Here is a 288,358-nt window from a genome sequence, read left to right as displayed (position 1 = left end):
AGGGCCTTGCATCAACAACCCAAATTGGAAAGCCAGCTCAACTATTTATGGGCTGTGTGATCTTGAACAATTTATTTAACTTATCAGAGCCTTGATTCATCATCTGCAAAGATGCTGATGACTCTTACCTTCCTGGATTGCCATGAAGAATAAACAAAATGATTTAGAATTTGAGATCACACCCACAGGTGCCTCAGGGTCAAGGAACTGGGACTCAGAGCCTGTTCCCTTCAAACTGATTGCATAAATAAGGTCAGGATGCTTTTACCCTTTATGTCTCTGCTTCTTCCATATATAATGGAGTTAAAAGCACCTAAAAATTAAAGGCTGTAAAGCACTTCTCAGTTTAGCACAATGCAGAGGCTCCCGACATGGTGAAGAAAAGATAAGTAATGTAACAGATACTCAGTAAATTATAATGTTTTGTTATTTCTGGTGACTACAATATTACACAAGCAGGTTCTGACAGTCCTGGGTGATCATCTTGAGGACAAAATCAGGTTACTCATTTCATTCTCACTACAATTTGGAATAGCCAAATGGCCAAACTTTCATATTGCCCAGATGCAGGTTTGAGGAAGCACATCTTTCAAACTCTCTACAACTCCTCTTTCTGTGTCACTGAGGATGGGGATGTTTGGGATAAATGTTCCTAAATTGGCTGCCCATCATAAGGAGCCCCAAAAAGTATTTATGGAGATCTTTGCCGGAATTTCTTTAAAAACAATACAGTCTCAAGTCTTCTTATGTAGAGCTCCTACTATATGAAATCTTTCTACTGAATATTGAGATAGAGATCTTAACAACAACAACAACAAAAAGATAAAACACATAAAATATATGGCTATAGCCCCTGGAGAACACCATCTATTGAAGGAGAAAGAATCAATACAAATGCAAAATACTTAGGAACATATATATTAAAAGACCCAAAACTGAGGATTATGGACACAAGATATTAATGATTGAGAAAAGTGGAATAAAAAAAAAATGATGTTCTACTTACATTGGATTTAGGGACACTTTCAATATCCCTGGTTAAAGGATTTGATTAAAGACTTGGGCCAAAATCTCTCTGCCTGGCATTAGAACTCAGTCTCTGAAACATGGGACATTGAAGCTATGTCAGTGAAATTCTCCATTCTAAATTTATCCATGGCATCTTACACTGCTGACCCCTTCCTTCCTCTACAAATTCTCCATTCTATGAATTCTGTAATACCATTCATACACACTTAACTGCCACACTTTGCTGGAGATCTCGTCTTAATATCTGGTTCGTCTTTCTCTGCTTATTCCCTTAATGCTGGTGTTCCTCACAGTCCCATACTTGACAACGATCTCTTCTCAATCTACATGCTCTTTCAGGGAGAGAATCTTTCAACCAACATCAATGCTGGTGACCCCACCCTTACATTACTGACCTGATTCTCTCACCCACACTCCAGATCCTGTCTTTTTGTCCAGTTGACATCTCCAACTGAAGTCACAAGGTATCTAAACTCAACTTGTCCATGACAGAATGAATCATTCATCATTTTTCCCCAAGCCTATCTTCCCGTTTTAGGGTCTTGATTATTGACTTCATCTTCCACACAGTCATATAAACCAGAATCTTCAGAGTCACTGAAGATTTCTCCCTCCTCTGTACCCTCCATAACTAACAGCCAGCACATCCTATTACTTCCTATCAATTGTTGCCATCAATGTGTTCCTCTCCAGAGTCATTGCCAATGCTTTCTTTCAGGAACTTGTTGCTTCTCTTAAAATGCAATTACTTTTTAAGTGCACCTTCTTCTATGGAGTGCCTGGGTGACTCAGTCAGTTAAATATCGGACTTCAGCTCAGGTCATGATCTCACATCTCATGGGCGTGAACCCCACATTGGGCTCTGTGCTGACAGGTCAGAGCCTAGAGCCTGCTTCGGATTCTGTGTCTCCCTTTATGTCTCTGCCCCTCCCCCACTTGTCTGTTCTCTCTCTCTCTCGAAAATAAATAAACATTAAAAAAAATTAAATGCACCTTCCTCTCTATTCTCTCTCAAAATATTCTCTTTCTTCCTCCTCACACACTGGCAAAAGTAATATTTGTAAAATCCAAAGTTAATCAGTCCATCCCTAATTTATCCCTACAGAGCATTCTTCAATGGTTCCTCTTCATGCCCAAGATAAAAATCCAAACCCCCTGTAGTGACCTGGAAGGTCCTTTACTATCTCAACAGTTCAGCCTTCCATCAGACTCTCCACCATGCTCCCTCACACCACGGACCCTTTAGAACTACAAAACTTGTACTAAGAGTCCCCAAAGCTAATTTGTTTTCTCAGTCTGCAATGCCTTTCCTGCCTTTTGCCTCCTCCCCAACCCCCTCTGTCATCTACCTGGCTAATTCTGAATGCTTTTTTCCCCCAAGTCATCTCAGTTGCCATGTCCCCTGCGGAGCCTTTTGTAACCACTCCAGATTGAGTTCAAAGTCCCTTCTTTGAATAAAGAAAAAAAGGCCACCGCTAAACCATGTTCATTTGTGAAGACTACAACAGCACTGTCCAACAGAATTTTCTGCTATGATGAAAGTGTTCTATACCTACCCTATCTAAAACAATAGCCACTAACCCCATGTGGCTATTAAGCACTTGAAATGCAACCAGTGTGACTAAATCAGAATTTTAACTTAATTTAATTTGATTAACTTACATTTAAATAGCCACTTGTGTTAGTACAGGTCTATTTTTTTTAAGCCTATTTCTTTATTTTGAGAAAGAGAGAGAGAGAGAATGAGAGAGAGCATGAGTGAGGGAGGGGCAGAGCAAGAGGGAGAGAGAGAATCCCAAGCAGGCTCTGTGCTGTCAGTTCAACCCGATGTGGGGCTGGAGCCCAGAAACTGTGAGATCATGACCTGAGCCCAAACCAAGAGTCAGGCACTTAACCGACTGAGCCACCCAGGCTCTAGATCTAGAGGTTAATTAGGTACTTGTAGTCTATATGCAACCTCAGATACTTTCATAAAGGCTTCAGCCACACATTCTTGGATCAACATTTTCTTGTTGTTTAGGCCTCTCAGAAAAACTTCTCAGAGGAGCAGATATGATATTTGAATGACAGCCCCTTGCACCACGGTTCCATCTTATGGACTTCCATTGTTGTGATCTCAACTTTGGACTCTTCCTGAGAGTGTTCACGCTTGGGAAACACTTCAGACCCCGGATGGTAGGTTGGAAAAACTATGTAGTTACCATCTAGTTCAACATTCTTATTTAACTGCCAAGAAGCTGGGCCTTGAATTCTTGTCCTCATGCCCCTTTAAGTGGCTTGAAATCTTCTAAACTTCATGCAAAAAGTTGGCAAGTCCTCCAGGGGACAGGCTGCCCGGGATCTGAAGACACTGGGGAAGACTGGTGAGGCCAGTTGCAGACGGGCCACAAGAGGCATCCTGGGGGATGGCTGGAGACCACCTGCATCCTGTCTCTAGGCCTCAGCATCCTCAAAACACAAGCGCATAACATCATATCACATTTGAGGTTTCCTCTACTTCTAAAACTTGACCGATACCTGGGCTCCAACCCCGTGTGCAGTTACGCTGAATTTTCTCTTTTACTCAAAGTGAACCCCCTTTCCGGATGTGCTGTGCACTGGAAAGAACAGAAGGTCTGGGAGCAGAAAGATCTAAGTTTGACTCCTACTCTCCTCTTCCTAGGTGTCTGCTATTTGCTAAGTTCCTAGCTTCATTTGCTTTGTCTAGAGCACAGGATAAAAACATTGTTGTAGAAAACAAAGGACACATGGCATACACCATCCATAGTGTAGGAGGAGACACACAAGAAGCACTAAATAAATACAGTTAATTATAATTAGTGCTGTGAGCAAACCATCTAAGAATACCCTCCTGCTACAGTAAGTCCTAGTTTTCTTCTGCCATGTCTTTAATACGTAAAAAATCTAATACAAATTAGATTATCACTTTGATTCCAATTTCAAGAGGTCCTACCTCTGTGGACTTAAAGGAGAAATGAAGCTGACCTCTACCTATTAATCACAAGCCGACAGGTACCTGGAGTATACAACCAACACCCCGGAGCCGTTACCTTTAATTACCCGGCTCACCAGCAGGGAACTTCATTCAGAATGGCCCCTCTAGCATGACCTTAAATTCCATTCACACTTCTTCCAGCACCTGTCATTCTCAGCACTGCTGGTGGTCCAGACCAACTTGCCAATTGTCCTTCAAGGGTGAACAAGGGCATTTACAAAACAGGGACAGACCTTGGAGAAGGACGTTGAAAAGGGCTGCCTGTCTTCCCCTTCTGAGAAAATGTGGGTCAACTCCTTGCTTCCTGTATCCTAATATCACAAGTCATGGTCAACCTCGACATTTAATTCTTATCCTGAACTAAGTGCAGCAGAACACTCGAGAATGAGACCTGGGTCACATCAGCAAACCAGAAGAGGGTCAGAGAATGACAGAGTATGACAGAAACAGTAATGACAAATGAGAAGGCATGGGTTGCAAAGCATCAGGCCTGGACATCCCCACAGGACATTCAGGAGAATTCTCTCACTTTCCCCCTAACAAGGCTAAAAGCAAGATACTATCAAAACCCAAGATGGTAGTCTCTGTTCACCTGTCATGATTCTTCCAAATTGGTGTGTTCTCCCCAAAGAAGTTAGCTTCTAATAAACAGAAGCCTGGGACTCTGGGAAAATGAGCCTCACGTCTCTGGCAGGCCACTCGAGAGACTGGAGGTACAGGAACTCTACCAAGAGAACAGGCACAGTCAGTGCTCCTGGGTGGAGGATGATTGCAACATCGTGGAGTGAAACAGGGTGGTCTTTGCACCTAGGACTAAATGAGCCATGGAAACCCGGGCTACATCCAGGTTAAAGATGCTAACTTGCTCCCACCCAGTGTCCAGACAACACAGTCTCTGTGTGACTGGCTTCTGATGGAGATTTTCAGGAAGATTTTCATCCGCGGCCTCCCTGACCCTAAAGTCCCTGGTCCCACCTGTCCCAGCTCTAACCCATACCTACAAGTGATGGCATCAGTGGCTCAAGGACTGCCAGGAGACCTAACTCACACTGACTCCTAACGTCCCCTCCAGGCCTTTGTCTGAGTCCGGCAGTAGGCTCATCCCTCCTGAATCTCAGTTTGCTGTCCTGGTACCACCTCACAGCCCAAGAGATAAAGGTTCAAAGCCAAGATTTCTTCTGCCATTGAATTCAGATAAAGCAAAAGGCATTAATTAGATCATATTCCAAACAACAGTTTTAATACTTTGTGATAGATTTAGTACTCCTGGAAATGAGAAGCTAACAACAATAACAGCAGGTCAGGCCAAGGAGAACCATCCCTGAGGATGGACTCCTGCCCACTGGCCCTGCCAACAGCGTTAGCACACAACACCCTTGACCCCTCTACCTCATTTCCCAAGATGTCTATCTCAGTCCTGACCCTCAACACATCTGGCTGTGGTCCGACTGCCCTGGGCTTTCTGAGAACAGCGATCAGAAGAAGGGAACACGTCGTCCAATAGTTCCATGGCAGGCAAGGATTTTTGCCTTTGGCGACTTTCTTGGATGGTTGAAAGATTTAAAGATTTTTCAACCCAAGTGTACCGCTCTGACTTTCCCACTTTCTTGGAACCCCTGATCTCAGCAGCCTCATCTCTGGTTTCCATCCCCCAACACTCCAACAACACTGCTCTTTCCAAGGTTGTCAACAACCTCTCTGAAGAAATCTCAGGGCAATTCCTCTGTTCTCATCCTCCTTCACCACACCCTTGTTCTTAAGTCTCTCTTGTCTTCCCTTTCAGATTATGAGCTCTATTCTCTTGACTTGACACCTTTCTGCCAACATTTTTGTCTTTATTCCTTCCTTTTTCTCTGATATTTCTGTGCTGTGGTTGTCCCCCTGAGTGTTAACTCCCTCTTCCTCGTCTTCCTCTTATTCCTTCTCCCCCTTCCCCTCTCTCTTCTCCTTCAACTCCTCCTCCTCCTCCTCCTCCTCCTCCCTCTCCTTCTTCTCCTTCTCCTTCTCCTTCTTCTTTTCTGTACTTTCACACCCTCAGCATCACTTCTGCTGCAAGACCACTTAGAACTCCCTAGGGGAACTTTCCTCCTCAGCCATCCACAGCTCTCGGCAGTGGTAGAGCCCTCTCCACATTGGCCACCAAGACCACCAATCCTGGCCTTCCCACACTTAGGACAGGGCAAACCTTGAGAAAGAGAAAATGCCTTTGTTTGCAGTCAGTGATTGTACCTCTGCAATGCTGCCTCTTCATACCTAAAAATCACTGTTTGGCTTTAAAATGAAGTTCAGAGCCTGGTTCACTTGAAATTTACTTCCTATCCTCTAGTTCCCACAGCTAAGATTGATGCTGATCTTGCTCTGTTTCCATCCAAGCCTCTTCCAAATTTCTGGCCTCAGTCCTTTTTCCTTCTACTTCTTCTTAACTTCAAATATGGCACCTCCCCTTTGACTTGGCAGTACTCATGCCCTCTTCCCACACAGTTGACCACTTTCATTCAGTCATCCCCCAGGGGCAAAAGGCATCTGAACCAGCCTTTGTTCTCATGGAAGGGGCAAGGTCAAGAATTCACAAGTTTATGTAGAATTACAGACTGTGACTGGGATTATGAAGGATGCTACGTGAGGGAGCAAAAGGGTAATCTGATCACATGTGGAGATTCAGGGAAGAGAGTATTTGTAAGTCGACAATGGAAAGATGAGAAGAAGTTAACTATTATGGAAGCCAGTGGGAAGAGTGTTGCAGGAGGCAAACATGGAACAGGTCAAGGTCCTGTGACAAGAGGAACCATCATGCGTTTGAGGATCTGAAGAACAGGCCATCATGACTGGGTTGCAGACGACGGATTTAGCAGATCCCAGGAGGTGAGACTGGAACCAAATAAGGGGTCTTATAGACCATGTTGCGAATATCGACCTCTACCCCCGAAAGAACAGGATATTATTAAATTACTTTAATGTCGACGTGACCAGAGTTGCCATGTACGCAGAACAAATTGGAGGCTGGGGGGAGGCGCAGAGAAATCAGTTAGGAGGCGACAGATGCATCAAGCACAATGGCTAGTTTTAAGGCGCTCAGAGGAAGTGGGAGAAATTATTACAAATTAGTCAAGCAAGACTTTGTACCTCCTTCCCCTCACAGGGAAAGATGAAAGGACTTCTAATGATGGGAATCAAGACCTCCAACTTTAGCTCTCTTGTGTATTTTCCCATCTTGTAGATTTTCCCATCTGTAGAGCGGAAAGAACTTCTTCCTTAAGATTCATACCTAAATACCGAAACGTAATTACGCAATAACCATAAAAGAAAAGGCTGCCCAAATGTATGACATGGCTGCTGCCTGAGTTGGCATTTCAAAATGCAGCCTCTACCGGTGGGGGTGGGGGATGGGGGCGGGGAGTGGCATATTTAGGGAAACTGTGTACAAAAGCAGGCTGGAAACTATTGTGCCTGTGTTCTCAGAAAACGCAAACACAACAACAGTCCTAAAGGTCTCTGAATGCCACACCTGAAAAAGAAATGTGGGGAAATAGCCAAATTGGCCAGGAAGCCAAGTGGAGAGGGTGTACAGTCAGTTCACCCAAGGCTCTGGAAGATGGGCTCCTGGCCGATCACAGCCTCAAAGTTGTATGTGTTGCTTCAGACTCCGGCAAGCTCAGTACAGTCACAGGCAGCAAACAGCAAAGGCAGAAGGACTCAGTGACTCTGCTGTCTGCATGGGTGTTGGCCCTATAGCAGAGTCTAGAAGATGCCAACTGGCACTCCAGCTGCAACTCCTATCTTAAAGAGAAACAAACTCTGCCTTTACACAGATCCAAATTTCCCCTTCTGGTTTAACCCTTCCTGGAAAACCATCCTTGGCTTTGCAAACATATGTACAAACACAGCCCCCACCCCCATCTTTCCTGCCCTCTCCAATGTGCATCTGCAAATCCCGACTAGGCATACATGCAAAAGAGTTGCCAGTTGCCCTTTTTAGGATTTGTAGGGCAACAAGCCAATTGGCTGCTGGCAGGTTATTCACACTGCAATAGGAAACAAATTTCTTGCTGCAATTATCCTTAAATTTCTACTGTTTACCCCAGGAATAAACTAATTGCTGCTGTAAAACACCCTTTCCCACACTGTCCAGCACGCATCTGTAAATTCCAAGAGGGATAGGGGTGAGCTACTTGCCAGTTGGCTTCTGGAAAAGAATGGCGACTGGCCAACTGGAAGTCAGTTTATTATTCATGGTGGAATACAACTTGAACTTCTTATTGCAAATACCCCTGCATGCTTCAGTGCTTACCTTTTAAGTACACAACTTGGACCTCAATCTGTAACAATCCCATGTCTATTACTGGCTGTGGACTAGTGGTGGAGGAGTAAAAAGGGGAAGACGATATCATATCTCAAATATTTATTGAGTACCTATTGAATGCCAGGTGGCGTGTTGAATGTTAACCATTGTACGTGGGAGTTTTATACCATTCAAGGAATTCATAGAAGTAGTATAAAATAGACTTTTTGCCATCACTATCAACTGTGCGACCTGTCAGTGGAGCTTAGTTTCAAATATCCTCTCAACTTCTCTTCATTATGTCCCCATCACCAAGATTTGTGGTCGTACCAAGGCTTCCTATGGTGTTTGCTGAGAGCATCTTCTGAACAGTTCACCCTCAGAAAGTTTATGCTCTGGTGCTTTTGAAGAAACTACTGTTTCTGCCTGAAACCTTTTTCTCCTGCTTCTGATTTTGAAAAGCATACAACCAAAGTATGGGAGACAGGGAGAGAGACAAGAATCCCGTAAGGATACAGCAGACAATCTCACATGTAAAGGGTCATGAGTCCTACTGAAATGACAGGCGTGGTCGCTAATGCCATGGTATACTGTTTCCCAGATATGGCTGATTCATCCAGGGTGGGTCACCTGACCTAAGGAGAGCCAGTCTACTCTAGACTAGAAATATATTAGATCCTTTCTTGAGTATTTAAGGAACACAGAGAGTGTAGTCACTGATGGACAGGTTCACGGAAGGTTTGTGAGCAACACAACAAAGCAGTCTGTTATGTAACTTAACACACTTCTGTGGTCACTAATGGATGTGTCTGTCTCCCCCAAACACACTCTGATCCATTAAGCTATTCATGCCCCCCTGGGTCCCTATGTAATGTTCCTTATGTTATCACTAGGCATAGTCTTTGGCAAATAGACTTTCAATCAATGTTGAGAAAGCTTTTTAAAAATACAAATTGGATTATGTCACTCCCTTGCTTAAATACTTCAGTGGCTTTCCATCGTAACTAAAATCTAAATTTTTTTCATGATCTAATAGGTCTAGTGGAACTGGCCCCTTCCTACCTCTCCAAATTAACCAGATGCCTCTCAATTCCTTCACCTCTTCTTTCTTGGTGCCCAGCCACACAGATTCTTTTTTCTTTCATTTCCTCTAACACATCAAAATCTTTCCAGGCTTAGGACCTCAACAAATACAGCTCCCTCTGTCTGTAGTGTTCTCTTGTCCTTCTCCTTGCTGTTTCCTCCTCACTCGTGCTTCAGGATGCAGCTCAAAGTTTACCCTGTCAGAGAAGCCTTTCCTGACCAATCCCCCTTTCCAACAATATCCTCAATCACTCCACTCCGTTGGGTTTGTTCAGGGTTTTTATCAGTTTTAGGTTATTAATTACATGGTTTATTTAGCTATTGACTTCTTTATCCCAGGTGAGGATAAAACCTCCACAATGTCAGGAACATATCTTCTGTGTTCTCTCCCATATATGAATGGAGCCTAACATAGTGCCTGGCACTGAATAAATACTTGTTGATGGATGAATGTATCAGATGATAATGACTCCAGTTCTGGCTTGGTCACGGACAGTGATCTTGGACAGAGTGCTTCTCCTTTCTAAACTTCAAGTTTCCTCTTCTGCAAAATCAGAAGACTCCAGGGCTGGTACAGTGATTATTCCTATTCACTTATTAATGGCTCAAGGCTCCCTTTCTGAGATGCTTTCCCTAACTAACCTGTCTCACTCTGGATCACTGAATGCCAATGCTGAAATATTACTTTTACAGTCTTTTTCTTGGGTATTGTAGGGAACCAGTGGCTCTCAGAGAAGGAGATAAGCCTGGATCACATGGAATTTTTGAGAATCCTGAAGTATTTTATAAGAATGAAGAAATTCCCAAAAATGTTGACAAAAATATGATATTATGCCTATATTGAACATTCATGTTTTCAACATGGAAAGGTGCAATGCAATATAGCTATGCTGTGTATACAGAACAGTCAACACTTCCTTCAATAAAAATAGTATCCGGGTGGTTACTGAATGTCAATTATGTACCTTAAAAGTCATTATCTATCTATTATATCCCTAACAGATGGATAATTCATGTGATGAAGGCTGCATAAAAGACTGATTTTAGGGATCCCAGTGAACCATGTCTCCTAATGTTCATTCACATCCTTGTGATCATCTTTGACCAACAGGACATTAGAAAGAGTAAAGCAGTGGAAGCTTGATATACGCTTGCACATCGGGACTTGTCCTCTTGGACTCCTCCTCCATGGAGCCCGGCCACCAAGCTTCAAGAAAACTCAAGTAGTCACATAAAGAGGCCTGTATGAGGACAATCTAAGGCCCTGGTCCAGCCGAGCTCCCAAGAAGTAGTGAATGACAACTGCCAGCCACATGAGTGAAGAATTTTGGACCTTCCATACATTCCATAGCGACACCCCATGAAGCAGAACGACCCAGTCCACTGATAGAATCACGAGAAAAAATGGATTTATGGTTGTTGTAAGCCACCAAACAATTCCATGGTTTGTTACTCAGCAACAAATAACAATAATGCTCTGAGTAGTAAGTATAATCTTATTTGTGCATAGGAAAAACAAGCTCAGAGATGGCAAATGACCAGACTCACATCACTGTTGTAATTCTGACTTATACTCACTGCCTTCCTTGGAGAATAGTGCATCAGCCTTCAAAATAAACAGCTAATGTGTCTACAACCAACTGAAAAGGAGGTTCAGGGCACCTGGATGGCTCAGTCAGTTACGTGCCTGGCTCTTGATTTTGGCTCAGGTCATGATCTCATGGTCTGTGCGTTTGAGCCCAGCACTGGTCTCCAGGAAGACTGCAGAGCCTGCTTGGGATCTTCTCTCTCTGCCCCTCCCCAACTCATGCTTGCGCTCTCTCTCTCTCTTTCTCTCTCTCTCACAAATTAAGTAAATAAACTTAAAAAAAAGAAGAAGAGGGTCTGTGTGGATCACATGACTCTGTTCCCTCCACCCCAAAACCACAAATGATTGAAAGTGATTGGCTACTGACTCAAAAATAACCAAATCATTAACTGACCTGCAACGAACAGCATTGCTTGGGATGGCATTAAAAAGTCAGAATAAATCCATCAGATTCCCTTCTCAAGAATTTTACTTAAGATTACTACATGACCATGGCAGCTTAGCAGTAGAAACTGAAAGCAACGTGATATCATGAGGTAGTCATGGGTTAAGATAGATCACAGCCCACAAAGCTATGAGAACGCATCAAATGTGATGGCATGAACAAGCAGAAGTTGTAAGGCAGAAAAAGTAACAGAATGAGTTCAGGTAAATAACATGTTGCTGATTTTCAGAAGCAGGAGGGAGCAGAGAAAGCAATACAAAGAAGCAGAAAGAGGGTAACATGCTCTCTTGTGGAGCCTCCAGACGCCCCTTATAGCTGCCTGGCTTCCTGATGGTTTCCCAGTTGTGGATTTAAGAGGCTAGGGTCTTTTCAGAAACAAATCTTCTCTTAAAGTAATTTGAGTAATTTTCTAATCCCTGCAGCCTGGACAGTCACATCAAGACAAATTTCAAACAGGAAATCATTCCCACTGTGGAAAATTCACCTAAGAATGATTATGATCTTTCTAGTTCCTCTTAGCAAGTGTTTAATTTCCAATAAGCAGCTTCCCAGGCTTACTGGGTGGAAGCAATAAAGGGAGGAAAGCCTGGGAAAATTTTGTTTCCCGTGACAATATTCTACCCAGGATGACTTTATGCTGGACCAAGTAATGTGAGTTATCTTCATTATTAGGTTGTCAAAATACTGGGTTTAGAGTTTATGAGCCCAGTGCTTTCTTTACACTCTTGCATCCAATAACTTTCCATTTGACCCAATTTTCTTTGCGCATGCATGCACTAAAACTCATTACCAGAAATTTTCATCTCCCATGAGTAGTTGTATCAAACCTTGTAAGTCTAGAAAGGAAATGGGGGCACCTGGGTGGCTCAGTCAGTTAGGCATCTGACTCTTGATTTAGGCTCAGTCATGACCTCATGGTTCATGAGACCGAGCCCCATGATGACAAGGGGGGGCATGGGATTCTCTCTCTCCCTCTCTGTGCCCCTCCTCCCCCATCTCTCTTTCTCAAAATAAATAAATAAGCTTTAAAAAAAATAGAAAAGAAACAAATGAACTTGTCAAGGGGAGATGGGAGAGATCTGTACTACAAGAAAGGTTAATCCTACAAATAAATTTTTATTTTAAATCTGACTTTGATTAGAGGATTTGAACCCTTAGAATAATTCACTTTGGTTTTCCTTTGTCAGGTTTATGAAGTTCTCCCCTTAAAAAATGTGTATACTGCTGAAAGATTGTAAAATTTAATAGCAAACAGATTACACACTTAGGAATAGACTAAGCACAATTAGCACTCACATTCCTCTCACTCCTATAAATAACTCAGTTTCTTTTCCATGTCTGCAAATTTCATTAGAATGGCGGGAAAAAGTGGGGGGAGAAGAAAAAGGAAAAAAGAAAAGCCTTCTGACTCTTGCATTGAAAAGTATAGATTCAATCATTCAATAATGGGCTTGGTGTTGCTTAGGAGGGGGTGGGGGGGTGCAGGGAGGGGCAGAACTGAAATAACTCCCTCCACTCCCTGTCATGCACCCCTAGTTTTGGAAAGAAACTTATGGGTTTGTAATTCAGCTGCTACATATATAAGCATATATTTAAATATATATACAATACATATATTGTATAATTATATGTAATATACAAATATATAACATTTATATGTATATACATATAATATATACGCTATATAGGTAACATATATATAAACAAATATGCTATTCCAGCAAGCAACTTGCTTCACAAGCTCTTCCACAATGAGCTTCAGTGACCTGAGAACAAAGGTTTTGTATAATTTTAAGCTGTATATACTTTGGAGCTGCTAGATAACTTAGCACATACTTAATCATGTCTGTGAAAAGAAAAAGAAAAAAAACATCTCTAACTTCTCATTTATAAGAAGCAAAAACCAATGTTGAAGAGTGAGAGTCTAGAAGCATGGAATATACAAGTCCTTACAGTCTCTTGAGTCCCCTCTAATCCCCTCTAGAGACAGGTCTATGCCTAGGCATATCTGGTCACCCTCGGGTTTATGTTTAGTTCTTGGAAGAGGTCTGTTTGTGTACATGAGGTGAAGAATTTGGCCCATTTTTTGTAGTGTGCAGGAAAAAAAATTCTTTTAGCATTATCTAGATATTTCAAAGCACTCTTAGGTTAAAGTTATTGATCTAAAATTGAGTGTGAACCTGGACTTAATCTTAAAATTCCAAGCTGGCTAATAGGGTCACCCCAAAAAACCAACCCAACCTATAATAAAAGCTTTAAAGATCAATCTTATGGAATGAGCATTTGTTTTAATCAATAGATGAAAACACAAAAGACTAAGAGGTGAAGTAAAGAACAAGAATTGCCTGATGCTTTCATGTCTTAATCAAAGATATTTTGCTTACAAGGAATAGAAACCCATTTAAACAAGCTCAAGTAAAGGAAGTCATTGAAAACATTTATATGGTAAGGGATTAACATCCAGAATATATAAAGAACTCCTACAACTCAACAACAATACAACAAACAACCTGAATTTGAAACCAAAAAGATGCCAATGGGGCACCTGGGTGACTCAGTCATTTGAGCATCCGACTCTTGATTTCAGCTCAGGTCATGATCCCAGGGTCCTGGAATCAAGCCCCTCATTGGGCCCCATGCTGAGCTGCTGAGTGTGGAGCCTGCTTAAAATTCTCTCTCTCTCCCACTGCCCCTCTCCCCAACACACACTCTCTCTCTCTCTCTCTCTCTCTGTCTCTGTCTCTGTCTCTCTTTCAAATAAAATTTTTAAAGGCTAGTTATAATGACAGTGTGTTACTGATATATAGAAAAATAGATCACTATAACAGAATACAAGGAGAACCGATTTGCTACAAAGCAAAAATGTAAAGGTATTTCAGAAGAGAAGAGATTGTCCTTTCAATAAATGATGCTTGAAAAATTGCTTATCCATAGGTGGGAAAATAACAGGATCTATCCTGTGAATTATATAAAATAATTACTCGAAATAGACCACAGACCTAAATGTAAAATCAAAAATTATAAAGTTTCTAAAATAAAACCTTTGAGGAAAAAAATGGGCAAAAAGGCTTGAATATATATTTCTCCAACAAAGATATACAAATGGCCAAGAAGTACATGAAAAGACGCTCAACATCACTAATCATTTGGGAGATGCAAATCGAAAGCACCATTTCACTCTCATTAAAATGGCTAGTATCAAAAAACAGGAAATAACAAGTGTTGGCAAGGACATGGAGAAATCAGAATCCACGTGCATCGTCAGTTAGAATGTAAAACGGTACAGCTATTATAGGAAACAGTACAGTATTTCTTCAAGAAAAACAAAAATAGAATTACCATATCATCTGGTAATCCCACTTCTGGATATATTACCAAAAGAACTGAAAGCAAGATCTCAAAGAGATGGCTGTACATCCATGTTCATAGCAGCCCTAGTGTTCACTGGGGAATGAATGGATAAAGAAAATGTGGTATATGCATACAGTGGAATAGGATCCAACCTTAAAAAAGAACACAATCTTGAATGCTACAACACAGACACACCTGGAGGACATTATACTAAATGAAATAAGCCCATCACAAGAAGCTAAACATTGTATGATTCCACTTATATGAGGCATCTAGAAAAACCAAATTCTTAGAGACAGGAAGTAGCAGGGCAGGTGCCAACGGCTAAGGGAAGGGGAGAACGGGAAGATATTGTTTACTGCATACAGAGTTTCACTTCTGTAAGATAAAAAGAGTTCTGGAGATGGATGGTAGTGATGGTTATGTAACAATATGAATGCCATGCATTTAACACTGCTGAATAGTACATGTAGAAATGATTAAAATGATGAGTTTTAAGTGTATTTTATCATAATTCAAACTTAAAGTTTTAGAAGAGGTCATTATTGTAATACTAATGGGAGAATCTTGATATGACCCCATTACTAAGTAGAGCCAGACCCCTGGTGAGAACCAAAGAAGTTATCAGGTGGCTCCTTCTCCTCCTCCTTCCTTTCTCTCTTGCAATCTCTCACCATTCTCTTCTTGGATTTTGTTTCTGCTCCATGGCAGACAACTCTAAAATGGCGCTCAATGATCCATCTTCTCACTCATGCCCTTGACTAAGTCCCTGCCCTTGCGAGTGGGCAGGACCCATCATTTACTCCTAACCAACAGAATACTGCAAAATGGTGTGTTCTTTTGCGATTACATTATATTATGATTTGTGTCTTGCTAGCAGACTCCCTCACTGGCTTGGATGTAGCGAGCTGCCGTGTTGTAAGCCGGCCCATGGAGAGACCCACATGGCAAGGAAGGGAGGCCCAGAGGCAGTGGCGAGCTAAGAAATGAATTCTGCCATCAACTATGTAAGTGAGCTTGGAGGTGGAGCCTTTCCAGAGGACTTGTCAGATGAGACCTCAGTGCCAGGTTACACCTTGAATATGGTCTTGTGAGAGACCCTGACTAAGAATCAAAGAACACAATTAAACCATGCCCAGATACCTGATCCACAGACAAGGTCAGATAATGTGGGTGCACTGTTTTAAGCCACTAAGTTTATAATAATCGGTTAAGAGCAAATACATAGCTAACATATACTTCTGTCCTCTTCTCTAGACCAGCCTCCTCTACAAGGATTTTAACTTTGATGCAGACCTAAATGTGATTTGCCTATGAGAGCTCTAATACTAGGTTGTCTGTGAGAAGCTCCAATATTGCCCCTAACTGGTCTCTGGGTCTCGGTTCCTAGTTGCTAAGAGCATCTGACTAGCCCAGCTAGGATTGAATCCATTCACTGTGGCAAATGGGCACCTTCTGCTAACAGGTCTATACCTTCACCAGTTATCAGGACTGTAGTTGAAGACAGACTTTTTATTTTGTTGTTTAATGTTTATTTATTTTTTCAGAGAGTGAGAGAGCACAGGGAGGGGCAGAGAGAGAGGGAGAGAGAGAATCCCAAGCAGGCTCCACGCTGCCAGTGCAGAGCCCAATGTGGGGCTCGAACTCACAAACCGTGAGATCCCGACCTGAGCTGAAATCAAGAGTCGGACGCTTGACCAACTGAGTCACCCAGGAGCCCCAAGACAGACTTTTTTAAAAGGGAGTTTGGCCAAAAGGCCATGACCAGTGTCTTCAGTACATTATACCTGTCCTCTCCCTGTTTTCTCCTTTCTTTCTTTTGAAATGATGTTGAAGGTCACATTATTATTGAAGTTGTCCTGAAATTCCAGAATTCCATACGGATGGAAGAAATAGCATACAAAATAATAATGTTCACATTATCTGAGCTTTGCAACAAAATAAATAAACCAGGTAAACAAGATCTACATTATCTAATCTTGTAATTAAAACCCAACATTTCTGATGTTTACATCTTAAGGTGGAACTCACAGGTGCCCAGGATTAAATTAGCACCCAAAACAGACTCAGCAGGTACATGCTGAGTGAAGTAAGTTAGACCAAGAAAGACAAATACCATATGATTTCACTCATAAGTGAAATCTAAAAAAAAAAAAACCAATAACAACAAGTAAATAAACAAACAAAAGGCAGAATCAGACCTACAAATGAAAACAGAGAGCAAATATGGTTGCCGGGGGGGAGAGGGTGAGGGGCTGGGCAGAATAGGTGAAAGTTAGTGGGAATTGCAGGCTACCAGTTACAAAATAAGTAAGTCACGGGAAGAAAAGGCACAGCGTAAGGAATACCGTCAATGGTAATGGCAACGTAGCAGGACAGAAGGTAGCTACATTGGTGAACACAGCATAACGTACAAACTTGCTGAATCACTTTGTCCGACACCTAAAACTAATGTAATATTGTGTGTCAACTATACTCAAATAAATAAATAAATAAATAAGCGTCCAGAGTAAGTTTTCTTGTTTAAAAAAAAAAAAAAAAGATTACCAAATGGTGAAATAGTCTCAGTATGGTCAGTTCAGCTTTAATTAGAGTGACTTTGTAACATTTACCCAACACCTTATTTTCTTAGGCATATATACTAAAATACCATCCCCGGAACCCTGTTATCACTAAATTCTTCTTTTCTATGTATTTTGGCTAACTGCCTAAAATACTTTTTTGCAACAAGGCTGTATTTATAAAATAAAAGGACAAAAGGGCTCCTCTTTCTCCAAAGGCCTGTTTGTTTGGCAATCCCCAAAACTGAGGGAGACATTTTGGAGGTATAACCAACGGAGAGGCAGAATTGAAATGCTTGGGACCTTAGGCTTGGCTTAAGGAAATGCTTTTAAGCTAAGAACCAGGAGCCATACATTAGCATATGGGTGTGTTTTGCTTAAACCAGGAAGGAAATTGTTAAATTCTCTGGCATTTCCAAACACGGAGCAGACTTCTACCTCTTCTCCAAAAAAGTTGCATAATTAATGAAATTCATATCATTGAACCAATTCTTTGCTCTTTTTGCTTGCAAAAGTCAAAGTTTATTTTCCTGTTCTCCCTTTGAAGAAAGACACTTGTGATAGATGGTGGATGACAGTCCAGGAATTTGACCAAAATGACAGTACACGCCCTATACGCAGCTGTGGGTTGGCCACGGTTCCGTCTTTTGTGCACATCTAGTGCAATGTAGCCAATGGAAAGAAACAGTCACATTTGCGTGTGCCATTAATCCAAAGGGCATTGGCACTTGCTGTCAAATACACACAAATGCAGCTGCTAGAGGTCGTTCCAGCTCACCGAAATAGGGAAACAGGTGGAAAACCTTTGACAGATCACGGTTCAAAACTTCTCTGCGAATACGCTATGTCTGATTCCAACTATTTAGATGTGGCGCCATCAAGGCAGGCTCTGGAGTAAGGTATGGGAGGATAGGGCCGGCTGGAACACGGAATTCAGGTGAAAATCCATACGACGTATGTCGTAGTCAGTATGACAGTCACCACTGTCCCCACCTCTTGTGTCCCAGTGGCTTGGCTTGCCCAGCTGCCCTGGCTATACCAGCATCCTCACTCAGTCTGCCTAGGGTGACAGGAGGGGCAATGTCTTACAGTCTGAGATTACAGAGAATCTCAAATTGGAAGGGTGCCACCTAGGATCCCATTGCCGGAAATTTACATATAATGCAGTGAATTCACACACCATGCCTACAACCTGGAGCTTCCTGGTTAGATCTCTATGTATCCGTAACATTCAGCTAAGTCCCCGGGTTTTGCTTTCTCCTCCTAAAGAACTGATATAACATCAAAATGGACATAACATGGAAACACCGGCTCTGTCTGAGGAAAGATGAAATCCCATCTTTTTTGTCCCCATAACTTAATATTTTTTTATGGAATAAATCTGATGCATAACACTGTATAAGTTTAAAGTATTTAATTCATTACTTTGACGCATTTATATGTTGTAATGTGATTGCTGATACTTACCACATTTCAGAATGCTTATCACATTACAGAATTACCTAATCAAAGTACAGTATTATTGTCTTTATTCATTACAATATGCATGGAATCTCTACAGCTTAATTACCACTCATTACAAGTTTGCACCCTCAACACTATCACTCACATCACTCCCCGCCCCCAGCACCCCCCGGTTAACCACCATTTTACTTTGTTTTCTTACAGGTTTAACTAATTTTTTCAATTGAAGTATAACTGACATACAATGTTGAGACATCCTCTTATTAATATTCCTGGAACAGTGACTTTAGCACCAGATCAGAATCGTTTGGGGTACTTTTTAAAAAATGCCGATTCCTGGCCCCATCTCAGGATTCTGATTCGATCAGGAGGTGAAGCCCAGAAATCTGTATGTAATCGAATGCCCTCAGGTGATTCCAAAATATACAATCCATGGCTTCACGTCACGGAATCAGCAATTTCGAACCACTCCCAAACCCCTGGCTTATTACAGAAATAGAATATTCTGGACTTCTGGAAGTGGGTGGTTTGGGAGAGACCCCCTGTTAATCATGTCCCGGTTCTACTAAGGCTCCTGGAAAAACTTGACATCTATGCATGCCTCTTCCCTATTAGCCTTTCTCTTTTCTCTTTTCCTTCACATTCCCTTTCTCTCTACTTATATTCTTCTTCTTCCCCTTATTTCTTCTTTTTTAAAAAATGATTTCTAATCTATTATCCACATTTCAGCCATGGGACCGTGTGGGCTTTTCTGAAATAGTTACTCGAAGAGTCACTGACTGCTGCCTACCTTCTCACCAGGAAGTACATTCCCAGAAGCTCAGAGATTCACGGCCCCGGAAGGCTACAGTGGGGCACTGAAATGGCTAGCAGTGGGCGCTCTTGCATTTCCCAAGGGGTCAGCCCCTCAGGTGAACTCAGCTGAAATCTGGAAATTCCTCAAACTGCTGACCCACAGGATTATGCTGCCGGTGGCCCTGGCAAGCAGAACTTCCCAACAGCAAAGACGCCGGGACAAGAATCCGGTCTAAAACAGTCCACTTCCATCAAAAGCAGCATTCCAAAGCAAGTAATTATTGGGTGACAGTCAAACATCTACTGGAAGTTGTGGACAACTGGGCCGTAAGGGGCAACTGTGATTGAGATCATACTGGTACACTGAGCCTGCCACGTCCAGGAAGATGCGAGGGAAGGGGAAGGAGAGAACGGCCGGTTGACCCCCGCTATGTGTCAAGCATTGTGCCATGGATTTGTACACAGATCATAGCAAGCGACCTTCATGAGAGACCTGTGAGGGTGAGTGGCATTGCCCTACTTTATAGATGAGGAGACTGAGAATCAAAAAACTGAATTCTCCCAGCGTCACACGTTTACTCAGCAGAATCAACGGAGTCCGAATTCAGAGCTCTTCCTTTTTCATGGCACTGTCCTTTACATCATGTCTCAAAAGTTCTGGTCTTGTGGGGGCACCTGAGTGGCTCAACCGGTTGAGTGCGTGACTCTGGCTCAGGTCACGATCTCATGGTTCGTTGAGTTCAAGCCCCATATTGGTGTCTGTGCTGACAGCTCGGAGCCCGCTTTGGTTCCTCTGGCATCCTCTTCTCTGCCCCTCCCCCACTCATATTCTCTCTCTCTCTCTCTCTCTCTCTCTCTCTCAAAAATAAATAAACACGGGTGCCTGGGTGGCTCAGTCGGTTGAGCATCCGACTTCGGCTCAGGTCATGATCTCACGGTCCGTGGGTTCGAGCCCCGCGTCGGGCTCTGTGCTGAATCTCGGAGCCTGGGGCCTGTTTCGGATTCTGTGTCTCCCTCTCTCTCTGCCCCTCCCCTATTCATGCTCTGTCTCTGTCTCAAAAATAAATAAAACATTAAAAAAAAATTTTTTTTATTTAAAAAAATAATAAATAAATAAATAAATAAACAAACAAACAAACAAACATAAAAAACCTAAGTTCTGGACTTGTGGTTTAGCATCAAGTATTAAAAGAAGGGTGCAGAGAACTATCTTGCTCAAATCCCCAGCTCTGTGAATATGTTTAAGATTCTTCCCACATCACAAAATTTCGGAGCTAAGAGGGATGTTAGAGGTCATCTAGTTAATAGCCTCATGTTTCAGATGAGGAAGCAGAGACCCAAAGTGCATGCCCAAAGTCACATGATCACCAACGGAGCCAAGAGTATATAGAACCCAGCTCTTCAGTATTTTTCTGTTGCAGTAGTGTTTTCCAAAAAAATGATCATATTCATTTAAAATATATATCAAAACTTAATATTGGCCATGTAAATTCTTACTCCAAGTTCTTATCCAAGGCCCAGCATGAAACTAGCTTAGACCTCCTGAAACATATACTCCTGAATTTCTTGATGTTAAACTACATGACTCTGTTTGTAGATATATCTGTGGCAGCTGGAACCACCTAAAATTGCTACAAATTCTGTTAGTCCCTTCAAGGGTCTGGCCACAGAGCTGCTCCCCACCAAACCTCAGCCTCTAAAATTATCAAGAGATTAGTCATAGGAACCTCCAACTTTAAAGAAATCCCGTGCCTACTTTATGTGAATGTTGCTGAGGTCCATAAAATAGCAACTCTATGGAGTGATACCTGCAACCCATATTTCACAAATTCCAAGGTAAAAGATGACAGAGTGGGGACTACATGATTCTTGGTACTCGCTGTTCCCCACTCAGTCCATGGCCTCTGCAGGGAAAATGCCTGTGTGTGTGTGTGTGTGTGTGTGTGTGTGTGTGTACATTAAGCCCTCCTGTCTCTATATCAGATAACTCCTAAAGTTAATCTTTTCTTACCCTCTTTTCTATATTATATGAGCAGGACTATGGTCTGTAAGTTCATAGCCCAATGGCATCCAGACAGCTGAAGAGGTTTCTGCAGCTGACCATAAGAGATGTGCAGATCCCTGGGATCTGGACAGAAACTCCTACATAACAGTGACAGCTTTACCTCTGACTTGTAGCCCAGTGTATGCATTTTACTTTCCCACCTGTCCTCCCAGGTAACAATGTACTTGATGACTGGATGTCTATGTTCCTTAGTGTTTGATTGGTACCATGAGGACAGGAACCTACCCACCTGACGTTTCAATAGCCATATCCCATTACCTAGAACAGTGTCTGGGACACAGGAGGTAGTTAATACATTTTGAATGAATGAATAAATGGCATGATAGAACACTGCATAGCAAAATCATTCGACTACTCCTACACATGCCTGGGGCGGGGGGTCTCAAAATCTGGACTGTGTTTTCCCAATTCATCCCATGGTCAGTGAGTAAAAATTAGTAAAATTAGAAAAAAAAAACCAGTAAAATCAGTGAGTAAAACTAAGTTAACACCACTATTTATTGCTAAGTCATGTCAGATCTAAGAACATCATAACTTCCTTACAGAAAATTAACCAAGTATCTCTAAGGTTAAACATCAGGCACAGGGACACCTGGGTAGCTCAGCTGGTTAAGCAGCCAACTCTTGGTCTCATCTCAGGTCGTGATCTCGCAGTTGGTGAGTGCAAGCCCCACACTGAACCCTGCATCGGGCTCTGCGCTGACAGCACAGAGCCTGCTTGGGAGTCTTCGTCTCTCCCTCTCTCTCTACCCCTGCCCTGCTCACACATTCTATCTCTCTCAAAATAAATAAGTAAACTTAAAAAAACAATTAAAGATAAAAAGATCCGGCAGTATATAATAAATAAGCTAGAAACAAAGGGGAAATTTCCAACATGTGGCTGAAATTCAGCAAGCTGACTGTAGGAAAGAGAAAGGAATATTATTTGTTTTAAACATGCTGGAAAAATGGTTGTGTATGCCATGGTCACATGAAATGTTTCCTCTCTCAACATTTTGTATTTCAAGTTTTCTACAATGACCATTTGTTACCTAGGATGGGAAAAGAGTGAAGTTTTAAAAAATAAATAAGTAAAGGAGAGAGAAAAGGAGGAGAGATGGAGAAGAGTTGGGGAGAGAAAAAGAGAAAAGGGGGAGGGAGGAAAGCCACCTCATAAAATGTAAAAAGACCAGTTATTTCTCCATGGCTCTAAACCACTGATTGAAAATGGATGAAAGTCAAATCAACCCATTGTTTTGTCTCCATGACACGAAACACTACCGGTGTTACTTTTTCAAAAAATATCTTGAACTGATTAGTTATTTTGGCATCATGCAGACATACCACCATGTGAACACGGACAACATATGAGCAAGTGGCGGGGGGGGGGGGGCCACGGGCCATGTGGAATGATGTTCAGTGACTTAAGGGGACCAAGGCACAGCTCACTGGTGCATCCGCGACTTCAGAAAGTAACAGCTTTTAAAAATCTCTCCAGAGAGCCAATATGCTCCAGTCAATGGAAAATATCTGAGACTCAATCTGAATCCCTGGGTTCTGTTCCCCTTTCAACAAATAGATCTGAGAACTCAAGCAGGTCATTCAAACGCTCTTCCGATAATCATTTGCATAATAATTTCGGTCCTATTCATACTCAGCGTTATTTATTGTAGGTAGGAAAATGTTTACAGAATTGCATTTTCTAAATTAGTGAAAAGCGGTATTATTAGTATCTCCATGTCACTTCAAGAGAAGGTAAAGAGTGGAGACGGTGTACAAGAATCAGAATTCAACCAGTGTTCAAGAATCAGAATAACCTGAGTTTTAGTGATACTATGATCTAGTTAGTGTCAGAGCTTAAAGCAACATCCAAGGACCTAGAGCATCCGAGAGCCTCGAAACTGCATCTCCCTACTCCACTGGACAAATTCTCTGCCAATAGCATAGATATTAACTGCATGCCAATTAACCTTTGATACAAATTACTTTCTATTACCGAGTCAGCTTAAAGAATTGACATCACATATGAATAGGGTAACATAAGATAATTAGCTAGTTATGACATAATCACATGCACTCAATTGAGTAAATGAACATGTTGTTTCAAATCTTCATGAGAGGATAACGTGAGAGCCTTTGTAATTATACGTTAACATTTGTTTCACAGAGAAATGGTGGTGGAATTGAGTACTGCAGCTGTATGGTACGCCTTACTTGTTAAATGAAGAATATTTCAGGGGCGCCTGGGTGGCTCAGTCGGTTAAGTGTCTGACTCTTGATTTCAGCTCAGGTCATAATCACATGGTTCGTGAGTTCGAGCCCCACACTGGGCTCTGCACTGTCAGCTGGGAGCCGGCTTGGGATTCTTTCTCCCTCTCTCTCTGCCCCTCCCCCGGTCGCTCTCTCTCTCTCTCTCTCTCAAAATAAATAAACATTAAAAATTTTTTAAATAAATAAATGAAGAATATTGCAGGCAAGCATGAATAGAGTATGCTCTACAAGATCAGCCACGTATGATCAGTTTCTGAAGCATATACTGTGCGCTTACACTTGTTTATATCCCTTACATGTAGCATGTCTTTGGTATAGTAGGTACTGAATTTTTTTGTCGCTTAGTGACATTTAAAATCTCTCAATTAAAGAAAAGGGATGGGGTTAACACAGCCAGTCTCTATATCAGCATTTTCTTTTTTAAAAAAATTGTTTAAATATAATTCATTGTCAAGTTAGCTAACATACATTGTATACAGTGTAGTCTTGGCTTTGGGAGTAGATTCCCACGATTCATCGCTTACATACAACACCCAGTGCTTATACGAGCATTTTCAAAAAGGTCCTTCATCTGAGGACAATGATGCAAGGCAGGTGGCACTTTAGTGAGCTGCGCTCCATGGAGACTAAGAAGGACAGGCCTTCCCTGCCACATCTAACCCTGATCGAACAACAGGATCTCTTTCAAGTCAGTTCTAGAGCCCCATGGTTACTCATGAACCACAGGAGTCATCGGCATCGTCTCGGAGCCGTCTTCGCAAATGTGTTTGTTCTTCAGGCTCCTCCGTTATCCAACAGAAACGGACGCCCACGACTAACCAGACGCAGCAGCAAGCACCCCTGCTTTCCACGGGATTCTGTAAAATGCTGATGGAGCAGGAAATAGCTATAAAAGTTCCCCTGAAATCCTCTAGAGATGTCCTGTAACATTTTCCATGGAAATGTCATAAAATATTCCATGCAATTAGCTTCACTTAAAGAAGCATTTGTCAACTTGTTTTACCTTCTTAAAGGTGACATTTTTTTTCTCTAAATATGTGTCATTTGTAAAAATATTTTTGTCTTTTAACAAAATACAAAGACAGTATTGTCACCATGGGATCCTGACTGGCTGAAAGCTAATAATTGCAAGATTAACTTCAAGTAAAGCCAAAGCAAAATATATAAATGAGGAGCAGAGGTGGGGGTGGTGGAACTTAGAACGTGCATGAAAAATTTAAGATTTTTTTTTTTTAGGAAAATCAAAGCCCTGCATGTTCATGGGTCCATTTCCCAGTTTCAGAAAATATGAAATTTCCTAAGACTAGAAAGAGTCACTGTTATCCATGTAACCCCAGAGAATTCACATGAGTTGAAATTAACTCCCAGCCCCTAATCCGATGCCAAGAAAATATGCTGCAAATCAACCTATATTTTCCAAAGCAGGGAGTTATGTTACCACATAGTCACCACATGCTGAGGATGGAAAACAGGTGTGTGAGTGAGGCTTCCTGACTGTGGCAACACACACTCAATCCCCAGGTGGCTTATCTATACCCTGCTCCAGACATAGGTCACTCACAACTTGGTGCACAGTGATTTTCCACTGGGAACCCCAGGGCTTTCGTGGTGACTGTTGAAGTGTAGGATTATCACATAACACTTTCCCTCCCTGAAGCCATGCATGACACCTTCGTGTTCCTTCCATTTCTTCTGAAAGTCTCTGCCACCTGCACAGCCTCATGACCTTTCCCAGTTCTGCCCACCACTCACCTGAAACTGAAAATTGCCTTGTCTGGATTTATTGGGTTATTTTATCAGGTTTCTGCTTAAATTCCTTCATTTCATTGGTTTCTCAAAATTCCTGTTGCTGCTCCTTGGTTGGACTCCACATTGTAAGGGGGTGATGGGACGGAGAAGATTTATCCAGCTTTGAAAGGCATTTTTTGAAGTTAGATAGACCGGAGTGACAGATAGCAAGGGAGAGGTGGAGAGCACGGAGGAAGTACCAAGGACAGGAGTCTTAGACTCAGTGCATACGGTCATCAGGAGTCAGTGCTGAGGCAGGTACAGAAAAGCTGAAAATATAGACACAGAACCAAGGTCAGAAGACATGACCAAAGGACATATGTCAAAATCTAATTTGTAAAGCAAAAGCAGATTTAAGCATGTGACCAACCAGGAGATACCCCCCCCCCGACACCCCTCCCCAGGGACAAGCAAAGGAAGCATCAAGAAAGCACAGAGAAAGGTAAAATGTGTTAAAAGAATGAGCTCGAAAGTCATGATGGGTATATGGTCTTTCTAGACAAATGTCCATGAACAGTGAGTTAACTGCATCCAACAGGAAAAAGCCTGGGCGTGTGTGTTCACTCTTCCAGTTGTAGCCTTCAGAGTCCTGTGTTGTGATAAGATCTAACTTAGGGGTCAGGAATGAAACAAAACGCATGATACAAGGACTCAAAGATGGGAGAGGACAAACCAAACGTCCAGGCTGATCCTGGAATGCTCAGGGTCCCAAGTCAGGTCAAGACGACACTCAGAGCATGGTAGGTCATCTCCGATTGTACCAGGGCCTGAGGCCACGACCCCCGGAGGCCACGACCCCCGTCCCAGGTCCTTCTCTTAGAGCCGATGCACTTCATCTAGCCACCTGCCTATGCATAAGACCCAAATTTCAGTTTATTAACTTACGTTAGAAAAAGAAATGGTCTCTCTGAAACTGAATTATCTACTTGTGAAGGGATTGTATGAACTATCCACATTCAAAGATGATCAGCAAATTTAGCCAAGAATCAGATTCATCCGGCTGACTGACTGGCAAGCATAGAATATTAACAGGGACAGTTAATAAGTCTGAATGCTTCATGAATTCGGTCTAAGAAAACACAACACAGCCTTCTCAAACACAGGTGGGTCAAGAATACTTAAAGTCCGTCCACTAAAGCTTTGTCTCCCCTGGATAGCATTTGATTCTTCCAGTGCTTGCCTCTGTGATTCTTCTGTTTGTGTTGCTTACATATGCGACTGACCTATGTTTTCCTAATACATTTCATCAGGCTGCAATTCTGCTTTGAGGCTAAAGAATCTTTCCTTCTCAACTTGTCCTTACTCTGTGGTGATCTACGTACTAATATACTGATTTCAAGGCTCAATTCCTAGACCTCGGTCTCACGGCTCCATTTTCCAGTTCTTAGGGAGAAAGAGGACAAGTTACTTCATTATCGTCCTCCGATACTGAAGCACGGGTGAGTGGCTTTCCTTCTCATTTAAAAATTTAATGGGATTTTTTAAAAAGTCAATCATTGCACTTTCTCATTTCTATGTTCCTATCAACAGGCCCCGAATCACTTTAGTCCTCCCAGGATGCGGGACACAGAAAGTTCTTTTTATCAAAGTCATTAACGAATTCACACTAACAAAGGAGCTTTATCTGTGTTACATTCAATATTTGCAGAGGCAAAATTGTGAGCTTCTCTAGAGACACCCTGGCAAGAGATCATCACAAGTATCGAGGAAACAAATGAAAACAGGAGATAAGTCATACAAATCACAATCGTATTTTAGAAAGCCCAAGTTAAAAGAGTAAGACAGATCTGAGGCAAACTCAGAACCGTACAATGGAAAAATACTGCATGGAAGATTAAAGGCCCGCCTGCTAAATAGATAATGCCAAATTTGATGAGAAAATACATTACATTTCCTTTCCTTTGAAACCTTAGTTGATATTTTCCACTTTTACTGGAAAGAAATAAGCTCTAAGATGTCACTCAACACTTGGAGAGAGGGGCCTCCCTTTCCAGATGCAAAAACATGGAGGAAGTGTCTGAATGTTTTTTCTACAAAGCCCAAGCCCCTAGAAAGTTCAAGACCAGCTCACAGACTGTGAAAAATCTCCTTTGGGTCTTTTGTTGTTTGGCTGTGAACATTGGTCTCTCTAATGCTCTTGCATCTGTACTCACCTTTGACCTGGGCTTTAATTTCCCACTAGGTAACCTCTGACCTTGGTCTAACTTGCGTGGATCAGGGAATCTGCATACCAACTTAGCCAAAATAGCACCAGGACACCTGAGACCTGTTCTCACCACTCACCCCTTACCCGTTTCTGGCCCGTGGGCTCTTTGCTTGCTTCCTCCAAGTTCTGCCCCAGGCTGAGCTAGCTCCTAGTTCTCTCTTACTTCTCAAAGATTAACCTGCCAGTTTCCAAGTGCATGCTCTGTGCCCCAGGCCGAAGGTCAGCTTCCTGTCCGGGCTACCCACACTGTCCCACACGTCCCCTCTCTTAAAGGGGCTCTGCTGTTACCGTACTGGAATTCTTCACTGTTTTTGAGCGAGGAGCCCCACATTTTGTTTGTGCCAGGTCCTGTGAATTACGTAGCCGGTCCCATTCTTGACGACCTTTCCCCGCCTGAAAAGGAAAATCTCAATTGCATTCCTGACCTGACCTGACCAAACCTCAGTCTAATGGGGCAGATCACACACTGCTGGTTGAGAAAGCACCAAAATTAAAAAACTAAGCGCAGCCAGCTGCGACCGCACACGCTTGTCACATTTGTCAAATATTCAAGAGCGTGCATTCATTTGCTTGGTCACCGCTCTAAGCAAAATAAAGGCCTCCAGCCCTGTCACATGCTAACATGGAGGAGAACCAGAGACCGTGATTTGCATTAATTGAAAAGTCGTGTCCGGATCTCGGCCCTTGCTCCCAGAAGAGTTCAGGGCAAAACTCATGAATTCCAGGAATGTGAGGAAAAAGAACCAGAGAGCAAAATTGGATTTCTACCTAAGTTTAGAAATCAAAGGCTACTGATCTAATGCTTGAACTGAAATCCTTTATTGGAAATGGCAAGAAAACCTGGTTCATCAACTAGAACACAGGACGTGTTTTATTCCTTTACATAATCATTTCTTAGCTTCATGTTGACAAGAACATCGTGAATAGTATTATTTCCTGGCTCAGAATAAAAATACCTCCTTATTTCTGCTGGGAAAAGATTTGCACCCCCTTCCCCCTTTCCTCTGTGTGTGTGTGTGTGTCTCTCTCTCTCCCCTTCCCTTTTCTCAGATACCCATAATTTGAGATAAGGAGCTGAAATATACACCTTTCCCCATGTCCTTTACTTTTTAAGATTTAAATATTTTCTTTAAGTTTATTTATTCACTTTGAGACAGAGACAGAGAGAGAGAGAGAAAGAGAGAGAGAATCCCAAGCAGTCTCCACATTGTCAGTGCTAACCCCGGACATGGGGCTCTAACTCACGAACTGTGAGATCATGACCTGAGCTGAAGTCAAGACGCTTAACCGACTGAGCCACCCAGGCACCCCCTTTCCTTTACTTTTTATACCTATAAAGCATGTTAAATGCCGAAGAGAACTATAACAGTTGCTTGCTCTTGGAGGCTTCCACAGAGCAATAGCTTATATATTTGAGTAGATTTCCACTTAAAGAATTTTTGACAGAAGAAATGGTACAGGGCAAATTTTCCAGAGTGGACCAAATACACACACCAGCCTTATCACACATCTGTATCTCAAACTTCCGGTGCAGACTTGTGTTAAAATGCTACCCCCACCATCAGGGAAATCCAGAAACTGCCTGGACATTTGATGGTATTAAGGAGTTATTATTTTAATTGGGTTGTGTTGTGATTATATTTTTCGTAAGTATTTCTCTTTGAGAAATACACCTTGAAAAGTGGTAACTGGATTTTTTTTCCGAAATATCCCAGGTGGGGAGGGGGACCCAAGTTGGTATATATGGATGAACAGGATTGGCTTTGAACTGACCATTTTTGAAACTTGGTGGGTTCAGAACGGTACATGGTAATATGCTTTCAACTCCTCTACGTGTATGACATCTTCTGTAATAAAGACTTTTTTTCTTTTTTTTAATGTATTTTTATGTACTATGTATTTATTTTGGTACTGACTCTACCATTTCTTGGCTGTGTAACGTTAGGCAAAGTGCTCTCTGAGCCTGTCTCGTATGTAAAGGTTTCATAGTATTACCCGTGCCCTCGGAGTTGTGAGAAATGGATGAGCCGGGGCAGAGAAAGTGACCAGTATACGGTAGATATGAAGGAAAGGGGTTCATTCATTGCGGCCCAACTGCTTCTTCCACCTCAGGGCATCTTTGAAGCAGAATCCGCTACTGGCCCGCCACCGAGTGGATTCCTTTCTTTTGTCTGCATGTCAGCCAGAGTCTAGACAGACCCCAACTTCTGCTTACTTTATGAAATCAGATAGGGCTTTAAGAATTCAGCTTGCTGAGTGGGAAGCGAGAGTCTTAATCTCCCACGTGACCTCCCTGCCAACTCCCACCCCTTTCGAAAGAACACAAATATACATTTGGATTTTCCATAAACAAGAACGCGTGCCAAGCAGGTTTGTGAGACTGCAGAAAAAATGTTCCTTTGATTCAGTTCCTGAAAATACATCACCGAATGGTTGCACTTAAGAGACAGCCTCAACCAGGGCTCTCTTACCAAAGTGGTTGGAAATTGCAGCTGCTTAGAAAGAACTAATGAAACAGACAAGGCTGCAGAGGGAATCAGTGAATATTCTAATAGTACTGGCCTTCTGAACATTTTTTAATCAATACGCCTTTTTCATCCAACATGGAGCTGGATCATCCTGTTAATGGTGTAAACAAAAGAGAACCAGAACCTGATAGTATTTACCTGGTGGACCCTCTACAATGCCAAACTTCCTTAGGAGAGGTAGACCAGTGTAAGTAAATACCACACTCTTCCAAAAGAGTTGATAGAAAGGATTGTAAATGGGAGACTTTCTCAATTTAAGTTATAGAGAAAAGGTATTTGCTGGGTTTTTTCATATAACTTCACTGTCTCCCCCACTTTCTACTGTTTCTGTGGACATTCACTCCAGCCCCAGAGACTACCTTCTGGGAGAAGACAGCCTCTGTTTGGGAATCCTTCTCATCACAGACATCCTTTGAAAATAGCCTTTACAAATCAAGAATGTTTTCTTTTGTGCAAGAAATACGAAATTTAGGAATGGCAGCACAGTCTACAGTGGCCAATGATTGAAAACAAAGAGAAGGTCTATCAACAACCGTTGGATAAACTGCGTTATATTCATATCATGGAATATGGGGCAGTCATAGAAAATGACTCGGAGCCGGTGCACCTGGGTGGCTCAGTCTGTTAAGCATCCGACTTGGCCTCAGGTCATGATCTCACAGTTGGTGGGTTTGAGACTCGCCTCGGGCTGTCTTCTGTCAGCCCAAAGCCCACTTCAGATCCTCTGTCTCCCTCTCTCTCTCTGCCCTTCTCCCACTCATGCTCTGTTTCTCAAAAATAAACATTGAAAAAAAATTTTAAGAAAAAACAGAAAATGGTCTGATGGATTTTCCTGAGTCAGGATTTCACAGAGTAAGAAAAGCAAAATTGCAAAAGAGTGTGTCATATGACCCCATTTTTATAAAACACAGAATGACAAAAGATATCCTATATTGGGAATGCCTCAGATTCCTAGATTGGAATACGCCTAAGATCACCTGAGTCCAAAAAAAAATATTAAAGGACAAACATTAGGGTGTTATCATGGCTACCCAGTTGGGGTGTGGATAGAATTGGAATGAGAGGTATTGATTCTGGGAAGAAAGACGAAGTGTCCATGATAAAAAAGCAAAGTGCCATGCATGGTATAATCCCATATAAATGAAACTTGGCATGCACGCATGTGTGCGTGTGTGTGTGTGTGTGTGTGTGCACGTGTATTGTGCATACATAAAGAGATTCGTGAGAAAATGAACGCCTACGTACTCATAGTGGTTATCACAAGGTAGCAGGATTCCACGTGACCTTTGCTTTCTTTATTTTCTATATATTGTTAGATTTCTGTATGTGAAGCATTATAGCATTTATATAATGAAGGAAAAATAAAGCCTAATTGATCATGGGGACAAAAATGATTCATTCAGGCTCAATTCAACGTATACTCGCTGAACATGCTATCATATTTCTGTTGCTTTCACATTGCTTGCCCCATGGTCCCCTACCCCATCCTCAAGGCCAGGAATGGAGCACGTCTCTGACGCTGACATATGACACATATGTTTCTCTGACTCTCTTCTGTCTCCCTTTTCTACTTTTAAGGATCCTTATGATGACACTGAGCCCAACCAGATAATCTAATATAATCTTCCTACTTTAAGGTCGACCGAGTAGCAATCTTAATTCTGTCTGCAACTTTAGTCCCCCTTTGCCAATACTACCTAACATATTCGCAGATTTGGGGATCAGGAAGTTGACATCTTTAGGGGAGGAGATGTTATTTTGCCTAGCACAAGCATCTCCTCTCTATGTGTTGGCACTGTGCTGAGTATCGAAAGTTTTTCAGGGCAAGCAACCGGAATACTCACTGGAAAGAAAAATTACACTACCAGCCAACACTCCCTAAGGATTGAGTGTGTGATTAGAAGTATGAAGGCAAACAAACAGAATACTCACTTGGAAGAAAAGTTACACCGATAACCCACATTCACTAAGGGTTGAGTGCGTTCCAGCTATTGTTCAAAACACTACCTGCCCACTCACTCAGCAAACGTCAAGCGTGCACTATAGTCAGGCAGTGTTTGGGCGCTGGGCATGCCACAGGATACAGCATGTACAGAAACCTCTGCCCTCATGAAGCAGGCAGTGAACAAAATGAGTTTCCTTGTCAAGAGGAATAATACGAGATGGGTACTTTATAACTCCCATTTACAGATGAAGAAACTGAGGCACAGGGACGCTCAGTCATTCCCTTAATATTCCAGCAAGTGGGAAAGCTGGACTCTGAATCCAAGCAGCCTCTCTCGAGAGCCCAAAGTCCTTACTCTTCTGTTATGATGCCTCCTCTAAGCTCGATTTTGCCCCGCAAAAAAATGGCCCCAGCTAGACGGGTCCCAGTGGGACCCTGCCACCCGGAAAACGTGCTGCAGAGACCCACTTGGAAAAATCGCTAGATTGATCAACTGGGAGACATATTTAGAAGGCAGGATTTGGTATATTCAAGCCTAGCCTGGCTACTCCACTCATTGACCCAAGCCAACCTCACCCACTTGAACTTCCTTCCCCACTGCCCTTCCTTTCCTTCTAGTTGTTGTTATCGGAGAATGGTAAACCCTGAGGGTTGGAAGGAATTTGAGATAATTCCAAATCCCTTTAAACTGAAAACGAGCTGGAGTCCGCAGTTGGCATCTTGGTTCCCTAACTCAAACTTAAACCTGTAAGCCGCATATCACATTTCTAATTCTTTTCCTCTTTAACCTTTCCATCATTCCTATCTCTTAACCCCAAATCACAATCCGCAAGACAGCCCTGGGCCTTGAAATTTCCATCAACTTCTTACGAGACATAGGCTTTGCAATACCAAGATTGCAAGGGCAATTAACTTCGGCAAAATAAGGTTCATACCTCATTTCCTGAGAAACTCATAAACTTTATTGTAATCTGAAATAATTGGACCCCTATCAAAGGGGTTCCTATCATAATTCCCTTGAGAGATCATTACAATCTACCAGTTTGATTAATTCCCCAGAAATATAAAGCTCAGCTTCATCAGCTTAGTCCTCACCCTGCTGTGCAAAGAAAAGCCTGAGCTGCTGGCAGCCTTTCAAGATACTCTTCAGGTTCTACTTGCCCAGGGGAAATTCTTTTCACACCTTTAGAGTCTTTTCCCTTGACTTTGGCCCCAAAAGAATCTCAGTCGGTATAGACGCAGAATCTCTACAATTACTTCCCTTCACTGAGAGAGCTCAAACTTTACCTTCAAATGATACCCACCTACTTGGTATCTCCAATGTTGTGAAAGAATGCCTTTGGGTATAAACACATGGTTTTTTCTTGTGGGTTCTGTTAAAAGCCACAAAAACATCATCCATACCGTGGTAAAAGAAACATGCCAGTTGAGGGCTCTGTTGTGAGAAAAAGGAATAGACGCGGGTCCAGAACTGGTAACAGAGACAAGGGTATTCTTCACTTGCCTCTCACCTTCCTGGTAGATCAGAGGGAAGAACTGACCATATTCCAGGTCTTTATCAAATGGTCTCAACATGAGCTCAAACAATTAGAAACCTCTCTCCTGTTTAGCAATGCATTTTTGTTTGACTATTTCGGTGGTACTGGAAGGAGATGTGCATGTTTATACCTTTCAGCTGTTACACCAACCCCACCATAATACATTTCTTCGTCAAACAATTTGAACTGATATTAGGAAGGAAATTTGGGGGTATCAGCCCTTTTTACCAGGACCAGTCCTTAAAATCAAAAGCAAAAAGTCTCGTATTCCTTTGTCTTGCTTGTCTCTCAGTCTGACAAATTATCTGTTGTTTTTCCCAAGGGCTATCAGAAATTCTTTTTAGTTTGCATACAAGGACCCTTCTCAAAAAGCAGTGATGCTAGTTTCCTGGCCACCAGATCTGACATTTGCCAATAGACATCGGTTTTCCACACTATATTTTAAAGAAATTATTATATCATTACCCATGATTTATTTCACTCAAAGGGGCCTCCCAGGCATTGTTAAGTGAAACTTGCCTGAGCCAACTTTTAAAAGTCATAACACCCTTCCAGTATTTACTCAGGGACATTTCATCTATTCTTTCCCTGAAACAAGATCACATTGCTTTCCTTTCATGCTTAATAGCCCAACACAAATCACTAACCAGTGTTAAGGCTAACAAGCCCAGCAAAGGTCATGCATTCAACAGCCAGACTCAGCCAAGGTACATCTGCCACAGCAAAAAGAAAAAAAGGGCGTCGGGGGGGGGGGGGGTTCAGAATTGAAAACATCTGCTGGTCCCAACCAGATCATACTTTGAAATGAATGATGCAAACCACTTCATCAACTATAGGTACTAGAGATGATATTTATAGGTATATTATCACTTCTGTATGGCTTAATTAAATGTCTTGATTCCACTGAACAGGTGCCTAGACCTGGGATACTAATGATGTATCATATCCCTAGATACTTAAGCACTGCTAACATTCAAACAAAAGGTTAAACATTCTTTTTCAATGATGCTGAAAAGGAAACAGCAGGTAACTGGTTAGTGGGTAAGAAAAGAAAATAGAAGATTATTACGTATTGATAGATTGCTTACAAACACATGAGGGCTTTTTCCTTGTTTCAGTTTTACAATACACAGATCTGTTGCTTTGGGTGTAATTGATGATACTTTGGACAAGTTAACAGCCTGCTTGTGTTGTCGGCTTTTGCTTTGATGCACCTCTCAATTGACTCATTGATTTCTGGACTCAAGTGCAGGCAGCAACACGCTAGGAAAATACCAAGGTTGGTAGCGTTAGATAAATTAGTCGATGACTCTCTATGGCGGCCACCAGGACTCTGAACAAAACTGCATCAGTACAAGTTTGGGTTTCTGATTTCAGTTTGTTTCTTCAACCAGTCTCCCAGCAGAAGCACATAAATATTCGAGGCATGACAGCTCTTTGTCCAGACCCTACAACTGCAGGACGCTCGGTATCCATTGCTCCAGACGTCAAACGACAGGATGCCCCGACCCCACACATGTGCGCACACACCCGCCCATCTCCAAACTCCTAAATACCCTGGGCTTTCTGCTGTCTTGAAGCTTGTCCACAGTACCCACTGGAAGTACTCCATTCTCCCAGAGTTTTCCTCTCTCGTCCATGCCCCTTCACCTCAAAAAATACCTAAATACCAGTAAGATGCCTCAGGGAAAATAGTTCAATATAGCCTTTGTTGAATTAAGGATTAATAACTGTTCTCATCCTGGCCATTGGTAAAGGTAAGAGCAATTTAATGATCCAAAGTCTCGGTGACTAATAGACTTAATCTTTTTAGGGGCAATTGTACTCAAAGAAGGAAAAATATCCCCACCCGTTGTCTCTCCCCACACCGTCCCTCATACACAGTAGTCATGAACTCAAGACTCCATTTACAAGAGATTGAGGACCCCGCACAGGTACACTGGAAACCTCTGAGGACTCTCTGACAAAGAAAAATAAAAAACCATAGCAATCTTGTCCCTCCCGTGTCATGAGAAAACCGAAGGCAGACCGGTGACATTATTTTCCCATTCTTAAAGAACAAGGCAAAGTCAAAACTAAGGGAGAAGAAATGTCAGGTTGTTCTTAAAAATCCTGGGTCTTTCTCACTTTCCTTGAGACAAGCTAACCAGAATCCCAGGACAACACACCTTTTCTTGCAAATGTCCTGAGGTTCGATTTTATTAGGTGGCTGAAGAAAAATATCATTTTATTCAAGTTTTATTAAATGCAGTCCCTCCTCCCATAAAAATTATAATAAAGTTCAAAGCCCAAGGATATAGCAAATAATATTGCCCATGGGAACCAGAACATAAAGTTTTGAAGGGGGAAAAAAAAAGGTTTGACTTTGATTTTATAAAAAGCAATGGTCAGGGCTTTCCCCTTGTGAAACTGCATTGCTGTCTTCAGTATTACTTGACAAATAGTCAGAGAAAACATTAGGGCTTTCAAGATGATTTGAATTATCTTTTTTTTTTTTTTCCCCATTGGAGGGTCTCGGTACGATCGTTAAGATGCACAATTTCGTTGCAAATAAAGAAACCCAGTATGTTCTCCAAGTGACTTCCCATCTGTCCCTTAGCATAGGCATTTTGCCTGGATGTCACTAACAGTCCATGAGTGCAAAGAGAGACTGTAGTCAAATGAAACCACGACCAGAAGTATGGACTCCCGTATTGTTTCTCTTGTAGGTGTCATTCATTCTGGTGTCATTTATCCTGCACTCTTGGGTAAGCAGCCATCTAAAGAGTAAAGCCCTAGGGCACAAGAACAGAAGGCAGATTATGCTACTCTCCCTGAGAAACTTGCTCCAGAAAGAAGTATCACAGCTCCCTCTTGGAGCTGGTCCATGATACAAACCCATTCATACTTAATGGAAGCCCTAGGACTCGACCCTTTGAGGAAAAAAAAAAATCCATCTTAAAGTTTAGTGCTATCCTTGAAAACACTTTTGTAAAAATTACTTCATTTAATCATTTATCCCTCTAAATTTGGCAATTTTGTCTTATAACTGGGAGACTTCTCTCAATCATCCATTGCACATGGAAATTACGGTTCACCAGCTAATTAAAATGTGACCTACCAGAGCTTTAGCATAGACAGTGAGTAAATGTCTATGTTAACACATTAGAATTGGCTCCTTGTTATTGTTTTCCATGAATAGATGTGTACACCTGTGTGTGGAAGAGAAATTTTTCATTTCTCTTTGTTTTTTATCATATTGTAAAAAGCCACAAAAAAGAAGACATGGAATCAATTTCTCATTTTCCTATGTATACCCTAAGCCATCAAGTCCTATGTTTTAAAATGATTTAAAATATAATATGTCTATTTCCTGCACATGGGTGGCTCAGCTGGTTAAGCGTCCAACTCTTGATTTCGGCTCAGGTCATGGTCTCACAGTCGTGGGATCGAGCCCCACGTCGGGCTCTGCACTGACAGCACACAGCCTGCTTGGGATTTTCTGTCTCCTTCTCTCTCTGCCTGTCCCCTGCTTATGCTCACTTTCTCTCTCTCTCTCAATCTCTCTCTCTCTCTCAAAACAAATAAACATTTTTAAATAAACAAATAAGACGTTTTAAAATATATCTCACGTCAAGTTAGAAATACCAAAAAAGTATCAATAATTATATGATGAGCACGAAAGTATCCACCACCCAGCCTGAGAAATAAGGCAGTGTCAGCAGAGCTGAAGCCCCAAGGATCCTCTTGCGAAGCACAGACACAGATAGTGAGTGAACATCTACGCAACATATTAGAATTCTCTCCTTGTTATTATTTTCCATGAATACATGTGCCCAGAAGTTAACCACCATCCTAAATTTGGTATTTATTATTCCAATGTATTTCTTTCACTTTTCATATCCATGTTACTCAGGCGTGTCTCTGAACTACATGCATGTGCGAAACTAGAGTGTATCATGCTGAGTCCGAGAAAGACAAGCATCATTGCGATTTCACTCATATGTGGAATTTAAGAAACAAAACAGACGAGCATAGGAGAAGGGAAGGAAAAAAACAAGATAAAAAGAGAGAGGGAGGCAACCCGTAGAGGCTCTTAAATACAGAGAACAAAGTGAGGGGTGCCTGAAGGGAGGCAGGTGGGGATGGGCTAGATGGGTGATGGGTTCTAAGGAGGGCACTGGTGGGGATGAGCACTGGCTGTTATACCGAAGTGATGAATCACTGGGTTCTACTCCCGAAACCAATACTACACTGTATGTTAACTAACTTGAATTTAAATGAACCAATTAAAGAAACAGAACAAAAACCAAACTACATGTATGTGGCCTGTCTTTACCTTCATGCGGCAGTGTGCCATAGGTTTTTCTCCTCCTTGTCTTCGGATGCTCTATGCTGTATGGTAAGCTCTATCCTGGTATCTTCTTGCCATGGAATAATACATAATAGCGAAAGACAAAGAAGTATAAACGATTCGTACATTTGTCATTCCTCTGCAGGCTCATCCTCACTGCCTTATTTTAGCCTCTCTGCACTTTGTGCTTGGATCATTATCACAGTCTTCCCCTGGCCTTCCTGCTTCTGATAACTCCCAACACCAAAAAGTGTTCATTATCCCACCAGACACGCACCTTGAAGCATCCAGATGCTACTCTTCAGGGGATCCCTGTTCTCTACCACATCAGGTCCAAGCTCCCTTGTCTAACTTTTAAAACGGCCATATCCTTCAGACCACTGTGGGCAGTTCTCACACACACAGATGGTTTCCTGCTTCACCTGTCTGCAACCCTTTTTCCCAGAAGGCTCTGGCCACAGGTACAAGCTCAGAACATAGAAGGTCTGGCCAGAAGTGCCAGGGAGCTGTTACTACTCCAGGGCAATAGGAGGGACAGAAGCTAGTGGATAAACACCTGTCTTTCTTACCCAACAGGAAGTGATTCAGAGATATGTCCTGCATATGGCAGAACGGTGCCCCAGTGGTCCACAGTGACCCATTCACTAACCTACCCTTTATTGGCTCTCCTCCCTTGCGACCTCACCCAACCACTCTCCACAAGTGCCTGCTGGGTTCACCTCCCACATAAGTTACTGGCACTGGAGCCCTTGCCATAGAGTCTGCGTTTTAGACAAGTGCTATAAGAATTGGCCCTAGATGGTGATCTGTAGGATGAGATTCTGGAACGGGATCATTTGCCAGTCAAGGGCGAGAAGATCTTATTGCTGATGGTAAGTGGGTAGTGATCATGTTGGCCAGCTGCTGCCTCACAATTATTAAAATGTTCATCTGTGTGGATTGGGGCCAGGCCATAGGGAAAGCACTGGCTTACGCGTTTTCTCTAATACTGGAAAGATGTGAGGGCAGTAATAATTATAAAGAGTTGGGTAGCTTCTGTTAAACGCTCTGGAAGCCTCAAAAAAAAAGACAATTACATGCTGGGACAGCCAGCCATCAATGCAGGGCAAGCTGTTGGAGCCAGAGAGCCTATGGGCTTTGGAGAGGCCTACATACCCTGCAGCCAACAAGCAAACTGTGCTGAAAATCAGGTCCGAGCTTTGATCTTAATAGTGGCAGAGTTACAAAGGAGCCTGAATTCACAGTTCAAATGTCTCCTATGTAAAAGCTAGAGCCCAAAAAAGGTAGCAGAAAGATCCTGAGACATGGGACAGGGAATTTGGGGTGGTTGATACCTTTAGAAATGTTGAATTTCCTAGGTCCTATGAACTGTCAGCCTCTTTCTCTGGCTAGTAAAGAACAGCATGCTGTGTCCCAAAAACTGTCATCTAAGAAAGATGTCATGCAAGATGATGTTTGGCCACTCAAGATGCTTCCCAGGCCCCTAATTGTTTCTAGACCAATAACTAGGGTCACTTCTCAGCATAGCCCAAGCAGGAGAAGTAATGGGAGGAAATGGATTATCACCAAAATAGTTGAAGAATATGGCTTCTCTTGCAGTAACCAGAAATAACTGTCTGGAAATAGATGTTGACGACCTAGGACTCAGGGGGTGGAAGTATATAGCCAAACTACAAGCGTGGCTAAGAAAGAATTTACCACTAAAGGGACACTCTCCCACATCTTAAGATTTAACATCTTGATGGATACTTGGAACATGTCCTAATACATTGCTGGAATGTCCCTTTGAAGCTTAAAAAAGATGAATGCCTATAGTAAATCAGGTGGATATGCCAACCTGTCTTGGCAAAGTACCAAGAAAGGGCTCCAAAGGCCTGGTTTTAGCATCAGCTTAAACCTGACACCCTGAGTGTTGGGGCATTAGCCTTCAAAATGTGGTATATACACTAATATTATTATATAATATATATTAGTAAATGGTGTTATGTCCCTGGTAGCTGGAAGACTGAAGTGGAACCAAAGCTTTTGCTTACAATATTAGGAAATTAAAACTGAGAAATGTATAAAATATTTCTTGATTCGTTAAAACTAAACCCATCCTGCGACTCCTGGGTGGTTCAATCCGTTAAGCGTCCGACTCTTGATTTTGGCTCAGGTCATGAAATCGTGGTTCACGAGTTTGAGCTCAGGCTCTGTGCTGCTTGCATTCTCTTTCCCCTGCGCGCTCTCTCTCTCTCTCTCTCTCTCTCTCTCTCTCTCTCTCAAATAAATAAATTAAAAAAAAAATTAAACCCATTCTATGTTAGCGTAAACAATGTATTTTATCAATAACAACTGTATTTCCCCAAAGAAATTTTAGTGAAAAGAGTGGAAGTATTTTACATTTTATAAATTCTTTTGGTGTCTTGCATTATTAAAGACCTCTGGGTTCTCATAGCTACTTCTGCTTTTATATCTCTGTTATGACATGTTGTTTTGGTTGAAGTAGTTTTAAAAACGGAGCCTCACACAGATGTGTAGTTGGAAAAGGAGTATTTTTTAATGTTTTTTTTTTTTATTTATTTTTGAGAGAGAGAGAGAGAAACAGCATGAGCGAGGGAGGGGCAGAGAGAGGGAGGGAGAGGGAGACACAGAATCCGAAAGAGGCTCCAGGCTCTGAGCTGTCAGCACAGACCTCCACCTGGGGCTCGAACTCATAAACCTTGAAATCATGACCTGAGCTGAAGTCAGTAGCTTAACCAACTGAGCCCCCCAGGTACCCCGAAATAGGAGTATTTTAGTGGCCTTTTCACATCATTGTGCAAATACGTCTTCAACACTACACCAAAGCTCAGTAAGTAGCAGTTTCTTAAAATTAGTTGCAATGTGATATCTGAAACCATATCAACGAACTCTTTGTACTTCGCTTCATTAAAATTCATCAGTCTACCTTTCACAATGAATGGACGTTTCACCCAATGTATAATTTGCCACCACCAAGCATTGGTCATTTGGAAAACATTAGTTCACTAAATACTGCAGATCTCCCAAATACTCACATATTTTCATTATGCAACATCAAAAATCACATTTGTTAATATCACTTCCAATCTCATCAGAAAAGTCTTTATTTATTGAAAAACAATTAGGGTCATGGTAACACATACTTGTCTTCCAGAGATTCAAAGTTTTGCATGAGGCTCAAGTTTTTACCAGCCAGAAAGTACTGTCAGTTGGTTACCTTATCATTGACAGGCTGGCTTCATTTATCATCAAAAAAGTACCCGTCTAATCTTTGACAAAGCAGGAAAGAATATCCAATGGAAAAAAGACAGTCTCTTTAACAAATGGTGCCGGGAGAACTGGACAGCAACACGCAGAAGATTGAAACTAGACCTCTTTCTTACACCATTCACAAAAATAAACTCAAAATGGATGAAGGACCTGAATGTGAGACAGGAAACCATCAAAACCCTAGAGGAGAAAGCAGGAGAAAACCTCTCTCACCTCAGCTGCAGAAGTTTCTTACTTGACACATTCCCAAAGGCAAAGGAATTAAAAGCAAAAATGAACTATTGGGACCTCATGAAGATAAAAAGCTTCTGCACTGCAAAGGAAACAACCAACAAAACTAAAAGGCAAGTGACAGAATGGGAAAAGATATTTGCAAATGACATATCAGACAAAGGGCTAGCATCCAAAATCTATAAAGAACTCACCAAACTCCACAAGCGAAAAACAAATAATCCAGTGAAGAAATGGGCAGAAAACATGAATAGACACTTCTCTACAGAAGACATCCAGTTGGCCAACAGGCACGTGAAAAGATGCTCAACGTCGCTCCTCATCAGGGAACTACAAATCAAAACCCCACTGAGATATCACCTCACACCAGTCACAGTGGCCAAAATGAACAAATCAGGAGACCATAGATGCTGGTGAGGATGTGGAGAAATGGGAACCCTCTTGCACTGTTGGTGGGAATGCAAACTGGTGCAGCCACTCTGGGAAACAGTGTGGAGGTTCCTCAAAAAATTAAAAATAGATCTACCCTATGACCCAGCAATAGCACTGCTAGGAATTTACCCAAGGGATACAGGACTGCTGATGCATAGGGGCACTTGTACCTCAATGTTTATAGCGGCACTTTCAACAATAGCCAAATTATGGAAAAAGCCTCAATGTCCATCAACTGATGAATGGATAAAGAAATTGTGGTTTATATACACAATGGAACACTATTTGGCAATGAGAAAGAATGAAATATGGCCTTTTGTAGCAATGGAGATGGAACTGGAGAGGGTCATGCTAAGTGAAATAAGTCATACAGAGAAAGACAGATACCATAGTTTTCACTCTTGTGTGGATCCTGAGAAACTTAGCAGAAGACCATGGAGGAGGGGAAGGAAACAAACAAACAAAAAAGTTACAGAGAGGAAAGGAGGCAAACCATAAGAGACTCTTAAAAACTGAGAATAAACTGAGGGTTGATGGGGGGTGGGAGGGAGGGGAAAGTGGGTGACGGGCATTGAGGAGGGCACTGTTGGGATGAGCGCTGGGTGTTGTATGGAAACCAATGTGACAATAAATTTCATATTAAAAAAAATAGCCAAGATATGGAACCAAAAAAAAAAAAAAAAAAAAAGTACCCGTCCAAAACCCAAACATAAATACCTATAGTTTGTCTGCACCTCATGAAAAAAGCAACTAGTTCATTTTGCAACTCAGTCGTGGAAGGGTTTTTCCCTCAAGATGGTCATCAGGCTTCGGTGGGCAGCAGAATGCTTTGTGGGAACTTTTCACTTCATCACATAGTACATCAAAAAGACATGTTCTGGCTGCCTTGGTTTATGCCCAGGCACCAGTAGTTTTCCACCCCTGCTTTTGTCCCATCAGCACAAATGTCAACACAGTAAAAAAAAAAAAGACAAACAATGTCTGAGGATTATTATGAAAATAGCTTTGACCTCATGAACCCCTGAAAGGGTCTTAGGGGACCTCTAAGGGTTCACAGACCACAGTTTGAAAACTGCTTCTCTATTAAAATGAAACAAGTAAAAAGAAGGAGAAAAGATTCCATGGCAGTGATTCCACAGTGGAAAGATGTAAGAGAAGGGTTTTCAGAACCGTAATCACAAAACACTAGACTGGGGTCACATTTGGGTCCACTGCTGGCCACAATTATCAGCTGAGTAACCTTGGGATGTAAGCTCTCTCCTCTTCAACGGAGACAACCATACCTTCTCTACGGGTGGCAAAAATATACCGTATGACAGGGGCACCTGGGTGGCTCAGTTGGTTAGGCGTCCAACTCTTGATATCGGCTCAGGTCATAATCTCATGGTTGTGAGATCGAGACCTGCATCAGGCTCTGCACTTAACATGCAGCCTGCTTGGGAGTCTCCCTCGTGTGCTCTCTCTCTGGCCCACCCCCACTTGCATTCTCTCTCTCTCTGAAAATAAATAAATATATACTAAAATGTGTGTGTGTGTGTGTGCGCGCGCGCGTGTTTGTGTGTGTGTGAGACAGCCCTGTTGATAGCAGGAGAAAGACATTTACAGTATACTTCAAAATGTCAAAGGGTATAAGGCGACAAAATTGAGATTCCAAGAACTCAGTTCATGGCTGTTTCCTTCCATCCAAGAAAAGGAGAATGATTTCAAATTCTCACACAGCCCTATACTTAGAAGTACTCAAATGCCTTTTAAGGTTGTCCGAGTTTGGCCATTACTATCAGAGAAGACTGGCTAAAAGTGGTGTCACAGGAAAAAAAAAAGGGAAAAAAAAAAAAAGCTCAATTTATTTTGGCCACATGCCGCACAATAACCACATTGTTGGTGCCATTGCCAATCACAGCAAGCCGCTTTCTGCCCCATAACACAGTCCCTGATTTTAACTTTTTCACAGACCCTTCTAATTTATCAGTAATATCATTACTTTGTTTCAGGATCCAGTAAAAGATCTCTAAAAAGGATTCTTAGATTTCTTTTAGGCCAAATAAAGAATACAAATATCAGAATTTAAATACATGTTATATGAAAATAGTGAAAACAAACAAAAGATTTTTCATTTTCCTATCAGTTTTTTAAATGTTTATTTACTTTTGAGAGAGCGAGCGAGCAGGGGAGGGACAGAGAGAGATGAAGACATAGAGTGAGCCTAGGTGGCTCGGTCATTTGGACGGCCCACTTGGGCTCAGGACATCTCAAGGTTCGTGAGTTTGAGCCCCACGTCAGGCTCTGTGCTGACAGCTCAGAGCCTGGAGCCTGTTTCAGATCCTGTGTCTCCATCTCTCTCTGTCCCTCCCCTGGTCATGTTCTGTCTCTCTCTCTCTCTCAAAAATAAATATTAATAATAATAATAAAGAAAAAAGTAAAAGAAAAAACACTTACGGCGTATTTTGCCAAACACTCTCAGGACATACAAGTTTTTTCAGGAATACTGATCTTCAATGGAACATAGTCTTACGAACAATGTTCCGGAAAATCCATGTGCTGTAAATCGAATACTTGATGCCTATTCAAGCTTCTCACCTTCCCTTAGAGCCTGCTGAGAAGACACCAATAGGGCTCTTTCTCTGGGCTTTGAACTTGGACTGGGAAGTTCAAGCTGGAAAACCAACAAGACAACTCAGGAAAACCTAGAAGCTGCACTGCTCAGAACATCAGCACCATCCTGAGGTTTGCAACATTCTCCCTGAGAACAGCCACCTCCCACCAAGTCCAAGGTCTCAATTGGAGGCATCATAAATTGAAAACAGAGAAATGGTTCCCTCTTCTCTCTAATCCTCAAAACTTGTCCCCTGGGAAGTCTCTGGGGCTGAAGAGAGAAGCCCCACTGGATATATGTGAATTTAGTGTTTCTTAGGAACCAAGATTACATGTTTCAGTAGTGTCCAGGCAAGCTGATGCCCTGCTGGGAAAGAAAATCGAAATAATTTTTTTCTCCATGATCCATGACAGTCTCTCTCCTCTGAACATCCCATTCTTTATAGAAAAGGAGACAGAAGTAAGAAGAGGACGGAGAATGAAATGAAGACGGAAGTGAAAACGACTAGGAAAACGGATGGGGGAGAAAGGGGAGAGATGTGAAGTGCTATCGAAGACAAGGAAGGTGTAGGAAGCATGGAGGGTTGCCTGCCAGTGTTCATGTCTCCCCTTTCCCTGGTTGTCCAGGGATCTAACTGTTCTCATCCCCATCTCCTCCGTGATTCGAAAGAGGGTCAGCTGTCCCAGCTGAGGAGTCAGTCGTAGTGGTACCATTTTCCTTGTCGATGACAAAATTTCAAGGTGAGCCTGTGACCCATTTCCGCTCAGGGAGGCACCAGAAGAGGTCTCTGCCACGGAGCTCCTGCAAAATGTGTCTGGACATGAGATGGCCCCTTTTCTGCCTCTGGCTATCATCACATCTGGAGCTGATGCTCGCAGCTGCCACCGCCATTCTCCAACCACAAGGGAAACTCACTTTAGAAAGCAGCCCCCCCCCCACCCCCGGCAGGGACAGGAATGGAGAGATGGAAGGACACTGGGTTCTAAAATTAGTCATCTTTTCCTGTGGCGATAAACAACTCCAATGTGTTAGCGGCTTAAAAGCAACACATATTTATCTCCCTTTGTCATATGAGGGCTGTGGGACTTCTGGTCACCCCCAAGTGTCTTCTTGTTCCAGACCCAGGCTAAGGAGTAGCTGCTCTTGAGACCTGCTGTTCTCCTGGCACGAAGCGGGAACCTGCAAAGGAAACGGTAGTCGGGCTACTTCTTGACGGTTTCTGCATGGGTGTGCCACGCCTGTTCTCTCACCACTGGCCAGAGCATGTTATGGGCTGAGCCCAAAGTCAGGAAGAAGCGGTGTGGTCGGAGGGGGGTGGGGGGGGGGGGAAGGGGGTGTGGAGCATCTTCTACCCACAGGAGTGGAGGGCGAGTCACGTGAACATGGGCAGGGAATGGATGTTTGGGAACAAAAACCCAAATCAGCCAAAATCCTTGGTGACATTACTGAGTCACTAATGAAAAGGCTCCCAGGACCCTATTTTCTGGATTTCCACTACTGTGAGATAATATACTCCATTATGGCTTGAGTCTGAATTTTCTAGGACTTCTCCATTTTAGGAAAGGGCATCTTGACCAGTATAGAGACAATTCCCAATGATTTTCTCCAATTCACAAGGCCATCCCTGTAGGCACTGACTGTCCTTCCTAAACAGATTAACACTCTTCTCTCCAACTGTGGAAAGTAGGACACAGCTTCCTATAATATCAGAATAGCTCTGAGCCTAGATGGTCAAGGACAAATACTACCAAGAGTTGCAAACAGTGTGACAAAGGTTTGCTTGAGTTTCTATAGGTTTTGTTCTCATTTTTGTTATATACATGTATGCAAGCCAACGAGTCTGAAAAAGAAAGGAACTCAAACCGATACTATTTTTCTTTACCAGTACAATCAGATAGATCGTACAAGAAGAAAAAGAAAATGTTGTGTATTCACATCCTAAGCTTATTCTTTTATTTCAGTTCCAATGTGCTCCAATATGGTCGGTCTGCCAGACCAAAAAAATTAATAATTAAAAAAATATATATATATAGTACTATACATATTTGTACATATATATACACATCAAAGATGATAAGCTTTAGGGTCTATTTCATTGATAAAATATAACCTATAATAGGGAGTTTAGGAACAGACGCAGACCTAAACGAGTCCCATAAGCCTCTGCTACAACCTAGGATGACCTTGTAAGAACTTTTACTGAACTCAGTGAAAGAAAAAAAATTAATGAAAACCTTCAAACTGTACAAGAGAACAGAATGGAGGGAGTCACAACAATCATCTTTTGTTTTGTTTTATTATTTTTTTTTCCTTTCCTTTCCTTTTCCTCTGTAACCACAGAGGTGACTAGACAATCCACCACCCTCCTGAAGCAATATCCAAACAGAAAATTTTCCAATACATATCCTAAAATCACAGAGCATGTAACTCCACATTAGCTCCAGGAAAGCAGCATCTTTGCTTAGGATATGGAAATTTGGAAGCTCATTGCTATAATCTGTGGTTATGATTTTCAGCTCCCCCAGTGATGCCGGGAATCAAACCACAGACTCCTAGCGCTAGGAGCCTTTATTGTAATCCAATAAAACCTTAACAACCAGTCTTCTTTTTTATGATAAATTAAGGGCCTCATTTGCTTTGAAGCAGCCCCTCTGCCCTAGAGTTTACCTCCTTGTGGAAACAGTCCTAGAGAAACACTGAATTCAGATGGGGTGAAGATGGGGAGGGAAAAAGCCCATAGTCCCCTACCTTGGTTTCATGGATTCAGAAACTTCAAAACAAACAGAAAGTTCTCTGTTTCAAAACAACCAATCTTTGAGGATGAGCCTCTGCTTGAGAGCTCTGACAACATTTTACAAACCAGGACCTCTGAACTTTGCGCCTTGGTCACAGAATGTCGCCTTGAACTCAGAAATATGCCACCTGGGGCTGAGGCCATGTGTGGTATCACCCACTTTATGTTTGCTAATTTGAAATTTTACTCATAATCTCAAATTCTGCCCAAACTGCCAGTATGTGTGTGTGTATGTGTATGTATATATATATATATATATATATGTGTGTGTGTGTATATATATATATGTATATATATATGTGTATATATATATACGTATATATATGTGTATATATATATACGTATATATATATATGTGTATATATATATATGTATATATATATATATTTTTTTTTTTTTTGCTATGCCACCTTTGTGAACTCGTTTGTTAGGGAACAACCTCCAAATTCAAAACAAACTTAAAGCAAAGGCCATATTTATCTCTCGGCCATAATTCCTTGCTAAGATCCCAAAGCTGCATGATATCAAACTGCCTCAATGCCTACATGTGTGTTTTTCAAGGATTGCAGAGGCTAGCCCAGAAGGGAAAATTTCAAACCTAGCAGTGGCCCTAAAATTAAACATCCATTTCCAGAGTGTTGATTGTAATATGCCTAATGATATGGAAATGAAGGCCAAAGGACAGGGAAGGAAGAGCCAGAAAAACGGGGCATCCTGGCTAGCACGGAACTCAATCTTCTATGTTCAAATATCAGGAAAGGCCAGTGAGAAAGCCAGCTCTTGGGATACACTGAAAATTAAGACTACAGCCCCCAAATGGAGATGCTTATGCTAAGTCCCATATCACCAAACAGAGACTCCATTGCTGTTTCGGTTCACCCAGATGGGATCTTAGACCAGCCCATCAGGAAACACCCAATCACCAGTAGTTAGGTCATCTGTCTGGGCGACCCCTGCCATCACCCTAAAGGAAAGTAATTTTGCAACAACATTTTCCTTTGCCTAGTATAATTTCCTTGTTCCCGCTCCCTTCTGCCTATAAAAGTCTCATTCTGTACAACGCCTCAGAGCTTCTATCTGCTAGATCGGATGCTGTCTAATTTGAATCAATTTTTCCTCAGATTAATTCTTAAAAATTTTTCATATGCCTCAGTTTATCTTCTAACAGAACCAATCCAATCCATACTGCCCTTATTTGTAGATAGAAATTATATGTGTATATATATATATATATATATATATATATATATATATATATTTAAAACCCCAGAAACTCTTGTATGTGTGTGTAGATTTTCCATGCCTAATTTATTCTCAGTTTCATCGTGACTTTCAAGAAATGGGAAAAGGAGCAATGAGGGGAAAAAATGGATTTACCCAAGCTGTAAAATTTTAGATACAAAATGCTTAAAAAATTAGTGGTTTAAAGGAGGTTTATATTGGTTTGTATTTTTTTCTTTCCCAGTATTCCCCCCACACACCCTGCCCCCAAATCCCAAAGATAATAATGACATTGTGCATTCCGAGGGGATAGCATTTGAAGGTAGTTGATGACTTCAGCCAAAGATTTCCCCCTCTCCAAAGGAAATAATGGGTTTTGTAATTCCAGATGTTCGTTTTACACGCTTCAGCAGTCATATGATTTCTCAGTGAGTAGTAAGTTGGCCATTAATACTGATTCTTTGGCAAATTGGAGGTGTTAATGTATTAACCCAGAGCACCGTATTTTCACTTTTAAGATGTATTTACAATTAACAGCTTTTCATGCTCTCCCTGGAGTTCTAATTTAATTAGCAGTTGACACATCAAGAGCTCATTTCATTTAAATAGGAATTCCATTTGGAAATAGCAAATTTTCTTGGTTTTATCAACCCATCAATATTTGCTCAACTGAGACACCATCTGATTCCAGTATGATCTGTCCTAGCCATTTTTTGAACGCTTGTTAATGTTGTTGATATGGATAATAAATTATGGTCATCTCATCTTTTCGCCCTTCCCACATCTGATCCTGGTCCTTCCTTCTCTTTCAGAAATGTAATTTATCAGTGCCATACATTCATGTAGCTTAACAAGCCAATAATGCCATAGAATTTATTTTAAAAATTAACAGTCTTCATCTCCTACACACCCTACTCCCCTTCCCCAGAAGTGACTACCCTCCACTCTCTTAGAGGATTCTTTTGGCATTTCCATTCCAATCTCTAAGTAACAAATACTACCGTTTCTTCATTGTTCAGGTTTAGAATAGCACCTGTAGACTTCCTGTCATGGAACTTGAGGATCTAACTCTTACACCACCCCCCTAAACCTTCTCTCCACACACTCTTACCCTCTCTGCAGTCTCCAAGTGTAATTACAGCAAATGTGTTAGAGTAGTTCTTACTACTGTCATTGTTACAATGCAAATATTATTAGAAACTGAGCCATGCCATATAGTTTGGACACATCCTCTTTCCTGTGCAACTTTTGCTTATCATGGAGCCAATACTTATTTCGTTTGACTTGTTTTTGTTTTTATTGCTGGTGCCTATTTCTCTTTCTATCCATCACCATTTCATACCCAAGTTCTCAATCAGCCTTGATTTACCTATCTTACTTTAAACTTTAAGAGCAGGAATTTTATTCTGACACATTAAGTAGCTTCTTTAATGTTGAAAGAAAGAAAGAAAGAAAGAAAGAAAGAAAGAAAGAAAGAAAGAAAGAAAGAAAGATAGATGTTCTAGGTCAATCCACAGCAGTAGATTTAGGGATGGCTGAAAGAGTAAATCCAATCTATTGTAGCCAGTCCACACAACTCCAATGTGAAAAGCAAGTTCTAAATAGGAATCTGTGGGGTGCCCGGATGGCTTAGTCAGTTAAGTTTCCAACTCTTTTTTTTTTAATGTTTATTTATTTTTGAGAGAGAGAGACATAGCATGAGTGAGGGAGGGGCAGAGAAAGAGAGGGAGACACAGAATCCGAAACAGGCTCCAGGCTCTAAGCTGTCAGCAGAGAACCCAGTGGGCTCGACCTTGGAAACAGCGAGATCATGACCTACGCTAAAGTCAGACGCTCAACCAACTGAACCACCCAGGCACCCCAAGCTTCCAACTCTTGATTTAGACTCAGGTCATGATCTCACGGTTCGGTTCATGAGTTTGAACCTGCACTGACAGCGCAGATCATGTTTGGAATTCTCTCTCCCCCTCTCTCTGCCCCTCCCCTGCTCATGTGCACATGCTCTCTCTCTGTCTCTCTCTCTCTCTCTCTCTCAAAAACAAATAAATAAACCTTAATAAATAAATAGGAGTCTTTGATATTGATGGAATAATGTTCACAAGCAACAACAAAAACCCAGACCCATTGTGTTTTACTTTCCATCATAGCTAATTAATTGTCTTACTGAAGATGCAGAAACAGCCAGAAGAGCAGATTTTGTTTTGGAAAGTTGTGCCTGAACATCCATTCTTAATCATAAAACCATGAAACATGATCCAGAAAATAAATGGGAAGAAAAGAACCCACAACTGTTGTTCTCATTGAGTAGCTTCTTTGACGAGACCAGTTATGAATGCAACCACAGGTATCAAAAAATGTGATTATAAATCACTCATTATTAAACAAACACAATTACGCTTCAAGTCAAGCCATATCTCTTGTATGGATACAATGTCTTATATAAAAGGAAGTCTTAGCATCGATGTTAAACTTGACCATTAACACTAGAGTTAAAACGAGCATCTTATGGGGGCACCTGGATGGCTCAGTTGGCTGAGCATCCGACTCTTGATTTTGGTTCAGGTCATGATCCCAGTGTGTAGTAGGATTGAGCCCCATGTCTGGCTCCATGGTCACTGTACTTAGGATTCTCTCTCTCCCTCTGCCCCTCTCCCCTGATTTCTCTCTCTCTCTCTCTCTCTCTCTCTCTCTCTCTCTCTCTCAAAATATGTATATATATTTTCTATGCTTATATATCATTTCTGATTATGAAAAATCATATTGGTATAATTTTTCCTATACATCAGTGCAGATGTTCATTCGATCTAATTTATAAAGTTATGCAAACCCAAAATAAATACTCTCAGATTTTTCTTTAGAACCAGACTTTATAAGCTGATTATTAAGGTTATTGAGAAACGCAAATATGCAAGAATAATAAAGAATGCCATGAAAAAGGAAAGTGATGAGGTAGTGAGGGCAGAAAGTTAGCCCCACCAATATTAAAACATATCACGAAGGCTCTAGAATTGAAACAGTATAGTTATGGTACATAAATTGTCAGAGAACAATGGAACATATTAAAAAATCCAAAAATGGACCCAATCACAGATGCAGAATTAATACACAATAAAAGCAGCATATCACATCACTGGGTAAAAGACAGACTTTTTAATAAGTTATATTGGTCTAACTAGTTAGCATATGGAAAAAATAAAGTGGATTCCTCCCTCACATCATACTCTAGAATCAATTCCAGATGAAAGATACTTACATGTAAAAATTTAGATCTGTAATCCGAGGACTGAATTCCTCTACAACCTGAAAGTGGGGGATTCCTAACTATGACTCAAGTTTAAAAGCAGTAAAGAATTAGATACATAAACATGATAACATAAAAATTTAGATAAAACTTTTGCGTGACAAAAGATTACCAAAGTAAACAAAAAGAAAAATGACCAATTAGAAAAACAGCCTCATTTTTATCATAAAGTTTAAAAATCTCTAACATGTGAAGAATTTCTAGATACAGAGAAGTAAACCGCTAACTGCCCAATAGAAAAACGGGTAAGACTAATGAAAAGAAAGTTCACAGAAAGAGAAATGCAAAGATCTCTTAACCATCATGAAAGAAACACAAACCCAAGCTAAACAGAGCCATCTTTTCTCACGTTTTTTTTTTTTTCAAAAGCTAAAAGTTTGAGAACACACTCTAGGGACAAGTTACGAGGATAAACACGGTCTCTATGTTGCTCGAGAGGATGGAAAATGGGGGGGGGGGGGTGGCAATTTGGCAACATATAACAAAATTTTATATACATGTATCATGTCACCCATGGATCCCACCTCTTGGATTCTATCACAAAGCTACATTTAAACAGTCCAAACGGTATATGCACCAAGCTGTATACTCCAATACTTTGTAGCAGTGGGAGCATCAAAACACAAGTAACAGTCCATAGGTCCATTAGAAGTCTGGCTGACTAACCTATTAGACACCCACACAATGGAGAACTATTCTTTCCAAAAAGGGAGGAGGAATCTCTCTCTATTATACTATGGCATGACCCTGAGAATATATAATACATACACTATGAAATAAAAAAAAGTGAGATGAAGATTCACTATTATGGTATTTTTATGGTACCACCATTCATCAAAGAGAGGTAGAATAGAAATACATGTAAGTATCTGCTTATATTTTAAAACAAAAAGTAACATAATAAGCTTCAATATTTTTTAAAACCTATACATAGTGACAGAGAAGGAAGAGGAAGGAATTAGGGGGATGGACCGAGGAGAGAAGTTAGCCTTGCCTGAGACCACTTCATCCTGGATATTTGAAACTATGTAGATGTTTTACATAATCATAAAACCTCACCATTGTGTGTTTTTAATTCAGTGTCAAAAATTAAAATTAAGTGAATGGTCCTAAATATGCATTTATAATTGGTGACACAGCCATACAGAGTGGAACTAAATAATCCTTTGCAATTTTCAAACACAGTAATATGTCTGCACATTCCTGAACGGTGCAGAAAAAAACAGATACTCAAATATGCTAAGAACAAACAAAACTACCTCCCAAAAGTCATATACTCTTTTCTATAATCATATGGTCAGCAGTTTTGGTATTGTTACTCTCAGACTGTTGGGAGTACATTAAGGCATAAAGAGTTGAGTATTTACGTGATACTCTAATTCTGTAATTCCTACTGTTATTGAGACTTGGAATTCCTGGAATAGGAGAAAGAAGATAGAGATGTGATATCAAAGTAGGTTAAGTAAGAACCTTAAGTGGTCCTGCATTTGAATGAAAACTATCAAGAAAATACAGCATTTTTTTACCTTTATAAACTTGTCAATAGACTTGTCAGTATCATCCCAGTAGCAGTGATGACCCTTACAGACTAGACTGTGGTGTCCAAATGTTTTTTCCCACTAGTAAGAATCAGCGTTTCTCATAGAAACGGCTGTTTACAGATGAAATAAGAAATGGTGGGGCGCCTGGGTGGCGCAGTCGGTTAGGCGTCCGACTTCAGCCAGGTCACGATCTCGCAGCCCGTGAGTTCGAGCCCCGCGTCAGGCTCTGGGCTGATGGCTCAGAACCTGGAGCCTGTTTCCGATTCTGTGTCTCCCTCTCTCTCTGCCCCTCCCCCGTTCATGCTCTGTCTCTCTCTGTCCCAAAAATAAATAAATGTTGAAAAAAATTTAAAAAAAAAAGAAATGGAGAGACGAGGCTGGGGTCCTACCATCCGACACAGACCCTACAAAAGACTAGAAAAGTCTTAGAAAAGAAGTGAGGAGCCAATCGGAATACGCTCCCATTGGTTAACGTGGGATAATTTGGACATTACTGGACTAAAGGAGTATGTTTCACGTATATATGCGTGTATGTTTATATGTAGGCATGCATAGTCTATGATACCAAAATGACCTCCCCCAAAAGAATCACACAAAAGGATCGCTGTTGGAGGATGCTTACCAGCTCATTATTTTTAAAAACTAGTAGATACATAGGGGAAAGCATGTGTCTTGATTTTCTTATACAAACTGTACCATTTGGGAGAAAAGTCATAAATAAGGAGGCGTTTCTCGTTATTGAAGTTACTAGCTAATACATGAAAAAAGTTGTTAAAATGAGACCATAACAGTTTGAGAAAGCTTAATTAATGGATCTAGGTTGCTAAAGAAAGCTTCTGCAGACATCACAAAAAGAGAGAAGACAGGCTTCCTTATGGAAGAAACTCAACCATCCGCAAACCTTCTTTGCCCCGCCCACAATTACCTGTCAGATTTATCTTCTCAAGCCTCCAAGTATACCTGCCAGTTTCTTTTTTTTTTAATTTTTAATGTTTATTTTTGAGAGAGAGAGACAAAGTGTGAGTGGGGGAGGGGCACAGAGAGGAAGACAGAATCAGGAGCAGGCTCCAGGCTCTGAGTTGTCAGCACAGAGCCCGATGTGGGGCTTGAACCCATGAACTGTGAGATCATGACCTGAGCCGAAGTCGGATGCTAAACCAACTGAGCCACCCAGGCGCCCCTATACCTGCCAGTTTCTAGGACACTCAGAGGGCAGAGCCACATAGGATGTAGTTAGCAAAATCCAGACTCTGGACAAATAACCCAGTTTATTCAGTGAATAGATTGCAACAGGTGAGAGACAGCAAGTGAAAATGAGAAAGAGAGATGATCTATAAAAGTTATATGTAATATGTGAAATTATTTGGATTGCCATTCAGATAAATAATATTTTTTAAAAATTAAAAATATGCACAAACAAGGGTACCTGCATGGCCCAGTCGGTTGAGCATCCGACTCTTGATTTTGGCTCAGGTCATGATCCCAGGATTGTGGGATTGAGCCCCACGTCAGGCTCTGTGCTGACAGCGTGGAGCCTGCTTGGGATTCTCTCCCTTTCTCTCTCTCTCTCTGTGTCTCTCTCTCTCTCTCCCTGTGCCCCTCTCCCTTGCTCGCTCGCTCTCTCTCTGAAAGAAAAAAGGAAAAAAAAATTGTTCCTGTGTTAAAATTCTGTGATTCTAAAAACACATCTTCTAAAAAACATGCACATAAACACACACATAACTTTTATGAGACACTTGGAAAGTTGAACACATTTTTATGAATATTTTATAATACGAAGGTATTTATGATAGTAAGAAACTGTTGTATTATTTGCAAGCACCCTAATGGCATTGTGATTTTATTTCCTTAAGAGTTCTTATTGTTTACAGATGCATACGGAAATATTATTGATAAAATAATATGACATCTAGGATTACTTTCAAAACAGCATGAGGGGGGCGCCTGGGTGGCGCAGTCGGTTAAGCGTCCGACTTCAGCCAGGTCACGATCTCGCGGTCCGTGAGTTCGAGCCCTGCGTCGGGCTCTGGGCTGATGGCTCGGAGCCTGGAGCCTGTTTCCGATTCTGTGTCTCCCTCTCTCTCTGCCCCTCCCCCGTTCGTGCTCTGTCTCTCTCTGTCCCAAAAATAAAATAAACATTGAAAAAAAAAAACAGCATGAGGGAGGGGAATCTGTGGGAATATAGATAAAACAAGTGTGGCCATCATCGTTTACTGTTGAAGCTGGGAAATGAATCCTGGGCAGATCCCTACACTGGTCTGTTCCTTTTACATATGTTTAGAATGACCCATAATTAGAAATGGGGAGGGAGGACGTTTGCATATAAAACAATTGGACAGCATCCAACACATAGGAAGCATTCAATTAGTCGTGAGTAATTAGCTGCTAGAATTATCTTGTTACTTTATAGCTTAGACTTCACAAGGCTAGTTTTCTCAGAGATGTTTATTTTCTTTTTAAGTAATATATACATATACGTGGATATATATCATTACTATTATTTTTTTAAGGTTGCTTATTTATTTTGAGAGAGAAAGTGCACACACGAGCAAGGGTGGGGCAGAGAGAGAGGGAGAGAAAGAGAATCCCAAGCAGGCTCCACGCTGTCAGCACAGAGCCCAATGCAGGGCTCAGTCCCACAAACTGTGAGATCATGACCTGAGCTAAAATCAAGAGTCAGAGGCTTGCTCACTGAAAAAAAGGCTTCCCTTTGTGAAAATACATTTTAGAATTTATGTACCAAAACATTCCATATTTTTAGAAATACTACAATGAAAAGTGACGGACCAATTTCATTATTTCTTTAGAGTAAACTAACTCTATACTTCTTTTAATGCTTATTTATTTTGAGAGAGAGAGCAAGAGCATGAGCGGGGTCAGGGAAGAGAGAGAAAGAGAAAGAGAATCCCAAGCAGGCCCCGTGTTGTCAGAGCAGAGCTCAACACGGGCACCATCTCATTAACCTTGAGATCATGACATGACCCCAGATCAAGAGTCAGATGGTCAACCTACTGAGCCACCCCAGGCACCCCTAACTCCATATATTTAAAATTCACAAGTCAGGGCACCTAGGTGGCTCAGTCGGTTAAGCATCTGACTTCAACTCAGGTCATGATCTCACAGCTTGTGAATTCAAGCCCCGAGTCAGGCTTTGTACTGACAGCTCAGACTCTGAAGCCTACTTCAGATCCTGTGTCTTTGTCTCTCTCTCTCTCTCTGTCCCTCCCCAGCTCGGGCTCTGTCTGTCTGTCTCTCTCTCAAAAATAAATAAACATTTAAAAAAACATTTTTTTTAATCACACCATAAGAAATAGAAATGCTATCATTTGTTGTTCAATGATGTAACCACTTCTTGATCTAGCTTTCGTTTGTCCAAATTCAGCCAAAAATAAACAAGGTCAGGCCCATGCAGAGGCGTAATGTCTCGTTTCCCTTTTAGGTTCCCAACGCGCCCCTTCCTATGCTTGTTTTCCCACTGTCCAGGGTGATAATGTGTCTCTCAGTCACCTAACAGCCTCCTCCTACCTTCAGACCAGACACTATCGAAACCGACAAAATTTAAGTGTCTTTTACTTCAGGATTCGCTATACCTTGATTCACACTAAACACACCAAAAATCGTGCTTTCGTCTGGTATTTACCTTAAAAAATTTTTTTTCTACTCTTGTAGCAGAATAAATTAAAGTGCTTCTCTCCTTTTAAGAAGGGGCGATTGGCGATCAGGAAAGATCTACTCAAGCCTGGCACCCTCTGCCGCAGATAGCACAAAGCTCATCTCGAAGTCAACATACATATCGATGGTAAGTGTGGAAAGGTACCAGCGGAGCTGACGTTCTAGGCAGAGAAACGCAGACATACGCAAACACTCACCTGCAGAATGACAGTGCGTGACTTCATCTTGAACAAGCCCAATGCCTTGCTCGTCAGGAACGCATCTTCCTGCGGCAGTGTTCACACACTATCAGTACGGTCACCTCTCCAGGTTTCTACTGTGGAGATGTCCCCACATTCAGTATTTGAAGACCATTTTAGTCAAAGACAGTGAAATCGGTATGTGCCACAGAAACACTCTTGGAATTAAACGTAAACACTTGGAATTAAACGTAAACCTCGGAAACCATCCACAGTTAAGGACTTGGCCCTATATTAATCCGAGCCTGCAATTTCTATTTTCAGACTTCTTGGGTTTCTTTTCTGCCAAAAAGCTAAAATGAAGGAGTAATAGAATGGGGGGGGGGGGGCAGGGTGAAGAGTAGGGAGACATTTTCTCGAACAATTCTCAAATGAAAATTGTGAATCAAGTTTCGAAAACTTCTGTATGTCCTAAAGAAACTGAGAGGTGACATCCCGTTTCAGACTGCTTCTAATCTTCAATCCCTTTATCCCAAATATTCAAATTTCATTAAAAAGAACAATTCCAAAATCCCAGATTCTCCAATTAATGTGTGCTTTAAATTATTAGATAATAGGAACCTTGAATATAGACTCTTTTCTCATTAAATTTTCTCAGCTTTTGTACTCCCTTTCACAGTGTGTAATTTGAATTTATAATTTCTATGGAAAAGTTAATATTCTACTGAGATAAAAACTCATCTAATTTTTGCAGGCAAGGACATTAAGGCAAGCACTTACATTCTGGTGAAAAGAAATAAAGCTCTTACAATAGTCATTAGAGGAACACAGTGAAAAACCAGCTGCATGAAACTAATCCCACCTACTCTAGAAAGATTAAGGACAACCGGAGTTTGGTATAGGAATCACAAGGAAACAAGGTCAGGCCAAATTTATGACAGCGATCATTTTTAAGGGAATTCTTGGAATCTTTTGGTTGTATTAGAAGAGTATTGCTTGTCTGGTCTTCTTTGTCCAGGATGGAAATCCACAGACCCCGCGGTCTAGGGATCTTTATACTGACACAACACTCTTCCCTGTACCTGTCTCCACCCCACACCAATTCGCAGTGTTTCTAGGCTTCCAACCCAGCCAGATTCTGTATCATCCCAGCCTCCCAGTTATTCAAGGGAAGTGAGAAACTCTGAACTCCTATTGTCTCACTGCCCCACACAGCAGCCTAGCTTCCTTCTCTCTCCCAGAAAACGATCATGCGTGGGCAGTTTGAGGACAGAGGTCTCCTGCATCTGGAGGAATGTCACTCACATTTCCTTGGTGGCAGCTCCCCACCATTCAGGGTTCCTAGGTCAGTCAATAGTGGGCATGACGCCACATGACTTTCTCAAACTGTCTCTAGAAGCAGTGCCTGCTAATTCCCTGCTGAGGTTTCTACTGGCAGGGGCTTACTCCAAAGCCCCTGCCCTGTTCAAAGCCCTGCAAAAATTCCACGGTATTCTATCGCCCTTCCACCTGCACTTACCGTTCCTTGAGGTAAAAGTACATTTCCATGACCCTCCTGTTGAACTCTCAGACTTCTTCATGAGGTCCTCACAGAGAGCTGCAACATGAGGGTCGTCACCAGGAGTGACGTCGTCAATATGGCGGCACAGGTGGTTGCCAACTCAGTCTCACTCACAAGAAGACGGACGTGCAACTGTCCACAGATGTGACACCGCTGTGAAAATCCCAGAGCCAGAGCGTGAGGCTGAAGCCCTGCCCCCGGACCACAGAGACGGAGAGGACCATGTTATAAGCATAAGAGGAGTACGCTTGTACTCCATACCTCTCCCTTAGGCTAGCCGAGCATGGCCCTGGCAAGGACTCCCCGGAGCCTGCCATTTCTCCAGTGGGAAAAAGAGAAAGGAAGGTGGATACCCAGCTCCCCCAGGATTTCAGGATGCCACCCACGAGGCTCCCTCAGGTCCAACCTCATGGGGATCACCGGGGGAATCTGCAGAGCCCGACCACTAAGGATCAGATAAAGACAGAGAAGGGGGCACGGGGCTCACGGCAACCAGTGCTCAGATCCTGGCAGACTGTCCTCCTGCTTGCAACAGTACCTGAGAAGTTTTTTAATTACTACTAACTTGAGTGGGAAGTGTTCATACCACCCCAAGCCATTTATAGAGTCAACAATCCCTACTGAAATACCGAAGGCATCTTTCACATAAACAGAAAAGACGATCCTAAAATTCGTATGGAACCACAAAAGACCCCAAGTAGCCAAAGCAATCCTGTGAGAGAAGAACAAAGCTGGAGGCATCCCACTTCCTGATTTCAAGCTATACTACGTAAAAACAAAAAAACATCAAAACAGTATGGTATTGGCATCAAAACGGACACGTAGACCAATGGAACAAACAGACAGCCCAGAAATAAATCCCTGCATGTGTGGTCAATTAATGTGGGATGAAGGAGCCAAGAATATACATCGGCAAATGAATAAGCTTTTCAATAAATGATGTTGGGAAGGGGCGCCTGGGTGGCTCGGTCAATTAAGCATCTGACTTTGGCTCAGGTCATGATCTCACGGTTCATGGGTTCGAGCCCCGCATCGGGCTCTGTGCTGATGGCTCAGAGCCTGGAGCCTGTTTCCGATTCTGTGTCTCCCTCTCTCTCTGTCCCTCCCCCACTCGTGCTCTGTCTCTCTCCACATCTCAAAAATGAATAAACATTAAAGAAAATGTTTTAAATAAATAAATATAAAAAATGATGTTGGGAAAACTGGACAGCCACTTGCAAAAGAGTGAAACTAGATCCCTAGCTTACACCATACATAAAATCAACTCAAAATAGATTAAAGACTTAACCTTAAGACTTCTAGAAAAAAAAAATGGGAGGTAAGCTCCTAACACTGCTCTTGGCATTGATTTTTTGGATTTGACAACATAAGCCGAGGAAACAAAAACAAAAATTTACAAACGGGACGATATCAAACTGAAAATTTCTCCACACAAAAGAAACAATCAACAAAAGAGACAGGCAACCTCGGGAATGTGAGAAGATATTTGCAAAGCATATATGTGATAAGGGGTTAGTGTCTAAAATATAGAAGGAACGCATACAACTCAGTAGCAAAAACTAAAAATAAGAAAGGATACAATTTAAAAATGGACAAACAACCTGAATAGACATTTTTTTCCAAAGAAGATCTACAAATGGCCAACAGGCGTGTGAAAAATTGCTCATCATCACTAACGATCAGGGATAGAAAAATCAAAACCAAAATGAGATATCACTCCAAACCTGTTGGCATTATCTATTATCAAATTACTGACAAGAGGTAAAAAGTGTTGGTGAGGATGTTGAGAAAAGAAATCCTCGTGCACAGCTGGTGGAAACGTAAGTTGGTGCAGCCAGTTTGGAAAACAGAATGGAGGTTTCTCAAAAAATTAAAAATAGGGCCACCAGATGATCAGGCAATTTCACTTCTGGGTATTTATCTGCAGGAAGTGAAAACAGTACTTGAAAAGGTATCTGCTGTTCACCGCAGCATTATTTACAATAGCCACAGCATGGAAACCACCTTAGTGACTGTCAGCGGGTGAACGGATAAAGAAATCATGCCACGTGCACACATACGCACACACACCCGCACACGCACACGTATGCATGCTGGAATAGTACTCAGCCACGAAAAAGAGGGAGATCCGGCCCTTTGCAACAACATGGAGGAAGCTTGAGGGCATCATGCTACATAAAAAAGGCCAGATAGAAAGTCAAATACTGTATGGTCTCACTTACATGTGCAGTCTAAAAAAACTGAACTCAGAGAAACAGAAGAGACTGGTGGCTGCCAGGGGTGGGAGGGGAGGGAAATGGGTGACAGTCATCAAAGGGCACGAACTTGCAGTTAGAGAGGAAGACGTCCTGGGGATGCAATGTATGCCCTGTGACCGTAGTTAGCAACACTGTGTTGCATACTGGAAGGTGCTAGAAGAGTAGATCTTAGAAGATTTCATGACAAGTAAAAAATGATGATTATATGAGGTGAGGGCCGCATCAACTAACCTTGCTGTGGTAATCATTTCACAATCTAAACATTCATCAGACCATCACAGTACACACCTTAAACTTACACAATATTATATTCAAGTCACATATCAATAAATCTGGGGTGGGGCGCCTGGGTGGCTCACCAGTTGAGCGTCTGCCTTCGGCTCAGGTCATGATCTCGAGGTTCACGGGTTCGAGCCCCGTGTCGGGCTCTGCGCTGACGGCTCAGAGCCTGGAGCCTGCTTCCGATTCTGTGTCTTCCTCTCTCTGCCCCCCCCCCCCACTCATGCTTTGTCTCCCTCTTCCTCTCAAAAAGAAACGTTAAAAAACGTTTTTAATAAATCTGGAGAAATAAACATTTATCCCTTCCGCCTCTCAGGATGAATGCCGCATTCTAGCCCCTTGCTATTTGAAGTGTGCTCAGAGGACCAGCCACACTGACATCAGTTGGGGTGGGGGGGGGGAGAGTAATTAGAAATGCAGAATCCCATTCTCAACCCCAGCCCAGCCAAATCAGAATATCTGCATTTTATCAAGATCCTCAGGTGACTTGTATGCACACAAGGTTTAAGAAACACTGGTCAAGGTGCTTCAGCAAGTGAATTTTTGTTTCTATGTACCCTACTCGCTCACCTGTGAGACAAAGGAGTATATGTCTCTCTTTGGAAATAGCCCTTGCTTTTATCTAGTAAATTGCCCAAGAGAAATGCACAATAAAGGATTTTTAACATCCCTGAGTTACACGTAAATGAAGTATCCCTTGGCATTAATAAACAGCTTTCCAAGCAAACATGGAAGGCAATGGCATTTGATGTCAGCTGATTTAACTTGCAAGTCACATCATATTTATGCAAATAATGACAAACAGGCTTCCTGTCTTTTCCGTCACAACTAACTTCGTGTCATAACATGATTTCTGTCCCAATCTCCTGAAAAATCTCATAACAGCCCTTTTGTAAAACCGTTCCTAGCAAGAGAAAGAAAAATCCAAAATGGACTTTCAGGTGCACCTGGGTGGCTCAGTCGGTTAACCATCTGACTTCAGCTCAGGTCATGATCTCACGGTTCATGGGTTCGAGCCCCATGTCGGGCTCTGTCCCGACATCTCAGAGCCTGGAGCCTGCTTCGGATTCTGTGACTCCCCTCTCTCTCTGCCCCTCTCTCGCCCGCATTGTCTCTCTCTCTCTGCCTCTCTCTCTCTCTCAAAAATAATACATAAATAAATAAATACATAAATATTAAAACAAAAATGACTTTTAAAATCTGCTTTGGGAACCATTTGTAGCTTTGCAATAGTTGTTCAATAAAAGCCAGAAAAATCTGTAAAGTTGATCCTACCCCAGTATCTCCCACTACAATCATCTATGATAAGAATAAACCAGCCTATAAACACCCCACCTTCTCCTCAACCAGGCATCTTTAGGGAATGGGCCTGAAAAGCTGTAAGTGTAATAAGGACCGTGTGTGATTCTTAGCAACAAGGAATCTTGAGAAACTTGGCAAGCTATTCTGACACTTTAGAGAGCGTCAGGATGCACTTTGGTTAAAAAGGGCAGGTTTTTGGATCCTAGCCTAAGATCCTGATTCAGGGAATTGGTGGAGGAGCAAAGGACCTCATATTAAACAAATCGTCCAGGTGATGCTAGTAAAATGTTCCAGGACGCACCCCGTGAGGGCACTGCACGGGGACACTACACGACTGCAGATCTGGCCCCATCCCGGGCCCTGGGACCAAAGCTGTTTCCAGGCCGTTGTACCAGATCACATTTCCGATGGTTACGGTTCAGACCTTTACAGCCCAATTTAACACAAAATGTGTTCTTGCCTCAATGACGTTGCCAACTAGTTCCCTGTAATTTTCCTATCAACAATTGAACTCCCTACCAGTACTTTAATTCCTCGGCAGTTAAGGTTCCTGTCCTCAAAGCCCAAATTACCCTTGATAGGTAATGGAAAAATTCTTCATGCTCTGTCTAATGCCAGCTTCTGGAGCAGATCTTTGCTGTCTACCTGCCCCCTGTCCCAGGGATCCCGGTCAATTTCAGGGGTCTTTTCTTTGTCTAACGGATCTGCAGTTTTCATAATTAATTTTTAGCCATGAAACCCTTCCTTTCAGGACAAATCTTAGAACTCCAACAAAATGCTAATAAAACAAAGCCTCTGTGACAGATGGTGGGGAGAAAGGGAAGGCAGAACCCAACTAGCCAGCATTCCCACTGTCCAACACACACACACACACACACACACACACACACATGCGTGTGCATTCACTCATACAACACGTTCATTCATTTGAATACACAAAGCCATTCACTCACCCTCCTGTGTACACCTCTGATTATTCACATTTACACACACTCACATGCAGACCCCCCTTCATACACATGTACCCACAGGCACACGTCCCATTCACCACATTTTACATACACACACAGACAGGCAAGACTCTTGACCGTGAGGCAGCTCTACAAAACCAAGTGGCTCGTTGTAAGACACTCTGAAAATCTCTGCCCTTGGTCATGGGTTCCATTTTTTTGGCTATAGCATTGGGGACTGCCTTCCTAGGCTTCAATGCCTAGCCTTAACTCTACCTTCAAGAGTCCCAGATTGCCTCTTCATAAAAAAGAATTATTACAAGTAGCTCCCCTTTAAACATCTCCAACACTAACTTCATCTACGGGTTTGGTTAAAATTCCTGTCCAGACGTTTTTTCGTCAGTCTACTCGTGCACATATCAAGCTTGCGTTTCTATGTTCCCTGAAAAAATTAATTAACAAATGAGCATTAGAAGTCATTAGATGCCACCAAAATACCTAAGTATTTCACGTTTTAGTACTATGGTCAATGATACTGTTTTTAAATTTATAATTTTTCAACGCTAGTATATTGAAATATAATTGATTTTTGCATATTGGCTTCAGGTTCTGCAAACTTGCTAAGCTTATTACTTTCAGTAACTTATTGGAGAGTCACTGGAGATTTCTAAATAGTCAATCATGTTATCTTCAAATATTAACACCCTTTTTTCATTTCTTCCTTTCATTTCATTCTTTCCTTTCATTTTTCTTCATTTCTTCCACCAAAATACCTAAGTATTTCATGGTTTAGTACTATGGTCAATGATACTGTTTTGTTTTGTTTTGTTTTTTTTGAAATTTATTGTCAAATTGGTTTCCATACAACACCCCGTGCTCATCTCAAAAGGTGCCCTCCTCAATACCCATCACCCACCTTCCCCTCCCTAATGATACTGTTTTTAAATTTATAATTTTTCAATGCTAGTATATTGGAATATAATTGATTTTTGCAGACAGCTTCGTGTTCTGCAAACTTGCTAAGCTTATTACTTTCAGTAACTTGTTGGAGAGTCACTGGAGTTTTCTAAATAGGCAATCATGTGATCTTCAAATGTTAACACATTTTCTTCCTTCCTTCCTTCCTTCCTTCCTTCCTTCCTTCCTTCCTTCAAAACAAATGAATAAAATACATGCCTTTTATTTCTTGGGCTTGCATAATCACACTGGCCACAATCTCTAGTAGAATGTGTAGTAGGAGCAGTGATGGTAGACCTCCTGACCTTGTCCCCAGTCTTAGTGGGAAAGCTGTCGCTCTTCATTCAGTATGATGTGGACTGGAGGTCTTTTTGTAGATGCTCATTATTAGGTTAAAGAAGCCCCCATTTTTTCCCCAATTTATGGGAGTTTTTATCATTGAATAGTTGCCGAATGTTACCAAAAAAGATCATTTTTTTCTTCTTTAGTCTGTCGATATGGTAAATTTCACTGGTCAACTTTTGAAGAGAGTTTATTTATTTATTTATTTTCAACGTTTACTTATTTTTGGGACAGAGAGAGAGACAGAGCATGAACAGGGGAGGGGCAGAGAGAGAGGGAGACACAGAATCGGAAACAGGCTCCAGGCTCTGAGCCGTCAGCCCAGAGCCTGACGCGGGGCTCGAACTCACGGACCAGGAGATCGTGACCTGGCTGAAGTCGGACGCTTAACCGACTGCGCCACCCAGGCGCCCCTGAAGAGAGTTTAAATCTTAGTTTGGTTCTCAAAGCCTTTGCTACGTGGCCTTGGGTCTATGTCACAAACGTGCTGCTCAGAAGTGAGCCTTGGACTTCAGTGCATTCAGACCACAAACTGGGGGGCCCTCTGCTCCAAGTGTCTTCTCTCTGGGGTGCCCCCACAATCTCACACACTCACAGGCCTCTTTTCCAGGTTGCTGTGGCCAGAAACACAGGGCTTCCCTCTGAGTTTTAGCTGCACTAGGAGTATCATGCTTCTGTGTGACTGAGGCTTGACCTCAAAGCAAGACAAAAGGGAAGAAGAAGAAAGAACATGAAGACTCTCCACATGACTAAGATTACAGGGGCACCTTTCTTTCAGTCCCTTTGAGTAGATACACAGGGTCGCTCCTGGAATTTTCACCTCCCCCGCCACTGCAGGGCAGTTTGGGGCCATAACAGGAAAGAATAAAAACTAGAAAACACAATTCCTATGGATCAGCTCTCCGGTGTTTCACTTGATTCCACAACCTCTTTGTTTTTGCTTACTTTGAAGTGACTTCAAGTACTTGGTTGTTATTTTAACCCAAATATTTTCAAATGTAACCGGCAGGGGAGACAGGTTTACACTATTCCATTTTGGACAGAACCAGAAGCCAGAAGAATCTATATACAAAACTTAGTAAACATAGTCATGCATGAAGTACCAGGTAATTATCTGCCTTAATCAACGCATTTCTAGAGCTAAATAATGATGACCCTGGACCACAATATTTTTAAATGCTTTTAACGTGATGGGTATTAGATATAAGTTTCGGAAGACAATACAAAAATTTACTAGAAGATATTTCCAGCACGATTTTGGTAATGCTCAAACATCTCAAACAATTTTTCATAAGGTTTCTGGGGTGGGGGACAACATAAAATGGACTATGCCTTGAGTCCTCTCTTATATCCGAATTTCACAATTTGTGTGTGTTTTGAAGGAAACCAAATCCATCTACATCTAATCCGTTAAACTTCTGTCAACCCAATTTTGCTTTTTAGAGCCATTTGATATTTCAGACCTTGGCGGAGGGTTTTTTTTCCCCCTGTAAAAACAGGAAGTGGTCATCTGCCAAATGTAAACTAACTTGAAAATCTTAAAAGGGTCATGTCAAGTTCATAACTTCAAATGCAAAAGTTCATGGGTACATTCTAAACTTGGCAACACTTGTTTATTTGCTTTCTTCAGTCCTAAAGATCACCTGGCATGAAATGTGTTCACAGAAATGAGAATTCTTCCATTTTGAAGATATTCCTACATATCATTTTTCATAAAAGAAAGGGATCAGGGACTAGGCACAGAGTATAAAGCATAGGAAATTCTGTTAAATGTAAAAAGTGGAATAATTTGAGCAAAATAAATCATATGACATTGGATTATAACACAACATTTAAAATAAATAACCATGAGTCCATACGGATATAAATTAAGTTGTTGAATAGGTAACTAACAAGTAAATAGGGGATAATAGACCAATCTCCCATGCAGAAGAATTACAAATATTTTATGTGAATATTTTCCCCTCAAGGAGATGGAGTATAACCCTCCACCCCATAAATATGAAATATACATAGGGACTTCTTCTTTCCAAAAAGAATAGGATAAAAAGTAGGGGGGGGGGTGAGGAAGGAAGAGTAAGTTTACAATGGAAAAACATGACAAACACCACCTCAGCCAGGTGACCAAGTTGAGCAGAAATAATGATAATTCAGTGCCTGGGTGGCTCAGTTGGTTAAGCATCTGAATTCAGCTCAGGTCATGATCTCACGATTTCATGAGTTCAAGCCCCACATCAGTCTCCATACTGACAATGCAGAGCTTGCTTAAGATCCTCCCTCTGTCTCTCTCTCTCTCTCTCTCTCTCTCTCTCTGCCTTCCCCCACTCATGCTGTCTCTGTCTCTCTCAAAAAGATAACTCTTTAAAAAAAAGAGTGATAGAAATAGTGATAAGTCATGTTGAGAGCATATACCCTCAATATGATGTGATGAGAATGACCCTTTACCTCTGTGGTCCTCCTCTCCAAAATAATGCAATATAGTAGATGCTACAATACGCCTCCCTCGAAATAATCCTCAAAACTGTCAATGACATCAAAAACAAAGAAAGCCTAAAAACTGTCACAGTCGAAAGGAGCCCAAGGGGACAGGCCAACTAAATGTAATGCGATGTCCTGGGGGATTCTAAAAAGGACTATACATTAAAATGAGAGAAATCTGAAAAACGTATGGGTTTTAGTGAGTAATAATGTGTGAGTACTGGCTCACTAGTTGTGGTAAATGTACCATACTAATGTAAGCTGTTACTAATAGGGGAAACTGGATATGGGAGATGTGGGAACCCTCTGGACTATCTTCATAATTTTTTTTCTTTAATTTTTAAAAATTTATTTATTTTGAGAGAGAGAGCATGCATGTGTAAGTGTGTGAGCAAGGGAGGGGCAGAGAGAGAGGGAGAGAGAATCCCAAGGAGGCCCCACACAGTCAGCACAGAGCCCGGCGCGGGGCTTGAACTCACGAACCATGACATCGTGACCTGAACTGAAATCAAGAGTTGGATGCTTCACTGACTGAACCACCCAGGTTCCCCCCAAACCCTATTCTAAAATAAAAAGTTACTTCAAAAAAAAAAAACATTCAAGGCTGAGTCCTCTTCTCTAACCACCTACTCCTCATCCAAAGTAAGAAATGTGTCAACCCATTTTGAACAGTTAAAGAGCAAACTGAAAACAACACTTCCAAAACATCCCTTTTAATCAGTATAAAATTGGCATATGGAAGGCTGATTGATTGTGATACAAACATGTGTTTTGTTTATTCTGTATTTCTCTCTACAAGAAAATAGTCCAACTTTAGTGTTCCCTCGTCTGGATAGAATTTGTGTCGCAGGGGAAAAATGCGAAGATGTCTGAAGATGACATCACTTCCTGGCTTACGTTTTCAAAATTCTGAGTCTGGGTATATTATAGTAGGCAATCCTCACACAGGGGGAGAGAAGTGAAAGGGTCTTTGGAGAAGATGGGGTATAGGAGTAGAAAGAGATAAAAGCATGGTTCCCCAAATTCAGGTAGAAGCCAGAGACCTTCTCAGTGCCCATTTCACAAAGTATATGAAATCATATTGTACAAAAATATTAACAGTAAGTTCAATGCAACATTTAACAGATAACAGAAGAAAAAAAAAAAAAAAAAGACTGGCATCTGACACTCTAAGATCAACAAAAGATAACTAATGCTCCCAAAAACTTATCAAGGGGATTTAAACACAGGATTATGATCTGAGCAGATCTATGTCAGCTATCTAAGAAAGAAAAAAAAAAAGAATACAGAGACCTCAGCATCCTATGAATATTAGGGACTCTAAACCTGTTTCCTCTTAGCTTCCTGGAAAATTGCCAGGCCTCGGCAGACAAAATGAATGGCCGGACCCAAAACACTAGAGACCCAGCTCTTGGCAAAGATGTGGATGCCCAATCTAACAAGAAGCTGCCATATCCCCCTGCCTATCCTCCACTCCCACAAGGGCCCATGTCCAGGTTAGCCCCTCAATAATCTGTACTGCCTAAAGCCAGTACAGATCATTCAACCTCCAAGGAACCCCACTTTTACTTGAGATCCAATTTCCTGCTAAACCAGCCAAGCTAGAAACTGGACAAACTTCTTCAAAATTTGAAAATCACATGTACTTCAGGAACTGGGCATAATGAAGCTGTTACCTAAAGAATATCAATGCCCACTCTCTGAGGGGAGGAAGCAAAAGTTGCTCATAAATATCGTACCAGGCAGAAGAAAGAGAAAGCGTCCTTGAAAGATGCTCTCAGCACATACAAATAATAATAAATGTCCCTAATAAAAATAACATTTATTGAATCATTAAATGGGTGTTGGTTATATCCCAGAAATATGCCAGTATCTTACATACATGATCTCAATTTTGTCTACTGGACAGAAGGAGGGAGGTATGATTGGTCTGTCCGTTGTGGGAAATGAGTCTCCAAGAGGAAAAGGAGTTTTCCCAGGATGACAACTGGCAGAACTAGACCCAACCCCCAGCTACAGAGACGGGGCACATTCTAAGCCTGCCCTCTCTTGAATATCGAGCTTCAGAGTTCTCTTCAACTTTCCCCGTGTCTGCCATTTCATCCTGGGATTGTCTTTCCTTGTAAGATTTGCCAACCTGGGCAAGATTGTCTTTGTATTGGTTGTATCTCTCTTGGATGAAAGCAAAACTTAGGCCACAAGAAATTCGCTTTCATTTTAAAAATCAGAATTAGGGGCGCCTGGGTGGTTCAGCTGGTTAAATGTCCAACTCTTGATTTTGGCTCAGGTCATGATCTAGTGGTTTGTGGGATCGAGCCTAGCATCGGACTCTGTGCTGATAGCATGGAGCCTGCTTGGGATTCTCTCTCTCCTACTCTCTCTGCCCCTCTCCCCTGCTCATTCTAAATCAATCAATCAATCAATCAATGAATAAACATTTTTTTTTTAAAAATCAGAATCAGTTCATGGAAAAATTAAATCGCTACACAAACTATTCCACACACCACAAAGTGTTCACCCATAAGTGACCACTGAGCCACCCAGAAGATACGCCTTTGTGCATATTCAGGCTATACCTCTTTCCTTGGCTATAGAACACTTGGTTTGGGCTTCAGAACCCATGAATACCAAGCTGCTATTACAGACATCAGACATTTTGGGTCAGACCAAATAGCACAGAAACTTTCGTGTGCCACAGATACCTATACACCCAAGCCAGGGGAGAAACAATCACTGTCCGCATTTATCCCCTAAACAGCCCCTAAGGAGAGGACACATAACATCAACACCTTCTTCTACCGAAATGCAGGCTCTACCAATACACAAGCACCCCATAAACTGAAAAGTTTTTTAATGTAAAATGTCTCTTTTAAAAATGATCATATAAATGAAGCTTCTTAGAGATGACGACCTTACATAAGTGACATTATTAGAACCACTGCAGATGTTTAGTGAAAGTGTTTTTTTTTTTCTACTTCTTCCTGTTGATTTTTCTTTTTATCCTTCGCTGCCAAGAAAGTTTACTCCATTTTTTTTCATTATTTTCCTTGTGTAAAGTGGAACTTTTTCATCCAAATTTCACTGCTCGGGCCCATATGTCTCTTCTTTCTTCTTTTTTCTATTTTTTTTTTAAGATACCACATAACAAAAATGTTTCTCTTATATTAATTTTGTTACTCAGGCAAAGTAAACCATCACTCCTCGGTATGTCATATAAAAGCCAGAAGAGTAGTGACTCACTCATGCAGAGATTTTATTTAAAACATTTGCTCTGTGGTCAGAGTAGATTAAAGACAGATCAGGTTGCCCTCGCTGTGCTGGGTTAGTGAGAGTGAGAGATGTTGCCACTTGGTAGATAAACCACATACAGCTCCTATGACAATAACTTCCCTTGGTCCCTGTCTCCCCTCCCATAAGATTCGAACACCTGCATTCAGCAGATCCAGGTTTTCTGACCTAGAGAGTGGGAAGGGTACTTAGGAGGGTCAGACATTTTCATTTGGTGACCAGAACTAAGATGGCTGGCAGAAGAAAGCTTGGGTGTCTCTAAGAGATCCATGCGACATGCAGAAAGGAAAGGAGCAAACTGGTAGAGATGAAAAGGGAAAATAAAAAGGAAGAAAGAAACCAAGGGAGAGCCTTATGACAAGTTTCCATTGTTCTTTTCCCGTGCCAGAGAGAGTCTGGAATTTTAAATGATTGCAAATTGAGCGGCTCACGGGTAATCGATTTGGTCTCCACCAGTAGGGGTCAGAAACCCCATGACATGCAAATAATATTTATACAATTGAAACAAGGAACAGATGAAGTCCATGGAAGAGAATGAATCTCTGCTTTTTGGTTTTTATAGAAAAACACAAATTCCAACATCTGAGACAGACTCAGTGAAAAAAAATGGCACATGGAGGAAGCTTACGTGTGGATGAATACCCGTAACTGTCAGTGCTTGCCAGTCTATGTGATGTTTAGTGAACATCTACTTCCTAAATTAACTCATAAAGATCAAATAGTTAACTGACTTCCTGTGTGTTCGAGGATCTGTTCTTGAATTTACACTCGCGCCAGAAGCACCTCTCTTCTTCCAACCTTCCACTCTTTTTAACTCTTCCTTCAAAAAATCTCAAAGCAAATCACTGATTTCTTGAAGGCAGAAACTGTCAATGAGATCACAGAATCCGCAGGTCCCAAGAAATCCCAGTGGTCATTGAGTCGGACCTCTGACTCAGGGCAGGAATCTTTTCCCTAATACCTGTTCACATATTTATGTTCACCAAAAAAAGCGTGCGTGTGTGTTTCCATTGATAAGGGAACCACTGTTTCCTGGAGCACTCAGTTCCACTGTTCATGTATCCAGGCATTAAATACATAGTTTTCAAACAAGAGTTTGGAATAAAGTAATGAACAGGAAAATCCCAAGATAGTAATAACAGCAATTCGAGGCATTTAGTTAGAATAATGTAAGAATGACTTCTTGGCTCCTAAAGATTGGATGATCAAGGATGACCTCTCCTAGGAGATAACATTGGGGTTCAGAGGGAAGGGTGTTCTAAGCAGAAGGACCAGATCAAATGAGGGTCTAAGGGGGTAATCGGCATGGCCTAGCAAAAGAAGAAGGGAAATAAATAATGTACCAGGAAATTAGGGGAGCCAGATCAAGGGTGCTGGAAGACATAATTGGAATGGTGGGCAGAGTCCATTCAATGTTGGACTTTGCAGGCCATGACAAGGATTGTGGGTTCTATTCTAAGCGCAATGTGAAGCTGGTGTTTAAATTTTTAAATTAAGCAATTTTAAACAGGGGACTTTAAAACATTGCCCATGTATAGGGGCACCTGGGTGGTTCAGTCCATTAAGGAGCCAACTCTTAATTCGGCTCAGGTTGTGATCTCGTGGGTTCATGAATTTGAGCCCTGTGTCACTGTGAGTGCACGACCTGCTTGGGATTCTCTTCCCCACCCCCCCCCCCATGTCCCTCCTTGCTCACACTCTATCTCTCGCATAAATAAATAAATAAATAAATAAATAAATAAATAAATTTTATTTTAAGTTTTTCTGATGTTTTTGTTTATTTTTGAGAGAGAGAGACAGAGTATGAGCAGGGGAGGGCAGAGAGAGAGAGAGACACGGAATCTGAAGCAGACTCCAGGCTCTGAGCTGTCAGCACAAGAAAAAAAAAAAAAGCCTGGGGTGCCCAGGTGGCTCAGTCAGCTGAGCGTCTGACTTTGGCTCAGGTCATGATCTCACGGTTCGTGAGTTCGAGTCCCGCGTCGGGCTCTGTGCTGACAGCTCAGAGCCTGGAGCCTGCTTCAGATTCCGTGTCTCCCTCTCTCTCTGTCCCTCCCTTGCTCACGTTCTGTCTCTCCCTCTCAAAAATAAATAAACATTAATTTTTTTTTTAAAAAAAGCCTTAAAAAATTAAAAAAAAAAAAAACTGTTCTCATGTACAGAGAATGGAGTCCACAGCAGCAAAAGCAGACGCAGGGCAACCAATTGCAAGACTATTGTGGTCAATCAGAAAGATTTTGCTAGCTCAGATTGTGCTGGTAATCCTGGAGGTAGTAAAAAGTGTATCGATTTGGAGTATATTGCGGGGTTGGGGTAAATACGGCTAGCTAGATTGTGTGGCTCAGGGCTGGGGGGAGTAAGAGAAAGAAGAAGAAGAATCACGTACAACCCCAAGATATTTGATGTGAACAACTGAGCAGGTGGTAGCACCATTTACTGATATGTGAGGGGGAAAAACAACAACAACAACTGAGGGCTGACCAGGTTTGCAGGCAGCATAGGTAACCCAAGAAGTGTGCCTGGACCACACGTTCAGGTCAAAATTCCGGAGTCCTCAGAAGAAGTCAGATTTTTGAGGCAACTGCATTTTGTAAGACAACTGAATTATCAGTCGGCTACTCCTAATATTGAAACAGAATGTTCTCCCCTGTAACTACTACCTATTGGTCTTTATTCTGTCTTGAGGTTGGGGTTCAAGGAGAGCTAATTACTTGCATGATAACCTTCCAAACACTTGAAAGAACAAACACCGCTATCCCCTACACGTCTGGTCTATGCCAAGTACTTGCGTGTAATTTCTTATTTGGACATTACAGGATGTATCAGGACATGTATTCATGCCCCAACTTTAAAGAAAAGGAAACCGGAGCACAGAGAGCACCTCATTCAAGGTCACAGAGTTACAAAGTAGAAGAACTGAGCATAGATTCAGGTCTGTGTCATTCCAAAGCTCATTATTACACTCTACCTCCCAGCCCCAGATAAATAAACACTAGTGCCCTCAAGTGTTCCTCACTTCCAGAACATTTTACCATTCTGAAAGTCCTCTGGTAGCTTCCGACTTCAGCAAGATTTCTCATTAAATTTTGGTCCTTCCAATGAACACATTTGATCTGACCGAGGAGGAGTACACCCATCTTATGGTCAGATCCCTTCTTTGAATGATGCTGGACATTGCATTAGAGCGAACCACATCACACTGTTGGCTCGTGTAAAATCTGTGGTCAACTACTGTCTAGCCAGGGCGCCCACATCCTATACTTGTGCTGTAATTTTTTTTTTGCCTAAATTAAAAAATGTCGAGATAGTTGAAACCTGAGTCTTTTAACGAGCACATTAGTTTATTCCTTCCACTTTTGTTGCACATACATGTAGGTCTGAGAAGTGAGCCTTTTGTCTGTGTCCCGTTCGCTGACTGAAGTGACATCTAAACTACAGAATCAAAAGTTTTTATATCGTACAAATAATAGCTAAGATTTCTTGCTTTGGAAATTACTCCCAGTCTCGGTTTCCCCATCCGGAAGATGGAAATCACAATAGTAACAAGGAGTAAAGGACACATTGCCTGTGAAAGTCTTAGCTGTGAGGTCATAATTCTCTATTGCTCAAAATCTTGGAAGAGCATCTTATTTTAGGATGATGTTCACCCTTTGATATTAAGCCACTCTCTGATCTAACCACGGGACATTGTGTTGAGAAAGTATACAGAAACCAACATTAAGATACTAAAATCAGTTTTTCCATTAAAAAAAAAAAACAAGAAGCAAAAGGACTTCAATGTATCATGGAGAGTTGCAAGTGCCACATACTTGCCTACTGGTAGTCTGGAGTAAGTCACCACTAACGCACCTCCAGTCTACCCTCACCAAGAAAAAGAGTTATCTTAGGAGCCCACGGGGAGATGAGCCTGAGGAAGAAGAGCAACCGTAGAAAGGCTCTAAAACTCCCCGACTCCACCCATCCCCACAGCTCCAACTTATTGGCACGCTGGACACAGCCTATCCTTCTGTCTTAGCTAGAATTCCCCAGAAGCAGATCATGAGATGAAGACTCAAGTGCAAGCTGTTTCTTTGGGAGATGGTAGGAAACAGCAGGAAAATGGAGACGTGAGCCAGAGAAAGAAAAGAAAGAAAGGGATATTAAATTAGTTACCACTGAGTGTGAACAGCCTGGTCCCTGTTGGGGAACTCTGGGGTCCAGTGTTGCATTTGTGCCTCAGAGCCACGTCACCCCAGTTAGTTCGTTGTATCACTAACTCCCACCAGTCTCTGGATGAGCGTTGCTGGGACAGGAGATTATATCCCAAGCTACTTCCAGAATGCACCAGAGAAAGCTGCTAGAGTCTTGGAAGGAAACTGTAATACAATACACGGTGAGGCCTAGAGGGATATAGATGAACCGTAACCTATTGAAGGTTTCTCAAGGTTCCCAAGCTCTTTAATAATCTAGATGACCAGGGGCGCCTGGGTGGCACAGTCGCTTAGGCGTCCGACTTCAGCCAGGTCACGATCTCGCGGCCCGTGAGTTCGAGCCCCGCGTCAGGCTCTGGGCTGATGGCTCGGAGCCTGGAGCCTGTTTCCGATTCTGTGTCTTCCTCTCTCTCTGCCCCTCCCCCGTTCATGCTCTGTCTCTCTCTGTCCCAAAAATAAATAAAAAACGTTGAAAAAAAAATTTAAAAAAATAAATAAATAATAATCTAGATGACCAGATGCATGTTTCCCTGACAGGATGCATGGCCAACAAGAAGCAGCTAACACGAAAAAGGTAAACTCTGAACCACACAACAGCAAAAAACAAACAAAACAAACAGAACAAGCATAGGATTTGAACAGACTTTTCTCTGAAGAAGATAAGCACACGAAAAGATGCTCAACATCTGGGGCGCCTGGGTGGCTCCGTCGGTTAAGTGACCAACTTTTGGACATGAGCTCGTGGTGAGTGAGGGCGACCCCACATCAGGCTCCACGTCTGCTGACAGTGAAGAGCCTGCTTGGGATTCTCTCTCTCTCTTTCTCTCTCGCAAAAATAAATACACTCAAAAAAAAAAAAAAAGATGCTCAACATCTTAAGTTATTTGGAACATGCAAATCAAAGGTGAGATACCGAGATACCACTTCATGCCCAGTAGGATGGTTATCACCCCCCCCCAAAAAAATGGTGGGAGACAATAACAAGTGTTGGTGAGGGTGTGGAAAAATTGCTAGCCCTCATGCATTGCTGGTTGGGATGTAAAAAGTCAACCACTGCTGTAAACAGGAAGTTTCTCAAAAAGTGAACACAGAGTTACAGTATAATCCAGCACTTTTCACTCCTCGGTACAGGTAGACCCAAAAGAGCTGAAATCAGGGATTCCCACATACTTGTCTACCGATGGTAGAAACAACCCAAGTGTCAACAAATGATGAGATTTCACAAATGTGGTATATATATTCAATGAAACATTGCTCCAAAAAAAGAAGGAAGTTCTGACACCCGCTACAGCATGGATAAATCTTGAAAACATTATGCGAAGAGAAATACACCAGACACAAAAGGACAGATATTGTATTTGTGCCTCTTACATGAGGTACCTAGAATAGGAAAATTCACAGAGGCAAAAAAACAGAACACAAGTTACCAGAGTGTGGGGGAGGAGGGAATGGGGAGTTATTGTTTAAAGGGTACAGAGTTTCTATCTGGGATGACAAAAATATCCTGGACACGGACAGTAGTGAGGGTTACCCGATATTGTGAATGCACTTAACCCCACTGAATTTATACTTAGGAATGATTAAAATGGTAAATTTTGTCATATACATTTTGCCATAATAAAAATGGTTAAAACAAGCCATTTTTTTAAATTAAAAGTTAAAGAATAATTTTAGGGGCACCTGGGTGGCTCAGTCAGTTAAGCATCTGACTTTGGCTCAGGCCATGATCTGGCAGTTCGTGAGTTCGAGCCCCACGTCGGGCTCTGTACTCACAGCTCGGAGCCTGGAGCCTGCTTCGGATTCTGTGTCTCCCTCTCTCTCTGCCCCTCCCCTGCTCATGCTCTGTCTCTCTCTGTCTCTCAATAATAAATAAATGTTTTAAAAAAATTTTTTTTAAGAATAATTTTTAATTGTTTTAACTTTATTTATTTATTTATTTATTGAGAGAGAGAGCGCGCGCGCACACACACACACACACACACACACACACACATATGAGCTAGTGGGGGAGGGGCAGAGAGAAAGGGAGAGAGTATCTCAAGCAGGCTCAGTGCTATCAGTGCAGAGCCTGACACGGGGCTCAAAATCCCAAACTATGAGATCACGACCCAGGCCGAAATCAAGAGTCAGATGTTCAACCGAGCCACCCAGGCACCCCAAAGAATAAACCCATAAACACAGCCCATGACACCTAGGTGCCCACACCAAAGGCCATGTTATCTGAACACCAGAAGCTTCAATGAATAAAAGCATGAGTTTGCAAAACATAGCATTTCAAATGCATGAACATGTAAATTTTAATAAACCAACAACTCCTAAGCCAGATTTCTCCTTCATTGTTATTATGAACCTGATAATAATACAGCCATATTCTCTCAACGTTCTGTCACTATTACATCACTGGATTATTCTTGCTCAAAATCAGCATGGACTCAAGTCCAGAGTAGCTATTGACCTTTATTTCTTGCTAAACTATTTTTAATATGAATCTATTTCCAAAATATTACCTACTATTCAACTTTCTATTTGCCCTCATCCCTCTCTCTTATCCTTTTTTTTTAATGTTTGTTTGTTTTTGAGAGAGTGAGTGAGGGGAGCAGGGGGGACAGAGGATTCGAAGCAGGCTCCTTGCTAAGAGTGCAGAGCCCAATGCAGGGCTCAAACTCACAAACCGTGAGATTCACAAACTGTGAGATCATGAACCAGGAGATCATGACCTAAGCCAAAGTCAGACACTTAACTGACTGAGCCACCCAGGCACCCCTCTTACCCTTAAATAAAACTGTGTAAGTAGATCTTGTCCATTTTTTCTTTAGTTGAATATATCTTGCAATGAGCATAGGCTTTTTCCACAAAGATGTTTCAATGGCAAAGTGTGTCCTTTACTCTTTGTTCCCAGTAGCATAAGCTTCTACTTGCCAACCCTTCTTTCTTTTTTCTTTTTTTTAGTGTTAATTTATTTATTTTGGAAGAGACACAGAACGAGAGAGAGACGAGAATGTGAGTGGGAGAGGAGCAGAGAGAAAGAGAATCCCATGGGGCTCGATCTCACCAACCAAACTGTGAGATCATGACCTGAGCCAAAATCAAGAATCGGATGCTTAACCGACCGAGCCACCAAAGCACCCCTACATGCTAACTCTTCTGACGTGGGCCTGAGTGCTCCTGCCAAGAGGCACAGACACTTTCATTGATAGCAAACAGAAATCTATATTTGAAAGCCATCCTGTATTTGGAAAACACTAGCTATGGGATAGCTATTCATATTAACAAATGCTTTTATGCTTACAAAAAGATGTTATCTAGGAAACAAAGTGGATCTATAAATGCTTATTTGAAAAGATACAGCGAGTGACAAAGATGAGAAAGCCCCCATGCCTTGATCTGCCTGCCTTCTTATAAATATAGCACCTCTGTTATAGAGACAATACAGATTTATGCTAAAAATTCAAGCGGTATATAGAGGTGTATGGTGAAAAGTAATCTTCCCTTCCATCTCTCAGACTCTCATTTTCAGTCCCCAGAGATAATCACAAATTGTAGTTCCTGTGTATATCATTTCAGACATTTCATACACATAGAGAAAGATATGCATTAGTCATATTTTTCATGCACCATAAATGCTGATTTGAAAAGGTTCTGAGTGTGGGAAAAAATTATATGAGTACGTATACTATAATCTCATTTGTATAAAACATGATGTACATCTCCAAATGCATATTTTATATTGATATGTAAAATGCCTGAAAGGAGATATATAAAATTCACATGTTGGAATCCCAAGGTGATGGTGTTAAAGAGGTGGGGCCTTTGGGAGGTGGTTAGGTCATGAGGCGGAGCCCCTATGAATGGGATTGGCATCCTGATAAAAGAGACCCCAGAGAGCTTCCCTGCCCCTTCCACCCTGTGAGGACACAGCACGAAGTCTGTGACTGGGAAGAGGGCTCTCACCAGCCCCGTCCATGCTGGCATCTCAGACTCCCAGCCTCCAGAACTGTCAGCAATCAGTTTCTGTTGTTTATAAGCCACTTGGCCTGTGGTATATTGTGAGAGCAGCTCTAACGAACTAAAATACGGGGTTAGGAGTCAAACACACAGGCCAGAAGGGGTTTTCCAGGGAGCAGGGCAAAAGAAGAAAGCGTAATAACCAGAATGCACCAGAACAAGTATCATGGGCCACAAGATGCACTAACTTCAAATTAGTTCGCCCCATATTTTCTCTTTGTTCATCCCAGCAAGGCAGCTTGAGCCATTTGGGTCCCTCTTACCAGCAGGTATTTCCTGCCTGGCTCTTCCTTTTCTGGAATCCTTGATGAGATTATGCTAGAAATCCTTCATCCGGTGGGAACAGAGACAGAAGGCTGTGTGATTAAGCCCAGAGAAGGGAAACTCACCCAAACTGAACAAAAGTCTAGTTTTCTTAGTCCAGTAAGTGGATGGACTTGGCCACAGCTAGTCACACGGCAGGACCTCGGGGGGACTGAGTGTGAATGTTTTAGGAATATTAGACGCAAGGCAGCATCTCCCAGCCTTGGCAAGGATGCCAGTGCCCCCAAAGTGGCACAGAAGTAGCAGAGGACAAGCTCTGAGGGGACCAAAAAGGCTGAGGTATATTGGGGGTTAACCAGTATTGACTGATGGTGGGAAAGAACTGTCCGCTTCGCTTCCCCAGGTCAACTGGATGCTGTGACCTTAGGATCTTCGTGCAACCCCAGTGAATTGAGTGATGGGGGCAGGAGAAGGAAGAAGAGAGCAGGAAAGACAGAGGGGGCATCTCCATAATCACCGAGATATAATTTTCCTTAGGCAAGGAGAAGGAAGAGGTCCAGAGTCATAGTTAAGTTGGTTTAAGGAAAATATTTCAATCTGAAATATCATGTACACTTGGATTTTTTTTTCATACTGGACTAATGCGAAGTGATTAAGTACTAAAGACTAGAGAAAAGAGAAGGTACAAATATAGTAAAACCTTCAGGTGTGAGCATAATGCGTTCTAGAAGCATGCCTGCAATCCAAAGCACTTGTATATCAAAGTGAAGTTCAAGAACCACTGGCTCAGTTGTGATCATGTGACATTCGGCATCACATACTACTCATACTGCAAGACGTGGCTCATCTATCAAGTTAAACTTTATTAGAAATGTTCGCTCGTCTTGTGGGACACTCGCAGAACAAGTTACTCGCAATCCAAGGTTTTACTATATACGAAAAGCTTGAAAAAGAGAGAATTTTAAAATATATGACACACTTCTGTTCATATTATCATTGGGTAGTGATGATATTACTTTCCAGAGTGCCAGTCCTTTTAATATGTATGTTACTACAACATACATATTGCTTTAGCTTGTCATTCATTGGTATTAAAAAAAATTTAATTCATTTGAATTAAAATATTCCCTTCTTTAAATTATAACTTAGCAAACAAACCTTAATTTTATCTAAGGTTTTATCTAAATTGCTGTAAGTAATTTTATCTAGATAATTTTTATCTCTAATTATCAATTTTACCACCCAACTTGAATTAACCTTAGAAATTCCCTGTTCTCAAATCTTGCCCAGTACAAGTTTCCCCTCCTCAAACCCCGTTAAACAAATAAATGATCAGTTTTCAAACACTAATTGTGCAAGCCAAAACACATTTTTTTAATGGATATAGCGATTCTCATTAACAAGCTCCCTGTTCATTGCACGAGCTGTATAAAAAGGTCAACAATATAGACCCCATGTAGGAAATTTAGAATTAAATTAGAAACACATGATTAGCAGGAATGACTTAAGAAGAAAAACAGAATGAATGATGGCAGAAAGAGAAAAGAAGTAGCTAAGAGACCCAGGATTCTTCAAATCCAGTTTGTAAGTAAAGAATGATAAGGCAAATAGCCATCTGAATCTTTTGGGGCTAGGAAGGATTTTTGTAAGAAGCATTTGGAGATGAGGTGCAAAGTTCTGTTACACACTCATGCATGGTGATCCTAGCTCAACATATACCCTCTTTCCTTGGAAGTGGCTTCAGCCATGCTGGGTGCCTAAATCTGAACTTCCTGCCTTAATGTCAGAAATCTAGGATCAAACCTGTATGATGGTCAATGTCACATGTCAGCGTGGCTAGGCTAGGCGACCCAGGTGCTTAGTCAACCACAAACCTAGATGTCGCTGGGAAGGTGTGTTTTAGATGGGCTTAACCTGTAAATCAGAGGAGTCTGAGTAAAGCCATTTACCCTCCATAAGGTTGATGATGGGCCTCATCCAATCAGTTAGAGATCTTAAGGGAAAAGACTGAGATTCTAGAAGGGGAAGGGATTCTGCCTCCAGACTTCCTTTGGACTAAAGACTATTCTATCAACTGTTCCCTGGGTCTCCAGCTTGGTAACCTACAGATTTTGAACTTGCCAGCCCCCAAACTCTTAAGATAAAAATCTCTTCGTACCTATCTATTGATTGACACTATTAACTCTTTTCCTCTGGAGAATCCTGACTAATACAAACTGCTTCAGAGTTGAGCAGTACTATAGCATTGAATAGCATTTTCTTCCTTATCACTTATCAAAGACAGCCACCCCAGGATAACTTGAATTCCCTTTGTCTTAGACTGCCTCTTGCCAATGGTGGCTATGTCCAATCTGTGTAGTTTTAAGTATCTGAACACTGCCTAATTGATGCTAGACACAGAGGCAATTTCCCAAAGCTCAAATGTGCAGATGAGTGTCACTAGACACTGAAGGCTCACAGTATACTATGGAAAGGCCCCACCCAAGTAAAGATTTCCGAGTTTAGGACCAAGGTAGCAGAGACGGGCTAACATCTTCCAAAACCCTTTTTGTACTGAGTGATGGGAGGTAGCTACAGTTATAAAATATTACAGTAAGAAAGGCTTGTCTCTTTCTTGCATTAATCTTGTCCATCTATTTCATTTTTAGAGACAGTGTTGCATTCAGCCAACTATCATGCAATCAATTAAATCCCCAAAGATTATATGAGCAGGATTGCACTTTGACTGCTTCATTTCAATTACCCAGGGCCCTAAATGTCCGTGACTAATGAGAAAGGGGATCTTGTTACCAAAGTTCCTATCTCAAGGAAATGAAAATGATTACTGGCTTGCATGCCTGTGGGTATTGCCCTATAGTAAAGCCAAGAATTTCAATTCCAAGTGGTCAAGTTATTCTGTATGCTTCAAAGTTATGGTTTCTACATGGGATAAAAAAAAAAAAAAATAGAGGACAATCCATCCAAGATTACAATTGCTAATCCCTAAATAAACAGTTCAAATGGATGCTATGGTGCCGACTCAAAACAGTGAATGCATCGAAGGATATCTTGGGCTTTAGGTTGGAATATGGAAGAAGGATATGGCTGATCTCAACAAATGAATGTAATCAATGCAATCAACAAAGCACAGAGATGTGACCATAAATAGACCACGGATGATCAGGAATGAAATATGCCAGTTTGATTTAAATAGGAAGACATGGAAGAAAAGAATAAAAGGTAAAAATGTAGGGTCTCAAATGCCCAACTTAGGGTCACAGGTTTTATTTTGTGGGAGTAGTAGGACAATTAAAGTTTGTGATCAGTTCATTGCCGTGTGTTGGTCAACTGGGAGTCTTGTTGCCAGTACTTACTTCCTCCTTATAATAAAGTTATGTGTCCACATCCCTTTCCACATAACTGTGTGGTGCCTCCTAGCAGAGAAGGCAATATATTCCTGTCTGCCACTTTTACTTTGGGCTTGGCCATTAACTACTCTGACACCTACAGAGATGTGAAATGTGCCCGCCGGGATGGGTTTGTTTGCATGTCTTTCCACAGCCATGAGAAGAACATATGCAAGGTAGCAGCTGATCCCAAATAATGAGCTACGTGGACAGGACCTGAATTCAACACCTGTATAAAGTCAAGTATAGGCAATCCTAGCTGAGCCCAGCAAAAGCACCCCTGCTCCACAGACCTGTGAGTACAAAACACATGTTTGTCATCGTAAGCCCCAGTGGCTTAGGGCTATTTGTTACACAGCATTACTACAGCAGCTACTGTCTAATAAAAGTGAAAAATGCAATTCTGTAAAAGTCAGTACATAATGAGGACAATGAATAAACTGAAAACAAGAAGACAACTTAGAGAATTATTACAGACCCTCCAGAGATATTTTTGCTCCTCTGACAGAATAATCTATGATGTTAAGGATGCAGCTGTTCCAAATGCCTGGCTTCTAGGGTGACAGGAAACAGAGAAAATCCCCTATCGAATCCATACTGTGCACATGGTACGAGCAAGAAATAAATCTTTACTCTTATAAGCAACTAAGATTTAGGGCCTGCTTGTTTTCTCGGCACAACTGAGACAATCCCAATACTGGAAAGAAGTTCCAGGATTAATTCAGCAGCTTCCCAATGTCACGGACTTTTGTTCTTTCCCTCTTCCCATTTTTCCCCTGTCTGCAGACAGGGATATCTCCTTCTAAATTTTTTTTTAATGTTTATTCACTTTTGAGAGAGAGAAAGAGAATGAGCAGAGGAGGGGCAGACCGAGGAGGGGAGACACAGAAGGGGAAGCAGGCTCCAGGCTCTGAGCTGCCAGCACAGAGCCCGACATGGAGCTCGAGCTCACAAACTGTGAGATCACGACCTGAACCGAAGTCAGTCACTTAACCAACTGAGCCGCCCAGGCACCCCTACAGTATCTCCTTTTAAAGTTTCAAGGTGCCTAGAGCAGGTCAACGCCAGGATCGAGTCATAGTCCCACGTCTGGGCTGTAAGAGAAGGCAGAAAAGCAAGAATATTGGTTTTCTCAATACCTGTGGTGGGAGACTGGTCCTGCCAGCCATGAAGAAGGTAGGGGGAAGGGCTCTGTCCTCTGACCGCAGGAGGAGATACCACCTGCATTTTGGATCTCATCCTATTGTTTACAGGGCACTCACTCTCTGTCAGCTTCTTTTCATAGTCTATCGCTGTTATCTCCTCCCATTGTACCCATGGGGAGCTTTGGACTCAGGGCAGCTGACGGAGGATCGAGGATCACAAAGCAAAAGCCACATGCCTAAGTCAACCGAGAGTAGGTTACAGAACACAGGTCTGAACCCACTCAGGCCCGCCTGTCTGCATCTGACCCCCTTTATCCAAACACCCTTCATGTCAAGGTTTCTGCCTCCCCCCCTCCATTCTTCAGTACTTCCAGACAGCCACTGATTGTGCTGCGTGATGTCTCTGTACTACAAAAGAGGCGTAGGACACAGACACAACAACAAAGTCCCTCCCTGGGGGTCTGAACTAGCCAAAAAAAAAAAAAAAAAAAAAAAAAAAAGGCAGATGATGATTTTTTTTTTTTTTAAGTGCCAAAGTCGGTTCCAGTGAAGCGAGCGCCTGCTGTCCCATGACTTCTAACAGTAAGTGATGCTCAGATTCTGTTGGGCTCCTGAGTAAGCATGCCAGGTCTGTTTGTAATTTTGCAGCTCGCAGCAGGCTCGTCAGAGGCTTTCCATTCATTTTCCCTGACGCTTGCTTCTCTGGCCTTTTGAAGGCTTTGCTGCTCTGAGAGCCAAGAGTCCCGGCCCCAGATTCCCAGAGGCTGGCTGCCCTCCCCGCTGCACTGCCCATCTCCCGTCTCTCCCTTCGCTTTCTCCAGAGAAAGGAGATCTCGCGAGGACTCGCGAGGCCGCAAGCAGAAACACGCAGGGAGGCTGGGCAGTAAGCCTCCTCGGTTGCTCATCCCCCCGAACATTATTTCCCCCTTAATCACCAGCATCCTGGGCTCCCGCTCTCGGGACGGCGGTCTGTCTCGATCTCTCTGGGAGAGGCAACAGGGCAGCTGTGGTAGAACATGATGCCGTGTTCATGGCATTGCACTCTCTCCTCGGATTCCCACGTGGATGTGCTCCCTCCTGGGTGGCCTGCCCTGCAGAGTGAAGTCGCCCCTCTTCCCAGAAAGGCGAGCTGCGCTTCCCAGCCTGTGGCCTCTTGAGGAGGTGAAACGCGTCCCCTTCGCGGCAGAAATCCTCTTCTACTTTCCCACTCTGGAGGCTGGTTCTCAGAGAGGAGAGACCAGGATTCTTCCCGCCCTGGGAATGCTGTTGCCGTTACTGTCAGGTCAACGGACGGTTCACCCCTATGCCTTCTTCCCTCCCAGCCGGCCGAGTTCTGGAAAGAGAGAGTCAGAGATCTCCAACAGAAGGAGGCAGCAGGGGCTTCATGCCTGTGCGGTGGCCGGAATTCTAAGACTGAGCTTCGGTGACCCTCACTCTTGTATAAAACCCCTCCGCTGCTGTGGACAGAACTCAGGAACATGATGAGATACCATAGTTATGTCAGGTTATATGGCCAGAGGGAGATTCTCCTGGTGGGCCTAGACTGATCGCTGTGGAAAGGGCAGAACTTTTTCTCTTGCGGATGGCGGAAGAGAAGTCAGAGAAGTTCGAAGCTCAAGGAGGATTCTGTGAGAAATCCTCTTACTAACCTTGAGGGGGTAAGCTGCGACGTTTGTTGTAAAGGGACCAGGGGAAAGCCCATGGCACAGAGCTGCAAGAGACCTCTAGGAGCTGAGAAAGGCCCCAGGCTGACAGCCAGCAAGGCAATGGGGACCCCCGTGCGAGAGCGGCAAGGGGGTGGATTCTGCCAACCTGAATGAGTCTGGAAGTGGATTCTCCCCTAGTCTCCAGATAAGAGCCCAAGCCAGCCTTGCATTCGATCTTGTGAGATTCTGAGCACAGAACCCAGTCAGGCCCACCCAACCTTCCAACCTACAGAACTGTAAGCTGATAGATGGGTGTCGTTTCATACCGTAAGGCTGTAGTCGAAGAAAACTAATACTGCCTGTTTTACCCATTTCGCACAAATTGCGCCTTTCCGTGAGCACCAGATTGCAATTTCGTGAGTGTGAGCTCTAGAATGTGTAGCTTTTGTTCATCGTGTTATCTCTAGTATCCGTTATGCGTCACAGGTACGAAGTGAATATTTGTTGACTGAATAAGGCTATGCTTAAGAACAGTCTTTCGAGGAAGATTGCCTAACAGCATCATGATCTTGAGTGAGTCTTTTAAGCTCTCCCAGGCTTAGTAGATACCTCATTTATAAAAAGGGGTTAAGAATGGTACCTGCCCTATCTTGTTTGACTACTACTGCTACTTTCTCCTTTTAGAAATCCTCTGGTTCATTTGACACCTACTACATTTGGATCACCCCCCTACCTCCCAAGCCATTTCTTCTCTGTCTCTTTTTGGGCATCTTCCTCCTCCATCTATTCCTTAAATACTTGAGTTCTTCAGGGGTTGGCTCAAATGCCTTATAGCCATCTCCTTCTTTTCCTTCTTATAAGATTAGTGCATAAATTTCCATGGCTCCAAACACCATATACTATCACTTTTATCAAGATTTCATCCATGGGGGTGCCTGGGTGGCTCAGTCGGTCAAGCAACCGACTCTCGATTTTGGTTCAGGTCATGATCTCATGATACATGGTTCATAAGGTCGAGCCCGGCATCGGGCTCCAGGCTGACAGAGTCAAATGGTCAAATAAGATAGGGCAGGTATCATTCTTAACTCCTTTTTGTAAATTATATACTGTATAATTTAAAATATAAATTATATCTTTGTAATAATATAAAATCCTCTGTGCTGCTTAGGATTCTCTTTCTCTCTCCCTCTCTCTCTCCCTCTCTCTCTCTCTCTCTCTCTCAGCCCCTTCCCCACTTTTGTTCTCTCTCAAAATAAATAAATAAATATTAAAAAAAAAGATTATAGTTCTAAATCAGCTCTCTATACCATGGCCCAAGCCCCAAATTCATATGTCTAACTATACAAGAGCTCCATTGGTGTCTTTTGGTTTCTCAAACTAAAAACAGACCCATACTCAATTCATGACCTTCCCTTCCCCAAATTACTCCTCCTCTAATGTTTTCAATCTCCAAAATGCCTTTGCCACTCACTCCTACTAGAAATCTGGGAGGTGTCACTGAAAATTCCCTTTCTGTCATTCACACTGAATCCAACATGGAAGTTTGTCAATCGTACTCCCGAAGAATGTTCCTCATCTGTTCCCTTCTCTCCACCTCCACTGCTGTTATCATCTGAATCACCATATTTTGCTTGAACTACAACAACAGCATGTAAACTGTGTCCCACCTTCACTCTCGTTTCTCTAAAATCCACTCGCCATGTTGGGTCCATGTGATCTTCACAAAAGCAAATCTGAACATGTCACTGCGCAAATTAAAATTTCTAAAGCTCTACTGCCTTTAAGATAAATCGTTACTAAAATTCATAATTAAGACATATTATAGAATACGTTTATTATGTTAACAATCATCAGTGATTTTTCTTTACTTTCCACATAAAAATAAATAGTTACAGAAACCACACAACCCATGCCCTTGTGTTTGGAAGTGACTCTATAAACATAGCTGAAAAAGTAGCTTCACTTTTCTACCTATAAATCCTGTAGCTCTGGCCAGTGACCAGATGAAAGATTGAGAGAGAGAGAGAGAGAGAGAGAGAGAGAGAGAGAGAGAGAGAGAGGGAGAAAATGAGAGGGGAGAAGGGAGAGAGAGAAATGTCTGACATCTTAAAAGTCTGACATCTTAATAGTTCCCTATGAGGCCAGTAGAACTTCCCACAGTTGGGTTTCATGAATTTCTCTTGGTTCCTTACAATTAATTTCCTTTTGGTTAACATGGGCTTGTTTTTCTTGTAACCAAATAGCCCCTAAACAGAAATAAAAGTAGCCTTTTGCCTTTCCTTGTCTACACAATCTGCTACTTGCACACAAATTTTCATTTGCAAAATCATCATATTTGAAAGGCACTAGATTGCCCAAGTCAAGGGATTCATTTACTGAATTCTTCACAAGCAAGCAGTCCCTTGTCAAGGGAAACAAAAATTTCCCAGATCAATGATATATATTTTTAACTTTTTATTTGGAAGTAACTCCAAATGCACAGATCAATTGTAAAACTAAAAATAATAATATAAAATGCCCTTACGTCTGTTACTCAGATTCATCTTTCTAACATGTTACCCCCATTGGCTCTACCTTTGGTTCTATTTACGGGTGTATCTTGCTATCTAGCTATAGCTCATTTTTTCCCGGACCATTTGATGGTAAATTAAATAGATCATGGCCTTGACCCATAAATAATTCAATGTGTATTCTCTAAGAATGAGAATATTCTGATACATAACCATAGTACAGTTGTCAACTTAGTCAAATTTAATATCAGCAAATGTTTTCATCTAATCTACCACTTGTATTCCACTCTTGGGATTTGGCCTACCAGTGTTACATACAGCATTGCCTCCTTCGCCCCCCTCCACTACAGGACCCAGTCTAGGGTCAGGCATTGCATTTACTTATGTCTCTAACTTCTAATCTGAAACATTTCTATAGCCATATGTCTATCTTGCATGATACTGACATTTTGGAAAAATACAGTCCCTCTTTTGTTTAACAGAAAGTTCCTCTTTAGGAATTTGTCTGATACTTCCTCATGATTTGACTATGGCTCTGCCTTCTCAGATGAATGCTGCATAGGTGATATGATGTCCTTCTGGAAATGTCACCCCTGGACTTATACACAATGTCCATCCGTTCTCCATGAGTGATGGTTACTTTGAGCACCAGTCAAGGTATGAAGTGTGAGCTTATTCCTCACTGAATAATTACTGGGTTTTTGATCTCCGCAACAAAGAGATAAGTAATCTGGGAGAGACACTCCAAGTCCATACAAATATTCTGTTCCTCATCAACATTTTTTCCTACATTTAGATCCACTATAGTGCACGATGGATGCAAAATGAGGTTGCTAAGCCCAATGCCCCACTCTCCCCCCATTTACCAGTTGGTCCTTGTCACTCAACTATTAGCAAGGGCCCTCCCTTTTATGTATGTATGTATGTATGTATGTATGGTATGAACTCATAATTTCCTATTTTTTCAATGCTTTATGACTCATTACTGTACTTGATTATTTGATGTTCACATTGTCCTAGATTGGGCCAGTAGTAGCCCTGCAAGCTGAATCTTGTGTTCCTAGGACAGGGCCCTATATATACAGGGCTTTCCTATTCTATGTTTCGGGATCATCTTGTACCTAGCCTGCCCCAGACTTAGGATCAGCCATTTCTCCCGATTATATTTTAAGTGTGAACTATCGTAAACTGAATTTTCTTAAAACGAGGCACATTTATGTCTGCCCATTCTTTGTTATCAGAAACTTTTAGGCATATGTAAGAGCAAACTAAAGATGTTCCAGTGGAAAATTCTCATGGTTCATCTCTCCTCATTTCCTTGGTTGTGAAGATAGACTACAATATGGGTTGAATTCTAATTATTGGAAATCGATGTATTATTATCCTAATCTTCTAGAGCCAATGCTTGGCCGACTTCCTCAGATTTTATTGTGAGTTACAATGCTGGTGATCAACTAATCCAATAAATTGCTCAGTTCTTCCAGTTCACTAAGACCAAATATGATTGCTCTTTAAAAAATGTTGGAATCCATCTCTTCATCTACAAGTATAATGATTTTGACTAATTTTACACAAAAATATTGCCATGTGTGGGCTCCATAAATCTGTCTTATTTTGTTACTTGCTACTCTCCCCAGCTGCTTTGAATTTAGCAGAAAATTGCCAAATCAAAAACTAAGCTGTCATGTGTGCTAATACCCTCTTCGTGGGCATTTTGAGTTTTTGTCATTGTATATCTTACGCGTAGAAATAGATTGTTTTCGAATGTATTAAACACGTCTGATCCTATGCTTGAGAAACAATTACTGCTACTTTTAAAAACAGAACTGAGCATTCCGGGGCAAGAGATGGTAAAACTTGAGCTTTCTCTTACGAGAGTCTAAGTGACAAGTGCTAGCATCCCGTCTAATTACATTTGTTACAGTACTCATCTTTAGGAACAAAATGTTAATGAGACTCAAAACACTGAAATGACAAAGAATGGATTCTTTTTCTGGCCTTTATATTCACGCTGGATGGAACTCTCCAGTTCTTTGAATGATAGGCAGTTAGGTTGTTGTGGTAGTATCTGTGGTATTGTCAGATACCTTCAACAGGATGTAATATAATTAAGAAACGTGGAATGGAATGCCAATAGCTAAACGTTTAAGTTGGTCAAAAGTTAAAAATAATTAAAATTAAAATTAAAATCAGTTGGTCAAGGTTGGCTCACAGGCACCTATGACATAGTCCAGACTACTGCTTATTTTAGTCAATTTCAAGATTTGGAAGAAATGAAATAGTTTGTTCTTTAAGTTTACTTATTCATTTTTGAGAAAGAGAGAGTGAGCTGGAGCTGGGGAGGGGCAGAGAGAGAGGGAGACACAGAATCCGAAGCAGGCTCCAGGCTCCAAGCACAGAGCCCGACACGGGGCTCGAACCCACGAATCATGAAATCATGACCTGAGCTGAAGCTGGACACTCAACCGACTGAGCCACCCAGGCGCCCTGGGGGAGAGTTTGTTTTTTTTAATAACAGCTTTTTTGTAATATAATTCACATACCATAAAGGTCACCTCTTCAGGGTGTATAATTCAGTGTTTTTTGTATATTCACAAAGTTGTGCATTGATCACCACTAATTGCAGGACATTTTCCTCACCCCAGGAAGAAACCCCGGAGTCACTAACAGTCACTCATCTTTCCTCCCTCCCCTCCACCCCAGCCACTACGAATCTACCTTCTCTCTGTGTCTATGTGCCTATTCTGGACAATTCATATAAATGCAATTATAGAATATGTGATGTCTTGTGTCTGGATCCTTTCACTCAGCACAATGTTTTCAAGGTTCGCTGATGTCATAGCATGTATCAACGTTTCGTTTTTTTAATGGCCAAATAATATTCTAGTGTTAATCTACATTATAAACACCTATTTATCTATATCTATACATTGTTGATAGATACTCGTTTTCACATTCAGGCTACAATGAATATTCACGTTCAAGTTTTTGTGCAGATAAATGTCCAAATGTTTTCAATTCTGTCAGGTATGTGCCTAGGTGTGGAATTGCCAAATCCTACGCTAACTCCGTGTCTAACTTTTAAAGGAACTGCCAACCCGTTTATTTACCAAAGCAGCTGTACCAGCTTACATTCCCACCACCAAGGTGTAAGAACCCAATTTCTCTCTGTACTCACCAATACTTTTTATTGTCTGTTTTTTTTTTTCTTTATAGCTATCCTAGTAAATGTGAAATGGTATCTCGTTGTGGTTCTGATTTACGTTTCCTTAATGACTAATGATGTTGAGGATCTTTTCATGTGTTTATTGACCTTCCCTATATCTTATTTATTATCCATTCAAATCCTTTGCCTGCTAAATTGAGTTATTTGTCTTTTTTTTTAATTGAGTTGTTTTAAGAGTTTTTAATGTATTTTTATGCAAGTCCTTTATCAGATATATGAGTTGCAAATATTTTCTCTCCATCTGCGGACTGTCTTTTCACTGATGTCCTTTGCAGCACAAAAGCTTTTAATTTTGATGAAGTCAAATTAATCTTATTACTTCTGCCTTGGGTGTCCTAAGAAACCATGATCTAATCCAAGGTCACAATGATTTATTCCTCTGTTTTCTTCTAAGAGTAGTATAGTTGTAGCTCTCTTATATTTAGGTTTTGATGCATTTTGAGTTCATTTTTGCAGTATGAGATAGGGGTCTAACTTCATTCTATTACATTCAGTTGTCTCAGCCCCATTTATTCAAGAGACTATTCTTTTATCATTAAATCATCAAAGCACCTTTGTGATAAACTAGAGTCTTGACTGCATTTGTCTCCCACAAAGCTGTAAAAGACCTTTAAAATTCCCTTTAGGGGTGCCTGTGTGGCTCAGTCAGTCAAGTGTCCAGCTCTTGACTTTGGCTCAGGTCATGATCTCACAGTTTATGAGTTCAAGCTCCGTGTTGGGCTCTGCACTGACAACCTGCTTGGGATTCTCTCTCTCTCTCTCCCTCTCTCTCTCTCTCTCTCTCTCTCTCTCTCTCTCTGCCCCTCCCTCTGCTTGCACGCACTGTATAAATAAATACACATTAAAAAAAAAATAAGATTCCCTTTAGATCCACAGTAACAAGGCCCTGGGTTTCAGAGAATAACAACCATGTACTTTTCCATTAACAAAAATGGATCTTCTTTATTGAATGTCTTCAACAGACCATCAGTGTATATAAGACCTTATCTCAGTCATTGCTACTCTTTGACCACTGAAGACCATGAAAAAAACTTGTCCAACCATAGAATGTATATTTCCACACTTACCCAAGGTTCCAGAAACACAAGAAATACCTTTATTATTGAACCATTTGATATGATTTGCAAAAAGCAGAGCCATCACGGAAAAACACGATAAAAAAATTTCAAATCTGTAATCAAATGTCCACAAATGTGGACAACACACTGAGAAGTCCTACCTTCTACCTTAACCAATACTTCACCTGAAAGGGTCAGGTGGGATTGCAGCTAACTTCCATCCAGAAAGCCCACTGCAGAAGGTGGTTCAGAAAGGTAAATCTGAGTCTGAATAAATTATTCCATTTCCTTATCGATCTAAGTGATTTCATAACCTACCTCATCTATCTCATGTTAAGCCCTACACGAGCAATGTCCCTTCCAATTCTTTCTTTGAAAGAGAGCATCATATCTCTAGCAAATCACTTTTGTAGCACGAAAACAGCCAGCAGCAGGTCCTGCCTCCTGGTATTCGTTCTCTTGTGTAATCTCCCCACGCCCCCATTGTGGGTGGGCTGATCTCAGTGCTTTCATGCCAACTGACAAAAGTGATGGGACGTTGCTTCTAAAATTAGGTTATAAAAGACGGTGACTGCCATTTTGCTGGCATTCTCTCACTCTTTCTCACTTGCTCATTTTGATAAATCCAGCTACCGTGTTATGAGATTTTTGGAAAGGCCAAGTGGTAAGGAACGGAGACCCTTAGTCCTACAGCCTGCCAAAAACTGAATTCTGCCAACAGCATGGCGACCGACCTTGGAAGCAGATACTGCCCCACTTAAGCCTTAAGGTGACTGCAGCCTGGACAGATACTTTGATTAAAGCCTTGTGAAAATCCGGGAGCTACAGGACCCAGCTAAACCATTCTCAGATTCCACATAAACTGTAAGATAAAATAGCTCCTTGTTTTTAAGCCGGTAATCTTTGGGTGATTTGTTACATAGCAGTAGATAACTAAAACCCAGAATAGTTTGGTTTTCTGTCGTCTTATATTGTGCTATAGTTTCTCAAAAAACTGAAAGTGATGTCAAAGAAATAGTGCTTATATCCTGGGTTTTCAAATCCACTCTCGTAGCTGTTATCTTTCCAATTATATGGAAAGACAGTGCTCCTGTATTCAGCTGATACAGTATTCAATTGATGCAGTAACCATTTCTAGACCATTCCAGCCCCACCCACTACTCCACAGTCTCACTACATCATCTCAAAGTTCATTATCTGAATAATTGTATCTTTTTACTCACCAACTCCTTCAACGTCCACCAACACCAAGCTTTTTAAAAACCACATCAAAGCCCTCTTCAATAAAGGAATCTCCTACTTCAATGCCCACCCCATTCCAGCAGCCTGCTTTGTATCTTTATATCTGCTGTTACTGGTGATAGGAAATCGGGCAAGTTGAGGTGAACCCTCAAGGCTTCCACCTCTTCGTTTCTTAAATGGGAGTCATCGTACGTAGAATGGTCAGAAAATTGGTGAAATTAGGTGAAGATGCTGGCGGTGCTTATCATTCAGTGATACCAGTTTTCATTTCCTGATAGCCTTTCCTTATCCATTTATTCAACAGTTTCTTGTTGAATATTTATATGGTCCTGGTTTTGAACCACATCCTGGTGATACAAAGATGAATGAGTCTTCAAGGTACTCGCAGTCTGCCAGGGGAGATAGTATTTATCACACACTTACAGTAATTATTGGTCAGTCCATGATAAATGCTCATACTCTGGGAACACAGAAAGGGGGGGACTTCATTATCCTGACAACTCATCTTCGGTAATTCATGCCTCTTACTTACATCTGCCTCCTTCTTTCCTCTTTGCTACCGTCTGCAAAATTCTAAGACATCCTCCAGCCCTCACCCTCCAACTTCTGGTCAGAGGTTTTCTTTCCACTCTTCTCTGACCATCACCCCCTAATACAAGCAGCTATTATATTGACGATCATACTAATATCTTGGTCTCACAATTCCCAGGAACTTTTCAAATCATCCTGATTTTAGGGCTTCTGACTTTCAGAACTTGGAGGCAATAAATTTGTATTGTTCTCTGTCACTAATCGGGCAGCAAATTGGTTACAACGGTCATAGGAAACTCACAGAGTACTCCCTCAAGAACTGTCTACACCACTTCTTCTGGCTTCCAGGCTGATAACTAAGATTGAATCTCAACATAACACTTCTGGAGGCATGCTGGGTCTTATAAAGGTAGAGACAGACCATGAACTTAAAAACCTACGGACCTAAGAACTGGTAGAAGCTCGTGGGGGGGAGGGGCTCTCCTATGATGTGATTTTGAGGGTGCTTGATCAGGGGGCTGGAGTGTGAGACTGGATAAGCAAGGTGTCACTGAGTTAGGGATCTTTTATCTAATGGTAGTTAACATCTCAGCAAGAATCCAGGAAATTGGACAAACTTGTTACTGCCATCGCTCTCAGAAGCCTGAAAAAAACCAAAACCAAAAACAAAAACAAACCACCGATGGTCCACTCTTAGCAATGCAGAAACGCCTGGTTGTCCCTGGCAGGTGGTAAAGGAATAAATAAAGAAGCAGAGGAGCAGTGTGGACATGCCGGAATGGACAAATTCTGTGATTCTAGAAGACCCACCGGAGGAACACATTCCACGGGTGGCCCGGAGAACAGTGACATCTTTCACCAAGGCCATCAGGAACGCACTGATGAGAAGACACCAGCCTCACTAAAAAGTTCAGAGGTGGCTCCCCCTGCAGGCCAGTGGTGTCAGGAAAAGAGGTGGTCACAGAGTCAGGCTCTACAGCACCCATGGGGAGGGGGAGGCTGTGTAGACAACTGTGTCAGTCACATTCCGCAGCAAGACTGAGGGTCCTCTACTTCACTATTCTTAAGCAATTCATCACTTCAGTAAAATCTCTGTAACACGTTCCACAGCCACTGGGAGGCTCAGAAACGTTTGTGAAACAAAATGCTGGAACCACAAATAAAATTTTAAATGGTCTCTTTAAATAGAAAATAACATATCTGGAAATATTTCATGTAACTACATACTTTAATCAGCCTTTTCTTTGCTAGGCATTATGTGTTTAAGTAGCAAACGACAGACAGATACTTTAATTAATCTTTGGCAGTCAAACATTTTGCTCTGTAGCCAGGGTGTAATCAATACGTGCAAATTTCTTGGCACTTACAGAGCACGTGATCATAACACACTGGGGTGATATTTCATATCTCCTCAAAGAGGATGACTCCCTACAACATTCTCCTCCCCACAAGAGGTGCACATGATGGACGCTTCATCTTGTCCAGGGGCATCAGGGCATGATGGAAAAGAATGGGTTTTGGAGTCCACGCTACGTAATCATAACGTCAACTCTGCTGCGTCCCGGTTTTTCTGCCCTGGACACATTTAACTTCTCTCCCCTCAGATCACTCGTCTATAAATAGGAAATAAACATAGGTGTCTCATCGGCAATGTATGAGATGATATCAACTGACAGTGGTCAACAAGTGTTGGCTCTGTTCCAACCCCCATCCTTCCTCCTAGGATTTTCTTCCCTTGTCCATTTCCACACCTTCAGTGCTCCAGGCTTACAGTGAGGGACCGTGAGGACATAGCCCGGCATTGATCTAAAAGACCCACAGCCACCCCACCCCACCCACTCCCATCTTTCTTAACTCATTTCCATTCACTCTGGTCAAAAAAGCCTGCAGAACAAGATAAAACAAAACACCACCACCAAAAACAAGACAAAACCAAAGCCACAAACAAACCAAAAACCTGACCTCTCTACTCTCTTACCTAAAGTTTCATTTTTAATATTTTTTGTTTATTTTAGAGAAAGAGAGAGTGGGGGAGGGGCAGAGGGAGAGAGAGAGAGAATCCCAAGCAGGCTCCATGCTCAACAGGGTCCCATGACCCTGGGATCACGACCTGAATCGAAATCAAGAGTCAGATGCTCAACCGACTGAGCCACCCAGGCGCCCCCTAAAGTTTTATTTTTTAAGTGAGAGAGGAACATTCCGTGGTACCTCTGAAAAGGGAACCAAGATCACCTTTGGGGGCGGAAAAAGAAAAATCCTCAGAGATCACCTATCAAACTCATAAATATTTATTTCTGAAATTTTTACACTATTCAAAGGGTAGCTGATACGGCTTTATTCCTACTTTGCCAATGGTACTTCCACTGGCATCTGCCTTGGCCTCCTGTTTTCAATCTGTAATTTGATTTCTTCGCATCCTTGCCACTCCCTACTCACAGCAGTAAATAACAGAGAAAAAAAAATCCATTTACAAGAGTTTACTTCTGCCTTGTCCAGGCAATAACAAGCAACCTCAGGAGCAAGTAGGGGCAGCAGAATGGAATTCTGGTCCAGAAGATGCCCCTACAAGTCCAGTCGTCCACACAAATCTGCGGCAAGCCCACTCACATAACCCTCCACCCAGAGAACTCTCTAGAAGCTCTGCATCTAGTCTCTGTTGGTAACATCTGCCTTAAGTAAGAGTAGGAGAACAGAGTTATTGGGGAAGTTGGTAGGTAGTTCAAGGCATCTTCTTGGTCAAGGAATAGCTTGTGAGAATCTACAACAGGTAGTGTTCCCTGCCCAGGCACCTCTAGATATTGCCCATATCTGCAGACATTTTTTTTCTTTTTTTTTTTCTTTTTTTTCTTTTTTTTTTTGCAAAGAGAGAGTGTTCCAATGGCATCTAGTATCAGGGGCCAGGGATTCTACTAAACATCCTACAATGCACAGGACAACCTCCATTAAAAAAAAAAAAAAAAATCTGGTCCCAGATGTCAATACTACTCTGGTCACTCCATAATTTAGAATTTAGCCATGAATACATTTATCCTGAAAAAGAAAAAAACAAACAAACAAAAACAAAAAACAAACAAACAAACAAAAACTATAACATGGTTTCAAAAAAGGAGATCCAAAAGGAATGACATGACGTTTATCCTAGAATAAAACTTCTGACATTGGAATGAGGAGAAAAAAGCCCTTGAAACACAATGAAAGAACTTGCTTTAATATCAGATGCATTTTAAACGAGTCACTAAAACTAAGTCAAAAGATAGCATAACAGTTCCCTGAATGTGCCTAGCATGCCCTTGTGACTATGGCCTCATGGGCTCATGGACACCACTCTAGGAACACAGAACTAGATTTATTTAATCCTTAACTTCCTTTGAGCCCTGGCAACAGATGATGAGCTGTAGGGGCCAAGTCCTGCTCACAGAAAGGCCGTGGGTGTTGTGCACAGTTATCCCAGAGCACAGATTGGCTTTGTGGTCTCTTGTGTGGCATTTGGCTAGCTTAACTAGATTAGAGATGGAAACACAGCTAGATTTCAAGGCAGGTGGATGATAGACAATGTGCTGTAACATCTTTCGAATGTGTAATTATGTACTTATAGGTAACCTCTTAGGGGACATGGGTTAATATATCATCGTTTGCCGTCCATAGCTTCCGATGCACTTCCGCATATAGTTGGTCCTCAGTACCATCGGTTTAGTATTTGATAAACCATCTCAGACCAAGGTGATAGATCCTCGTATCTCTGGAACATGGAAACAGACACCGAAAAGCAACTCATCTAAGGAGCACTTAACTGTCTGCTAAGTGCTAATCTGACGCCAGAAATACACTGATAAACAAAACGAATGACTTGTCCGCCACTTTCGAGCCTATTTTCTCCTCTCTGAGTTTATGGCGGCCGTTTCTTTCTGGATGGGGCTGACATCCATTTCCATTACAGGAATAAAGTTTAACATCTTAACTCCTTTCTTCTTCCACAAAGCTCTCCATCACTACCATACCTCCCAGGTCAGAACAAGAGTTTATAAATGTGTGCCTGGTTAGGCAGGGGAGGGGAAACTGTGGAAGAGGGATTAAAAGGAATGGTGTTCTTTTTCAGGAGAAGAAATTCTGTCCAACAGTCTCCTTTCATGAAGTGTGTGTGTGGGGGGGGAGGGTTGGCGAGGGTAGAGGGGGAGGCACCGAACAGAAGTAGAAATACTAACCTGGACCTTCTGTTGGAAGAAAGATTCCAGCAGCTCTGAGGCAATGAAAAAATAAAAAAATAAAAATAAATAAAATTTTTTAAAAAAGCTTATGACCCCCTCTGCCAGCCTGTAAGTCTGTTTCCACTTGGGGATTAATTAGCATCAACATTTTACCAGCCAATATGTCAAAAAAAATATCAACAGCATGCTCTGCTTTTTCTTGTGCAACAAACCCTTCATGATTACAGACCTATGTACAGTATGCCCTGTATCTTTCAGTACAGTTGGAAATGTTAACTAAAGGCATATTCTTGATGACTTTTGCATTTCAGTGTCATTGTATTATTTTCAATAAATGGTATTTATTAAGGGTATATCTAAACGTGATTTGCTATTTCCGTAAAACACTTTCCACATGCATTCGCAAAGCAGACGATTTTATCAGATTTGTTACATCCCCCCGTGCCGAGGCTCAGTGACTCTTCAGGAGTTGACTGGGTCAGCAGATGTGACCAGAAATTCATAAAAGTTCTACTTTTATTAAACCTGCCTCTCTGACACAGCCCACCTCTGTTCTGGTCCCTTCCGCAGGACTTCAGAGGCTGGTTCGACAGTCCCGTGTTCTCAGCTATGATTTTGGTCTTTCCACCAAAAGCACTTTTATTCCCTGACAGGCACCGCTGTTTATGGAAGCCAATGATATTGGGGAAAATATTCCAAACGCACAGGTTATGTGGTCGGAGGGAAGAAAACAGGCATTAATGGAAAAGGGACCGAAAGCAAGTTCTCTTCCGATTGCTATTTTGGAACATCTGGTTTTCCTGTGGAACTCCTGGTCAGTGGTGATTGCAAAATGAAAAAGAGCAACCCGAGTATCAGACATGCAAATCACCAGGAGTCTATGCAGAAGACACATACGTGCAGACTTTGAAGTCGGAGGGAATGGGTAATGTTCAGGAGTGGGTAAGGTTGCACAGTCTGAGAGCAATGCAGCGGGCTTTCTGTACTTCTCTGTCTCACGTCGGGCTCCCTGTATCTCCAACCAGACTCCTCAGAAAGGTTCCACAGCTGTGCCCTTAGGACACCGGGCATGTTCTGACATGTACAAGGTTAGCTTATGCACTCTGTAGCAGCCAGCGCCACCTAGCTTCCACATTTCCTCAAGTCGACGATTTTCCAGACTGTTAAAAAGTCTTGCTGAGGGGCTGGGTATCAGTCTCACAGCCTTCTGAATGATGGAAGTCAGGACGGGAGAGGAGCTGCCAAATTGCTCTGAATAGTTCTCAGGTGGGAAGACACGTTCTCCAAATCTGTGGAACTTTATGTGGGATTTACACGGTTTCTCAGTGCCTTGACTGGTCAGAGCCTGCCTTTCATCTGACAAATCGCCGCGTGCCAAGCCATCAGGTAACATGCACGGAGACCTGACTTCTGGATTTTAACCACTAAGTCCTGAATTAGGGAGGATTTCTAACAAGAGAGTCTTTGCGAGGCTCACGCGCAGGGACTACTGCCTTATAACCAGAGAACAAAAATTGATTGCTAGCAATGAAAAAAGTTAGAAAGTCCGGGGAAAACGGCAGGAGGTGATTTGCTGTATCTCAGCATTCTCAACCTTTATGATGTCAACCTTACCTTTTTACATACTTTTTTTTTTAAGTTCATTCATTCATTCATTCATTTTTAGTAATCTCTACACCCAGCATGAGGCTCAAACTCAAGACCCTGAGATTAAGACTGATTAAGATTGCTCTTCTGACTGAGCCAGCCAGCCACCCCGATTCTCACCTTTTTAAAAAGAAGACAAAGATCTCATCCAGGACATTATACTCTTCTGCTTTCATGATAGCTAATTATAATTATCATGTGAGAAACACAGGACACAGAATCAAAGCCCACGCTGGATCTATACTGTTGAGATCAATTGTGTGGGAGCATGATTTGATACCCGTGAGAGGTCACGGGTGTTTTATTTTTTTTCTTATGTTTTAAAGTTTATTTTTGAGAGAGAGAGAGAGAGAGAGAGAGAGAGAGAGAGAGAGAGAGCATGCAAGCAGGGGAGGGGCAGAGGGAGAAGGAGAGAGAGAATCCTAAGTAGGCTGTCAGTGCAGAGACCGAAGCAGGGTTCAAACTCATGGTCATGACCTGAGCTGAAACCAAGAGCAGAACGTTTAACCAGCTGAGCCACCCAGGTGCCCCATGGGTGTTTTAAATATGTAATGAATATGTAATGAATCAACACAGAGAGAAAAAGAGCAAGCAGAAGAATATCCCACTTGGATTTCTTGGAAGGCATTTCTTCTTGTTTTGTTTTGGAGGTCAGGATAATATGATCACCAGCCATTAATTCAATGAGGGAATTTTCCAGATAGTATCAATGATGATGATGAAGATTATGAAGCTAATGATGAGGAAGAAGAAATGGCAAAGTGTTCGATACTCACAGGGAGACTTTCATAGAACAGATTCCCCGCCTCTTCTTGTAGACTTAGACTTTTTTAAGGTAACATCAAAAATTACTACAGTTCCCAGTGGTAGCAATGAAGGAAGGCAGAAGGGTCTCCTTCTGCCTAGAAGCCTAAAAGCTCCTTCCGTTCCAACAAGAAAGCAGCTTAAACCTGTCCAAGTTCTTGTATGTTACCTCGGCAGGTAAAATTCTATCGTTCTATGGACTGGGTGATTACTCCCCCCAACAGGCTTTCATTAAGAATAGAAATCTCATTTCAAAGAAAAGATAACTGGGGTCTAGCAACTATCTCAAGTTCCAAGACAGTCATGCTTTACTAACTATTCTTAACAAAAGAAGTAAAGCGAAAAGTTCAATATAAAGCCCATGGAATTTCCATTACTGTTTCTTTGAATTGAGTTTGTAGTCTTTGGAATCCCCAAAGTAAGCCACACAAAGATCTCAGATGTTGGTGCACTTTTTGATTTTCCTCATATGAGGAAGGGCGATGGGTTTCACACCAGCATTTGCTGATGGTGAAATACAACGAAAACATTTATTTCAAATAATGCAGACCACATTCTAACTGCCATGTAATGTAACCACGCTCTATTTCTTAATATTTAAATTCAGCATAGTCAGTCACAGGACCAGTTATGCTATGATGTGAACCTTTTGAGTCCTGCCTGAGAAAGTCTGCTAAGGTACTGCTCAGGAGAGAGACCCAACCAAAGTCACATTTAGAATTAAACATCTTAGAAGGTCAAACTTCTTGAAGGTTACAAACGATTGGGCTTTTCAAACGAACATCTATTCTTGCATATAAATCATTAGCAAAGGGAAATTTTGGCTTTTCATCTGTAGCGGGTTGAATGGTGACCCTTCGCCCAAGAGATGTGTCCACCCAGTGAGGGTGTCCTTATTTGGAAAAAGGGTTTTTGCCAATGTAATTAAGCTAAGGATCTTGAGATGCCATCATCCGGGATTAGGGCAGGTCCGAAATGCCATGACGATGGCTTTACAAGAGGAGAGAAGACACGGGCACAGAGAATAAAGCCATGAGAAGACATATCAGTTATGCTGCAACAAGCCAGGGACCAACCACCTGGAGCCAGCAAGGAAGGACCGGGACAAGCAAGGAAGGACTCTCTCCAGAGGCGTCAGAGAGAGCGTGGCCCTGCCAGCACCTCCATTTCAGATTTCTGGCCTCCAGAACTGGGACAGAATCCAGTTCTTTTGTTTTCAGCTCCTGGATTTGTGGCAATTTGTTACAGCAGCCTGGAAAACTAGCACGCTCTCTAATGCCACACAAAAAAGAATCAGTTAAGAGGAACAAATGTTTAAAGAGCAAACCCTTCTCCTTCTCTACTGCTCACTTCCTTCTATCCGTCCTCTACCTTCACCAGCATGGACGCTGCAGTGAGAAAATTTAGAGGTTCTGGAATATTTAAGTATTAGAAGTATAAGAATCAAAGAAACTACAGAAAGTGCTATTAATTTGCTTATTTTGAGAGAGATGGAGAAAGAGCGAGAGAGCAGGAGAGGGGTAGAGAGACAGAGGGAGACAGAGCATCCCAAGCAGGTTTCACACTCAGTGCAGAGCCCAACGTGGGGCTCCAATTTGACAACCCTGGGATCGTGACCTGAAACCAAGAGTCAGATGCTTAACTGACTGAGCCACCCAGGCACCCCCAGCATGCCCTTTCTACCTAAGAAATCCCACTAGGCTTCCAGATGCAAGACAAGTGTCGCCACCTTTTCCACTCCCTACCTCAACCCCCCTACATACACACAAGATCACTCTCTATTATGGCCTTGTACAGCATCTCTTACTTGCCTCTATTACAACACAGATTACGATGCTTTGCGGTTTGCGGTTTTATAGAGCTATCTCCCCCACCAGACCGTGATGTTTGTAAGCACAATGATATGACCTATTTATTCCCAACCTCACTACATATGGTCTCCAATCCTTCAGTGGCCTAGCCTGGACTTCCTTACAGCATTATGGTTGGGTTCCAAGTTCTAAGATACAGAAGCGGCCAGTTTTCCAAAGGCCTAGACTCTGAAGTCCCAGAATATTCTTTTTTTTTTTTTTAATTTTATTTTAATTTTTTTTTTATTTTTGGGACAGAGAGAGACAGAGCATGAACAGGGGAGGGTCAGAGAGAGGGAGACACAGAATCGGAAACAGGCTCCAGGCTCTGAGCCATCAGCCCAGAGCCCGACGCGAGGCTCGAACTCACGGACCGCGAGATCGTGACCTGGCTGAAGCCGGACGCTTAACCGACTGCGCCACCCAGGCGCCCCTAAAGTCCCAGAATATTCTATTAGTCAAAGCAAGTCATAAAGCATCCTCAACTCAAGAAGTAAGGAAATGGACCCCACCTCTTGATCTAAGGAATACAAGCATCCACAGAGATGGGAAGAATTGTTGGTGGCCATAAGTGGAGACTACTTACTCTACCTGAGTTCTCATCCTGCCTGTTTCTTACTAGTATTACGACCTTGGCCACAGACACAGAACCTCTGTGATTCAACATCCAGGCCTTTAATATTAGGATAACACTGTTTACTTACAAAACTGTTAGAAAGAGTAAAAGAGATGTTGCAATTCACTTAGTGTGGTTCTTTGCACATAGTAACCTTCTGACTAATGATATCTACTTTCCTCTTCCGATAAAAGGGGGACACATGAGAAAACAGGAAGTTACTATGTGGCTCAAAGGAGGAAATGCAAAGGGAGACCTTCCTGGAAAAAAAAAAAAAAAAGGCAAAAGGATGATAAATACAACCTTTATCAACTTCAATTCTGCCAAGGGTTAATCTTATTACGTAATATCCAGCAACCATAATTGAAATAACCAAAACTCTAAAAGAAATATTGTGGGTGTTGAACAGCTTAGTGTACTCCCATCTAGGAAACCTCACAGTTCAGCTTCAGGGTATAGACTATAGCTTTGCAGGGTTTATGAAAATGTATAGCTTTATAAAATAATTTTTTATTTCTAATTATTAAAGCAATATACACATGGAGAACTTTTTCAGTATTATAGAAAGTAGTCGAAAGAAAATAATCATCTATAATGCTATCACAAAAGATGACTGGTGTAAATAGCTCAACATACTTCCCTGCAGTTCTTCTGTTACTAAAATACGCATGTAGGTCTGGTGTCATGGGTATACAATCTGTGCAGTAACACAGGGCCCCACGCTAAGAGAAATCCCGTTTTTGGTTTAATTCTCTGCTGTCACCGTCTTAAAATTCTTAATTTTTGTACAAGAGGCCTCGAAATTTCTCTTTGCTCGGAGCCCTACAATTACATAGTCACCCCTGCTTACACGTGTACATGTGTGTGTGTATCTGTGTATACATAGATGGATGTAGCTACATATATATACACGTATGTGAATACTTCTGGCATATTTACAATTACATTTATATCAGATTTTAATGTAACACATTGTTATAAGTATTTTCTCCCACATTATTAAGCCTATTTTGTAAACATTATTTTAATGGGTGCATATATTTCACCCATGGACCTCTCATATTGCAATTAACTGTTCCATTCCTATTAACCTTTCAGGTTATTTACATGTCTACTTATTCAACTTATTTTGCAGCATATATCTTTGTCCATACATTTTTCCTAAATCTTGTGTTTATTCCCATATGAGGGATCCTGAAAAATGGAGATACTGGATCAGAGTATAAATACTTTAGATGTTAAAATACATTTTCAAACTGATTTATTCTTAGCAAAACCATTCAGAAGGATAGTCCAAAGGGCAGTGAGAGTGCCTTAGGTATATTTCATAAAAGACCAGTAGTGAAGACAATCCATTTATACAGGGAAGATGCACAGTGCTTAAGAGACTGGGGTTTGAATTCATTTTTAATATTATCCCTGCGGTTGATTGGCGATAGCTATGTGATTTTGCACAACCTCTGTATGCCCTCAATTTCCTTACGTAAGTCACTGAGACTAGTCATAGCCACTGTACGGAGGTGCAGTGAAGGTAAGTGTACATCATTCAGCAAGTGTGAGTCCAATACCTCCTCTGGGTCAGGAGTTCTGTCAGGCCCGTGGGATGCAGCAGTGAACAGGGCAGACCAGTCCTTGCCTCCTGGAGTTCACAGTTGGGCAGGGAAGGTAGCCATGAAGCAGGAAATGGTATAAAGTGTAATGGGCATTATGAGAAGGAGAGGAGAGGAGAGGAGAGGAGAGGAGAGGAGAGGAGAGGAGAGGAGAGGAGAGGAGAGGAGAGGAGAGGAGAGGAGAGGAAAGGAAAGGAAAGGAAAGGAAAGGAAAGGAAAGGAAAGGAAAGGAAAGGAAAGGAAAGGAAGCAAGAAAGAAAGCTTTTTAAGGGTATATAGTAGTGTCCAGGATTGGTGTGGCTTTAAGATCTGAAAAATGAAGGCGTAGGGGACCCAAGGGAAAGCTGAACAAGAAGGAATGTTGAAGACAGAGGAGAACATATGGGGCAAAGGTCCAGAAATATCTGTCAAGTTCAAAGAAACCAAAAGAAGTCCCATATGGCTGGGGTGACCAGAAGTCCAAGGTTACCTAGACAGCCCATGTTTATATCAACTGTTTTGACATAATAATTAATAGTGTTCCCACATCATCTCAAAAATGTCCTGGTTTAGAAGATAAATAATGCCATCAAGCTACAGAAAAAAAAAAAAAAAAAAGAACAGGAGCAGGGAGAGTGGTAAGAAATTAGGTAAGGGTAGACTTTGGAGGATCTGTATCATGTAAAGAAGTTTCCTCTTTATCTTAAGTACTTAAGAGGCATTAAAGGATTTCATGAAGACAATTACATCATCTGATTTGCATCAGAATGAGAGATTTTTGCTGAGCTGAAGATTAGCACTCACAGAATTTAGGGACACTTTGCAATGTCTAAAAATGACAAGGAATGGCTACCTGGATTTGCGGAGAAATTCTTAGAAATCAGCAATGAAAAACAAATTAAGAAATTCGACAGGCAAAGATTTGAACAAGCATTCCCTGGAATAAGAAACCCAAACAGGTAACAAGTACATATGGAGAGACACTTGCCCTCAAAAGTTCATTATCAGGAGGATGCAAGTAAGAACAATGAGATGCCACCTTACACTCATCAGGCAAACATAGAAAGTACAATGACACTGTTGCTGGAGATTCCTCATTCACACATGCAACAAGTATTTGCTAAGAGCCCATCAAATGCCAAGCACTATGATAGACACAGCAAGGAAAACAAACAAACACACAAAAAAACCCAAACAGGCAAAATCTCTGTGACAGTCGGAAAGAGGGCAAGCAATAAACCAAACAAATAAGGGTATGTGATGGCATGTTCGCTGGCAATAAGTCACCATCAGATGAAAAAGGAATGAGAATGTTAGGAGAGAGGGGTCGTGATTTTAAATATGGTGCTCAGAGAAGCCTCACGAAGGGGGGTGGCACCTGACCAAGAACGTAAAAAGAGTAAAGGAGAAACCTCTCCAGGTTCCTGGAGGCAAATATCACAGGTCGAGGAAACAACAAAAGCAACGATCCTGGCTAAGGAGGTAGTGGGGTGCACTCAAGAAAAAATAAATCTGTGGAAGTTGGCTGGGGATGGCATAATGTAATGGAATAGTCTGGCTGCCTTTGCCTAAGAAGTTTATGGGATCAGGTATGAAAGAAAGATGGGGGACACTGTAATTATATAAATATATCATTTTTAAAAAGATGGGAGAAATATAAATTACGTAATTTATAACTATAATATAAGTAACACAAAAGGAATCTTCCTAACAACTCAGGTCTGTAGAGTTGATGTCAAGCAACAACACAAAGGGTAAAACCAGAGCCAAGGTTACCTAGGGTACTGGGAAATGAAGTGTGGAAACTACTAAGCCAAGAGAGAGCGCACAGAGAGAAATTAGTCACATTCAAAGGACTAGAGGTCACAGTGAGACCAAAGGACAGGTGTAACAGAGTTCCCGTAGGAGTCATCCAGAGGGTAAGTGATGAGAGCCAGAGACGGAACTCCGACTCTCTAAGCTGGGACAACACTGGGTGACATGGCCCAAGATATAAGCCTTGCAAGTAGTGACAGAGAGTCATTGTAATGAGGAATCATCAGAATTAACCAGCAGTGGGGTGCGTGGGTGGCTCAGTCAGTTAAGCATCCGACTCGACTTCAGCTCAGGGGTTTGTGAGTTTGAACCCCGTGTCGGGCTCTGTGCTGACAGCGCGGAGCCTGCTTGGGATTCTCTGTCTCCCTCTCTGCCCCTCCCCTGCTGGCACATGTGCGCTCTCTCTCTCTCTCAAAATAAATAAATGAACTTAAAAAAAAAAAAAAAAAGAATTAACCAGCAGCAATGGACTGGTTAGCCACAAGCAGCTGACATTAAACTTGGCCAGGATAATAGCACATTTATTCCAGATACTTAACACTGTGCAGAATATATGTAAGAACTCAGCAATCAGGAATGTTGTTATTATTATCATCACTGTTATAAATCATCACAGTATTCTTAAGGACTAAAAGAAATACAGACAGATCTATGTAGAAGGGTCTTAAGGTCTTAGAAAGCAACTAGATATTATCTTACAAAAGTGATACCATCCGACTGCTGTTTCCAAATGCTAGTTTATGTTCCAATCTATAGTGTTTGAAAGAATAGAGAAAACAAGATGTCAGACACATCACTGATTATATATGTTTTTCATCTTCACTGATTTAAATTTATTTTTTAATGTTTATTTTTGAGAGAGACAGAGAGAGAGCAAAAGGAGGGAGGGGCAGAGAGAGAAGGAGACAGAGGATCCGAAGTAAGCCTCGCGATGGCAACAGAAAGCCCGATGTGGGGCTCGAACTCACAAATTGTGAGATCATGCCCTGAGCCGAAGTCGGACACTTAACCGACTGAGCCACCCAGGCGCCCCCATCTTCACTGATTTATACCGCAGATGCTTCTTTATCCTTAACTATGCATTTGTTGCTGATGTTTTTTAATGAGATGATTTCAGAAAAGAAAATATGACCAAAAGGAAAGAGAGAGAGAGAGAGAGAGAGAGAGAGACAATGCATATGGAAAAGGGGGGAGAGAAGAATGATGAAGGACACCTCAGATGGAAGACAGCTACCCAGCCTGTGTAAGACCATCACATAGATGCCCGGGGCCACCTAGACACCTAATATAAATTAAAAGGGATTCGCTTTCCATTCTTCCCCATTTAAACCACTTCTACCTTATTTCACCCAAAGCAAACTAGTCAGATAAACTGAAAAACCACCAAAAAGGCCTTTATTCAGCGCAACTTTCTATCACAACATAACATATAACACACATGACACCTAACACAACATAACACCATTGGGCACATGTATCGCCAAATATCTGAAATTTTCTTAAATGCTTAAACTTTTGGTAGAGGCATTCAGAACTCCAGTTTTTCTCCTTGAATTGGATCCTATTCTTCTGAAAGTTCTTGGGGATGAAAAGCATAAATAGCCTCTAAACTTCATTAAATCACAGCATATCTTTCTCTTTGCTGAACCAGTGGATCCCATGGCCTACCCCTGGAGGAGACAGGAGAGGTGGAACCAAAATGTTTATTTTTTTAAGTCTATTTATTTATTTTGAGAGAGAGGGAGTGCAAGCGGGGAAGGGGCGGGGGCGGGGGGGGGGGGGAAACAGAATCCCAAGAAGGCTCTGCCTGTCAGGGCAGAGCCTGACACAGGGCTCAAAAACTCACGAACCATGAGATCATGACTTGAGCCGACATCTAGAGTCAGACACTTGACCGACTGAGCCACCCAGGGGCCCCGGGAACCAAAATATTTAAAATGCATTCTCTGGATCCACCTTAAGGTGTGTTTAATACAAGCTAAAAAAGGTATAGCCCAGGAGCGGGGGGAGGGAAATTCAGCCACGGATATAGTGCAGGCCAGGGAGAGCATCCACAAGTGACAAAGGATTTGGTGCGGCCACCAAAACAAGGAGGCTGGGAGGCTGGGTGTGATCCAGTTACTAACTCTCCACCTTGGGAAACGACAGGGTCTTATGAGTAAGCCCTGCCCAAGGTAATGAAAGTTTAGACATGTATTTACACAATACTCATTGAAGTTGAGTGTTTTTTCATCTTGTTTTCTAGTCTCCTGGCTAAACAGGAAGTTTTCTGCAGGATGCTCCGATATCCTCTGTTCAGAGTAACAACTTAGCACTTTGCTTTCCTTTTCTCCCACGACACACTTAATGTTTTCCGCTCTGGGTCCTGGATTCAGTCACAGATTTCCTGCAGGAAGCTGAGGCTCCTTAACTCTTTGCAAGGATCAGTCATACCCCCCTTGTGTAAAAATAATCACCAAGACTTTTTTGTAGATAGATTCCACTCACTGACGTGCCCCAGGGAAGGTCAGAGCTGGTGAGTTAACCTTGCAAAATATGACCGGCCATCTATGTCGATCCCCCACAGCATTCCCTGAATATCAGGTCCTTAAAATAATTCCTGATCTTAGTGAAAAGGATAAATGATTCACTGGGGTTAGCTATGAAAGGAAGCTCTTCCTCCAGGCCTTATCTTGGCACCTGGAAATAATTAGAAGGGCTAAACGCTGTTGTCATCTAAAGAGGATGATGAAAATAAAATTAATATTAGCTCCAATATGCAGCTAGCCATATTGCATTAATAGCCATCGTGGTTACACCAACAGCTGTGAATCTCTTTTTGAACCAATCTCTTATTCATCTGGTCATGTTTTAATTTCAGTTCTGCCTGTCTGGTTCAGTACTGCATGGTGACTGAGAGTGTGGCCTTGGAGTTGGGCCCTGGGTCTGGCTCCCAGCTCCAACACTTATTTGGGTAAAGTGGAGGAAACCTGTCTATCCGGGGGGGGGGGGGGGGGGGGGGGGGGGGGGGGGGGGGGGGGGGGGGGGGGGGGGGGGGGGGGGGGGGGGGGGGGGGGGGGGGGGGGGCAGGAGCCCTTCTCTTTTTCTTCATCTTTAAAATGGGAATCATAATTGCATTTGGTTGAACCATAAAATTACTCACTTTTTTTAGGTGAAAGCCTACACAAAAATTTTTTTGGAAAGGGTTAAGTAGTTAACACATGTAAAACGCCCGGCACATGGCAAAGGCCTGTTAAATCTAATAAAGCAATCCTATTTTTATTATTGTCATTGAGCATCATTAGTCATTTCAGTCTATCATTGCTGGGTATTTATAACATGGAGACCACTTAATAACATGGTAGAGCCTGAGATTCTAGGGCACGGTGTTTGTTCACTGCCGTATCTGACCACAGAACAATGCCGGGTGTGTGTTCAATAAATATTTGCTGTATGAATGAGTATATTAATAACATAAAGATAACTGTAATGAGATAGGGCTTACCACTAGCTTGAAAAATCTTGAGCTATTTTCTCCAATGTCTTGCCAGTGAAATGAGTTATTTGCTGAAAAGGCAGCTTTTTCTAATTGGCGCAGGCAGGTGGGCGCATTTTCAAGATGGCGGGACAGATCTGCTTCTAAAAGCCTTAATCCCTAGAGATTTCACATCTCCTCAGAAATGTCAGTAGCCATCCAAGTGAAGCAGCAGCTGAAGCTGTGGAGAGGGCGGGGAAGGCCTCTGCTTTAAATCACAGGAACCAGCAAGAACGGCCACCACGGTACTTCTTATAAAACCAATGATAGCTCTGCCTATTCAGGGGCAAGAATGGTTCACCTTATTTTGACACTTTCCTTCTCAACTTGTCTTCTTCCTGGTTTCTTTCCCTAAACAAAGAGAGGACAGGCAAGTCCTAAGATAGAGATGATATTTTTCTTGACAATCACATAAAAGCACTGATGCGAGGCCATCAGAACAGTGGCACCTGCTAGAAGAAATTGGCTTTGGTGGGAAATTTCACTGGGATTTTGAATCTACGACTGGAGAGAGACTGATACTTTTTTCATTATTTTAGAGACAGAATGCGCAAGAGCCAGGGAGAAGGGCAGACGGAGAGAGAGAGAATCTCAAGCAGGCTCCGTGCTCAGTCCAGAGCCCAATTCGGGGCTCAATCCCACAATTCTGGGATTATGACCTGAGCTGAAATCAAAATTCAGACACTCAACCGACCGAGCCACCCAGTCACCCTGAGACTGATCATTTTACCAAACAAAATTAACGGAGTGATCGCGAATTTTCATTTGCTGATCACAGGGTTTTTATAGAAGAGTGTGGACGTCATGCAACGCCTACTGAAAAGTAAGGATAGTACAGACAGGCAAAGAACATAAGGCACAAGAGACACACTGCCTGGGTTCCAGTCCTGGATCCACCGCTTACTGGCCGCGAGGCATTGGGAGAGTCACGTCCCCTCTCTGTGCAGAAGTTGCTCCATTTATTAAGTGAGGTAATACACAGGGAGCACTCTGCCCAAGGCCTGGAATGGGGAACTTGAAAAACGTCATCGTTTGCCGTTAATATGGTGTTTGGTGAAGACAGCATCTGCTTCAAAGGAGATGCTGTCGGAAAGATAAGGTCATGAAAACCCTTTCTTCTTTTTGCTTTGTTCCAATTTACATCATTTCCCTTAAAAGAGTGTCAGTCCTGAAGTATTTACGTTTTTATTCAGCTAAAGACAAGTTCAACAGTGTAGAAATGAGACAGTTGGGTCATACCCACGCACGCACACGCGCACGTAAAAATAAAAGGGCAACAATAAGACGTGTTTACGATGTCCACTGGAAATCTTGAAACTTTGTTTCATCTCTAGATCATCTTCCTGTTTCAATAAAGACTCTCATGAGAGCCTTGAAAAACTAGAGTCCGGCAGACTTGGGTGTGAGCTGTCTGCTCACTTGTGTCGGGAGGATGTTGTTTATGTTTTAGATCCTGTTTTCTTCCTGGTCAAAGTGCCGTGGGCTACCAGGTGCTACTTCTGCTGTTATTGTCCCCTCCTTGGGGCTCGGGCTGCTGGAGGCAGCTTCCTGCAGCCCCCCATGTGAGTCTGGCTGCTAAAGGCAGGCGAGAGCCTGTCAAAGGTTATCTCCCACCCGGGTCGTGGCTTCAAAGGGTCATCACGATCCCGTACAGGCATTTATATGATGTGCCACAGACCACATGGGGGAGGCAGAGCTGTTGCTGGAGGGGAGTTGAGAAGGAAAAAATAAGGCCAAGAACACAAAGATGGGCGGGGCGGGGAGGTGGGCAGTGGAGATGCTGAAGGAAAAAAGAACCCCAACGGCCACACGCCGGAGGCAACAGGTAAAGTACAACCGCTTACCCTCCCGGGAAAGGCAATGAATGCACGTCACCCCACCCATGACTTCTAGGTTGCTTTGCACAATCTGATGCTCATGCTGCTCCCAGGAACAACTTCGATTTTGCTATCCAGAGAGAAGGACTCTTTGGATCCTCCTTCAAAGAAAGAAGCATCGTTCCCTCCTCAGATAATTAGTCTCTAGAACTGAGACACCATGGACCAATTTTACTCCTAAAGGCAATACATGAGCTGATCAGAAAGCAAGGATGCTCCATTAGGCCCTTAAACTTACAGTTTCGGCTCTGCTGTGCCTTAGAACCAAAGGCAAGACTGACCTTTGCTCAATTCTGCCTGCCAGACTGGGGAGGGTAGCAGGTAAAGAGAGGCTTACAGAGATACAAAAAATGATCCCACGAAAGCAGGCAGACAGTTCAATGCCTGCCAGCAAACAAGCCAGCATGCCTGTAGAAGCCACTTACTTAAGGAAATGAATTACTCAGGTTGTATCCTCTGAGTTATCCAGTTATTGACGGGAAAAGCTAAGACTTGACTTAGGAAGAAGGAAAATATCACTCGCTACACTTCCTCTAACTGAGTCTCAGCTATTTCCCTTAACTACTCGTGGCTTCTTTCCAGACACAGGCTCAAGCAACAGTCCTGTAATTCCAAAACAAGCCCATTCAACCCACCCAAAGGCAAATCACCAATGGTAACCATAACAGCAAACTCCAGAGCGCGATCAGTAATTTTTCCACTTGCTGGCAAATTAGGGACGAAAATGGGGCAGAAGAGAGGTGCTGGTAGGTGAGGGGTTGTGATTTCTTAGAACAATCATTGGGATTCATTTGTATAGATTTCAGGAAAACAGAGATTTGAAAATACACAGAACTGCTTTTCCTTTCAATCTTTTTTTCTCGATTCGGGTGAAAACCTTTCCTAAGCCCTAGGGATAATCACTTTACAGTAGTGGGATAAAACTAAGCAGTTTCTAGACCACACGGGAATTCAGAACTCTTCCCACTGAATTAGAAACGAGAAGTGTCTAGGGGAAGCCATGTGTCCTACAAGGAGATTTTAGAGTCTCAAAAATAAGCGAGAAAACTTAATTTTAAAAAATAAGTCTCACTACTCTTAAAACATTAATCAAAAAAGAAAAAAATTATCACCATTTCCACTCAAGCTGGCTATAGTACTTGAAGGATACTGAAGTGTTTCTCCAAAATATGTCTCCTCCAAGCCTATGACAATGTCGAACACGCCACATTTAGGGATTTGTCCAGTTGAGTTAGGACCTGAGCTTACTGAGTGCCTAATTATTTCTAGGCACTACAGAGTCGCTGCATAGACACGGTGCCTGACCGATAGTAGTTCAAACTGTTCCGTAATGAACAATTGTTTAAAGAAAAAAAGGAGTCCTTGGGGCACCTGGGTGGCTCAGTCGGTTAAGCGTCCAACTTCAGCTCAGGTCACGGTCTCGCGGTCCGTGAGTTCGAGCCCCGCGTCGGGCTCTGGGCTGACGGCTCAGAGCCCGGAGCCTGCTTCCGATTCTGTGTCTCCCTCTCTCTCTGCCCCTCCCCTGTTCATGCTGTCTCTCTCTGTCTCAAAAATAAATAAACGTTAAAAAAAAATGTTTTTAAAAAAGAGTCCTAAAACACTTTCAGCACCAAAATAAACAATAATAGTAACAGATTATAAACCACAAAATAAAAAATCCACAAATCCATACTGATAAATAAATAAATAAATAGAAAGAAAGAAAGAAAGAAAGAAAGAAAGAAAGAAAGAAAGAAAGAAAAGGTTTTTTTTCTATTAACAGAATTCACACTGATACATATAGAGGAATAAAGGAATTTTAAAAAATTCACCACTTTAAAATGGCTATTTGGTAACCACCATAGTAATCACTGTCACAGATATGGATTACCAATGGATGTTAAAACTACTGTGTAAAGGTTTGATAAGAGAAAAAAGAATACTTACATAGATTCAACGTACCCTCCCATTACATACTTATTGAATATAAAGGGAGACATTAATTCTAAAAGCGGAGACAATCTAACAGATAGCACCTTAACCAAAAGGATCAAAATTAACATCACCAATAATGGGAAAAATAAACATCAAGTGTCTCCTGTTAGGCTGCACTGAGAAAGAGAGAACATGACACCTGGAGTACTCATGGCAAAAATATATAACACGAATCTACTAATAATGCAACTTCAGATAAACCCAAATCGAAGCGTGGTCTACCAAATAAAAGGCTTCATATTTATCAAAAATGTAGAGGTTGCGAACAATAAAAAAGGACAAAAGAAATGTTTTAGAGTGAAGGAGAATCAAGAGACGTAACAACTAAATACAAGACATCATCATGGATAGGATACCAAGCTAGAAAAAAAATTGTACTTTTTCTTTTACAATAAAAAACATTGTGGGCAAATGATAAAATTTAATCAAATCTATCAACCACATTAGGGGCCAAAAATTTTTTTCCCTAGAAGGTCAGATAGTAAATACCTTCAGCTCTGCAGACCACATTGGCTCTGACACAACTATTCAAATCTACTGTATTGGGAAGAAAGCAGCCATAAACAAATGATAAGCAAATGGATGCGACTGTGTCCCAGTAAAGCTTTATTTACAAACATAGACAGCAGGCCACATTTGCCAACTGCTGGACTATATAATAGCATTAGATCAATGTTAATTTCATAATTATCAAAATTTTAATAATTTTGATGATTATTCTGTAGTTCTACAAGAGAATCTTTGTTTTTAGGGAACGTACACTGAATTACATTGAAGTAAAACACATCACACTTGCTTGTGACTTACTCCCAAAAAGATAAGAGAAAGAAAGGGAGGAAGAGTCGTAAATGCGGCAAAATATTAATATTTGGGGAAGCTGATAAAGGATACATGGGAACTCTTTGTACTATTTTAGCCAATTCTCTCTAACTCTGAAATTATTTCCAAATTAACAATTACAAGGAAAAACAGGAACAAACATCCAGGAGACAGGGTAACTGCTTGGGACACACCTCCATCACTGGCACCATAACCCCATCATGGCTCTGCCACCAGCCACACAGAAGCTGCTCAGTTAATGTCTGATAACAAATTAATTAGTATTGGTTAATTAATAAATTAATACGAATTAATTAATTAATTAATTAGAATTCACTGGAGGAATGACACATAGGACAACTAGATTTTAAAAAGTTGAGAAACAGGAGGGGTGCCTGTGTGGCTCAGTCAGTTGAGCATCCGACTTCGGCTCGGGTCATGATCTCACAGTTCATGAGTTTGAGCCCCGAGCTGGGCTCTGTTGCAACAGCTCAGAGCCTGGAGCCTGCTTCGGATTCTGTGTCTCCCTCTCTCTCTGCCCCTCCCCCCCCCTCTCAAAACTGAATACACATTTTGAAAATTATTAAAAAAGAAGTTGAGAAAAGAAATGAAGGAGGAAGGGCAGCCTATGTGGGAAAATGCCATGTACACACAGAGAGAGGGGTAGAATGTGACAGAGAGTACAGAACAAGACAAAAATAACAGCTGGACAGATCATTGGGACAAAATTTCTCCGGGACTGACTTCCACAGACCCACCTGAACTAAACTGATACTCACTTTCTTACCAGCCGTGATTTTAAATGAGGCCCCTCGGGCACAATATTCGTAAATGTTCCTCCTACCCTGTATCGCGAGCAAGATGCGTTAACTCGGAAGGGAAACTGCTTCTACACCTCCTTTCTTCTCAGCTCTCACATTGCTGGGGTTGTCTGGGCATTTCGGAATCCACAGGAATACTCTGCATAACACACAGAGCTGCCAAACATTGCAACCAAAGCTTTTCCAGATATATGTCTAAATTAGTGGGATAAGAATTATAAGGTTGTGGAAATAAAATCTGTACATCTAGGATCGTTTCCAAGGCGATATTTGGAACCACGCTAAAAATTTGGATAATCATTCCAATATTAAATACATGTGAAAAATATCGAATAGGCTCACTTACGGTATGATGAAGTCATGAGGAAATATGATACATAAAACACGGATGGCTGACCTCAGCAAAGGATCATTTCTTGCTCACAGGTGCCATGCCGAATTTTCTCTGAGAAGTCCCGGCCACTGCTCCTTCCATGTTGGGTGCAACCATTTTGGCTCCCAGGGCCCCTAGAGCATGGGAGGAGAGAACTGAATGGTCACAGAAACTTTTCTGGCCAGGCATGAAAGGAACAGAGATCACTTCTGCTCACATCCCATTCCCTAAAAGCGGTCAATGGCTCCAACTTAAATACACACGGGGCTCGGAATTGGAAGCAGGGCAGCACTGATATTCTGTGAGCACAAAACTCCTCTGCCACCAATTCCCTTGTGGCTTGTGTTGCATAAAAACCCATAACCTTCTGTCAAGATTGCCATTTAATAGGCAATGGAACACATCAAGTTTACTCCATGACAGAGTGACTGAACCACAGTTTGAGAAGTGACTTCCCTGTTCCTGCCCTAAAGCAAACCCTACAAATGTCACGTGCACTTTGGTGTTAAACGTCTAGCCTTTCAGAAGGCACGAGTAGAATTTCTCTGTGACTGAACTGGCTGCAGAAGTGATTCTGTCGTTCTCGGTGTGACAGGTGGTAGAAAAGCACTGGGGACTTGGGTGGCTTCTTATTTCTATTGTAACTGAGTTTGGAAAACTACTCAGCAGCAAGTAAGCAGATCACCACTGTCACCATCATAATAATGCAAGAGAAAAACATCTCAGGGAGAAAGAAATTAATAAATTTCTGACATTCCAAGGTGTGAAAGGAAACAACATGACGTCTGGAAGCCGGAAAAAACAGTTTCTTGGCCCATGTTTCTCACACACACCAAGGTCACCTCGAGAGTTACCAACAGTCAAAAATGGATGAAATTAACAGTCTATTTGAAATGAGACCTTCTACCGGGAAACCACAAACAAGCAAGTTGAGACCTGAACGTTTTCTCTCCCCTGTGTGAAAGTCCTCAGAAAGACTTCATTATACGAAGATGGTTATTCACCAGACCAAACGCTAGAATTAGAGAATAATTCCCAAACGTACTGCCCACCATATGTCATGGCAACCATAAGAGGCAAAGCCTGAGAATGTTTACTCCAAGATCCAAAAATGATGGAAAGGCATTACTCAAAAAAACTAGATTAATGGAGAAGAAAATCCTTACCACAACTAACGTCACAGGGAAGCAAAGGAAGTAAAACAAGGTTTGCCTTGAAACTCCAACACTCCTGTGGCATAAAAACTACATCTCTGGGGAAGATTGTAGTTTTAAGATGTTAAACATTTACCAATAAAAGTCCTTCTTATGACTTAAAGAGTCAAAAAAAAAAAATAGACTTCCTTGCATTAGCAAAGAATATGCCACCATTGGGCTTTTTTTTTTTTAATTAAACTTCATCTTCACAGGCAGGTCCTCTCTCTCTCTCTCTCTCTCTCTCTCTGTCTCACACACACACAAGCACACACCCTCATTGGAATAATATCTTACGTCACTGCTGAGTTATCAGCTGAAATAATTTTAATATATACTTAGTGTGGTGAATGGGAAAGGTGGTGATATGAATCAACCAAAATGGAGAGATACTGAGGGGAAAAAAAAGAAGAAAACAGAAAATGGTGGAAAGTTCCAACACACCGATTTGTTGTATCCTGCTTCTGCCATTCCTTAATACTGTGATCAGAAATAAATTACATTACTGGGGCGCCTACGTGGCTCAGTTGGTTGAACATCCGACTTCGGCCCAGGTCGTGATCTCGCAGTTCATGAGTTCGAGCCTGCGTCGGGCTCTGTGCTGATAGCTCAGAGCCTGAAGCCTCCTTCGGATTCTGTGTCCCTCTCTCACTCTGCCCCTCCCTCACTCATGTGCGCGCTCGCTCTCTCTCTCTCTCTCTCTCTCTCTGTCTCAAGGATAAATAAAACATCAAAAAAATTTTTTTGTTTAATTACATTACTTCACCAAGCCTCTGGCTGATCTTCTGCAACACCGGAAAGACAGCGTGGAGTCTGCAACATACACGGACGGACTAAATGACAGGACACCTGTAAAACGATACAGGGCCGGCCACAGATTTTCTCACTCTTCTTCCATCGAGGCTATATCGTCAATATCACTGCGAAACCCTTCTAACCACCCACATGTGTGTTAAACAACCAACCGAAATGGAGTAACGACAAGCATACGTAGAACTGAATTGTCACTAGCTGATAAAGACGTAAAGACAGACAGAGAAACGAGATGACAAGAAGATGGCGTTGGCACCTAGCAAGATAGACTGATCTGTAGCTGCTCAACAGGATATTCGGGTACTGCTCCAACCCACCCTTTCCCCTCACTTTACCTTCAGCTCATAAAGTAGAAACCAGCTGAAAAGTATTTGCTTGCGTGTGGTTTCAAATGACCCTTAGAAACTATCACAAATGTAGTCACTTAACGGACTTGTGACGTTGGCGAGTGATTCAACTCTTCTGAGTCTTGCTTTCTTCATAGATAGAGTGGTGATGGTTATTGTAAACATGGACCATAGTGCAGTACCTAGCAGAATTTCCTTTGATTCTACCTGTTTCCTTACCTCATACATCCAATCCAAGAGTGAGTCTGAGGCCAGTACCTTCAACACATGCCAAAGCCCTCCATTTCTTCCCATCCTCACTTTGGCTTTTTAGGCCTTGCCTTACAATCTGATAGTCACATAGTACATTAGTCAGGGTTCTCCAGAGAAACAGAACCAATAGGATGTGTGTGGGAATATACACAAATGGAGAGAGAGAGAAAGATTTATTTTAAGGAACTGGCTCATATGATGAGGAGGCTGCCAAGACCAAAGTCTGAGGGGTCCAGCAGGATGAAGACCCAAGAAAAAGCTGATGTTGTAGCTCCGGCCCACAGACAGTCTGGAGGCAGAATTTCCTCTTCCTGGGAGTACACTGCCTTTTCTTCTCTCTTCAAGCCTTCAATCGATTAGATCAGGTCCACCCCCATAATGGGAGCTAGCATGCTTTACTGTCAGTTGGCTTAACGTCTACTGATGCTCAAATAATATCTGATTGTTATTTTTATTAATAATTAATTTTCATCCTTTATCATGACGATGATTTACATTCTAGTCTTTTACAACCAAATCCATACTCTCTCTCTCTCTCTCTGGATTCCCTTTTAATAAGAGATACTAAATTTATCCTTAATCCCACTGTCATGATGACTTTGTGAAATCTCAATTCTATTATAGGAGGAGAAGAAGGATTATTAAGGAATTAGAAACAAGACTTATCTTGCAAAGCGTAATATTCCACATATTATCTTATCTCATTGTGGATATAAAGAACAGAGCCCCAAAATAGAGTATGCCTACACACACAGAATGAGTTAGAAATGACTCAATAACCCTGTGTCATTCAGGCTGAAATAACCATGTCAATTGTAGATATTCTGGTAAGTAAAGCAAAGATGGGTTCCTGTTTCTTGGATTACCTCGGTAATTGGCTTTATTCCTTCCATCGTTTGTGCATGCAGACACTGAAGAGCGCTCTGAAATTTGTATTTGGCAGAGAAAATGAGCCTCCTTGGAAATTCACTTTCTTTAGAAGGATATAAAAGTTCTAACTTCACTGTTCACTGGGGAAATGGGACACATGAAGGTAGATACTGGGAAGTGAAATGAAGTAAAGCCCTGAATGGACTACCATTTCCATAGTCTATTCTGTTTATATCATATTCGGTTAAAGCTCTGAACCTGCTAATAAATACGACTTTGTGGCAGAGGAATGATAGTCTTTTTTTTTTTTTTTTTTTTTTTTTTTTTTTTTTAACGATCAGGTCTTTTCATTAGCACAAAGGTAACCCTAGAAAGGAGAAACTGGTAGAAAATTCTCAGAGACGTTTCTTCTAGTGAGAGTTCTGGGGGACTTCTTCCCAAGAACCTCCTCAGCATCTCAGTGTCCTTCTTTTTCTCTCTTTAGCCTGAAACCTTCACAGAAGCACACACATTCACCCATTTCTGTTTTTAACCTATGAGGACAGTTTCATCTTGTCATAAAATTATTCTTTCCAAAATGTATAATTTGATGAAGACACAGGGACAATATTACCTATTTCTTTTTTTTTTTTAATTTTTTTTCAACGTTTTTTATTTATTTTGGGGACAGAGAGAGACAGAGCATGAACAGGGGAGGGGCAGAGAGAGAGGGAGACACAGAATCGGAAACAGGCTCCAGGCTCCGAGCCATCAGCCCAGAGCCTGATGCAGGGCTCGAACTCACGGACCGCGAGATCGTGACCTGGCTGAAGTCGGATGCTTAACCGACTGCGCCACCCAGGCACCCCAATATTACCTATTTCTTTTTCAGAAAAAGATGTTAAGCCAGAAAACAGATTGGCCATTCCTTAGCACCCATAACACATCTTGAGAGCCACTTCCTTGTGGGGCATTTATTAATTGGAAGCAAGGCCAGCGAAAGAGAACTTCTCCACCTGGCCATTCTCTTCTTTAGAGAAGCCAGAACGACTCAGTATCCAGTTCATTTTGGAGATGAAAACGAGAAAGGAAATACAACCTTTCCATACTTTTGGTGAGCCCACTGCTGAGCCCCAAACCCCTAAACCCACTTTATCTCCTTGAACGGTGCTGTGAAATAGGTATTATTCTTATTTACAAACTCGGGCAAATACTTTAACCTTCTCCAAGTCTCAGCCATATGAGACAGAGGAGAAGATTAATATTGTTCTGTCTAGCTCCAAAACCTGCACAGGAGCAAGCTTTACATCCAGTGACAAAAAAAAAAAAAAAAAAAAAAAAAAAAAAAAGCCATCCAGTAGAAAACACACACACAAAAACAGAAACCATACTGAAAAGACAGGTGCAGCTACTTAAAAAAAAAAAATGGTTTTCGTACGTGTGGAAACAAATAAAAGACATCCTAAGACTCAAGACAAACTAGGAAGATATTGGTATATCTAAGAGAAAAAATTAATATCTAATGGAAAAATGATTCTTATGACTCAATTAGGAAAACCTAACAATCTCATGGGGAAAAGTGGAAAATGATAAAAATTAATCCATTAAAGACAAGATATAAATAACTAATAAACACATGTAAGGTTACTCAAGCTACCCAATAACAAAGATGGTCAGAGTGACAAAGATTAGAATGAACAAAAACTCTATTGGCAGGAGTTTGAGGAAACGGAAATTCTCATATACTGCTCGAGATATTCGAAGTGGGTCCAGTCTTCTGGGGGATGGTATGTCAATGTAAAGCAAAACTTTTCTTTTTTTTTTTTTAACATTTTTTAAGTTTATGTATTTACTTAGAGAGAGAAAGCATATGCACAAGCAGGGGAGGGGCAGAGAGAGAAGGGAGAGAGAATCCATGCAGAGCCTAACATGGGGCTCCATCCCACGAACCATGAGATCATGACCTGAACCGAAATCAAGAGTCAGACGTTTTCCTGACTGAGCCACCCAGGCGCCCCGACGTAGAGCAAAACTTTAAATGTGTATGATTTTTGAGTCAGTAATTTCACATGTAGAATTTAATCTGAAGAAAAATGATTTAAAAAATTCACTTAAATAAAAGTATTAAAAAAATAAGTTGCAGTAGTATTGATAAGAGTCCCCAACAAGTTCATCAAAAAGCAACTGGTTGATTGGATGTAAATAAAAAAAAAAAACAGCTGCATCTTAAACTCACCAAGTTGTGCACATTAAATATGTATAGCTTTCTGTATGTCAATCATTCATCAATAAAGTGGTTTAGAAAAGAAAAAAGAGGGGCGCCTGGGTGGCGCAGTCGGTTAAGTGTCCGACTTCGGCTCAGGTCATGATCTCACTGTGAGTTTGAGCCCCGAGTCGGGCTCTGTGCTGACAGCTCAGAGCCTGGAACCTGTTTTGGACTCTGTGTCTCCCTCTCTCTGTGCCCCACCCCCACCGATGCTCTGTCTCTCTGTCTCAGAAATAAACAAACACTAAAAAAAATTTTTTAAATAGAAAAAAAAAGCAATTGGTTGAATTGTAATAGCCCTGAAATGGATGTCAGCACTGAAAAGAATGTGCTGTGCTCATCCATTTTTCAATTTCATCTTTATATCTTTGCATTCTCTCTGAATTGTCTACATACATATATATATACTCACTCTTTTAATTGTCTCTCTCTCTCTCTCTCTCTCTCTCTCTCTATATATATATATATATATACTCACTTCAAACTCAGGGTTAACAAACTATAATTTTCAAGCCCTTTAATACACCTGGCACTTTACAATTTACAAAGCGCTTTCCCATATTTTATTCCACAGTAAAAACTAGGTCTCCTATCCAGTGAAACTATAGTTTCACATGGCTTCATGCCAAAGGCACTCGTTTCTCTTCAGCTGCGAATTTCTTTTAATTACTTCAAAAACAGGAAGTAGACAGCCTGCTCAAATTCACCCAGATGTTTGAGCTCAGCAGCCGTGATCCAAAGGAGAGGAAAATGTGCTCTTCTCTCTTCTTTTATTTCACTCCCCTTGAGCATCTTCAAGACCCTCCGAACGGACACCTGCCTCTTCCGGGCAACGGCTCGGCTTGTGCCCCGGGAGATGAGAGGTACCCGTGACGAGCGGTCCTGTTTGCAGGACCCAGGCAGCTGAACTTGTCCGTGTCTTCCCCGGGCTCTGCGGGGTTGGCCTTTCATGTGAGCAGGAAGGAAATGGCTGACAACTTTCTCGTCTTTATGGAAGGCGGACTTTATTTCCAGCTCTCAGGTCAAAAGGTGGCGGAAAGAAAACAAAACCACCAAGAGATAAAGGCTAAAAATAATGTCCCGTAGGGTGAATCAACACAGTTTGGGACCCTGAAGACAGCAACAAGGCAAGGATGTGCGTAGGGCTAAATCTGCGTCATCCTTAACAGGTGGTCGTGACCAGAATCGGAATGCCTGGACAGGAGAGGAAGAGGCTCTACAAACAGGTGTGCAGGGGGGAAGGCGTGGGGCGGGAAGAGGAAAAAGCCATCTAAACAGGCCTGGGCTTGGAGCCCAGACACTTTCCCAGCAGTCTACCTCTGGGAGAGCCCAAGGGTTGGGCATGGGCTGGGAAGGAGCTAAATTTGATTTGGGGTTTTGTGGTTTGTGTGATGCACTTTGAGTTTAAAATAGAAATCGATGTGTTTATGCAGTTGGGCTTTCTTTCTCCTTGATTTTAATTGTCACTTTAGAAGAAGTAAATCTATGATTCACAGACTAATGCCAAAAAAAAAAAAAAAGGAGTTCTCATTTGGCAATTTCCTATTTTATAGGAAGCAACGGGAGAACGGGTTTAAAAAATCACACTAAAGACATCCGTAATGGACTTTTGATGCTGATGAGTATAAAGATGATTTAGTTTATTTATACGCACTTGAGCTTCTAACAACACTCCAGTTTGGACATACAACCATCTGGAAGATCAATATGCTAATTATTATTAACCATATTTTACAGGTTAGCAAAATGAGGTCAGATAAGTTAAAGGATTATATGAGTCTTTGTAGATTGAGTTAAAATAATCACACGCACACAGGGGCGCCTGTGTTAAGCATCCGACTTCGGTTCAGGTCATGATCTCACGGTTCGTGAATTGCAGCCCCGCATCAGGCTCCGTGCTGACAGCCCGGAGCCTGGAGCCTGCTTCGGATCCTGTGTCTCCCTCTCCGGCCCCTCTCCCGTTTGTGCTCTGTCTCTCTCTGTCTCACAAAAATGAATAAATGTTTCCAAAAAAATTTAAACAACAATCACATGCACATACACACAGAGGCCAGTCAGAATCACTGTATCTTTAACTGTACCATTGGGCACAACTCCACGTGAGGAGGTCGGTATTAGACCTAAGGAGCACAATGCCAAAGATAATACTCAATACAGGAAGTATGAGAAAGAATCTGGCCCACCTGAATTTAGTAACAGCTAATCCCACAGAGATCTGAGCAGCACTACCTACTAGTCCTTTCCAACTATCTGCTGGGTATCTCTACGAGGATGTCCCACTGACGCTAGACATCATGCCTACCTGTGCAAGATGGGACTGGTCATCTCTCTTTCTCCCCCTTCCCCCTTTCTCCTCCTTCCTTCCCTTTCTCTGTTAACATCACCCTTTTCCCAGACTCTTGGAAACAAATAAGTTTCCAACTTCTCTACCTCCCTTGCCGTCTACTTTCAACCAACCGTCTTGCTTCATCTGTTGAAATGACTCTCACCTGTGCCTCTCTTATATCCTGTATGAGTCTAGTATTCTTCCCACCCCCAACAAATGCAATAATTGCTTCCCTCTTCCCACTATTTCCAGGTCTATTCCAGCTCCCATCTGTCTTGCTCACAATCCCAGCCACTTTCCTTAGATGTGACTCCACCACCACCCTGCTCAACATCCTTTACTCACCATAAAATAAAATAAAAACTCATAAGCCATAACAAATAACACTGAAAGACCATTTTCCTCTAAATACACTCTCTTAGTGTCTGTCATGTAAATTCCTACATCTCCCTTCTCTGTCTACAGAAATAACAAGCATCCTTCAATGGCCAGTTCAGATGTGCCCTACTGAATGAAACCTCCAATTTTCTGGGCCATTGGGCATCTCATTCTTCCCCTCTGTCCCCACTAGATTTGGCACCTCTGATGCACCATCTATCACACTTGGTCTTTTAATAACAGTGCTCTGTATGCTTCCTAATAAGTTGTAAACTCCTTCAATGGATGTCAAATCCTATTCATCTTTTTTTTTTTTTGAGAGAGAGAGAGAGAGAGAGAGCAAGAGCAGGCAGGCGGGGGAGGGGGGAGCAGAAAGAGAGAAAGAGAGAGAGAGATTATCCTAAGCAGGCTCCACACTGCCAGCACGGAGCCCAATGCGGGGCTCGAACCCATGAACCACAAGATCATGACCTGAACCAAAGTCGGATGCTTAACCGACTGAGCCCCTCAGGCGCCCCCTATTCATCTGTATATCCTGGAGAGGGCTGGACATAATCCTGTGCTCATACAGCATACTTAGTAAGTATCAGTTGTAATGGATTTGGATTAACTGAAGCTTGCGTCATAACTTCTGCGTTATTAAAATATGCATTAATGCCACCTCACCATTCATAATTTCCAAGATAACAACAATGAAAGTGGCAGCATTTAGTATATGCTAAGGATAGTGGACACACGTTCTAGCTCACAATGACCCTGTGAGATTTGTCCTATTCACATTTCATGTATGGGAAACTGAGGATTAATGACCTCTTCAAAGCCACATAGATGGGAAGCCAAGAAGAGAGACTTCGAACTATCTTACTCCAGAGTGTGGTCCTAACAAGCTATAGCCATAACAGATATTACTGGTGGGTTTTCACATCTACCCTGGACAGTACAACCAGTTTTCCCTGAAGAGGGAATAATTTTTCACCAAGACATCGATATCCTCTTTCGCAGCCTCCCCTTGAGAACAGCTGGATTACACCATGACAAGTATAAACCATGGCTCGGGCTCAGGCTGTGGGCTGAAACAAAAACAGAATCTACAGCACAAACCCAGAAGTGGGATCACCAGAGAGAAGCCAAGGCAGGGGCAGACTGGGGAGTTGGCAGGAATGAAATCTAACGGGCACTGAAGCCGAGAACTTGACTCAGAACCGACAGGAACAGGCACAAAGTCTGGAGAGATCAGCTGTAGGCTCAGAAACAAAACAAAAGCCCGGCCAGCGAGGGGTCCCGGACACCAACAAGAAGAATGGGCAAGGAGTCAAGTTCAAGCAAGCCCAAGGCCAGAGCGCCAGTATGTGCCAGCCTTTGCTTTCCCTCTTGATGTGGTAGATGTTTCTGAGAAGGCAGGATGCGATTCTGAATGTTATCAGACTTGGGACTTTTAGGTAGAGATAAGTGGAAGATCCTGCCTGGAGGTGAGAGTGGTGGGAGGGGAGGGGGTTCAGAAACTTCTGATCATTTATTCCCATATTCCCAAAAGTACATGGCACAATGCAAAGTGCAGAGTAAATACTCCCGTAACAGTTGCCAATTACCCAATAGATCACAGCGAATTTGTTTGTTGTTCTCTTATGAGCGAAAACAAACCAAGGCTATTCATGTTCCTCTTCTCCAACTAGCACAACAAATCCAAAAGGACCCAAAAGAAACCAATTCCTTTGCACAGCGGTGCAGAGCTGAGCCCCAGGAGAGGAAGAGTACTCCGCTGCCTAAGCCTGGAAGTGCCATCGCTCTTTGAGAGACGAAGCATAGAGCCTTGCCTATTTTAGGAGCAACACGAGAATTCTCCAAGATGTTATGATTTCAAGTAGCAGTAGAGAAGCTAGCACGAGTACAATCAAAACTAGATGATTTCCAGAAAGTTCTACTCCGCTCCATAAAAATACTCCAAAAACACATTTGCTCGCCCAGATAAGTAAATTCATCACATGTCATCATCAAATTTCCCAGAAAAGTCCAAGTTCTCTGTTATGAGTGTCAAAATTCAAAGCCAATTGTTCACTCCTATCAGGGCCGTTTCTGAAACCTGAAATTCCCCCAACGAGTTAGACCTGACAAGATACAATCTGCCCTCGGAGATTTCAGGACAGTGAGGTTTATCTTCAGCGATTTCCCCCTGTACCCTTTTCTCTCCGATACCCTGAAATGAGCTCACTCTATTTCGAAGGGTAGCCAGTAACCCAAGGCATCAGGGAAAAGCCTATTATTCAGTATTTTTGAAACACCTCATATTTATTTTAGGGTATTTTACGACAGAGAAGGCTTAGATCCTTAAATGAAATATCTCCTGGCATGGATCACTCTAGAATAATATGACCTATAATACTTTCCACCTGGAGTAAATATTGCCTTCCTGCCAAACAAGAATAAAACATTAAAACCCACGGACAAAATTAATGTTTCTTAACTACAACTTTGTAGTTAGCAGGTTTTCTATTTATCACTGATGTTGTGATCACATTATTCTCCATAATAGAATTTGTTTAGAGCTTGTTCTTTTAATGATTTCAGGAGTAAAACCAACCTCTTTTGTGGCCGCTCAAATGATACACACATGTTGTAACCAGATATTAGCCAAGCATCAGCCACTGAACAAGAGGGCAACACAGTATTTGAATTCCAAAAACAATACCCACACCTTTGGTTATAAAGACCAGGCACTAAGCTTTGCCATAAGCTAGTGCCATAATGTTAAGTTTGCATAGCTGTGTCTCTTAATCTGTTAAAATTTATAAAGAAATAAATGGTGGGTGTAAGAGAAGGTTCTCAGTAAAGTCTAAAATACAGGCTAAAAATTATTTGGGGGATGCCTGGGTACCTCAATTAATTAACCACCGACTCTTGATTTCAGCTCAGGTAACGAATGATCTCATGGTTCCTGAGATCTAGCCCCACGTCAGGCTCTGAGCTCACCGTGCTAAGCCTGCTTAGGATTCTTTCTCTCCCTCTCTCTCTCTGCCCCCCCCCCTCTCTCTCTCGCTCTCAAAATAAATAAAGATTTTTTTAAATGATTTTTTCCCTTGCCCTCACGGAAAGGAGGGGGGAAAGAGGAAAATGTTACTAGACTCTAACTGTCCCATTGGAATAAATACAAATGTCCCCTGATTGGACCCACACATACCCCCTCAACACTGTAGCACACCCACTTCCTGTCAAGCTAAGGAAAAGGAGTACCATGGGTCTACTTAGGCAACTGTGCACCCCAAAAATGTATTTGCCAGTCCTAACTCTGCTGGCCAGCCAACCAATCGTAGACATTCCTGGGATACCATTTCTTCCCTCTCTGCCGGGGCAGAAAAGAAAACTGACGACAAACACCTGACATCCGCAACATGGCGCTTACCAGACAGCACCGCCAGAAACACCTGAATATCCCATTTGTAGAATGACCACACATACGGAGCACGGGATGGGAAGCTGACGTCTGAAGCCAAGCGTGGTTCGGCGCACCTGGGTGGCTCAGTCAGTTAAGCATCCAGCTCTTGATTTTGGCTCAGGTCACCATCTCGCCGTTCAAGGGTTCAAGCCCCGCATCAGGAACCACGCAGACGGCGCAGAGCCTTCCTGGGATTCTCTCTCTCTCTCTCTCTCTCTCTCTCTCTCTCTCTCTCTCCCCCCCTCCCTCATGGGCTCTCACTCTCTCAAAATAAACTTTTAAACATTTTTTAAAATACAGCAAAAAGAAGTTCTATGTATACAGACATGCAAAGAGTTTCAAGAGAAACACCTGACATGCTTCAAACAAGTTTCATTTCGTGTATCAGGAGGGTTCTGTTTATAGAAAGCCCAGATCACAAAAGAGCACAGAGAAGAGCCTCTAGAAGGATGAGAAAATCAGGCTGGACTGCTGGGATTGAGGGTAGCCACCAATAACGGCTTTAGGTTTATCTGTAAGTTTTCACTGGGAGGAAGCACTGATGTACTTTTTACCGAGATGCCCTCTGCTCCCCTTCCTTCTGCCAACAAGGTGTTTCTGCCTATTTCCAATAGCCATGCTTAATTGTGAACAGGGTAGCCTCTGGGGAACGACACCACCAAACACTCCTGTGGACCATGTAGGACATACCACACGTGTCCATCTTCTTGGGCGATTTCTCTTAGCACTTAGGTCTGGCTTTGTTGTTGTTGTTGTTGTTGTTTTAATTTTTTAAATGTTTTTATTTATTTTTGAGACAGAGAGAGACAGAGCATGAGCAGGGGAGGGGTAGAGAGAGAGGGAGACACAGACTCGGAAGCAGGCTCCAGGCTCCAAGCTGTCGGCACAGAGCCTGACGCGGGGCTCGAACTCACGGACTGTGAAATCGTGACCCGAGCTGAAGTCGGATGCCCAACCGACTGAGCCACTCAGGCACCCCTGTTGTTGTTAAGTTTACTTATTTATTCTGAAAGAAAGAGGAAGAGAGCACAAGTTGGGGAAGAATGGAGAGAGAGAGAGGATCCCAGGCAGGCTTCCCAAGCACGGCCTGGGCTCTCAGCTCAGAACCCAAAGCGGGGCCCAAACTCACGAACCGTGAGATCATGACCTGAGCCGAAATCAAGAGTCAGCCGCTCAACCAACTGAGCCACCCAGGCACCCTAGGTCTGGCTTTTTAAAAGCCATCTTAACCTGCAAAGCCCAATGGCTGTTGGTTTTACCGTTTTAACCAACTTTGGTGAGAATCATCCATTTCAATCATTTTGTTACTCCCCTTACTATTTTGTTGCTCAAAGACCCTCTGGGACCCCTCTGCTCTTTGAAGCTTCCTCTGCTGGTCCTCTGCACATCTCCCTCCCTCTCTCTCCCTCTCTTTGAATTAACAGATCTTTTTTTTTTTTTTTTGTAGATCTCCCAAGCACGTAGTATGCTGCTGCGCATAAACCCGTATTAAAAACAACAACAAACATCTACGCCTTTCCCTTTCCTCTAATTGACCAGGCTCCTCCATAGTAGAGTGACAACATCAATAATTGATAATGATGCTCCACGTAAACTAATAATGCAGACCACGCTAATAAAACACTGTAAGTCTAGAACCCCGCTAATGACCACACAGTGGTCACAAAATTAATGTTCTGCCTGAGCTCTTCATCCAAAAACATCCCACAGCGCTTTACGGTTTTCAGATATCAAGAAGCCTTTGCCCTCTTCACAACCCATATGCTGGCTGCTCCCAGATTGCACAAGTGGCCAAAATAGGAAGTGTGTGCCTCAAACTGGAAAATTACAAATATGCGAACCGGCTTTTGAAATTCCCCTTTGCACTGGACTGGAGCCAGGACACCAAGTCTTACACTTCCATCCATGCATGAATGATGTTTGGGGATTTTTCTAATCCAAGACCCACAGGACTTTTTCCTGATGCCTTCCAGGGGACAGAGCACTGAGTGAAAGCATATCTTGCCGCTGTTTGACTTCTATATCTTTTTAAATTTATTTAACTGCGCCATAATGGCTCACCTCACGTGCTATTGTATTGCATCCCGTTAAGAAATTGGATGAAAGATTTGAGTCCGTCACTGTTTTCTAAGTAAGGATGTACATTAGAAGCCTGAAACAGAAAGGATCGACAGGTCTGAAATTGCACATTATTCAAGGACAGGTAGAAGCATTAAGTACCCCCCAAATCTGACAGTTCACCCTACATGAGCTTATCAATATGAAAACAGCTGGTCAATTCTAACAGGCTCTGCAAATAGAAGACATCATTTTCAAGGCTATCATAAAAGGTCTAACAAGGACTTTGACCTAAGCATATTGTATAGCACTGACTGGAGTTTTGGCAGGGCACATGGTATTTTTTTAATTATTACTCATTGTTATTAATACAAATAGTTTATGTAACAGCTGTTCGCGGGGCAAACACTAATGTTTGAAATGGACTTACCAGGAAGAATTTCCAATTTTCTCAGCCTGTTCCTCTTCCCCTCCCCTTGGGCATCCCCCCCCCCCCCGCCCCCGACCATTTCCACCGCGAAGCCACACAGGATGACTCACGCTAGATCACGTGTCTGTCCCACTTTGTGTGTGTGCAAAGCAGCATGTGTAGACATCACGCTCTCCTTTAAGGGATTTGCACCAAAAAGACGGTAAGGAAGGAGCAAAGCTGAATGTCAGAGTTGACTTCCAATCAGGATATCCCACCTGGAAGCAAGCCAGCTTCCGCTCCTTTGAATTAAGCAAGAAAGACATGACCTCTCTTACGAGTCAACGTACAAGCCCTTCGGCACGGCCGCCGTGGGCTTCTGCCTTGAACATGACGAACTCATTCGGTAACAAGTGAATTCCTGAAAAAGACCTGCATTTGGCAATAAAGTCTTAATATTCAAGGTGGCAGAATTAAACTGCTTAGTCACTCTCCTTTAAAATTTCACTTTAAAACGCAAATAAAAATTCGCTTTTAAATATTTCTTTAATGATCACTCTCGGGAACGGTGAGAACCTGGACAGGGTCACACACGACGAATGAGAGAATGTATTGGTAACACTTTTCTAAAAAGCAGCTTGGCCTGATTTGACAATACATGTTAAACACTCGCATGCTATTTAAGATGTTCTTAACCTTTAACATAGAAATCCTGTTTCCAGGAATTTATCCTAAGTAAGGATTTGTAATGCCACAGAGATCAGGCTATATAGAAACAACTTTTATAAAATACTTAATAGAAAGGAAAAATTGAAAAACAGCTTACAGACCCAAGAATAATGGCCAGTGATATTAATTAGAACATATTCATAGACTCACATGCTCTGCTCTTCTTAAAGAATGGGACTGTTTAGGCGTGCCCGGGTGGCTCAGTCGGTTGAGCGACTGACTTTGACTCAGGTCATGATCTTGCAGTTCATGGGTTCAAGCCCCGCATCGGGTTCTGTGCTGACAGCTCAGAGCCTGGAGCCTGCTTCAGATTTGTGTCTCCCTCCCTCTCTGCCCCTGCCCCCGCTCATGCTCTGTCTCACTCTCTCTGTCTCTCTCTCAAAAATAAACAAACAAAAAGAACAGGAATATTTAAGAAGAATAAAAGCAAAAAAAAAAAAACCCCATTTTTATAAGTTTATATATTTTGTAAATTTCATATATCATGTTGAGTTTATATAATGTGTGGATTGGATGTGGACAGGAAAGAAAGAAATCGGTGTGTGCACATATACCCACAGACTCACACACAAAGTCTATACCCCAAAAGGTTATAAATAGAGATTATCTCTGAATGCAGGGGTCGTAGGTGCTTTTTATTTTCTTCTTCTTGCTTATCGACATTTGATACATGAAAATCTCATTTTTGCAATGATTTTTTAAAATTATGTTAAAAATTCGCAACCAGGGAAACAGGGAAGTTTTTGTTGGGGTTTGGTTTGACTGTTGATGCCACTGATTTTGTTTCCCTTTGTTTCTGGTTCTTGTTTATTATTTGTTTCCTTGCGGTTTTACAGGTCAGGCTTTTTTTTTTTTTTCTTTTTAAATGTTTATTTATTTTTGAGACAGAGAGAGACAGAGCATGAACGGGGGAGGGTCAGAGAGAGAGGGAGACACAGGATCCGAAGCAGGTTCCAGGCTCTGAGCTGTCAGCACAGAGCCCGATGCGGGGCTCAAACTCACGATCGTGAGATCATGACCTGAGCTGAAGTCGGATGCTTAACCGACTGAGCCACCCAGGCGCCCCCCGGGTCAGGCTTTTAAGATACGTGTAACTTCATAGAGAAAAGGGACTTAACCTGAACAGATTTCCAAATTACCCTGATTTACATATCTTCCCACTGACCTAATAAAGCTGCATTGGGGGAGGGATACGACCTCAGGTTGAAAGGTCAGAATAGCACAGATGAGGTCTACACCCTGGGCGAGGATGAAGGGTGTTGAATGGACCATTGTGAAGGCAAGGAAAGTTTCGGCCTGATGGTGGGCCCCACACGTCCCTCAGTTTCCATAACTGAACTTCCTTGCACCATTGGTATGAGATCATTATTCTGCCATTCCCACAGGGTCCTGGGGGTGATTCTGTGAACACACACACGCACACACACACACACACACACACACACACACAACCTTTTCATTTTCCAAAACAGCACAAAACATCACCCCAACAACGAGCACATAGTCTCCAGCTACCATCACTTTATGCCACCAGATACCCATCTTTCTACTCAAAAAAATTCATTCTCGCAACGGGAAGGATGAACTGTTCCAACTGGTCGTTTTCTTCCTTTACATCATTTTTTCCTTTTAGGCCATGTCCAAAATAGGAAGGTAAATACATGTTTTAAATCACCGGTGGCAGTGTCTTAAATTATGTCGTTTCTTAAAGAAGGAGGAGGAGGGGGAGGAGGGGGGAAGGAGGGGGAGGAGGAAGGGAAGGAAACAGAAGAAGAAAGGGAAGGAAAAAAAAAGACAAGAAAAAGAACAGCAACGGTTATCTTTCTGGTTCCTTTTTCACAAAGTGCCACCTGTGGAAATTACTTCTTGTCGTGGGACACGCGGCTAACACACGCCTGGCAGTTCTGGGGGGAGCTGAACAGGCACATCTCTGGTTAAATAAGTGCTGTCCGATTGTGATTTATTCGTTTGGCAAGAACGTGCTCCCGTGTCAAAGGCAGAGCTAAAAATCCCCTTTGCACAGAGGTAGGGAGTGTATCACTGCATATTTAAAATTAAAGGCCCAACGTAAGAAGGGAGGCTGTTATTTACAGTTTGCCAAGAATGAGTGGAAGAACATTTATTCAAAGTATAACGTACAGGGGCACCTGGGTGGCTCAGTCGGCTGAGCACCTGACTCTCGGTTTCGGCTCAGGTCATGATCTCACTGTCATGAGTTCGAGCCTCGGGTTGGGCTCTACGCTGACAGCATGGAGCCTTTTTGGGAGTCTCCCACGTGCTCTCTCTCTGCTCCTTCCCCATTTGCACCCATGTGCTCTCTCTCTCTCTCTCTCAATATAAATAAATAAACATGCAAAAAAAGTGTAACTTTATATTTTCCCGTATGTTTTCCATATACATATTTTGTAGACTTCCGTTCCGTGTGCTTAAATAATCACAAGTGATGTAAACTCTACTATATAGGATGTTTCACAGACGTTTCATTTGCAGGTCTATGAAACCAAAAGAAACACCGTGAGGTTCTTGTTCAGAGTGTACCTCTGGCTCAAGGGTAGGCTGACAAATGGAGGAAGACCTTAGGCAAACCAGAGGCATTCGACCCCCAACCCGCCTCCCTGCCAGACCACCACATTCCTCCAGTCTTTGCAGAGACAGACAAACGCACAGAAAGCCAGTATGTTTCTCAAGGCCCATCCTCAATAAGAACGGAGTCCGCTGAGAATTCTCCCCAAACCACAGCAAGTCAAGGTCAGGGGCATGGAAGGGCAAAATAAATTAACTTATATTTAGAACATAAATGAGTATGACTTTTAAATACAACCGTTAAAGTCCACAGATTAAAAACTCAGAAGATGTTTTAAGGGCCTTTTCGACTGAGCCCTAAACCTTTTGAGATGGATGCTGGCAGCCATGTGCCATTGGGCACGGTGCACCTTGATCACACCCCCTTTTGCGTTTGTAAGGCCGGTCCCTGGAAACCTCGAGAGCTTCCGGGGGGGGAGGGGGATCTGAAACTGGCCCCCAGCACGGAGGGGCAGAGAGGCAGGCCACCCCAGACGGGCAGGTGGCGGGTTTAAGAAGCAAGGGAACTTATGGGGCAACTGGGTGGCTCAGAAGGTTGAGCCTCTGACTTCGGCTCAGGTCAGGATGTCACCGCCAGGGGGTCTGAGACCCCTCGGGCTCTGTGCTGACAGCTCAGAGCCCGGAGCCCACTTCGGATTCTGTGTCTCCCTCTCTCTCTCTCTGCCCCTCCCCCGCTCACGCTGTGTCTCTCTCTTTCTCAAAAATAAATAAATATTTTTTAAAAAGCAGCAGCAGCAAGGGAACTTACTCGTAAGCCTTGTAAGGCTTGTCCTGGGTGCCGCCAGAATCTTCAGCATTTACACAGAGGCCTTCAAGGGGTCCCCACTCACACGCACGTTGCTCGCCGGCTGCGTCCTTGAGAATGGCTCCCACGTGGCGCGGGGGCGGCACGTACGTGGTGCATTTCAAGGAGGGGGAGGGGTGAAGAGCCTGCCCCGGGGCCAGCTCCCGGGTCACCCCGAGGTCACGTCCTCTGCAACACACGCCTGTATTATTGCCTGAAGTTAGGGTGTTGAGACCAGCTTTTGTTCCCGGGGGGCACACCAGAGTGGTTGTCAAATACTTTTTGAAAATAACTAGGTACAGAAGGAAATGTCCCGTCGCGTCTCCGTAATGGTCTCGGGGGTAAGAGCGCAGTGAGGTTGGTGGCCTTCTTGTTTCCAGTTTTGTGCTGTTCATCCTTCTCATGGAGAATCCTCTGGTTGAAAACTACAAAGAATTTCTGGATTTTCAAGCTGCTTTACCGGAAGACGTTTTGGTTTGTTTTGTTTGTATTTTTCATTTAAAATGTTCACTCAGTGTGGTTCTCAAATGTATGATAAGTCACACACAACGTGCCTGTAAGCCTGTGGGGGTGGCCTCGTCAATTAAAAATTGTAAGCGTGGGAGGGCGCCTGGGTGGCTCGCTGGGTTAAGCCTCGGACCCTTGGTTTGGGCTCAGGTCATGATCTCACGGTTCGTGGGTTCAAGCCCGGTGTTGGGCTCTGTGCTGCCAGTGTGGAGCCTGCTCGGGATTCTCTCTTTCTCCCTCTCAATCTGCCCCTCCCCTGCACAGTCTCTGTCTCTGTCTCTCTCTCTCTCAAAATAAATACATAAACTTTACGCGTTTGTTTTTTTTTTTTAAAGGGGGTCTTGCCTCCTATAATGAGAAGAGAGGACTACATTACACCATATTGAGAGAGACCAGGTGGAACATATTCTGTGAAATTACGTTATTTTTCCTTACAAAGACTTAAAGACTCAGGAACATCTGGTCCCAGACAACCTCATATCTTTTTACTATAGACAATGTCACTCATCCCGACAAACACTTGTTCCTGTAGACAGGGATCGCACTGGATGAAGTGGGAGACACACAAATGCATGTGATTGTGCGTTTAAGCTGTGTTGCCCTAGACTCAACCCTGGTGAAGCCTGTTCCGGGTTTGAGGCATGTGAACAGCATGTCCTTCCTTTGTGGTTGCAAAACAACCTCTCTCCTCTCCACCCCTTCTGTTAGCCTGTTGAATGCATGGGTTAAAACGGTGCGATTCTGTCCTGCTTGGGATTCTCTCTTTCTCCCTCCCTCTCTGCCCCTCCCCTGTGCAGTCTCTGTCTCTCTCTAAATAAATAAATAAATAAATAAACAAACAAACAAACCCACTGAGTCATTTCAAGAACTGCCAGGTAACTTCAGGTAACGTAGGAGTTACCAAAAGCAGGGGGGAGAATAAGGTGGTCTCCCTACCCGAGTGCAGCAGAAAGTACACGGGGCTTGGAATCAGGACCTGGGTTGAAATCCCAGCTCTCCCACTTAATCCATGATGTTAACCAAGGGATTAACATCGTCAAATCTCAACTTTCTCAACAATAAAAATGGGAGAACATAAAACCCAGCTCTCACAGTACTCACGTGAAGGGAGATGGCGTATCATCAGTACTCATCAAGAAGGAATTACTGAGCCTTGCCATGTGCCACTGATTCCTTACAATAATTTTAAAACTACAGACTTGATCGAATTCTTACCATAGGCCAGGCTCCCAGTTAAGTGGGTGACGTACATTCTCTTACTAGATCTTTGACAGGACTTCTCTCCCCCTCTCCTTGTGTTACAGGTAAAAGTTACACCTGGAGATTACAACACCTGACCCAGGTTAACAGCTGCACAGTCAGGAATTCGGCCAACAGTTTCCGGGTTTTCCTGGTATCCTAAAATCCACTGCATTTTGTAAGTCTTTCTACTGAGCGGAGCCTAATAATTAGTAAGTGATTCATAAGTCCTTACCACTTCTTCTGAAGAGAGTCTGTTTCCCTGCTTAAAAAAATTAAATCCTACGGACACTCTACCCTATTGTTATTCTCTCCTGAAATACAGGAAAATCTTAATAGGGGAAGATTAAGATCTGCTGGAAAGTACAGTGAACAAGTGCCAGGCTTTAGCTCTCTGTGTGTGCAAATCGTAAGAAATACTTAGAAAGCTGATGTCTCCTGTATTCAGTTAGGAATATATCCCAGGAAGCTTAGTGCCCCCACTCCTAGTCTCACTATATTTGTCCTAGAAATGCCAGTGCTTGTAGATGGCTCAAATCCCAGGTACTTCAATTATTTCTTTTCATTTGCTTTCTTCATACCAGTGGGGCAGATATAAAATTGTGGCTCCAGCGTTTAAGGGGAATCCGGCGTATTTTGCTGCCCCCATGTGGCCATCTTAAAATTTCCCTCTTGAAGAGCCCATAACCTGGGTTAAAATTTTCCAAGTAAAATTCCTCCCTTCAGAGGACTAAGTGTGCATTCTGTGTACCATTGTCATCAATGTAAAAAAAAAAAAAAAATGTATATGCACTAACCCACTGATTTTAGCTAAGCTACGACAGATACGGTGACAATGGACTTCTCAACGGCGTTCGAAAGGAATCTCCTGATGGAAACGTCCAGTATGTCAAGCAAGTTATTTCTTTTTTCCAGAGTTTAGTATTGGAGCCAGGTCATTCACCATATTATCAACATAAATAGAACGTTATATTGCAAGGTACGGGAGGAGGAATTATAAAGTTAATCATGTTGTTTATCTGCTCTTTACAAAAATGTTAAACAATTTTAGTGTTTAAAAAATTTTTATTTATTTTTGAAGGAGAGAGAGACGGAGCACAAGCAGGGGAGGGGTGGAGAAAGGGAGAGAGACACAGAATCGGAAGCAGGCTCCAGGCTCTGAGCTGTCAGCATAGAGCCCGATGCCGGGCTTGAACTCAAGAGCCGTGAGATCATGACCTGAGCCGAAGTCAGACGCCTAACCGACTGAGCCTCCCAGGCGCCCCAACGATTTTAGTATTTTAAATTGAGAGAGCAGCGATGAGTCAATTTGAGATAGTTTGCTCATCGGTGCTGTGGAACTGGTCCAGAACACAACCATACTGAGAGGTTGTTGGGAAAGGAAAGAGTAGAAAAGTGAAACTTGACAAAATAAGTGAACCGATCAAAATTTTAAGAGATTTTAAGAGAAAATTTTTTTTTATTGACTAGCTTAAAATCTGGTTAGTTCATTTGAATATTTACCAGCCTCTTCTCTAAAACTTTAATGCTTACTGATATTCACACCGTGCCTGGAATATACCCTAACAAAAATAGGGTGTGTTTTCCCCCAGAAACACCAAACACTTTAAAAAACAAACATTTTAAGACCTACGGTTGTGTGCTATGGAATATCAATGGTCAAACCTTGAAAATGATTTTTTGGCTCTTTGGTTCATCTCTTTTTTGTCGAAATTTATTCTCCACCACTCCCACTTACATTTTCACTTACACTGAAAGTGAGTAAACTCTTTAATTTGGGGGATAAATTGCCTTTGAATCAGAACGAATATTTTAAGGTATATATTGAATATAAGCCCCATGTATAGTGCATAAAGAAAGCTTGTTTCACTTTATGGAAAAGTTAACACACATATTTGGGTGTTGATTAGTTAAAGTCATTTTGTTATCTGGTCTGGATGTGAGGTTAAGCACATTACTAAAATTCATAATAAATATTGTACTCTATGAAAATAGCATTTCTTTTGGTGTTTTGGGTTTTCTTTTGTGGGGGGCGGGTGCTTTTACTGCTATGGATCCTCTATGAAAAGGGTACTTACATACATGCACAATTTTGCAGTTCATCTTGTGAAGTCCACAGCCCCTCTGAAGCCATCCATGGGTCCCAGATCCCTCCTGATGGCTTGATCTGGCCATATCCAGAGCTGTCCATTCAGCACCAAGGAGGCCCCTGATGTTGGAAAAAACACAAGCCCACCCAGCCTGAGGAAGAGAGTAGATTTCAGTTGCTGTTAAGTAGTGTTAGGCATGGACAAAGCTGAGTATCTGGAAGGTGATTCACTGGATGGTATATTTGAATTTCATTCAGCAGTTTTTGGTGTGAAGGCAGTGATACTACTCTATTCGCCAGCCCAGGAAAACACTGTGTGTGGATTTTATTGTTTAGATATTATTGCTGGTGATATTGCTGGTGTTCCAATACAAACTCAATTTTTTTTTAATTTCCTTAATGTTTCCTTATTTTTGAGAGACAGAGAGGCAGAGCATAGGCGGGGGGAGGAACAGAGAGAGAGAGGGAGACACAGAATGTGAAGCAGGCTCCAGGCTCTAAGCTGTCAGCACAGAGCCCAATGCGGGGCTCGAACCCACAAACCATGAGATCATGAGCTGAGCCAAAGTTGGACGCTTAACCGACTGAGCCACCCAGGCACCCCAAACTCCCTTTCGTAAGACTGCACTACACCCTCAGGAAATTATTGAAGTCAAGATATCTTACCAAAGATAGCTTTACAATTTGAAACGGATGCCGTTCCCTGAGGACAATACACTGAGATGGCTGTCCCATCTCCTAGAAGCTTGATAATTCCTTCCCTCAAAAGATCTAATTCTTTGGGGGAGTGGGGGTAGAAATTTGCTGCTGAATTTGCTGAATTACTGCCAAAGGTTAGGGTTATCAACTACCAGATTACAAAGAAAAAAAAGGAAAAATAAAAGGCTGACCACTGACTGTTGAAATGCATTGGAAAGAATTGAATCAAAGCTTTTGCGCATTCATTGTTGGCAAATCAGTTATTTCTAAGCCTCCTAGAAGCCATCCCATGAAACATTCTTTCCCATTCAAATTCCTGCTCACACCCAAAGGACGACGCAGGGCTTCCCTGTGTTGACTCTTCTAAGGAAAGTGGAAATTGGGATTACTCGTCCGTGTGTACTATACGTCTTAAAATATTTCCGTCTGCTTCCAGAGTTTCCATAAGGGCATGCCAGAAAGTGTTTTACAGATTAACAAGAGGGGGAAAGGAGAGTTTCAGTGAACCTTTTCCCAACCACATCTTCCCACCTCTCTCCTTGCCTGCCACCCCCCCACACACCTAGTCACCGTGTGGTATTCCTTTGGCTCCGACCGAGCTCCCTAACACATGCAAAAGATATTAACTTTACATTTTCCGTAACTTGACCCTGACCACAGAGACATTCATTCACTAAATGTCAGACTATATAGGACATGGAGGACTTTTCCCTCGTTCATCAGGATGGGATTGTGTGTTTAAGGAGGCTGAGCCCCACCCCCACCCAGATTTTCCAATCTGATGTTTAAACAAGTTGCCGTTTCACGGCCATCACTGCAACAGTTTAAAGGAGCTAGAAGGTTATTTTTCGAGTGGCATTTCTGAATGGAGGTAGAATTGGTCTTTGCCATGGCTCTTAAAGAATTCATTTCTTCTTCTTCCTTGAATTGGGGAATCAAAGCAGTTCGCATGCTCTAACTACAGCCACTGGTTACAAGAAGCGGGCCTGGTTTTTCACATTCCACCCAAATGGCATGGACGGGGTTGCCTGCTAACAAACCCCAAGTTCCAAAGCACAAAGCCACCTTGCAAGGCGATGGTCCCCATCTAAGACATTTCTCATGAGGTTCCTGAAAGCGAAGAACAGATTATCTGAGGTCTCTTCCTCCCAAGCACCTTGTGTGCACCATGCACGTGGTGGGTGTGGAATCACCCAACCCTTCCAGCTGGGAAATAGACACGTCTGCCATTGTTTCAAGCCCAAGATCGCGGGTTCTGGTTCCTGGCCTCTCATTCCCCTCCTTTGCTTCATTGGATCCACCAATCCATTTCGCCTCAAGGCTCAGTTACAGCTGCCAACGTAACGACCACGTGAGCAGCTTCTGTTGCCCCTGGCACACCTCTGCAGATCTTCACACTGGGGAGCTGGGTTGCCGCCCTGCCGCCATGACAGCTGAGTTACTAGGTGACCTCTCCCTGCCCATCAGCCCCACCGTCTCCTTCACTGTAATCCCTAAATGAGATGTAGAGCACATAGACGAGTTCAATTCACCTGGGCTGCCTGTTACGGTTCTCCGTCTCTGAGAGAGGGACTCAACAGTCTTTCTGTTCCCCTCCCCTCAGGCCCCACCAGGACCCAGCTCTCTATTGTGCCCACACTGTAGAAAACAAAGCACCACCTTAAAGCCCGCCCAGCTGCTCAAGTCCTGATGGTCTTCCCCCAGACCCACTGGGAAAACACCTGCCCTCATTCCACCCTTTGCAGCTGGACTCGCTGGGCCAGGCCTGGGCCTTCCGGAATACCACGTGCAGCTCTTTGCTCTGCCTTCCCTGGACCACACAGGGTACCAAAGGTCCTGGGCTCCGGAACTCCTCAAATTGGCCCACTTACAACATTTATTTCCTTGGCAGATGAGAAAACAGAAAAATTGTTCTCAGGGTCAAGGAAGTTAGAAAATGTTTTCTTGGGTTTTTTTTTTTAATGTTTTCTTTAACATTTATTTATTGTTGTGAGAGAGACAGACAGACAGACAGAATCCGAAGCAGGCTCCAGGCTCTGAGCTGTCAGCACAGAACCCAGTACGGGACTCGAACTCACGAACCGCGAGATCACGACCTGAGCCGAAGTCAGATGCTCAACCGATTGAGCCACCCAGGCATTTTCTTTGTTTTAATGCAAATCTAAAAGATATTCAATAGGGCCCAGCCCCTTCTGTAAAGACCTGAAAGGTCTAGCAGAAATTTAGGTGAGTTACTGAACTTCTGAATCTCTGTTTGGGGTTCAAAACCTCAGGAGCTTCTCAGGGGAAATCTGAAACTGGCCGGGAAGACAGAGGCTGGCTACTTCAGATGGGCAGGTGGCAGTTTCAAGAAGCAAAAAGACTTACTTCCGAGGCTTAAATCAGTTGCCTCCAGAAGAGCAGATCTCCAAACCTGTTGCCAGAATCCTAGAGGTTTACATGCAGACTTTTTAGGAGGTTCTGACACACATGTCATCTTTCTCTCAGGCTGTGTCCTTGAAAATGTCTCCCACTGCGGGCACAGGATCAGCGAGACAGAATACACAGTCCAAGGACAGGAAGGGTTGAAGAGACTCCAATGCCAGGGGCCGGCTCCTGGGTCAACCAGGCATCCTGTCCTCTTGGTCCTCCTCTCACTGTCACTTCTCCAACTGTAAAATGGGAGAACCCAGAGTGCACACCTCTTGACATTTCATAAGGATCGAATGACATGTCACGGCATTACCATTCGCATTTCAGAGGTGTATCCCTTTAAGCAAAGTGTCAAGCTCTCTTATCAATAATTTTAATACATAAATATCACACAGGACTGCCATGTATTGAGCACTTACTGCACACAATCCCCACCTGGCCTGGTACTGTGTCAACCGAAACGCATGCGTGTGGGAACCGAATCATCGTTCACCATGGTTCTGTGAGTTGAGGCCACCATATGCAAAGCAAGGGCTGTATACCAGGCATCGTGGTAGATGCTTCATTTCTTTTCCTTACAATGTCTGCTCCACCCCTCCATACCATTCGTATCGTTTTCACCTTTTGAGGTAGGAAACTGGGCCTTAGAATGAGCCGAGATTCAAACCCAGATCTGAATAGCCTCAAAGACCACATGCTTTCCACTGACATATGCGTGGTACTTTCTCTAAGAATTAAATACTATAACAAAGTATATATGTTTTTAGGGTCTCGAACCACACAGATTACTTTCTTAAGTATTTGATAAATTGCAAAGACATTTTTGCGTAAAATTATTTTTATGTTTTCAGTATTTATATCCCAGCAGTCTATAACATTTTATTATCTGTTGCCTAATCAAAAAAAAAAAAAAAAAAAAAAAAAAGAAAGAAAGAGGAAGGAAGGAAGGAAAGATGGAAGGAAGGAAGGAAGGAAGAAAGAAATCTGCAAGTACTGAGCTGCTCTTTTTTGATGCATCTTATTTCAATCTTAATAAACACCCTGAAATTTTCCTTCAGTATACATTGGATTTGCCATTTCAAAAGTGGTTATGTCACTGTTTTAACCTCATAAAGCAGGGTTTGCAGAAGGAAAACGTGTTGCTTTGATCACTGTATGAGTAGGTAAGCAAAGCTTTTAATCTGATACACAAACTGAAAAATACGGGCATTTGTTTGTGACATGGAGATTTGGCTCTGATGTATAGTCCTGAGCATTCGGTCAGCAACAGCCGACCGAGTCTTATTGTGATGGATTGGGGTAAGTAGTCTAGAACACCTTCATACTTGAAGTTGTCTGCTCATGTTTCCTTTATATACACTTTTGTTGAATCTTATTGGTGGAAAAAGGATTTGAGCAGAGGACTGTATTAAGAAAACTTCATCAACTGATAGTGATGTAGCAGACACTGCACTAAGTGCTCTACTGTGACATTCCACGGAATCCTTAGTGACTCTCTAAAGTAGGTCCTGTTATTATCTCCATTTGAAGAAGGAATCAGTTGAGGGACAGAGAGTGGAAGGCATGCGTCCAGGGTCACACAGCTAGTAAGTGGCCGAGCCAGGGCTTTAAACAGCCTGTGTGGCCCTGGGCTGGTGCCATCTTCCTTGTTTCCATACCCACTCAAGCCCTATCTCTGGCTCACTTCCGCTATTTAAAAATATTTCCTCACCCATTTTCTTAGCATTCTCAAATCATAGTTCAACGCACGTTATCCTGTCAAAAGGATGCCATGAATCATAGGTATTTTTGCACACAAACAATTTTCAGATAAGCTAAAGTAAAAGTCACTGGCTCCTTAATTTCTCAAGAAATTGCTTACACAAATGAACAGAATTCGTGTTCTTTGCTCTTGGCAGGCATTACCACTTGCCCTAGGTTTGTGGCTTGAAACACACCCAATCTATTCTTCCTTATGAGCTATAGTTTAGGGAATTGGAGGCTTTGGCATATCAGCATTTATGTTTATCTCCAGCTGTGACTCATTTGATTCCAGTGAACGAGTCCCAAAAGCCAACCAGCTCACGGAGTGCACAGCCCATCCAAAGATCACTATCTGACTAGTGAGACCAATTTAGCCACTTTATGGTGGAAGCTGTGAATTGTTCAGAAGTCTTCTAAAGCACACAATGTCACTGGCTTGACTTTCCTGGCTGACAAATTGGAGGAGCCAAGAGACATGGCATGCTCTCGATAAACAGTTCTGCAGCTGTTGAAAAGGTCAAGTGGTTTAGCAAGTTCTTGTCTAAGAACAGCTCTTTGCCTCGCGGTCCATGGGGTCACTCCGGATCAGGGGAAAGCTGATTGCTCTTAGCTGAGTTGAGCATTCTTAGGCAAGTAGCATTAAGCTCTGAGTCTGTCTCTTGCCCTTTCTCAAGGGACAGAGAGCCACCATTTGCCAAGGAAGTTTCTGACTGGACCAGCAGACCAGCAGTGCAAGGAAACCAAAGATGAGGTGCATCATGGCCCAAATAAGACCAGGAAGTTGGGGAATTTGGAAACAGTGGAAGCACTAGGTCATTCTCTAAGCTTCACAGTTGCTACCCACTAAAGCTCCTTCTCTAGGAAGGCTACACAATGTTTGGCATCCCCAAAGCAGCATTCCACTTACAATGTATAAAACACTTCTATCTCTAACTGATGTAAAGGTGTTCAAGCATGAGGGTCATTTTTTCCCTTCATGAAACTAGTTTTCAGTAATTCTGCATTGAACCCATCATCAGAATACCTATATATTTACATATACCTGAACACATATAATCCTCTATCCACTGTAGACTTTCCATTTCTAAAGCTGATGATCACTTCCAGAGGCATCTTTTTTGTCTGGAGTCCATGTTTCAACATGGCGTCCATGTCGAAAGAATTACAACATTTGCGGCCTGACCACGGAAACTCCAAAATCAGATGAAATGGATAGACGGCTATCTCTCCAACTGTAATGTGAAGGTGAGTCCCCTGGAGCAGGGCTGTCCTCCAGGCTCTTCTCCGCATTGCTAGCTAGCTCCTGGGCGGTGGCACCAATGCCATAGCATTGAGGAGCAGGGACATAGAAGGCGAACTCGAGGGTAGAGCAGAGCTTCTCCAAACCAGTGTAGCTACATCACCCCTGAAAAGGGCTTTCAGAGCTAATGCCTATTGAGTGATGGATGCTGAATGGCAGCTCTAGCTTCATTCAGACTTACTTACATGGTCATAAATGGTTAGGGTGCCCACTAGACTAACCAGAAATTCTGCTAGTGTCCATTATAGCTATTGCATAATCACTGCACCAAGACTACAAGGGGAAAAGAAAGCAATCTTTTGCTTCTTAAAGGCAGACACCAGGGCACCTGGTTGGCCCTGGTTGAGTGTCCAACTCTTGATTTCAGCTCAGCTCATGATCCCAGGGTCATGGGATTGAGCCCGATGTTGGGCTCTGTGCTGAGTGTGGAGCCTGCTTAAGATTCTGTCTTTCCCTCTCTCCCTGGTCCTTTCCTCTGATCACATGCTGTCTCCCTAAAATAAAAAAATAATTTTAAAAAGCAGATTTTTAAAAAGTATGCTCTGTACTTTTCCTCCAAGTGCTTCCTCCTGATAATTTTCTTTCCTCTGTGGCTATTCCTGAAAGACACTCCTTATGCTCCAATTTACTTAAGAAATATATCACCGAAGCACCATTGTGTGGACTGGTCCCCACACTGAAAATCCCTAATTTGGGTCATTGCCAGAGAAGTCTGATCTCTTATGACTGAAGCTGGGGAAGGGTGGGTGCCACGGTAACAAAAGGAGACAGCCGTGTTGAGACAAGTAAGTGAAACCATTGTTGATGTTCAACCCTGGTGGAAATGTTTAAGGCCCTTTAGCTTTTTAAAACTTCTCCAAGACAATAAGACTCATGCATAAATATGTAAGAATAAGAATATTTATCAAAGCAATCAAAAAGTAAATAATCATAATTTCCACCTATGGGGACGCAGCTAAATATATATGTGTGTATATACATGCATATATATATATATATACACATATATATACACACATATATATATGTATGTATATGTATACACACATATGTTCACATACATATATATGTATATGTACAATACATACATATATATGTATTGGAATATTAGGCAGCCATCAAAAATGGTGATACCGGGGTGCCTGGGTGGCGCAGTCGGTTAAGCGTCTGACTTCAGCCAGGTCACGATCTCGCAGTCCGGGAGTTCGAGCCCCGCGTCGGGCTCTGGGCTGATGGCTCAGAGCCTGGAGCCTGTTTCCGATTCTGTGTCTCCTTCTCTCTCTGCCCCTCCCCCGTTCATGCTCTGTCTCTCTCTGTCCCAAAAATAAATAAACGTTGAAAAAAAAAATTTTTTTTAAAATGGTGATACCATCTACATTAATCGACATAAGATGCCTGTGGTATAATCTGGAAAGCAAGACAGACGATAATAGCATAATCCCATTAAGATGGTGTGTGTGTGTGTGTGTGAGAGAGAGAGAGAGAGAGAGAGAGAGAGAGAGAGTATAGGACAATATACTTTAAAGAACTTATTAACAATAAGAGCACTTGGGTGGCCCAGTTGGTTAGGTTAAGTGCCTGGCTCTTGATTTAGGCTCAGGTCATGATCTCACGAATCTTGGGGTCGAGCTCCAAGTCAGGCTCTATGCTGATGGTGTGGAGCCTGCTTGGGATTCTCTCTCTCTCCCTCTTTCTCTGCCCCTCCCCCTCTCGTGCGTGCTCTCTCTCTCTCTCTCTCTCAAAGTAAATAAATAAACTTTAAAAAAATAAGGATGATATGAACTATTCACTCGGAATTGGGGATAATGTTTATTTTCCTGCGTGTATTCTCTAAGTTTTCTCCTAATGCATTATTTTTAAAATAAAAATCAAAGCCATTTCCATCTGAGGAGAAAACAGCTACTCAGCAAGTATTCATGAGCCCTGACATCTGGGGTGGCAGGGACATACTAACAGTTTCATGGGTCATCAAGTCTCAATGTTCTTGACACTTGTCTCATTTTCATTCCGACTATAGCTTCAGACTTTCAGGCAGGGATGGCTACTTCAGCCTCTACGGGACAATGCCATTGACCAAAGTGCTTGCCTTGACAAAACTGTGGATTATAAATGAATGGAAAACTAATTCCATCATGAACGTTAGTACATTTCTTGTACTGCCTCTGGACCTCCAATTTAGGAAACAAGGAATGAGATCCATTTTTAAAGGTCGCGAGTATATTCTAACTGTATGGGACTGGCCAAGCATGTAGCTAGTCTTCAAAATGCCCCACCATGAAACACAGTCCCAGTATTCTTCCTGGGGCTTTTGGATGACTAATTTGGGGGAAATCTAATTTGGATGACTAATTTGAGGGGCTGTGAAGAGCCCACGGTAGACACAGACAGGCTGCCTGAAGGAGAGATGCCTGATCAAGCCCAGTCCAGCCACCCCTGCCCGGCACCAGACAAGTGCGTGAGGACACCCCCAGTGGCTCTTGCTTCAGCTGCCCAACTACAAATGCATGAGAGATGACAAGCAAGAACCACCCAGCTGAGCCCAGCCAACCCACAGGCCTGGGAGAAGTAGTAATAAGCTGTTATCTTCATCTACTAAGTTTCAGGGTTTGTTATGTCACAGTAGATCGTCAAATGACCAAGGCAAAACCAAAGAAGCTCTTGTTACTAACCCAATCATTTTCTCCACTTTCCAGTTTAATTCACAGTTTCCTACAAAATCTTGAGTAAACAGGAACTCAGTTGGATGGGGGCAACTTAGTGTTGGTCAACATGAGAAGCATGAGAAAAAAAGAAGGCATTATACCCACCGAAAGGAACAAAACTTTAAGATCTGATATTTCAATGTATGAAAATACGGAATGACTACAGAGGACTGTATAAAATACTTTCATACATGATGCCTGAGAATACGGTGTTTGATGCCTTCCTCCTCCCCGCACCCCCACCCCTTATTAAGATAAAATTCCCAATGCCAAGGAAGCCCTATCATTGAAGAAAGATGAACAATTCAATCTTAATGCAGTAGACAGGCAGGACTTCCAGATCAGTATAATAGAGTCTCAGCATTGGAAAATACTTAAGCAACATACACAGAAGTAGGGTGAGTCCTCCACTTCAGACTCTCAACTCTGAGATGATATCTGTCCAAGGTGAAATACTAGGGGATTTAAAAGGAGTCTACTGACTCAGCAACACAACGTGTTTGGGCAATAAGCAAGACAGCGGTGCACCTCTGGGTATAACTGGTGATCCATTCAACATGGTAACATTAAGATCTAGCCATTCTTGTCTAAATTGGATTAATGTGGATGCTCATCAAATAGTTTTAGGCACTCAGTTTATAGGAGAAACCAGAGAACTCTGCAGACCCAACCATATATACTCGAAATGACATTTTCTTTCTATCCCAGGACGTCCGCATCACAGCATGCCTGATGATGTAAAGCAAATTTCCTAGTATTATGCACGCTACAAGTAGGACTAAGAAAAATTCACATGATTGGTTGGCCTAAGACTTCAGGGTCAGAAATCTGTACAGACGTAAAGTCAGGGCCTTGCTTCTTTTCATTTAAGCCATCTGGACCCATCCTTCCCACAGCCATCAAATTTTAATAATGTAATATTTGGCCTTCACTTCTAACCTAGGAATACTGACTATAAGAAGATTGAGTCTGAAGTTCGTTACCATGGAAATGACTTTCTAATGAGGCTTCAGGACTACAACACTGTTGTTTTGGTATGCTTTGCTCCGTTATGTTTTGGAAGTAGGGTGGTAGGAATGGAAGAAGAAAAACAGAATGAATCATTCAAGCCAGTTTTTTTCTTTTTTCCCCCTGCAGGGCTTCTATGCGTAAAAGTAGCATATCCCTGGAACAAAGAATTTCCATGCACAACTCAATTAATATACAGACTCGCTGCACTTTTTAAAATGTCTTTTATTGGTTGTACATTTTCTTATGAGATCAACACACCATTTCTTTCAAGGACACCTTGCTCCTGAATACGTCTGCTATTTGTCCTAGCTATGAAAGTCATAGCAAGCACTTTGACAAAAAAGAGGTGGATGGGTGTCTGTTGCCATTATTACTGTCTTCTCTCTCTTCAAATTGTTGTTTGAGTCAGTTCATAGATTGACACAACATTGAACACAACACACACAGTGTGAAGTTTTACATACACACGCACAAACATCCGGAGACCAGTTAGAGTCTACGGCTTGTTCCTTCCTCCTCAGCAGCAGTATGAAACTGAAGAATATCCTGAGATAGGAAATCAAAGTGTAAGATCCTCACCAACAGAGGAGTCCAAGTTTGACTTAATGTCCCAATTTCATTTTCCTTTTGAGGTCACCATACGAACCATGTAACAACCACTTAGTTCAACATCTCAGCCATTTCCTTGGTCAAAAACAGATTCAATGAACTATTCTGTATCACACCAGAACTTTACTCTTCCTTTACTGTGCTCTTGGATCAGGAAAGAGATGGGAAATAATAGTTATTCTTTTTATAAGATACCATGATTGGAAATTTCACCATAGAATGACCTATAAAAGGCAAAATTACCTCCACCTTTGGCAATTATTAGAATTCCTTGTAGAGTGACTGACAGAGGCCAGTCATCCAGGCTGTTACGTATGAACCACAAATGGTATTTGCATGAAAAGATGGATTTCCCAAGAATAAGGATCCTGGAACAGGTGGCTTCTCCAAATGTTAAAACAAACACGCTGTCTTTAAAGCCACCTTCAGTATATTTCTGGTAACTCTGTCCAATCTTAACCTACGTCAATACCAATGCTTTCAACTACCCCAAGTCCTGCACAGTAGCTATTTCCTTGGCTTCAGGAATTCTGAGATAACATCACCATTTACGATAAGCAGTAGTTCAAAAGAAAACAACAACAATAATGCACACGATCTGGAGAACAGGAAAACAAGGCTAAAGTAAAAATGCATGGTGGCCACCAAAGCCAATATGGCAAAGTCAACAAAAGGCATGCTTCCCCATAAAACAGGTATTTTAAAAAAAAAAATTTTTTTTTCAACGTTTATTTATTTTTGGGACAGAGAGAGACAGAGCATGAACGGGGGAGGGGCAGAGAGAGAGGGAGACACAGAATCGGAAACAGGCTCCAGGCTCCGAGCCATCCGCCCAGAGCCTGACGCGGGGCTCGAACTCACGGACCGCGAGATCGTGACCTGGCTGAAGTCGGACGCTTAACCGACTGCGCCACCCAGGCGCCCCAAAACAGGTATTTTTAAATACAATCCTAGAGCCTGACTGAAATTATCAGTTGATATTCATAATTTTTCTTTCCTGGACAACGGTGAGAAATGCTTTCGCCTTGAGAGAGCAGCCCTGTACATTTCCTTATAGGAAAACAGATGAAGTACACCCTCCCCGACTCCTTTCCCTCTGCAGCTCACAAGCGAAACGTTCCCAAGGCCAGAGCATCAATTTCCCAGTCACCTCAAAGGCATGGAAACATTCTACCACATCCTTCAGAGGCCTTTACTTTATGAACTTCTAATGAATTCCATACTCTCCAGTCCAGTCTGCCTCATTCATAAAGAGAAGATATTGCCATCCATAAAGAGGAGATGATTTCCACCAGGGAAAGCTAGCAGCATGTTCGACAGAGCAGGAAAGATGAGGGAGTCAGTCAATGACGGAATCCACAAAACGGTAGTCATTCCGCTATTTCACACTTTCCAGAGACACAGTGTTGGAGATGGGGTTTTGAAGGATAGGGGTGCACAACCTCTCCAATCTCCTTGCATCATATTTCAGGTATTAGGAAGAGTTTGCAGGGCCTAACGAACATATGAAATTACTTCCTTCTTAGCATCAAGGGATTGTAGAGACCAGACATGTTTCCACTTGCCCAACAGCTGTCTTTACAATCAACACGGCTTACAAACAAATGTGGGGTACAACACAGGAAAACAATCCATCACATATACAAATAAAAAAGGTCTATCATAAAATTCACACCATGTAAGGGAAAAAAGTGTGTGTGTGTGTGTGTGTGTGTGTGTGTTTCCTTACAAAGACCAGATTAATAACTGGAAGCAGCATTTTCAGCAATGAAACTGATGCACAAAGGAATCTGGGGAAACCCACCTACTTTACTAAAATTCTTATAAAGTTCAATTCCATACAGAAGTTACATCCTGCACTCCATCGGGCTTTTCACAAAATATATAGAAAAATGTTCGTGTGTTTAAACAAAGACTTTGAACTACATCCTTAACACCTTTTTCAGCTTTAAGTGACTTAATGTGATGATTCTGTACAGCAGAAAATATGTTGCAATGGCGGACTTATTAATTACGTCAAGAAGCCATTTTTTTTTCCTTTAAAAATACCTGTTATTTTACTAAAACATCATTTCGGCCCCTATAGAAAATCACTCCACTCAAAAAATAAATTTGAAACTAAAGAATAAACCAAACACGGGGAAAATATGACAGATAAATTGTCTGAATTTTCTTAATTGAGCCTCCTCCGGTGGCTTTTTACGCAGAGACTGGCCAAGGGCTCCACAAATTGTTGCCAAATGTAGCTTTATGACACATACAGAGTTCTAAAATGGGTGCTGGAACCCCCCAGCTGTTCAATTTGGTTTAGCGGCTAAAGCACCGTTATCAGAATTCACCACAGACTCTGTGTGCGTGGAAGGCACCTGATATGTTTCAATGGATGCCTAAGGATCCCCTTGTGTTCAGTTCAGGACAGATAACACCACCTGTTTTCAGCTTCCAAAGGCTGTACCAGTTTCCCCTGACCGATCTTCACCTGGAACACCCAGCGAGGGTAACCGTTAGCTTGACTCTCAGATGGGACTCTGCTCTGTGCCAAAATCATACAAAGAACTTTAATTTTTTCTAAATGTCAATAACCAAAATGACAACTCCTGTTCCTGAAAACATAGAAATGTAGATATTCCACTGCCCATCAAGAGCCCCCTCTTGCCCCTCCTTGCCACTGAGATCAGATTATTTGCAACCACTTCTGAAAAATAAGCAATTCAAGAGTCTATATGCGTGGCCATCCCATATCGATGTTTGCATTTTCTTTCAAATGATTCATGCTCAGAAATTTAAAGAAATGGCCCTCTCTTTTTGCCCTTCTACCTCCAAGCCCTGTTGGCATACGGAATACAGCACAAGCCAGGGCTGCACAGACAGCATTGGCTACAAAATTTCCCGGGTTCTGTGGCTGCTTCTGGTCTCCTAGTAGTGACTTCATCCAAAGTCCCCAAGCCTTTAATAGCCACAGAGACTTCAGGGGAATGATAGTTAAGTGAAGGGGGAATGATACCAGTAGCCAAATATTCTCATTGGAGGTTGATGGGGCTTTCAGATGGCCATCACACTCTTCTCTCTTCCCCTTCCCTTCCTGACCAGAGACCCCCACGGGCACCACCCTACACAGTCTGGAAACCACTTGGTGCCCTCGACACCTCCCTCCACGAGTACTGAACACAAGCGAGGAAGACAATTTGAGATCGGCAGAAAATAAAACTACTTTCCCACACAAGTCCCTTCTTCTGAAAACTCAAACTAGCTTTGAGCGTTATGTTTTAAAACTATAAATTCTCCTCTTCTGATGAAGACCTGTAGTGTCTTTCTAAGAATATTCACCATCCTCTGTCTCATGGAAAAAGAATGTTCATCAGATAGCCTTTGGTGTCCACCCTCCTTAAAACCATCAGCCACCAGAACTAAAGATGAAGGGGCTCAGCTTTGTGTTTGCATTTCTTTACTCAGAGCCTAGCTCATGGGTGGGTTGCATGCTCTCAAAATAACACCACTAATCATTTATCTTTTTTTCTGGGTGTCATCAGGTTAAATTAGCGACTCTGTAGCATCAAGAACACTAGGGAAATAAGAGAACATTTTCTGAGATCCAAACCAACGCCACTCTCTGAATCTTCTTCTAGTTCAGTATTTTTAAGGAACAAAAATTAATGTTTGCCTTTTTGACAAGTTTTTCCCATAGGAGATCACGTCCATAGGAATACTGAAAATAAGTTAAGTGATATACCTGTCTGCCATTTTCTTTTATCAGCATGCTCCTCCTCGGGGACCCTGGTTAAGCACTGCTCTCTGCATGTATCTTTTCTCCCTGCCCCCAAACATAACTTCACATCACTGTTCAGCCTTAAAGCCCAAAGTCTGATGACAGTCTCCTAAGGCAGAGACCTGACTTGCTTTGTTGAACTAGCTTGCAGACTCCAATACGAATGAACGTTAGTAGTGACCAAATGATGCTACCTGCTCATTTCTGGCCACAACAGAATATTCCTTAAGAGGAACAGATACCCAACCCAGCAATCCTTTTTTACCGGATGAATGGAAGGTTCACTGTAAGGTCTTACGTTCAGAAGGAGGGTTTTGCTAAAAGTCCTCTCAGACATCGCTTACATTCATTTTCAAGATTCGAGAACAACAGAATCCAGGTAGGCAAACCAAAGCAAAACTGTTGGTTCTGAGTTCTGCCATATGAAAATGGTTGGATCAGTTCCTTTCCACAGAAGCATTCAGTCGGCCCAGGTCCTGTGTGCGTGGGCAGTGGAAAAACAAGCAAATGCAATCAAGGAAACCAGGAAAGACAAGGTGGCCCGGTCGAAGCCACAAACTCTGGGGACTATTTAGGAAGTTCTGTTTCCTACATTAAGCCACAAGTGTGTGCCTCAACTTTCCCGTGCTTTCCCTGAAATCAGTCTCCAGGTCCTAAGAGCATTAACCTCATTCCTCGAAAGAGACCCTGAGTCCCAGAAAAACGTGGACCCTGGGAAACCCTGTATGTGTCAGGAGGAACAGCCCCCAGAGGAATCTTTTCATGCTGACAACTCTTGAGACATAAACACAATGCACATCTCAAAAATCTCACTCTAAACTCCCAAGAATAGAGGGCTCAGAGTCCTAGTTCAAATGACAATACAAATGATGTCAAGATGCTGACAGTCCCTGGGAACTGGATTGGATATTTTTTAATTCTATTAACACATGTTTGTGTTAGAGGTGATATTTTTTTCTTAAAAAAAAAAATCCCTACCACAAAGTCCTTGACTTTCCTTTGTGTTTCTACTTAGGGCCCAGTCCCCTTCACGTCAGATAGGAAAAGAGCTTTTGGAGAAATTTTGCTTGAAAAGGGAGTTTGAGGCAGGAGCTAAAAAGATAAACCCCAACTTAGGTGCTGATTCCAAATGACTCCACTAGAAAACTTGAGGTGGGGAAATTATATTTGCATAGCTGTCAACAGTGACTCTCTAAACCCCAGCAAAACGACACAGCTTCTTTGCAGATACCAGGAACAGGTGGTGAGTGATATGTCTGGTGGCAAGGTGCTTTCCCCAGAAGGATGGTTTCATTTTGAAGGCTCTGGAATTCAGGTTTTGTTTCCCAGGGCGAAGAGAAAACTTTCTGTCAGGTAAATTGCCAGATCAAATACTTAAATATGCTCTTCAAGAGTTTCCAAGCAGCCTTCTAAGTATAATTTATGTTTGCCTGATGATGCAGCAGGAAGAAAACTGTTTCTGAATAACCAAGCAACTGCAGCTTTAGGTCAGCTGTGTTGGACTATTCTGGAAGACGAAAGTGGAGTTGGGCACCTTAGGTGACAGACAGTTCTTTGTGTAGTGTTCCTACAGCAAAGAAGGGACAAGGGTTGACCAAAGACAAAGGAAAGGACAGTTGCGCTGGTCCCATGGGGAAGGCAAAGCTTTCACTAGAGACTAGGGGGCCCAGGAACTCAACAAGGGACCCAAGATAATCACATCAGAAAGGAGGCATTTTGCATAAGCCCCTTAGAATAGAAATTCAGTGAGGATTAAAGAAAGGAGTAAGATAAAGCAGCCTTGTCTTTCCAAGTCCAAGGACAGTACCCAAGGGGTGGGCCCAAGTCTCCTGTCACAGTGAGAGCCTAGAGCTGTGTCTACCTGAGAACATGAATTTTGACTCCATACTTATCTTTCTTCCTTTCTCAAATGATGGCCAAATAGAACAGGGGGATAACCTGGAAGATTTTAAGACGTCTATCTGCCTTCTACTTCTGACGTAACTATGGCCTCCCAAATTTTCAAATCTTAATGCAGTTCAGGAAAAAGGAAAACCCGAGGATTAGTGTCTGGCTTCATGATCCTCCCTGCACAAGCATCACGTCCCAGAGAGAAATAAAATGCAAAGCTAAGAGACAAGAATGCCGGTGATGTCTGAGAGAAGAATGCTTTTTATTGCCAAGTTGAAGTACGTTATGCCGGCTATTGTATGGAAACGGAAAAAGCAGGTGCTCCATTTCATCTGAGGAAAACTGTCCCATTGGCCTCCAGGGCAAGGAATACTTACCTAAGAAAATTAAGAGGCAATTTCCATGGGACTGAACAGTCTCCACTCTTCCCAAATTCATTTCTATGTCCATCTTCCTGATCTGCCTCAACAGCTGAGCTGAATACTAACTAAATGGAAAAGCTCTATACACATATTCAATCAATTGGAGTTTTGCATTCGATGCTCTAGGACTGGTATTGGCAAACCATAACCTGTGGGCCAAATCCAGCCCATTGCCTGGTTCTGTAAATAAAGTTTAGTTGGGACACAGAACCACGCTCATTCATTTGTGTATTATTTATGGATGCTTCCGTACTGCAACCCCAGACCTGTGTAGTTGTAACAGACTAATGCAACCCAAAGCCAAAAATATTTACTATCTGGCCCTTTACAGAAAAACTTTGCCAGTCTTGGTCTAGAACGTCACAGTCCACATTCTGCAGAGCAGAGGTTATTGATCCTGCGGGGTCTATAAACTGCACTCCACTCCCCTCCCCTCAACAAAACATGTTTGCAAAACTACGTGTTCCATGTACCATGTGCGTTTTCCTAGGGAAAAGGTCCTAGCTTTCAACAGATTCCTAAAGAAATCCAGAGTACCCCAATTAAAGCCAAAGAAAACCAAAGAGCATCTTTAGCTGCCAGCATATTAACAGTGCTAAAACACACACACATGCGTGCACACACACACACACACACACACCCCTAGACAAGAGGAACACAGACCTTCTACAATAAAATCTCTCTTTTGTTCTATTCTAATAGGGTTGGTTTGATAGCTTCCACCTCCCAGATTTTACTCTGGCATTTTTCCACCTGAATATGTAAATTTTCAGGGGTCCAATTAACAACTGCATCTTCTATTTGCTAATTCAATAAAAAATGGAAGGTTGCTTTTAAGCCAGCAAATCTCCCTCTAAGTCATAGATAGGCATTAAGAAGACAAAATCCCCAGCACGATAGAGATTTAATTCATTTTACTTCATCTGACCAACTCCAATGAATGTTATGAATATATGAATCTTCCCTTCAAGGCCACAGGCAGTCACATCACCAAAACAAGCATTTGGGGGGGGGATCAGGAACTGGGCATCCATTGCACTTTTAAGCCAAAGATTAAGCATTTTGTTAGACGACTTTGGGAGAAACAGAGTAGTTTCTCTGAGCAGAGCTAATGAAGCCTCTTGGTCAAGAAAAGCATTTTTAGTGTTAAAAACTATGAAAACATTAGCCCTTCTCTGTCACTTTTGTGACTACCTTCCAAAGACACTAAATCAAATGCACTTGGAGAAGCCAGGGGTCGTGTGAGTCTCAGGGCTGGCTTCCTCAAATGCTGAGGCTAATGAGTATTTCATGTCCTAGACTTGGACGTCTGACATTTCAGGACTAACGAAGAGCACAGGAGGGTAGGACCACAATTAAAAAGCTAATCAACCAAAGGTAACCACAAACAATAATAATGCTGATGCACAATGAGTAGAGTAATATAGAGGGTCGAGTGACCTGTGTGTATGTACAGGAGACCTTCCAACTTATATCAACTTAAATATGGTTTACACATCTCTCTCTTTATTTTAAAATTAGTTTAGAACTTATAACACGGTTCACACACACACACACACACACACACACACACACACACACTCTAGAATTTAGACTCGTAGTCTAGCAAGCCATTCTACTTGAGCACGTAAGATATCTAATCACCATGTTGTACATCATTTCTATGGGGACAATGTATTCCAAGTTCCAAGTCAGTATTCCAGGAACACGCCCTCTCTGACATGGCGTGTGAAATATGCCAATTCCCAGGCCCCACCCTGGACCAATGAAATCCCAAACTTGGCACAGGCAGTGTTCACCAGCTCCCAGTTGATCCCAGTGTGCATCAGGTTGAGAACCATTGACAAACTCCTTCTCTGTCTCAGTATGATTGTTTTGCAAGTTTGGGCCCTGGGTTCCCAAACTGGAGAGGCGAATGCATGAGAACACACTCGGTTAAGAATATTTCTAAGTAGAAACCGCACTGAACAACAGGTATGAGTTGTCTGACTCAGACCAGAACGAGGCTTTGCCTTACATACTCCGCCAAAAGCTGTGACGGAGGGACCTCCGAGTTTTCTACTACTTGTTTTTTTCATTAAACAGATGAAGAAAAGAAGGAATACAGTTGTGATGTTTTTTTCTCTTGGTCTCAACAAGGGAAACCACCCAATTTAGTAAGGTAGGTGAGAAAGAGAATGGCCATAATCACTGGGACAATACACTTTTCCCAGCTGGAAGAAGATGAGGAACAGAGGTAGCTTTAAAGAAGATGAAACTACATTTGATCAAACAGGTATCTCTTGGAACTAGGGATACAAAGAAGGTACGGGAGGGCCATACTCACTCTGGGCAACTGCTCTGAGCCAGACAAAAGACAAGAACAAGGGGAAAATGCAGACACAGAAAAACTAACGACTGCATTTCAAAATCTAAAAGGGAAAGAAGAGAAGATTTTCAGGAGGAATAATCTCCTTATCTGTGAACTTGAGGCAAAGAAAGAAAGAGAGGGAGTTCTCTTCCTCCTTTCTCATCAAAATTCTCCATCGTTGTCCTTCAAGAATAGCCTCGTGTAAACCCAACGTCCAAAAGCCATGTTTGCTGGTTATTATCGGTTTACAGCTTCCCTGCATCAATCCACTCACTTTTCATCAAGGAACCTAGAGAACCTAGGGGCATATTTAGTCTTAAGAAAGAGCTTTCACTGCTTTGTCCACCTGCCGGGAACCCATAATGGCACTAGCCCGTGCTGCTGTGTGCTACTGAAGTGAAGTGTGGCCTCAACCACTGGCAATCGGGCCGTCTATTCCTAGGAACGAATTCAACCTTCCCCATTATCTCCTATCCTGTCGAAGAACTTTTATTTTCTTGTATTGCAGCCCTCCCGTCAATAGTAAGGCTTCTTTATTGAACAAGGGGGAAGAAGAGAAGACAGCAAAAAATGCATCTTAACACAAAGGCAAACCTTGGGGCTTATGCATTGTAAGGAGGGACAGAAGCAGAAGAAGGCACCAATTCTCAGTGTGGTTTAACATGACATCTCCTCTCAGAACTGACATATATCCTCCTCGCTAAGTAGAGATGTCCACAGAAGCCACTTGGTGGAGCTTGGGACTTATCAAATATACACAGGCACACATGTAGAAGGGTAGATAGGTGATAAAAAACCGCATCAGGAATCACATTCCATTAATACCACAAAGGCCAAGAGAACCCAACTCGTGACTCTGAGATGCGACAAAAGTGATTTTATGTTTCCCAAAGTTGGGGAAAGGGTATGACTGGGATACCTCACCACTTCACCTGAAATATGTGGTTACTACCCAGGAGTTGAGCAGAAATCTAAGGACGTGGCAAGCAGCCACAACAGCTGGAACAGGTGTTTTACAAAGAAGAGCTCCTCACTGTTATTGTTATAATACTCTTAAAGATGCATATTAAATAGTTTCCTCTGGACCACAGACACGACTGAACTTAAAAATAAAAGCCCTATAAATATTGCCAACCCAACCTTGCCTCTTGTATCTCCCTCCTTGCATAAAATGGAATCTTTTCAACCAAGCACTTAAACATAAATATTAAAATAATAAGTGGGACAGACTACAGATCTACTTACAATTTCATCACTACGGTAGCACCTTTTGACCAGGGCCAATGCATTCGTTTTATGAAGAACAAGAGAAGTCTGAGAAGCTTAAGGACTCATACGACACATCATTAAATATTTAATCACCTTTTTAAGTCCTCAGCCTTTGCCATATTTCATCCATCTAGACAGTTCATTCTATACTATAGATTCCAAGGCCCCCTTTGGAGGGGAAAAAAAGGAAAAGAAAAGAACAGAAAATGGGGGAAAACAACCTTCTGAGAGGCAGGATTCAATTATCTCAAGGATGAGTTTCTATTGGTGCTTTAGTGAACCTGCTTCACCCTGTAAACCCACCAATCCACAGGAGGGCCAACCAATTGAGTCCACGGTATTTAGTCTCCAAGAATCAATTTTACAAAAGATGCCACGTCTGTTGCTTTGGATTCGTGTAGGGTGAAAAATGGATGTTGCTGCAAGAGAAAAGAGGAACACATGGTATTAATATTCAGCACTGACAATACATGAGATTAGCAACTTAACAGATGTGTTTGGTAAACAGATTAAAGTACCCCTATTAGGATTAAACTGGACTCTTCCAACCTCTTCCCAAGTCAAGTGTACGCCTAGTGATGAGGACATTCTAAAGATAACTTTTATGAAAAGCCTCCCATTTTGATATGTTGCTGCTACAGAGTATTTATCAAGTATATGCCTAGTGATGAGGACATTTTAAAGATAACTTTTATTGTAAGCCTCCCATTTTTTTTTAATTTTTTTTTCAACGTTTATTTATTTTTGGGACAGAGAGAGACAGAGCATGAACCGGGGAGGGGCAGAGAGAGAGGGAGACACAGAATCCGAAACAGGCTCCAGGCTCTGAACCATCAGCCCAGAGCCTGACGCGGGGCTCGAACTCACGGACCGCAAGATCGTGACCTGGCTGAAGTCGGACGCTTAACCGACTGCACCACCCAGGCGCCCCAGCCTCCCATTTTGATATGTTTCCACTACAGAGTATTTATTACTTGGAAAATATATGTAATTAGGCTATATAAACCCCACCTATGGTAAAATACAATGATTGGCAAAGACAGCCCAGACTCTGATTTACAAATAACCCTGTCCCCTACAAAGTAATTTTAGACTGACACAGTGGTAAAATAATGAGAAATTTCATAGATTTATGCACACTGATTTCTCAAGAATTGGATAGCAGAAGGAGAAGCCAATTTTTGTAGCATAGTAAATGGGCAAAGCATAGCTTTCCCTTGACCCTGGAGAGCTGGTTTGAACTGAAACAGTTAACAAAGCCACTCTCTAAGCCACATCGACAGCCACGAGTTGTACTTATGTCTCTCTTAATGAAGAGTTGATCCATCTGGAAAATAATGCAAACTGCCAAACTCTAGGTATGTGCAGAGAAATTCAACTTGGAGATTAAAGATTGAAAAGCAAAAAAAAAAAAAAAAAAAAAAAAAAAAAAGTCTCTATTCATGCAGCTCAGATTAAGCAAACTTCACAAAAATGCCATAGCAGGGGCGCCTGGGTGGCTCAGTCAGTTAAGCGTCCGACTTCGGCTCAGGTCATGATCTCACGGTCCGTGGGTTCGAGCCCCGCGTCAGGCTCTGTGCTGACAGCTCAGAGCCTGGAGCCTGTTTCGGATTCCGTGTCTCCCTCTTTCTCTGACCCTCCCCTGTTCATGCTCTCTCTCTCTGTCTCAAAAAATAAATAAATGTTAAAAAAAATTTTTTTTAAAAAAGCCATAGTGAGCGCAGGCATAGTGGGTCCAAGAGGCCACACGGTGGAACAATTCTGAAGAAAATGAAGCCATGTTCTCTGCACCAGCATGACCCTCCCCCAAAGGCACAATTTTGTTACAGTAAGTTCCCAGGTGTCACACTGGAACCTCACACCTCTAATATAAAGGAGCTACATCAACTCACAAACCATAGTTCTAACAGTGGGAAACAGAATCCAACAAACAATCCAAAAAGGATGATTCCTTTGGGTAGAACCTAGTGCCAGTGTCATCTTCCACCTGTCAGGTACACCCTCCCCTCCGTCATGGCCACCTCTCTCATTGTCTGGTGGTATTATTTTCAGTGCCTAGTTGAGCCGCTAAATAGGAGTGTTTCTGCACGCAGACATGTAGATGACTCACTTCATTTCTCCCTGACTTTGGGGATGTTAGTTTATCACCTTCATGTTGCCCCAGCGGTAGGTTTTCTCACTGTATGTGTTTTAAACCTGACGGCACAGGGCTAGATGAGCCAGCTCTGTGGGGAACTGAATGCCCACCCATTGAAGGTTTAGGAAGCCATGCAAATGGGAAGAGAACAAAGGAATGAAACCCAAAAGAAGGTAGGCGGTCGCTGGTCAGTATCGTGACTCAAAACATGGAAAAGAGGCTTTCTGCTTTTGCGCATCTAGAAGATACAGGTTGGGTGTTGGCTCAGAGCCTTACCCCCACCATATTAACCAAAGTTCTAGATGCCGGGTCCTGCGTCCTGAGCTCCTTACCCAAATAAATAGCACAGTTACTTCCGATTACTAACCACTTATGCAGCACACTTACCAAGGACTTTACCATCATGCTTATTAGCTTTCCCACATCCTCTGACATTTCGAGGTCTCTTAGTGTACTTAAAAGTTTTTACTATCAAAACAGGACATGTCAAACCTCAGATTGTGTCCATGACTACTGCCGATGCCTGCCAGCCCTATCTTGCCTCTGGTTCTGCTCTGGCGGTTAGCTCAGTGAGTGAGGGTAGCCTTAGTCTGTGAATGAATCGAATGACCTAAACCGATGTCTTTAAGAAAAAGAGTCCTCAGGCATCTTTTAGCATTCCCAGGCTGGGAAAATGCTGTGAGAGTCAGAGGACAGGGGGAGGGGAGGACAGGCCGGCATGTCAAAATGGAAAGTGTGACTTGCCTTCTTGTGTGGGTTTTGAGGCTGTAAAAGGTTGGGAGAGAAGCCAGTCCCTTCTATAAGCAATAGACTAGGAATAGCAAGGCCAGCAACTCAGAGATGAGCAAATGAGGCATCATGGATTCCTCTCCCCAGGCTGCGTTTTTCTAAAAAGGAGCCAGCTACAGCAAGGGAGGACATTGCCAATGGTTGTGCCTGGAGAAAACATGGAGATCTGAGAACACACTGCCGGGAGCACTGGGGCGAGCCGCAGTCACCAATGGTCACCATATCTTCTACACAACACCTCATCCCTCATGACTATCATTTCCTATGGGTTCAATCATCCTTGCTCAGCACTTTGATTCAATCTAGAACTTCCCAGGATATTCAAAGAACATAATCACCTCCCTGGGCAATCATCTGCATCACCTGATTATCATTTCTGGTGGTTATCATCTGGGATTGGGGGTCAACAATCAATGTTCCAGGGGCCAAATCTAGCCCACTGCCGATTCGTGAAGTAAAGGTGTATGGGAACACAGCCACACCATCTGTTTACATATTGGATAGAGCTGCTCTCACACTAAAACAACGGAGTTGAATAGCAGCCCACAAAGCCGGAAACATTTCCTATCTAACCCTTTACAGAGCAAGTTGGCTGGTCCCCACTCTAGAGGAACAAACCCTACTGAGTCATGTCCCTCAGTGGGAGTTTGAGAGAACAAGGAGATGATGGTGAAGCATGTACACCCTCCATCCCAGTTAGGGGAAAAACATGTGAGATTTCTATAAGGGGTACATGTCTGGGTTGGCGCCTTAATTATACTGTCCTTCACCTGGAAAAAGGATTTTTTTCCCCTTTCTTCACCAACTCCTACAATGTAAACAATAGTCTCTCAGCATGTGTTTTCCCAATGCTAAAGTCAAAGAGTTTGGACTCAGATTTTCCACTTAAAAACCTCAATTCCACAGGAAAGCAGGGAGCAGTTATAGCCTTAAAAGGCAAATCCATTTCCAGTCACAAAGGCAAATGCCATAAAAAGAACCGGGGGGGGGGGGGGGGAGCACATGACTGTATAACATTAATATGTAGACCATAAAAGACCACAGCATTAGAACATAATGGAAAGGTGGAATTCAACATCACTCGCTCATATATACGAAGCTAGAACTCAGCATTTTTTTTCCCAAATGTGTTTCACTGAAACCTCTGATAAGAGGCCCCTCGGAAGGGAAAAAAATGTTCTGCATTTTAAACAGGCAGAAATATATAGAAAGTGCTCTTCTCCTTCTGAAAATAGGGACAAACAAGACAACTTTAAAATAGGAGTACAGGCTTCATAAGACACCCCAGAAATCACCCCATGTCCATTGCACTTTATGTGAAATTAATTTTAAAATGCTCTGGAGGTTGCATAAGTATATCCAAAAAGGGTAGCCAGGACTGAAAAGGCCCCCGACTGGCTATTAAAAATATAGCCAGAGAGGAAATGTCCAGCCCAAACAGGTGGTATGCTAAGTTTTCTCAAGCAATTACGCATCCTCTTTCCTCCCTCCACTGTGGGTCACAGTTGAATACAGCCAACAGAATGCTAAGTCCCAGGGGATGCCTTTTTATAGGGGACAATTGCTGCCCCGAGGAGACCACCTTTTCTATTCTGGAACTCTCCCCAGGGTTCTTTTATGGTCCCTCAATCGGAGAATGGTTCAGACTGAAATCAAATTTTAACCAACAGAGCTGAAAATCCATGTGATTGGCTGTGACCGTCACCTATTGGGTGGATTGGCTTTCTGTAAGTCTTTCTGGCTTGACATCTCCAAGCTATACTTTTTCTTTCCTTTTTTCCAACTCTACTGGAATAGAATTGGCTTATAGCATCGTGTGAGTTTAAGTATACAATGTGGCGATTTGGTACATATGTATATATCATGAAATAATCACCACGATAATACCATCCATCACCTCACACAGTTAGCATTCTTTTTTTGTGTGATGAGAACCTTTAAGATCTAGTCTCCTAGCAACTTTCAAGTATGCAACACAGTATCATTAACTATGCTATTAACTATTAACGGTGCTATGCACATTCCATCCATGTTGCCACAAACAGCAGAATTTTTTTTAAGGCTGAATAATATTCCATTGCATGTGCATGTGTGTGTAACAAGTGTTCTTTTCTTTTTTTAATGTTTATTTATTTGAGAGAGAGAGAGAGAGAGAGAGAGAGAGAGAGAGAGAGAGAGCACAAAGGCGCATACACAAGTGGGTGAGGGGCAGAGACAGGAAGACACAGAATCTGAAGCAGGTGCCAGGCTCTGAGCTGTCAGCACAGAGCCCGAGGCGGGCTGGAACCCATGAACCACGAGATCATGACCTGAGCTGAAGTCGGATGCCCAACCGACTGAGCCACCCAGGCGCCCCTCGTGTGTTCTTTATCCATTCATGCACTGATGGGCATTTACATTGTTTCTATGCCTTTTGCTACTGTAAATAATGCTGCAGTGAACATGGGGATCCAGATGCTTCCTCAAGATAGTGATTCCGTTGCCTGAGACATGACACCCAGAAGTGAGATGTCTCGATCATTCGATATTTCTATTTTTCTTTTTTTGAGGAACACCCATACTGCTCTCCATACTGGCTGTATTAATCTGCATTCCCAGCAGCAGTGCACCAGGGTTTTCTTTTCTCTACCACCTCACCAACACTTGTTGTTTCTTATCTTTTTGGTAACATTCTAACAGGTGTAGTTTGGATTGGCATTTCCCCGGTGACCGGTGATGACGAGCATCTCTTCGTGTACTTGTTGGCAAAAACCTCGTGGGACTACTTCAAACCAAAACCTTCTGCGCAGCAAAAGAAACAGCCAATGGAAGGAAATGGCAACCCACACAATGGGAGAAAATATTTGCAAACCACACACCTGATAAGTGGATAATATTCAAAATATATTTTAAAAACTCATACCACTCAATCACAAAAAAAAAAAATCTGATTTTTTTTTTTTTTTTTTAATGGGCAAAGGACCTGAGCAGACATTTTTCCAAAGAAGATATACAAATGGCAGGGGGTCCTGGGTGGCTCAGTCGGCGAAGCGTCCGACTTCGGCTCAGGTCACGATTTCGCGGTCAGTGAGTCCAAGCCCCGCGTCGGGCTCTGTGCTGACAGCTCAGCGCCTGGAGCCTCCTCCAGATTCTGTCTCCCTCTCTCTCTGCACCCTCACCCCCCGCTTGCACTCTGTGTGTGTGTCTCCCTCTCAGAAATAAAATAAAAATTAAAAAGAAAAAGAAATGATGTCAATGTTTGCTCTTATTTCTACCAAACAAAACTTCCTTCCCCCGCTAAAATTAAAACCTTCATACTTGAAATAAATCTAGGGAATGGTTAATGCAAATTAGCAAATAGTCAGAATTTAATCATTTCCCCCCCCCCCCCAAATGTGTTTGAACATACAATTAGATAAACGTTCCCAAGTTTAGGTGCTCACCATCTATGCTAAAGAACCCTGTGTAATTAGCTCAAACTTGGGAGTTACCACAATTTCAGAGAATCTATTTTTAGACAAAAATTCTGAGATCCTATTCTCACCCCTTCTTTTCATAGTTTGTGCAAATGGTAAGCTGTGAATGCAGAGGTAGGACAATGGACACTAAGAAGGCTTGGTGAAAAACCAGAAGGAGAAAACAGTCTATCCCCCCTAAACACGCACCGAAAAGAATTCATCCTGAATATGTTATCAAAACCTGATGAGTTGTCCAGCACTTTTTCCCCTCATTACAGAAATCCTTTAAATCATGCTTCCCTTCATTTATAAGTGGCGGCTCTTGATATCATAAGAACTTGAAAATATAAATTTTTACAGGCATCTAGTGTATATGATAACCAGTTTACCAACGTGGAAAAAATTACAAAGCAAGGCGACCCGCCCCCGGTCATGCTAAAGAAGGATTTAGGAAGCACAAAGGACTCGACTCTTGTTTTCTCGAATTCACTTCCATGTCAATGAACCAGCTCCTCCAACAAGGTTGTTTGATTATAATTTGGGTCTTAGTCACTCTGCCTTCACTAGCTGTTGGTCAGGACAGGTTTACGCTGGGAACCATACATACCATAAGCTCTGGATATGTTGGCCGTTCTTTGGAATTCTTCTTCAAGCTTAAAGAAAAAAATGAATCACATTAAAACCTAGGAACCATCTGTATTTTCACTAGCCTAGGACGTCAGAACCTGCAGAAGACTAAGCGTAGCCAGCTTTAAAATGTATTGAACACATAAATCTCCTGTCTTGACTTCCCCCTTTTGTTACACCTTTAAAATTAGGTTTTAAATCACTCTCGGTGTACCTTAACAGGAAGAAGAGGTGTGCGTGTGTGTATGTGTGTGCGTGCGTGTGTGTGTGTGTGTGTGTGTGTGTGCTGCATCCTTTGGTACTTTTAAAAAGTATCCTTTTGATATTTTACCAACAACGTACAAACTAGCTCTCCTGATCTACAGCCATTATATTCCAAATTCCCAATCTACTTTCCTTCAAAAGAGCTTTCACTCACCCCTCCCCCCGGGAAAGAAATTGGCAGGTGTTTCTTACATTACATCTGTTATCTCTTCACTCTCTTCAATGCCTGGTTCTCCTGGCTTCCGGTCCCCTTGAATGTATCATTTGCTTTTATATATTCCTAACCGAACCCACCTAAGATAGAAGCAATACCTCCATGAAATGTCTAAAGTAAGGCTACTTGTCTACAACCTCCTAGCTAATGAAAGAGAAAACGCCCTCAGTCAGTGCCTAAGCAGTTTTTCTTCTTAGAAATTCTCTGTGGCCGTGCACGATTGTCCAGTGGCTCCCATCCTGTATATACAACTGCACATATACACAAATGTCTTAATAACATGTGATACCGGAGGCAACAGTAACAACAACAGTAACTTCTTACTGCAATGAGACCAACCCTTCCCCTCTATCCTCAACCCACCCCTGTATCCACCCATGGCCTTAAAATAGAAAAAAAGAAAAAAAGCAGTTTATTTTGGAGTTGGAATCCCAGGTTACAGAATGAAGAAAAGGAGGATTCTGGAGACTGTGGTTTGCAAGGCAACCTCCAGACTCCTCTGCCCACGGGGGCACAAAATCATACATGAATGGAAAGGAAACTTAGCCTGGCATCGAAGTAACCAAAATGTGACTGATCAGTAGGTAGCTGCGATTTGTGCTAATGGATCATTTTGAGCAGATGGGAGCTTATATGTGTGACATGAGCTCTGCTCCTCCCCCAAAGGCTAATAACAATGGGGGGGGGGTTTGGGGGGGAGGCAGGGGTGGAGGGACAGAGCCATAAGAGAGCGAAGTCACTGAGACGCTTTGAGAAACTGTGGTGTAAAACAAAACGAAATGGGAAAAAAAGAGAGAGAGAGAGAGAGAAGGAGAAAGCTTTTGAACCAAAACAACTTAAAACAGCCTACCAGTTTATTCCAGGCAATGCTGTGAGTAGAAGCCAGGGAACCTGAGACAGGGTACAGTAGATGTGAGCAGAGAAGTTTCAACCTGGGACTGAGGGCAGATCTAGGACCTAGTGACCTCAGTGACCAGACAACCTATGGGAGAAAGTTTCGTCTCAACTGAGGATAAAAATAAGAGTGGATTAGAAAGAGGAATTATCAACTGTCAAAATCAGGTCGATATGAGAAGGTGTGCCTGAGTGAAATGAATGAGACCTTGGACCCTTGGACTCACTTATGACTTTGTATCTATATCCTTCTGGATCTCTATAGATAGGTATGTATCCTTCTGTATCTCTATAGATACTTACGTATCTATATCCTGAGGTTCTATAGTGCTTTGCTGCTGGTTCTCAAATGCAGGTGATTTTGACCTCTAGGGGATACTTGGCAACCTCTAGAGGCATTTTATGGTTGATACAACTGGCATCTAATAGGTAGATATTAGATGTGGCCCAGGATATTGTTAAACATCCTATAATGCACAGCACGGTTGCCCACAGCAAAGACTGATCCAGGCCAAAAAGTCATTAGGGCTGAGGTTGCAAACCCTTGGGCTACGTGTCCTAGGATATTCCTCCTCACTGCTGCCTTCTCTTTCCTGCTCAGAAATGAAATTCACTTACAAGCAGCCCCAGCTGGCTCGTCTGTCCTTTGCACACATTCTCAACACTACCACGTCTCTATCCCCAAACCCCAGAAGCAGAAGGTGTCTTTCTAAGTTCAAGAGCTCGTTCACCTAGATGGAAACACAGGAGGAGGAGTGTGACTCCAGGAGCGTGACTGATTTGCACACAGACCATAGTGAAAAAACAAAAGGGCTAATGCACAGAAGCCTTGGGTTTCCGGCTACCGTTCAAAGCCAATCAAAAACCGGAAAGTCTTCCCCCAAATCTGAACAATCTAACTTCCGAAAAGCAACAATGAAAAGCACAGACACAGCATTAAATCCACGCTCGCTAGTCACCAGCTTGATTTCAGGTGTCTCTACTTAGACAGGAATATTAGTCAGCCATCAGGCCAGGACTCTGCATGGACTCAGTTAACATCCTCCTTGAGGACCATCAGCCACCTTCACATCACCAGCTTCCACCGGTCAGCAAGTGAACCAAGGGAATGACAGGAAAGGAAGCTTCTTGCTCAAATGTTAGGACAATGGCCACTTCTACCAACCAGAGATCTTTGTGATGTTGCTGATTTTTGAAGTTCTATTTAGCAGAAAATGAAATAAGACTATCTTCTCATCAGGTAGAGAGATGTAAATGCTTCCTTTTTTTCTTAAGAAGAAATTTTTTTTGAGAGAGAGAGAGAGAGAAAACGTGAGTGGGGGATGGGGAGAGAGGGGGGGGGACAGAGGGATCCAAAGCAGGCTCTGCGCTGACAGCAGTGAGCCCAATGGGGGGCTTGAACTCATGAACCTAGAGATCGTGACCTGAGCCAAAGTGGGATGCTCAGCCAACTGAGCCACCCAGGCGCCCCCGAGGAGAGATCATTTTAAGTAAGGATGGTTTATCTTTTTACTTCTGGAACAGGTTAAGCAAAGTTCTCTAGATTTTTTTTTCTTTCTTTCAGTCTGTATAAAGAAAATGTGGGGAACGTACCCCAAGCTGATGCATCATAAATGTTTAGGATTCCTAAAACCTCAGGGATTGCTGGCCAATAGGCTATTTCTTGACCTCTGATTAGAAGGCTCACAATTTCCTGCAATAGCACTACTGTGGAGCATTCATGGAAAATACTTACGTAGCAATCCAGGACTGTTTACTGAATTAATGTAACTGATGAAACACATTCTCTCCATCTTTTAAACTGAGAGCACTTCAAAACATGGGCTAAGAATAGGAAAATACTCAGGATCAGGTTGGGGGGAGGGAGCAAATTTTCCACGTTTGATAGGAAGTGCTTGAAATCCAGTATAGAATAAGCTCCACCAATTTCTTTTTGGATTGGAGTCAGACTTTGGAATTTTCAAGTGGCTGGTCATGTTCAAGCGTGCAATTAGCTAACTGCTCTAATTCGTCTTCCAAAGGCCACAACACACGCTCCTGACCGTAGCTGACACTAAAAAACACCTCCATGCTGTCTTGAGAACTGCTAGCTTGAAGTCTGGGCTGACCAGAGGATTTCTGCCTATTTGAATGCCCTCTGACGGTTTCCAAGAAGGCCTGTGCGGTACGCCCACAGAATAAAAAACACGCTGCGCCTCTCAAGCCCATACATTTGTCAGAAGCTAAATAAATGTCCGGTGCCTCTATTTACTCTTCTTCCTGAACAAGTCGGGAACTATATTTGATCGTCTCTGTTTGATGCTAGTCCCTCTGAGTCAGACAGTTTCAGCGTCTGGGTGGGTCTCCTCCAACATGCCATCAGGCTGGTCGGCTGGGCACTGAGACCCTTAAATAGGCCTGAAGGAGAGGCAAAAAGAAGGTCGGGCTGTTTTGGCACCCAGTAGTTGGTTTCCAGAGACTTCCTTCAGTCACCAAACCTGTGCATCGATAGGAAGTGGCTATAGAGAAAAGCATAAGCCTGCTACGACTCCCTTTTTCCTTTCGGGATATTCATTTGTTAAGCCTCTGAGGGACTAGGATGTAAAGCTTATCTACTGGACTTCTGTGTTATGAATCCCCAAGCAAGGCCTTTATGGTCAGCATCGCCTACTCCGGGAAAGCTTTAAAAACCCTATGATAAGAGAGCCATGTGTAGGGAAAAAAAAGAGGAGGAAATGTCATTCAGTAGTCCTATTTCAGAAGAAGGACAGAAGGGAACGGCGTGTAAGACACCACTGGTTTTTCCTTTAAGTCCATAAAGAACAAATGCTTTAAATTTCTCTCCTCTCCTACCCTTCTGCCCCCACCCTCCCACTCCCCAGAGTGTCTGAGGCTACTGCACAAGAAACACATCGGCTGGGGCTCTGGGCTCTAAATGTAACTTTGGGTGGGACAGTGACAGCCTGGTGGCACTTTCAGCTACACACACGCCACAGACCAGGATCACGGTCAACTCACAAGCCGTGATCAGAGGAGAGGGGCCGCCAAGATGACCCCCTGGAAGAAGCTGTGCCGTGTAGAGCAGCACTGGGATGTCATCAAGTGCTCAGTTAGGATTAATCCCAGGAAAGAACACAAATACTCTGACAGATGACCTAAACCAGGAATGATGCAACCTCACAACCTTTCTCTTCCAGTGTGGCATTTAGCCCAAAGACAGAGGTAGGAGATAAAATCCCAGGTGTACCTACCTCGAAATTCGGGATCAATTTTTTACTTCCCAAATCTTACGCCCCTTTCCCCACCCACCACAAAAATTGGGGCTTTCTGAGAAGTCGTGAAGGATCATTGCCTGACTGTGCCATTAAAATACAAAAACACACACGGAGGTCACTCCAAAAAGGGTCCTTTCATGAAAAGGTATCTCAACACATGGCTGTGTAGATAGGGAAGTAGAGAAACTTCTATAAAAGGGACTTACACTCAGGCTGTATCCTTTTCTTCATCAATAAATAGAAAGGGGGTGCTCGTAAATCACCTCTACATTCTTTCTACTCAGCCCCAGATCAAACTTAAAACTGTCAGTGAGAAAACAACTGAAATACCTAGTTTGCTGCTGGGGGCAGGTGTGTATCTGTTAGCTAATACGTAGAAAATGAAAGGGCTTCCAGCAAGATCTAAGCCATTCATAAAAGCTTTTAAAAAAAAAAAAAAATCAGCACCGTCTCTTGAAGCATTAGACAACTTTTCCAACTTGGTTGATCTCAAAATAATGTTCACACTGAAGGGGTACCAAAGAAAATATACTGGTAGTTTATGGAAGGCAAAAAACTATTGACCTGGATTCTGAAACAGAAGGGTCTATACTCTTAAAGAAAATCCAAGTGAGGATCATTAAGAATGCTCACAAAATTCAGAATTAATTCTCTTCTTCTTTCCAATTCTCCTACCAACAAAACGACTCGCTATTTTACACAACTGATATTCTTAAATATCGGGTTCTATAGGGACAACAACACTGAAGGTTTGAGGAACTTCTTCTTTGAAGACTTCAAAGTTCAAGTGATTCAAGTTTTGTTTCTATTGCATATATACACATACATATATAGTGTATTATGCATTACGTATATATGTATATAAATAGTATATATATATATATATGCATATTATATATACATATTTATATTAGTAACCCCCTTAAGCAAGCCAGACTGGCTGACATGAATATGAGTAAAAGGACACAGAATTAACAGCATTAACAGAGCTAATGGTTCCAGGAAAGCTAGAAAATGTCTATGGCTCCAAGTTTTTAAATTAATGAACTATGGTAGCTGAGACTAAAATTGACAGAAAATGAGAGGGGAACAGAGGCCTCAGAGGTCAACCGGAAGATACTGGCAGTGATTTTGGGAGTGTAGGGTAGGCACAGGGTGGTCACCCTACAAAGCACAATAATAAAGTATCTGGATTGTCCCCGTATGTGTGTGCACCTGTTAAAACTAGAAAGCATTATTTCAAGGTTCTCATTTTTTACATGTCCATTAAAAAAAAAAAAAGCTTTGAATCTTCAGGGGGAAAATTTGAATCTTCAGGGGGAAATTCTACATCAGAGGAAAAAAAATACTCTAGTGAAAGAAAAAACAATTGAATGATTTTTTTTTAAATAAATTATAGAAGAAAAACAGTTCCTGAAAAGGAAGCAGTTGATAATCAGGTCCACAGACCACAGGTCAAAATTAGGGGCCCTCACCCCAGCTGTATAGCGGAAAGATTTGAGAACATTTGAAAACTATTGAGATTCGGGACCCTCCCCCGACCAATGAAGTCAGAACGTCTGCGCGTATGCCTAAGAGACAGTACATTTGAAAGTTCTCTCGCGTCTTATAAATGAACAGCCAGCGTTAACAACCACTGCATTAAACTGGTGATTCTCAAAAGGCAGCTCAGCTTTCTTAAACTTTTCACATCAGCCTTGTTCTTACCAAGTTTTCCAAAGTACCCAGAATCCTGGGGAAAGGGGGACAGGCAGCCGAAAGGTTATAGGGAGGATAGTTTGAGAAGCCTTCCCTAGATAAGAAGCTTTCCCTTTACCGCTCCTCTTGAGAACTACTGGTCTGAACTATCCAACGCGACTCACCCCCTTTTCCTAGGTGATCTTTAAATGTTTGGGGATAAGGAAAAAGAAAAACAGCAACAACAACGGCAACAAAAACAAATGTTTGAATCCAGAAGGCAGGACCATGGGCCCATCTCAACCTGGCCAGTATGCCACCATATCCAGCACATTTGCTCAAGGAAAGCTCAGAGGAGGATACACCTCGGTAGCCCAGAGGAAGTACCAGTAAGAGGCATCTAACAACACCCCATGCCCACTGCTCCAGCCCCTCTCTAGCCATTCAGCCAAACCTCAAACAAAAATGAGCAACGGTGGGCCGGCCTCATACGTCATCGGGGCCAAAGACCAGGGGTGACACGGGGACCGGGGCTAACCAGAAGTCCAAGAGGCCTCAGTTTCACAAACAACAGACGGTTGCTTTGTCTCATCGTGTTTCCCAATAAAAGCTGCATTCAGAACGCTTCTTCCAAAGAGCGTGGAGGCCAAGGAATGATAACATTGAGGAGCTGTGCTGTGAAACAGCCTCCAGAGGCCCAGCTCCTTCCTCAGAGGGAGCAGCCAGGGTCACTCCTCTCCCAGGGTCACAGCTGGGCTTGTCACTGTCTGCTTCTGCAGATAGGATGCCCATATCAACGAGCTCCATTTTGTGCTTTCCTTCTGGTCTTTTCCTCCTCTTCCAGGAGCACTTGCAATGGTCCTTAGGATGAGGTTATACCAGGCAGTCTGGTCACCAGGCAGAGAGGAGAAAACCATGCCCTCTCCCACTTCCCTCAATCCCACTGACAATTTCCAGGAAAATAAAATTTACATTGTTAGCACGACTCCTTCCATCTTCCCTCTCCAACTTGGATTGGATTCCCTCCTCAGACCCCCCAGTACTGTCCATTGTACCCTCACAGGCAAGGATATCCCCCGTTAACAAGTACCGTGTAGAAGGCAGCCTAGAAGACACGAGAACTACTCTACAAGACGTATAGGTAACTAAGTCACACTCTCCAACTCCCTACTGCCTGCTCATCCAAAGTAATTCTTTGCATCTAATCTACTCCCCAGCTCTAATCCTCCAATGGTCTGACCACTGTTCTCTTAACACTCTAATCAACCTCAGATAGCTTATAGCTCTCATAAAGGAGTTTCTCCCTTTTGTGACAGGAAGCATGCTATGTTTTCTGCTTGGAATACCTTTCCCTTCCCTACTTCCCTCACCCCTTGGAAAATCCCCCACGTCGTCTTCAGCTCAGGATCTATCTCCTCCCGAAACTCCATCCTAATGCCTTTCCTCTGAGTTCCCCAAATACCCTATGCAGATCTCCACCCCTGGACGTGCCATACTGAACCACAAGCACTGACTGATGAGACTCCACTACTTGGCTCTGACTTCAAAGAGGGCGGGGGACTGGGACAAAGGCATCTTTGTTTCTCCAGCATCAAGGGCACACTCCATAAATGCTTTGGGAATGAAATGCATGCAGAATGGATTAAAACCAATGGAGGAAGTCCATGAGAAGTCCTCTTTGTCCTTAACACCGGCGTTTGGCAGATGGGGCTCTCTTACCACTGTGAGGTAAAGTCAACAAACTCTTCAGTGAACTTGTCTCCCGGGAGCTGTGGTGAGGGCTCCTCTACCACCTGTTTGAGCTGTTGGAAGGGAGTTCCCCAAGAGTCATAGGGAAACCGAAGGATCGCCAACTCAATCTAGAGGGGAGAGAAAGACAAGGGGACAACAGCTTACACAGAGCTACTTTAGGGAATCCGCTGTGTCCTGATCCAGAAGAGTCAGCAGGAACTCCAAAGGTGAAGTTCAAGTAAAACTGGGGGAGAAATAAACTAACAACATGTTCTCCATTTGTCCCCAATTCCTAGCACTAGGGATTGTCAAACGTGATGTTACTAGAGGCAGCCAATGAAGCCTATTTATCACTGGGTCCTCCGCAAAAGCCACTGTGACACTTAATAAAATTGCAAGCCAGCCGTATTAAACTTTGGGATGTAAAGCAACCAGGTTTTCCAACGTTTGGTCTGAAATGGAATTCTCGCCCTGAGACCTTGGCGGAGTGTACATCTGCTGCCATCTGCAGGCCCCTTGCTGGAATGGAGAAGAAACAAAACAAAACAAAACAAAACAAAACCCTAGGACCAAATGACGGATCTTTTTTTGGATTTGAGTAAGGCCACTTTGCCATGACAAGACTATCACGTGTCTTCTGGGCAGGGATGTGAAATAACTCACAGGATTTAATCAGCTGCTGTGCCTGGAAAGGAGCCAGGCCCACAGTGGATAATTCCAGACCTTGGTGATACACTGAAAATTTATGACCACCAATGTCACAAACAAAGCACTAATTGTATAACTTTAGGACTGCGCCTAAGGAGATTATCCTGTGTGTTACTATGCGCTTTGGCTATATATGACCCCGCTGGCCAAGACTTCTATCATAATCCTATTCTGGAAAGCACAGCCTATGTCCTGGGTGACTCAGCTCTGTCAGGCTCCACGTACATTAGCACTCATTGAGAAGCTTGAGCCTCGATTAAAATAATTTAATTTTCAATATATTTTTTAATGTTTATTTATTGATTTTGGGGAGAGAGAGAGTACAAGGAGGGGAGGGGCAGAAAGTGAGAAAGAGAGAGAAGCCAAAGCCGGCTCCGCACTGTCAGCACAGAGCCCGACGCAGGGCTCGAACTCACGAACCACGAGATCGCGACCCGAGCCGAAATCAAGACTCGGATGCTTAACCAACTGAGCGTCCCAGGTGCCCCAAATAATTTAATTTTAACGTTTATTTATTTTTGAGACAGAGAGAGACAGAGCATGAATAGGGGAGGGTCAGAGAGAGAGGGAGACACAGAATCCGAAGCAGGCTCCAGGCTCCAAGCTGTCAGCACACAGCCCGACGCAGGGCTCGAACTCACGGACTGCGAGATCATGACCTGAGCCGAAGTGGACGCTTAACCGACTGAGCCACCCAGGCGCCCCTAATTTTAAACTAGAAGGAAAACTATGAGCAGCTGTAGTCAGGATTCATTGTACAGATGAGGATAATAAGACCGTTCATGTGACTCTATCGGTTACTCAAGGGCATACGACCAGTTAGAGGTGGAATAAAGACTGGGTTTGCTCAATCCCAGGGCGGTTATTTCTACGACACCACACTGCAGACAACCATCACTTAGAACCTCCTGCTATCTCAGGCCGAAAGCAGAGGTTTCTGGACCCACACTTAGGGCATTTGCCTTCCGGTCTCAAAACCCACCCCATTTCAGCTTCGTTCCCAGAACCTCACAGACCAGTGCGATCATTACCATTGTGATGCCCAGACTCCAAATGTCAGACTTCACACTATATCCCTTCTGATTGAGCTCTGGGTTTATTCTTTCGGGCTGGAAAGAAGACGGGAAAAGACAAATGAGATGACATTCTTAGCTCCACAAAGTCTCGAGGGGTGGGGGTGTCACCAGCTGCCAAGTGAGTTGTTTTAAACTTGTTAACCTGCCTCCCGGGCCAAGAAGATTCACTACTGCAAAAAATATTGACGCTTCCGTGGGATTTTCTGCCTTCTACAGGAGTCTGTTCCCGGAGGCGATAATGGAGCAAAGTCCTCCCCAATTCAAAACTAATTTCAAGTTTGCCTTAAGAAGAAATAGGAGATACACATTATGAAGCTACTCTGCCAGTCTCGAATTTTCCTCATTAAAAATACCAGCATTCCAGAACTCGATACTAAGAATGCACAAGCGTCCCTGAGATTAGCTCAGCACTGATGGGAAGGTTTTCAATCCCAAGGGCAAATCTATTTCCAAATAGAACACAGAAGCCCCTTCATGTTAAAGGGGGTCCCGAGGTCTCTGCCAATGGCAACGAATCTTCACAGCCATGAGGTTCTCTCAGGACTAACCTCCTTGTCTGGTTGGGGTAACTTAAATTCTGTTCACTCTTCTGTCCCCAACAAACAAGATAACACCCCCCCTGCCACACAGTGTGAAAAATCTGTGTGGGCGGTATGGATTACTTACATGTTTTTCTTTTTCCAAGTGATATACCTCTTTTACTTGCTTTTTATTAAAAAATAATAGTACGGGGGCGCCTGGGTGGCGCAGTCGGTTAAGCGTCCGACTTCAGCCAGGTCACGATCTCGCGGTCCATGAGTTCGAGCCCCGCGTCAGGCTCTGGGCTGATGGCTCAGAGCCCGGAGCCTGTTTCCGATTCTGTGTCTCCCTCTCTCTCTGCCCCTCCCCCGTTCATGTTCTGTCTCTCTCTGTCCCAAAAATAAATAAACGTTGAAAAAAAAATAATAGTACGTATGAAGCAAATAACTGAGGATTACAGACAGAAAATATTTGAGAAAAAAATAAGACGGAGACTATTTCTTGCACCGTAAGCACATTTCCATTTTCCCTCTGTGGCCATCCATTTCCTTTTTCCTGGCGTGTTCTGCTTGTGTCTGCGTTCCCAGATTGCAGGCCCCCTCCCCCCCGCCTCCCCACCAGCTGGCATACTTACGGCCATGTACGGTTTGCATCCGGCATCAATGGTTTTAGCGACCGAGTCTACAAGGTAGCCACTGATTCCAAAATCGCACATCTTTACTTGGCCCAGAGTGTTGATCAGCACGTTGGAAGGCTTGACGTCTAAAAGCAACCACCAGGAGCCCATGATCCCAGCCTGCTTTGAAGATCCATGTGTCTTCCACCAGGGGGCCTGAAATCTCCATTCCCCCTCCCCTTTCCTTCCCTCTGAGGCCCAACACAGAAGTCAACAGCCATCCCTGACTCACACTTCATAGACCTTCCTGTCTATTTCATGTTTTGTCCCTCTCGTAGGATTGCGAACCCACCGATGGAAAGGGCCGTTGCCTCTATCTATTGCCCCCATTCACGTAGTAAAAACTTAAAAAGCTATTAGTGAATCAAATGCCCAGTTCCTTGGGCATAGTCTCTATTATGCAAAATGAGTAAGTTCCAGAAATCGGCTGTACTACATTGACCCTGTAACGAACAGTACTGTATTGCACGCTTAAAATTTGCCATGAGTGTAGGTCTCATGTTAAATGTTCTTGTGACAACAAAATCATTTTTTTAAAGCCTGGCTCATCATGACCTATTGCACATTAAGAGTAGGAGTAAGGGGTGCCTGGGTGGCTCAGTCGGTTGAGCGGCCGACTTCAGCTCAGGTCATGATCTCACGGTCTGTGAGTTCGAGCCCCGTGTCGGGCTCTGTGCTGACAGCTCAGAGCCTGGAGCCTGCTTCGGATTCTGTGTCTCCCTCTCTCTCTGCCCCTCCCCTGCTCATGGTCTGTCTCTCTCTGTCTCAAAAATAAATAAAAACATTAAAAAAAAAAAAGAGTAGGAGTAAACAGACCACAGGATGAAAAGGCAGACCGCGATAAAATGATATGTCAAATCTGATCAAAGCAACCAGTTTTGATGGAAGCCTCTGCAAGGGGCTTGTCAGAGGTCACATAGTGTAAACTCATCAGAAATCCAGAGATTTCAGACCACAAAACATACCCCCAAATAGATTACCGTTATCTCTGGATAACGGACTTAGAAATTACAGTCAACTTTTTTCCTTTGTGATGCTTTTCACAAAGCACACGTAATCAACAGACTTATTCTAAAAACATTAAAAATTATCCTTTATAATGTTTTCCCTTACACTGAACAGTGGACATGCACATTTTATTATTTTTTATACTTCACTTATACATTTTAAAAATTTTTTTTTCAACGTTTATTTATTTTGGGGACAGAGAGACAGAGCATGAACGGGGGAGGGGCAGAGAGAGAGGGAGACACAGAATTGGAAACAGGCTCCAGGCTCTGAGCCATCAGCCCAGAGCCCGACGCGGGGCTCGAACTCCCGGACCGCGAGATCGTGACCTGGCTGAAGTCGGACGCTTAACCGACCGCGCCACCCAGGCGCCCCACTTATACATTTTTAATACAAACGAAATACTTCCTAATTTTGAAATAAATCCTTAAAAATTAAGTTTCCTGTTTGTGGGTAATCCACATTCTTCTGTCTATCTGGATTCTTGCCCACTTGCTCCTCCTCCTCCTCTTCCTTCCTATTTTTCCAATTTCTAAAAGTAACAATCAATGATAGTAATAACAGCAATAACGGGCACTCTCTGTAAGGCATTTTGCATCACTTTCAGACTCAGAGAGTATAAGAATTACCAAACCCCACTACCCTCCTAGCTATCCATACTTTCCATTAATTTTTCCTCAGATTTGGTTGAGTGCATCTTCAAAGTAGCTTTCTTTGACTATAGTCACCCGGTGCTGATCATTTCCTTGCTTTATATTCTACCTAGACTGCTTCCATATTTGGCACTCCTATATTTGCAATGTGGTTTATTTTCTCCACGCATTTGTTGTATATTTGTCTTATTTCCCTATCAAGAATCCCTTTATGGAATTTTAATAAGAATATGTTTTGTTCTCAGATACCTCTTGGGGTATCTGTTATAGTGCTGCAAAAATGGTAGAAAAAGGAGTATAAGTGATAAATGGATACGTGAAAGATGAACGATTGATACTCGGGTGGATGGATGGAATGGATGGGTGGATGGATGGATGGATGAAAGATGGCAGGCCAATCAATCAGAAGGAAAATAGAGGAGGTAGAGGAAGAAGAGACAAATCTACCGACGTTTTCACTTTATCCTGCCTCCTGTTGTCTGAAAAAGCTGTGCTTTATGCCAGAACTCTTCCAACTGTAAGGTATGCAAAAGTTACCTGGGGATCTTGTTAAAAATGGAGATTCAGGTGGTCTTGGGACCCACGATTCTGCTTTTCTAACAAGCTCCCAGGTGCCAGCCAATACGAGATGCATTTTTATCCTTTTCTCCAAAATTCTCAGTAGGGTAATCCCAGAGCTGTGTCTGGTAGCAGGTGTTTTATATTCAATTTAGGTGTAATAAAAAGCCCATGTCTTCGCATGTCCTCAGACAAGATAAAAAGCGGCTACTTATCTGATTTGCTATTCATCTGGGAAGGAAAACCCCTCAGTTCTATTGCCTAACTCAATTCCACTTTCATCCATTGGGGGAAGAAAAATCTGGGTGAAAGAAATAGATTTTATAAAAGGAACAGCTAAAGCAACACCATGGATGCTTACCTCGATGAATGACAGAGAGCTTACTGTGTAAATGTTCTAACGCCTTTACAATCTGCAAGAGAAACACAAGATCGATTTTTCTCCATCACTGGAAAGAAACTGAATGTTAAGTATACCCAGGTTTATTATCCCTGGCTTAACGTCATAAGGTGAGGTATTTTCTCAAATAGTGGTGGCCCTATCCAGGAAAACACAGAGGAAGCTACACTAATTGGACTCCACCCACAAGAGAGGACCGGATCTCACAACGTCTCCCTCCTCTAACTGGTGTTTCATTTGGTCTCCAACATTTTTTCTCTCCACCCTCATGAGCCATTAAGAGAGCAACCTTTTTTTTCCATTTCATTTTCTTCTGCTTCCTTCTATGCCCTATTAGCCCTAAGAAAATATTTAAAAATCTACAAGTGAAAATCAAAATAAACTAATATCAGGATATAGCCACCAGGAACGTGGTCACAGCAGATGAATGCGTTGCTTAGAGACATTTTAACTGAGAGTTTACCAAACCAGGTCAGTGGTAGAATCTTCTGCATGGTGCCCAGAAAGAAAAGCATTCATTTACTCATCCACAGATGTACTCGTGCATTCAACAGACATGAATCGGGGGAAGTTCTAGTCCAGCTAGCGTTTCTTCATACTAGGGAATCAGGGACACCTAAGGTCTAGACTTCTCACATTCTCCTTGTAAGTAGGGTTCATGATGTACTCACAGAAACTGCTATTTTCCCTAAGATGTCCTCTGGAATTGTTTGGCCTTTGTCAATCACTTGTTTGTAGAACTTATCTAGCGACGTATCCATGAGTTCCATGCAAATCCAAACATCACCCTGGAGACCGATTGGTTCAGAGACGGTTAGTAAGGAGAGAAAAGGAAAAAAGAGGAAACAGTTAACACCTGTCAGGAAGAACTCTTTTTTTTTTTTTTAACTTGAGTTTTTGGAGGAAATGGACGATTTCCCTTCCAGACCTCAAAGGAACTTACAAGGAAGCAAGTTTGTTTCCAAAGAGTCAACTAGCAGATTGCCAAGCAGGAATTACATACCATCACCCACTCCTTGATAGAGACTAGGACCTAAAAACCAAGAGCCACACCAGTTATGGAATGAAAAACTTAAGAGAATAAAAGGCACACGACAGGGAATATGGCCAATGATATTATAATAGTGCTGTATGGTGACAAATGGTAGCTGCACTTATGGTAATCACAGCATAATGCACAGAGAGGTTGAATCACTCTCCCGTACGCCCAAAACTAATGTGACACAGCGTGTCAACTCAGATTTTTTAAAAACCTTTTAAATAAACAAATACATCAGTACTAATAGCCACAAACAGTAGATTCCCAGAAATATAAGCCTTTATTGTTACTGCCCTGTAGGAACTTAGGTCTCCATGCCTGCTCCATGTCTGATCTCCCACACGGAGCGCTGGCAAGAATCGAAAAGCTGGTCACAAGAGTGAGTTGAAGCATCACAATCCGTGTCACGGTAAAATGCAAGCAAAGGTAAAGCCAAGAGATACGCTTAAGCCTGGAGGGTACGTAGACAGGCTAAGTAAAGCTTATCCACTGGTCAAAAGACTAGAACATATCAGATTTTATGAAATCTATCTAAATTAGCCTATAGACAATTGATATAGACCACTCTGCCAAAATAAACCAAAACAGAAAGGAGAAAGGGAGCCTCAGCATCTTCAAAAGGGCTAAACACATTTAAAAATACTACGATTTCAAGCCAACTTTGTGGTGGGGCATTGTCATCATTGCACAAATATAAAACAGTCTATGGAAGACATGGCGCCTTGTGGCTCAGTCGGTTACGCTCAGATTCGTGATTTTGGCTCAGGTCCTGATCTCATGGTTCGTGAGATCGAGCCCACATGGGGCTCTCGCGGAAGGAGTCTGCTTGGGGTTCTCTCTCTCTCTCCCTCTCTCTCTCTGTCTCTCTGCCCCTCCCACACTCATGTGCACGTGCTCTCTCTCCCTCTAACTAAATAAACCTAAAAAAAAAAAAAGATGTGTCAAACAAGAAAGAGGACCATGACCATACATCATGTTGATGTAATTAGAGAAACTTCCTTTTAAGTTACTGTTCTCTTCAGATTTTGAATTGACGGATCACCTACCTCCCGGAAGAGTGCACCATAAAAGGTGACTGTGAAAGGACAGTCCACTGTCCTCATGGAAATATCCAAATCCATCAGTAGCCTTTTCTGCTCCTGGCTATTTACTGTGGCCCGGATCCGCTGAATGGAAATGCATGGAAAAATTTATGGTTACTGCTCTGAGGATGAGTCAGTTAATAAGGCAGGGACCTTAAGGAGTCCCATCCTGAAAATACTACAAAATTCACAGCACAAGTTCTAGCAATGACCTCTCAAGTATTTGTCCTAGTGATGAGTTATTTGTAACAAATGAGAAATATGGAAGACTTTCATTGGATTTCCTGAAAAATCCCAAGCCCTCTGATAATATATTTTGGAAAACGTGCAAACATTGGGGAGTGTATTTCCAAGTCACAAGAACAGTCTGCTCTATTATGTTATGTATGTTCAGTTCAGAGACCACAGTATCCATTACTTTGTGGCTGATTTGGGATCCCACAAAAAAAAAACCCCAAAGGCCCTCTTTGGGAACAAGTAAGAATATTTAGATTAAGTAGCAACTATAAAAGAAGTGACAGAGCTATCGGAAATAGACAGAATCAAACAGAAATGGAGAAAATGTTCATTCCTATCCCAGCGCTTCTGAGAGAAGAGAAATCTGTCACATCAGTAAATGTAGCCTTAAAGAAGCATGATTTTGCTATGAAATGAGCAAAAATATATAATGTCACTAGGCTTCTGGGGCGCCTGGGTGGCTCAGTCGGTTGAGCATCTGACTTTGGCTTGGGTCACTATCTCGCGCCTCGTGAGTTCGAGCCCTGCATCAAGCTCTGTGCTGACAGCTAAGAGCCTGGAGCCTGCTTCGGATTCTGTGTCTCCCTCTCTCTGTCCCTCCCCCATTCATGCTCTGTCTCTGTCTCTCAAAAATAAATATACATTAAAAAAAAGTTCTTTAAAGATATAGTGTCACTAGGCTTTCATATTTTTTGCCTAATTAGCAAAAAGTCTGCAGAAGAACAAATTGAAAAATCTACAAGGTAAGGGAAAGGTATCTAAGTCATCTGACCATCCGCTTTCCTAACAATGGTCCAAATCCATGAACTCGTGGAGAGAGGGTAGTTCTCCAAAGCCCCTCAAGAAATATGCAGTGATTCTAAGTTTCTTTTTACAGCTCAAAAATGATGCAAATTCACTCAAGATACATTTTACTCTCCTGTTTTCCACAAATGGAGACAATGCTGGGTTTCTGATTTTTAGGGATCATTCTTCAAAAACAACAGAATATAGAATAAAAAAGACTTTTGAGACATAACAACCAAACGCAATTTGTGAACTTTTATTTGGATTTGGATTTCAACAACCACCAGGCAAAGAAAACCAAACAACTTTGAGATGATCACGGTAATTTTAATTTGGAGCTGTTATTCCATGCCATTAAAGAAGTACTGTTCAGTCTTTTAAGCGTGATGATGACATGGTGGTTACATAAAAAATTAAAAGGAGGGGGTCAGATTTATCAGTTAAAAAAACTGGGGCACCCGGGTGGCTCAGTCGGTTGAGCGTCCGACTTTGGCTCAGGTCATGATCTCACAGTCTGTGAGTTCGAGCCCCATGTCGGGCTCTGTGCTGACAGCTCAGAACTTGGAGCCCACTTCGGATTCTGCATCCCCCTCTCTCTCTGCCCCTCCCCTGCTCGCACTCTGTCTCTCTCTCTCTCAAAAATAAATACACATAAAAAAAATTAAAAAAAAAAAACGACAACAACAAAAACCAACTGGTAGATGTAACTCATACCCAGGAAGCCTTTTCCACACATTTGGAGGTCACTAGGGTTCCCTACAACTAATCTTCTTTGTTTTACTCCATTGAAGATTGTTTTGCTTCTATGAAAAGAATTGATCTGCAACTGAGATGGACGAACGTATACACCACAGACAGAAAACGTTTGGGGACCATCGACTCTACCTTCACCGCCATGATCTGCCCGCTGGGCACGTGTCGCATCTTCTCCACGACCCCGTACGCACCTCGCCCCAGTTCCATTATTGGTTCCAGATCATCTGCCTTCACCTCAAAGTTCTGCAAGAGAGAAAAGGAATACTGCAGTAGTAAACAAAGAAATAAAGGACACAGTCTCTTTCGTCCTCTCTCTGGCTTCTCCCAACATTCTATGGGTTATTTCTAGCCCACAGGCTTCTTGTCTAGAAGCTTATCCAGGCAGCCATTGAATGCAAGATGCACCATGGGAAGTTTAGACTCTCACAGTGTGCCACCTGCTGGTCATGGGCAATACAGAGATCCAGCTCCAACTCAGCTTGCAAATTGCTCAGTTTGTGGGTCTCCTGGTGGCTCAGTTGGTTGAGCGTCTGACTTTGGCTCAGGTCATGGTCTCGCGGTCTGTGAGTTCGAGCCCTGTGTCGGACTCTGTGCTGACAGCTCGGAGCCTGGAGCCTGCTGCGGATTCTGTTGTCTCCCTCTCTCTCTGCCCCTCCCCCCGCTCATGCTCTGTCTCTCTCTCTGTCAAAAATAAATAAACATCAAAAAAATTTTTTTCAACTTGCTTGGTTTGAGCTGTCTACACTGTGCTTCCTTAGCTCTGCCCCCTTCATCACACGTGTCACCCGTTTGCTGACCGATGGCAACAAGATCTACACTTGGACTTTAAGGAATGTGTCCCAAAGCAAATTATCTACTCTCCTCAAATACCTTCCATCAGGACTTCACCAGCCTGATTTCAATAAGGCATTCAAAATAGCAAGAGCACATATCACATCTGCTTAAACTCAAACTTTTTGACCCATCTCCTTATGGCATGTAGTGGAAAATAAATTTTTCAATGGCCAGTCAGAAAGCATATATGGAAAATGGTCAAGATATTAACTGGCACACATGATTTTTCTTACCTGATTTCCAATAGAAATGCAAGCTTTGGAGTCTAAGTCTCGAGGTGGCCTAAGAAAGAAAAGGGGTAAAGAAAAAACATGAAATATTTAATCAAATACGCCCTTCTCAAATCATATACAACTGGAGAGATGTTTTTTTTCTACAGGATTAAAGTGGAAGTTCATCAGTAAAATTAGGCAGCACAAAAGTGTTAGTAGTGTGGGATTTGGAATAAAATAAAATTTGGGTTTTAATGACTTAATCTCTTTGAGCTTCTATTTCTTCTTTAACATGGCCAGCATATAGTAAATATCTGATAAATATGATCTAGGTGTAAATAGTTATACAAATAACCATACTATTCTAGTAAGTCCCAAACTTTTTCTTTCATCCAAAAACACCAATGTGCCCAATTACTCCACCACATTTTCCCACAATTGTTTTCTTTTAAGTTTATTTATTTATTTTGAGAGAGAGAGAGAGAGAGAAAGAGGGAACACGCACAAGAGCAGGGGAGGGGTAGAGAGAGAGGGGAACAGAGGATCCAAAGTGGGCTCTGTGCTGACAGCAGAGAGCTCAATGTGGCGCTCAATCTCATGAACCATTAGATGGTGACCTGAGCCAAAGTCTGACACTTAACCAACTGAGGCACGCGGGCGCCCCTCCCACAATTATTTTAAAAAAACAATATGGTTATGTTAACTCACCATAATAATTCCAAATCTATCTAGTCCCCACATTTACAGATGGAAAAAACATCCAGAGAGGTTGATGTGACTTGTCCAAGGTCACAACTAACCCAGGTCTCCTGGTTTGTGATCAGAATACTTTCTGTTCTATCAGGCTGTCTAATCTGGTTGTGATATTTCTTCCATACATAGTGCACGTGCAACCCAGGGGTCATCTCAGAAGCCAGAGGTTGGCTGATTTTGTGTCTCCATAGAGAAAGCACACAGTCCCCTCATGGGTATGTATTTCTACTACATCAATACTACCTGGATTGATATCAATCCACTCAAGAGAAAGATGTTTGGCCTTGGCCTTGCCACTAATTAGGAGCCTTGAAAAGCATTTTCTTGAAATAAATGCACCCAAAGCATCACTAGAAAAAGACAAAAGGATCCCAGTGCTGGCAGAATCAAGGATGACCAAAGAGAACCAGGTCCTCCTAAGGGGACATTCCATGCCAGAACTCTGCCTCTAAAAAAATACAAGAAAAAAAATAGAAGACAGGGAAGATGAAAGGAAAGGAGAGAAGAATCCTCGTGTGTTATAATCCTACCCCATGTGCTGAAACTAAATTTAAAAAACAAGAAAAAGTAAGAATATAAACATAGGTATAAACATAAATTTAAAGTTTTAATGGCAAGCCCTCCCTCACCTCAAAATCCCTTTGAAATACAGAGAATACCTAAAATAAAGTTTTTCTATACTAACTTAAAACCAGGGAGTAGGAGGAAGAGATTGAGAGGAAAACACAGACATCCACATGCACACACACGTACACGCACACGCCAGTGATGTTTTTATAGATCTTGTGTTTATGACCAGGGAAATTTTCTTCAGAAATACGTTCCAGAGGATTAAGTCTCTAAAAATCTGATTTCTCATTCTTAAAATTTCCAAAACTGTTTCTTTCACGGTCAATAGTTTGTACTAATTACAATGCAATTCTGAAATAAAGACAGATGTTACTTGAAACATGACTAACATAAACAGTAAAAAACCTTTTGCAATTGTTCAGGACCCTTCCTTTTAAAAAGTATGAAGCAACTGGGGCACCTGGGTGGCTCAGTTGTTAAGTGTCCGACTTCAGCTCAGGTCATGATCTCGCGGTTTGTGAGTTCGAGCCCTGAGTCAGGTTCTGAGGTGACAGCTCAGAGCCTGGAGCCTGCTTTGGATTCTGTGTCTCCCTTTCTCTCTGCCCCTCTCCCACTTGATTTCTCTCTCTCTCTCTCTCTCAAAAATAAACACTAAAAAAAAGGTATGAAGCAACAGAAATGTCACTGGTTATTTGGGGCTACCTCCATTTTCTTGCATGAGGGCATTGGGTAAGACCCCTTCCAGCTCTGGTGTCCCAGTATCCATGTAGAGTTTTGCAAATTACAGCCCGTGGCCCAGCTAATAATTTTTTTCAAGTTTAAAAAGTTGTGGAAAAACAATTTACGAAGAATATCCAACAGAGGCCACTGTGGCCCGAGTAGCCTGAAATATTTACTATCTGGACTTTCACACACACACACACACACACAAAAAGTGTACAGACTCAAGTGTTATACTAACCTTGCATTATACCTCTACCTAATAGGAGGAGGTCATGCCATTTTCCAGAATGAGAGAAAAATGGAACCCAGAAAAGCTCAGTGGTTTGCTAAAGCCATACAGCCTAACAGAGCTGAAAATAAAACTCATGTCACTTGAATCTGTCTTGACCTAAAGAATCAGGTGAAGTGCTTTACCTACATCTCATTTAATGCCTTAAACACACACACACACACACACACACACACACACACACACACTCCTATGAGTATCATTACTCCAATGGTCCAGATGAGAAACCATCTGGTTCGGAGTTTAACTAACTTGCTCCCAAGTGGTAAAGCCATGATTTCAATCCAAGTCTAATTGAATCCAAGGAACTTACTCTCAACACCCAGGTCCCCTCTAATGAAAATGATCAATCCACCCGAGCCTGAGGCCTTTGGACTCATCAAGTCTGCCAAAAGCATCAAACGATGCAGCCAAGACTGACAGCTCGTATTAGATTAGTTGACACTGTGTTCTGTCCAGACTGGGCATATTATTAGTCTGCCTGGGGCACTGAGTCTCTGCAGGAGGTTAAACTGTGGGTGTATGTTCTCCGTTGCTTGTTCAATATTTTAGACCTGTGGGGACAGAAACAAGCTTATTACAAAATTCCCTCCCTGGAAGGCCAAAGGTACTCCAACGGTCACCTAGTATTAGCTTTTATAGGAACAACAAGCTTCGGCATATTATGGTGATTGTTTATTTGTAATTCTAAGTAATAAGTAATCAGTTTACTGGCTGTTATGACAATTATTATTCGTCTATTGGGCCAGAGACTATGCTAGACCCTTTATTATTTTTTTAATGTTTATTTATTTATTTATTTTGAAGGGGGGATACAGAGAGAATCCCAAACAGGATCTGCACCCACAGCACAGAGCCCAATGTGGGGCTCAATCCCATGAACCACAAGATCAGGACTGACCTGAGCTGAAATCAAGAGTCGGACACTTAATCTAATGAGCCACCCAGGCACCCATGTGCTAGGCCCTTTATATAAAATATCTTCTTTAATTTACACAACTCTTAGAGGGACTATTATCTCTACCTTAATGGGAAAACAGACTAAATAACTTCCCATCATTCAAAGACATGGTGAAATTAGAACCCAGAGCCTCACTCTAACGTCTTCTCAACTGCGAGAGTAAAAGATCCTGCCTCTTGTTTCACTAGCCGCAGACTATTTGGCCACACTCTCTACCAGTCTGACATGTGGCTAAGAGCATATACTTGAAAGTCAGAGAATCCTGACTTTGCACACCAGCTCTTCCACTTAATAATAACTATTAATAATTAAGTGGGGACACCTGGGTGGCTCAGTCGGTTAGGCATCTGACTCTTGATTTCGGCTCAGGTCATGGTCTCATGTGTTTGTGGGTTCAAGCCCTGCATCGGGCTCTGTACAGACAGCATGGAGCCTGCTTGGGATTTTCTCTCTCCCTCTCTCTGCCCCTCCTCCGCTCACTCTCTCTCTCTCTCTACCTCTCAAAATAAATAAAAACATTTTAAATAATTATTTAGTGGATTAGTAATAATAACAGCAACAACACTTGGAGCAGCCTTCTTTGAGAAATCCCAAGGGAAAAGGCTAGACACTTAATAGAGGTTATGATGCCTAAACCTCACAGCAATCACATCATTATTTATTCTCATCTTTCAGAAGAAGAAACTAAGGCTCCATCGAGTTAGATAACTTGCCTAAGGTATTCATTCAACTAGTGAAATGTAGATCTCAAAGACGAACACGGGCCAACTTACTCGAGCCTGAACTCTTACCCATGCAGTGATACTCAACTGTTTTGTGCAAGGCACCTGACCTCGCACAGGTCTGTTTTCTCAGTAAGAGTAACAGTAACGGCCTCCTGAGCTTCTTGGGAGGTTAACTGGAATAATACTCACTAGCATCAAATCAATTCAGAATTAGCCGCTGCCAGTCCAGTAAGGGGACAGCTCAGAGACCTGAGCCAAAGACACACTGGCATCACTTACTCAAAGAAAGAGCTCCAGCAGAGGGACCACACACATGGAGCTAGGAAGAATGGAGCTCTGTCCCAGGATATTTATTTTTGTGAAGTACTGCAGAAGAAGGCAGGGTATAAATGGTAAGAGTCACCAAGCCAAGCTCAGAAACTTGCCAAGAAAAACACAAAATGTGGAAGCTACTTCTTTAGGAGTACAAATTTAAGCATTAGTATTAAAATAATAATAATAACAATCATAATAATAATAATAATAGGCTCTCCGTGAGCTTGAGTGGTATTGTCTACAATAATAAAATGATACTCTTGGCTTTACACAGTGAAAAAGAAAATCATATTCAAAGTTTATTCTACCACATGAGGGAAAGAACACAGAAATAGCGTAGCATTACATAGGCTTTCATTCACTTGTTTATACCAAGGAAGGATTTATGATGGCTTTCAAAAATTCATAAAATGCAGAAAATTAATATCAGTTAGAAACGAATGAAGGCTAAAAATGTGAAGGGAAGGAATGTAAGAGAATTGAGAGGGTGATATAAAAATGTATTACCAAAGAAGATAATAAAAATAAGGGCAGAAATCAGTAAAATTGAGAAGCCAAAAAAAAAAATTTTTTTTTAAAGTTGGTTCTTAAAAAAACAAACAAACAATAGCATTGATACACCTCTAGCAAGACTGAAACATTTAACAAGAGAGGACACACAAATTACCAATCTTGGGAAAAAAAACAGGGGCTATCACAATATATCCTGCAGCCATTCAAAGAATAATCCAGAAGTACTATGAACAACTTTTATAAACTCAACAACTTAGAAGAAATGAACCAATTCCTTGAAAACCACCAATGACCAAAACTTAGCCATGATGAAACAGGTCATCTGAATAGTCCTATAACTACTACAGAAACTGAATTTGTATTTTAAAAGCTCCAGAAAAAGAAATATTTTGGCTAATTTTGTTTCATAGACTTTATGTGTCTACCAGAAAAAAAGAAGAAGAAGAAACTCTTACCAATTGATTTTATGAGGCCAATACTACTTTAATATCAAAACCAGAAAATAATAGCACACACCAAAACAAAACAAAACAAAAACAAAACAAACAAAACTCAAAACAACCCACCACAGACCAACATCTCTCATGAACTTAGACACAAAACTTCTCAACAAAATTTCAGCAGATTGAGTCCCACAGTGTATAAAAAACATAATGTACCCATAACCAAGTGGAATTTATTTGGGGTATGCAAAACTAGTTCAATATTTAAATATCAATCACAATGCAATCCACATCAACAGTACAAAGAAGAAAAATCTATGATCCTGCCAAGTGATGCAGAAAAAAGCACTTAACAAAATTCAAAACACATTAACAATAAAAACCTTCAGTACCCTACAACTAGAGAAGAACTTTTCAAACCTCAATCTACAAAACCTACCATCCTGCTTAATGGTTAAAGACTGATCGCTTTCTCTTTAAGAACAAAGCATGGTTGCCTGCTCTCATCAATCTTAAGTGACACAGCATGGGACATTCTTGCCACTGAAACAAAGCAAAATAGTAATAATAATAATCTTATTCAAAGTTTTAAAAATACAGCTTGCAAAGGAAGAAAGAAAACTGTCTCTATTTTCAGAAGGCATGATCGTCTCCATTGAAAGTTCTAAAGTATCTACAAAAATGCAAAATAACAATAATAATAATAATAATAATCTACGAAAACTCGAAGAACAATTAAGTGAATTCAATATGGTCACAGGATAGAATATCAACACAGAAAAATCTATTGCATTTCTATATACTGATTCCTAACAAGTGGAAACCAAAATTTTAAATGAAGTGTCATTTATAACTGCTCTCCACAAAATGAAATACTTGGGTATAAATGTTAACAAACCCTAATGCAGGAATGCCTGGGTGGCTCAGTAAGTTAAAGTTCCGACTCTTGATTTCAGCTCAGGTCATGATCTCACGAGAGTTTGTGAGTTCGAGCCCCTCATTGGGCTCTGCACAGATGGAATGAAGCCTGCTTGGGACTCTCTCCCTCCTCTCTCTGCCCTCCCCTGCTTGTTCTCTCTCTCCAAATAAATAAATAAATATTTTTTAAAAAAACCTGATGTAGAGAATAGGTATAATGAAACTATAAAATACTGATGAAAAGAAATCAAAGAAAATCTAGATACTTACAAAATCTACCAGGCTCATGGATTAGGAGATTCAAGTTAGGAAAGATGTCCATTGTCTCTAAATTGATCTATATGTTAAACACAATTTCTACCAAAATCTCAGCAAGTTTATTTGTAGACACAGACAAGCTGATCTAAAACTAATATGGAAAAAATAAAATAAAAAAATAAAACTAATATGGAAACAGAAAAGCACTAGAATAGCCAAAATTATTTTGAAAAACAAGAACAAAGTGTGAAGCAAAGTGTTCTTAAAATTGTCACCAAGGGGCGCCTGGGTGGCGCAGTCAGTTAAGCGTCTGACTTCAGCCAGGTCACGATCTCACGGTCCATGGGTTCGTGCCCCGCGTCGGGCTCTGGGCTGATGGCTCAGAGCCTGGAGCCTGTTTCCGATTCTGTGTCTCCCTCTCTCTCTGCCCCTCCCCCGTTCATGCTCTGTCTCTCTCTGTCCCAAAAATAAATAAACGTTGAAAAAAAAATTAAAAAAAAAAATTGTCACCAAAAGCATGATCCCTAAGAAGAAAAATTGCCAGACTGGATTTCATCAAAATAAAAGAATGAAGAGACAAATTATAGATTGGGAGAAAATGCTTTTAAATCACATACCTGACAAACTCTTTATGTCTAGAATATAGAAAGAACTCTCAAAATTCAACATTAAAAAAGCAAGCTAATTAAGGAATAAGAAAAGATGTGCACAGACTCTTCACCACTAAAGATACATGGATGAAAAACAAACACCTAAAAATACTCAGCACCATTCACCATTACAGAAACGAAAATCAGAACTGCAATGATGTATCACTATACATCTATCATAATGGCGAAAATGGAAAATAGTGTTAATGTTGGCAGGGACGCAGAGAAACTGGATTATTCATAAACTGCTAACAATGTAAAATGGTACAATCATCCAGAAAGTACTTTGGAAGTTGTTTCAGAGCTAAAAACAGACTTACCATATGACCCAGCAATTGTACTATTGGACACAGGTCCCACGGAAATGAAGACTTATTTTCAAGCAGGAACTTGTTTTTATCATTGACAGCCCCAAACTGGAAACTACCCATATCTCCTTCAAAGGCTAAAGCGTTAAACATAGTGTGGCATATCCATACCATTGAAGGGGGTCAGCAATAACAAGGAATGAATTACTGATACATGCAACAACTTGAATGAACCTCAAGGAAACTATGCTGAATGGAAAAGCCAACCTCAAACAGGAGGAGATGCATGATGCCATTTATGTAACAACCATGGAACAACAAAATGGAAATGGGGAGCAGATTAGTGGTTGTCAGAGATTTGGGCTGCGGGTTAGAGGTGGGCATGGCTCTAAGGGAATGACGTCAAAGAATCTTACAGTGTTGATATAGTTGAGTATCTTGCTTATGGCTGTGGTTACATAAGTCTACAGATGTGATAAAACTGCATAGACACACACACACACACACACACACGAGTACGTGCAGTACTGGTGAAATCTCAGTGAGTTCTATGATTTGCACCAATGCCACTTTGTTTTGATACTGTGTTGTGTAAGATGTTGATGTTGGGGGGGCGGGACACAAACTAGGGGAAGAGTCCATGGGACTTCCCTGTACATTTATGTATAATATCCTGTGAATCCACAATAATTTCAAAATGAAAAGTTCTAAAAGTGTATCATGTAGAGTCCAATACAGATAGTACAGGGAAACAATATATTTGACTCTAAACTCTCTAGAAACCAATCAGAGGGGAAAAGTTATTAATTACACAGGTCTTAGGTCCAGAGGAAAAAACAAAAACAAAAAGACCAAAAGAACTAATCTCGGTAGCAGATACGGAAGGAACCTTATCCTGTAGAGCCTCACGAAAGGAATTGTGCAACATAAGCTTGACCCTTGAACTATGGTGTAGAACCCTGAAGACAAGCCCTCCACTCTGCTCTGCACTTAGGAGATTCTTCAATGGAATGCAATGGCAATGTCCTTGACAAAGTCTTACGGTAGACATGAGCATTTTTACCAGCACATGCCAACACCAGGAGGTGCGCTTACTGATAGGATGGGTCATGGTTAAGTCCAAAACCCTTTTGAAAGGGAGGCACCTTTGCAGAGATGAGCAAAGGCCTTGCAAACTCAAGCTTCAGTTGGGATGGCCTTTCTTTCTTTATGCTTGCTCTGCCCCTCCAATACTCCTGTTATGACTTTTTTCCTTGCAATTTCCATTCCTCCCAAGCAGATGCTTTATAAGCTGGTCATACTTCCAGTGGGACAAGGGGGTACTCCCACTCCCCCACAGAGTGAAAAAGAAATTAAGAGGGAGAGAACGGGAGAGGGTAGCCCGCTTCACCAGGACTCGAGCTCACTTAGGGATCTGGGCCAAAGCCTCTGCTAATTAAAAAAAAAAACACTCCTGTACCTCATTTTGCCCTCTATTTATATGGGATGGGATTTAGGTGTCAGGATGCTGAGTCCTTACCAAATGCCATCTTTCCATCTCAACTCATGTTTTACAGTAGTGGCTTTATACGGGGATTCGCTTGTTGGCCCAAGCCTATATGGAAAAGGCAGAAAGTCCACGTCCAGGAACCTTTCATAAGACTCCATCTGCCAAATGACTTTGTGACACTCAATTTTCTGCCAACCGGTAATGTGAGACATTGAGTTCAAAGTGACCCATTCGATATAGACTGACGGACCTATTCCAGGTCCATGGCTTTCCCCTTTAAAGGGCTCTTCTTTCTAACAATGCTTTCCATAGTCGAGGCATTGCGCACCAGTCCAGAAATGAACCCCTATTCCCAGGAAATCTGTAAAGTGGAGTGTTTGGATTAAGACGATGATCTTGCCAACTTACGTGGAACTGGTCTGAGGTTGTTCAAATGCTTCTTTTGGAATTTTAAGGCCAGGGTTTCGCTTCCTGCCTATGGGGGAAAGACATAAGGATAAGGTTAAGGTCTAAATGACAGCATGAGAGTGGGGACAGAGACTGCAACAAAGGAAAAGGGCTAGCCTGGGAATGTGTTGCTCTCATCTCCCCATTCAGAACCCCACTTCCCACCGGGGAAGCCTGTGAGTGACAAGCACCCAAGCCCCAGGCGGAGCCCAGCTTCCCAAATGCTCTGTGGTCGTGGATGAAGTTTTTCGCCATTTACGGGTGAAAATATCCTAATTAGAATGCTAACTCTCTTTACCCAGGAAGACCTGCCCTTTCCTCCCTGCTGAGAGGTGGTCATTCTGAGTTCTTCATTCTTTCTCATACACAACGATGATGATGGTAGATGGTGTCGAATACAAATTTTTTCCCCCTTTAATGTCAGTCAAATGTAGTCACCCTCGTCTCAGCATCTTACAACTTTCTAATTTAATCTGTAAACATCTGATAGAGTCAACTCTGGAGGTAAAATAAACAATACTTTCCCACGCTTCTGTCCTGCCCATTTCTCAACCACCTGCCATATAAGCTGAAACGCCTAAAAGACGGAGAGAGTATTTATTTACATTTACCCTGTTCCAAAAAGGAAGAAGGATAATAGATGGGCTCATGCAAAGAGGTTATCGCCTCTTTGGGGGCCAGATGGGAATGTAACCCATGTGTTCACCCCTGGGCTGAACGTACAGAGAATTTGGCTCAAATAATTGTTGCTGATGAATAAAAAAAAAAAAAAAAAAAAAAAAAAAAAAAAAAACAACAAAGAGCAGACTGAGAAATGCCAGGTCAGGAGGCAGGTCAGAGAAAACAGTCTCTTAAGGGCCCAGGATTTTCCTCACCTAAGGAGATTCTGTGCCTCCTTCCTTTCTCTGGTAGGAGAAACCAGAACAGAGCTGGATCACATGCCCATGGTCGTCCTTTCCTTCTCCCCCCACCCCTGCTCTACATCGCAGGGGTGCACACTATGGCAATGATGCAAGCCCCACAGAGGGTCGGGTAGACGCGGACGGATAGAGACTCTCAAGATGCAAAGAATGACATCCAAAGGCTTCCATGATTGCTCCACATCACAGAGCCAGCAATGACCCAGTCGGAAGCAGAATCTAGGTCTCCAAAACCCAGACTGGAGCTCATCCCCCTAGTCTACAATGGAAGGAGTTTAGAGATGATGGGAGGAGGGGGGCAGGGGAACATGGGATTATGAGCTTTTAAAAACTCGGCTTACATCTGGTACTTCACTCATTAAGTGACCGCCAGAATCACTGTTCACCTGACTCTCGATATCCTCAACTGTAAATGGGGAAATAATACCAATACCTACCTTCCTGGGCTGGATATGAGAACCACGAGGTGGCACATATGAAAGAACACAGACATACCTTAAGTGGCTGTTAATTATAATCATTCAGAGAAAGAATGTGTATAATCTCACTGGGTGTTGTATGGAAACCAATCTGACAATAAATTTCATATTTAAAAAAAATGAGTCATTTAAGGGGCGCCTGGGTGGCTCAGTCAGTTAAGCGTCTGACTCCTGATTTCGGCTCAGGTCACGATCTCACGGTTCGTGGGACCGAGCCCCGCATCAAGCTCTGCCTTGACAGTGTGGGGCCTGCTTGGGATTCCCTCTCTTCCCCTCTGCCCCCACCCCCCGCCTGCACTCTTTCTCTCTCTCTCAAAATAAATAAACATTTAAAAAAATCACTGCAGAAATTCATGAGCACAATTGGTCAGATCATCACAGCCCAAGACAATGTGCAATTGAGTCTTCTTTTCCCCCTCTAGGCCTTCAAAGTCCAAAATGAAGATCAATTCTGCCAAGTTGCATAAAGGCAAGAAAAAATATGCTTGGCAGTGGTCAATGCAGAGAAAGCCTTTTGGGTCCACCTTCATTGTAACAGGTCTTCTCGACTCTCTCCTCCTTTGGGCTTACCTGTGTGTTTTATAAGACTCAAGACTCACTATTCGCCTCCTCCTCCCGGAGTTTGGAAGGCCGCTTAGCACATGTTACTATGTTAGTCAGTTAGGCAACGCAACGAACTGTGTCCATACATATGGGTAGACAATACACAGGGCTGTGCTGTATACCAAGAATGTTAAGTAGCTGGATCTGATGGTGAAAATCCAAATAGATGAATGGCCTAATTCCAACAATTCCTATCCATGAGCCTCAGTCAAATAGATAACGATTGCTATTTTAAATGGGATACTCCAGTGAGGAATGAATGGCAAATTCCATTTGTCCAGATAACTACATCTATACTCCAACACAGGCGACAGGTAATTCAGATCTCCCAGCGACTACAACCCTGTAGCCCTCTCAGTGAAAACAAAATAAAACAAAAGCCAAATACATTTCGCCTGTGAAAAAGGCATGGTTGCCACGTAAGCAAACCAAAAGCAAAAGTTACTCTGAAATTCCTACATCTCTCGCTTCTTCATTTCTTACTCAGCTCTTAAGATAGATGTTGAGAGAGAGAGAGAGAGAGAGCTATTTATGGGACAAACTGCCTTTGAAAAACAAACAGAGCGATGAATCATTCCATCACAGCAATTAATTATTAGCCATTCATTATTATACTATAGCTCAACAAATCATCGAAACGTCTATACAAAGAAAGAGTAATATTACGAGAGAAAGAGAGAGCAACCTTTGGGCACAGAGACTAAAGGAATAAAGGACCACAACAAAAATAAAGTCTTCCAGGTGTAAGAAGAGAAGGCTCCCTCTTCTCTGACAGCAGCCAGCGAAACAGTTGCAGGGGACACAAAAGCTGGTTGAATTACGCGGTTGGTATACATCCCGCCTTCATTTCTGATAGTGCATCAAATAAAACAAAAATCACAGACACAGGCACCAACATTCCATAATTCACTTACTTGCCCATCACTGAAGGAGGAGCCCAGTAAGAGGCCAGAAGTGACTCTGATGAGGTTTGCAAGGCTGCAAGCAAGACTAGCAGAAGAACACCACACACGAGGCATTCTTTGCTTAGTGCTGAAGACCACACTTCAGCAGAGGGAAGCAGAACTGAACAGACTCCACCCTCCCCAGTGCGGATCGCAGCAAACCTCTCTGAGTTTATTGTTCCCAGCAAACCGCCAACTTCACAGAGAAAGAAGGAAAGTGGGTCCATTTAGACACCGAGGTGTGATGTTAATCATTAGCTAGACTTGGAAGGATAAATCTATAAAGTAATTCTGGCCAGGACCGCATTCTCCAGCCTTTCTACAAATGCCTCTTTCATTTCTTAAAAGGAAGAAAAACAATACATGGTCAGTTTCCAGCTGTGTTTATTTCTAAGCAATCTGTTCCCCCCGCAAGGCTGCCAACACCTGATGCTAACGTTTAACACGTTAAAAAAAAAAAAATTAGGCAAGGAGACCATACGAATTAATACAGCTAAGTGCCCAAGTATGTTAAGTGGCTGTCTCTTTTGATAGCCTAAAGCAAAAACAAAAACATAAACGTATCAGGAAATAGGCTCTGTGTGGTGTCACATGGTCAGAACCACCTTCTCAGAGAGAGAGAATTCTGTGTATTCCTGCAGACCTCAACAAACTCTGCCCTCTTACTGGTACAATCTGCAAAGGGTAAGCCTCGTTGGCTTGGCTGGGCATAGGCAGTGCTAGATTACATCAGCCTGTATCACACCCGTCGCTTGTTTTCTTTGAAAACGCAGTCCCGCCACACACACACACATTTGCAGAAATTCATCTTAAACCGAAGCCGGGGTCGTTACGATCCTGGCCCGGAGCAAAATGGCACTGGAGCCTAAAAGCCTTGCCAAGAGCTCGCAAACATTTCCCAGGCCACAGAAATGTTCGCTAGCTTCGGCCATCCTGAAAATGATGGGGTGTACCAGACCTCTTGCTCGGTACCCACGCGGACAGGCTACGCACAAAGAGCTTCTCTCATGTGCTTTATTACATAAAACAGAAGACTGTGCTCCAGTGCCAACCCAAACAGCAAGAGAATCCCACAGGGTCAACAGAAGGTGGCATCGTAAGGATAGGCTGACGCCTAAATATGTGTCAGCTCGGCCGAGGGCTGGGGGTGCGAGGGGGGGCATGATTATGACGGTTTACGGTTATTGACACAGCTTTACAAAAGGATGGCATGGCTTCCAGGGCCAGATTTATTTTAAAAATCTGTTTCCCAACGTCAATGGGGTTTCCAGCCAAGTCACTGGCAACCTGGAGGCCTTGGCTGCCCTCTCCTTCATACTTGCATCTAGGCTCAAGTCCCAAGGGTAGCTGGCACTGAGATCGGCAGAGAAGTGTCATTGAATGTTATTAAATGGCGATGATCAGACGCAAAGCAACTAATGGAGCAGCGGGAAGGGAGTGCAGAGGGAAAGCTGGCTTGACAACAGCGGTAGGACGCCGATGCTCCTGTTCCTCCAAACCCCCGGCTCGCACCCACCCCTGAGGCTCTAGCCGGCATGCCGAAGTTCTTCAGAATTACATAAAATTTAGAGAAAGAAAGCCCAAAAAGCTCGTGTTAAAACACGCAGTCATTTTGATTTCAAGGAGGGAGGTGGATTTCCCGGGACCTTGCCTTTATCTTTGTACTGCCTCTGCCTAGAAGGCTCTGGCGCCCTTGTGGACGGGAACCCAAACTTCCACATCCAGCTCTCATATCACATGGCCCGCAGAACCCCCTCCCAGACCTTTCTGAACACCGCTTAAGGGTCATGCATCCGGCTTTCACATTCCAGCATCTCACCTACAATGTGAACCTGACGCACTTTACCGAACCCCTTCCATTTTAGTTAAAAATGTCCGTCCACTCTGTCTCTGTTGGTGGGAATGCAAACTGGTGAAGCCACTCTGGAAGACAGTATGAAGGTTCCTCAAAAAGTTGAGAGGGCTGCCTGAGTGGCTCAGTCAGTTAGGCATCCAACTGTTGGTTTTGGCTTAGGTCATGATCCCGTGGTTGGTGGGACTGAGTCCTGCATCAGGCTCTACGCTGACAGTGCGGAGCCTGCTTGGGAATCTCTCTCTCTCTCTCTCTCTCTCTCTCTCTCTCTCTCTCTCTCCTTCTCTCTCTTCCCCTCCCCCACTCACGCACACACACACACACACACACACACACACACACATACTCTCTCTCTCTCTCTCTCAAAATAAATAAGTAAACTTTTTTTAAAAAGTTAAAAATGGAACGATGCTATGATCCAGTAATCACACTACCTAAAGAATACAAAAACACTAATTCAAAAGGATACATGCACCACTGTGTTTATTACAGCATTATCTACAAGAGTCAACCTATGGAAGCAGCCCAAATGTCCACTGACAGAATAGTGGATAAAGAAGATGTTTTATACACACACACACACGGACACACACACACACACACACACACACACACACACACACACAATGGAATATTATTTAGCCATAAAAAAGAATAAAATCTTGCCATTAACAATGACATGGATGGAGCTGGAGAGTATAATGCTAAGTGAAATAAGTCAGAGAAAGACAAATACCATACGATATCACGCATATGTAGAATTTAAGAAACAAAACCAACAAAAGGAAAGAGAAAGAGAGAAATCAAGAAACAGACTCTTACCTCTAAAAAACAGACTGATGGTTACCAGAAGGGAGCTGGGCAGGGGGGACGGGAAGAAGATAAGGGAAACAGATGATGGGGACTAAAGACCACACTTATCATGACGAGCACTGAGTAATGTATAGAATTGTTGAATCACTATATTACACACCGGAAACTAATAGATTAAGCCATTTAAAAAACCGTCCACTGTCTCAAACAGATCTGCACGACTGTCTTCCACTTCTATTCCTCATACCACGTCTCACAATGTCACATTATTTTTGCATTTATGTATTTACTTCTGCATTTATTACTTATTTAGTATGTATCTTCCCAATAGAAGTTCCATTACGACAGCAATGCCGTATGATGTCCAGTGCCTGCACATCATAAAAACTTGGGGGCTGAATATTTGTTCTTTTCTCAACTGTTTTGAACATTAGGATTGAGTGAGCCCTTCAGAAAAAAAACAAAAATAACAGGCTGGAGTAGAAATAGCAGAAACTTCAACACCAATAGACCTCATTTTAAATCCCAGCTGTGCCACTTATTAACACGGTGAGCTTGAAAATATGTCTTAAACCCCGTTTCCACACCTGCAAATGTAAGATGAGAGGCTCAGGTCACGGAGGGACTCAGCTGGCACAAAATATGTGAGGATATCTAGCAGGGTCTAACATATAACAGGTGCTCAATATGTACTAGCTTCTGTTCTCCCTTCCATGTTTGTGCTAAAATTTTTAAAATATGAGCTAAATAGAATGTTCCCTGTATGGGGAGCATGTTTCTTCAGATGTCCTCTGTTCTTCCTCTCTTATGTTATTTATATTAAAACTACATTTTTCAAGATGCCTGGGTGGCTCAGTTGGCGAGGCCTCCAACTTCGGCTCAGGTCATGATCTCGCAGTTCGTGAGTTCGAGCCCCGCGTCGGGCTCTGTGCTGACAGCTCAGAGTCTGGAGTCTGCTTCGAATTCTGCGTCTCCCTCTCTCTCTCTCTCTGCCCCTCTCCTGCTCTCGCTCTCTCTATCTCAAAAATAAATAAACATTAAAATTTTTTTAATTAAAAAAACCTACATTTTTCAAACATCTCGTTGATTCTGAAGCATATTCTCTCGGTTCCCACTGACCATGGGAACTATTTCAGCTCTAGCATTCAGGATCTCTGGAAGCGAGGCCTCAGAATCCGTATCTTTTTTTTTTTTATAAAGGGCTTATCTTTTTTAAGCAGTTTTAAGCTCATAAGAAAATCGAAGGGAAGGGAAGGCACGGAGATTTCCCATATACTCTCTGCCCCCATAGGTGCACAGCCTCACCAACATCAACAACCCCCCCATCAGAGTGATGGGTTTGTTACATGTGATGAATTTACACTGATGCATCATTATCACTCCAAAGTCCACGGTTTACATTAGGGTTCACTCCTGGTATTGTACATTCTATGGGTTTGGACACATGTATACTGACAGGTATACTGATATATATGACATTTACAGATATGCATGGATATCACTACAGTATCATACAGAGTACTTTCACTGTCCTAAAAGCCCTCTGTGCTCTGCCTGTTTGTTCCTTCCTCTCCCCAACCCCTGGCAACCACGGATCCTTTTACTGTCTCCATAGTTTTGCCTTTTGCAGGATGGCATACAGTTGGAATCATACTGACTGGCTTCTTTCACTTAGTGATATTCCTTGAAGGTTCTTCTGTGTCTTTTCATGGCTTGGTAGCTTCTTCCTTGTTAGCACTGAATAATATTCCATTGTCTGGATGTGCCCCAGTTCGTTAATCCATTCATCCACTGACAGGCATCTGTCGCTTCCAAGTTTTGCCAATTATGAATAATGATCCCATAATTATCATTTCATAATATTATGAAAAATAAACATCTGTGCGCAGGTTTTTGTGTGGACACAAGTTTTTAATTCCTTTGGGTAAATAACAAGGAGTGTGATTTCAGGATATGGTAAGACTACGTTAGTCTTGCAAGAAACTGCCAAACTGTTTTCCAAAGCGGCTGCGTTACATACTTTTCTTTTTTTTTTTTTAATCTCCCCAAGTGATTGAAGATTCCAGCCAGGGTTAACAACCCCTTGTCAAGGGTATGTTTAAGTAAAGTGTTTCCTTTTTTTCACCTTTTCTCTCTTCATGAGGACAAGGTCACTCTCCCCTCAGTTCCTGGTCCTTCCCCCATCACCAGTCAGTTCTTTCTAGCCAGTAAGAAATTCCACATGGAGCTCCTGACCAGGCTCTCTATATCTTCGAGCCAAAACTGTTAATAATTCACCAAAAGTAGACATTGCAAGGAACAAAAAGTTCATCAAGCTACAAACTCTGCTCTGAAAGAGTCAGGGGATAAGAAAACCCAGTTCCTGTACTATCAGAGTATTACATGACAACTATCACACCATGAATACACAGGAGGTTCAAAGCCGATGAGGGAAATGAAAAACAAATGGTCTCATGGAGAAAGTGATATTTTAGGTGGTCCTTTGATCACTGGTAGGCTTTAAGGGTACATGAGGATTTATTATACAATAGGTCTTCTTTTAACATATTTAAATGTTTTCATTATAAAAAGTTTTTAAAAAAAATAATGGGTAGGATATTGACAACCAGAACACAGAAATGCAACAGTGATGCTCTAAGCAGAGTGAGCATGAGCTCCTAGTGGTGGAGAGAAGGCACCGTGGTATATTCAGCCAAAGACTGAAAGCCCAAAACTAATAATCTTTAAATTTCATATTTAAGAAGGGAAGTCAGCTATGTTATCCAGTTGAGGAGGTCACGTTAGGTCATCCACATTTCAAAAAAAATAACGTAACAAGGTGAATCTTACATCTGCAGACTATTTTGAAACTGTGGGACACACACAGACACAAACAGACACACACACACACACACACACACACACGCACACACACACACACACACATATACACACACCTGGGTGTTTTAAGCTTCCAGGTCTCGGCTTATATTTTCCCTGGAATGTTGTCATCACCTGTCTCTACTGGTCAACTTGAACACTCAACTCAGGCATATTCTCTTTCTGGGAGACTTCCATAAAAAAAAAAAAAAATTAGAATAAATGCTCCTCCTCTCTGTGGTCACAGCAGTCTGGATGTCTCTTTTCCTATACTGATTGACTGAATCCATCTGTTCACCCATGCCTTGCACTCGAATGCCAACTCTTCAAAGCCATCCACCATGTCCTACCCAGGCACGGGGCAAGCACTAGACCCAAGAAGTCAGAGGCAGAGACCACAGCCATCTGACTGATAAATAAGCTACTTAAACCTTATGGAGGGGGCACCTGGGTGGTTCAGTCGGTTAAGCATCTGACTGGGTCAGGTCATGATCTCGCAGTTCGTAGGTTTGAACCCCACGTCGGGCTCTATGATGACAGCTCAGAGCCTAGAGCCTACTTCAGATTCTGGGTCTCCTTCTCTCTCTCTGCCTCTCTCTCTCTCTCTCTCTCCCCTTCAAAAATAAATAAACATTAAAAAAACTAATAAACTTTATGGAGGCAAAACCCATAGGCTCTGGTAATTTACTGGATTAGAGGTGTGGAAGATCAGAAGATAAGCAGTAACAGCAGTAACACCAGTAGTAGTAATTTGGCTTTTTTACACCTAAATGAAATTAAGTGAAAGAAGAAGGTCAAGGCCAGTTGGGATGGGTGGTGGAGAAGGAAGACAATGAGTCCCAATTCTGACAAGTAAAGTCTAAGATGCTGGGGTGGGGGTGACGGGACTGTGACAAATTTCAAGCAGACAAATGGAGCTTAAGGTGGGGGGTGAGGGCGGGGAATATGCACACCTGGGAGTGACCAACAAAGGTAGAGAGTCAAAAACAAAACAAAACAAAGTAGAGAGTTGGATGAGAGGCTGAGAAACAAAAAGAACAAGAGAATGGAAGGCAGACAAGGCGAGACCATTTTGACAGAATGAGATGTGAATGAAGCATCAGTGAAACACACAGAGAATTGGTGGATGTACCAAAGAGGAATAAGCCAATGTGTTCAGAGCAGCACCATCAACTCATTCGGAAATGGCCATATTTTCAAAGAATGAAAGCACTCAGAAGACTCTTCTTACAACCTCAGGTGATCGAAGCTCTTTTTTTTTTTCAGACTGGGTTGAACTGAAGCATGTTCTCGTGTTAACGGTTTGATGCTGACTATGTGTTCTTGAAGGAATGTAAAAGCAAATCACAGCCAATGCCCTTCACTTGTGGTCTGGGCCCCGAGTGAAGGTAGGAGGCAGGCAGTGGTTAGGTGGGGAATCCCCAATGTCTGTGCTCATCTTCCTCATTTATGGGCTGATTCATTCATGAGTCTCTACTGAAAGGAAATGTAGTCATACGAATGTTAAAGTACCACTTTGAAATAAAAATGTGGCAAGGGGTTGCCGAGAAATTTAGTGACGTGTTTCACCTTTTCAAAATGGTGCACTAAATTTTAGTTTAGGTTTAAAATTAGCACTCATATTTTAGAGATAAATACTGAAATGTCTCCAAATGAAATAATATGGTTGTAGAGTTTGCTTCAAAATAATATGGTGGAGTAGGGGTGGGGAGGGGAGCTATAGATGAAATAAGATTAGCCATGAGTTGGGAATTGTCGAAGCTAAGTGACAGATACATGGTAATTCATTGTCCTGGGTGCCTGTGAATACGTGAAATTTTCCAAAACATAAAGATTTTATTAAATAGCTACTGAACAACAGAAAATTCTCTTTTAATACTTAAAATAGAGGGATAGTGAATAAGAGGGTTGAATTTTTTTTTTCCTTGGGAGAAATGGATTATTTTTCCCCCTCTGGTCCAAGGTCATACTTTTAATAGCAATGTGATCACCTCCCTTCTAGCCAAGGAAAACTACAGAGGAGTAACTTTGATTCCACCAGCTGCATGAAGGCTGAGATGCAAAGAAATAACACAGGAAAGTCCTTCGTCTATAATCCTTCTTAGAGTGTTAACCAGTGCAGAGTCCATCCTGCCTCTCTCCTGATTTCACCCCACTTTTCCTCTTGAACTACATTCTACCATGATATCATTTACCCATGAAAGAAGGTACACCTTAAAAAGAAGCATCTGATATTCATCTCTGTAGGGATATATTTCATGACCTTATGTGATGCCCTCTTTATAAAGACTCTTAGAAAAAAATGTGTGTCATCAATAATTAGAAGAGTTGGTTTCTTCTGTATAATTGATCAATCTCTCCCTATGGATGACATGAATGTTTTCCTTTGTGTTTCCATCCTTGGGTTGATGGCTAAAAACCCGGGACACCTGGGTGGCTCAGTCCATTAAGTGCCTGACTTCAGCTCATTTCATGATCTCATGGCTTGTGAGTTCGAGCCCCGCGTCAGGTTCTGTGCTGACAGCTCGAAGCCTGGAGCCTGCTTGGGATTCTGTGTCTCCTTCTCTCTCTCTGCCTCACCCCTGTTCACACTCATGTTCTCTCTCTTTCTCAAAAATAAATAAATATTTAAAAAAAAAACTTTTTTAAAGCTTAGGGCCAAACTGGGACTCATATTCATATTTGTGCCCAAGTAAGTATTTTCTTTTTTTTTTTTTAATTTTTTTTGGAATGTTTATTTATTTTTGAGAGAGACAGACAGAGCATGAGCAGGGGAGGGACAGAGACAGAGGGAGACACAGAATCCGAAGCAGGCTCGGGGCTCCAAGGTCCGAGCTGTCAGCACAGAGCCTGACACGGGGCTTGAACCCACCAGCCGTAAGATCATGACGTGAGCCGAAATCGGATGCTCAACCAACTGAGCCACCCAGGCGCCCCCAAGTAAGTATTTTCTGTTTGTGTCTTATCTACCCCTTTAATAACATTTTATAACGGAGCATCTTAGATACACATGAAAGTAAACAAAACAATTGTAATCAACTCGCATGAACCCATTCCCCAGCTTCAACAAATATCAACTCATGGCCAATTTTGTTTCACTTATACCCACCCACCTTCCCAGACAACAAATCATTTTGTACATAAATATGTTACCTAATATCTCCAAAAGAAATTGACTATTAAAAAAAAACATAACCACAAAGAGTGTCATCGCATGTGAATAAATAATTTCTTAATATCTACTCAGTGTTCAAAATTCTAATGGTCTCATAAATATCTCAAATAGTGTTAAATTATGGTGTGTTTGAATCAATATCCAAATTAGGTCCATATTTTATGACTGCTTGATAAAATTTCTTCTCTCTTCGTCTATAAGCTCCCTCTCCACTTCTTATTATCTACCCCTCCCTCTACATGAAATCATTTTGTTGAAAAGATCTGACCATTTGTTCTATAAAGCTTCCCACTGGGTTCTGCTGATCTTATCCCTTGTTGATTCCCACACTCCTCTGTAAGTTAGAGCTCAATCAGATTCAAACATGACTTTTTTTGCTTGGCAAGACTCCCTCACAGGTGACCTCATTTACTTTTTATTTATGCTAAATTGCTGAATTATATGCATCCTAGTAAACTATCTTCAACTCTTAATGGAAAAAGGAAGAAATAAATAAATAATCCCTCAACAACACTTGGTATTCAACAAACTTTTTAATCTTTGTCAGTTTGATAAGTAAACAAGAGTACCTCATTGGTTTTTTTTGTTTTTTTTTTTTAATTTTTTTTTCAACGTTTTATTTATTTATTTTTTTTGGGGGGGACAGAGAGAGACAGAGCATGAACGGGGGAGGGGCAGAGAGAGAGGGAGGCACAGAATCGGAAACAGGCTCCAGGCTCCGAGCCATCAGCCCAGAGCCTGACGCGGGGCTCGAACTCATGGACCGCGAGATTGTGACCTGGCTGAAGTCGGACGCTTAACCGACTGCGCCACCCAGGCGCCCCCCTCATTGTTTTTAATCACATTTTTTAAATATTTAGCACAGTTAACAAATATATTAACAAATATTTTTGTATGTCTACTGATATCTGTATTTGTCTATGAACTGCCCATTCAAACTATTTGCTCACTTTTATATTAGTATTATTATTATTATTTTATTTATAAGAGAAGACATTGTCCCTTTGGAAGTTTGTATTGCAACACACACACACACACACACACACACACATACACACACAATGTTTGGGCTTTTCTCCCCTTTCGATTATACAAAATTAAAAATTTTTGCATTCCTTTCCATCCTCTGCGTTTTTTAAAAACTTTTTAATGTTTATTTATTTTTGAGAGAGAGAGGCAGAGCGTGAGCAGGGGAGGGGAGAGAGAGGGAGACACAGAATCCGAAGCAGGCTCCAGGCTCTGAGCTGTAAGCACAGAGCCCGACTTGGGGCTCAAACCCACAGACTGTGAGATCATGACCTGAGCCGAAGTCAGACACTCAACTGACTGAGCCACCCAGGCACCCCAGTGGCCTCTGCCTTTTTATAAGGCAAGAACATTGTTTCCTCTTCCCCAAAACCGCCTGTTAGATAGTTGTCCCAATGCCACCTGTTGATCTGTCCCTTTGTTCCTCCATTAATCTTATATACCTTTTTAACATGTATACCTCTTCTATAAGTTCATTGGCTTCCATGTCAAAAAATAATTAAATGTAATGGTCACTGCAGACATCTTCACTTGATCCTGACTCGAAGAAAACTTTTAGCCTTCCACCTTAAAAAAAGTATGTTTGGTTTAATTCATTCGTAGAAGTATATAACTGTTCACATTTTAGTGAGGGGAGTAGGCTACCAAAGGTTCCCAAGATGTGCCCGTATCCTAATCCTTGGCACCTGTGAATACTACCCTAGTAACACTTTTGCAGATGTGATTAAATTAAGGATTTTGAGATGAGGAGATTATCCTGGATTATCCAGGTGGGCCCTACAGGCCATCAGAAGTGTCCTTACAACGAGAGGAAAGGGGAGGTTCAACTTGCCCAGAGAAGATGGAGGCAGAGACTGGAGTAAGGAAGCCACAGTCCCAGGCATGCCGGCAGCTCCCAGAAGCTACACAAAGCAAGGAAAGGATTCTCTCCCATTCTCTCCCAGAGCCTCTGGACGGAGCCTGGCCTGCCCACGCCTTGATTTCAGACTTTGGCCTTCAGAAGTAAGACAGAATAAATTTCTATTGTTTTAAGCAACCAAGTTTGCAGTAATTTGTTACAGCAGCTGCAAGAAACTAATACAGTGAAGTGTTAGAAATGGACACTGAAGTTTATCAAATTCTCTTTCAAAACTTACCCAGTGTCTCTCCTACCACACCCAAGCTGCCCCACTCTCTACCAAATAGATTTCTTACTTTTCTGTCTTTTCCCCCTTCTTTTATCCTTCATTTTCATTCCCTTTATTTCCTTATTAACTGCGTCTGCTGCAGGACTCCCAGAGCATCCTGTGATCCTACAATCCTGGTGGTCATAGAAACACCTAGAAAGCCTTGACAATAAAAGGGGACAAAACAAGCGACACTGAGAAGCTAACTGCAAACTAGAAGGAGTGGGTATGGGTAGACAGAGCCATCCCACTCCTCGGTGGATGCCCTTCGCTGGAACAAAGAAGGAATGAATGCTGAACTGGAAGGCTTCCAGTTCTAACTGGATGCCATCTCAGAGGAAAACTTCTAAGAAATGCAGCCCTTTCTCCAGGCCTGTGGCTCATTCTGGAATCCCTTATGCCCCCTGCCAACAAGAAACAAGAATGTAAAGAAACCGTGGCCAAAACAACATCAAAAAACTATGTCAGGATCCTTCACCGTGCAACTCTAACCTTCCAGCCTGGAAAAAAAATATCAGTATAATCCTTTGCACTAAGGTTGCTTCTGCAATGTCTAAGTCACCTTTGTTTTCCAGGGAGGATGGTCGGTCTGAGAGTCCTGTTTTGCAAACCATAGTCAACGCACTCTCCTGGCTTAGTGCATTTTCCCCTGGGCACACTCCTCGGTAGAGGTTCACGGCGGTCCGTTAAAAAACAGAGACCAAGAAATAGCTTTGAGAACACCACGAAATTTAAATGTGATTTTCCAAGAGGAGAATGCTAACATACAAAAGCAATCAACTTAATTCCAAAGCAGAGTTCTTGATGTGAATCTACTCGTATTTCAATACTATGTCAGATCCTGTGGGACCCTTTAGGGAAAATTCCACAGTGCCATAGAAAGACTTCAGGCCCTCAGTTTCTAACTCTGAATAAGCCATTGTCACCGTAATTAACAATTATTGCTTCAGGCAGCGCTATAACTCAAGGTGTCAAAAAAAGTGGAGTTCTCTAGTCTTGGGTAATAAGTCTAGAAATTGTTCCAGGCAGTCAGTCACCGTGAAACATGTAAATCGGTTAATGTCCAAGACTCAGCACCCAAAAAAGTATATAACTTCCTTACCGCACCAGGAGACTGTTCCCACGTGATCACCCACGTGATCAGAAATGGGAGTGAAACGTGTAAATTTAAATAGACTCTGTGAGGTCTCTTACACACTGTTCTCTAGACAACTTCCCCGAGCCAGCTTTAATGGCTCGTGAGAAGGTATTAATCTAAGCCTCATCCTTAAAATGGGAATATCTGTATCTCACCTTGGTGGAATGACACAGGCTAAGCAAAACATATGCAGGGCCAGTGGATACAACTGTGTTGGATAGTTGAACGCTGAAAATTGCCATGTCAGGCTACTCTACCATTTTTGGCAGGTGCGTTCTTTTTTTTTTTTTAATTTTTTTTAATGTTTGTTTATTTTGAGAGAGAGAGAGAGAGAGAGAGAGAGGGATGGAGGGAGGGAGAAGCAGAGAGAGATGATCCCACGCAGGCTCCGTGCTGTCAGAGCAGAGCCCGACGCTTGGGCTCAAACTCACCAACAGTGAGATCATGACCTGAGCCGAGATCAAGAGTTGGACGCTTAACCGACTGACCTGCCCTGGGGCCCCTAGGTGCTTTCTTATTAACAAGTAACTGCTCATTAGAATAATAATAGCAACTAATATTTATTGAGAATTTATTACATACAGGCATGGTGCTCAGCTTCACACATAAGCTCTTAATTTAATGATGAGTACAACTGCATGGGATGAGTATTACTTATTCCATTTCAAGGCCCTTGTCCAGACACGTGGAGCTTTACAGATGTGAGCAGTCGGCTTTCCTATTAAATATAATGATATGCAGTCCTTCAATTGCAATTACTTTCCGTCTCAAATCTATTTCCATTAGCTCGTAGAGGGATTATTGCCGACCCGTGTCCGGGCTCTCCCCAAAATCTGGGATCCGAAAGTAAAAGTTCTGGGTTAAATCCCCTGTGCAGACTTTCTACCCCGATGCCCAGACTTCTTGAGATAACACATGTAGGTTACAAAGCTGTTTACCAGGAACCACTGTGACCTGACCTAAGGCCTACCAGGAGATCAAGGCTCAGTCGAAAAGCTCTATTGTCATGAACGTTGTCCAAGATATTTTATTTAACCTTTCTGGACTGTAGTTCCCCTGATGCTGAAATAGAAAATATTCCATCGATAAAACTAGCTAATCTTCTCATTAAATGGAGCTCTGGTATTTGGAGGAACATGATACCAGTTTCATAGACAATGTCATAAAGTTGTCTACCGTGTGATAGTTCTGTGGTATGTTCGTAGACCAGCACTCCTTCCCTAAGGGGGTTCTGATAAAATTGATAAGCCTGTGTCCTACCTGACATAAATTGCTTTAGCGGAGGCTAATGGCCAAGTGGCTATTTAAAAGCTGTCACTATGGCTTCTGTTTGCAAAACACTGTGTTAGTGCAACTTGGGCTGTGCGGGGATGCCCCTCTCTCAATACAAAAAAAAAAAATGGTGGGTGGGGGGCTTTCAGTCCATTAATGGACTCCTTGATTGGCTCATCCTGATGGTCATCTCAGCCTGATGTTTCTCCTATTTTACCAGAAGATTCACCAGTTCTGGGCTGGACTAAACACTCAAGGTCACCGAAACCCTTAAATCTGATCATATTCCAAACACCTCAACACTCAACATAAAATAAATGCACAAAACTAAATATATCCCAACCAATACCTTGGGGGAATTTTCTATGATGGAAGAACTCCTGGCTCTGAGTAACGGTGGTACTTTTTCTCCAGGAAACTGCCCCCTTCTGCAGTGCTTAACAAATAAACCAACCAACAATCAACACTCTCACTGCATCTGGCCACATAACCAGAATGAGAGTCCACTAGGGGTTGTCGGGCCTCTGGAACAATGCCTGGGAAAACCATTTGGAAAATCTGCTTTCCATCTTGCTGAAACCCCATTTCTCTCTCACATCCGTAACTGTCCTAGGTAGGATATGCTCTAGACTTAATTTTAGCACAGGACTCCCAACTCTGTAACTCAATCTCTTCGTCAAAAGGACACATAAATGAGGAAAGTACACAGACTTTGCAAAAAAAAAAAAAAAAAGGTAACTGTGGGCGGGGAGACAACACATAGTATATTGAGGAAGAAATAAGAATCTAAGAAATAAGAAATAAGAAAGTTTGGGAGTTTGGGTTCTTTTGTGCATTTGTTACCACTTTCTAAATACGATGGGAAATTTGAGCGGCCGTCTAGCTGAGCAAAGAAGCCAATGGGGAAAGAGACAAAGAGGCCAGAGAAGTACACAGAAATGATGGGGCAAAATTCCCAACGGGCAGCGTGGGATCAATAGCACAGTGGAGAAGGCTGGACTCAGAGAAAGGAGTGGAGGGTCTCTCTTTACCATAAGAAGGAAGAAGGGCACAAATAGTGACAACAAAGAGAAAATTCAAGGGGCGCCTGGGTGGCTCAGTTGGTTAAGTGTCCGACTTTGGCTCAGGTCAGGATCTCATGTTTGTGGGTTCAAGTCCTGCAACAGGCTCTCTGCTGTCAGCACAGAGCCCGTTTTGGATCCTCTGTGCCCCTCCCCCCAACCCCTTCCTCTCTCTCAAAAATAAATAAACATTAAAAAAAAAAAGAAAATTCAGTGTGAAGGGAAGTTGAGAGAGGCACTCCGTATTGACGTATAACAGGGTGTTCTGCCAAGATTTCCCATGGGGTCCTAGGAAACACAGAGCCAAGAAACATTAGAAACAGCCAGAATAGGTCGGCAAAGAAGTTCCTGTAGTTTCGAGTGAAACTTTACCACATACCCTTGCAGTATATAAGCTCCCGAGGAAGTAGCTAATGAAAAACATAAGGGAACATTCCAAAAGACCACTCAACTATGTAAAGCTAAAGTAGGTGTGATCTATAACTTCCTTATTTCCTCCAAGAACCTCCTCCATTCCAAAGTGGCTCATCATAAAACCTGGAAGCAAACGAGTCAGAAGTGGTGCTCAGCTCAAGAACTATCCATGAGTCTCAAAGCTCACACGTGGGGAGTATGTTGTATATTTCATCCTTCTAGAAAATTCAGCAAGTCTGTTATTAAAGAGCTCGAATTCTTTTAAAATTTTTCAATGTGTTTTTATTATTTTTGAGAGAGGGAGAAAGACAGAATGTGAGTGGGGGAGAGGCAGAGAGAGAGGGAGACAAAGAATCTGAAGCAGGCTCCAGGCTCTGAGCTGTCAGCACAGAGCCCGACGCAGGGCTCGAACCCACGAACCGGGAGATCATGACCTGAGCCGAAGTCAGTCACTTAACCGACTGAGCCCCCCAGGCGCCCCCATCTATTTAAATTGTACAATTCGAGGGGCGGCTGGGAGGCTCAGATGGTTAAGCATCCGACTTCGGCTCAGGTCATGATCTCCCGGTTCCTGGGTTCGAGCCCCACGCCGGGCTCTGTGCTGACAGCTCAGAGCCTGGAGCCTGCTTCGGATTCTGGGTCTCCCTCTCTCTCCGCCCCTCCCCCACTTGCGCTCTCACTCTCTTTCAAAAATAAATAAACAATAAACAAACAAACAAATAAATAAATTTGTACAATTCGATGGTTTTCAGCACACTCACAGACTTGTGCAGCTATCACCACAATCAATTCCCTAATATCTCTCACCCACAAAAGACACATCATACCCGTTAACCATCACGGCTTATTTTCCTCCAAGGCCATCCCTCCCTCTGGTCCTAGGCGATCACCAGCCTAAATTCTGTCCCCGGAGACCTCCCTATCCTTGACGCTTCGGATAAATGGAATCCTACCCTCTGTCGCCTCCCCCTTGTGTGCCAAAGACTGTGTTCTCTGAAGCTAAACGCTTTACTGCGTCTCCCAATGGTCTCAGTCTCCACAAGCCGTTGGGCCCAAAGCTTTGCTCTCTGCAAAGCTTGAAAGTAGGATGGTCCCAGGGGGTAAGGCTGCGCAACGAGCCGCGTTCTCCCTGTGTGCCAAGTTGCAAACAGGTTGAGGCTGGTGGGAAGAACGGAATGTCCCATGACAAAGAGGCGGGGCACAGAGAGAGTCACAGGCAGCAGGAGGAGCTGCCCGTGCTGGGGAACGAAAGTGAAAGAGCATGAAGGAGCAGACAGAAATGCAAAATGCTAGGAAGTGAGACTAAGTCCTTCGGCATGCTTAGCTTTCAAGACTAGAAGCCCCGTGAAGGGCTGGACTGGGTCTTGCAAACGATTTGATTCCTACATGTTATAAGCAAATAAGAGAACATTCAGTGTGGGGATATCAGGTTCATGCTCCCGATCCTCCTGTATCGGGGAGGGCGGGGGGGAGAGCAGGCAGCCAAGGATGTGTACAAAGCAATGTTATGGAAGGTAAAGGCACATGTCCCGGGCTTGGCTCCCCAAATATTATCACGGTCAGTCAAGCCCTGTTACATAAAGCTCCAAGAAACTGTTCAAATTCTCCGGCGGTACTGAAATTCTGTAATATTTAAGACTGCCTGGAAAAAGTAAGCCGTTAACTGGGGCTAAGCCTTTTTTTTTTTTTTTTTTTTTTTTTTTTTTTTTTTTTTTTTACATATCAAATAAGTAGCTCTGGCTATGGGATTAGCTCTCTTTCCACAGACAACGCAACCTGTTCGAAATATTTTGGCAGAGGCTGGAATCACTGGAAACACCAGGCTTCCCGCTGAGTATTTACGTGACCACATGCTTTTTCAGTGAACTAAACACTTCTACAAGCACAAGTTGAAACACAGCTTGCTCTGACCTTGGGAGAAAAGTGGAGACACGAACACTCAACAGGTAGCTCAGCTCAAAACCCTTCCCAGAGTCTTTATACTCAGAGCCTAAGAAAACTCCCCTCTGTGGTAGCTGGGTAGTTGGCCGACGGATGCCTCCCAGCTGGCACTGGCACAACAGGGGCCAATGTCTTACCCAAGGGGCCACGTAAGCTAATGATGTCACCAAGAAGGGAACTGAAGAGATTAACACATGCCGCTTCCGTTCATTCATCCTCCCCTCAAATATTTACTCACTCCCTACTGCGCATCGGCACCAAGCTATGCCCTGAAAGTAAGACAGTAATCAGAGCTAGCCCCCTGCTCCCGCCCACCCCACTCTCCAGTATGTCTTTTCTGGAATGATGAAGTTACACCGGGATACTCCCAGTGGCTCCAGGAAGGACAGAACTATGGTCACTTCCTACATGGCCTAAATGAGCCGGGCGGTGGGGACAGGAGAAAACCAGGCAGCCCCTGTGGTTAATTCCCAATGTTTGAGGAAGTCTGTCTCTGCCTCCTTCCTAACTGCCAGCCAAGTATAATTCAAATTACTCAAGCTGGCACTCAAGAGCCTTCCCTAGTTGTGCTGTCTACTCCTGCCACCTCTAAGAAGTAACTAAGACCCGGCCTAACAGAAGTCATTGCTCTTTCCTTGAACACACCCAACCTTGGTCTTGACCCTTCCTCTGGCCATGCTGCTCCTGCTCCCTGTGCAGTGCATACACATAGTCCTCTGCCCACGAAGAGCTCTTCTGCCCACGTTTTGGTCCAATGACTTCTTCTTACCTACTCATCCCTCACCTCCCATCTCCTTCCCTTCCCCTCCACCCATAAGACTAAAAAGCTATCCGTGGATCTTCTGCTCTGCACAGGCAGGAGGTAGGTCACCAACATTTACCCCAGGCCCAAAGCCAGGAATTTAACCGATATCACCCTCTGCCAACCTTCCCGAGTGCCTAATGATTTGTTGTCCTCAATGCACAGCTGAGAAACTGAACTTTAGAATGGTTAGGTAAATACTCCAGGGCATCACCGCTAGATAAGAGTGGAGCAGATTGTGTTCTGCTCCAATCCTGAACTGCCCTCACTCGCCCGTTTGGAGTGCAGTGCGTGCAGAGGACAACTCGAGCCCTGCCCCCCTTCCCTGACCTGGCTTTCCAGTTCAGCCCAGGTTCTGGCCACTTCCACACTGATGCAACCCGGCAGTGCCTCATCTTTTATTTTTTAAGATGTTTTCTTTTTTTTCATATTTATTTATTTATTTTTGAGAGCGAGAGAGAGGGGGGCACGCAGAGGGAAGAAGAGAGAGAGAGGGAGATTATTCCAAGCAGGCTCTGGGCTATCAGCACAGAGCCTGACGCAGGGCTTGATCCCACAAACTGTGAGATCATGACCCGAGCTGAAATCAAGAGCTGGAGGCTTAACCGACTGAGCCACCCGGGCGCCCTAACGGTGCCTCATCGTTAGTTGCACCAGATGCCCTCTTCCCGTCTCTGGATTCCTACTCTCAGAGTTCTCTGGCTGACGGAATCTGCTGGGCTTGCTGACGTGCAGAAGCTGAGGTCAAAGCCTGTGGGGCCACCTGTGATCAGTGAACAATGATGGACAGAAACTGAGGAATAAGCCCTTTAGTCCCATGGGCATGGAGTTCTGAGATACATTTCTCAAGGCTCTTAGAAGATCCAGTGGTATTAAACATCAGTTGCCCCAGCAGTGACTGCTGCACAGGCTTTTCCCTGCCTCCCTGTCCCGTCTACCTTGTCCGTCCCATTGACTGTGATACAGGGACAAACACGTCTCTTGCACACAGGCGTCTATTTTGGGCTCTGCGTTCAGAGGCGGCAGGTAGCAGAACTATGAGCCAAAGCAGGGGAGAACTCAGCCGCAGTGCGGGCTGTCAATCTGCCCTGCCCCTCGGGCCACACGAATCAGAGATCCCACGGTGCTTGAAGTGCCTGGGAAGGACGCATGTCTCACCTGTGGATGTCAACTAGCTTCCTCTTCTCAGTCACTCCGGTGCCGGCATAATGCACCCATGAATGGCCTGGCCCTGGTGGCAGGGATGGAGGCTACGCATGGGCCCAGCAGCGTGGGCTTCCTCCGACCAATGACGTAGCCATTGCTCCTGCTAAATGTGCAGCCAATCAATAGCAGAGACAGACGCTAATCCCTACAGTATACCTTCAAGGATGGCAGCCGGCCCTTTGGTGGAGGGTTGATTTTAACCTACCACTTCTACCCTGGAGGTGAGGAGGAGAGAGTAATTCATGGTTACTGGAACTCATGCCCACCGACTCCAAATACGGGTTTGCCTTCTCCGCGAGCACAGTATCCAAGGACCTAAGAAAGCCTAACCTACCAGCACGGTATGCCACATCACATTGTTGCAGACCAAGGGACTGATTTATGTCAAAGGAGGCATGACAATGGGTGTATGACCGAGGAATCCACTCGTTGGGTCACAAACCTCATTGTTCCAAAGCAGCCAGCCTAACTGAATTGTGAAATGGCCTTTTACTCAGGAACCAGCAGAGTTAGGGCAGTAGCATACCAACAGCCTGCTCTTCCAGTGTCACCTAGATCCGTGCCCCACCCCTCGAATTTCCGGAAGGAAACTCGTTTGCCTTCAGAGTGGGCAATGGCGTTGAGATCTGAGGACGAGGAGTGTTCGCTGCTACTTGAATATCATCTCTTCTTGGCCATTTCGCCAATCAGAGGTGGGAAATATCTAAATGTGGGTACATACATACACCCATGCGTTAAAAACACACGTATGCGGGGCGCCCGGGGGCTCAGTCGGTGACGTGTCTGACGTCAGCTCAGGTCATGATCTCATAGTTCATGAGTTTGAGGCCTGTATCGGGCTCTCTGCTGTCAGCACAGAGCCCGCCTCAGATCCTCGGTCTCCCTCTCTCTGTGCCCTTCTCCCACAGTCTCTGCCTCTCTCAAAACTAAATTAACATTAAAAAATTAAAAATACGCATATGTGTACATCCGTACGTGAACATACGCACGTACATCCACGCGCAGAGCTCGGAAGTCATGAATTCGTACAAAGGTGGCCAGTTCCAGTCCTTCTGCCCAGGGTTCTTTTGCTTTCTCTCATTTGCTCAGTCCTATAACACATCTAAAAGAGTGTCGAGGCATCTGCCTCCATACCATTGTGTGTCTTTCATTTTAAGAGTAAAATTTTAATTTTGACACAAAGCTCCCCAGCAGAATTTCACTCCTGCTTTATTTGCCAGCAAAGTATCACACCCATGTCAGAACAAATCTCTGGCAAAGGACGTGGGACCACCATGATCGGCTTCGACCAATCGTCCTCGCCACACCTCCACTCCTGGGGCTGGGGTCAGGGTCTCCCCTCAAGTGCATGGTCACGTGGAGGAGGGTGAGATACCTCAAGAATATAGGGTTTCTAGTAGGCAGAAGGAAGGGGGCCGTGGAGTATGGATATTAGGGAGGCAACCAGCTGTATCCGCTATATTAACCTACAATCCATAGAGCAGACGAGGTGACTTAAATCCTCTGAAATAATATGCAAACTTCTTTGTGTGCGCACATGCGTAGTTTTCAAGGGAGAGGATCCTCGGTCATCATCATTCCTCAGAGGGCTCAGGCGCTCAAGAAAAGACTAGAACCATTTGATTTTAAGCTGGCAGGGGCACCTGGGTGGCTCAGTTGGTTAAGCGTTGGACTTTGACTCAGGTCATGATCTCGCCGTCTGTGAGTCTGAGCCCCGCGTCGGGCTCTGCACAGAGAGCGTGGAGTCTGGAATCTGCTTCAGATTCTGTGTCTCCCTCTCTCTCTGCTCCTCCCCTGTTCATGCTCTCTCTCTCTCTCTCTCTCTCTCTCTCTCTCTCTCAAAAATAAATAAACATTAAAAAAAATTTTTTTTATACTGGCACAGTCTTCATCTTCCATTTACAGGGCACAAGAGGTTTCCAGGAACTTAGACCCTAATTCAGAAAATGCAAGGGTTTCCCCAATCTCATTTGCTACATTCCTGCCCCTAAGACAGAAATCAGAAAACTGCACGGCCTTTGTCAAAATACAAATGTTTGTCTCAATTTGAGTCCTCCTAGAGTTCGTTCCTAGAGACGGACTTTTCAGGCTTCTAGGGCAATTAAGGGGCACTAAATCTCCTCCACATTAGACATGCTGGCTTTAAACTTCCAGTCTTCTAAAGAAAAAAGGGGACCACGCGGGACTCTCCAAAGGAACAAAGGGAGCAGAAGTGCAAACCGCCATAAAAGAAGAGAGTCCGTGGTTTAGGAGCCAAAGAGCAAATGTCAAGGCAGCTTGTCAGTGTCAGTGTGTTCTCAGGATTTTATCCCATTGGCCCCAAACGCAGCGTTCAGTGTCCTAGACCAAATCTGGGGCAGCTGTGGTAATAGAAAGAGCTCCCCGGTCCAGAGCTTTAATCCTCTAGGGTTCCTTCGACAATTATATTTATCTGTCCCAAAGAGCTGAATACACAGAGCGGCAGCCACTGCAGGATGGGGGGGGGGGTGCACTAAAAAGCATATGCCCTTGGGTGTGGCTCTTAAATTTTTGCCAGGCAGACAACTGCTGTGCAGACAGCGATGCAATCCCAGATTCTAGATCCAATGTAGCCATCTTGGTGACAGGGTGACCCTATAAAATGACCATCCCACATGGACACTCTGGAGGACGAAGGAGGACACTGTTAATGACTAAAGCAAGGCATGAAGGGTGAAGGAGGGCGGTCCCAGCACACCCCACTCAGCCGATGCTTCCTACCACTCTCCTCCGCTGTCCTCTCTGCGTTCCTGCAGCCCCCGCGTGTCCCTCACATTGTGTTCGGCATCATGGAGAATAAAAAGGAAATTAAAATAAAATAGCATATTATGGGGGCACCTGGGTGGCTCATTCGGTTTGGCGTCCGACCCTTGATTTCGGCTCAGGCAGGTCACGATCTCGCTGTTCGCGGGTTCGAGCCCCGAGTCAGGCTCTGCACTGACAGGCCCGGAGCCTGCTTGGGATTCTCTCTCCCTCTCTCTCTCTGCCCCTTCCCTGCTCGTGCACTCTCTCTGTCCCTCTGTCAAAATGAATGAAGTTAAAAAAAAAAATAGTGTATTATGGCGTGCCATAATACACCTCACCATGTTGTCCTGGCGCACAAGGGGTCGAGCTCTCTTCATTCTAACGTTACTCTGTCTTGAACACGACCATCCTGGTAGGCTTAAAACCAAACTTAATGGACACTCACTCTGCGCTAAGGCATTATAGGTCCATTTGTAGGCTTTGGTTTTTGAATCTTATATCCAAGTGACTCACTGGACTATTTTGGTCTTGGGAACGAAGCCGCATTCAAAAAACCTTGCTGCAATCCCACATACCAGGGTAGACAGAGGCCCTCCTAACAGAGGCTACAACATCCTCCTGAGGTCGGGCATCAAACAGATCTGACCAGGTACTCACTGCAAATCTCTTGATCCCTGATCATATTTTTTACACTTTATTTTTTTTCTCAATAAGTTTATTTATTTTGAGAGAGAGAGAGCGAGTGCGTGTGCAAGTGGGGAAGGGGCAGAGAGAGAGAGAGAGAGAGAGAGAGAGAATCCCAACCAGGCTCCGCACCACCAGGGCAGAGCCCGATGCGGGGCTCAAACTCACAACCCATGAGATCATGACCCGAGCCAAAGTCTGACACTCAACCAACTGAGCCACCCAGGCGCCCCCATATCTTTACGCTTTAAATCGCCTCCACATACTCTCCTGGAGCAATAATCATTTACAATCACTGCTTCATTTTCTAGTTCCCTTGGCTAAAAAATATTTCAAGTCTGGGACTCCTGGTTTCTTCCTCTCATCATTGGGCCAAAATAAAAAAGTAAAAATAAATTTAAAAAGCTAGCTCACCCCTGACGCTTAAAAAATAATAAATTACTCATTAAAACAAACACCAAGGATTTTTCCGAGTTCTCAAAGGTAGAAAATATTTATTTGAAAAGTTAGAAAATGAGGGGAAGTATAAAGAAGAAAATTGAAATTGCCCAGATTCCACCACCGAGGCTAAACCGTTGTTACTATTTTGGTGCACTACTTTGGGGTCATTTTTGCACACAGATAGATCTACGAGTTCATAAGTTTCCATATATACGGCATTTTCTCACAAACTTAAGACCATACCGTGTGTGTGATCTTTAACATTGTTCCCATCTCTCGGCATTTCATTGTGAATATTTTCTGCAGACATCGATCGTATTCTTTCTAAATCTCGTTTCGGTTGCAAAATACTCCATTCAAAGCCCTACAAATACTGGCTGTAAAGAGGAATATTTATTTGTAATTGTGAAGTGACCAACTGCAGAGCTGGCATGCCTTTGTAGCACATGTGAAACGTGTTTGGCTCTTTAAAAAGAACAAGTTGACGAGTGATATGCTAGGTTACCCAGTTGCACAGAACTTGAAATCAATCCACTTAGAGCACCACCAGCCTCCGAGACGGATACAGAGCTTAAAATCACGGTGGCATCAGACTACCTTCCTCTAAAGGCTGTTCAAAGAACAGAAGGGCACGTTCTAGAAAGGAAGACTTGCCAGAGACCCAGCTTCTAAAGAAACCAATCATTTTTAAATCGTACAAAATAATCTATCTACACATTTTTATGCTTTCGACAGGCTTTGCAACGTGCCAAATAAGAGTGATACAAAGGTTACTAAGCCATCATCTTCCTCTGGGGGACTTCAGAGCCTCCAGGGTGATGCAGAATTAAAGCTGGGACTTGGAATGCATGTGGCTGCTGGGATTTGGCTGCGGAGACTGGGCAAACCGGTCATAAACACGTCGATGAGAAGCATAACGACGGGTCAGGTACAGATTAGATTACATTGATTATTCTATCCTGCTTCGATATTGGTTGATACACGTTCCATCAGTTTACCTGCTATGATGCTGGTAAGTTCCATGAACATTTCGAGCTGTTTATACGTGCAGGAACCGTGCTAGGTGCTACAGATACAGAGATGAAAGAGACATGCCTCTCCTCAACGAACTCCGATTTTAGTAGAGGTTACAGATCTATCACACATAATTATATTAGGAGTATAGCAGTGTCACCAGGGAGCTCTGAGAGAAACTGAACAGCTAACCAACCTGGGTGAGGGGGTGGCTCAAGGCTGGCTCCTGGAGCATTGGAGGTGGGAGTAGCAGGGGGTCAGGTAAAGTTAGGGGAGGCAAGGCATTCCTGTGAAGGAAGTAAGCAAACACGAAGTCAAAAGCAGACAGGTGTGGTGTGTCCAGAGGGTTCTAAGGAGCTGGGGAGGCTACAGTGTAAAATCCTATGCAGAGTGCCAGGCAATGGAATTAGAGAGAGGCAGGGAGAGCCACTAAAGGGTTTGAAGCAACCAACTGGTGTGGTCACAGTTCTGTTTCAGCTGATGACCCTGCCTCATACTTCACTGAAGGACCGGAGGGTAAGAGATGGGACTTCACGTGTCTCGTCACCGTGTCACAAAGCTTCCTCTTCTACTTTCTCTATACAAAGGTTGGCAAGTCCCTCCCATCAAAGGCCAGATCCACCACTGGGCTCTGGAACCACCCTAAGAAGGATTCCGGTCCTTTAGATATTCCCTCCCTGATGATATTCCCCAGTATCCCCAGCATGCTACGCTTGCCCGGTTTATTTATATCAGTCAACAGCCACGCTCTTCTATCTGCCCTAAAAAATGCTTCACTCCATTCCACATCCCCTCCAGCTATAATTCCAGTTCTCTGAAGAGTTGTCTACGTACGCGTTGTTTCTACTTTCTGACTCCTCCTTCCATCGCTCAACCCACCGTGATCTGGCTCTCTTCTGCCATCACACCCCTGAGAAAGTGCTGTCAAGGTCACCCACCACCTCGGTGGACACTTGTCTCATTTTACCCAACCTCTGTAGTAGGCAGAACAACGCCACTCTCCAAAGATGTCCACGCCCTAATCTCCAGAACTTGTGAATATGTCACCTTACACAGCAAAGGAACTTGGCAGGTTGCGTTTAAGGCTAAAGGCACTGAGACAGGGAGATTACTTGTATTGGTTAGGTGGGCCCAATATAATCCCAGACGTCCTAAAAAAGGTAGAAGAGGGAGACAGAAAGGTCAAAATCGTCTTCATCTCAATAGATGACTCCCTCCATCCAGTTGTTCAAACCAGCCATCTTTAATCTCCACCTATTCTTTTGTCCCCATGTCTAATCCAATGGGCGATCCTATTGATTTTACTTCCCGACGTGATTCCAAATCTGTCCACATTTCTCTATCTCTCTTGTTAACACCTTGGTCTATACCATCACCATGTCTTGCCTGAACTTCCTGTAACAAGCTCCTACCTTGTCATTCATCCTCTTTTGACACACGTCCCACAAAGCAAGAGGAGAGGTGAAATGTAAATTGGATACAACCGCAACTGTGCTTAGAATTCCTCAATAGTTTCCCATTGAACTTGGGGTAAAATGCACTCCTACTGGAGCCTTCAAGGCCCTGAGTGATGTGAGCCCCACCCATTTCTCTGCTCTTATCTCAAATCACTCTCCTTTGATGGTTCTGCGCATTAATCATTCTCTTCTAGTTTTCTGTTCTCTGAACCCACCAAGCTCTTGCACATCCCAGTGTCTTTGCACAAACTGTCCTTTCTGACTAGAACATTTATTTCCCCACTAGGATTATTTCCATTCCAGGTCTTTCCATCGTTTTTTATCTCAGTTTAAACGTCATCATCAAGGAGAGCCTTGCTTGTCTATATCATGCAAAGTATGTACACCTGTTACATCCTCCATCTAAAATCCTTGTCGGTTTCCTTTGTGATATAATACAGTTTACAAACACGTTAGCTGTCTGTCTGGGTACGTGGCTTTGTTGGTCTTCAGTGCTAGAAAACAAACTTGGTGAGAGCAGAAACAGTGATTAGCTCACTGTTTTATCCCCAGCCCTGAAAAGAGAGAGAACGATTGATCTGTAAATGGCTACTGAATTTCTTAACTTCTTTAGTCAGCCGGGGGGGCAGATGGAGAGGGGATCAAGATGGAGGGCAAGAGTGTTGCTTGAGAGGTTACTACAGGGATCCAAGTGAGAGGAGAGAGGAGCCCAGGCTTGATCAGTGACCGTAAAGATGAAAAGGAAAACCGAATTACATGAAAAAGGTCTTCCTAAGAGAAATGGCAGGTACCAACTGGGAACAAGAACACAGGAGAAGCAAATTTGAGCAGACAGGAAGGGATGGGCTTGGGCTGGAGTACAGTGAGGTTAAGAGACCATTCCAGTAAAGAAAGTCAGCCAAGAAGGGTCTATGTATTTCTAAAGCTTCAAGGGAAGGTTTGGACAGGCAATCAAGATTAGAGAATTATTATTGTACACAGAAATTATCATTTTTTTTATAGTATAGTATCTTCAGGGTCTCGTCAAAAAGTCCAAGCCTAAAACCACTGTTTAAGAGTCAGCCCAGCAGCAGTGAAAATGGAAAGGGATTCAGTCCAGAGCCTCCCTCTAGAAGAACCAACCAATACACAATGAAAGGAAATTCACCACAATGGCATTTCAGAGCTCCGTACAACCCCCTTTCCTCCCACCTCTTCCCCCTTGATCATCTTAAACCTTCCTGGCTACACATGGCCCATTTCCTAACACACATCAGCCCAAAAGCACCAAGTGGCCGTGATGCCTGCAGAGCAGACCAGTCGGATATTTTTAAGCATTAGACACAACACCAGCTCAGGATTTCTCCCTGAGAAGTATTAAAACACAGATCCCAACATTTTCTAGTCTCTTCCTGTATATGTTCATCATATATGGTAACTCTTCTTTACTTAACCCCATATTCTTTGCCTTATTCCAGATCCCTTTATCCCTGCCGGGTATGCAAGTATGAGCAAATAGCTGGCTGAGTAATGCCCAGCTTCAAGCAATGCACCGACCAGAAGAATAGAATGGGGTCCAGTAAGATGACCAGTTCAGGAAGTAAGTGGGCAGGCTGTCACTTACAGATTTATAGAACGTACTAACACCATTTTATTTAAGACTTGGTGTTTGAAGTGGTCGGTTCAGTTAGTCCAACTGGGGTCCCAGCAAGGACAGGATGAATCTCGAATTCCTGCCCGGACATTGCTCAATTTCATATACACAGACTGCAACTCGAACCGCTCCAGCTGGCTCCCGTCATTTAAAACAGCAGTCTGTCATTCACTCATTTATTCACTCAATTGACAAATAGTATCAAGGAGCTATTATGAATCACACTCTGTGGAGGTCCATAAAAATAGAAAAACCATTTCTCTCCTCAATGAGCATATAATCTAGTAGAGAAGAGAAAAGAAACCAAATAAAAGCAAAATAAGTCATAAGTGTTTAAAAAAGGGAAACTATTATATTAAATGTTACACATGTAATAACTCATTTATCGTCACAAAAAATTCTACAATCAACCACTATCATTTCTACTTTACAGATGAGAAAAAAGACCTACAGGGGAATAGTTCACGTGCCCTGGAGTTGGGAATTGGAGCCAAAAGTCTAACTTCAGAGTCCGTTTTCTTGACGTATAGTAAGTAAAGTGAGTACATACCTTACTATTTAAACAGGGACACTTTTGTGAGTGAAAGGTGGTAAGAAAAATAATAAAAATTAGACAATATATTAAATGTCCACCGATTGATCTGTAGATTGGTTTCATTATAGTGGTGAGCCTATACAACCCAAACCTACTGAAAGCTGTTTTCAAAATGAAATTCTTTCTAAATACACACACACACACACACACACACACACACACACACACGTGCATTAAAGCAAAATGCACATTACGAATGACATAAGCAGAATTCTTTTCCTTGGCACAGGTTTCCACCCTTCAGGTCAGTCTCTGAGCCATGAAGCCTCGAACCCTGTGTCTCACGGAACAGCTTGGGCCACAATAGTATCAGGTGCTTCTCCCACCCACCTAAGACTGGAAGGAGCTAGCAACTCTGACCCTGCACGCTCTCCACAACAAGCAAGGAAAAGAGAGAGAAGTCCTGGCTGGTCATCTTTTGGATATGCCCGGGAACTGACATAAAATCCTGCTTGCTGCCTTGGCACCTGCCGCACTAACAGAGACCAGAGTAGAAGCCAGAACAAAATAGGGATAGTCTATAAAACCTATCCTGGCTTGTTTTAATGCAACTAGTAGATAATGATACTTTGTTTAAACTAATTAATTAATTAATATACTGGGATAAATGCTAATCCAGATGGAATGCGGGACAAAGGAATATTCCAAGGCTGCCCTGGGCAAATCAGGATGCATGGTCTCTAACTACTGAGCTATACTAGCCCATCAACCACCATAACAGGAAGCAGATGTCAGAAGGAGCTGCCACGAGGAAGCTTCGAACATGTGTGGGAGAGATCACCTCTCGCATCGGTAATTAAGAAAACTTTCTTTTTTGCCTTTCATTATAAGAAATTTTAAACGTATACCAAAGAGAACAATATAATGAATCCCTATGCACCCATCACCCTTCTTAAACAATTAGCAATTCTTGGCCAGTCTTGTTTCATCTATACCCCCACCCTACTTCTTTAAAGGGAATCCCAGACAGCTTATAACTGCATCTGTATGTTGTTCCGCATATATTCCTGAATATATATATATATATGTATATATATAGTGTGTATATATATGTATGTATGTATGTATATGTGTGTATATATGTATGTATATATGTATGTATATATGTATATATACACATGTATATATATGTATGTATGTATATATGTGTATATATATACAACACACATATATACATGCATACATATATATACACACATATATACACACATATATATACATACACACATGTGTGTATGTATACATATATACACATATATACACATATATACACACACACATATATATACACACACACATATATACATACATATATATATATATATATATATATATATGGCTTTGAGAAAACCCTAGCCACGAGATATCATCTGAGCTAATTTTTTTTGTTTCTTTTTTTAAATTTTTAATGTTTACCTATATTTTATAGAGAGATAGAGAGAGAGAGAGAGAGTGTGTGTGCATGTGTGTGTGTGTGCGGAGGAGGGGCAGAGAGAGAGGGAGACGCAGAATCCAAAGCAGGCTCCAGGCTCTGAGCTGTCAGCACAGAGCCCAAATGGGGCTCGAACCCACAAACCGTTAGATCATGACCTGAGCCAAAGTAGGACACTTAACCGACTGAGCCACCAGGTGCCCCAGTTTATTTATTTATTTTAAGACAGAGTGTGAGCAGGGGAGGGGCAGAGAGACAGGGACAGTGTCAGGCAGGCTCCATGTTACCAGCGCAGAGCCTGACAAGGGGCTCCAAACCCCTCGAAACTGTGAGATCATGACCTGAGCCGAAATCAAGAGTCAAACGCTCAGCTGAGCCACCCGGGCACCCCCTGAGCTAATTCTTATGAACAGGACTTCTTAAAGGCAAATACAAAGAAAAGAAGAGACTCAGAGCCAGGGGAAGGAAAGCAGGAAGCACAAGCGAAAGAGGGGGGAGGTGTGCAGGACACGAGGACAGTGTAAGGGAAAGCCCAGCCTGCATGAAGAACAACCATTCCGGACAGGCCCAGAAATCAGGCCAGGACTCAGTCATGCAGGGCCATGTAAGCAGGGCAAAAATATTCATGGCATACAGACATAAAGAAGACGACACTATAGTTCAGAGTGGTTAAGGACTTTAACCAAGGCCATACAAAGAACATGGAGCAGACACAGGACTCAACCCTAATGGACCTTAGACTGCTGGTCTAGAATTCACTCGAAGAAACCACCTTTGTCCGGACCCTCAGGGGGAAAAGTAGATGGCTCAATACAAATCCAGCAGCACTCAATAGCACACTGTGTTCTGTCATTTTACGGAAGAACCGCATGTTCTGGAACCCATAGAGACGGGCCAAGCCTCCCTTCACCACTGGAATGTACTCACCACCCGCCCCCCCCCACCCCCAGCAGCCGACCTGAGTCCATGCCCCGACGGAGGAGATGCTAACCTGCTCCCTGCCCCCTGAGGCAGAGGCCCCCACCATCTCTCTCCACCTCTCTTGTCAGTGCACCCCTTGCTATGCTCCAAGCGTGCCTGTAAGGGACTCTGTGATGTGCCCAGGAGTGCACACGAGAGAGAGAGAGAGAGAGAGAGAGAGAGAGAGAGAGCAGGAAGGCCTGAGACAGGGAAGTTCCAGCCTTATGTTTGCACGTCACAATCCCAAATGGGTGTGATTCATCCCAAATGTGAACTGAAAACCTGACTAATGTCACCTTCCTTTCCAAACTGCCTCCTTTCAAAATCTCTCCACATCAATTCCGACTGAAACTGACATGGTGTTTCCTGCAAAAGAAAAGCAAGCGACTGCCAACCATGGAGGGAAAGTTATGAAAAATGGTAGGTACACAGCTGCTTTGTTTCCTTTTTTTTTCTTTTTTTTTTCTTTTTTTTTTTTTTTTTTGTCATGTGTGATCACCGATTAAAATGCAATCTTCCTGGCCTGGGCTCCTTCCTGACTACTACTAAGCTGGTGAGCCTGGCGGCCGTTTCTCTCCCCCTCACTATCTGAGTGAGACCCGGGACAAGGCCGCAGAGGCCTCGGATGACCTCCGCTGGGCGGAGGGGACTTCGGGATGCTGCCTCCAGCCCCTGGGAGGGCTTTGGAGAGCGCCCCAGAGGGTAGGGGAGCCCCGCAGCCTTCCCAGCAGTCTGCTTTCCCAAACCGGCTCTCCCCAGAACAAAAACGACCCTGTCAGGCGCCATCAACAGTCAGGAAAACATGCCTCCAGACAAAGCGACACTATTCAGCCATCCCAGAACTGTCCCTTCCACCCCGCGGGTTCACTGACCCAACAGCTCACGCAGAGTCGGCTGTAAAAATTGGAGGAAAGAGCGGTCTGCGGAGGGAGGAAGCAATGAAAGGCAAGGAAGGCATGTCCCGCATTCTCTCTGTGTCCTTGTGACCACGTGCTGCCGGCCAGGGTGGCAGTGCAGTTAAGGGGTCCAAAGCCATGTCACTTAGGGGACCAGTGGGGACAGGGGAGGGCGTCACCCCCCCAGAGGAGAAGATGAAGGAAATCAAGAAAGCTCCCTCCCAATCCTTTCTAGAGCTGTTGGGCTGGAAGGGGAGCAGATTTGTTCTGAGTTCCTCCAGGAGGCAAAGGGACAGGAACACACAAATGGTATCACCATAAAAAGGACTCTCCTGGGCGCCGGGGGGGGCTCAGTTGGTGAAGCATCCGACTCTTGATTTCAGCCTAGGTCGTGATCTCGTGGTTCGTGAGCTGGAGCCCCACGTCTGACTCTGCACTGACAGCATGGAGTCTGCTTGGGATTCTCTCTCTCCCTCTCTCTCTCTCTGCCCCTCCCTCAATTACTGTCTGTCTCTCACTCTCTCTTTCTCTCTCTCTCTCTCTCTCTCTCTCTCTCATTCTCTCTCTCCCTTCTCCCTCAAAATAAATAAATAAACTTAAAAAAAGGGGCACCCGGGAGGCTCCGTCAGTTAAGCGTCCGACTTCGGCTCAGGTCATGATCTCACGGTTCATGGGTTCGAGCCCCCGCGTCAGGCTCTGTGTTGACCGCTCGGAGCCCGGAGCCCACTTCGGATTCTGCGTCTCCCTCTCTCTCTGCCCCTCCCCCACTTGGGCTCTGCCCCTCTCTGTCTCTCAAAAAAAAAAAAATTAAAAAAAACAAAACAGAAAAGGACTTTTCTGACAACTAGTTGGGAAGGGTGCTGTGCATTTTAAAACCGTCCGCAAAGGTCTTCCTCCTCCTTCTCTAAGCAGCTCTTCCTCTTCCGTCCCCATCAAAGGCTCACCTGACCTGAGATTCTGTCTTTGGCCCATGCTCTCCCTGTGCCTCTCACCTGTGTCATATTGTCAAGGCTTCTAAGACCCCAGGGACTTCTCCACGCGGAACCCCAGGCTATCGCGTCTTGGCCAGACCTTACACGCATCCAGCCAGTGAGGTCCCATCTTTCAGGATTGCGCTTCCCCAACCCATGGTCCTCTTAGCTGTCACAGATGCCCGCTGCCCATGCTAAAATCCAGACTCGTCCCCCACCTGCTACCCCACCAGGAGCCTGGTGACCTCCCGGTCCCACTCATGGGGCCGCAGCGCCTAAAGAGCCCTGCGTCCGCCCTCCCAAAGCTGTAACAGCTCCAGCTGAAGGGAACCCGCTCGCCCCTCAAGATTCAGCTCCAGGAAGGTCCCTCCTATCATGAGTCTTCGCCTGCTCCCCACTTACCCTGTCTTTCTCGCTCCCTCTCCAGCAACTGCACCCTCACCTTCCCCGTACGTTGAACAAACTGTTTTGTTTGACTGCCCCGCGCTAAACCGTTAGCATCTTGAAGGCAAGGGGCCATGTTTGTTTCATTGTTCTGTCTCCAGAGCCTAAAATATTGCCTGGAATGTGTCTGCTGAATATGTAAAAAAGAGAAGGAAAGAAGAAGGGGAAAGAGGGAGGGAGAAAGGTAAGGAGAGAGAACAGGAGTGAGAAAGGTTTTGGGGTGTGTGTGTGTGTGTGTGTGTGTGCTTTTTTTTTTAGGATACCCAATGTGGTGCATTCTTACTCTCCTTCCTTTTGAGTACTTCCCTTCTATTGAACATTTAGAGATTTGCTTCATACGTTCTCAAAGAGAAGATAACAGTTTCTTTAGCTACTCTGATTATGGGTGTGTTCTACAAAACAAGGGAAGATTGTAGTCCAAAGCAACTACAGACTGGTAAGCCACATAAGAATAATATTAGCGATTATTTATCTGAAGAAGTTTGGTAATTTAATGAGGTAGGAATGAAAAGCACTAGCTTAATGCTAAAAAAAAAAAAACAAAACACCTTTCTCTTTGCAGTAACCTTGAATTTGTAAAACATGTTTTTAAGGATGAAAACCTTCAGGGACTGACTACTTTCCCACCCCGAGGGTTGGCAAGTCAAGGGAGGGTAAGGTCCAACGTCTCCCCGGCTTAGAAGCTGACGCTCCCGCTCAACCCTGCACACCAGCAAAGCAGGTTAAAACCGGAAGCCGTGCGTTTTCGCAAGGTTGCCCGCCTCTTAAGAGATTTTCTGCAGAGCACTCAAAAAGCTCAGTGAGCATGAAAAGAAAGACGTCCCTGGTGACTTCTGCGAGAAGAGTTTTGGCGCCCAGGTGGGGAAGAGAGGCCGGACCGCAACAGTAAGAGTCGAGCGGGCACAGGGACAATGTGGAGAAAACCAAGCACTGGCACCACACCCTGAGCCGAAGGGAGTGACGGACGCAGAGAAGCAGGGCAACTGCTAGGAAAGGAAGCTCGGAGACACCGTGCATGTCTCGGTGCAAGGTGAAGAGCTGTTCCAACGGCGGGATGCAAGCCGGGCAATCTGGGCGCAGGGAGAGAACAGCACCCTCCACGGCAACGGGAAAACTGGAAAGGGCCCACGGGCCCTCAACGGAGTTAACACTAACTAAGTCCAAAGTTTTGGGGTAAATCAGAGACAACGAAACAGTTGAGCAATTCCCTGGGATGTGGTTCTCAGACTTCAGGGTGGTATAACTCTCCTGGGGTATTTGTCTCAGAGGCAGTGGCCCTACCCGCCTGGGGTTCTGACTCAACAGGTCCAGGATGGATCCTATGAAGGTGCATTTGAGGAGCGAAAGGAAGGAGGGAAGGAGTTCTAATCTTTTCAGAAGAAGCCCATGCATTGAAGGGCGAATGTGTTACAGACAGTAATGGGACCATAATGTTGAGACCAGCCCAGGGCAGTACCTGTCAAGCTTTAATGTCCCTATCAATCTTCTGGGGACGTGGTAGCATGCAGATTCTGACGCGGCAGGTCTGGGGTGAGCCCGAAGATCCTGCCATTTCTAGTGAGCTCCCTGAGGATGCCAGGTTGCTGGTACACAGGTCCAGGGACCAAACTTGAAACAGCAAGACCCCAGTGAAGGATATACTTTTAAAAAAAAAGAGAGTCCCCTATGAAAAGGAGCACGAATCGGGCTCCCTCATTCATTCGAGCATTCACGCAGAGCACACACTGTGAGCCAAACATTGAGAATTTCCAGATAAATATCACTCTACACAAATGATAAACACATCAATAGGCAGTGGATGGGACAGGGAAAACACTGCAACCATGCTTAGCCATGGGAGTTCTTCCTTCAGTGTTTGTTGTTGGTGCACAAAGGTAATGAGAGACCGATCAGGGAGTCATAACCTCATGCTCTGAATGCCCAAGCTGTCTCCTTCAACAGAAGAAACCGCCATTACAGGGGGGTACCAAGGTCTCTCACCAGGAAGAGAGAGCACTAGAACGGGGTCCAAAAGAACAGGTGCATGGAGAAAGGAAAAGGAGGATGTCATAAAAGCAGGATGGGGGCAGCGTGTGCAGGAGTGTGGATTGTGAAAGGGCTCTGTGTGTGTGTGTGGCCCATAAAGCAGGTCGAGCAGGGCTTCCAAGCTAAGAAGCTAGTTTTTATCATGGTGGCCAAAAGGAAGTCGAAGGGGCCACGTTAAAGCAGGAGAATGGGGCACCCGGGTGGTTCGGTCAGTTTAGCGTCCAACTCTTAGCTGAGGCTCAGGTCATGATCTCACGGCTTCGTGGGTTTGAGCCCCACGTCAGGCTCTGCGCCCGCAGCACGGAGCAAGCTTGGGATTCTCTCTCTGCCCTTCCCCAACTTGTGCTGTCTCTGTCTCTCTCAAAATAAATACATAAACTTAAAAAAAAAAAACAACAAACTGGAGAGTGATGATAGATGTTTTGTAGGGAGATATTTAGCTGCAGTGTAGGAGAGGTGTTTGGAGAGAATGGTGATAAAATACATAGGGGCAGGTGGTACAAGAGAACCCAAAACAAAGCACTGAGCCAAGATGAAGAGACAAGGCCAGGCAGGGGAGCCATTTATGATAGAAATGGCAGGATTTAGGAGCAGCTGGGTGGCTCAGTCATTTAAGCATCCAACTTTGGCTCAGGTCATGATCTTGAGGCTCCTGAGTCTGAGCCCCACGTCGGGCGCTGTGCTGACAGTTCAGAGCCTGAAGCCTGCTTCGGATTCTGTGTCTCCCTCTCTCTCTGCCCCTCCCCCACTCATGCTCGCTCTGTCTCTCTCTCTCCTTCAAAAGTAACTAAGCATTAAAACAAAAAAGGAAACGAAAAAGAAATGGCAGGATTTGGTGGTAAGGAACCATGGGGAAAAATAGTTCAGGGAAGATACCACTCGAGACTTCACAATCTCGTTGAGAAAACCATCGATCCAACCAAGCATATTTCTATAAACACTGACAGCAACTCCTCACACTCAAATTACTACCTCCAACTTGGGAAAGTCATAGATGTGTAAGTACTCAGCTGATCAAACTCATTTTATGCGTTTAAAGATCGGATTATTATAATGGGGAGAATGAATTCAAGCCAATTTCGAGAATCGAGGATTTTAAAGTTTTAAGACATAAAGTTGCCTTACTCTAAAATAAAACTCAAGATAAATCCTGGGCCATCCCTAACCGAGCTCCTTCTCTGTAAAAGAACATTAGAGACATCTCAAAACCGAGGAACTATTGTTCTCCATAAAGAGAGCTAAAGTACAGGCATTCCCCCAAGCCAAGCCTAGGCAGGTTCCAAGAAGGTCCATTAAAGAGGGTGACCCACTCATTCGGGTTGGCCCTGGACATTCTGGATTTTAAAACTGGAAGTCCAGGATCCCAAGAACCCACTCAGTCCCAGGTAAAGCTGTAGGTTGGTCATCCTATAACTAACAACGATCTCAATAATAGTTTTTCTGTCCCATGTTAACAGGTAGAAGGTAAAGAAGAACAAAGGAGCCAGGGGTAGGAATTTTCAGGTGTATTGTATAAATATAACTTTCATAGTATTCCTGTCATAGCCATTCTACAGATAAGTAAACTGAGAATCAGGAAGCTAAGTGACCCATGACGCTAACTGACAGCTAGTGAAAAGGGAAAGCCTTTAAGAATCCCATAATTCAGGGGCGCCTGGGTGGCGCAGTCGGTTGAGCGTCCGACTTCAGCCAGGTCACGATCTCGCGGTCCGTGAGTTCGAGCCCCGCGTCGGGCTCTGGGCTGATGGCTCGGAGCCTGGAGCCTGTTTCCGATTCTGTGTCTCCCTCTCTCTCTGCCCCTCCCCCGTTCATGCTCTGTCTCTCTCTGTCCCAAAAATAAATAAACGTTGAAAAAAAAAATTAAAAAAAAAAAAAAAGAATCACATAATTCATCTCACCCGGAGTATGCCACATTGTAATCCTTAGTAAATGCTTGGTGAGCACAAAGGTTTAACAGGGAATTTGAGGCAAGGCAAGAGTGGGAACCCCATTCCGCAAACTCCAACCCATAGCTTGCTGCATCCCAAGATCCAAGAGTCTACCATCACAGTAAGATAAGGATTCTATCTCTTTACGTACATTTCACTTGGGGCACCAAATGTTTGTCTATGCAGTTAATTACTACTCTTCTCAAAATAGAATTTGTTATCATTAACAGCAACTTCAAACACTAAAATCTTCCCTATTTCAACTTCATCATTTTTTTTTGATGATACTACCCCTTAACTGCTTTTCTAGAAATCTAAAATCTTAAGTGTGAAATATGCCCATCCAAATATAGTAAGAATAACATTACTGCGATTAAGATGACTTGGGTTCTCTGAATGGTAAGTACACATTTCTACACTCTTGTACTTATGTAACATTCGGTAGAGACATCAAAGCCTCCTTCAATATACATGAGTTTTCCCACATTTCCCAGCCTCCCTTACAGTTAGTTCCGGCCAATGAGATGTGTCTAGAAATAAAAGGTGCCACTCTGGTCTAGGAGTTAGTGAAAAGCCCATGTTAGAATCTTTGGCTCACCCATCTGCCATAGACACCTTCAAAACCCATGTGTTCTGGATGGTACTGTGTAAGGATGTGTAGTCTAAGCTTCATCCAACTTGACGTGACATAAAATGAATGAAAGCAACACTTTGTGTTAAGTCACTGAGATCTGTGAGTTACTGTGTCATTCCTGGACAGCTTATCTTAGCTACCTTCCTTCTTTTCACTCTCTCTCTCTCTCTCTCTCTCTCTCTCTCTCTCGTTTCTCAATTAGGGAATTTCTTGTATGGGTGTTAAGAAAAAAATATCTAAAATTTAAAATAAGGCAGAAGGTCTTCAGCATGCCTTTCAATGACATATTAGAACAATGGCTCTCAAAAGTATGTTCTCCGAATCGCCAGTATCGAATCCGAATCAGAAACATCATCTGAGACCCTTGTTAGACATGCCAGGATTTCCGCATCACAGACTATCGCAGAATGAGAAACTGAGGCTGGGGCCAGCAATGGTTTCAATAGCCCCTCTAGGTGATTCTAATGCATGCTTCCATGTGGGAACCACTGTTCCAGAGCACTAGTTGTTTGACCGGCTATTTTCATTTGTACCTGTTTTATAGACACAGATGATTTCTGTCTAGTACCAAAAATAATTCCAATGATCTGTCAATAGCCCTGAAGCATACTAACCAGGTTTGTACATAAAGTAGCACCCCTAGACCCACGATCTTGCTTCAGTGTCTATAAATCCTCAGCCTCTTGATTGCTTCCCTGAACCAGCTTTGCTATCCTCATTAACAAATCATAAAAAGATTAATGCTCACTATATATTTGTATAAGACACAGTTAATTTTTAACAATTTAAAAATAGGGGCACCTGGGTGGTTCAGGCAGTTAAGCGTCTGACTCTTGATTTCAGCTCAGGTCATGATCGCACAGTTCATGGGATCGAGCCCTGCATTGGGCTCTGCACGGACAGCACAGAGCCTGCTGGGGATTCTCTCTCTCTCTCTTTCTCTCTCTCTCTCTCTGTCCCTCCCCCGCTCACAAACACGTGCATGCACACTCTGTGTGTCTCTCTCTCTTCAAAATAAGTAAATAAACTTTAAAAGAAATTTTAAGATTAAACTTCGACAGGGGCAACTTGGATAATCAACGTGAAGTCTTCTAGAACTCCATGGATGTGTAAAGCGCGAGAAGGGCAAAAGAAAAACAGGTAAAAATTACATTTCACAGATTCTACTTGACCCCTGAAAAAGCCTACCTAATAACTACAAAATCTGTTAAACAATCAATTAGCTACCTACACTTTTGGAGGCTACATTTTTACCTGGATATATTCCACAAAAAATTGAAATAAGTCGGAGTCATGTAAATATGAGAAGACTACCCAAGAATATGAGGACTCAAAGAGATCATTAATAAGAGAAAGGGAGAATATTTTCCATCTCAGCATTATTGACATGGAGGCCTACATGGAGGTCTACGGTAAACGGCTGTCCTGTGCTTTGGATAGCGTTTGGTAGCATACCTGACTTCTACCCGCTAGACCCTTGTAGCAACCCCCGCCCCCCACTGTGACAACCAAAAAAAAAAAAACGTCCTTAGACATTGTCTGATGTCCTCTGGGAAGCAACAGCATTCTCAGTCGAGACTCACTGGGTGAGAGGTGAATCCAAAGGGCAGAAGCAAGTCCTTTTGACATCGCAACGATAAAACCTACCGAATTTTTCTAATGCGGCAATTCCGGTATACCTTTGCACATCTATCATTGTCCGATTTATTCACTCTAGCTTTTAGAAACTATTGACAAGATTCTAAACTGTGTAAGGAAAGGAAAAGGTATGGGAAAATAGAAATATGTAATCTAAAGATGTTTAAAAGGGGGGAGGGGCGAATGGAGTTTAAAATGAGATAGAAGGCAAAACACCAGCCACTGCTGTTGTTATCATGGGACAACCTGATCGATCCTCTTTCTTGGAAGAATACGGATAAAGCGGTGGGGCTGTGGAAGGAATAATAACACTCGACCAACATTCGCTCCCCCTATATTTCCCAGCCTTCCTTCCGGGTGGGTTGGCCGGAACATGGGATCAGTTCAATATGTCACTTTGAGGATGCGGTTGCAGGAAGCTCAAGAGCCAATTCTCCAGTCTCCCTCCTTCCCTTGCCTCGGAGATGAGAGGCCACGTGTTCCAGATGGTCCGACTACTCGATGGCGGAGCCCCCGTTAGGCTGGGTCCCTACACCGCCAAGTGGAGTAAGGTTCCCCCTCAATTCACTAGAGACATGTAGTATGAGCAAAGAATCACATTTTTCCTGTGTTAAGCCACTGAGATCGGGGGATTGTTACCTAGTATAACCCGACTACCACAGTGAGAATAACCCCACGCCTATTCAAATTCTACTGAAGTCCTGAGAAGCCACATCCCAGTTTTGCTTCACCAAGTTGCCCGTTGCCAAATTACTTTGAAATGTATATAAATGGACGAGAGAGAGAATTTAGAGGTCATGCTTCCTCACACTAGAGGAAACCTGAACCAATTGAAAACCACGAAATAATGTTGTAGTACAATTTAATCAGGGTTCCCAGCATATACACAAGAGGAGCTGAGATGGTAGAACTCCCCAGCGATGATACAGGAACACTAAAATAACTAGCCCTACTTGTTGAGGGCCTGTGATGTGCCCAGGACCCCACTAGTTGCTTTATTCAGCTCCATCTCACTTAACAATCATTGTGATAATTTTAGAAATTAGAAATTTCATCAGGAGATGAAACACAATTGATTGGCTTATGCCAGGAGCCACGGCCTGGCCAACGTTCCCTAGACCTAAAGAGTCTGCATTTGCACAGGGTTCAGAACAACAAAAGAACATGGAACAGAGACCCCGTGTGGCCCACAGAGCCTCAAATACTCACAATCAGACTCTTTACAGAAAAAGTTGGCAGACCCCCAGTCTATGCTAAGCACGGCAACCCCTCTTGCCAGGATGGGTTTGAGGGTGACCGAGCAACAGCTTCTGACTTCAGGTTTGAAATCTAAGAGGAAGTCTACTGGGAGCTACTGGAAAGCTTTTCCTTCCTGGTTGAAATAATAACAAGACCCAGGGGAGAAATGCCCCCTTCTCTTCCTGCCTTTTGATGTTGTCATGTTACATCATGGTATTTAGCGCTACTGTGGCCATCCTGTACCAGAAAGGAAAAGTCAAAGGATTCAGGAATTAAGGGGATACCTTCCAAAGCCAGAGAGCATGGTTAAATGACTGAATCGCCCAACCCTGAATGGTATATTTCCATCCAATATCTTCATGGGGGGGGCAATAAACCCCAATTGTTGCCACCACTTCTGTTGGGTATTTGGTGACTCGCAGCAGACAGAATCCTATTCTCTTTCCATCACCTCTCAATAAATGAAGCCAACACTCACGTCTCTAGCATAATGGAAACTGAGAAGCTGCAGTAGTCATTAGACACTTTGCTCCGAGCTGGAAAACTCCTTGGAACATGGTAGGCTGTTCCCACCTCCCCCCCCGCCGCCCCCCACCGCCAAATACCATGATTCTCTAACTCTTGCTTAGGAAAAGAAAGCACTGAATCTTTGAAATCCAGCCTTGAATATGAAATGCTTGAGCAACTCCAGGGTCACAAGGTTAGAATCTTCCATTTGTAAAATGTAAAAGGAAAACGAAAATACGACTGTTGTAAAAAAAAAAAAATGCTGTTGAATCCCTCAAAAATGTCACAAAATAGGATTATCCCCATATCTATATTTTCAAATTAATTTTGACAAATGTTTATTTTATTTTATTTTTTTAATTTTGTTTTAACGTTTATTTATTTTTGAGACAGAGAGAGGCAGAGCATGAACGGGGGAGGGCCAGAGAGAGAGGGAGACACAGAATCTGAAACAGGCTCCAGGCTCTGAGCTGTCTGCACAGAGCCCGACGCGGGGCTCGAACTCATGGGCCGCGAGACCATGACCTGAGCCGAAGTCGGACGCTTAACCGACTGAGCCACCCAGGCGCCCCAATTTTGACAAATGTTTATAAAAGTTCTTCGAATTTACCTCTTGAATTGCCCTATGTCTCCCTACATTAAACAAAAATCACCTCTCATTTCAGCCACCAGGGTCGTTTTTAGAAATACCGTCAAATATGTATGCACCCATTACGATGTGAGAAAGTTATTCCCTCCGGACACAGTCAGAACATATGTCCTGAAAATTTCCTCTGGTAAGACTGGCTTTGGCGGACGGATAATGACTTAATCACTGGAACTTGGAAGCTTTCACCGTGTTCAAAAGCTGTCACTACACGTTGATGGAGAAAGTGCTTCTGGCTAGAAATACAGACACCAGCCAAGTCACAACAGCTTCCTGAAACTTTTTTATTGCCAGTATCAAACCATAACAAAGAGTTTCTACTGTGTCACTATTAAGTTTGTCCGAATACGACCCTTAGAATCTGAAGAATCCAATTCTCATAGTTAAAACCTAGAGGCCATGTACACGGTTAGCCCTACACAGGTTAAATGGCCCTCTGCATCTAAAGCAAGTGGGGAGGACAACTTTTTTTCCCTCTAAATCCAAGGCAGTGGTTCTTAACCTTGGCTGCACATTGGAGTCCCCGGGGAACGTTAAAATATAATGATGCCTGGCCCTCTCCCTGAAGTTCTGATGAATTGTTCCAAGTGCAGCCTGGGCACGGCGATGTCTAAAAATTCCCCAGGTGATTCTAATATACAGTCAAGGTCGAGAACCGCTGACCGAAGGTCAATGGTAAATAGAAGAAAATGTAATTAAAGAGCTACACCCGAGAGAAAAAAATAACTAAATTGCATTTACGAAGAGTTAAGAGACGAGAGGAGAGTGGCTTCCTCCCACTGTTTAACATTTCCAAAAAAAAAAAAAAAAACCGGGGCGCCTGGGTGGCGCAGTCGGTTAAGCGTCCGACTTCAGCCACGTCACGATCTCGCAGTCCGTGAGTTCAAGCCCCGCGTCAGGCTCTGGGCTGATGGCTCAGAGCCTGGAGCCTGTTTCCGATTCTGTGTCTCCCTCTCTCTCTGCCCCTCCCCCGTTCATGCTCTGTCTCTCTCTGTCCCAAAAAAAATAAATAAATGTTGGAAAAAAAAAATTTAAAAAAAAAAACCAACCCAGAAAATCAATTATTATAAATCAAATTATTATATAATCGATTCTTAGAAATTACGGGTTTTTTTAATTTTTTAAAAATTTTTTTTGGTTTTTAATTTATTTTTGAGAGAGAGAGAAAGGAGACGTGCGTGTACATGAGGGCAAGGGGCGGGGGGTGCGGGACAGAGGATGCGAAGCAGGCTCCACACTGACATCAGTGAGCGCAAAGCAGGCCTGAACTTACAAACTGAACCGTGAGATCATGACCTGAGCCGAAGTCAGACACTCAGTGGACTGAGCCACCCAGGCACACCATAAGGTATGTTTTTATGCTAAATTATTAAATATAAAAATTATATATAAACACACACATGTGTGTGTGTGTGTGTGTGTGTATAATTATTTAAAGAAAGGAGAGGGATGGCCAAGAGTAAGAGACCAAAATTAAGGAAGGAAATTAAGGGTGCCTGGATGGTTCAGTTGGTCAAGCATCTGACTTTAGCTCAGGTCATGATCTCATGGTTCATGGGTTCAAACCCTGTGTCGGGCTCCGTGCTCACAGCTCGGAGCCTGGACCCTGCTTCGGATTCTGTGTCTCCCTCTCTCTCTGCCCCTCCCCTGCTCACGTTCTGTCTCTCTCTCTCCCCAAAATAAATAAACATTTAAAAACTTTTAAAGGAAAGAAAATACAAGTGCTTGGCCCCTTAGTCATACATGTTAGTTGTACCTAGTATTCCTCCATATCCACACCTTCCTTAAACAGAAATCTTTTTTTTTTTAAGTGCTCCTCAAGACGGTAGTCCAGAGTCCGCAAATTGCTGGCCATTGGCCAAATTTGGCCTGCCACCTGTTTCAGGACATAATATTTTAGTGGATACAGCACACTCACTGATTTCCATATTGTCTGCCTGCTTTCACCCTACAGCAGAGGTGCAAGAGACCATCTGGTCCATGAAACCCAATATCTGCCCCTTTACAGAAAAAGTTTTCAACCGCTGCTCTAGCCTAGAACCAGGCATACATATATCTGTGCTTCTCCCGCTAATGCCGGTGCCAGAGCTCTGCCCTTGCGCTCCTGCCCGTGCCGCGGCTCTGGCTGCTCCACCCCATCGAAGGGCCCCTGCAGTGCGTCCCAGAGTCCCCCTGTTCCATCCCACCAGCTTGGAGCCCTGTCTTCAGCTCTCACTAGGATGTCTCAGAGCACCAGGCTGACGGCCGCTCTGTGCACTAACCAGCCTTCAGCCAAGAAACAAAACAAACCAAAACCAAAACCAAAACAAAACAAAAAACACCAAAGCTCTCCCCAGCTTGCTCATGTTAAGAGGCAAACAAAGATATTTTACATAGTGCTTCTCCACAACCTCCCTAATCAACTTCTGGTTTTTGCCTAATTCGATTGAATGTTCTTCTTTCGCTTTACTACTCGGCTAGAACCTAAGCAATGCGTTTTCATAGTACCCCCATAGTTCTGCTGTCTCTTTGCAAACCTTTTACTATGGTAGCAAGCACCAGAGGTGATTCTTATTATTTGCTTGCTTGTACCTCTGTATTTTTCAATACAGAATGAAGCTGTAATTTACTTGCATCTTTGGGAAAGAAGGGAGATAGGAAAGACGTGAGAATCTATTGCTACCTAGAATTAAAATTTCCATCAGAGACAAGCAGGGCTTTAGTGCATTTGTTTGTAAAATCAAGGTTCTTCTCTCCGTTAAGTGCTGTCGGTAAAATACGGTCTTCACTTGAGCAACCGGGTACTGAGTTGTGGCCTCAACACCCAGACACCCAGGGAAGGCGCAGAAAAACAAGACCTCTCCCACGTCCTTTCTGTTACTCCAAATATCATTCCTTTCTTCTTAAGATCAGATCAACCTCGATACTGCTGACATGTGGGAGCTGGTAATTCCTTGTTTGGGAGGCTACCCTGTGCATTGTAGGATGCTTGGAGAATCTCTGACCTCTACCCACTAGAGGCCAGTGGCATACTCACAGACACACAATACCTCCCCTTTAGGACAACCAAAAATGTTTCCGGGCACTGTCGGTTCTCAGTTGAGAACCACAACATGAGGGGAACTGGCCCCATAGACCCCCACCTTCCCACTCTTCATCCCATCTCTATCGCTGCTTCCTTAGTTTATGCCTTCATCGTCTTTAACCTGGACTGCTACCACACTCTCCCAGTTACTCTTCTTGCCACCCGCCTCCCCCAGAGCTCATACCTGTACCCTCCAGACTGCCACCGAATCAACTTCAAGCACGGGGCACGCCCTCCCCTACCCGCTGGACGTTCTCCGCCGAGTGCTGTAAGATGCACAGAGCCGCCGCACCACGGTTATGTTCCCCTCCACAGGGACACCCTCTATCCTGACACCCCCCCACCCCCGTGCCTCTGGGTGGGTTCACTCCAATGGGCCATTCCAGCTCCAAAGCATCCCTGTGGGACGGGCCTTACAGCTGCTTCATTATTCAACCGTTCCTTCTGCCCAGTCCCGTTTCTTCTGCTTGCCTTCAAATGTGAGTGGCAAGGACACTCCCCAGTAAACCTCCTGTGCGCAATGCTCCCTCTCTGGGTCTGCTTCCTGAGGGACAGGACCAAAGACACAGAGTGCTCATCTGTAATTACAGATCTGACCACGTTGCCTCCCTGCCAGCCATCCTGCCCTCCCTCCCCATCACCTACACTGAGGGACCCTAAAGAATGACTCTCCGAGTGGCAGACAAGGGCATCTCAATCGGGAGAGCCTGGCAAGGGAGCTCTCTGCAGGGGAAGCCCTGATACGTGGTATATGCTGACTTCTATGATGTAAATGTCTCCACCACTATCGACTGCAAGGGACCACCAGTTCAACAACCAGCCTGCAAAATGACGGGCCATTTAATAAATGGCTCTCACGAACCAGACACGAGGCAGCTCCAGTAGGCCGCTGATACCCCCGGACCGTTCACTGCTGTTGATTTTCACTGTTCGCCTTCACTCAGACTTCATTTCAGCTATGACAAAGGCTTGCGGTTCTCAGACCACCAGGATGCTTTGAGGTTCTGTGCCCTTACTCATGGGGTTTTCTCTGTCTAGAATATGCTTCCTTCCTACATGACTCAGGCAAACGTACTCGATGCTCTGGATTCAGCTCAAATAAAATCTCTTCCATAAACATTTTCAAAGTTCACCCTTCCCCATCCCATTTCACTCAGAAGGTTAAATAGAACTTTCTTGTTTTTGTGTCCACGAGGACCAAAGAGATTTCCTATCATAGCATTCCTACGATATTTGTGTGGTGTGTGTGTGTGTGTGTGTGTGTGTGTGTGTGTGTTTACAAAACTAAACCGTCTAGACTGTAACTCTTCCGAGGGTACGGTCTTACTTATTTATATTTTTCTGGCACATAAGACGCTCACAAAATGTGTTTTTGGATAGACTAAAAACCGGCCTCACTTCCTAGCTCAACTTTCCCATCAAATAGAGATCGTAAAAGAAAGACATCCCAAGGAAAAAATACTCTATTACCCCCAACTGCCTCAGACTAGGAGTCCCACTGGTGCTCACTGTGCTTGGGATTTAAGTCAAGCTTTACACACTCACGCGGTGCCTACTGCTTGAGAAATACTGCATCCTTAAAATAAGGATAGAAACGATAAACAACCATTCAGAGGAGTTTGAGGAATAATAACCAGCTTTGCTTTTAAGTCAAAAACATTTTTGTTTTTGTACGCCTCCCTCCAAAAAAAAATAAAAACTCCATAAAAACGAAGAATAGTGGGGCGCCTGGGTGGCTCAGTCGGTTGAGCGTCTGACTTCAGCTCAGGTCATGATCTCGCGGTCCGCGAGTTCGAGCCCCGCATCGGGCTCTGGGCTGACAGCTTAGAGCCTGGAGCCTGTTTCAGATTCTGTGTCTCCCTCTCTCTCTGACCCTCCCCCGTTCATGCTCTGTCTCTCTCTGTCTCAAAAATAAATAAACGTTAAAAAAAAAATTAAAAAAAAAAAATAGTAATGCGACCTCTTATATAGCACCTGCTTCTTGGATATAACAGCTCTGTTTTAAAGGCTTTACATATACTATTATATATGCATAGTTTATGTACTATATATTATACATATGAAGTTATATATATATGTTAGGGTATATGTCATTATATAACATTATTATATATGAAATTATATTATATTCATATTAGATATGAAGTTTTATATACATATATGTATTAGGGTATATGTTATTATATAAAGGTAGCTTGTTACATATAACAAATGTGAGCGAGTATGCTATATATTATAATAATATGTAACACATTTATAATAATACACAAATATACACAAATATAATACTGTGGTATATGTGTAATATAACATTATTATATATAGTATTGTTATATATGTTATACATTACAATATATAAAATACATCATATATTGCGAAGTTTCATATTATGTTAGATGCACAGTTAAGTGGGATATGAGGGATATGAAGTGGGAAGGAGGGATATGAAGTGGGAAGGAGGGATATGAAGAGAAGGAGAGAAACAGCTCCTTTGCAACGTCCCTCCACCGTCATCAAAGGATTGGCAACGAATGTCCCCGTCAAAGCCTGTACGCTGGGAGTTCCGGCCCCTGCCCATCACCTGCAGCAGCGACACCCGGCCAGCCCCGCCACAGAGACCAACGCCTCGGTTGCCTAGGGACGCTTCCTCTCAGCAGCTTCCCCATGTGGAAATGCCACAAACCCCAATGACAGAAGGAACCAGAGGCGAGGAAGGACAGGAAGCGCCAGCAACGAAAACAAACCCTCTGAGCAAGGCTGAAAAGAGCCAAGAGGAGACAAAGTGCCAAGAGGACATCCGGCCTGTGAACAGTCTGCTCACTGACCAGAAGGAAGGAGTTTTCTCGTTACCTGGGGACAGCTAAAGAAGTAAACCGCAGGGGTCAGGAGCAAAGATGTGGCTGAAGACAGAACAGAAGAAAAATACAACGATGAATGAAAAGAGCCTTGACCAGCGATGGCTGCCGTTGGGAGCGTGGCCAGGACTATGACGCTGGTGGCTGCGAGGCCCCGGGGCAGCCATGGGGAGGCCGGGAGTCACCCACCACGGCTGGGAACAGAAAAGCCCTGCACCTTAGCAACTTCTCGTGGGCTCCGTGCACCGCAGAGCAGCACACGGTCGTGCTTATCAGCCTACGTTGTTGGGTTTTTTTTAATTGTTTTAATGTTTATTAATTTTCGAGAGACAGAGAGAGACAGATCACGAGTGGGGAAGGAGCAGCAAGAGAGGGAGACTAGAATCCGAAGCAGGCTCCAGGCTCTGAGCTGTCAGCACAGAGCTCGACGTGGGGCTCGAACTCACAAACCGCGAGATCGTGACCTGAGCTGAAGTCGGAGGCTTAACCAACTGAGCCACCCAGGTGCCCCTATATTGTTCTTAACACGTGCTTATTCGTTTTTGAGAAAGAGAACGTGAGCAGGGGAGGGGCAGAGAGAGAGGGAGACAGAAGATCTGAAGCGGGCTCTGCCCTGACAGCAGGGAGCCCCGATTCGGGGCTCGATCTCACGAACCGCAAGATCATGACCTGAGCCCAAGTCGGGCACTCTGCTGACTGAGCCACCCAGGTGCCCCTCAGACTGCATTTAAATGAAAAGAATAAAAGACAGTGCCTTTGGGGACAGAGTCTCATGGAAAACAGGGTTAAGACCTCAGTGCTCAGAGGACTAAAGTTAAAAAGAAAAAAAAAATGCTCTAGAACACTTCCCTACAGAGCTAGATAGGTGGGTCTTTGCTAGATTTTACAGTGGGGTCAGGAGCCCTGGGATAGAAATCAGACACAGCAGGGCACCTGGGCGGCTCAGTCGGTTAAGTGTCTGACTTTTGGTTTCAGCTCGGGTTATGTTCTCGAGATTCGTGGGACAGAGCCCCACATCGGGCTCTGTGCTGACAGCGTAGAGCCTGCCTGGGATTCTCTCTTCCTCTCTCTCTGTCCCTTCACCACCCTCCGCAAAAAATAAACAAATAAACTTTAAAAAGACATCAGAAACGGCAGGACAAATCAGAGGTGCAGGCAACAATATTTGGGTGAGTTTGTCACGGCTTACTGATGGAACAGGCATTTAAAGATGCCTCCCAGTTTCGGCCCTAGGCTCACAGAGTTACCTCTCTTCATCCCTACATCCCTACGCTAAGAGACCTTCCGCTGTGTTCCACACGCCGTCTCTCAATTTCGGGTTGAAAGAGCCCTGCCTGCCAACTGACCTCAAACAGTCTGGCTGGTCTGCCTTTCCCTGGACTCGGCCAGCCTCTTGCACCCCTCCTGGCCTGGGCCTGTGCTCGGGATACGGGACCCTGGCCTCCTGCTCTCTCCTGCTACGCCTTTACTCACCGATGCCCCTGCTCGGCTAAGGCTCACCCCTCCGAACGCCTCTCCAGTCCCTCCTTCCTTCCTGTCCTCCCCCTCCAACCCCTACCTGTTTACTAAACTTCCTTCTGGGCCATTTTCAAATCCCATCTCCCAAGCCTACCTTCGCTTCGGACCCCTCCGCACGTAGGACAGGAAGATGACACTACAACATGTGGTTATATAAATCTGCTACAGGTACCCAATCTGCCGAAGGTATCCAACTCAACGGACGACGTCAGGGAATGGCCGAGTCAGTGAAGGGTGTTTTCAACTGGGTTTTCAAGCACCCGTTCCCCCAATAAGCTCAACACAAAGCCACCGTAAAAGGGCAGAGGAGACACTAAGGTGGTAAGTACTGAAACGCTGCCCGAAAGGCAGTGGATGAGAAAAGACCAGCGAGCTGAGCGGCTCTCGAGGGGATCTAAGCCTGCTATTCGCTGGCTCCAGGACCTCAGAGAAAATCACCCAACCTCCCCCGAGCTTCAGTTTCCTCACCTGCCAAAGAGAAAGAACAACCACCTAAAAGGTTAGCAGTGAAGGAGGGATAACACGCAGGAGGGGGTCTGGCCCCTAGTAACTCCCTTCAGACGCTGGTGGAGAAACTGAGGTACAGAGAGAGGAACTTGGCCCAGCCAATCCGGCCACTGCTAATTTAGCCCTTGTCACACGATCCTTCACCCAGCAATTCAATCTCCAAGCACTTAGTACAGTTGAGGCTCCCCGTGCGTCACTCAAAAAACTTGTTGACTAATGTAAATCCAAGCTGTATCCCTGTACTGTGTTTTCATTCCCTAGGAGAATGCTGGAGCGTTGCCGCCGAACAGTCAACTGTCCATTTCCGGCTCGATTATATAAACTTGATATTCTTAGACAAAGCAATGGATCCACCCTCCCCTCCCCCAGGTTCCGTTAATCACCAGAAGAGAGTAAAGCAACGAACACTTAGCTAACACTAAAGGAGACAGCAGCTGTTAAGACAACACGTTACATACCAAAATACCTTTGTTGCAGGGGAAAAAAATAAACAACCTTTTTTCTCTTGCTGAAACCCTGAACTCCTTACGTACGTAGGCACCTCTCTGATTTCTTATGCAACGTGACACATGTCGTGTGGTGGACCGAACACATGTGAACCAAAGCTCAGATGGATGCATTTGAAACTGATGTTGACAGCATAAATCTCGCAAAATGGGGAAGAGAGACCTTCCTGAGGTTTGCATTTTCGAGTTTTCAAGCCCGAGCACAGACGTGCACCGTGTCCCTCTTCCGAATCGCCACCCATGAGAAACAAAGCTTCCGCGTATGTCCTACCAACCCGATCGTTAAGACATAAAAGCAAGAGTTCTTTTCATACTCTTCATGGACCTCGGGCATTTACAGACAATTCACTTGTTACCCAGAGAAAGGGGGATTCTCATAAGGAAATGCCTGTAGTACGGGGAAAATACTAAAGAGAAATGGGAAGATCAGGTTCCAGCCTCTCCCACCAGGTAGTAATACAGCCCCCCAAAACAAGCTACTTCACTGAAACATGCAACAGTTTTCCCTGTGAAAGAAGAGTCCTTGGTCTACTGCATCAAACATTTAGAAAGGATTAAAATAAATTTTGATCCATGATTTGATCTATGATTTCTGAAAATTGTGCACAAATCAAGGCAGTGCCATTCACATTCAAAACGTCACTTTTGTTACGTGAACTAGAATTAGCTCATTGGCAGACCTCGCTAGGGCTGAGCCAGCCCTTTTTTGCTTTTGAGGTCAGTAAGTAATCTAAGACTGGAGAGTTTTCTCTCCGCTGCTAACTTCCCCCGAGTCGAGTTTCCTTCCTCTGTCACAGGGGGTGGGTAAAATCTTTTCCTGATGTCAGTGCACTTTGGATTTCCCATAAAGCTCCAGCTAAAGAAAGTTGGGGGCCTGCATTCAATGGCCAGCTTAGAGATCGCGGCAGGCATCTGTCACGCATTTGGCATCTGAGCCCCCTGCCTATGTTTGCAGTCCTCCACCTCACGAGGCAAAGCCAGCCACCCATTATAGAAGCTAGAAGTGCAGGTTACTCATTTTCCCAGCATCCTCTGCCCTAGAGCCTAAGCCCAGGGCAATCACTGCAGACTTGGAATGAGTCCCTCGTGATGTCATCAGGCAGGGACAACACGTGATCCATTCCGGCACTTGACGATGGTAGTGGCCCCTCCATCCAGTTTGGGGAAGCTTTGTTGGCAACAGTTCTGATGACAACCACACCCCATGTCCAGCAGCAGTGGTGAAAGCTGCGTATCTGTACCCCCCCGGTTGGGAGCAGCAGTGTCTACACCAGCCCCCTCCTTTGGTGCATTTTGGGGCTTTCTTCCAGCTCTGTTGCTTCCGATTCTAGTGCTCTGAACCTCTGGCAGCTTTTAGAAGCCACCCCAAATCCTTGCAATGCATTCTTCTCCTGCCAAGATCAGCAAGAATCAATTTCTGACAACACAATCTTACTAATTCAGAAATCATCGTCCAGGCCAAGAAATCAAGACCAGCAGAGCACTGGGCTTCATCCAGAAATTTCCAGATGATGTGCCACTAAACCTCATGACCCTATCAACCTTTCCATTCACAACGTACATCACACAGCAAGCACAGGGTTAGAAAAGAAAAGGCGGGGGTTGGGGGAGGGGCGGCGACCTGGGTGGCTCAGTCGGTTGGGCATCCGACTCTGGCCCAGGTCATGATCCTGGGCCTCGTGGGTTCAAGCCCCGCATCGGGCTCTGCGCTGACAGCTCAGAGCCTGGAGCCTGCTTCTGATTCTGTGTCTCCCCCTCGTCTCAGTCCCTCCCCCATTCACACTCTCTCTCTCTCTCTCTCTTAAAAATAAAGAAACATTAAAAAAATTTTTTTAATGTTTTAGGATGAACTCTACTCATTTTATTTTTTTAATGTTTTTTATTTATTTTTGAGAGAGAGAGGGAGCATACGCGGGTGTGCAAATGGGGGAGGGGCGGGGGGGGAGGGACAGAGGATCCAAAGCAGGCTCTGCACGGACAGCAGTGAGCCCGGCACGGGGCTCGAACTCACAAACGTGAGATCGTGACCTTAGCCGAAGTCGGACACTCAACCAACTGAGCCACCCAGGCCCCTACTCAGACATTTTATACAGAAGTAGAATGAGGGTAAGAAGAAGAGCATGGACCTTTTAGTCAAAAAAAAAAAAAAAAATCTGAACTTTTGTTACTTCCCTCCATTACTGCCTCTTCTCCAATGCCCTAAGGACAACACATCCCAGACACGCCCAGGCAGTACCCAAACTTACATACCACACAGGACACGCACGTTCAACTTCCTTTGTTTTCCCTATGCTCTTCGTTCTGACTAAAATGTGTTCTCCTTGCTAGCGAACTCCTGTTCATCCTTCTAAACCCAACTCAAAAGTCTCCCCATTGTGAAGCTTGCCTAACATCCCCTAAGTTAATCACTACTTCTTCTATGCTGTTGAAATCTCTACTGTGGCCATTACCCTGCCCCTTTTTTAAGAGTAGCAGTCTACCCGCCACCCCGCGCTCCAACTGTGAGTTCGTGGAACAAGGGAAGTCCTTAACCAGGGCCAGAATTAGGTTAAGGCAAGCAAGGTTCCTAAACAAGCACGCACTCTCAAGTGCATAAAACCAGTCTCTACCATCTGTCCTTCTTTAATTCAGAGCCTATTATAGAATAAGCACTCAGACTCTTGTTGACTGAATGGTGAATAACACAGGAAAGTGTATATGATTCAGAGACGATTTATATAATACAGGGAAGGCAGTACCTGACATCACCACAAACAGGCTGGATAACCAGAGCTACTCAACCTGGCCAAGTGGGGAGTAGAACATGGCACCATTCGTTGGCACAGTTCATGGCTCTGCAACTCTACGTTCAAAGGAAGTTCAAAAAGGAAGAGATCCAGACGGAAGGATTCAGTCACGGGAGACTCTTCCGCCGGAGCTGAGGCCTGACCAACGCATGGGATTTGAAGCGAAGGAGGGGAGAATGATCAAACTGATCGGCACCAAGTGTGGGTAAGATAAGCTGAAGAAAAACAAAAATGAGGGCCAACCGGAGAGGAGGCACGTCAGGGAGTGAAAAACAAGCTGGACATGAATCGGACAGCTGGATGGAGAGAAAGCACACAACGCCCTAGAAAACCGAGCAGGGCAAATCTGGGGCTTGGGACTGAGTGATAGGGTGGAAAATACTGTTTTATAGTAACAGTGAGAAGACCAAAAGCTACAGCTCTCAGTCTGTTAGGTGCTAAACACGCTCGCGTACAACATGATAGTGAGCTCATTCGATTCTCAAGTCAAGCCTCTGTGGCTGCTATTATCCCATTTTGCAGATGCGGACAGACTTAGTGAAGTTTAGCCAAATGTTCAAGGTCATGCCATCTGCAAATGGCAGAAGCAGATTTAATTCACGCTTTCTTGCCTTCAACACACCCAAGGGGAGGGGAATCCCACATGGGTGGGGATTCAGATAGGCTTCGCAGATATAGTCAGAACAGCTGGCCGAAGGGAATGTTGTTCTCAGGATGCAAGCTTGATACAAAAAAGAACGTTAGAAAGAGGGGTGTCGAAATGAAGAGGGTACACATTGAGGAATGGGGTGCAGAGTGGCAGGGGCGGGGTGGGGGGGAGATAACTCTAGGTACACAGAGGGCAAAGAGAATGTCAGTCAAGAGTAGCAATGGCCCTAGGACCAGAAAGAGGAGACCTGGGGTTCACACTCCAGCATCACAACTTACAAACTGATGCGTCCTGGGGAAACCATGTGAACTCCCCAAATTTCAGCTCTCGCATCTCTAAACTGAAAACCACATATCTGACTTTCTATCATCTCTGAGCCTTCTTCACAGCCCCACTGAGTGCCTGAGTACCACAGGCACCTAACAAATGGTAATCTTGTGACTCCTCAAGACAGATGAACCAAGGACAGGATAGACACAGACAGAGATGTGAGGTCAGGGCATGGATAGACGGCCCGCAGCAGGGAGGATGCTCGGTCATTTTTAGCAAAGAGGCAAACTCATCTGTTGAGAGAAAGGAAGGTAGAAAGAGCTGGCGACCTCACAGGAAAGCAGACATCAACAACTTTCTCTGCAATTCTCAGAACATTCAAGCTGAAAGGGACCTGAAGAATAATTTAATCGAATGCTCCCCCTGCCTCCATTTTACAAATGAGGGAAAAAGCAAATTTGTTCCATAAAGGGCCAGAGAGGAGATATTTTAGGCTCTGTGGGCCATAGTTTCTATCCCAATAAATCAACTCTGTCATTGTAGCATAAAAGCAGATATAGTATGTACACAAATGAGTGTGGCTATGTTCCAATAAAACTTTATTTATAGATAGAAATTTGAACTCCACATAATTTTCACGTGGCATGAAATATTCTTTTCATTTTTTTTTTGTAGCCATTTAAAAATGTATAAACCATTTTAGCTTTTTGGGCTGTACAAAAACACACGATGGGCCACAGTTTGCCAAGCCCTGCCATATGTTGGTTATGAGCTCATGCTAAAGATAGTCAGACGTGAGTTTGGGTTTTGCCCCCACAATTTACTAGAAGTGAAACTTCAGCTATGGTATTTAGTCTTCCTACTCCTCATCATTTACAGACTCCTTACTTATCAAATGTAGATAAAAATTATACCTATGCCACACAATTTTTGTGAGGATTAAATGAGATAATGCATGTCAAAGAGCTTAGCAAAGAGCCTTACTCGAAAGCAAACCAAAACACCAAACAGAAAACACCACATCCAAGAAAATGCAGGTGACACAGTTCACTCACAACAAGCCCAGGATCTGAACCTTGTGCCCATCTACTCTGTTCAATACCTTTTCCAGCCCGACGGCCATGGGTAGCCTTGACCTTACAAGAAGTCAGATATTCATGAATCTGTAATCCACTTACTCAAAAATCCCCTGTCCCCAACCCTGAAATTTCACCATTAGAAATGCATTACTTTAGGGGCGCCTGGGTAGCTCAGTCGGTTGAGTGTCCAGCTTCAGCTCAGGTCATGAACTCACGGCTCGTGGGTTCAAGCCCCACGTTGGGCTCTGTGCTTACAGCTCAGAGCCTGGAGCCTGCTTCATATTCTGTCTCTGTCTCTTTCTCTGCCCCTGCCCTGCTTGTGCACTCTCTCTCAAATATAAATAAACATTAAAAATTTTTTAAAAAAGAAAAGAAACGCATTACTTTAGGGCTGCCTGGGTGGCTCAGCTGGTTAAGCGCCCGACTTCAGCTCAGGTCACGATCTCACGGTTGGTGAGTTCGAGCCCCGCATCGGGCTCTGTGCTGGCAGCTCAGGGCCTGGACCCTGCTTCAGATTCTGTGTCTCCCTCTCTCTCTCTCTCTCTGCCCCTCCCCCACTCACCCTCTGGCCCTCTCTTTCAAAAATAAATAAACATTAAAAAAAAATTTTTTAACGTATTACTTTAGTTTAAGCTGTTTTCCACTTGAACAGTGCAAATTCCCCTGGATGATTTTTTAATTTAAGTTCTATTAGTTATACTTAGATGTAACTTATTACCTACTTCTTATACAGTTCTCTAGACATTAGTTTTTGATGGGAAATACAGAAAGGATAAAAATGCATCCATACCATGGAAAGCTATACAGACACAGAACGTCATGAAGTACCATTACATGCTAAAACATGGATGAATCTTGAAAACACGATGCTGAGTAAAAGAAGCCAGATACAAAAGGCTTTACGTTGTATGATTCCATTCATAGGAAATATCTGGAATAGGCAAATCCATAGAAACAGAAAGTAGCTTTGTGGTTGCCAGGGGCTGGGGAGGAGGGGGGGAGGGGGGGACTGCTTTCCATCTGTGGAGATAAAAATGTTCTGGAACTAGATAGTGGTGATGGTTGCACAACCTTGTGACTACCAAAAAAACCCACAGGGGGCGCCTGGGTGGCGCAGTCGGTTAAGCGTCCGACTTCAGCCAGGTCACGATCTCGCGGTCCGGGAGTTCGAGCCCCGCGTCGGGCTCTGGGCTGATGGCTCAGAGCCTGGAGCCTGTTTCCGATTCTGTGTCTCCCTCTCTCTCTGCCCCTCCCCCGTTCATGCTCTGTCTCTCTCTGTCCCAAAAATAAATAAAAACGTTGAAAAAAAAATTAAAAAAAAAAAACCCACAGAATTGTATCCTTTAAACTTATTTAGGGGTGCCTAGGTGGCTCAGTTGGTTAAGCATCCAACTTTGGCTCAGGTCATGACCTCACAGTTCATGAGTTCGAGCCCCGCATCCGGCTCTGTGCTGACAGCTCAGAGCCTGGAGCCTGCTTCTTATTCTGTGTCTCCCTCTCTCTCTCTGCCCCTCCCCCACTCTCTCTCTCTCTCTCTCTCTCTCTCTCTCAAAAATAAATTTAAAAAAAATTTAATACTTATTTAAATGGTGACTTTTATGCTGTGTATTTTACCACAATAATAATAATAAAATAAAAAAAAAAAAACATGCCCAGATAAAAGACACAGGAGGATTCGACAGGTGTGGAAAGAAGTTCTCATTTGAGAAATGAATCCACCAAAGGCCACCTTAGTTCACTTTACATGTTTTAAGGCCAACCCTGCACACTGCTAATAAACGACGTATTCAGATAGTGCTGACTGAGCACCTACTAGGCACCAGGCACCGAGCCTGGCTCTGAGAATAAACCAGCCAACAGGGCAGAAAAGTGTTTCTTCAACTTCTGGCCCAATCTACAGTCACCCAGAGCAAAAGCCCTCATCGAGTCATTTTTATAAAAAACAGACACAAGGGGCGCCTGGGTGGCGCAGTCGGTTAAGCGTCCGACTTCAGCCAGGTCACGATCTCACGGTCCGGGAGTTCGAGCCCCGCGTCGGGCTCTGGGCTGATGGCTCAGAGCCTGGAGTCTGTTTCCGTATCTGTGTCTCCCTCTCTCTGCCCCTCCCCCGTTCATGCTCTGTCTCTCTCTGTCCCAAAAATAAATAAACGTTGAAAAAAAAAATTAAAAAAAAAAACAACCAGACACAAAATATTTATTGTAGGGTCATTACGACAAAAACCAAAAATATATGACAGCATTTCTTCACTAATTCTCATGTGAAAAACTGCCTACTGACAAACATTGCCAACGGTAAGGAAGAGGAAGCAAGGGGGTAGGGTTGGAGTGGCAGAACTCCAGGGAAAAGGGAAGGGATTTAGACGGGATCTGTTAATTTGCAAACTTGTTATCTTTCCAGAACAAAATCTCCTCAGAGGACAGAGAAGTGTGACAGCTGTATACTTCTTTTAAAGTGTTGTTTGTAGTCGAACAGTCGAACACTGCCGGAAGCACACCTGTTTTATTCTTTCATATCAATCCCAAATGACTGGAATGTATTTTTGGTTTCTTTTTTAACTTTTAGGAACACTGGATCCAAGCCAACCTATAAAGCCGATTCTCTCCTTTTTTTTTTTTTTTTTTTAAGACTTCATAAACTTTCTCGGTCACCCAGATGTTTACAACCATCACTCAAAGAACAAAGTTGTTCCTTGAGCTCCAGGCTTTGCCTTTTATTCTTGGCAGAATGAAAATGGATAAATGCATTTTTGAAAATGTACAGGAGTCCAGTAATACATAAATTTGGATTACTATTAGAGTAGGGGCTAAGTAGTTCATTTCTTCCAAGCTTCTACCAAAATCCACAAAAGCATGGATGGTTTTCTTGAGCCCAATGGCAGTGGGCAGAAGGTAAAATGTTTGAAATACTTCATCCGCTTACAGTCACTAATTTCATTTATGCTTCTGTATTTGCACCGTGTCTCTAAATTCTCCCCATGTTTCAGCCTTAATGCATTCTCCCAATCAAATCAGGTATTTCTTTAAAACAAGAGAACGTAGGGACCATTCACTTTCAAGAAGAGGAAACTGAGGCCCGAGGAGGTTGGACGAGGTAGATGAGATCACAAATCTAATGAAAGATAGAGATAACCAGCTGATTTTTTTTCCCTCTGATCTGTTGCGAAGTTTGTTGCAAAGAACCGTACGAGGCTGTGGATACAGACTTTGGAAATTCTAAGTTAAAAAAAAGTTGAACAACAACACAAAAATAATGGTAGCTGCTTGTGACCCTTGGAGAGACCACCTCCGGCTTGGTCTTGCCTTTCATCGTCACCTGGGTGCTGCCTCCCGCACTTCCGTAAACCTCTGGAATCAGGGAGCATTCTACTCCACAGATCAAGACTGACTCCCAAGCATCTCTAGCTCTAGAGCACACAGTCTGGGGTTGCTGCTCAGTGAGACCCCCAGGACGACAGGCCCTCCAATGTGAGTAGCATTCACTTGACTTCACGGACGAAGCAAAGGAAGGGGGAGGCAGGCTCCCAGGGCCTTGGCACGAAAGTCGTTAGTTAGCTAAAAAAAAAAACACCAAAAAAAGCCAGGTGGGAGACATGCCCAGATGAATAAAAACTCTATCATCAGACCTTAAGGCACGCCCGGTGGGACAGACGCAAGTGTAAGTCGACGAAATGCCAACAAAATGTCATGATGAGTTGAGTCACCAAATGGTAAAGAAAACCACTAATACTAATCAACCTGGGCAAACTCTCATCCCTATAAGGTTTAATATCTTCTTTTTTCCTAACTGATAAAGAAAAGTTTGGCGCACACTTGCCAAGGGAAAGCTTTTCAATGCTAATTTGGCTCTCCCCTTCACACCAAGCTCAGAATATTAACAAGACCTGTTGCTAAGGGACGTAGATGCATAGTTGAGTCTAAAATGCAAAATTATATTAATCTAGCTGTTGGAAGAAACCCTCTCCCAGTACTACTCTGTACTCTGTATCTGAGTCAGGCAATGAACGCCTTCGGACCTGCAAGGCCTTCCCTCCCTCAGCCCCTGCCTTTTTCTCCGACATCATCTCTCACTGCTCTGGCAGATGACCCCCTACATCCCGATCACCCAGAGCTTGAGGATTTCTGGACACCTTGTAGCTCTTTACACTGCCCCACAGACCAGGGCTGAAGGTGCTTGGACTCCCCACCCCAATCTCCGACTCTCCCAGTCATTTGCAGGATTGAAGCAGACAGGGGCGTCTGGGTGGCTCAGTCGGTAAAGTGTCCGACTTCAGCTCAGGTCATGATCTCGCGGTTTGTGGGTTCGAGCCCCGGGTCAGGCTCTGCGCTGACAGCTCAGAGCCTGGAGCCTGCTTCCCATGCTGTGACTCCCTCTCTCTCTGCCCCTTCCAGGCTCATGCTCTGTCTCTCTCTGTCAATAATAAATAAAAGTTAAAAATTAAAAAAAAAAACACATTAAAAAAAAAAAGATCGAAGCAGACAAATCGCCCTTCCTTTGAGCTATCATTAAATCACAACCGTCGGCACACCCATCTGCTCCCCATTAGAATGCGAGCTTCTTGCGAGTAGGAATCATCTTCCCGCACACTTCCTGGTGCCTAGCCGTGAACCACACAGTGAAGCATCTAATAAATGTTCAGAGAATGAATAAATGGACGGACGGCTGCATGCATGATTGAACAAGACCCATTCAATCATCTGATGCCCCGCTGAACAAACAGAGGTTCTGATTTCTACTGTGCCCAGCGCCCTTGTTTATTTTTATCTTTAAGCCTCGGGGGTTAGTTTCTGTCTTTATAGGAAGAGTGTAAGGGCTCCCCAGAGAGCCAAAGGTTGGCTCTGTGTCAGGATGCAGCTGGGATGCTAAGAGCTATCCGGGTGTGGGCGTCGCAGATCTGTCTCCAGATCTAGTTTGCCATCACCTTGGCCTTTCCAATCACTTATTTAATCTTTCTCAGTCATACTTGCTTCATCTATAAAATGAGGTGTGCAACCTACATGAGGTCTAAGGTCTTTGCTAGACGTAACCTCCCATGCCTGGAAACTCGCGACATCTTGCCAGGAATCCATTGCCCAAACTCTCTGTACCATATACTTGGGCCATTGTCACGTCATCAGAATATTAATCCTGTGTTTCTCACTTAGCCATCAGAGACAGCACCAGCGTGTCTTTTCCGTGCTGTTCTCTCAGTTCAAGGGCAGGGACTCAGTCTGTCCAGCAGATGGTATTATTGTATTGCTCCTTTCGCTGCCTCTTATAAAGGCAAACCCGTCACAGAACAAAGGACGGCCCAGAGGGTCTGAGTCTCTGCCACTCACAAGAGAAGATGAGAGAATCTGAGGTGACGCGTCCCCTTCCTCATTAACCAAGTCCCTTATTATTAAGAGTCTGCACACTTACAGGGCGCCTGGGTGGCTCAGTCGGTTAAGCGTCCGACTTCAGCTCAGGTCATGATCTCGCGGTTCGTGAGCTGGAGCCCCGCGTCGGGCTCTGTGCTGATGGCTCAGAGTCTGGAGCCTGCTTCTGGTTCTGTGACTCCCTCTCTCTCTGCCCGTCCCTACTCACGCTCTGTCCTGTCTCTCAAAAAATAAATAAACGTTAAAAAAAATTTTTTTAAGAGTATGCACATTTATAATGCCTTTTTTATTAAAAGGAGGACTGAAACGCCACAGGTCACAATACTGTCAAAGCTCCACTCAAGTTAAAGCCTAGGTGGCCATGTTCATTGTTTTCATTTTCTCCTGCAGTTCCTTCCTGAGTGCTTAATTAGGTCAGCCCATTTTTCTCTGTCTTACTTATGCCTACAGATAACCTGTTCTTACGGCAGCTCTGAGTAGCAGCGGGCCTCACGCTTACCCGCGACGTCCGCGGAGAGGGACACCTGAACTCAGAGCCAGCAAACCCAACAACTACCCTTCATGACAGTCATCATTTTCTCTTGCAAGATAGAGAATTCAAACTCGGCCCAGAGACTGTCACTAATCAAAGAATGGTAGGTAAACTACAAAGTTGCACAGATGAGTCTGCAGGGGAAAACAGTAAAGACTCTCGAAGAGAAAACAGAAAGAGGGCGCCTTCAAAGAGACAGCAAGCAGAGAATCAGAAAATGTATTTCATAGTTCCTACCAGGCTCGGCAGTATCTCCTACAGGTGGATTCAATGAAACCCTCCCTAAGAAAGACATTTTGACTTGGGGCATGTAGGTGGCTCAGTCGGTGGAACGTCCAACGTCAGCTCAGGTCATGATCTCACGGCTCGTGGGTTCGAGCCCCGCATCGGGCTCTGTGCTGATGGCTCAGAGCCTGGAGCCTGCTTCCGATTCTGTGTCTCCCTCTCTCTCTGCCCCTCCCCCACTCACGCTCTCTCTCTTTCTCCAAATTAAATAAACATTAAAAAAAATTTTTTTTAAAGATATCTTGACTTGAGGTAAAATCAAACACAAAGACACAAACACCTACCCGTATTTGTAATCATCCCATCTATGGGTCTATATCCATTCTCCCTGGGTCATAAGCATCTTCCCATTAACATTATTGCTCTGTCTTTATAACCTATTACATGTCAGGTAGGTGTCTGTAACTGAAGTGATTCCTTTATTATTACTTTGCCATGGCAGTTACATAGTGAAAAACATGAACTTTGGAATTCAAATGAACCAGATTCAAACCCCAGCTGTGCAAGCACGAACTCTCTGATCTTGGGCAAGTTGTTAATCCCGCGTTCCGAGTCGCTTTGTAAAACGGGGACCCTTTTACCCACCTCTCAGGTTTTGCAGAAAAATCAGAGCCGATCCGCAAGGTGCTCGTCACAGAGCCTCGCACACAGTAGGCATGCCAGCATGACTAATTCTTACCGGATACGGATTCCCAAGACAGAAATGCAGGATCCAAGGGAACAAAAATCGGACCAGTTTCTCGACCCTGCCCCACCGCTTCGGCAAACACGGGGTCTCTCCACCCCTCCTGACATAGTTTTAGGACAGGAGAACACACAAGCTCTCCTCCAACACCGAACACGTCTCCCTCCCAGCTTCGCCTTGGAATGGGAGACCGCGCTCACCCCCTAACCTGAGACAGAAAACCAGTAGCTGGCTTCTGTCTACAGACCCAGGAGCCTGACACTCCAGCTGATTGACTAGTTCCTGTTTTCGTCTCACTCTGTTGGTCCCACTTAGATCTGCGCGCAGGTACTCGACGTGGAGATAAGTCTGGGCTCGTTTCAGACAAGCCCCAACCTACTTTCTACTGCTCTTTTTCCGCGTCTCCTTCTACCCCCTACCTCCACGGGCTTCGTGTGAGGGCATCACACAACAGCCAGGGGAATCAAGACAGCTTCCAAAACTGCAAGAAACAGGTGAAGTACATCGCTTATTTCCGATATGCAGGGTGAACACGGGAGGAAACACACACACACACACACACACACACACACACACACACATTCCTGCCTGAATTCTGCACCCTGGTTTCTTGGACCCGTTCCCTCTCTGATCCCTGTTTTCCAGCTGATCTCCCTGCTTATTATTTCTTTCTTCCTTTTTCATGTTGACTCACCGGATGCTTGACTTTCTGCCTCACTTCTGCTGCCCACCTGTCCTTCTGCCACTCGGATCGTCTATCTCAGGACCATCCACCTGGCTGGGAGGGATGCCTTCTCTTTCTGTGGCTCTTTTCTGGGGTGCCCCCCCCATACCTGAAGCAAGCCACCATCAACACCCTGGCAGAGCAATGTGACAGATAATGGACATCTGTTCTTTTTTTCTCTCTTCATTTTTTTTTACTATTTATTTTTGAGAGACAGAGAGAGAGAGAGAGCGCGCGCCTGAGTGGGGGAGGGGCAGAATCGGAAGCAGGCTCCAGGCTCTGAGCTATCAGCACACAGCCCGAAGTGGGGCTTGAACTCACAGACTGCGAGATCATGACCTGATCTGAAGTTGGACGCTTAGCCAACTGAGCCACCCAGATGCCCCAATGGACATCTGTTCTAAGCCAGGAAAGTTCCTTCCCACTGACCTTACCCCCCGACCGCTTCACACAACCACCCCTGACAATTTCATCTCACATTGTCCCCTCCCACCCAAGCTGATCCTGGTATTTTTATCCATGATTTTATGTGAAACATACTCTGGCCACAGTAAGAAAATAAAGCTATTAACGCCAATAAGTATACAGAGAGTTGAAAACACCTTTTGTTAACAATCAATATTTAAGAGCTCGGTAACACCCAGTAGTACTTTTTTTGTTTTGTTTTGTGTAAAGGCTTACAAGCCTTTTCTAAAAATAAGCTTTGCCTGGCTACAGATCCTTGGTTCTTACTCACTCTCATTCCCTCTTAAGCTTTATTCCATGCGGACTAGAACCATTTGTTACAAAGGGAAGGGTGCCCTCTTCTCTCTAACCTCCAAACACCATCTCTGTATCTCTCTATCCATGAAAGCTGCCTGTGACAGCCACTGAAAGTGTTTAGTAGAATTCCCTCTAAACATGAGTTACGTTTTGGAAATCAATACGGCAACAGCATGTGTGTGCGCGTGTGTGTGCGTGTGCGTGAGCACGCATGTTTTCCAATTTAACACCCCCCGATTTAGAAGCATCCAGTCTGTCATTAACAATAGAAAATCAGAAGAAAGAGCAGGTAGTCTGCTCACAGACCAGATGGCAAGCCTCTTGTTTCACTCACTTATTCTCCTGAGAAGAACCACACTGAAAGTTCCATTGTGCCAATTTAAGGTCTTCTCTCTACCAACTGCTTCCTTCGTCTTTTCAGGTTAAGTTATACTCTTTACCTTCCTTGGTGTCTTCATTGCGGCTTGAACCAAAACTCACGTGCAGATCACAGGGAGTGGCACGTGGGTGCCGACATGTTTATCTTCCCACGTTATGGCCTGAACTGTGTGTCCCCCCCCCCCAAATTACTATGTTGAAGTCTTAACCCCTGGTTCCTCAGAATATAACCTTACTTGAAAATAGGGTCATTGTATATATCATGAGTTAAGATGAGGTCACATGAGATTAAGGTGGGTCCCTCATCCAATATGACCAGTGTCCTATCTAGGGGCACCTGGATGGCTCAGTCAGGTAAGCGTCTGGCTCTTGGTTTTGGCTCGGGTCATGATCTCACAGTTCGTGGGTTCGAGCCCAGCATTGGGCTCTGTGCTGATGGTGCAGAGCCTGCTTGGGATTCTTTCTCTGTCCCTCTCTCTCTGCCCCTCCCTTGCTCTCTCTGTCTCTCTTTCTCTCAAAAATAAAGAAATAAAAACTTTAAAAAAGGTGGGGGGTGGGGTGCTTAGACACAGGCACGCACACAGGGAGAACACCACATGGGCACAAAGGCATAGATCTGGGTGATGCATCTACAAGCCTATAAGGAATGTCACAGAGCGTCAGCTAACCACCAGAAGCTAGGAGAAGAGCTCAGCCCCCAGAAGGAGCATCCTGCCACCACCTTGACCTCAGACTTCTGGCTTCCAGAGCTCTGAGACAATAAATTCCTATTGCATAAGCCACCCGATTGGTGTTTATTGTTCTGGTAGCCCTAGAAAATGAATACATCCCACCAGACTGTGTGCTTCTTGAAGGGAGAGATGGAATTCTATTCATCTTTGTATTCATACAGCACAGTGTAAGGTGCAGACAACTTAACTGTTCAATGGTTGTCAAATTCAACCCAAAAATATATGGTCCTCTGCACCCCCAGCCCTCTCAACCATCCCCGACCCCCTACTCAACCAGCACTGACTCTCTTGTCCTTAGATCACATCAAAAAAAAATTGAAATTGGGGAAGGGGAAAAGTTATTCTAACACTAATGGATCAAGAGCTCTCAATCTCATTTTTCAATCAATTCCAGAATTAAATTTGCAATTTTTTCTTCTACTTTACCTATAACAATGGAAGCTCCTTCAGGAACAAAGCCCCAAGCATGAAGACTTGGCAAGCCATCGAATGAGATTATATAGCTGGCAGGTCCTATCACCTGGCTGGGTCACACGTGCTCTTTAACCACACAGCAAAGTGAGGCAAAAAGTGCCCCGTGTCCTTCCTGATCCTGGCTGGGAGGGAGTCAGCCTGCCCACCTTACCCACTCTACTGACCCTGACTTGAATGAGGTCATGGAGGAGAAAGAAAGTGACTAAGCACGAGTTACACTAAGAAGCAGCCTACTATGGGCTCCAGAGCTATAGGTCACTATGTTTCATTTAATATAATGAAAGACAAGTGAATTTAACCTATCCATTATTTCAATCTCTTTATATTTTAAATGGAATTTTTCTGAAATTAAAAATCACACACACACACACACACACAAACAATTTATGGACTCCCTTGCCAGTATCCAATATCATGCGAGAGAGAGTAAATTCAGAAACACATTCAACAGTTTCCTCCTCCTTAACTGACTGCTGATGATTCTAGAAAAAGGAAAAGCACTAAGAAATGGAAAAGGCAGGTTGGCAGGTTATAAAAAATGAAAATTACAGCTGTGGCCATGCTCTGGAAAATATTCCCTGACTTAGCTAGATGTTGATTATTGAACCAACAGCTTGCTTATATAATTACAGTGTGCCTATAAACCCAGGTGATATGATATACTTGTTTAACTATTAACCTCTGGATTTCCTGGAGTTTCCACAATCTAAAGGGAAAAAAACTGAAAGTATGAGATATGATATACTCCATTTATTAACTTATTGTGATCGTAAGTAATAATGACAGCATATCGCTTGGTAAGAAAAAAGGAAGTTCTTAGAAAACACAAGTGAGGTCTTTTAAGTTTCAGAGATTTTGCTAGGGCATCTTTTTTTTATTCCAAGGAACTGTTTTGGCTAGAGAACCTTCTACTGGTGCCCCCGGATCCTTCAAATCAAGATTCCTTTCTCCATCCCACCTTTGGATCTAGGGCACAATCTCCTCATCAATTCTGAAATTCATGTCGACACTTGCACGCTCATTGTAAATATTTCCCCGCTCTCCCTCTCGTCCCTAGGACCTCCCGACTCACACTCTCTCTTCTGAGCATACCTAGGATTCTAGCTTCTGTTCTACACATTTCTACGCGTGTCTTACGTCCTACTAGACTAGAAGCTTCTTAGAGCTAGAGAGAAAGGAAGAGGGGAGCAAATTTATGTTCATAGTGAGATTGCTATAGCAAAATGCCTCAAACCCAGCAGTGTACTCAATAAATATTTGTGGAATAACTGAATGCCACGCACCAGCCAAAACACATGACGTACGTCACCTTGTTTAATTTTCGTAACAATCCTGAGAATGAGTGTCAGCCTCTCCATTTAGCTGGTAAGGAAGCTGAAGTTGGACAGGAAGTAGATTTTTCAAGGCTCATAGCTAGTAAGCAGAGCAGAGGGGGATGCATTTCTGTCTAGTCCCACCTAGCACAATGTCTTAAATGGTACCATCGATCCAAAATTTACTGGTTGGATTGACCTGGGCAAGCCCCTTATCCAAGTTCTCTCTTTAGGTATGCTCAGGGTCTCCAGGCTTATGTTTTTCAAATAGCAACAGAGTTTGGGGAGCATGAAGGAGTAAATAAAGCGGGAGAATATGCTTGGAAAGATTTCAAATAGCACAGAGAGGCCGTTTCTGCACACTCGCTCCAAAATAATTCCCATACTCTTGACCATTCTGTTCCCACTGGTTGGTTCTTCAGATACTCGCCTTACCCTTATCTCTAACTCATTCCCCCCCCATGTGGGACTGGTGCAGGGAGAATCGAGGAAGGGAATAAATAACTTGTCACTCAACATCCAGACCATCTATTCCCATGGCTTCCGCATGGGATCTTGGGAAACCGCTGAAACATAGGTATGACTGTCCTGCTTTGGCAGGAGAGGAAGCAGAGGGAGAATTCAGTGGTTTAAGGGAAATTCACTCCCCACTCCCCCGGCTGCCTCCTCTACCACAAAAAGAGAGAATTCTAATTTCTTCCACACCATCCAGTACAAGAGGAAAGCAGTGGAAATGTAGTTCACTCACAGTTTCAAGGAAACAACACTTGCTACATTTACACAGAAATAACCAGGAATACAGGAAATCACTAAGCCACCAAGGGGTGACAGCATGCCTCTACCTAGCTGGAGCACCAAGGTTCTTACTACTATTTTAAAAAAGTTAACTTAGATGTGCAAGGAAACACCTAAAGTTTGGATCTGCTTGGTTACAGCCTGTAAGACAGCTAATGGCATCAATATTCATTACTGATGTTTAACATTAACGTCCTGTCTCTACAGACCAGTATCTATCAGTAGACCAGTTGCAACCAGCTTCCTTCTACCAGTGGGTACTTTGTACTTGGAATTCAACCTCAACACTCAGCATGAGTCAGACTGGGTATCGACCATGATCAACAGAGGCTTAAAGGGACGTGTTATAAGGAACCTCGATATAGACAGACACAGGTCAGCCCCTCCTAATTACCATACCTAGCCCTGGTGTATACAGAGTCCCATGGAATCCACTCATGTTTTCTTGAGTGGGCAAAATTCCCCAAGCAAAATGTTTCCACCAACGTGTCTTCTGGGTAATGGGTTCACAAATTTATTATGGGGTGACAACTCAAGTGGACTGGCCGGGAGCTCGGGTTCTAGTATCAGACAGACCGTGATGAAAGCTACCTCTCTGCCACTGACACACTTGCCACCTAAGGCAAGTTCCTTGTCCTCTCCGGCCTCAGTTTGCTCAGGCACAAAATGGGGCGTCACCTCAGCAGGCCCTAGTCAGGGGAGAATGACGTCCTTCACATCCATGGTAAGACGTAGGACACTAGGAATTCTAGCGCTCCCCTGTATGTGACTTAGACTTCCCTCATTCTGGATATGGTAGACAAATCTGGGCTCATCCTACTGAAGCTACTCTGGGTCCATCCCCTTGTCTCCCCATTGAATCTGGAGACATGAAGTTCCCTTCATTCTCCCAGGGCCTACCAGGATCTTCCTTCTTACCCACAAAATACCCACCATTTAAGCGACCTTGTAAGCAAAACTGTCCACCCACGGGTTGGGGGAGTTACTATGATAAAACAGCTCCAACCTTTGCAGGACATGATAAGCAGAAAGCTCTCTGCGTAAGATGGAGGCGATCTGACTATGGAGGGAGTCAGGCTTCCATCTTCTCTCCACACTGAAGAAATGGTGGACCTTCTGGGCTGGGTCATGATAATAATCAAGAAAACCAGGCAGTGGTGATAGAGGGATTATTTTCACCTTATTTGCTTTTTAAACGAAATGTGAGATCAGGAAGAGGAGAAGGAAGGGACCAGGGGAAGAACAAATGAACAGCTTCTCAATGGGAGGGAATATAAAGAAAAGAAATCTAAAGCAAACAGGAAGAGCAGAGCTGAGGGGAAAGGACCCCAGGATGGGCTGCCGGAGACTGGTAGCTCAGTTTGGCGGAAATGAGCAATGGCCTACAAATCTCATAACCAGGAGAAGCACCACTCAGACATTTCCTGTGGGCTGGGCCCCAGAGACTGCTGGCGCGGGAGTTGCCCAGGTTAACAACTTCCAATGAAATGCCAAAGAGGAATGTAATATGGAAGCCTCATCACGAAAAGATTCCATTACTTGATTGAATAAAGTCATACAGGGCAAGGTCAGCGAACGTTTTTTTTGAAAAGGGCCAAATAGTAACTATTTTTGGCTATGTGGGACATACCATCCCCCATCATTACTATTCAATGCTGCCATTGTTGGGGGGAGAGAAGTCACGGACAACATATAAATGCATGAGCATAGCTGTGTCTTAATAAAACTTTATTTGTAAACACTGACTGTGAATTTTATATAACTTCCACGTGTCATGTAATGTTACTCTTTGAGGTTGTTTTTCCCAATTATTTAAAAATGTGCAGGGGCACCTGGGTGGCTCAGTTGGTTCAGTATCCAGCTTCAACTTAGGTCATGATCTCATAGTCTGTGGGTTCGAGCCCCATGTCGGGCTCCATGCTGTGCGGAACCTGCTTGGGATTTTATCTCTCCCATTCTCTCTGCCCTCCCTCCCCACCCCCCCACACTCTCTCCTCTCTCACTCTCTCTCTCTCTCTCTCAAAATAAATAAATAAACTTAAAAAAATTTTTTTAACGTGCAAACCAAGTATAGCTCACAGGCTATACTTAAACATGGGTGGGGCTAAAGTCTGCAACTACCCTGATCATGAGCATGGGCCCTGTGGTCAGACAGGCTTGGCTTTGCATCCTGTCTCTGCCATGTACTGGTTATCCAGCCAGCAGCAAGCTGGTTAGCTCACCTGAGCCTCAGTTTCCCCATTTGTGAATTAACAATAATAGTATCTATCCCCAGAGGATTTACATGAAGTTCAGAAGCATAACACACAAAAAGCAACTCACATTGTAACCTGAAAATCGTTTCAGGGCAGAAAGAGGAGTTATACGGGCTGCATATCGAACTGTATAGACCAGCTCAGGACAGGCAGACTCTATGAGGACACAGGGCGGAAAACAAATCCCAGGGGTGGCGGCGACAGCGGCGGTGGGCTAGGAGGAGGTGGGGAATTGTCACATTGGGGGGTTGTCCGTGCAGAGTTCCCTGTTTTCTCATAGGGCAGCCAGCTGTTAAAAACTTTCAGATGATCTCTGACAACCCTTCAGAGGCTCAAGTGCTGAGGTAATTTACAAACAGCTCCTGAAACCAGCACAGAATGGAGGAATTCACTCTATCCCACTGGAGTCTTTAGACGACGCAGCTTAGTTCGGCATATTTTTAAAAGAAAAAGTTAGCCAAGGATCAGGCAACCTCTAAAGCTGTCCAGAGGACATAGGTAGGAGAAATGACACTTCTTTGGCCATCTAATTTGCTAAGTATGCTATTCTTGCATTCATACAGCAAAGCTGTAATGGAAATATGAATGCAAACAAGGAAGCACAGGGAGAAAATTGCATTATACTTTAATTCCAAACCTGTTATGAAATGTGGGGGGAAATTATAAAGATCCCCACTGACGAAGAACACTTTAACTGTCAGACATTTATGGAGCGCTTCCTAATATAAGCACAATGCAGAACAAGTTGGAAATGCAACAGAGGTACAAGAAGAGATGTTTGCTCCCCAGTAGGGGCTTTCAGAGATTGTCCATAAAAGGCAAATAACAATTACAGTGGTTAAAACTTGCAGCTGTATGGTGTAAGCACTGGGAATTAAAATGAGAGTTTTTGCAAAATATCCCCTGGCAGAGACTTGGTAAGAAGCCCCACCACCATGATACAAATGGATCACCATTTCTTGGGTTTGGAAAAAGAACCCCTGCTGTTTGAGCTGTAAAGCTGCCCTGCTCTTTGCCAGCCCGCTCCCCACAAAAACAAGCAAAACCAAAAAAAAAAAAAAAAAAGTGAAAGATGCTAAAGATTCTGAAGAAACCAATGCTTGATAAATGTGGATTACTAGTGTTTGGGTGTTGTTTAGTGAAAGGGACTTTCGGACATTGAATCCGGAGACATGAAGCTCCACCTCTCGCTCTGTCTACAAGCAAATCACTTTCTCAAAAAGCCTCAGCTTGCTCATTTGTAAAATGAGATGATTGGACCATAAAACTCCGTTCGTAGCTCGTAGCTCTAATTTCGATCACTGAATATCAGCGTGCATAACGGCTTTACTAAAGAAGGCTGTAATAAGATGATGTTGTGCTTGACACATAATTTGGGAGGTCATCAAGGTTGACCCCAGCCTTAATTCTTCTAAGAAATCTCATAAACCAAAGTCAACCACCTTTTATGATGCACTTGATTGCATATGAAGCTCAAAAATAATAATAATAATAATAATAATAATAATAATAATAAGGCAATTATTCTGCAACAGTGCCTAGAACACAGCCAGGTGCTGAGTAAGAATTATTTACAAAACTAAAGAAAAGCTACTTTGGCCTGTAGAGATTAACTGGAAATGCAGAAATGTCCAGAAGCAAGTTATTTCCCAGACTGGAATTTTAATCAGATCATTACATTTTTCTTAAAATTTTCATACAGGTCTGGATAGCTATAAAAAGTATAACAAAATGAATTTATGAAATATGTGATGTTTACTTAAATTCAAGTTAAAATTAAAATTAGAACTCACCAAAATATTAAACTATTTTTTTCTTTTTCTTTTTTTTAATATAATTCACTGTGAAATTGTCTGACGTACAGTGCTCTTGGTTTTGGGGGGGTAGATTCCCGTGGTTCATCGCTTACATACAACACCTAGTGGTCATACCAACATAATTGAGACACATAGGATCCAACTCTCAACCCGTGATTAGCTAAGCTTTGCAATTTTGGAATGTTCTGGACTAACTCTAGAAATAATTTGATCCCCAAATTAAAAGTTGAAGATACATTTTATGAGAAAAAAAAAATTCAAACACATAAAACACAAATGTCAAAAAAAGGGAACATCCGACTCCTTTTTTTTTTTTTACTAAAAAACGCAACTGACCATAAAGTGTTAACTAACACCTTTTATCAAATTGACAAAGATTTTTTTTTTTTTCAAATGGTGATACCTGTAGGAGGAAGGAAAGTAGCCATAGCCTTTCTGGAGAGCAGTTGATTTGGCATGATGTACCATGATGTTTAAACCAGAGAATGCACACTCCCAACCTCTGGTGGGGATAAGAATTCGTGTTAGCTCTCTGGAGGGCAATGTGGCAGTATGTCCATGCCCTCTGACCTAGCATTTCCATTTCTAGGAATTCATTTTAAAGACATAATTGGGCAAATGTACAAAGATGCATGTTCATGGTATTCCTTGCATTTTGTTTACAGCTGCATAAAAGAAAGAAAAAAATGGAACTCTGTGAAAGCCCAAACTGGAGAGTAATTAAATAGCCACATTCCTACAAATTAAAATAAGCAATTATTTAAAAGAATGGGATAACTGTGTGGAAATGTAGAAAGATAGCCAAGATAGAAGGAGGAGTATAAAGCAAGTTGCTGAGTATCATATGGAGCGTGTAACAGAGCGTGTAAAATAGCACCTATGTGTGTGCATATAAGTATGTATGGATGGATGTACAAATGCAAAGAGATGCTTACCGGAAAGTTAACGGTAATTAGCTCTGGACGGGGTGACTCCGAGTGGTCTTTATTTTCTTATTATGAAATTCTCTTTGGCTTGAAATTTCTTTCAATGAGCATATATCATGTTTATAATAATTAGCTATTTTTAAGAGGTGGAATAGAAAACGACAAGGGGGAAAAGTCCACTATCTAGAACCTGGAATTCAGTCTGAGAACATAATATACAGAATAACATACCCACTGGGGCGACCATCATGGCAACCTCATAGTATTGAAAATTAATAAACAAGAAGGTTCTGTTGAAATAAATAAAATAGAACTGAATATTATGAATGCAGAAAAATATTCATTCACTTGGAAATAGTCGTCAGTGTAAGGTAAGTGAAACAAAAGGCAACTAAGTAGACATTAGCTTCATATACATTGTAGCTTTGTTCAGACACCGACACACAGAGCAGGAAAAAAAAGTTCAAAGGGATATATGCCAAAATGTATACTGTGGTCACCTGCGATTATTTTCTTTTTCTTTATTTTCAAATGTTTCTATAATGAACAAATATTATTTGTGTACTTTTTTCTGTTGGCTTAAAAGTATCCCTTATAGATTCTTTCAGATATTAAAACAAACAAACAAACAAACAGGAGGTAGTTCCAATATTACAAATCTCAGCCCTTTTCTTCCATCATTTATTTTCCACCAAGAGACCCCCTCAAAGGCCCTGCAGCTAATATACAGCGTCCTGTGAAGTGCTAAATGCCACACCAATACAAAACAAGCTTAGGAAACTCAAGGTAGCTATTCTGATTTTGTGTCCTGGGATGGACGAGGTTATAAAACATACTGGCTCAGATTACAGGCTAAGCATGACAAGTCTGTCTGGTACAACCTAACAAAGGAATTTACACAGAATGAGAAATTTACACATTTCATTTCCCAGGGTGGGATGAATTACAGAAGAAAAGAACCCATAGGAGTGCCTGCCACTCTCCTGCATGCTTCTGAGATTGTGCCTTACGTGCATTTCTCACGACATGATTTACCTATTACTGTCTTAAACTAAGGTAAACTAACATTTTTAAAAGGTGAAAAGAGGGAGAAGTGAGAAAGAGGGTATTTCCAACGCAGTCAAACTTTTTGTAGATTTTCAGGTGAACTGGGAGATGCCCGACCGCCCGACCTCCCTCTCTCCCTTCCTCCCTCAAATCATCATGGCTTAATAACAATAGTGTCTCTCTCCCGGGTAATGCAGAGGACACATTTTTCCTGTAGCCTGTCTTCCTGTAAAGTGCAGGAATCCCTGCCCTCTCTGGGTGCCCTTCCTGTTCACTTACATTTCAGATTTCCTCAAAAGGCATTCTACCACTTTAATATTTGAAAAAATGTCAGCTCAACCCCAGACAGCTAATATAAACAAGCTGAAAAGCATACCACCTAAAGTTACAACTGTGGAAAACAAAATTTCTTTTTAAGAAATTCTTTCTCGGAATCTGACTGCCGGTAAGGCTGGAAAGAAGCAGCCCAGTTAATTCCAGCTCCCAGGGACTCTATAATTCCTTTGCCTCTGCTGTGCCTTAAATTAGAGGTCTGTGAAACCGAATTATAGTGATCTAGAAAGTTCGTAAGGGTCCTTTGAGTTGAACGTGTTGTTAAATTCTTCAATACTCTGAGGTTGTGTCCACCTTTCACTTTTGCCTCCCATTCCATTTGGTTATAGTATTACAAAGCAGTTTGGTATTGCGAAAAATGTCTTGGCCATTCGAGAATACCATGTCTGAATTAGGCCAATTCCACACTTAAAAGTCCAGGCCAAGGCTCCTATACCACTTCTGAAATGATCGTCCACCTCTATCGATCTTTTTCTTTTTGGACGGGAACCTCACGTTCACACCAGGTGCACCTTCCAAAGAGGGCCCAATGCCGGAAACCATGTGGCTAACTAGGAGCCAACCTGAAGAACCACCCGTATCCGATCTACAATGGGCGCTCTCAGAATGGAAGCATGCCATGCTAATACCTTTCAGTTTCCCAACTCAGAAACTTGCTCTGCTGGGACAGAGATATCTTAGGAGTGAGCCAAAAAGAAAAAAGAAAAGGAAGAAAGGGAAGAGTAACCTGATTTACTTTGGACCCTAAGGTCCAAAGATAAGATCACCATAATACCACCTTCTTCATGAAATCTTCCTATCTCCCATAGAGATCACTGCCATCTCTAAACTCCAACTGGGCCATTGCTTTTCACTATCTATGCAATTATCTTGTAGTATCATGATTTGCATACGTGCTTTCTAAATGGTAAGTTCCTTGAAGGAAACAAGTACATTTTAAATATTTTTGTATGCCTCCAAATCCTGTGCAATACATATATATATATTTATATATTACATACACATACGTGAATACATACACACACACACACACACACATTTATACATACATTAACTGAACTGAATGAATGAGTATATACCACATACAAAGTAACTAGATGCCAGCTCCTCAGTGCATCAAAGCATGGCATGCCCATTCTAAGCTGTTATTTCTCTGCTCGGGAGATTGTAGGTTTTCCTTCTATTAAGGAACCTCTGTCCTTCATAATGCCAAATCCTAGGTTCTTCAGCGCTCTGAGCTTTCCAGATTCCCACTCTGCCCTAATGGTCAAGGAAAACACAGCCCTACTGCGTGCGAACTCTTATGAACATAGATCACTTCCTTCTCGGTCTGAGATGTAGGATTCCCATCAGGTAGAATTAAAAGGCGGTTCAACAACTCCAAAAACATGGCAGAAAGCTCACAAGACACTTTAATTTCACCAGGTCTTCCCCATGCATGTGGTGTCCGTGGTAGCCTCACTCACCTGTACCTAACTCACCTCCTCCTCCCATACATTCTCATATGGCATATGCTTTCTCTACGGTGAAGAAAGATTTGCTCTGAAACAAGTGACTTAGGGTCCTAGTGGCACCTGCCAGCACCCTCTCGGCTCTCTGATGCCATGTCAGGAATTTTTTTTAATCCCCTCCCCAATATAACATTAAGCCTGCAAAATACAACTGCATTAAAAAAAAATTAAGAAAAAGAAAAAAAATTAAAAACAACCATAACCCTGAATTTCTGACCTTTTATAGCTGACTAAATAGATGCAGTTACACACTCAAAAGATTTCATTGATTGTCAGTGAAACGGCGCAGTCCCCCCACGTTGGTGTAATGCTTAAAAGTACAGTTTTTCTCCCCATATTTTCCCCTGAGATGCAAAGCATCTCTCAAATGGGGAGACATAAAACATGTATGTCCTCACTGCTGCTTCTAAATACTGTGAGCCAATAAGCAATTGGTGCACGGTGCAAAATCTCAGAAGAGAAAGACCTTCTTGTCTGGTTTTTTTTTTTTTTTTTTTTTTTGGTAACATGCTATCATTCACACTTCACCTTTACTTCCTTTAAAAATCAAAAGTTGCTTAATGTTCAAAGCGCTATCAATGGAAATTTAGGTAAAAACTGGCACCGCAACGGTTTATTCCCAAAGGAATATAAGATTACATTAATTTCCTACTAGTTTAACTCAACTTTTACCTTTCATCTTCACCTACAGACTTTTTAAAAGTTTGTATTCCTGTTGCACATAAAATTACTTACAATGTGCGTGCATACTAAAGAATTTTACAATTATATAAAGCACTGCACATTTAGACGCTACCAACCTGCTCTATCTCTCCTGACTGTGCAAAAGGCAAAAAGAGCTCAGTAATCCTAGCAGAAGAATGCAAATAACGTCAATGCACAGCTGAACTGCAAGCCCTGCCTTACAGGAACTCTCTGTGTCTGCAAAAAAAAGACACATACTAAACAGGAAATGCAACTGAGCTGTGGAAAACCTCAAACTTAAAAATGCAATCGCCAGGCGAAAATTGCATCCATGCATTCATAAATGCATGCACAACCCTTTGCATTTTTGCAAGTAATGCAAATAGGCTCTTACCTTTCGACTGAGACATTTTCCCCTTTCCTTTGATGGGGGAGGGGAGCACAAAAGACTTTGCCTTGCTTCTCTTCTGTAGCTAGTTTTGCAACAAAGATGCAAGCTGCAGGCGTGCAATCTTCATGCAAGTGGAGTTTCTCTTGACCGATGCAGCAGATGGACTTTCAGGGAATCAAGATGGAAATGCACACCTTGCAAAACAGACTGGAAAGTGATTTTTCCCCCAGTTGCAACGTTAGGGAAGGCTGTGCTGCAGCTACATGATGGGCCAGGGCTGGCAGCTAAAAGCTCCAAACTTGGAACTGAGTATCTTAGTGCGCAGACGTCCTTCCTGCGAAGGGCGCGGGGGCCGCTGGGTAATGTAGTTCCGAGCAGAGTCCACGGGGCTCTGATTTAAGGAAACGTGGTCGCTTGGGTCGCCGAGCGAGATGACTGGGTGCGCCCAGATAAACAAGTCAGACACGCTGTCGGTAGTAAGGGATGGGCCCAAAACGGCAGGGCCTAGGCGAGGAAGCATTTTTGTTACCGAAAAGCCCCTGAAGCAATAATTGAAGAACATTAGGTTAGCTGAAAAGCATTTGGCTCGCTGAGAAGGTCGGCTTGGGTGTTTTGTGTTTGCAGGGCAGCACCTGTTGTAATGTCCCTGCCTGTAGACGTTTTACCCCCACACCTCCATTTTTTAAACATTTTTCTCGCATGGAGAATTGGTTGGTGATTTGGCCGGCTAGAGGTAAGATTACCTTTGCAACTGCAGAGAAGATATAAAAGTTGTATTAAGTAAGAAATGATCCAGGTCGGTTACTCTCAAGGAACCTGAATATCAGTGGGGGTGGGCGGGAATGGGAGGGGAGAGTTCTCATTTCTTGAAGGGTTAAAGAGGAAGTTCTGCCTTTTATGTGTCACAACTGACTTTACCAAAGTTAAAATGTTTAGATGCTTTTTCTCACCTGGTGGAGGAGGAAAGTCCCCGGTCTACCGGAGAAAGTGGGTGGTAGTCTAAAATTAACCAAACCAGATATCCTGAATTTATTCAACAAAATTAACAAGTATCTGTTGAGCTCCTGGGATGGGCCAGGCACCTTTCTGGGGCCTTGGGTCATCCCTTTGTCCTGTATTGCTCATGGCTAGGGGGTGTGGTAGAGCCACCCCTCTCCCAAGGAAGCCAGAGATGCACAGAATGATTCCATGCAAAGAAGGGAACGGAGGGGAGGGCACCTGGGCTGAAATGAGCCCAGGCATCTACTTCCCGGAGTAGACCAGACTCAGAAGTGTGCTTTCAACACGGAGAGGGAGAAGTTGAGGAGTTAAGGCTGCTGAGGTGTGAACCACAGGCAATAAAGAGAGGAGGACAGCCTATTCAGGAGACACTAAGGATACTACGTTGCCTCGTACCATAAAACCTTGGTTTGCCAACATAATTCGTTTTAGAAACGTGCTCGTAATCCAAAGCGCTTGTATATCAAAGCGAATTTCAAGAACCATTGGCTCAGTTGTGATCACGTGACATCCAGCCTCGCTTACTACCGCTATCGCAAGACACTGCCTGTTTTTCAGTTACAATTTATTAGAAATGTTTGCTCATCTGGCAAACACTTCGCAAAACAAGTTGCTCTCAATCCGGACGTTGACTGGATACAAAAATGGAGGTAGACAGAATTTACAGGTGAGGACCGTCCTGGAAGGTAAAGGCAGGCCTAGAGGTTTGGACTTTATCTGACAGATACTTGGGAGGCTGTGAAAGGGTTTTAAGCAGGGGCGTAACTGAATGAAAGCATTGTTTTAAGAAGGTAAATTTGCGCTCCGCAATCGCTGTTGGGTTGAAACTGGGAGAGTCTAGAGACAGGCCGGATCAGTAGTGGGAAATAAACAAGGGTACTTTGAGAGAGGATTCAGCTAGATTTGATGAGTGCTAATGAAAACTATTGCAGCTGTGTTCGGAATTCTGGGAAGCCAGGGCCTTCTGAGTAATGGATGAATCAGAGAGAAGGCCACCATGTTTAAGCTACAAGCCAGCAAATCAACTCTTAAAGTACGCAATAGGTGATGCAACGAACATTAGTTTCCCTAAGTTGATTTCCTGTCCTGACATTATTGAGAATTCGTCCAGGTCACTTCATGTTCCTATTAGCTCCTGTCCCTAAGACAAAGGGATCTCTGTCCCATGAGCAACAGCAGATTCAGGGACTTACTAGCTCGCTATCATTCATTGTCCTTCTAGGCGAATCCTTACTGTCCCTTCCTCTCTTTCTTGCACACATAATTTGGGCACCGCGTGGCGCTGGCATTTTTGCCTCCTAAGTCTCCTGTAACCAAGAGGCATGTGAGTGTGCAGATCTGTTTCGATGCATCCAGTTCACCTTTGCAATCATGAATGGAGTACCTGCCACGTGCCAGGCCCTGGGACAGCTACTGGACAGAGAGCGGCCCATAAACTGGCTGAGCCACATGTTTAAAAATACCAAAACGGGGGCGGCCGGCTGGCTCAGTTGGTAGATCACGCGGCTCTTGATCTCGGGGTGGTGAGTTCAAGCCCTACATTGGACTTCACTTCGGAAATAAATAAGTGACTTTACTTAGAAATAAATAAATAAAAACTAATTAATTTTTTAAAATAGCAAAATGTATCGTTTTTTTTTTTTTTCTTTCTGGGGAAACATACATTTTGAATTTCCGTGGGGAACTCAGCCTGTCTTTGAAGGCTTCGATTCCAGAAGGAAAAGTTCTTCTTGCCTGGGTGGTCCAAGCTTTCCTCTGCCCATAGTCCTGAGTGGCGGAAGATGTGGTACGTCTGTACGGTCGTGGGCCTTTCCTCTTTTCGCCGGTCTGTGGCAGTGCTCCTAGGAAGGGAATCCCTCTCATGGCGGCATGAGGAAGTGAAAGCAAAATCTGGCATGTTGTTCGTTTATTAGTGCATTAGCTGTTTATCTCGAGGTGGTCTCTACTTGCGATGTTTCTAAAATAGCAAATGTGTTGCCTTCTCCCCCGGCTTCGAGTGCCATCAAGACAAAGCCAAACTCCTTGACGTGGTATAATTGGGTCCTTGAGCCCTGTCCCCTGCTTACCTTCTGGCTTCATTTCTCGCCCCCCCCCCCCCCCGATGTTGATGCTATAGTCAGAAGCCAGGTTCGTCTGTCCTTTCGTTAGAGACACTGATCCCTCTGCCTGGAAAGCCTTTTTTTCCATTCGCGACCTAGCTTGAAAAATCAGCTTAGCTGGCATTTCCTTTGGGTCCCTTCTGTGACCCGTCACCCGATGACCGCCCTCAGTGTGAAGGAGGTGCATTCGCTGATTCTGTAGCTCCAAGTACGCACCTCTTGCCTGATCCTCATCACAGGGCTGACAGGTGTTCATGTACATCTTGTCTCCTCCAGGAGCCTGAACTCCCGATGATCAGTGACTTATCTCTGCATTCCCAGTGCCGTGTATCTAGCATGTAATAGGCACTCAAAGGCATTCTCAAATGATGAATGCAATAAATTGGGGAAGGACTTGTCATCATGGACAGCCTGGAATAACCAGATTCCAAGGATAATAACACCTGCGGGGGGGGGGGGGGTACTGGAACACCTGGGAAAAGCCGAATGCTGTCAGGCCAGAGGTGTGATTCTTGGAAGGATGCCCCTAGGCTAAGTCAAACTGGCTCTGAAAGAATTATTCTAGAAGAATATGCAGGGTGGAGAAAGTGGTGGGGGTAGGGTGTCTCAACCGGAGGTGATTTTGCCCCCACCCCCACCCCCACCGTCTCCCCACCGCCCAGAGACATTGGGCAATGCCTGGAGAGACATTTTTGGTTGTTACAACCAGGGGTTGAGGGTGGCATCTAGTGGGTAGAGATCAGGGATGCTGGTAGTCCTACTACAAGGCACAGGAAGCCTCTCGCAACCAAGAATTATCCAGTCCAAACGTCAGTTAGGGCTGAGTTTGAGAAACGCTGTTGCATAGTTAACACCTTGAGAAGTTACTGACATTCTATTTTTAAGCTAATTTAAAGTTAATGAGATTTGGGGCGCCTGGGGGGCTCAGCTGGTTGAGCGTCCGACTTCCGCTCAGGTCAAGATCTCACGGTTCGTGGGTTCGAGCCCCGCATCAGGCTCTGTGCTGACCGCTTGCTCAGAGCCTGAAACCTGCTTCAGATTCTGTGTGTCCTTCTCTCTCTGCCCCTCCCCCGCTCACGCTTTGTCTCACTCTGTTTCTCAAAAATAAATAAATGTAAAAAAAAAATTAATAAATAAAGTTAATGAGATTTGGTAAGAGTGACTTCTGATGTGAGGAAAACACTAGAATCTAAGAGATGTGGGTTCTAGTCCTGGATGTAGAAAAAGGTAGCTGTGCTTCCTAAGGCAAGTCACTTTACCTTTCTCGACCTCTTCTTGTTCCAGTAACATACAGAGAGTCCGACTAAATTCTAGTTCTAATATCCCGTGACTGTAAACCCAGTTCAGTGTCTGATTAAGACCACCAAAGATTTAAAGGAAGAGAAGTGTGGCCACACATTCTATTTTTTTTTTACATTGGAATTAAGTGTTCGTGATCCTCTGTGCCCGCAAGCCAACCAATGACTGTCATGACAATATCCCTTAAGAGATAAGATGAGAAATATTCAAATTACAGTTTGAGATATTGCCTTACAGGTAGCAATTCTCATGTGTATGTGACATTTATTAATGTTTTTCAACAGTGTCTACTAGATGTCAAACATGGGAAAGAAGGTGTCACAGTTAAACTCTGACTATCTACTTTCCTCGATTCTAGAAAATTACAGGATAAATAGGTACATTAAAGATAATGACGCATACTGGGGAGAAACATGTGGCAGATTAGTTTAAGGAACCGGGTGATGTTCTGCACAAGCAACGGTACAATAGCTTGAAGAACAAATTTTCTTTTTACTGCATTAATGTGTCGCAATGAATTATGATTATGGTAGAAATTTTAGAAATCCTTGGGGCGCCTGGGTGGCGCAGTCGGTTAAGCGTCCGACTTCAGCCAGGTCACCATCTCGTGGTCCGGGAGTTCGAGCCCCGCGTCAGGCTCTGGGCTGATGGCTCGGAGCCTGGAGCCTGTTTCCGATTCTGTGTCTCCCTCTCTCTCTGCCCCTCCCCCGTTCATGCTCTGTCTCTCTCGGTCCCAAAAAAAATAAATAAACGTTGGGAAAAAAAAAAAAGAAATCCTGAGGTAGATTCAGCTGACTTCCGGTGCCCTCCCCAATATGGCGCGGCCGTTACTGTTCAGCCTTATATTCTGCGATTCTTTTGTCTAAGCAATCCGGCCAAAACAGGATTGTTCTTATTCTGGCCCCCACCTAAAGTCTTCATTTTTCTAAAGTCTACCCTTCATTCAGGGTCCAAGGTCACCTCCTCTAGGAAGATGTCCTTGATCACATCCCTCTGACTTAAAAAGAACATCCTCCCCTTTACATTCTGATAGCACCTGTTAGCTCCTGTGGGCCATAAATCCAATACCGTCTTGCAGTAATATTACTTAAGTACAAACCTTACCTCTTGGACAGACCTTACTTGTCTGTATTTGGCCCTTATTCTAAGCTTGGGCGGGGGCAGTTTCATCTTCATCATGTTGCCCCAGATCAAATATATGTCATGCACATAATAAGTGCTCAGTTAATACTTGTTTATCTGAAGCGTGGATGGATTTATCACATCCTGAATGCATTCACCTAAAATGGATTGATTTGCTTATCTTAGCATTCTTTGTTAAGAGTTAAATGCCAGCATAGGGATTCACTAGGAAGAACAACTTTTATTTAATTATGATGTATATCTAAAAAATGCTTGACTACTACTTCAAGACTCCTATTAAGATTCTAGATTTTCACATTATTATCAACAACCTTTAAAATAACAGTGTGTGACATATCTAATGGAAATGCCAACAGACTATCCACAGTCCTCATGAATGCATTCTCACTGAATAAAAAATGTACACGGGCCCCTGGGGACTCAGTCGGTGGGGCATCCAACTCTTGATATTGGCTCAGGTCATGATCTCAGAGTCGAAGGATCGATCCTCATCTTGGGATGTGCACTGAGCATGGAGCCTGCTTGAGATTCTCCCTCTCCCTCTGCCTCTCTCTCTCTCTCTCTCAAAAAAAAAAAAAAAAAAAGCATACCATGACTGTTCAGTATTTCTTAACAATCAAGGAGAATTCTAGAGCTCGAGTGTGATGCCGTTTCAGCCTCACCCCAAAACCGTATTCAGTCTTAGCCAGCAATAGTAGCATAAACGGACAAAGGATGTTGGTTCTAGGAAAATAAGAATAAAAACAATTCCAGCCTAGTATTAACCCTAAGAGCATGCTCAACACTCCAGGGAGTGTGTTAAAGCACTGGCCAATAGTGAACCGCTTTGAATCATTAGATTATGTAATACAGGGTGCAAAAAATATTTCACATCCTGTTAAGAGAGAAAACCGGAAGCATGTCTAATCCAACATATGCATATACTTTTTCTCTTCTTTCCATCATAATCAAATCAGTCGATCTCATTATCTTTATACACACACACACACACACACACACGCACACGCACATGCATAATATCTCTGGTCCTGCCCCATTTGGCTTTGGAAAACCTGAACAAGTCCAAGCTCTACAGAAACCAAATAAATGGTTACGCTCTATATGTGTGGTTCAAGTTACGCGTGAATTTGGAACTCCTTTGTTGCAACGCTCCTAGTCAATTTCATATTTAATCAGTTATTGACTTGCACTGTATAGTGATTCAAAAAGAACTGCACCTTGGCCCCCCAGATACCCAGATATTTCACTTTGCAACTTCTTCCAGAGAGAATTCCTCCAGAATTTCATGGTTGTACTGCACCATCATTTCCAACCTTAAAGGAGTGAAGAATCTTGTCATAGCTACCATTTCGCTTGTCAAAGGTAATACATTACAAAGGATCCAAGGTGACTGATGCATGCCCTAGTGACATGAAAGGCGCATATGGAACGTTTATTATATTATAGAGAGCTGGGCGAATTTCTTTACAATGGAGGTTGTCAAATTATGGCTTCCTGCTCCAAATTGATCATGCCTGCTATTTTCGTAAATAAAACTTTATTGGAACACAGCTATGCCCATTCAGGTATGTATTGCCTGTGGCTGCTTTTGAACTACAATGGAGTTGAAATAGAGACTATCTGGCCTATTAGACCTACGATACTTCTTCATTCTGGTTCTTAATAAGTTGGCAGACCCTGCTTTACAAATTGGTCTTGACTGCATGTTCCTATAAACCCTTGGTACTAAGTGAAGCATTTCCAAAGGTATTCAATTTTTTAGTCACTGTGTACTTGAAGTGTTCCTAATACAAAAACCTTAACTCCACAATTACACTGGGAAGTCCTTGGGAATACCCTTGAATACCCTGGAGGTCCTTGTATGACATAGCAAGCCTGTTCTAAATATTTCTTGATAGGTTGATTAAATTGAGCATTTACTATAAGAATCATGAATCTTTTACCGTAAGAAAAAAATCAGCTCCCAGTTTTCCTTGAGTATCCCTGCTTGTCCGTCTATTTTCCTTTTCCTACATATCTCTTGGGATGTTCCAATCCCAGATGTTGAAATACTAGGTTTATGTACTAAAGGAGGATTAAGAACAATCAAAATGTAAAATACAGGCAAAGCCAGCTATAAAACATGACATCTCACAAATGTATTTATCCCAGGGACCTGAAAGAAAAAAGAAAAAGGAAAAGAGAAAAGAAAAGAAAAGAAAAAAGAGAAGGGAAGGGAAGGAAAGAAAAGAAAAGCACCCTGGTTTATTATATCCATTTTATTTTTTTTTCAACGTTTATTTATTTTTGGGACAGAGAGAGACAGAGCATGAACGGGGGAGGGGCAGAGAGAGAGGGAGACAGAATCGGAAACAGGCTCCAGGCTCTGAGCCATCAGCCCAGAGCCTGACGCGGGGCTCGAACTCCCGGACCGCGAGATGGTGACCTGGCTGAAGTCGGACGCTTAACCGACTGCGCCACCCAGGCGCCCCTATTATATCCATTTTAAAAAGTAATAGACCTTCATTAAGACTTACAGTTATGGCAAACACAGTGGGTTAAGAAAATGGAAAAAGTAGGGGTGCCTGGGTGGCTCAGTCAGTTAAGCCTCCAACTCGTGGTGTCTGTTCAGGTCATGATCTCATGGTTCATGGAATCAAGCCCCTCTGTTAGTGCAGAGCCTGCCTGGGATTCTCTCTCTCCCTCCCTCTCTCTGCCCCTCCCCTGCTTGTGTGTTCTGTCTCTCTCTCTCTCTCTGTCTCTCAAAATAAATAAATAAACATTTTTTTAAAAAAAAAAAAAGCAGGGGCGCCTGGGTGGCGCAGTCGGTTAAGCGTCCGACTTCAGCCAGGTCACGATCTCGCGGTCCGTGAGTTCGAGCCCCGCGTCGGGCTCTGGGCTGATGGCTCAGAGCCTGGAGCCTGTTTCCGATTCTGTGTCTCCCTCTCTCTCTGCCCCTCCCCCGTTCATGCTCTGTCTCTCTCTGTCCCAAAAATAAATAAACGTTGAAAAAAAAAATTAAAAAAAAAAAAAAAAAAAAAGCAAAGAAAATGGAAAAAGTACGATCTCTGTTCTGAGAAGCTTAAAATCCTGCGGGTAATGTTCGTAACATTTTTATAATATTTCAAGGTTCACAAGCTCTTTCCACATCCACCATATATCATTTTATCCTCACAGTGATGCTGAAGCGGGTCATCCCGGCATCCCAGTTTATCATCACCAAATCACGTTGTTGCTTTACTGGGACAAGACGGAACAACATGGGATTTAAAACAGCCTGGGTGCAGGTGTACAACCTTGTCTTCTGATCCCTAGTCCCTTACTTTAGCTACCCAGTCTCATCTTAAGCTAGGTAACTTTTAGTAAATGCCCTAGAAGTTGTACCTTTTTCAGGTTAACAGTCATCTGGTACCATTTTGCCTCGTTTTATGTTAGTTGTTCACGGGACAAGCTCAACTCAGGACTCATAAAGTCCACAATAAAGCTGTGTATGTCCTTTACACTCCGTACGTTAGTCAATGCACTGTGACAATTCAGTAAGTCTTCTACTATTTGAGGATGCGTTTGAAATACTGAGGTAGGACAAAGTGGTGTGCCCTTCGAGACTCCTTGATATGTTTACACTGATGTTAATAGATGCTTCTGGGCTCTAGTCACATACCTGAATAATTCAGGTCATACTTATCTGCTGCACTTTGTACAAAACTATAAAATGTTCGGGGAAATATTTTAGAGGAGCGATATATGCAAATTACCGAAAAAGTTCAAAAGTCCACAGACTATTGAGAAGCTCTCTGAACTAGACAGTGATGTAGAAATAATTGTGGATGGTCAACATGCGTTTTCTTAAATTGTTCCATTTGGATTAGTGTCCAAAGGAAATGCTTTGTTATTAACAGCACATATGAGCTAAGTTGAAAATACTGCTAATTTTCCTTATTTCCTCTCCTTTGAGATGGTAGACTGATCATTTTGTGTGTGAGCCAAATTCGTAAAAACAGTGGGTTCTATATATTTTTCAAATTAGTATATCTTATAACCAAAATAGTGTTTTGTAAGTATTTTGTGATCGTATAGTATTAGAAAGTAGTTATTTGAGAACATAATGAGTGCCTCATGGTATTTTATAGCTTGTGCGTCCTACCATAAAGAGGGTTAAGGTTAACCTCTTTATGATGGAGTAAATAACATGAGCCACATGCTCCATGCCTTTTCATGATTCTGAATCCTACAATATAAGGAGTGAAACAGCCAAGATGTACTAGATTGTACCTACCGCCCCTGGAACTGTTTGGAGGTTGATTTTAGAGCTCCTTTCCAGCGGCCTTACTTGACTGACATTGAGGCGGGAAATAAAGAGAACCTAAAAACCTGCCCGTTTGTGAAAGGCACCCAGAGATTTCCATTTCACAGGGCCGTATTCATCCTGTTGTTTCTGGATTGTTTTAATCCAAATAAATATCAAAATACATGTATCAAACAGTGTGGGGCACGCTGCCATCTGGCACTGAGTAAATTTTGGAATGCTGGTGGATATCTCAAAGAAAATGGTAGAAGATGTTGGGTATGATTTTCTTAATCTTACTTCCGTGCGATTCATGATTTAGGAAGCTCATTCTACAGGTTTTTAATAGACATTTGGATGATTTTTTTTAATATACCCAGCTAGTGCCTTATGAAAAAATATAATGCTTGGCTCTTAACTTTTAATGACTCATTAATTTTGTGTAAAATAGAGCTTCTCACAGCAGGTGTCTGAAATACACTATGTAGAAAAAATTTTAAGGATTTACGTATATCGTAATGTGAGTTCTTAGCCCATGTTAATGAGCTGGCAAACCAAAATGCATCTGGGTTTGAAGTTTGGGAAACTGCATTCACAATAAATGCTCCTGACATTATAGGTAGATTCCAGAAAAGAAGCACAATATATTTATGACATCTCACTGTCTTCTAAGCTAGGATAAAAAATTATTATAATTCGCAGGATGTGAACAAAAAGACACCTCAAATGTGAGGTGCTCCATTTATTCTTGTAACTGGAGGGGTTAGGTCGATTCCGATTTTAATCTCGTGAGCCAAAGGCACTGTTGCAGTTTGTGGACTGAGAACCCCCACTGTCACAAGTATAAGTGACCCGATTTACAGGATGTTGACTTGGGAGCAACACCAAGGTGAGACTACGGTCATCACCAGCTATTTGCTGTTATATTTAAAATGAAGTACCAGTGAAACAAAGGTTTCCAAAATATAGTTAAAATACATTATACCTATTTGGATGCTACCAACATACTAATGCACCTCCCAGCTCAGAGACATAAAGCCTGTATTCTAGAAAGATGTTTCATGATTTCGACCTCAGGTCTTTATATAACCATTAGTCATGGACTATTTTTCAAGGGTAAGGGTGACTCTGAAATATGGAATTTATTGGCTCATGGTGCTCTTCAAGAGTCCTTGTACATCGTATGGTCCACGTGTTCTGTCTCAAACCCACTTTTGGTAACGGATGAACAGATGTGACATGACAAAGTGATTCTAAGGATTCCTGCTGGGTTTTTTTTTTTCTCAGCCATTCACATTTAATTCAGGAAGGAAATTTGAATTAGTAAATTAATACCTATCCTACCTGTTTTTAAAAAGCTTATGTTGGGGCACCTGCGTGGCTCAGTCGGTTAAGTGTCTGACTTCGGCTCAGGTCATGATCTCACGGTTCATGAGTTCGAGCCCCGCATTGGGTTCCGTGCTGACAGCTCAGAGCCTGGAGCCTGCTTCGGATTCTGTGTGTCCCCCTCTCTCTGCCCCTCCCCCACTCACGCTCTGTCTCTGTCTCTCAAAAATAAATAAATGTAAAAATAAAAACAAGTTTATGTTAATTGAAGAGTCCAACATGATGAATATTTCTTAAAGTCAAGTGTTCTATTAAAAGCAGGCTAGGTTGGAAAAGGCAGATCAATTCAAAATGATATTATATGGAAATATTTTGTGAGAATTAATGGAAATGGTCACACCTAAAGAAAAAGAAAAAGAAAAGGGAGTCAGATAATTTGTAGTGTATTTAATCTACTTATAGCTTATACCTCAAACACTAAGTTGATACGTAAAGCAAAGTAATCAATTTGAAACTAATGAAATAATTTCCGGCCTATTTCATAGACCATGATCATCCCTGCCTCATCTGCACAGGAGTAGATAAGTGTCTGTTATCTCCGCTACACTTATAATCACCATTCTTTTTATTCAACCCAACAGTTGATGGTTGGGGACAGAAGACACTTGAGCTGATGAGGTACCATTCATTGTGATGGAGGCTGTAAATACTGTGAAGCATTAGGTGCAATAAAAATTCAAGTGAATGCGAATTTTGCCCCCCCCCCCCCGTTTATGTCTAGAGGACTCTGGTAGAGATAGTAAGGTGTCAAATCTCAAGAACATAGCTTTGGAAGATGCTGTTTTCCTATATAATATCCCATGGAAGCAGATACACTAACACAGCCCTAGTAGTTGCTTCCATGACCAAGGCAGTCTCTGTTGTCTCTAGTGGTTCGTAGGTATAATTTGATTACACTAGACCTATATAGGTTGGCCATAATTGTGAGAGGATTATAGCACAGACCCTGGAGCCAGACTGCCTGGCTGGGTTGGACTCCAGGCTCTTCGAATTACAGTTGACTCTTGAATAACACAGGTCTGAACTGCACAGGTCCACTTGTTTGTGGATTTTTTTTTTCAATAAATACAGTACAGTACTGTAAATGTATTTTCCTTATGATTTTCTTAGCAACATTTTCTTTTCTCTCACCTACTTATTGTAAGAATACAGTATATAATAAACATAACATGCAGAATATGTGTGAATTGACTCTTTATGTTATCGGTAAGGCTTCCAGTGAGCAGTAGGTTATTACTACTTACATTTTGGAGGAGTCAAAAGTTATTCATGGATTTCCCTGCCACTAATATAACATTGCGTGTCAACTACACTCAAATTAGAAAGAACTTATACAACTCAACACCCAAAAAACAATCCAATTAAAAATGGGCAGAAGAGGGGCGCCTGGGTGGCTCAGTCAGTAAGCGTCCGACTTCAGCTCAGGTCATGATCATGCTATTCGTGAGTTCAAGTCCTGGGTCGGGCTCTGTGCCAACAGCTCAGAGCCTGGAGCCTGCTTTGGATTCTGTGTCTTCCTCACTCTCTCTGTCCCTCCTCCACTCACACTTTTCTCTCTCTCTCTCTCTCTCTCTCTCTCTCTCAAAATAAGTAAACATTTTTAAACAATTTTAATGGGCAGAAGAAATGAACAGACATTTTCCAAAGAAGACATACAGATGGCTGATAGACACATGAAAAGATGCTCAACATCGCTCATCATTAGGGAACTACAAATCAAAACTACGATGAGATATCACGTCATGACTGTCAGAATGGCTAAAATCAAAAACATAAGAAACAAGCATTGGTGAAGAGGTGGAGAAAAAGGAACCCTCGTGCACTGTTGAAGGGAATGCAAACTGGTGCAGCCACTGTGGAAAACAGTTATGGAACTTCTTCAAAAATTTAAAAATAGAACTATCCTGCAATCTAGTAATCGCATGTCTGGCTATTTACCCCAAGAATACCAAAACACTAATTCAAAAGGGTATGTTCGCCCCTATGTTTATTGCAGTATTACTTATAGTAGCCAAATAGCAAAATAATGGCAGCAGCCCAAGGGTCCATCCATAGATGAATGGATAAAGAAGATGTGGTATACACACACACTGGAATACACCATGGAATATTATTCAGCCATAAAAAAGAATGGAATCTTCCCATTTACAGTGACATGGATGGAGCTAGAGAGTATAATGCTAAGTGAAATAAGTCAGATAAAGACAAATACCACATGATTTCACTCATACGTAGAACTTAAGAAACAAAACAAACAAACGAAGAAGAAAGAGAGGCAAACCAAGAAATAGACTCTTAACTGTAGAGAACAAACTGGTGGTTACCAGAGGGGAGGTGGGTGGGCGAATAGCTGAAACAGGTGATAGGGATTAAGGAATCCACTTGTGATGAGCACTGGGAGATGTATGAGATTGTTGAGTCACTATATTATACACCTGAAGCCAATTTAACACTGTAGGTTAACTGCACCGAATTAAAATTCAAACCCTAATAATTTTTTTTTAATTAAAAAAAATATCATTCATCGGTGAGGGGGGTGGTTGGTACCCCTAACCCCCATATTGTTCAAGGGTCTGGACTAGTTCTGTGAGTTGGGCTAAATATCACTTCTCCATGCCTCAGTTTACTACCCCACGTAGTACCTACCTCATGGGGTCATCGTGAAGATTAAATGAACTAATCTACTTTAGCCTCTAAGAAGAGTGTCTGGTCCATGATATGTGCTAATGGCTATTAGGTATTGAGGCTTTCGGTTATCTTTGTTGCTATTAAATTTCTCAGCATTGGCTCCTTCTTTGAGAATGAAGATACTGTATATGAAGTGGAAGAGAATTGGGACGTAAGAACATGTGTCTTACCAAGTGATAAGAGAAATAAGAAAGCTTTGAAATTAGAGAAATGTTACTGCCAACATAAATGAAAAGAAATGCTTAGTTTAATGGAAGGGAAAGGGAGAAGAAATATTTTTTTATTGCAGCAAATCAAAACACTGTTGGATGCTTGTTAAGAGGAAATGGAGGCCATATGGAGAAAATAATTCCATTCCACAGGGGTGGAGTGGATTTTAAGGACAACTGAAGAGCCCAGGCATGAATTATGTAGGCCTTTGGCCATATAATGTCATTGATGAACAAAGCAAACAGCAGAGGGCATAGTATAGTTAATGAGAGGTGGAAAGAATCCTAAGGCTACAATGACCAGTTCTTATCATATGGTTTTCCTTATTAGAGAAATACACTGATAACATTATTTTGGTTCTTTCCGATCATTTGCATGCCATAGGGCGTTAATATTCTAAATCCTTTTATTTAATCTCTATATTCTGATATTCATTGTCTTTGCATTAACTTTTTTCTTGTAACCTTTACTGGTGGTGCTGCCTTTTTGCTAATCAAGTTGTTAATTAACTAAATTAGCTCAGTTTTAAAATTTATATTAGAAATATTTTAAAAATCAAAATATTTTCCCTGGGCCTCGTTGCCTAATAATTAAATAAAGAAGGGGTTGGAGCATGTTTTGGAGGTATTTTATTTTATTTATTTATTAATTTTTTTTTTTTTTAATTTATTTTTGAGACAGAGACAGAGCATGAGCACGGGAGGGGCAGAGAGAGAGGGAGACACAGCATCCAAAGCAGGCTCCAGGCTCTGAGCTGTCAGCACAGAGCCTGATGTGGGGCTCGAACTCATGGACCGTGAGATCATGACCTGAGCTGAAGTCGGACGCTTAACGGGCTGAGCCACCCAGGCGCCCCTATTATTATTATGTTGTTATTATTATTTTAAAATGAAACAATTCTGGGATACCTGGGTGGCCTAGTCAGTTAAGCGTCTGACTCTTGACTTTGACTCAGGTCATGATCTCGCAGTGCTGAGATCAAGCCCCACGTGGGGCTCTGCACTGGGCACAGAGCCTGCTTTGGATTCTCTCTCTCCCTCTCCCTCTGCCCCTCCCCTGCTCGCTCTGTCTCTCTCTCAACAAAATAATGATAATAATAATAATAATAATAATAATAATGATAATAATAATTTTAAAAAGAAGTAATTCTTATGAAATATTTATTACTAAAGAAATGCATTTTAAATTTAATTTATTAAAGAATGAATTCATTAATTGCTATGTTTGAAATAATTTGTTTAATACTTATCAAAAGGATCTGCGTGAACTGTTTGGAACCAGGCAGGGGTAAAGGAAAAGAACCAGAAAACAAAACTTGACGAATTTTTTTATCTGAAAGACTTACTTTCCATCATGAGTTCAAAAACATACATAAAAAAAATATTCTTCCTTCAGCAATGTTAAGAGAAGTCCAGACACGAAAAGTCATCCAGTAAGAATCTGCAGGGCCTCAAAAGGATAAATAGGATTATATTGAGTTTTAATAAGTGTTCAGAAAAATTAAAAAGCCAGCCTACAGGTAGTATGTTCTATTGCTTCCTTTCCACAATTTTAATGCCACAATTTTACTTTGGATTCTGCAGCTAAGTTTTTGGTCTGACTAAAGATGTAGGCATTTAACCTTTTAACTTTAATTTATCTGGATGAATTATGTTAGGAATTTACGATCAATGCTGGTTTGGGGTTCTTCACTTATTCTGAAGAAAATAAGGCATTACTTTAGATTTCATGTTCACAGTGACCGAAATGCCTTCAAAGAAAAAAAAAACAACAAAGTTTCTGTAACAAGAGCCTAAGCGAATATCTGTCCATGTACCTTCCCAAAAAATGAACTGAGCCTTGTGTCTTAAAAACAGCATTTTAAAAATAAGTCATAAGGGGGATGAAGAGCTGAACTGTGGTAGATGATATTCCAGTTATCTCCTCAATCAATTTTGTAGAATGCTTTGGAAGCAGAATAACAAGGAATATGAAATCATTTTTCAAGATGCTATATATGTGCACACTCTTTAGTTCTATTTCTGTATTCATTGGCACAGGCAATTTATGCAATGTACTTGTGATACTCCAAGAACAAAGACCAATTTCCCTGAAGGTTATGAGCACCTCTTGAATTGTACAAATGCAAAAAATATACATATATATTTTTTCATGTTGTTACATTTAGATAACGAAGTCTGCTAGATTTACAGAGTCTCCATGTTGAGTCTCAGAAATTATGCCCACGGTGGATATTTTTTATTCCGAGATTCAGAAGGTAAATGCAGGCAGCTCTTAACAAGCATCGACAAGTAGTTAAGTGTCAGTGAGTGTTGTGAACGATGGAGGGCCGAAAGGCCTTAGACATCAGCTTCTGAACACGAGTATCTTTTATTGTTGGGAAAACAGATATCCGATTGATCTGCTGCTGATCCTCCATCTAGGTTTCAGGATCCGACCGGACCTCTGTGTGACTGAAATGAACCACCTGTTACCTTCAAATACAAGTGAGGAAAAGGTCGAGTGAAGACAATAGATTAATCCCTTTGGCAACAGGTAGCCATTTTGCTGGTTTTCCTTTACTTTGGGGAGATGTGCAGGGCTGAGAGTAGAAATGCCTCCCATCCGGACCCTCCTCCCGTGATGCCCCCCCATGACCATGGCAGGCATTTGTGCACACGATATCCCACCAGAGGGGATCCCAGGGTTCGGAAGTAGCCCTGTATCTTTGCTCATCTGATTGCTCCTTGAGTGTTGACTATCATGGTTTCGATTGTTTTCTAATTGCACCAACGGTGCTTTGCCAGAGAACTATTTCCCTCACGGCGGAGGTAGGGATAGCGTCCGTGCTCAAACCCTTCGTAGCTACCTGACAAATAATCCACAGTGGAAATCCATGGACTGCAAGAGGCACAGGCACTTTGCAGCTTTTCTCCCCGTTCATGAAACCTAATCTGAATGAACAGGACACAAAGATCGGCTGATTACTCTCTCCCCGCACTCCCCCTGAAATTTCCCCATCTTTGGGGGCACAGTCCTGCTTAAACTTGTTTCTTCACATTCCACAAACAGGGCAGAGTTCTGAATGTGTATACACTCTACCCTTACCCAGTTTCAAGTTATGTAA

The 288,358-nt window shown here is 43.0% G+C and overlaps 1 protein-coding gene across 2 annotated transcripts; it reads right to left on the bottom strand.

The window, feature by feature from the left end:
- Positions 1-150,516: 150,516 nt before the first annotated feature.
- On the bottom strand, positions 150,517-271,471 carry MAP2K6 (mitogen-activated protein kinase kinase 6). Of its 2 annotated transcripts, none has more exons than XM_043585125.1 (12): positions 271,168-271,471; positions 193,316-193,382; positions 184,014-184,062; positions 183,076-183,189; positions 181,132-181,251; positions 179,718-179,834; positions 179,008-179,059; positions 176,386-176,513; positions 175,188-175,265; positions 173,437-173,576; positions 165,395-165,440; positions 150,517-158,843 (listed from the first exon to the last, which is right to left on the bottom strand). In XM_043585125.1, the coding sequence occupies exons 1-12, from the start codon at positions 271,181-271,183 to the stop codon at positions 158,766-158,768; spliced, it is 1,005 nt and encodes a 334-aa protein (XP_043441060.1). In that variant the 5' UTR covers positions 271,184-271,471; the 3' UTR covers positions 150,517-158,765. The 2 variants fall into 2 exon arrangements, with proteins under 2 accessions (XP_043441060.1, XP_043441061.1); XM_043585126.1 differs by lacking the exon at positions 271,168-271,471 and adding an exon at positions 196,271-196,410.
- Positions 271,472-288,358: the final 16,887 nt, after the last annotated feature.

Source organism: Prionailurus bengalensis, chromosome E1 (genome assembly GCF_016509475.1).
Source record: "Prionailurus bengalensis isolate Pbe53 chromosome E1, Fcat_Pben_1.1_paternal_pri, whole genome shotgun sequence".
NCBI classification, from domain to species: domain Eukaryota; kingdom Metazoa; phylum Chordata; class Mammalia; order Carnivora; family Felidae; genus Prionailurus; species Prionailurus bengalensis.
Note: the sequence above shows the minus strand (reverse complement) of the source record. Positions and strands in the feature narration are given on the sequence as shown.

Excerpts from the sequence above, each read along its gene's own strand:
- MAP2K6 (XM_043585125.1), bottom strand. Across the intron at positions 181,252-183,075 it reads GGCAGATCATGGCGGTGAAG|CGGATCCGGGCCACAGTAAA; the intron begins GTAGAGTCGATG and ends ATTTCCATTCAG. Across the intron at positions 176,514-179,007 it reads GCTCTCTGTCATTCATCGAG|ACGTCAAGCCTTCCAACGTG; the intron begins GTAAGCATCCAT and ends GGTTGCTTTTAG.